The sequence below is a fragment of the Pimephales promelas genome, chromosome 9 (genome assembly GCF_988280905.1).
Source record: "Pimephales promelas chromosome 9, fPimPro1.hap1.1, whole genome shotgun sequence".
NCBI classification, from domain to species: domain Eukaryota; kingdom Metazoa; phylum Chordata; class Actinopteri; order Cypriniformes; family Leuciscidae; genus Pimephales; species Pimephales promelas.
In genome coordinates, this window is record NC_142777.1 from 17,161,812 (window position 1) to 17,441,302 (window position 279,491).

The window sequence follows — 279,491 nt, forward strand, 5'->3', positions numbered from 1 at the left end:
TTCGAAGCATAGCAGTTCTTTGCCAGATGAAAGTTGTGGTTATTCTCTGAAAGCTTGAACCTTCCCCTGGTCCATCTGGATTGTAAGTTCATCAATGACATAACCCAAGAAGTGGATGGTGGATCTGTACCCAAAACTCACTAAATTTTCCTGTGTAATGTGGCGGTAATGGTCGGCATGGTTCCAGGAGTATATCAGAGGAACTTCCGGAACAACTCATTCATGAATCCTTGTAATATGGAAGGGGAGTTTGCCAGCCTGTATGGCAGAGGTACTCGTAATAGCCTGATGATGTTACAAAGGCAGTTTCCCATTCATCAGCAGTGACTGTGGTTGAAGCATTTGGCAGAGATCCTGCATAAGATCAGCAAATGGATCAGCTGATGAACTACTTGAATCATCAATATCCAACTCTCCTTCCTTGAGGTCTGATCTTCTCTCACAAACAGAAGAAAATACTCAGGTATGCACAGCAAACAGCAGTTTATTGAACAGATACCACAGTAATCACACTGTCAAGTAACAAATGCAGACAAACGTTCAGTCACCACTTCACTTAACTCAAATGTCTTTCTTTCCTTTCTTTCTTTCTTTCTTTCTTCTTTTATTGGCGGTTGGCATACCAATTTGGTGCATTACCGCCACCAACTGTTTGGGGTGTGGAGCTTCAATGCGGATTTCTATTATTAAAAAAAAAAAAAAAAAAAAAAAAAAAATTATCTTAAATTCGATTAAATAAGTCTGTTTCTTTAAGGTATCTTATGATAGCTGGCCATGCTGATGGTTTTGATGTAGAAAAGGAAAATAAACCCTCTACTGATAAATGTGTATAACCTAAATCTTTAACTTGTTCTAACAATACGATTCGTTCTGTTCTGTATGCTTCACATTCTATGAGTATATGTTCTACTGTTTCTCTCCTGTCACAATTAATGCATAATCCTGTTTCATGTTTCCCTAAAAGATTGAGATTATGATTAAGACCTGTATGTCCAATTCTTAATTACAGATTCCTCCCTCCGCTTCCAAACACCCTGCCTCATTGTTTTCACTTGTTTCTGTATTTTATATAAAAAACGACCTTTTGTCTCCTTTTCCCATAGCTCTTGCCATAACCCATTGATTTTTGTTTTGATGATGTATTTAATTTCCATTTTACTTAATGGTACTATCCATTGTATGTCTGACATAAGAGTCTTTTTAGCCAGACGATCAGCTTCTTCATTACCTTCTATTTCAACGTGAGATGGTACCCACATAAAACACACTATAATATTAAGATTTTTTAATCTATATAGACTATGCATGATTTCATAAATCAAATCAGGCCTACAAACAGATTTACAATTTGCAATACTTGTTAATGATGCCATTGAGTCTGAACATATAACATATTGATTATGCCCAACCTCCTCTATCCATGTGAGTGCTAATACAATAGCTAAAAGCTCCACAGTGTACACTGCTAAATGATCTGAAGTTCTTTTTAAAATGGATTTCTGAAAATGTGGTACTGCTGCTCTCGTTTTTCCTGTACTTGGGTCTTTTGATCCGTCTGTAAATATTTGAATACTATTATTATAATTGATGCCTAAATATTGTTTAACCACATCATTAATCACACCATATTCCTTATATTGTTTTAATATCTTTGAGATTTCTAGATCCACAATTGGTAATGGAAATACCCAAGGAGGAATAGCAGATAACGCCACTGTACTGCTATGATTTAATTCAGCAATTCCCAGTTTCTCAGCTTGATTATTTCCCACCCATCCAAAACTATTAAGTTGCTTCCTTCCATGTTCCCAACATGCATTCAACACTGGTTTGGTTGGATGATCCTGCTTATGTCCCAGCAAATTTACCCAATATACCATGGCAAGCTGAAGACGTCTAAGAGATAAAGGCATCTCCCCTACTTCCACTTGAAGAGCTGGGATTGACGAATTCTTAAATGCACCACTACATAGAAGGAGAGCTTGTGTTTGGACCAAGTCAAGCTTTTGCAAATGAGATTTTGCAGCTGAGCTAAATGTAATGCAAGCATAATCAAATGTTGATCTGATTAAGGCAATGTAAATATGTTTAAGAGAGTTCATACTAGCACCCCATCCACTTCCTACCAAGCATCTCATAACATTAACTGCCTTTTTACACTTTGTAATATTCCTCTGTATATGATCTCCAAATGTCAGCTTATGATCCATCCATACACCCAAGAATCTTATATTTTGTACCTGCTTAACTGGCTGCCCATAAAGATTATGTCTTTCTTTCAGTTGAAGTGAGAGCTTATAAAGGTTTCCTTGATGAGCTGCAACAGGTGTTAACATTTGGGATTCTGGAGATAATGACCAAATGGGTGGAGCTGTGGTGTTTGGTGCTGTTGGTGTTTGGAATCTGCTACAGATACATGCTGATCACAGTGATTTTAGGTATAAATTCCAATTTGACTGAAAGCAAAATAAATGTGAGCTACTGTATGGTAGGGGGAGTTTGTAATAAAATATACTGCCAACAAAGTTGGTTATTTTCACTCAGTGTCAATTAACACTCCCCTCATTACATTTTAGAAAATGTAAAAATCTCCTTTTAATATTCTTGGCACTTTTAGCACTTTTGTGAGGGAGTAAAAGGGAGTAAAAAAAAATAAGGAGGAGATGGAGGGAGGACAGGATTGGATTTTAACCTAGATGACCTGCATGAGCACCACTACACATCATGCTGGAGCATGTGCACTGCCCAGCAGGTCACATTGCCAACATTTCAACCATTCCACACACATCTATTATTTAACTACATTTAAATCTTGATTAAACCCATGATATGCTGTTGTTTACTGTGAAAGTTTAGCACAGCCTCAAATTTGAGAGGAAATCCTAAATAGAGCAAATGTAATGGTGTAGGTTTAAATAATACCTCAGTATTATGAATCAGCTTGAGGGTGACTATATAATTGCTGATTTACTCTCTTAATCTATGCTAACCTCTCTGAGGTGGGTGTAATGAGAAGTATGGTTAGAATGTCTGCCCTACCCATGAACTGAGATTTGTTCCACATCATTAGCGTCTGGGGCCAGTCTCTTGCAGGAAAGAGTGACATTTATGGCAGCCCCACATCATGGCTGCAACATTGCCTCAACACATGCAGATTAGGGGCAGCACATTTAAATGGATCAAGGACAGGGTATATCAACCCATCCATCCAAACTTCGAAAAGACCATTGCCATTGTTTAAGCCTAGTCCTAGACTAAAATGCATGTTTGAGCTGTTTTAACTGAAAGAAACTAGCACTGACACATCTTAAACTATCTCACTGCCATTGTTTTGTCTCTAGATGCATACCAGTAATATTTTTTCTAAGCCATGATTATTAAAGCCAATTAAAGTCAGTGTGAAGGCAATTCAGAGATTTGTTTTGAAACACATTATACATGTTAGAAATGTGTATTTCAAAACACATTATAAAGATTGTGCTGTATATTGTGGAGTTAGAACGGTAAACATTTTTTTTCCCAATTTTTGTGTCCAGGATTTTTTGAGCGGGCCTGAAATAAATGTTTCGATGACAGAATGGATCCACTGAACATGGCCCCTACCCTAACACTATAATAACTAGAGCATACCATTTAGTGGTTCGCTCGCTCAAGAAAGAGTTACTGTTATTACCATTAGTTACTACAGCCTACTACAACGAGGACCACAATGGAAATAAGTTTTGTAACTTTCTTGTGTTATCCTCGACAAATGAATACTGTCATTGTAATGGCATCATGTTATGCATTTATTTTATTTTTTATTTTATTAAAAAAATTTTTTTACTGTCTAATGAATCAAATCTAATCAAATCAAAGCCTACAGTTTGCTTGCAAGCTATATTTTACTAAACAGCTCAGTCTCATTTAAATCTCCTAAAAACGATTTCATGAAGAGGTGATTTCATTTTTCAAAGAACCTCCTTGATGGAGAACTGAAGATCACCACCAAAACCCACCTCTGCATTGAACATTTACACCAAATAGTGTTACAAACTTTTATCAGAGCCAACTGGTGTTCACTGATAATCCACTGTTACTGGTGAATGGGGCCGAAATTACAATCTCCCATCCCAGCCTTAATCCTCCCGTCCCGCCGACATCTGGTGCCATCGGTGGCAGTATGTACCCACCAATGAGTGTTTCCCGCGAGTGGGCATGGTTTCAGTGCCGACAGGCAGACATGCCATCAGCATTTGAGAACATAGAATACTGCTTATTTTGTCAAGATTTTGTTCATTTTTTATTCATAATATAATCATTTATATTATTTACTTGGTAATTCAAATTTGCCTGGGTGATTAATACATTTTTATGTGGTGTGACAAATTCATAACACATATTTAATATTGCTTTACACAGACTTTAAATGTCCTAATTTACCTGATACCTAATCCTGGCTTTATCAGACCTTTAACCCTGCCTGTGAACCCAGGCAAATAACTGTTTTTTAACGTAACAACACAAAAAGGGAGTAGCGACAGCTCTATTGTGACAAACATCTTAGTGTAAAGGTTAAATCAAGAAAAAAGAATAGTAGACTTGGTTCAATGGATTGTTGATTGGATATTACGATGTGGGCGTGGCACTCAAAAGTAGAAGCAGACATAAGCTTGGGTTTAGGTGACTATGGGTGTTTTCACACTGGGATCGTTTACTGCGGTCCGAGCCTGAGCGCGATTGCTCTTGGACCATTAACTAAATCCATCATAATCAGCTAAAATGTATGCACAGGTCACTTTACTTCCTGAACAAGTGCGTACCCGAGTCTATGTTGCTTTCACATTCACGCGAACCGCGGCATGGTTTGAGTGCAACCGAGCTCAAACCACCTCCTCCAGGTAAGTCTCAGGGGGCTTTTACACTGGGCTCGTTTGCTGCGGTCCGAGCCCGAGCGTGTTTGTTCCCGGGACCTCCCGCAGCGTTGGTCTGGTTTCACCCTGGTGCTTTGCTTGCATATTACGTCCTCGCAAACTACACGGCGCATGATAGAAAACAGAAAGCGGGTCAATATTGTGTTTTTTCTTAAAGGTCTTGTAGGTAGGAATTTTATAAAAAACTTTTTTCCAAATTTGTTTAAACTTTCTATATATATGAATGCATAATTAAAATGTAAGTACTCTGATAAAAAGAGTATAAAAATCGAGTGACTCTAGACCGTTTAGTCTGCACTAAACACAGCTCATTATTTTTATACTTTCTTTTTCAGAGTACTTACATTTTAATTATGCATTGATATATATAGAAAGTTTTTAAAAAAATTGGAATTTTTTTTAAAGTAAAATTTCTACCTACAATACCTTTAATTCGCTGCTATTATGTACTGTTGAGTTAACAATACAGGTTTACTGTGCATGTGTCAAATAAGGTGGCCTTTGACTGCTTGCAAACTGACTCTTTTGAGGAGACAGTGGACACTTCCAAGTTTGGTGCCCTGATTCCACACGCAATACACAAAAATTATTTTTAATAATAATAAACAAATTTACCTGAATACATCAATAAGCTAAAACGCATGCGTAGATCACTTTATTTCCTGAACAAGTAGTCCACGAGTCCGTGCTGCTTTCACATTCACGCGAATCGTGGCACGGTTCGGGAGCAACCGAGCTCAGACCACCCCATTTGCACCCGGGTTCCATTACAGCGTTTACATTAGCGATTTTTCATGCGAAGCGTGCCCTGGATTCCCTTCTCACTTGAAAACATGCAGTGTCTGTTTCAAGTCAACGATGTAAAACAGTGGCAGTGAACCACATAGGGCGTGCCGTGATTAAAAGGTAAGTTTGAATGATGCAACGTGTTGCAAGAGATTCAATATCAACAGACGCAGTCCAACACAAACATGTCAGCAATTAAGTATTGTCATGTCTTATTTTATCTGGAATATCCTGTATCAAAGACCACACAGAAGCATACACAGCGAAATGTTTGCTTTAATGTTTTCGTCCTGTCTCGTCTCCTCTCTTACACGTTCTTCTCAGACCATACATGGCTGTCACTGCAGATTCCTCCGTGACTATGGTACACGTCCGGTTCTCCCTGAGGCTCTTGTGGAGAAATGCTTCCGTGATTTATGCAAATGAACTTAGCGGTAGTCTGTCACACCACCTGACTATATTCAGTGCTTTGCCATCAAATGCCTGGCGGGTTTGCTGCACATGGATTATACAAAAATAAAATGATTTGTAGTGTTTATGAAAATAAATAAATAAATAAAAAGTATAGAGAAAGTGTGTAGCACCTTAAAGCTCTAGTGGAATGTAGGGCAAATGAGGAGCCGCAGAAGGAGATCATAGAGTTATGCAACCTGACTCTGTGATGATAAAAGCATGGAAAAGATCCAAACCAGCTGTTACATTCTCCCAAAGCGATCATCAACTGCTGTGTCCTCGAGCACAGGACTACAATACATAACTGAAAGCTTCATCATGTTAAAAATGACCGGAGAATTGGAATCGGAATCAGTTCCTTTGTCAAGTAAATTAGTAAGGTCAAAATTCACTTTCAATATACAATAAAATTACAACATGTTCCATATGGAGCAGAGGAATGCTTTTTAAATAGTTCACATATAGGCCTACGCTATGTTGCCTGGTTTTACTTTTCACTCTAATTCAACAACATTTAAAGCTCCAGTCCATAACTTTTTGGATTAAAAATGATCCAAAATACATTTTTGAGCAAATACATAACCAGCCAATGTTCAAAACTCTCTGCTTGCCTTACCTACCACCATTCTCTCTGCCTGAGCCCCGAAGAGAACAGTACGCTGGTGAGCAACCTACCTCCATTCTCTCTTCCTGAACCCCGAAGAGAACAGTTACGCTGGTGAGCAACCTACCTCCATTCGCTCTCTGCCTGAGTCCTGAGGAATATAGCTATTTTGTCCGTCCTTCCAGTTAATACGAAGGAACTTGCCCACGGAGAGTCGTTCTGCAATCAATCGGCTCCTCACGGTGGGTGCAAGTCAGGAGTGCGACCAGTCATCTGGTGCCCACCCCGGCCTGCACCGTTGTTCTTCTGTGGGAACATGACCATCGCGGCACCACAGTCGAGACTCAAGAGTGAGAGAGGAGCTTGGCCAGAGCTTCCCGTCTGTCCCACTGGGTCGCATTAACTATCAGGATCGGCTTCGTGATTCAGTTCGTGCGGTCTCCTGCCCACTTCAAGGGAGTCCGCTTCACTATGGTCGGTGGCAATGCCCCTGTCATGAGAGCGGAGGTTGCTACCCTACTGGCGAAGGGTGCGATCAAGAATGCCCTCCATCCGAAATGAGGTCCGGGTTCTACAGCCCCTACTTCATTGTCACGGAGAAATCCGATGGGTTAAGGCCAATCCTTAAGGCCAATCCAATCCCTGGACCTGCACGTGCTGAACTGCTCCCTTCACAGGGAGCCATTCAAGATGCTCACTGCCAAACGCATTTTCAAATGTGTGCGGCCCCAGGATTGGTTTGTAGCAATCAACCTGAAGGATGCCTACTTCCATTCTGGGATTCGCATCCTGAAATATCTCGACAAAGGGCTGACACTAGCTTACTCTAGAGCAGTGTTTCCCAACCCTGTTCCTGGCGGCACACCAACACTGCGTATATTCTTTGCCTCCCTTATCAAACACACTTGATTCAACTCATCAGCTCATAATCAGATGGGTTAATGAGCTGATGAGTTGCATCAGGTGTGTTTGATTAGGGGGACCAAGAATACGCGCAGTGTTGGTGTGCCGCCAGGAACAGGGTTGGGAAACACTGCTCTAGAGACCAGGTTTGCGAACACAGGGACCTAGTGCTCCAGCACTTAGCCCATCTGGGCCTTCGAGTCAACTGGGAGAAGAGCAAACCTTGCCCAGTGCAGAGAATCTCATCTCTTTTCAAGGTATGGTCATCAACTTTGTCGCCATGTCCACGTAGCTTACGAGTGAGCATGCGCAGTCACTGCTGACTTGCCTGAGACTATTCGAGGGCAAGAGTGCGGTTCCACTGAAACTATTTCAGAGGCTCCTGGGTCATATAACATCTGCAGATCCTGTGCAATGTCAGGGAGGATGAGGAGCAGGTCATTCTGGTCGCACCGCACTGGCCCACCCTGACCTGGCTCTTTGAACTTATACTCCTCGTGACAGCAACTCCCTGGCCAATTCCTCTGAGGAAGGACCTCCTTTCTCAGGGACGGGGCACCCTATGGCACCCTCGTCCCGTTCTTTTGGAATTTTCACGTGTGGCTCCTGGACGGGACGAGGCAGGTTGGAGTGTCGTCCACGAAACATGCCTACTCATTGAAGTGGAACCTCTTCGTCAACTGGTGCTCTTCTCGCCGAGAAGACCACATGAAGATGTTCGATCGGTGTTGTGCTTTCCTTCCTTTAAGATGGGTTGGAGAGAAGACAGTCTCACTCCACCCATACATTGCCGCTATTCCTCATGATCTGAATAACTGTCAGGCCCACACCACATTAGTCTAACTTTCCTCTAATGAGTTAGAATGAAACCAAAATAACCTTTAAGTAGTATCAGAAATAGTATAAAATTTCATGATGTCAATTTTTCTCAAGGGAAAACAACAACTTTCAATTAATAGGCCTACTTAAACTACAGGGATAATGGTCAGTTGGTACATTACAATAATATTACAGGTTAAAATGAAATGCAAAGTTAGTGTTTTTCTTATAGTAATTTATTTTAATGACATTTATGTTTCTACTCAAAAAAACCCCCACAACATTCAAACAAATATTTAAACATATATTAACAGGTTATTTAGCAAAAAGCTCCTCTATCATTTTTATAATGGGTTTATGATTATTCATGGTTTACCTAGGGTAAATTTTGCATGACCAATTGTTTACAAGCTGTTTCAATTATGTTTTTCTGTGGTTGAAACATTGATTTTTTGATTACAAAAGCCTACATATATATATTTTTTAACGTACCTTCTGATGTTCATTCATTGTTCATTAATTGTTTGAATTTCATTTAAAAATACTGACAGAATTTCAAAGCTGAGACTTTTCTTCATATCAATAGTAACTAAGCAAAATATCATTGTGATTTATTGGTTGTCAATCTCTATGGCTTTCTTTCGTAAGGATGATAGAACTCCGCAAAGCCTAGAGCAAAGGACATGGAAAACTCATTAATACATTTACACCCTGATAAATACCCCCTAAATAAATGCCATCTGCTGGGAGAGAAAGAGGTCAGGGTGAAGAACCAAGGGAGAGTGGAAAAGATTGTTTTGTACAGAGTAGACAAGGATGATTCTTATGGAAATCCTACGGATATGACAATAAGACCACATGTGCAAGACAGATGGCATCTATCATAGACAGCACTCAGAATGTGACGGGACCTATGTGCTGATGTAAAACGATGAAAAAAAGTGAGAACTCAACGTAGGCCTATACATCAAAACTAACAAACAAGAGGCGACACACTGTGCTGCCCCCACCTCCCTGAAGCTGCCTCACACTATGCCTTCCTCCCTTCCAGCAGCATTCCTGTCTCCGCCATGGCCAACGTCCTAACAACCAGGCCGCTCCTGCTGTGTCTGTACAACCATTGGAAGTTCTTTAACATTAATTTGCTCTCATTTGGAGTTCTCGCTTGGCTAATTATCCCATAGTATGGAGTTTATTAGGTGCTTTGTGTTTGCCTGATAAATGCACTGGAGAGGGTTTCAGTGGCAGGGCCAGATGGCTATGCCTGGAAGGCAATCTGGGTTCACAGTCCCCTCCAAATCCAGACAATGATTCGCATGCAAAAAACGCACATAACTGTGTTCCTTTCAACACCTGTTGTGAAAGCAGAACTCACTTTCTCTCGAGCTCATCATTGTAAGGATTTTAATGAATGCTTGGAACCATCTGAAGATTTATTGGCAAATGAAACGTGTGAGGGTGTCAATATTGAGCATTTCTGGAAACGTTTCATATTTTAAAACGTGGCTGATCAACGGCATTCCCAACAAAAAAGGATCGGTGGATACTTTTGACTTTTACACACCCATTCATCTAAATTCAAAATATACACTATATTGCCAAAAGTATTATGACAGCCCTCCAAATCAATGAATTCAGGTGTTACAATCACTTCCATGGCCACAGTTGTACAATATATATCAAGCACCCTGCAGATTGCTTCTACAAACATTTGTGAAAGAATGGGTCGCTCTCAGGAGCTCAGTGAATGCAAGGTTGGTACTGTGATAGATCGCCGCCACCTGTGCAATTTCCTCACTACTGTTATTATAACAGTGGAAGCAATCGAGAACAACAGCAACTCAGCCATGAAGTGGTAGGCCACGTAAATAGGTCAGCGGATTCTGAGGTCCACAATCCGCAGAAATCACCAACTTTCTGCAGAGACAATAGCCACAGACCTCTAAACTTTGTGTGGCCTTCAGATTAGCTCAAGAACAGTGTGTAGAGAGCTTCATGGAATGGGTTTCATGAACGAGCAGCTGCATTCAAGCCTTACTGTACATCAAGTGCAATGCAAAGCGTCGGATGCGGTGGTGTGAAGTGGTTTCTACTCTAACTCCGTCACATAAAATAGAATTTTTGTAAAGAAATTCATGATGCCAATTTATAGTTTTCTACAATACTCATAAAATCATATAAACAACATCACGAGAAGCTTCTTGTGAAATTGCCAATGGGTGTAGGTGATCAATGACAGCGGTACAGTACAAAGTTATACTGAAACTTTACTGTGCCAAGTGCATGGGTATCAGTTTGGTTTGAAATGTGCCGGGGACAGAGACACATTCGGAAATGCATTTTCAAAAGTGCTGGGTACAATTACACGTTCATTTTTTTCTCTCTTTCGCACAGGTCATGTTTCGAAAGATGATGTCCTGTAGCTTAGGCCTACCAGAGAAAATTTATATGGGCCTACTAATGTAAATAAATAAAAATGTATACAAAGATGTGATGATGTCCGACCAAAAATGTGATGGGTACGTATGATTAAATAGTACGTTGGGTTTAATTGGTCGTACAATGAGATCTACTATGTTGTTAGTGTCATGAATTTTCATGTGATTAAATACATAGATCGGCCTGATGTATGCTATGTATATACGAAGAGTTCAGATGCAAAAGCCTCTAAATGCCATTTGAAATTTTCTTCTTTAATGATGATTTTTTATCAAACTTGTATATTTTATTTCATTAATTTCCCTTAAATAACAATTAATAGGTAATTATCATTGCCATTTAAGTGAAATTACTGAACTTAAATATACAAGTTTGATAAAAATCATCATTAAAGGAGAAAATTTCAAATGGCATTTAGAGGCTTTTGCATCTGAACTCTTCATACTGTGATGGTGCAGTGGCAGAATTTTTCAGAATATTTTTAATATTCATTTTCAGCAAAATGTAGAATTAGACCTATGGGTATAATTAAAATCCTTCAACCAACAATGACGCTCCCATTTTCAAAGTTACTCCTACAGTTCATGCCTACAAACATCAATCAAATTGTTAATGCTGAAAAATCACTCAGGTGTGAATAGAACTCGGAAACAACTTGCCAAGAATCATGTCAACATACAGAGAAATTAAAGGATATAGTTCACTCCAAAATTACAATTCTGTCATTATTTACTCATCACCATGCTATGCTGTGTTGACTGCGCATGTTGTCCCCATAATGTAGGGAATGCAAGGACCACACACTGTCATGATATTAACATTAACAGAGAATGCCTAATATTAAGAATGCTTGATATTAACATTCTGGTAACTGAAATAATAAGACACTCTGATTAGCGAATTAGTAAGTAATCTCAGTTAAACTTGGTAGCCCATTATTAGCTAATCAGTAACTACTTTTTTTCATACCTCCTGGAGGACTCCAAATAACTATATAGCAACAGGCTAATAATTCATCAGAGTAATGCAAAATAACATGGTAAACCATGACGTTACCAAATCCAAAGCAATTACTATCCGAAACCTTACAAAAACCTCAAAAGATTACAATGACTTCAGTCATACTGTTGTCATTACTGGTGGGTTGCCATGCTCTTTACTTTAAAATTAATTATACATTGTGCATAATTTTCATTAATCATGAACCTGTTCTTAGTCCTCTGGGAGGTATGTATAAATAAATAGTAATCATTGATTATCTAATAGTGAACTACCTACCATGTAATCTGGAAAGACAAGGACGAATAGACTTAGTGAATAGTGAAAAGACTTCCAACAGGCAGGGCAGACAATCTTCATATAGGTTACAAAATTCTGTTACAAAGAAACTGGGTGGAAGTTTCCACTGACACCTCTAAAAGCAATAATCTTGGGAAGCTGGTTATAAAGCAGGGACCCTGAGGGCAGAAAGACAAGTCTTGTTTTGTCAGTTATAAATGGTTGATCTAGAAGTTCACAGGTATTGTAAGGTCGATGTTCTTTCATCAAAACACGTTCTCTAATATTTTTCCATAACTCACATTTACAATGGTATTTTAGAAAGAATGCAACCGTCCTATGAGATCTGACAGCTTAGTCCTCAGATTGTGAGGTTAGTTGTAATTTAGGTGACATTATTCACTATGACCTATCATACTGTGATCCATTGGCCCATTTGGCCCTTGATCATTAAATGTAAATGCACAAAAAACTATATTCTCCTGCCCAAATCTGATCAAGCACAGAACACATTAGACCTGTTATTAGTCTATACTTCATAATACATGGGTTTTTTTTCGTTTTTGTTTTCCGTTTTTTTATCTCGATGGCACACTTGATAGGTGTTCAAATAGGTCTCCTCTCTCTGCCAAGTCCCTGAGAGAATAAATAGGAACAGGTCAATAAATCAAAGCGTGCAGAGCCCTGCGGAGGTCACGTGAACCTGACAGCCCAAATTGTGTTTCAGATGACTGTTTTAACTGTCAAGTTGTGGTTGTATCAGGTAACGCTTTGCATACTGAATGGCAATCCTAAAAAACTTCCTGGATCACAATCTGAAATGTTTATTTAAAATCTGAAAGACATTCAGAGAGATTCAAAACCATTCATAACTATAACTCTGTAGCAGAGTTTGAACCATTTCTTCTAGATTCATTCAATGCCAAATAACAACATTATAATTGAAATGGTCATTTTTATTATTTTATTTTTCTTTGAATAATTTAAAATAGGAACAGTGCGGATTTATTTTATGTTGCCTATTTAGATTTTTATTTGCCAGGGACCAGGGACCATGCAAAAAAAAAAAAAAACATTTATCATTTATTTAACATTTAAACATAGACAAGAAATTCTTTGCACCAGATTTAGCTACTTGGTAATTTCAGTCTGTAAATAAGGTAAATAAGATGGTATAAATGGTATTAATAATAATACAAATACACATGTACACACACACACACACATTAATGTATACGTGTGTGTGTGTGTGTGTGTGTGTGTGTGTGTGTGTATATATATATATATATATATATATATATATGCCTATATATATATAAATAGAATAATAGATACACATATATTACATATAAAACTTTTGATGCGATTAAATTTTGTAAACACACACACACTCACACACATTATTAAAATATTATAAAACATCTAATAAATGATGACAGCATTAGTTTCCTATTATTAAAGTCAATTAATAATGTATGTTTTTAAATGGATGCATATTCCTAATTTTAATATAAATATAAATATAATTTCTTGGTCACATAACATGCACAAATATGTTGTGTCCTTAAGAAAAAAAAAACATCTAAAGTAAAGTTTAGCTTCAAGTGAAAGTGATAAAGGAAGTATGTGAGAAATTCTGCTTCTCTCTCCACCGAGAAAAATGTCTTTATTTCCCTACAATAAGCCGTGACAAGCTCTTTCCTCACTCTTTGAGAGCAGCTGGATGGAAGGCAGGCGGCCAGATGAAGAGATTAGAGGATCAATCAGGAAGAAGACGGGGGTAACAGATCATCAGCGAAAGGGGCGTGCACCTGGTCATGCACAAGGAGAGGGCATTGTGTCGTACCTGTTGCCCAACTCTCACACAGCATAAGATCTCCTCCTCACGCGGACAGCCGGCACAGATCAGGCGAGATGAAAATGTCAGTAAAAGGTCACGAAGGGTTAAAGATCCTTCATTAGAGGAAATTACACCCTTTTTTCCACATAAATATTTCATAAATAAATAATTTTTTATGCAGAAAAACACTGCAAAAGACTTAAGACCGAGGCAAAATTCTTTAGATGAAGCATAGGGAGCCAGTCATCGGTGGAAAAAAAAAACGAATGCGTGATGAATGAGAAGAGATGGAGAAGAGGAAGATGACAGGGAGAGGTATATGGGAGGGACCCTGGGAGCAATATTAGAACTTCAATTAAAGTCAAAAGTCATAAAATCCTCTAGAATAGCCTGCTGACACCCATGAGTGGTGAACTGTGGAGAAATTGATGGGAATGAGCCAGATCTCCACTGTGCAGTTGTCATTAAGACATATATATATATAATCGAGAACCTGAACTCCTGTAATTGCGGTTGGACGATTTAAGCCATGAGCCATATGTCACATGACTCAAAGCGCTCCGTGACTTTAAAGTTAGGGTAGGCATTTTTTTTTATAAACACCTTTGGTTATACTGGAAGAAACTCTCTCTTCAAATCCTGATAGCCATCAATAATATAAATGGTCTAAATATTAAAACATTTACATTTATATTTTCTGTGATAGTCAGTCAATCATTTCATTCGGTCCATAAGTACGAGATAGTAACCTGTGACGCTTGTGTTCACACACACACCCTGACTTGGATACGTTAGATGTCAACGATGAATCTGCAGTTAGGGCTGTGACTGTGGCAGTTTTTACCACCGCAGGGTTTTTTATGAATATATACTTCCGTTAAACACATTTTGAAATAAAATACTAATAAAATTTCATAGCTAATGGAATAGTGTTAAATTCGCTGATAATCGGCTGACCAGATTGTGAAACAGAATCCTATGCCAACAAAGCTTACATTTATGGGCTCACGCACAACTCTCTCATTCGTCACAATTTGGCTGCAATAATTGCTAACTTATTATTTATTTTGTTTATTTAGGTAAATAAAGTTTTGTGCTGCACTTATTTTATAATATTCATGAAAAACAGCATTCACTTAGAATAAAAATATATTCTGACTGTCCACCGACGGTGCTACTAAGCCACTGTGGTGGCGCTTTACAACTGCGGTGGTGCGGTTGTCAAGTTTACCGGCACAGTCCTAGCAGTCAGGTGGTACAAGTAAGTGCGCAATTTGTTTACAGTCTTTAATATTGTAATATTATGTGTGTGAAATGAAGTAATGCGTCTCTCGTGATGCTTTTGAAGGAGGCGTGGCTTTGGAGACTCTCTGAAGGGAGGGTGGGATCTCATGCTTTCAAAGCCAGCTTGCTTTTACTAGCCTCTCTGAAATTGCCTTCCTTACCACGATTAATGGTGTTATTTGTGCGTGGCCTTTGAATTTTCACAATGAACCGTGTGATTTCTGCACATCTGTCACTCAGAACTAGACAATTAATAGAGCTAGTGAAAGACATGGAAGTTGTTTTTTTAGTCAGCTACCAATAACCTGGCATTAGGAGTCTTCATCAGCCTCTTGGGAAAATGTGTCTCCACAGGGCAGGAACGGACAGATTTTGTGGTGACGGATGAGCGCCTAATGTTGATAAATGGACCAGTTTGGCATTGTTTGAATGAGTTTCTATATTTGGAAATATATTTTTAAAGCCTCATGGTACATGCTGCCTTGAAATACTTCTGTTTTTTGTTATACTGTAGATGATCATACAAACAGATATGTAGGTCAAGCAATAAATGAGTTTCAAAAGAAAAAGTGAGGGTAGAGTAGAAACAGAGAGAGTTGCTAGCTCTATTTTGCTGATTTTGAAGGCCATTCCAGAGGTAAAGAACATTTTCTGATTTTGATTAAAGATTACGAAGACAAAAAATTTGTCTGATGCATGATCAAACTTGCATGATGAATTTTTCACAACAAGACTAGTAATGTGCACTAACAAAGTAAATAGAGTTTGATTTCATGCCGAAAAGTTATTTTTATGTTAATACCCTTTCTATAAATAATAATAATAATAATAATAATAATAATTAAAATTTAAAATTGTATTTTTTTAAATGTTCAAGTATATTTAGGCATAATAAAATATCCAATATTGATCAATAAAATAAATCTTATATTACAGTAAATCAGCTGATTTGTATATATTGGATATATATATATATATGGATATATTGTGAATAATAGGAAATTTGGAAATGTATTTCATTTGAATTCAATTGTGTAACTGTATCTTCTATGCCCTTACGCTAACCCTAAACCTACCCATCACAGAAAGCTTTCTGCATTTTTGCATTTTCAAGAAAATTGCGATGACCATGCACGTCATGCTAGCCAAGCCTGAGTCACTTCACGTCATGCTAGCTAAGCCTGAGTCACTTCAAATCATGCCTGCCAAGTCTGAAGGTGTGTTCGACATCAGCTGCGGCTGGATGTAACTGATTGGCAAGAGTTGTCGCGTGCAGGCAGGGAAGAGCTGCAAACAGAGACGTGAAGTCGGACACTTTCTGGTTCCTGTGACCGCTCACGTGTTGTTTGCACACAGCTGAAGTGAAATAAATGCAATATTTGCCAAATATACAGATATTTCACACAGATTTTCATTCAATACTTTACTGCTTCATACAGCATCTGTTTTCAAGAATACTGTTTTCAAGTATTTTTAAAAATAAGCCTATATCAATGAAGTGGAGTTAACGTTTTTAATTGATAAACATGACAGAATATAATATCATGATTACATGAACAGGCTGTTTAGTGTTATAAAAATAACGTATTTGTGAGCTTTAGGCCCCGTCGACACTAGCGCGTTTTCGTTTAAAAACGGAGAATTAAAACGAATCTTCGTCCACACCAGCGTTTTTTCTGCGTATTAAAAATGATCTCCGTCCACATTAAAACGACTGAACACATGGATCATGTGACCATTCACCAACACTGGGCATGCGTATGCTGGTGTAATCGGTGGCTGACGAATCAGGAAAAGACACGTCATGACTGATGACACCCAATCATAGAGCCGAGCGTGAGCCTCTGCGTCAGCGTTTCTAAAGTCTTCCGTTTTGTCCTGTCTTCACTAAAACACCCTCCGGAGATTCAAAACGCAAAACGGAGCTGCAGCGTTTCTAAACTTCTCTGTTTTTAGGTCTTCGTTTTTCCCGTTTTAGTCTGGACGGGAGGTGCAAACATAGCAAAAGGTCTCCGTTTTTAAATGAAAATGCAGTCGTGTGGACGGGGCCTAAGGCTATGTTCCCATGGAAAAGATCTGAAGAGAAAACGCAAAAGTGGCGTTGTGTTATCACTTTTTATTCTGCATTTAGACAAGCGTTATGGGTGGGAAATCTGCGTGCATATGGGGACGCAAAAGTGTGTGAAATTCGATGTTAGTTAGTTAGTTATTTTTTATTTAAGTGTCTTGCACTTACATGCCCAGCCCAAATGGGCTTAGAAGACACTAATTACATAAAACATACACCAAACACAAGATGACCATCATACAAAAAAAAGACACAAGAAGATCACCAACACAAAAGGTACATACAAGGCACATTACCATAATTTTCTCAATATAAACAAACAAAAAACAAAAACAAAACACGACAACGTCAAATTATATCAGGATATAAATTTCTTTGCCTAAGTTTCCACGCCTTATCCACATATCTAGCCAAACTATAGATTTCATTTTCAAAGAGCCAATTCAACATATCCCCATCCGTCATCCAAAACATATCAGGCTTTTTACATTGAATCCTCTCAAACAAACTCACTCTTAATTCGTGATATAAAGGACAAAAAAACAAAAAATGCCATTCATCCTCAACAACCATTAGATCACATAAACCACATAGTCTATCCTCTTCTAGGACACCTTTATAGCGTCCCACCTCGATCTGTAAGGGCAACACCCCAGCTCTGAGCTGGGCACACAAAGACCTCTGCGATCTAGTTAACCAGCATTTGACATAAGGCTCTGCAAAATATTCATTCTTAAAGTGAACGTAACTTCTCAATTTAGGCTTATTTAACACCTGCCGTAACCATTGTTCTTTATAAGAGTTAAATAAAAACTGCCTGACCTCAGATATATTACATTGTAAAGTATTTGTAAATATATACTGTATTTTTACTGATGAGAATATTTCAAGGACATCCATTGACCAGGGATAATTATGAGCTTTATCCCACTCAAAAACTTTCCGAGTAAGTCTATCTTCAGATAATCTTGTAAAACGATTCCACAACCTTATTATTTCCACCCTTTGTTTCACAATACAAGGCTCCCAACCCATATCTCCCTCAATTGCAACTCTAGTAGTGAACCTATGCACTCCAAGGAAACACCTCATGGCCCTGTTCTGCAATCTATTACATTCTGGAGCATCTTCAAAACCCCAGACCCCAGCTGCATAAAACAAAATAGGTCCCACCATACTGTCAAACAGTCGGGTAAATGTTGCATACCCTATTTGTGCATACCCGATGTAGTGTGCACTCCAGGCGGCTAGATGGCGATGTAAAGTACTGCCACACAACAACACCAAGTCCGTGCGCCTGCGCACAACCTTCCCTGTCTAGCAGACTTTTCCGTTTTTACCCTTTAGTCGGGAACGCGACGGTGGAGCGTTTTTAAGATTTCCACTCTGAAGGGTGGTTTCACTTTTTTGCGTTTTTAAGCCCCAAAAATGCCGTCGCTGTGTAAACGAAACGCACATCCGATTAAATATTTTTACGTTTTCACCCGCGAGCATTCTCATGTAAAAGGGGCCTTAGTGGGACTAAAGGTGTGAGAATAAACATGAAACTCATGTGATCGTTGTCATGCGGTGAATCTGGCCAATCGTGGAACAGCTGTGCTTGTGCAGCTGCTCTTGAGAAGCTGCGCTGGCTGAGTCCTCTGGCTACTCTCGAAACGCTCTCACGGTACTTTGATGGCATACGTCACAGTCATGTGGCGTCTGCACTGTATCAAGTTGTAGAAAATTTCTAACCGGCATGTACTGCCTTATGCAGCCAAGTCAACGGTCTGCACAGAGCTTCATGAAGTCGAACACACCTCGAGTCTCTTCACGTCATGCCTGCCATGTGATCCCCTGTTCTAGTCATGTGATCCAGCCATGTGTTCTGTGTTTTCATTGGCTCATTGTTTCATTGTTCACAGGTGTCCCTTGTCTTGTCATTAGTTATTGTGTATTTAAGCCCTGTTGTTTTTCTTGTTCTACATCAAGTATTGATTTCTGTAATCTCTGTTGGTAAGTGTTATGGCCATGTTTAGGTTTTATGCCCATGCCCATGGGTTCTCTACAATCGTGCCTTCAGTCAACCATCATTACACCTAGTCGGCACATTTTTTTCCTTTTGTGTAGCTCATGATATTGATTTCAAAACATCTTTTGTGTCAACTTATTTAATTATGTTTCAGAATGTTATGTTTTAATATGTAAAAACAATGCAAAAATGTCTGAGAGTTTTAGCTAGCATAAATCAGTCTGAATGACTTGGTCTTTGTTTTTTTGTTTCTGTAAAAAAAAAAAAAAAAAATGAATCACAATGATTTCAACAGAGTTGAACTACTGAGCTTTTGCAGTCCAACATGCAAACGTATAATTGATAAAGACCACAAGGGAAAATAAGATGTTATGTGTATTAAGCACTAAAACAGGTTAATGTACACTGTGACTAATTTCAATATCCTGATAATTACTAATATAATTAGTAGCTTAAGCCATCGAAACACGCATGGTAAACACATTTCCTGAGAACAACGCATCAATGTGTGTATTGTCAAGCTCGTAGGACAAATTCATTCTGCACAGTGTATCTGAAACAAACAAAAAAGAGCTAATGTTGAGACTGGTGTGCACAGAAGAAGGACTCAGACAGAAATTGCCCAAACCTGCTGGTGCTTTTTCCCCATAGTTCATTACAGGTTGTGAGAAGGACTGGCTGTTTGCAGTGCCATCAAAAGACCCCACAGACCACATGCTCAAATTGTCTATTATATCACTGTGGGATTTCCTCCTTTAACAAAGCATTCTCCCCATGACCTCTCTGTGCCTTTGAACACCAACTCAAGTGTTTCATCCCTGACAGGGAGCTGTGAATGAATGATGAATTGCACCAGAACAAAGTGCTGTCGTCCAACACAATAAGACTGTTGAAAAGTACTCTCTGCCGACATGTTTACTTTACAGTCAAGGACGTTGCCTCTTCCCAGACCCAAATCTGCAGATAAATGAAGCTTGCATGGCACCGAGATGCCCAGGCGCTGTGTGCTGGACTGTGAGATTGACGGGCAGCGGGTGGGTGGGTGACTGAAGAGCAGAAACGGGCAGATGGTGGTCTGTTGGGACGTGATTAGGTGTCTTCACATGCAAACTGTCTGCAGGCAGGTGAGTTTAACCCCGCTGGGATGGCTCACTCACTTTGGCAGTTTCAATTAGAAAAGTTTGAGGCCACTTTATGTCCACGTTCGTCAGGGCAACTCATAAAAGCAGTGGATAAAAGGAGTAGTTCAAATATGGTAAAAGAAAAAAAAAAAAACTAGTGACATTGCACACTTTCAGCTAAACAGCCTTATAATGAGAGTTATAGTAGTTGTTTTTGCCACTCACTTGTTGTGCAGATTGGGTGTTAAAGGCTAAACAGTTCAAATGGCTCTTACTTGTTTTGCTCTGTGATAGCCAGGTAAAAGTGTAGACTGCATGTTCTAGTTGTTGATGGAAGTCTGCTAGGGAAAGAAGGCAATTCGTGCCATTTTAGCTGGTTTACCATTCCATGCTGGAAGGAATTATCGGACTGGAAAGCACACAGCTGTCAATGATCTGAGGGGAGAGCAGCGGTTAGTCTCACCCTCATGCATGCCAGGACAGGCTGCCACCCCTCTACCGTCACACTCCTAGAAACACTCAAATACCAAACGTCTCTGGTGACCACTGAACAAAAGGAAAAATGAGTCTGATCCTGGAATTTTCTTTCCTAGTTTTGTTGCTCAGCATTTCTCCTTTTGGCTTTTTTTTTTCTCAACATCCTCAAAACATTCATTTTGTCTCTATATGATTTCCAAAACAACCAAGGAAAGTGCCCTTAGCAAAACAGACTTCATGTGTTCTGAGGCTTTGCGGCTCACTTTATAGTCTGCTCATCAACCCCAGTAAATGGAAAAAAAAATGTGCCCTCAGCGGTGGTGATAAATAAAACCAAAAACATCCTGAAAACATGCAAGTCATGCTGTCCAAAAACCTTGAGGTATGATTCTTCTTAGAAATAAATGCTAGGAAACAGTACATTTCTTGTTCTATTGGTTAAATTGAATTTGGAAAAAGAAAGAAAGAAAGAAAGAAAGAGAGAAAGAAAGAAAGAAAGAAAGAAAGAAAGAAAGAAAGAAAGAAAGAAAGAAACCAGATTCTGACTTTTTCTTAAGAAATAATATAAGCGCTAGCCCATTAAAAACTCGCCACCATTGATGCCAGGGTTCTCAAGTTTGAGCAAAAGCTAGGAGTGAGATCACACGCGGTTAGGGGAGGAGCCATAATGAAGCCCCGCCCCACCCATCCCCGCCCCCAATTTTACCCATTGTTCATAATTAACCAGAACAAATTAAAATTATAACAATTAGTAAATCTGATAAATGACAGAGCAATTCATCACATCAAATACTCTTTAATGCAGTATTACAAATATAGCTAACCAAAAATATAACAAATTGCTCCAAACAGTTTCAAACAAATCTTTAAAAATTGCATTTTGATTTTTGAATGCGTCTTCTATCTAGACGAATGATTTATTGTGTGGTGGGACATTGAGAACAAATGGACAGATTAGAGTGCACCACCTCTTCCACTGTCTCCTCCTCTAATCTGGCAACCTTTTTAGGGGGCTTACCCTTTGGTGCCCAAAATGACAAGATATCTTGCTTTTTTCCTGACATCTTTGAAAAATACAAATGCAACATTATGACAATGATTAAATATTACCCAGAGAGCAATCTGCTGTAATACATCCTTAATGTAACTAGAAAGACTATTAATATTACAGTATAATATAATTTAAAATAAAATCAGTAAATCTTCATTCCTTTCGATACCCACTAACATTTCTCTTAGTTTCAGATAACATAAGATAGCCAAACTGAGCCTGGTTGCAAAGTAGTTGTAGAGTTTTTGACAGCATCAATAATAATGTACGATGGGCTACATATTAAATGTTCTAGCCCAAAAATGTTAGACGAGCTTCTTCCAACTTACCTTCTTCTCCATCACGACACATGTGTTCGCGCGATGTTTTTGGTTACCTAGTAACGAACGTAAGGTGGCCGAGGATGTTCCGTCCATTTCAGTGTGTTCGCGCTACTGAATGACATGTCATGCATAGATCAGTGGTGCACGCAGCGCGCATATACACTCACCGGCCACTTTATTAGGTACCCCATGCTAGTAACGGGTTGGACCCCCTTTTGCCTTCAGAACTCAATTCTTCGTGGCATAGATTCAACAAGGTGCTGGAAGCATTCCTCAGGGAGTTTGGTCCATATTGACATGATGGCATGACACAGTTGCCGCAGATTTGTCGGCTGCACATCCATGATGCGAATCTCCTGTTCCACCACATCCCAAAGATGCTCTATTGGATTGAGATCTGGTGACTGTGGAGGCCATTTGAGTACAGCGAACTCATTGTCATGTTCAAGAAACCAGTCTGAGATGATTCCAGCTTTATGACATGGCGCATTATCCTGCTGAAAGTAGCCATCAGAAGTTGGGTACATTGTGGTCATAAAGGGATGGACATGGTCAGCAACAATACTCAGGTAGGCTGTGGCGTTGCAACGATGCTCAATTGGTACCAAGGGGCCCAAAGAGTGCCAAGAAAATATTCCCCACACCATGACACCACCACCACCAGCCTGAACCGTTGATACAAGGCAGGATGGATCCATGCTTTCATGTTGTAGACGCCAAATTCTGACCCTACCATCCGAATGTCGCAGCAGAAATCGAGACTCATCAGACCAGGCAACGTTTTTCCAATCTTCTATTGTCCAATTTCGATGAGCTTGTGCAAATTGTAGCCTCAGTTTCCTGTTCTTAGCTGAAAGGAGTGGCACCCGGTGTGGTCTTCTGCTGCTGTAGCCCATCTGCCTCAAAGTTTGACGTACTGTGCGTTCAGAGATGCTCTTCTGCCCACCTTGGTTGTAACGGGTGGTTATTTGAGTCACTGTTGCCCTTCTATCAGCTCGAACCAGTCTGGCCATTCTCCTCTGACCTCTGGCATCAACAAGGCATTTCCGCCCACAGAACTGCCGCTCACTGGATGTTTTTTTTCTTTTTCGGACCATTCTCTGTAAACCCTAGAGATGGTTGTGCGTGAAAATCCCAGTAGATTAGCAGTTTCTGAAATACTCAGACCAGCCCTTCTGGCACCAACAATCATGCCACGTTCAAAGTCACTCAAATCACCTTTCTTCCCCATACTGATGCTCGGTTTGAACTGCAGGAGATTGTCTTGACCATGTCTACATGCCTAAATGCACTGAGTTGCCGCCATGTGATTGGCTGCTTAGAAATTAAGTGTTAACGAGCAGTTGGACAGGTGTACCTAATAAAGTGGCCGGTGAGTGTATGTTGCCTAGTAACGAACGCAATCTGGCGGAGATACGCGCTGGCGGCAGGAAACTTCACTTTGTTTGCCTGCGCCTCGTATACACCGTTAGAAAGCTTTCAGCCAGAACAACTTGGTTGGCATTGTCTTTTCAGCGTGAGAAATACACAGTGTGGCGTGTGAGCGTGTGAACCGGTCGAAATGATTGTGTCTCACGGCCAATGCGTGAGACTTGAGAACCCTGATTGATGCTAAGATAGGACAGTTGACTGGATGTTAAGGTGTTCTGAGTGGTGACAGTTAGTTCACCCAAAAATGACAATTCTATCATCATTTCCTGACCCTCAACCCAACACAGTCTCACGAAAGTGCGTATCTACCACGATTGTCATTTCTCGTGGCGTTTATACACCAAAAATGCATTTTGTGTGCAAATGCTACACACTGAAAACCCCCAGGGTAGGTTTAGGGGGAAGGGGAGTGGGGAGTTCATACTTATTAAGTGCGTATCATATGCGCGTACCATATACACGAAAAAACTAGTTTTGGCGTATAAATGGCACGAGAAATGACATTCGTGCTATAGATACGGACTTTCATGAGATCGGGCTCCTCAACCTGTATGGATTTTTTTTTTTTTTTCGTTGAACACATAAGATAATATTTTGAAAACTGTAACCAGACAGTTGATGGACCCCATGGTGATCCCCTTTAAATTTGAAGTAAAGTGCAGTAGTGCAGATATTCCAGTGCAGCATGTACAAACTCAGCGTAATTTTGCCTTTCACTAGGCCTATGTGTTACTCCAGCGGAGCGGAGCGATCATATCGCGAGGTGACATTCATGTGCAGCTTTTATGTGCAGGAGAAAGTTTCTGACGAAGTAAGTTTTACTTCTATGTTCTGTTAATAACACAAATTGTTACATTTCTCCATACCTTTCACCAGTCGCTATTATTACTGCCTGTATGAAACTGTATTATTTATATATATATTGTAATCTTCATTGGACTATGAATTTGTTATTATAGCTGAATTGAATTGTCTCTGTTATATTTCATGTATCAGTGCAATGTATCAGTATCATGTGAAGTTGGTTAATATTGAGGTTATAATTTACAGTCTGTATTTATTTGTTTATCTTCTTTCAGAAACTATACTCAAGTATCCTACACTAACGTGTACTGTATACGGTCAAATCTTGTACAATAAATAGCCAAACTCAATCTGATGACTGCCTCCCTTACCAGAGTTCTGCATCGGTCAATAACATGTTCACATTCAGTGAGGCAAATCCCAAAACATATGAGGAAAAATGTTTTATATAATAATAAGCAATAGTAATAGGCGATCAATTAAAAATAAACGGCTGGACAAGAATGATATTGCTGACATCAAAAGTTCCTTCTTAAAATAAAGCAATGGCCACAAAAACAAATTGTGTCTCAGATATGTTCTGCTTGACATATTGCAAAACATTCTGTTGTGTGGCTGTCATGCCAGTTTGGCACCATCTGTTTGCTTTCTCAGCCTGATTATAACCAGCTGTGTGGTGGGAACTTTCTTTCACACAGTGTCATGCTCTCTGTCAATTCCATATTTCACCATCACATCCAATAATGTCAAGATATCCTTTCCTTCTAAATCATTGTTACCGAATGTCAGCTCGAAAAACGGATAGAGGCATTATGGACATTTGAAATTTAAGTCAACAATCCAACTTGTGAATGATGGAATATTAAAAACAAACTGGTATGATTGCACATTATATTTTAAGCTTAACCTCTTGCTATATGCTTAAAGGGGTCATGAACTGGCTTTTTAAATTTTATTATATTGTTGTCTGAGGTCAACTGATGACGTTCGCTTGGTTTTTGCATTCAAAAACATCAAAATGAATAAGTATTTTCTACCCTAGTTTTGAGCCTAGCTGAAAAACGCTCAGTTTTTATGGACATCTCGCACTGAAGACTTGGAAGTAAACGCCCACTGCTGTGAGTGGATAACCGTTTTGCACATTAAGAGTTTCAACTCACCCGTCGATGAACTTGGGGGAAATTGTTTTGAAAACGTCCAATGTTGTAAAACGGCAACTGAAATGATTCACCCCAGAGTCCGAGTGTTGCACAATTCCTGTCAGATCTATAGACGGCACAGCACCGTTCTTTACTCTTAATCAGTCTGCAAATCCAGTCTTGTGTGCAATCCTCAGTGAAATGAAGCGAACATATGGACAATGTTTTACCTCATCAGCGGGAACATCATTAAAAATAAAGTTTAACCATGAAGTCCTATTGGAATCCAGAGTAAGCATTTGCAGCCACTGTCTTCTTCCACAACCAGGCACTGCACAATATTCTGTATTGCTCGGTAGCTCAATCCAGTTTGTCATCACGAGGTAGGCCTATGTTATTTAGCTATGCGTGTAATGCGCGATTCGGTGGGCGGGGCTAAACCAGCCGTGTTGAAGTAGGCGTTGATCATCTTCTACGGGAGTGGTGATTTATCCTCTTTGATAACATAGTTCCCCACTTTTAAAAACGAGTCTTTGCTGAGCCTGGTGTCAAAAGCTTGTATTGGACTAAAAAGGACGTTTTCAGTTCTAAAACTTACAGGATATTCTTATGACTTCTTAGATGTCAAAAGCTCAAGGAAAATTTGATTTCTCAGTTCATCACCCCTTTAAAAAAAGAGGAGTTCAGAAGTACTATACTGATTTGAACCTAACCTCATATTATATGGAGCACTTTTTGGGGATTTTTTTTTTATTCCCTTTTAAGCCGAAAAGTTCCATTCATCTTTTTTCAAGACTCTTTTTTTTTTGTTACACAGACCGTTCCGGACTGTCATTTTTGGCTGAACTATTCCCTAGAAGTATTTCCATTCATTTCCTCCACCTGTGTTTGAAATCTGTGGCAATTTCCTCTCGTCTTTTTCCTCAAAAAGCATTTTGCACACGGCCACAATGTCTGACTAATTCTGAGGAATTGCAAGTATTATATAGTGCCTCAATAACTTGACATGCCCCAGTGGTTTTACCTCCCCATCTTCTCTGGCAGGAGGAAGAGCCACATGTAAGGTAATAGAGTTAAGAGGCAAGCTACTGAACATAATGACTGAGCACTTGAAAGGATTTGAATGGCATGAAAGAGGCGCAGATCTGTCCTTTTGTAAACACAGATTCTCACGGGGACTAGACTTACAGAAAGATTAGCCCCTTCAATAAACAAGTGGATGTATCACGCTGCAAACCCGGTGCAGCTGGGTATTACTGAGCCATTGTTCCGGATAATCTGGGATGCTTGCCATTTAATCTGAATGCAATTAAAATCTCTCTTTTCCTATGGATTACTAGGAGAGATAATAGAGCTAGTAGGTCATCCTGACCTTCACATTAACTGCGAATCCTCCAGAACTGAATGTCTTGCAGTTTTCACATCATGAAATCAATTTCGAAATTGGTGGCTTTTATCGTCTATAAAATTCTTTGAAAGCTTTGATGTCATTCATATACATGTGTGCAAAAGTTGACAAAAATTACATTAAGCAGATATAAATATTTCAATTTTATAGCATTTCTCTTAAACTGTCCCAAAATACTGATTACATATTTTAAACCTACCCCGTCACCTAACCGGCGACGTTAAAGGTAAAGCTTCAGGTGTATGACGGCCCAGGGTCGTCATGTAACCGACGTTTAAGGGTACCCTAAAAAGGCGGATGTTGACGTATGGTCAAAAGATGTCCAAAGACGTCAGTTATATGACTTCTTGGGATGAGACTGTGTTAAAATGTTAGTATCATAACTGGACTGTTTTGTTTCCTTGGTCTCTGTTCTCATGTATTTCTGCAAGGTTACACCTTATATATTTATAAACTGTATGACTTCTTTCAGCCAAACACAATCAGAGTCAGACGTCACTCTTCATATGGAACAAGACTCACATATGGCCGTTACAGCCATTGATTCTAGTTGTTAAAGTTATACATATGGATACTTCAGGGTTAGTTTAAATAATTTTGTTTAAATATATATCCAAAATATATATCCATTCGATTTTAAAAGAAAATGTTAAAGGCACACTATGCACTCTCTGTTTTTTTTGTAAAACAGTGACCTCTAGAGCCGCTGTGGTGTACTTGCACTGTCGTAAATAACCGTTATTCCCCTGTTACTGCATATCTACTGAACTACTGTCAAGTGCTAGACTGCTTTTTAATAATAAAGTTGCCTATCACGTTTGCTGGCTTATAGCGTTTTTACATGATTTCTGCAAAATCAGAAGTAAATAGCCTATAGTGTATAGGCTACTGTATAATTTCATTCATGTTTTTTGATTGTAATGTTAAAATTACAAAATGTCAGATGACATCAATCAAGTTAAATGTACGTCGCATTATTTCATAACATTGGACGTTATGATTTAGACATGATTACAATTTATCATAATAGCAAATTGTGTTCAATTATTTACAACCTCTAGGCTTATATATGTCCTAATAATTATGTGAGATATTGACTATGTCCTCATGGTAATCGCAAGAATCAACATCAACAGCGTCAAGATTTGATTGATTCATAATCAACACAATTTGAAGTTACAGTCGGGAAGTGTACTGTTAGTCAGATAAACTTGATATAACAGTAACTTACACACGTCATAAGAAATCCGAACCAGACACAGGACTAAAGATACGTGATAAATACACATCACAACACCTGAGTTCAGCTGGCAAACTAGCTCTTGTGGCAAGCTCGGCAATAAAACATAACGGAAAAAACAACAAGACTAAGAGAAACGACTGTTTTTAGGAAGTCTGCTTAAAGCTCTGGTAATCGAAAGCTATAGACATGTGAGATTTATTGAACTGGTCTTATTATCAACAACGGATGAATGAACAGCACCGTAAAAAATTACATACCACAAGCCAGTGCAGCAACATACAATATAGAAACAAGTATACAAATACAAACAAGTTTATAAATAAGAGATTTACTTACAAGTCCATCAACAAGATCGCCAGGTCAGCATCGCAGTTACAATCCAGTGCAGTTTTTAAGCTCGCGCCAACGAGTGAAAGCCCGACCGAGTGGACTCTTGTCCGGTTTCTAGCACGGTCCGATTCTCTTTCCCTGTTTCGAAAGTAGCTTCATACAGTATGATGTTGTTGATGCGTGTGACGTCGTTGCCGTAAACCATTTCGTGATTCTCACGCGCTGTGTCAGGGGCGCCACTCTCAAACTTGCATGGCTGGTTTTTCCGGCGGCGTCCCCCCCAAGCTTTCCTACCAGGAAATATATATATATATAATTTGACACAAGAGGACAGTATAGTCCTATTTATGGTTCTGAGTTTAAACTAAACCATGACATCTACACGTTTTCCAAATTGGACCAACGTGATTATTTCACAAATAAGTGACGTTATTAAGCACAAATGTGAAACGTATATAGCCTATGTTTATTTTATGTTTTTTTTTTACTTATATTTAAGCGTCACGCCGCTCCGCTTTGCTCTCATGTAGCCTATAGGCTACATGTGTGTGTGCATGTGCTGGAGGGGTGCCCATCCCTTTTTTGAATATATCGTTATCATTATTGATAATTTTTTTAATAATTAGTTTTTCATGCATATGTTGAAATTGGTACTATTTGTTTGAGGTTTGACACTTTATTAAAAATGACTTTACTAAAAATGATACAAAAAATGGATGGATTTATAGCGTTTTGAAAAAAAAAATAACTTTTAATTTATCATTAACAATATTGTTGTTTGATTTAATAATCATTGTTCAAAATGTTCAGACTGAACCAATAAAACATTTCAACGGGATAATTTAAATATTCACAAAATGTGTGGGTCTAGGTAAAAAAATTAGTTTTGTTTCCTTGGTCTCTGTTTTCATATATTTATACAAGGTTACGCCTTGTAAGCCTATGTAATTTTTTTATATTTTATATTCTAATAGGCTACAATCACAGATTGTATGAATAAACCTTGAATAAATTAGGTAAACCATACCAAAATCACTGTAAAGTCATTGTTCTGTTCTGCTATGTGAATGATGTGGAGAAATAAAACTGATTATGAGATGTGCACTGATAAATCATTAATAATAGTGCAATATTCCACAAAAATTAGAATGGTACATTTTGATTAAATGTTGATTTAAACACAATCCCATATGGATATGATAATGCAATGACCAAGTTACAGTGAGTAGCACTTTAAGCCACTGAAGGCACTTCACGAACCATAAAAGTAAAGCTAAACAAAACAAAACAAAACAAGTACACCAAATTGGCCTACTACGCTACAGACACAACATAATGTTAACTGGATGGTCTGGTAGATCCACTGGTCGAAAATTATGAATGGGAAAAAAGGTCCAAACAAGCAGTTGCTGGAGGAGCAATGAAACACACCTCCCATGAAACACACTTCCCAAATGCCATCAAGACAGCCACTACAACCACACCACGAAAGGCTTGTGGCAGTTCGTTCACAACCACCGCACAGCAACAACAAGTGTACCAACCGATGAAGTATGCTCAACTCAACGGCGAATACCCATAATGCTCTGGTTGCACCAAATAAATCCTGTATCTCGCAAGAAGATGGCTCCCGCGGATGAATTATCCAACCATCCATTTTCCAAACTGTAGGCCCTATGTGGCTGCTGGTAATATCAAACAGTATAAATTCCTTTTTAATGCATTAAATTGTTTAATGAAGGCTAATACATGCTAGCTTCCATGTCCACAGTGTTTAAAATAAATGTTTTCATTACTAGGCTACTGGAGGTGCCAGTTTGTTAAGTTTCAAATAATTGGCCTATTAAACAACAAGCACAAACTATGCGAATGCGGCAGCCCTTCTGGCACACTCACTGTCCGAATTCACTTACTTGTTTTCGTTTACTCCTTCAAGGAGACTATAAGTGGACTAATGTAGGGAATAGTGAATGAAGCTATAGGGTGATTTCGAACAGCTTACTGTTGCGTGCCTAAATGAATCAGTGTTTTGAACAACTAATTGGAATGACTCACTCTTAAAGACAGTTGCCACCTACTGGCGTAATGATGTAACCTGCAGAAAGAGTCACTGAAAAATCTCCACCACCAATACTGTACACTGACAGTCTGTCTGATTTGAACAAACACAGATAGGCTATAATACAAACAGTAGCATAAGCTGAATTTGGAGTAGCATAGCCAATTCTTACTATTTATTTGCCATTGCTTTAATTGAGGAATAGTAAGTATGGAGACTGCTCAGACCAGATTCGAGAAACTGAAGGTTGTTGTTGATCTGAAACTGAATGCATCCATATCAATGTGTCAATATAAAGCAGACCACTGGGGCAAAGAACAAGTGAACAAAAACGTACTGAGAGCACCATCAAAGAAGAAAAAAAAAAGATCAGGATACAGTTATTCAACAACAACAGGTCACCCTGCAGGTTTTGTCGTCTACATACTAGGACAAAAATATCAAAAATGAAGAAGAATTTTCAGAGTTCATAGACTTATTATTGGAAATTAAACAGCTAGAACAGTCTGCCTAAACTGTAATCAGAGTCTTCCTTTGTGTCCAGATTAATGATGGCCAAATCCTCCTAACCTCGACCAAAATCATCAACAGTATTCACGCACTAAACCCCTCAATGCCTGCGAGAGGCGTTCTTGCTCATATTGGTGTATACCTCCATCTAGTGGACAAAACTCCTAAATACACATCATCTTCACACATCGTATTCTCTACGGTCTAAAAAAGGGATGTCAACAGTTCCAGTCTGTTACATTTGAAAGTTTCTCTTGATTATCTTTAATGTTCTCTTGAACGTGTTTGTACATCTTCATCTGTTTATAATAGATAAATATGAATGTGGTTGCACTGGGGGAGCACGCATAATATTTTATGACCAATATAATGAATAATAGAAGCTTGATTTATTTATGGAAAAAATCCTTTAGGCTTCTGTCTATCAATATCCCTGAACACCAAACAAAGTAGACACTTGACACTTGTATGTTAGGCCATACTTTTTTATTTACTTTTCTTTTTTGAACATGATATGTGTTTTAAACTTCACACACTTCACTGAATGAGCGCTGGTGTGCGCATGCGTTTCAAACTGATGGAGCACAAAAGAATGACAGAGCAATAATTCTGACAAAAAATATACTTTGCCTTTATATATTTTATATATAAATATATTTTATTGCCTTTTATTGTCTGTTAGGAATAACATTTGTATTTTTATGAAAACAGTAAAAGAGACTGTTGTAATGGTAATATAAAAATAAGAGTAATATAATTACTATTTCCAGATAATTAAATGTGTGTGTTTAGTCTGTGCTTTTGTTTTTCTGGGTTACGGTGGGCAAGTTTAAGAATGTAATGTTTATATTTTTGCATTTAATGTTTAGCATTGCCTATATAGTCACGTTCACTATATTTGTTTAAATATTTTTTAATTTACATTGTTTTGAAGACAATATAACTTGTATAAAATATATTAATGTATAACTTGGATAAAATAACTTGCATATATATATATAGAGAGATTTTTATTTATTCTATTTCTGATACTTGTTCCTTTTCCCTGTTGTAATAAATAAAACTCATTATGCTTTATACAATGACTTTCATGCGTCGACCTCTATTTAAAAGTACAAAATGTTAGTTAATGTTCTGAGCATAACATTTTTTCGCCTATTTGTTTATCTCCACCTACTGGACTTTTGGGACAATTCAATACTTACTGGTAAAAATTCTACTACTCTAATTGAATTCTTACTGGTAAAAATGCAATTACGACGAGTAAGGCTGGGTACAATTTAAGCTAAAACGGCTTGCCATATCTCTAATTGAATTCTTACAGGAAAAATGTAATAATGACGAGTAAGGTTGGATACAATTTAAGCTAAAACGGCTTGCCATACTGTAATTGTAAGTCTTACTAGTAATAATTGAATTGTAGAGAATTGTAAATTGTTTACTAGTGACAATGTTAATTTCTGATATCATGAATGTGATTCTTAGTAAGAAAGCCATTTTAGATGTCTGAAATAATATTGATATCAGAAATGCATGTTCAGATATCAAAAATGATACTTTTTACTATCAAGAATAGACATTTCAACTAGTGACAATTTAATTATTGATATCAGGAATTCAAATTTTTACTAGTAACAATGTAATTATTGATATCAAAAATGATATTTATACTAGTAAAAATCCATTCTTGATATCAACAATTTATTTTGAATGGCAGCCTATGGTGACATTTTACTAGTGAAAATACAATTGTTGATATCAAGAATTAAATTGTTGATATCAACTATTAAATTGTTGATATCAAGAATTAAATTGTTGATATCAAGAATTAAATTGTTGATATCAACTATTAAATTGTTGATATCAACTATTAAATTGTTGATATCAACTATTAAATTGTTGATATCAAGAATTAAATTGTTGATATCAAGAATTAAATTGTTGATATCAAGAATTAAATTGTTGATATCAACTATTAAATTGTTGATATCAAGAATTAAATTGTTGATATCAAGAATTAAATTGTTGATATCAACTATTAAATTGTTGATATCAAGAATTCATATCCTGGAAATGAATAAAAGCTAAAACGGATTGCCACAGGCTTTGCTCCTTTCGAGCATCTGATCTCTGGCCCGGGCTCCGGTTTCAGCTGCCGCTGTGTGTTCAGCTCCTGCAGCATCCACACAGAACGGAGCAGAGGATGTAAACTGTAGTTGATGCTCCACTTCTCGTTCTGTAGGTGATCAGGAAGATTTCTGCAGTTCCTGTGTCTCTCCAGCTCACCCTGTACAAATGATCATAACTGTTAATCTACACTTATTCTAACCCAGTGGTGGAGGAAGTACTGAATCTCAGTACTTAAGTAAAAGTACAAATACCCAGATAAATATTTACTTTAGTAAAAGTAGAAGTAACACAATGACAACCATACTTAAGTAAAAAGTAAAAAGTACTTTATTTTACATGTACTTTAAGTATTAAAAGTAAAAGTACTTGCATAACAATTGATTCTCTTAATGACTATTTTCTAATGATTAATAAAACATTTAATTCTAACTCATTCAACCTAATACTCCTATAATGATGTTCAATAATGATGGAAAAAAATGTCACCATTTCTGAAACAAGCTTGCAATTAGGCAATATCGTGCTTATCCTTACTATATGTTTATAACTATGTTTGGCAGTAAACAAGATTAATTTATGGTGTAATTCTGAACCTCTTGGCTTGCCATAATCCTAACCGAACCAAACATTTATTACACACGGTGTGTTTCCTATGCACGTAAAAACAAATTTTCGCGTATGAGTTGCATGATAAACACACTGCGTGCGAGACGCATTTAGTGTGACCGGGTTGATATACTGTATCTATGGCAACCAAACGTCACTGGTGAGACAAACGTGCAACGAACGGATGGTCAGATTACGTTTTGGCAGGGGAAAAACTGATCAGACAATGTAACGAAAATGTAACAGAAGTTGTAGAAATGTAGTGGAGTAGAAAATATAATAATTGCTGCGAAATGTAACGAAGTAAAAGTAAAAAGTAGGCACTATTTATTGTACTTAAGTAAAGTAAAGATACGTGAAAAATGTACTTAAGTAAAGTAACGAAGTATTTGTACTTCGTTACATTCCACCACTGTTCTAACCATACAATCCAAGCCATGTCTGCTGTGATTCAGATAAGTGTAATGTCACCTGTTCAGCGCAACCAAGGATGGCGCTCGATGTCGTCTAAACTGGGACGATCTTCTGCCGCATCACTGAGACACCAGCTAATCAACTGACGGCACTCTGTTAAACACATCACAGTCTTTAGGAACACAAAAGAACAAACTTATCCTGGGTTTCTACTTCTGAATGTTTGCTATCTCTTGCCTGTAGACAGTCCGCTAGGGAAGAACTTGAAGACCCTCGGTGCGGCTCTGAGGGGAAAGCACAGGATGTTGTAGAGCGTCATCCCCACAGACCAAACAGTGGCCGGTCCTGCATGATAGCAGTGCTGATCAAACCACTCAGGAGGAGCGTACTCAAGAGTACCTGAGAAACCCAAGAAGACCAGAAACATACACTGAAAAGGTTAGAGTCCAAACATATTCTCTTTGTTTGATCATCAAAAGTTCAGTAAACATCCACAGAGCGTTTCCTGCTGTAACGCAAAGCTAACCTGCAAAGCTTGTGTAGGCCGAATCCTTTAGGAGGCCTCCACAACCAAAGTCCAGCAGCTTGATGTCATGGGACGCTGTGGAAATCAGCAGGTTCCCTGGCTTGACGTCCCGGTGCAGGACTCCCCGGCTCTCGCAGTGTCTCAGAGCGGTGATCAGCTGAACCAGCACTTTCTTGGCCAAGCTCTCATCCACACAGCCGTTCTCCTTGCAGAAACTCTGCAGATCTTGACAGGGAACTGGCCGTTCCAGGATCATGGAGTAGTGACTGCGACTCTCAAACCACTCCACAAGCTGCAGGACATTGGGGCAGGTGGGTGCTGAATTGACCCGGATCATCAATGCCACCTCCAGCGGCAGCAGACCCTGACCTTCCTGCAGGGACAAAGGCTCTGTTATGTATATCCAGGGCTGAACGAAACGGATGAAACAACAGATTCACACTGGAACTTACAACTTTCAGCCTCCTTTGGGTCCTGTTTTTAGGGACGTACTTGATGGCAACCTGCAGACGGATAAACCACAGTAAATCACACCAGCCTAATTGTGACAGAAGACATTTACTGATATCAACATTTCTAAAGGCTATCTGAACAAAGGAGGGATAGGGAAGAAAATGTCTTACTGGCAGTCTGTCAGACCTGCGGATCCCAGCATACACAGATCCGAATCCGCCTCGTCCCAGCAATGGGCCCTTCGCATATCCTCCTGTAACACACATGATCACAAGAAATGTCCTTAAGAGAACACATGTCTCTAATGAAAAATCATGGAAGCCATAACTTTCAAATGAAAAGCTTATTCTGACCTCTGCGAGAGCGTTTAGCAGTGGACAGATGTCCATCATCTTGGCTCCTCTGGTTGCTGCTCTGCCTCTTCCTCTTCCTGTCAGCCTTACCTGTGGAAACAGAAACAGCAAACACAGAGGACAGAGGTGCCAAATATCCAGGCAGCTTCTGGCTCAGCGTCTGCGTCGTCGGGCCTGGCAGCGGTTCCTGAACGCGATCATCAGAACCGAGTCTCTCCTGGCCAGCCGTCTGAGTGGACGCAGCTCCGCTGGATCTGGATCGGCCTGAAGCTGGAATATTTCAAACATCACACGGTAATGTTCAAATTATTACTTTGTTATTTGCAACTTTCTATTTTCAATGACGAATCATTGAACTATTAACAGAGACATCATTTTTAATTTTTTTTTTAATAAAAGCTTATTCTGACCTCTGCGAGAGCGTTTAGCAGTGGACGGACGTCCATCATCTTGGCTCCTCTGGCTGCCGCTCTGCCTCTTCCTCTTCCTGTCGGCCTTACCTGTGGAAACAGAAGCAGCAAACACAGAGGACAGAGGTGCCAAATATCCAGGAAGCTCCTGGCTCACCGCCTGCGTCGTCGGGTCTGGCAGCGGTTCCCGATCCACAGAACCCAATCTCTCCTGACCAGCCGTCTGAGTGGACGCAGCTCTTCTGGATCTGGATCGGCCTGAGGCTGGAATATTTCAAACATCACATGGTAATGTTTCAATAATAATCAATATTTAATGCCAGTGGTCACTTAATAATTGTTACTAGTTAACGTTACTCAAATAGAAAACTTTATTTCACATGCAAGGCATCGAACATGTGATCACTAGCTGGGAAAATTTAGGGATCAAATTAGTTATCTAGCATAAGTTTCTTCCAGGGTTTTCCACACCTCGGTTAACCTGAAATTCAAGGACCTTTTAAGGACTTTCCAAGTCAATACCCTCAAATTCAAAGACCTCTTCTTTTAGTGGTCACACTTGTCTCCATCGCAGTCAAAACAAGTGACCGAAGCCTTGAACTGTAGGCTTCTTTTTTCCAGGAAAACAATTATGTTTTTGTTCAATAATATTGTTTTGATTATATTATTCAATAATTTTGAAGGGATTTTGATTCTATGAAATATTCAGCAATTTTTTTCCATTTGAACAAATTTTTTTTTTCAATAAATGCAGTATTTCACATTAAAATAGAGTGGAGGCCTTTAAAATCCATTTTTTGAAGTCAGAAAAGTGCTATTTGGAGGCATATTTTTGGGCATTTTTTGTAATGTCGTGTAATCAACTGTATAGCTCCCTATATAAAGGCTAGGATGGCTTAAATTAAATAAATAAAGTAAATTAGGGGCTTACTTTCATTTTAAAGTGAACTACTCCTTTAACATAACGTGTAAATTCCCATAACTAACGTAAATCAAGCAAGCTAGTGTGCAGAGGACACGAACGAAGTGTTGGCGAAATAACACAGCAGACTGGAGGGAATAATATGGAATTTTTTTCCAGAAAACTTCTTGGAAAAAATAAATTCAAGCACTTTCAAGGACTTGTATCTATTAGCAGCTATGTTTGTTTTCAAAAAATTTCCAGGGCCTTGAATTTTTTTTCAGATTCACGAACCCCATTGTACAACATCATACCAAAACATATACCAAAATAAATAAATAAATAAATAAATAAATAAATAAATAAAGACTCACCTCCTCTTTCACCAATGTGATTGTGAGCCATCGATATCCTCCTCCAAGTCCAACCTGCAATAAAAACAATACAAAAAAGAGAACACAAATCTCTCCAGAAATACTACTCCTCCTCCAAAAAAAAGAAAGAAAAAGAAAAGAAAAGAAAGAAAAAGAAAGTATAAAATTAAAAAATAAATAAAAACCCGAACCCCCTTCTAAAATCAGAAAAGAACAAATCAAATAAAAGTTTTGAATATTTTAAAATAAGATATATGAACTCAAAAGTAAAACTCTGTGATGGAATTCTCAATGTCTCAAAGTCTGCTCTCAATCCTCCGAATAGCTTCAAAATGCTCTGTAAAAGTCTCTCAATTCGCCTCTCGTTTGCCAACCAACAGATTTCGATCAGTGAAATTGTTGATATGTGCATTCAGAATTCAAACAATACGTCGCTATAGCAACTAAAAATTGAATCGCTCATTGGCACAGCGCACGTGAAGTCGCGTGCGCGAGTACAACAGAGCACGCGCAATCTCAACAAATGCTTTATCTTTGACGTTTTCTTTAATACATATGAGATTTATTATTTCTTATCATTTCTTATTATCTTATTATTATTATTATCCGTGGAATTATTCGTGTAAAATCTTCGTCAAGCTAATTGCAAAAGCGTCCACTTCCTAATTTTTCACTCACAGTCAAATGGAATCCAGTCATTGCGTCTGTCCAAAATGCGAGCAAAAAAGCTAAAGGGAGGATAAATTGGACGAGTGGCCACCCACTTAAACACCTCATATAGATAATTGTTGTAAAGTCTCTCTCAACAGGGAAAAAGTGAATAGGCTACTTTACACGAAGTTGGTTTGACGTTGGACGTTCGATATTCGCGTATTTAGGGGCCGTCTCTAAAATAAACTACGCAGAGTGCAGAACTGAGAAAATGACTTTAGCTAGGGCTTTTTGCAAGTTACTGTAGGCAAACGACTACCATTTTTCTTGAAAACCACACACATTTGAGATAAGATGTTTTGTCACATAACAAAGGATGCCTTGCCATGAAAATGAAAGAAGAAAATTAAAAGTCAAATCAGTCTGAAAAGAAATAGCATCTCGATTCAGAACAGTCTGAAGGTCTGTCCCGAGTTTGGAGTTTTTTAAAAAGGATTTCAGTCAGTTGGCTTTTTCACAAGCCAACTTAATTAACTGCACCTGTAGGCTAATCAAGTCCTTCAACGTGTTACATATCAAGATCTAATGGGAACTTATGGTCGTTTTTTCTTCTTCAATGACAATCAGTCGGCCAATATAAGCTTTGTCGTGATAACGTAGACTACCAGTACAATCAGCATTCATCTAGCTGGACAACTTTTGTGTGTGTGTGTGTGTATATATATATATATATATATATATAGATAGGATATATATATATATATATATATATATATATATATATATATATATATATATATATATATATATATAAATTAGATATTACAGTTATTATATTATATATTACAGCCTATATTACAGTTGTTTAGAAGGCTATTGGTCATTGGAAATATATATGAAATGTATTTGGGTCATGTCAAGTCTCTTAAAAATTAGAGAAATAAATCTCTCATCATATCGTCTAACAAATCCTTCCCTCACGAGTCAAAAATGACTCGAAGCCTTAACAGAAAGCCTTTTCAGAAAGCTTATATCATTTTATTTTGAAAATATTGTTTCTATTTTTTAATGAGTTTTTTGGGGATTTTAAGATTTTTTTTTTTATCTGCCTTTAAATTACTATTGTATCAATAAATAACATAATTTAAGCACATTCTTCACATTCATACATTGAACTTAAATTCAAAATAACATAACCAGCTCAACATATCTCACATGGGGTCAATTTGGGTGTCTCTTATACGACCTCTTGAAGAAAAAAAACAAAACAAAACAAAAAAACATCAAATAAAATAACAACAACATGATATTTCATGGCTTTTACCACTAGATGGCCTTAGAGCTCTATTTGGAGCAAATGAGCTGTTCCACTGGGTCCCAAAGTCAATTCTTGAGTTTATCTTTTCAGCATGCATTGATTCAGATACACAAGTAGACATTATGATTTTTTGGGGGTAAAGTTTAGTTTAAATTTTAAGCATTTTTAGGGTTGTGGACCACTGTAATGAACACTCAAAAAAATAAATTTATTGAAAAAAAAAAGAAAAAGTTTTGGGTCAAAATGGCCCGAGGGAAGTATCAGGGCCACAGTGATTACTCTTTAGGGAACTGTGTTGTCTGACTATAATACTGGAAAAGGAACAATTACTTTAATAGAGAAATTTAAATTACACTCTTTATCATATTTGACCAACAAACAATGGATTCTTTTCCCTTTTTTTGAACTCGATACTGGTTTCAGGTTTTGAACCTGGAGTTCAAATGTAAAAAAAAAAAAAAGCTTACACAAAAAAAGAACCACAAAAAGTCCAACCCTGTATTTCATTACAAGTTTAATTCAACATTCACTGTAAGTTAATCACCACTCTCTAATTCATATTTAACAAAACATTAGAAAATGCACCGTATAACCACCAGTCTTCTGATTAGTGGTGCTAACATGACACTTCTTCCACAAGCTCAGTGACATTGTTCACTGGAGATCCCTAAATCTGCTTGTACCTTAATTCAACAGCATGTGGCGAACGGGGGGTGAAGAACGAGGCTGAAAATTCATTAACACTGCTTAGCTTTTCCTTTGGAAAATCTATAGACCTCGCTCTCTCTGACTAAGAAATTAACAAACAAAAATGGTACACATAAAACAATACAGTAGTAATGGGTGTAATATATTCGCATTTAATATTTTAGTAAAGGACGGTTATGACGGAATACTACGTCAGTATGAAGTGCTTTGCACCAGAGATGCGGTAACCTGTATCACCTGCCGATGCTGTGACAATGGGAATGCATGTGGAGTTTAACTGTACAAGTAAAACAGATTTAGAGCAGGTAACTATCATAGTTACTACAATAGCTTTACTGCATGACCGCAGCATGTCACAAGTTCACATTTAACTTTTCCATGCAGTCATGCAAACAATTCACTCAGATGAGTTGCATCTTGTAAACCAGAGCCACACCGATGAGCTTTCCACGTCTTTCTCTGATGGACCGAAGCAAAAAAAAAAAAAACATAAAACACCCAAAGTACAAAATATCAGCCCATCCCACTGGAAGCTCTGTCCTTGAAATCTGCAGGCGAGTTCTCTGAGGTCCGTTTGGAAGCAGTTCCTTTTTTTCTTTTTCCTGTGCCACCAGAGCACAGGAAGTTGGCTCACCACTTCCTGTGATAGAGAGTCTAGACAGTCCTCTCCCGATTGGCTCATTTCAGCCCACCTGCTTCTCCAGCAAAAAGTCTCTGCGCTCACACTTCACAATAGACATGCAATACACAGACCAAATTAATTCTTAAGGTTAGGTTGTACATTTATATAGATTTATACATATTTATATAATTCATATATTTTCAGGAATGTTAATCTGTGTGTGTTTTTTTTTTGTTTGACGATACAAAAATTACTTTTCATCTGACACATATAAGCAACATCATAAAAACAGTCTCTTTCTTTAAAAAAACAAAAAAACAAAAAAAAAAACATCCCTTAATAAAAATAAGTTCTATTTGTGTTTTGTTTATTTTACAATATATTTTCTTTTCCGCTCCATCTTCCGCTCTACTATTACAATAGGCACTTTGTGCAGCCGCACTCGACGGTGGTCTCGATCTCTTCGGAAAAGGACGATCCATCGGAGCACTTGAAGCTGACCTTCCGTCTCCGGCTCTTGGTGGGGGCGCAGCACAGGCCCGAGTGGCAGGCGTGAGGACACTCCACCCGGGGGATTTTACTGGTGGATGTGCAGCTTTTATGACCCATGTGACGCTTGAGGAGCTCGCGAACCATCTCTCCTTGGCACGTCACCTCTGTGTGGAGGAGGGGAAAGAGGACAGGTCATCAGATAAGCATTTATATTAATAAACATAAGGACTTATATTGACTTGTTGCTTCACTCTTCTGGATTCTGTATACGGCATGGTAATGAAACAGCATTTGCAATGCGTTTAACTGAGCCTGGAGTCTCTTATGCTCACCAAGGCTGCATTTATTTGATCTGACATACAGTATATATTTATATTGTGAAATATTATTACAATTTCAAATAACTGCTTTCTATTTTAATATATATTGAAATGTAGTTTATTTTTGTGATGACAAAGCTGAATTTTCAGCATTACTCCAGTCTTCAGCGTCACACGATCCTTCAGAAATCATAATAATATGCTGATTTGCGGCTCAAGAAACATATCAATGATAATGATAGTGCTGCTTAATATTTTTGTGAAACCGTAAGACATTTTTTTTGTGTGTGGATTCTTTGAATAGAAAGTTCAAAAGTCCAGCATTTATTTGGAATAGATTTTTTTAACAGTGTGAGTCTTCTTGTTGAATAAAAGTAGTAGGCTAACGTTTTACTTTTTGAGATCTCATGAAGATCTTATGGAGAAAAAGAACAACCACATACAAATGATGGTTATCATTGTTGTGCTCTGTTGTATGTGATGTTATTGTAATATTCTTCACCCAATAAAGTTTGGATGAAAACAGTCAGAAGTAGCCGACATTTTACAATTCTTAAAGGAGAACTCCGGCGCAAAATGAACCTTTGGTCTAATAAAACATCGGTACCTAGTCGACCGTTCTCTGAGATTTGTTTTCATGATAATCGAGTGTAAAGAGTTTTATCTCTAAAAACTGTTTAGCGTATACGCTAGTAATGGGGGCATTTACTAAGTAAAGAGAAATCGCTAGTTTATACCACTAACAAGGCTCAAAATAGCCCCACTCTAACACGATAACATAATGAGGGTCCATACATGCAAAACGAAGCATTGAGAACTTTGTAAGTGTACAGACCGTTTAATAAAAAGATACTTCATAAAGACAGTTCACTTCGCGTATACAGACCGGAGCCATCTTGGAAAACAGTCTCGACAAGTCGAACCACGAACGTGAACTTCAAGTTCTCAATGCTTCATTTTACATGCAGGGTCCCTCATTATGTTACTGTGTTAGTGTGGGGCTATTTTGAGCCTTGTTAGTGGTATTAACTAGCGATTTCTTTTTACTTATTATATGCCCCCATATAATAGCGTTATACGCTAAACAGTTTTAGAGATACAATTCTTTACATTCGACTATTATGAAAACAAATCTCAGAGAACGGTCAACGGTACCGATGTTTTATTAGACCAAAGATTCATTTTGCGCCGGAGTTCTCCTTTAAGATTATGAGATCAGCAACAGTAATAAATAAAGTATTTCAGTGTGGATCGTCATCTTACTAAATAACTATTGGTAAATGGATCTACAAACCGAAAGAATATAACAAAAGGAAGATTATGAAAAAAAAAAAAAATGATTTTCCTGTAAAATAACGTGGACTGATGAATTGTCCACAGTAGGACCAGAAACATTTATTAAAGATCTTGTTTTTAAGTGGCAAGTAGCAAGCTTTTAAATTCTGATCAAGAATAATGCATATGTTTTGCAGTGCTGTGTCTCACCTGTTTCACAGGTCGGCCCGCTGTACTCAGGCTGACAGTGGCAAACCGGCTCTCCGCTCTCCGTCGCTCTGCACTCTCCGTGCACACAGTGCTGCCCCTTACAGGCGGCGGACTCCTCTCGTCTGTCACAGAACTGGCCAGAGTATCCATCTGCACATGAGCAGCTGTATGAGGAGCCTTTAGGCACACACACACCATTCACACACCTGCACACGAAGAGAGAGGGTATTACTGCCTGATACAAGCACAACAGTGAGTGTTTGTGTTCATTTGTGTTTGTGTACCTGCTGCTCTGACAGGGGCTCTGGGAGGTCATCTGTTCGCACAGTGGGCCGTTGTGGCCGGCGGGACACTCGCAGGTCACCCCTGCCTCTCCTCTCTGTCTGCAGGCCCCCTGAACACAAACGCCGCAGGAGTGACAGCCCGGCAGGACGCCATCAACCCCTGCCCGTCCACCACCGAGGTCTTGGGGTTCCCCATTGAGCCGTACGTCATGAATACAGCCGTTGAAGGACTGGAATGGACGGTCTGGACCCGGTCGTAGGCCTGCCGTGTCAATCAGAGAGGGAACCCCTAAAATATAAACAACAGGCAAGTATTAACACACTCATACGCACACATACAATATAGAGAGGGCCTGAAAATGCTTTACAGTACAATCATTACGTATTCACCCATTTGGACAGCATTTTGTGTGTCTCAAAGAAAGCCACTATGAATCCTTTGAAATACACTGAGGTGTCTTTGACTCTTACCGCCTATATAGAGTTGTGTGTTGTGGTCCACAGCAGGGGGGCGGGGCAGTTTGCCCAGGCTTTTTGGTGCCCCTTTATCCACCACCAAACTTAGGGTCTGATTCTGGATCAGCACCTCCACCATGTGGAAAAGACCATCGTTCACAGACTCCACGCTGGCAGAAAGCAGAAGACAGACAAAAATATAAATCTGTTACATTTATATCATTTAATAATAATATTTATATAATTTAGTAGTAGTATATAAATGTATAATTATATTAATAGATTTATAATTTAATAGTTTATATATATATATATATATATATATATATATATATATATATACATATATATACACTATTAGTTATTATTATTTGAATTATTATCTCAGTTCATATATATATATATATATATATATATATATATATATATATATATATGAACTGAGATAATAATTCAAATAATTCATATATATATATATATATATATATATATATATGACTGATTATCTGAACTGAGTGTGAAATAAACCATTACAATATTATTTGAAATTTATATATTTTTTTACACAAATCTACTGTCTCTCAGTTGTAGAATTACAACCACAAAATGGTAGAAAACTTATAGTAGGAAACTTATTTTGCAACTAATTCGATTTTTTTTTTTAACCAAGCAGGCAGTGTCACTGAAGAGTAGACATGACATTAAATATGATACGTGTGTGGAAAATAAAATCTATTTTTTTAGGTCATTTCCCATCAATCTTATATTTTGTCACATTTTGCAAAAACATTATTGTGTGTATTTAGGATACACAAAATGCTAGCTATTAAATTAGCCTTAGCGGCAGTTTTAACTGACCGTATCATGTCACCACTGGGGTAAATTAACTTATTAAAGTATTGTTTTAAGCCCAAGTGAAAAGCCTGAATATGCAATACAGAATATCTCCCCACTGTCTGAAAATGCTATGGTTTCCACATTACACTCCGTCAGGTGTATTTCCAGTGAATTTGGCACGGACATGGGGAGAGCTTATGTTGTGGGAAAAGGAGAGCTTGTGTTGGCCATAAGTTCACTCTTTCTTTGAGTTAGCACGCTCAAATCACATCCTGCTGAGTTTGGCACTGTGTCTGTGCGAACGCCTGAGAGCGATTCTGTTTCACACGGTCATTTTTAAACCATTGAAGAGTGCCGTTTGTTCCCCAGTTCCATGAAACCTCCATGAAACATCTCATAGACCATGACAGCGTGCTCTGACCGGCACAGCTGGGTGATTTTTTCCCCCTGTTTCTGACATTGCAGTGACTGTAGCAAGCTGTTTGGCCCAGATTCTGCTGACTTCTAGGATGGTCTTTTTGTTTAAAGGTGAGATTTAAAGTTATGAACTTATCAATATCCTCTGAACTAACAACAGATTATGAGAATTCAGTCTGCTCGGCTGTAGAAACCCTTGTAGTAGTTATTGCTGGATGGAGCGCAAGCAGTTACAGACAGCTAGAGACAGTGGTTTGGCAAAGAAGCCCAGAGACCAACAGAGAGAGGAGAAGGGGGTGAAAGAAATGATATTGCGGTGAGTAGAGTATATCTTAATCTCCCCTCAGCCTTAAACAAGGTTTTCCTCTTTTTCTGTCTTTGGGGGAAAAAATAAATGAATGAAAGAAAACATTTATTTGTATCTATATTTAATATATTCACGAATATATGTAGTAAAACACCTAAAACAACAGAGCAAATATATTAGGCAAACAAAGGCTAGCATTAAAATGAACTAATTGTTGCTTTGTGGGTAGACAGCTAGTATTTGCGCTGGCTTGCAATGCCATAGGTGCGGATAGAGATCAGTGTCCCCAGATATAGGGGGTACGGTTCACGGAGGTCTTGGCTGAACAAAGACCCAACACAAGCACACGTGTGGTTTACATTACAGGCCCATAATTCAATTCCTGTTTCAAAATAGGCTTTTGCAACAAACACTATATTGTCTGCCGGCTGAGACCCCCCAAACATCTCAAGCCCGCCAATTTAATACATCAGTACCACCAGAGATGAACAACTTTTATATTATATAAGGACATTTTCATCCATTGTCTCTGGTTTTGACAGCCGCCTTTCATTACGTTTGTCTGGGGGCCTACATGCTGGCTGGGAAGGAAATCGGAAGAGTATTTTGTGGAAAAGGTGGTGAGAGTGGGAATGTAATGGAACGAAGTGGAAGGGTCTATTACAAGAATGAAAACAGACTTAATCAGAACATAAATCTCACTATGGGAAACAGAAGCCTTCATTTGGAACCGACAACATGTTCTTGAATCTATGCAGTGAAGGTCTAGCACCACCAGGGGGCAGTAGAAAACAACTCCTCAGGATGGAGCAAAGCGCTAGCAACTATTGGCCTTTTGTTCATATTCTGACACGCAGAAAATATCCTGAGGCCATAATATTTTTAGAATGGGGGGTTGAGAAGGTGGAGTGTCTTTGATGTGCGACTAGCCTGCATATTAGCTTCAAGCAGCCCATTATGGAACTCAATAAAAACAAACAGAAACCCGTGGAAGATTTCAGAAACCTCATGTCACCCCTCTCACACGAGGGGAAGTCAATTTCCTGTCAGCTGAAAATAAAATACTCTATTTTTCCTTGAGCAAAACCACATTATAAATGACACATACACAAAGTTAGGAACTATTACAGACTCCTTCATCTTGGAGAGTTATCTAGATCAGCAGACCTGTAGACATATTTACATTTTCCAGATTCAATTACACGGCACTATCATTTGCTTACACTAGCTACGAGTAACAGACTGCAGATGTAAAGTCAATTACGCCTTTTTGGAATGTGAATTGCTAAACAAGGTTATGCAGCATTTAAGATATCATGGGGTGGAACCAATAGCTTTGCTTTCCATATGGACTGAAGTAAAGCGCTAACATCAAAACATTTGTAAGTAGCAAAGCCTAAGTAGCCTTCCTTAAGCTCAAACAGTAAAGCATGGCACTAGCAATGCCACAGTCATTGGTTCGATTGTCAGGGAAAGCAAGAGCTGATAATATCTGTACCTTGAATGCAACACAAGTCTTTGTATAAAAGAATCAGCCACATGTGTAAATGTGAATTATCTAGGCCTATGCTAATGCTACACTAAATCTTTGTGTGTGGACAGTTAGCATTAGCATCCCACAGCTTTGATTATTCTTTTGCTATTATAGACCCCTTTACAGTTGGTAAACATGGTGACGTTTTTTTGTGGGCGGAGCTTAGGTGGAGGCAGAAAGCTCCCTCTGGCCGCTTCACTAATGCTAGTTAGCAAGGATTGTTAGCTTGTTTTTTAACAATGACTGGAGAAAATCCGATATTATCTTAATGTGTAGTAAGATCACTCAGTGCCAGGATCGCGATTGTTATTTCCAAAAGTTATTTTTAACGGACAGAACCAGATTGGCCGACCCGTAGCCGCCTACACACTCACTCAATGCATGGACGATCTGACAGGATTAACGTTACGTTACCTCGGTTGAGTGGCCTGACTTCTACACCTACCTTATAGAGAAACCGATCGTAAATAGAAACTGAGGGCATTTAAATCTTTAGATGCCTATATGGTCCTGTACAAGACTTGTGTGTACGATCCGCAGTTCTGCCGAGACCACGACAATGTAAAGAGTGACATTACAGTGCGATTTTAATGATGTGAATATTTTCTAGAAATAAAAGTTCCAGATACAGCATATTCATTTTTCATCAATTCTTGCACCAAACAACACAACAAGATGACATTTAATAATAGTAACAGTTATTTAAGCTCCTTATTATGTAGCCGAATCTGTGCTGTTTTGTATTGGCCGCCTCCAGTTTACACTTTGTTTTGCCTCCAGCTAGCGCCGTGACGTAACTGTGACGTTGGCGCAAAAGGGGTCTATAGTATTAGCGTAGTTGCACATAGCCAAGCCATTCTTACAACACCACAACCATTTGTTCTTCTCCAACCCAAGGACATCTTACTTACTCAGGCTGAATTACCACTACTTTCCTGACATTCTGCTCACACAGGAACTTAGTGCGGGTGAAACGAAAACAGGCCTTAAAAACATACTCTGACCCTTCCCCATTCATCCCAACACTGTTCAGCATTAAACCCAGTTGACATGCCAAACATTAGCTGCTTTTAGATCTGTGGTTAGGTGTGGTGCAGGATGGCGAGCCCACGCTGAGGAGCCGGGGGCAGGGAACGCTGCAATTCTAACATTCTCATTCAATTTCCTGCGATGTCTCCACAAACCGACGCTTCTGCTGAGGAACTGCCCACGCCGCTGCTTAAACTAATACTCAGATTAGCGTGACATTTAGTAAAGGGCAGCACATTAACACGCTGCATGGACCTAAGCATTCATCTCATGGTAATGAGGCATTACTGCTAGTTAAGAGCCTCCTTCACTCTTCTCCCCAGTGCACATATCAGTCTCTCCATCTCTCTTCTCCCCTCACCCACACCTTCAATCCCGGCAGGATCACATTGCAGAGATAAGTGTCCTTCACTCTTCATTGGCTCTCAGTCACTCTTCATCTCTCTGGGGTCTGATCTGTCTTCTTCTTTACCACTGCCAAGAACCTCCCTTTCCCTCTCACCTTTACCATTTTCTTCATAATATTTTCTTGTTTATCCTGTCAGGGATCTCTTCTCTCGCTGAAGTTCAGCAGGGGTAAGGTGTAAGAAGAGCTGAGTGGGACCTGTAGATGGTGTGGGAATCTTGCAATTTTTTCCCCTCTGATCTTCGCCCCACAGAGTCTTTATGACCCAGTTCCACATTTGAAGTCAAGCACCCGCAGAGAGCCACTGAACCAGACTAGGCTCAGGAATGCTCCAACCACAGCCTCAAAACGCCAGCTTCCATGGTGGGAAAACCAAAGCAAGGGATCTGCCCATACGCTGCATCCACGTCCAAGCATTGTGGCGTACGACGAGTTACGAATTGGGCAGCTGGCTCTTCAGGGACTCTGTTAGCTCTGGTTCCACATTGTTAGCACTAACTATGACATGGAGACCTCAGGAGCATGTTTGTCAGACCGGGGTGTGCCGTGTAGTCCCATGGCCAAGTCAGCTAAATTAAGATGGAAGTATAATTTCTCTCCTTGCATTTCCTTTATTTACTCCAAGACAATGGGCTGCAGCCATGCCAAAGCCACACATCATAATGTCACTTAGGGAAAAACAAGATAATTAGAAGGTGAGCATGGATCTCCCTGCTCCTGGAGGGCAACCTTCCTGCAGACTTCAGTTCCAACCCTGCTCCAACACACCTGTTATACCTTGAACACCTTGATTAGTTAGTTCAGGTGTGTTTGATTAGGGTTGGAGCTAAACTCAAGGAGCAGGCTTGGAGACCTATGATTAACTGAGGGTGCCATGATCTTGGATTTACTAGGGTCTAATAGTCTACAAAAAGCCTGGCATCAAAATTGACTTAATTCAGTCAGACCTCTGCATAATAATTTAACTGTTCGAGCACACAATGGAGTCCTGGTCTAGCAGTTACTACATGTGCTATGATACATTAAGCCATTTATGACCAATTCTGCTCCTGGAAGGCCAGAATCCTGCAGAATTTAGCAACCCTAATCAAACACACCTGAACCAGCTAATGCAGGACTTCAATCATACTAGAAAATTCAATGCACGTGTATTGAGGAAAGGTGGACCTAAACTTTGCAAGACTTTGGCCCTCAAGGAGCAGGTTTGGACACCCATGAATTAAGTGCTGGTGCTCATACGCCTTATTCACGGCAGCGCCATCTTTGATTTTTAATGAGAATGAAAGCGAGGCTGTGAGGGATAGACTTGCATCTCTTCAATGGGTTGTACTGTTATTTAATGTGCTTTCGGATTGTTCTGCTCATGAAACACTGGAAAAATATCTTTCCACGAAATGTCAGTTGACAAAAAACTCCCGACAATGTAAGCTGTGGAAAATTGTAAGTAATCTAGGAGCTTTATTCAGCTTTTTACAGCGGATGCCATTGGAAACACGGTAAGGGCCAGTTCACATATCACATCTTTTGCGCGCTCAAGTTCGTTATTTCAAATGTAGGCGCGCGGTTTGCGCGCTCATAATGAAAGCGATGCGGTCGCGGTGCGACGCGATCGTTTTTTCCATGTGCGTCCGCGCCGCGTCGAGATAAAAACATCTCAACTTTTTAGAATACCGCAAGCGCACCATACGCACACAATAGGTCATGTGACAAGAACCAACTGAAGCGCAACCGCCCTGGCGCTTTGGAAAATGGAGAATACGGCGCGCCCAGCGTTTTCTACGCATTTTAGGCGCTATATGTGAATCCGGCCTAAGTCTATCCCTCACAGCCTCACTTTCATACATGTCATGGCGCTGCTCTGAATAAGGTCTACAGTTAGTGCTCATCTCTCCTGTATTATTATTATTTATTTATTTATTAGCAGGGTTTAGCTAAGAAAGCAAAATTAATTATATATTATGTCTGTACTTGTATGCAAATTGCCTAAAAATTTAAGTAGCTGACCAGTACATTTCAAGATGCAGAAGTAACCAATTCTGGGAACAATAGTGGCAATGGCAAGGCCTTAAAATAAAGCCAAGTTTTTGGAGTCATAATTTAGTTTTTAGCACCCATGCTACAGCCATTTTGAGCTATGAATATGGGAAATGTACTGTATGTTCGGTCTGTTCCACTCTAAATAAAATGTCAAAAAAAGTACAATTGCTCTAAATACATGCAGTTAATTTGGGTGTTTCTAATTTTAATTGCATGCATCCTTGGTCTGCAATGACAAGCAATCTGGTTGAAATGTTATTTTCCATACTGAGACTCTCTCATAAAGCAATCGATTCAGCCCTTGCTGCAGGCAGAAGGGAAGAGTGGCCCTATGCAGCAGGAACGATCAATACCAAGTCATCAAGCAGGCAGGCACCCAGCTCACCGCTGTTCACTTCTACTGCCTGCTAAAACAGTTGCCGGTCACAAACGTTCACACTCTGCTCCTGCAGACGTAAATGCCGGAGATCCTGATAAATGCCACATACCCATTCTTAACAGACATAGACGAGAATGCCGATTTTTATCTAGAAATGCTTTGAAACTCTAGGCTTTCATTGTCTGCGTGTAGACTGGATTTAAAAGCTTGAATCTGGGCTCTTGAAACCCATTACAGAGCCTGTGCAAGCTTAATGACATCCGCAGTGACCCACCAGGCCGGAGTCAAGCACCATCTGCTCCAGACTCAACAAGCCAGTTGTCTGCTGAAAGGGCAGAAGGTGAGGGCTAAGAGCTCTGTGTTTATGGGGGCTCCAATGAGCATAGAAATCATGGCGGATGCAGCACAGAAGCGTTCGCATGGGAACAGACCAGAGAAGCAAGCTCTCGCCTGAGGCAGATTCAAGTCATGTAAACCCGGGGCTCCTCTATGGTTTTATGATGTGCCATGAGCTTACAAGGATTAAACTTCCCTGAGAACAGGGAGCAAACGTACCCACAAACACTCCTTTTTCACCTCAAACTATTCTGAAAGAGAGCAGGGTGCCTTTGAAACTCAATGATTTTTATGGAAGACGAATGAGTGTGCATTTTTGATGTATGGAAATAATTTACAGTGGTATAGCTGTATGGGTTTATTTATTGTGTAGAACAGAAGTGTGATTGTGTTGGTACAAAACCTAGTAAACTACACAGGCAGCTGACTTCTTAGGGAAAATCATACTTGTGAAAAATGTGCGATAAACCCTCGTACAGAACTTAAAGATCTCCCTTTTTTTCGTTTTCGTTCTTGCTGCAGATGAAATGGTTAAACTTCCGTTTTTGCACAGGATCAGTGAGGGGAAAAAGTTCGTAGAAAAGTTTAGGGCAAACAGTTCGTAACTCTGCTTCAACTGTGCGATATAGTCACGAGGAGCGACCAAAATTCATCCAACCATCTGATTAAGGGTTGGGCGAGGTTAATCGCCTCTCGTTTCACCCAGCGCAGTCTCATCCCAAGACGTCATATAACTGACGTCTTGGGACATCTTTTGACCATACGTCAATATCCGCCCCCTTAAACGTCGGTAGATGACGTTATCGGATCCTAACCCTACCCCAGACCTAAACCTACCCCTAAACCTAACTGACGTTAAAGGTAAAGCGTCAGTTGTATGACGGCCCGGGATCGTCATCTACCGACGTTTAAGGGTACCCTAAAAAGGCGGATATTGACGTATGGTCAAAAGACGTCCCAAGACGTCAGTTATATGACTTCTTGGGATGAGACTGTGTTATTTCACCCTGTTCACTGCACGACAAACAACGCACGACAAAGCTGAAAATCGGCCCGACCCAAAAAAGAGGCACACAAGTCAGAATTCGGCTCAAAAACTGACGAAAATCGCACAGTGTTTGCCCGCCTTAAGGGGTAACATAATTATACCTATTCGAGAGAGCCAACACTCGCGAAAAAATTTGCTAAAATTGTATCTTTTTTTCAACAAAAGTCAGCTGGAATGCGTACAGCAAAATGTGTCATAAAACTTTTGACAGCTGGCTTCAGGGCTTTTGTTAAAAATACAGATCATACTTCCCTGCAGTACTAAAGGGACAACTTTGTTGTTAAAAAGTGCTTATTAGTACCTGAGAGTTCTGCTTGCTAAGGTACTATATGATCCTTTTGAGGATAAATAATGTACAAAGTTGAGGGTACTTCCCCTAAAAGTATTGTGCCGCAAAATATCACACATTTTATGTTAGAGTGTAGGATGCCTTAAAATAGTGTGTGTGTGTGTGTGTGTGTGTATCTGCTCACCTGTACACTGTGGTTGGGGGGTACTTGGCAACATCATAGATCAAACGAATGTGTCCCTGGTACAGCTCTAGGGCGAGTGGGTCATGGTCCTCTTTATACAACAGAATGCCATTGTCCTTATCTGTGGCCACCTACAAAGTCAGAGAGGCAGAAAATGGGAAATAGACAGCAAAAGATTAGTGAGGGAGAACAGCAGGAATACTTCTGAAGAAGTAAAAGAGGGATGTAGAAAACAATCAAGAGCGTGCGATAAGCACACTATTTCAACACAACACGCACACCGAGAGAACCGCCGTAGGCCAGGCACTTAACTCCCTGTTTAGTGGAGGGCATCAAACGATACGCCTGCGAGCAAGCTGTGATGGAAAACAGCTCACGTTTATATATAAGCAGTAGGGCGGGAGGACAGTTGATGGCTTATGGAGTGTAGAAGCCTCTCTACACATCAGTTGAGATCGAGTGGACTGCTTACACTCATAGCCTGGAGACATATGAGCAGTTAATGTGTCCCTGTATTCGGTTTCTGTCAGTGAATATGTCACAGGAGGACTAAGTCATTAACACTGTTTAGCACAGTTTTACTAAGAACGCTGGAAATAAAAAAGCAACCTAATTTGATTGCTTTTCTATATTTGCTGCTCCCAAGCGCCCGGCCTCTGCGTGTTGCCTTTTAGGGCCCGTTCACGCCCAGTCTGATGTGAATGAAGGGAGCGAAAGTGTAACATATTCTGAAATATTTGGCATCAAGTCTACAGATAAAATGATGTCGTTCTCTTAGGTTTGACTTAATGGAAAAACCACACAACAATGTTTTACTGGAATAAAAGTTGTGTCTCTATTTTTTAAGTAATATGTAATCCTATATTTTTTTTTTTGACAATTAAAGGTAAACTAAGAAGATTTAGAGGAAATTGAAAATGCGTTTTGTTAAAATTGGATTCCATCACACAATTTGCATTATCAGTCTTTGTCAGGTGATGTCACACTCGTGATACACGAAGTGCATTATGCATTCCTACCGAAGGATACATACAGTAACTTGGTGAAATGTCTGTGGGCTTTAAGAGATGTTTTTAAATTGTTCACTGGTAACGTTATATGCGCTTATACCATAAACAAGATAGTTGACAATGCCCAAGTATGAGGATGAGAAAGCAATGCGGGATCAGCACTCCAGCTTACTGTAGTCAGCTAAGCTCAAATATGGATCTATGTTCTGAATGGATGACAATTTCTCCAAATAACGGTACCTGCCATATTTAGCGAGTTTATTGCGGTACGGCATTTTCTCACTTTTCTTGTGCTTCTGCAGTTTTGCGATTTATTTACTTGTTATGTCTACTCTCGTAATCTCTTCAATGCTCACAGTCAGTAGCGATACCTCAAAAATGGAGCCTCGGTGACGTCACACACAACAAACCCACGTGTCTGACAAAGACAGATTAATGACAATTAATTAATTAATTATTTTAATCATATAGGAAAATTTCTGAAAACTGGCATCACTTATCTGTATATCTGTGATTATCTGAACAATGAACAAATTGACCCAGCTTCTGCATAAACAAACAATGTAACATTACAGTTTGAACTTAGAGTGAAAGAGTTCATACAGATGCAGATGTTTCATTTCCAAACCTCGTTGTTCATGTTTTCCTTTTCAGAAAATTCAGACTTGGTTTAGAAAGCAACACTAAATATAATGCACTATTACTTTACTCACAAAGGCAGAGATGTATAAAGTACTAGAAACCCGGACTTGAGTAAAAGTACAAGTGCTCTATCAAAAAAGTGACTTGAGTAGAAGTTGAAGTGCTCTTTAAGCACCACACTTAAGTAGAAGTACTAAAGTATTCAACATTTTTTGTACTTAAGTATTGCAAGTAATTTTAAAATTCACTACTTAAAGGGTTAGTTCACCCAAAAATGTAAATTCTGTCAGTATTTACTCACCCTCATGTTGTTCCAAACCTCTATGTGTTTATTTGTTCTGCTGAACACAAAGGAAGATATTTGGAAGAATGTTTTAATGAAACCGATCTCAATCCCCATTGACTACCATAGTATGTATTTTTTCCTACTATGGTAGTCAATGGGGAATGAGATCAGTTTCATTAAAACATTCTTCCAAATATCTTCCTTTGTGTTCAGCAGAACAAATGAACACATAGAGGTTTGGAAAAACATGAGGGTGAGTAAATACTGACAGAATTTTCATTTTTGGGTGAACTAACCCTTTAAGTACTAAAAGTAAAAGTACAAGTATTTTGTCATGTAATTATTAAAGAAAGCAGTCAAAATTGGAACTAGCAATCAAATAAGGTGCTTTGGCAGGATACAAATTTGCTTTGGTGGCCGCCAAAAAAATGTCATCGCAGGACAACCCCTGCATTAGTCTTCAATGTGTGTGTCAATCAATACCATTACCCTATAAAACTGGCGTGTGATTTAGGCAGCATGAAAGCCAACTTGCAACGAATGATTCGTAACATTTTTATAGTTGTAATGAGTAACTAGCAGAACATTAAAGACATATCGAAGTAAAAGTATTACTGTAAATTCATCGAAAATATCTACTGAAGTAAAAAAACAATACTCTAGTAGAATACAGATACAGCATTTTAGTACAAAAGTACAGTACTCAAGTAGTTCTACTTTGTTACTATACATCTCTGCACAAAGGCCACTCGATTTGCAAACTAAGAGATGCCGACGTCCACAAGGAGATAAACATCTACTGAGCTCTTTTTAATTTCTCCTTCTTTAATTAACAATAGTGTGCCCTCTCGACAGTGAGAAGATATAGGCTCATTTGTTGCAGATCTAGCGGTCACACAGTACCCCTGATTACAACGGATAACAGCCCAGCTCAACCTCTATTACCATAATATATGTCCTCAGGAGAAGAATTATTCACACAGGTGGACAAGAGGTGACATTTGCATAATGTCAGAGAGGCCGTAGCTGGCTCAAACCATGCACTGCGGACAAAAATAAAAAGACCTAGAATAGACGACAGAGAGGCAGATGGCTTCTCATGTCCGCTGATGTGAGTTTGGTTGATATGAAGACTGTCCTGAGGCTAGTATATTACAGAAACTGATCTGGGACCTATTGTTAAGCATTACAGGAAGTGGTTGCATGTGTACCTGGAGGGATATGTGCATGGGTGGTCGGAACTTGGCGCCGGAGAGCTCTACGTAGGTGTCTTTGCTGAGGAAGTGGACTGTGACCATTTTATGGCACTTGATGCCGAAGAAGCCAGGGAGACAACGGCACACGGGCTCTCCCTCCACGACCAGACACTGGGCTCCGTTTTGACACTCAGATTGATCACATGGACTCGTCTTTTGGAGCAAAACCATTGGTGGATGATTCTCACAGAACAACCCACTAAGGAAATAGAGAGGGAGAGATATACAAGGCATTTACACTCCTGGTCAAAAGTACGAATAATTAGTAATCAGTCAATATGTATTTTATGCTCACCAAGGCTGCTCTTATTTGATCAAAATACAGTAAAATAATCATTTTCATATATGAAGAGCTCTTTTCCAAAACGCTATAAATCCATTTCAATAGTTTTCAGGAAAACTACATTTTTTACCTAGACCCACACATTTTGTGAATATTCAAATTATCCTGTTTAAATGTTTTATTGGTTCAGTCTGAACATTTTGAACAATAATTATTAAATCAAACAACAATATTGTTAATGATAATTTAAAAGTTAATTTTATCTTTTTCCAAAACGCTATAAATCGAAATAAACCTCAAACAAATAGTACCAATTTCAACATATGCATGAAAAAAACAAATTATTAATACCAATTTCAACATATGCATGAAAAAAACGAATTATTAAAAATGATCAATATATGATAACGATATTCAAAAAAGGGATGGGCACCCCTCCAGCACATGCACACACACACACAGGCTACATAACATGTGAGCAAAGCGGAGCAGCATGACGCTTAAATATAAGTTAAAAAAAAAAAAAATAAAAAAAATAAACATTTCACATTTGTTTTTAATAATATTACATGACTTATTTTTATTATTTCATTCTATGTTGAGTAGGCTATGAAAAGGGAACCGCATGAGATGAGTAAGATAGGATCAAAATTCAAAAGCTGCCCAATATCGGAAAATATTTGGAGTGCGTCAGACATGATTTTGACCACTTATTAAGTTTTGTTTTGTAGAAAGCTTGTAAATTTCGTTTCATATAAATTGTATCTTCATTTTAATAAATGTTTCATCGACAAATTGACTGGATTAATACATTAGAAGTAAATATCAGACAATATAATCAGGACACAGAGGCGCGCAGGTGAACCGGAGCGCGTCTCATAATATGAACCGAAACACCGCGATGCTTGCCTCACACAGGCCTGAGAACTAAGCTACAGAAAGCTTTAAATATCTACTTTTAAACAAAACAATTAAAAACTAAAATAAATTGGCAACTCTCTGCGTATGTAGGCTAATTCGAAGTATGCGTTTCTCTATCTCTATAGTATGCGTTTCTCTATCTCTATAAACAATTCAAATGTTTCATGCATAATCATTACTTTTGCCGGTTCTTTGTGGCAAGCTTTATGCATACGTTGAGATGCGGAATATGCAATTAAAAACGCTCATATGGTTTCTCTCCCATTTAATTAAATCAATATATGTGATTACTGATAATACAAATGGCTTAAATGATCTACTACTAGTCGACTAGAAAACTAGGACTCATTTTGAGGAATGAATGAACATAATAAACCTCTGTTCAGAGTGCCGCCGTGCTGGATTGTGTAGAGCGCTCATTGAATTTGAGGATTTATCGTGTTTAGGCTAAAAACAGGGCTGGCGCTTATCGTGGTTTGGAAAGAAACTGTATCTTGCAGTACATTTTAAACAAGGAAATATAGCGATTCGGCATGAAACGTTGATAGAGCAGTGAAAGGGTTCTGTCCACAGCAGAATGACACGACAAACTCATTTTTTTTAAAAATGTCGTTTAACGCGTTTTGGAAAAGAGCTCTTCATATTTAACAATGTAATTTATTCCTGTGAAGGCAAAGTGCTCAGCGTCACATGATCCTTCAGAAATAATTACTGAATAATGTATATTAAGTATAATATTGAACAAAATATATAAGCAAATTTGGTCACACTTTGTGTCAACAGTGTCTTTGTTGTACATGTTACATGTAGTTTCTAAAGTAATGGCTAAAAACTGTTAATCAATATTGCACGTACAATTACAATGTAATTACATGGACACCGCAAAATAAAGGGTGACCACAATTTTTCAAGCACTTTTAATTGAACTTTCCTTCTTTCTTAAATCTAACTCACACAGGAGAAGAAGATGGTGTTAGAATATTGATAGAGTGTCAGGATGGGTGGTAAGCCAGATTAATGCTGGGCTCAAGGCACCATCAGGCCCTTAATCAGTAACTGTGGTGGAGTGAGGGATGCTAGGGAGAGAGCTATTGTTCTGCCACACGTGCACACACACACACACACACACATATGCTAGTGTTTAATTAGACCTATGGAAATTCATCTTCTGCGTATCTCAGATTTAATGATACACTAGCATATAATAAAGCACCAACAGAAGCTGTGTGTGTGTGTGTGTGTGTGTTTTCACCATTTATAAAGACTTTCATAATCATAATTGTGGTGAGTAGGAAGAAGCTGAGGGCTGTGATAGAACAGCGCGAGGCCTGTGGCGTGATTAATGATGGGCGACACTCCGGTTTCATATCTCAAATGGCGGACCGGAAACAAAAGGTGGAGCTACGACAGTGAAGGATGAGAGAGGATCAAGCCTGGACTATTTTATTGGCTCTTTCCTTTTATATTTATTTATTATTTATTACAGTATTTAAATGTTCGCCTCCATCTTCCCATAACAACAAACTGTGTTACAATAATAGTTAAAACCTTAATATTATCATTATTATTATTATTCAAACTAGAAAAGTCAATGAAAAGACCAAAACGGTTCTCATCAGTTCTAAATATGTCAAATTTTTTTTTCAGAACTTATTAGTAGTTATAATTAGCTTAAACAACATATGTCTATGCTGTGTCCTTTACATAGGTATAAAGCAAACACACCTGAGTGTGAACAATGCTCGTGTCTCACCTGAACCCCTCCCTACACACACATGTGTATCCGTTGATGGCGTCGACACACTCTGCCCCATGCTGGCATTTGTTCTCCAGACAGTCATTGTAATCCTGCTCACACTGCTGGCCAACATAACCTGGCAAACATTCGCACCTGAAAAAGAAAACAATAAAAACTATTCAGATGCTAGCGATGACTTGCAAAAGAGGCAGCTCTGGCACTACACTTAAATAGCAGTGAAGGTTCTTCTTTGCGGTGGTCATGGTGCTATATAGCACCACTACCATTTAAAGAACCTGTTAAGCCCAGTTTGGTTCTTCAGTGGTTCTTTATGGTGGTTAACATGCTCTATGGCACCTCTTATGGTTCTACATAGCACCATAGACAAAGATAAGTTCCCCTACGGTTACAAGCCAATGAACCACCATTTTTTAGAGTGTAGGTGAGTTAAATACTACTTGGTAGTGACGATGACACTACTACAACTGGTTGACCATTCCAGGCATGTAATGTTGTCTTTCCTGTGAAGTTCTGACCTACGTATATTCTGTGTTCTCCCATGCCCCATTTCCCAGAGGAGCTCACACACTCACCTGTAGCCCTTACTGAGAGGAACACACTTGGAGTCATGTTGGCAGAGGTCAAACCCAGGCAGACAGGGGTCAACCACCTCCTCACACAGATCACCTAAGACACACATAAAGAAAAGGAACAAATCACTCTAACAGTTGTCCGGATTTTATCACATGCTGAAACACTCAGGGCCTCAACTGGGTGAAGCTCACAGTTGGCTAAAGGAGCTCTTTGACTGAACATTCAGCATGTGTGAGCCTCCTTGAGATGTTTTCGCCCCTCACACCATCTGCCAGCATTTAGACTGTGAGGCTTTTCTCCACCAGGCTCAACTGAAAACACATCTTTGTGTGATGGCAAAGTCTTTCTTGAGCACTCAGCCCAGCAGGGTCCAATCGAAGGCACTAAATCACTGCCAACCAGAACCTTCAATACATTGCCTGTTCCCGTCCACCTGCTGTAGGACGTCCGGCTTTGCAACAGGCTGTAGTCTGATCCAAACTCCGCATCCCTGCACTCATTCACCCAGATTCCGAGCATTTCCTGTCCAGCACACTTGTGTTGGTGTTGCTGGCTGCATGGCACAGCAGCAGCCGCTCAAAAACAGATGTACCCTCTTTGTGCTCTGGCCCTTGAGACAAGGTTTAGGTGGTCTGCTGCCAGGCCAATTTCCTCTAGACCCTTTCTGCAGCAACTGTGTGTGTTCTTAAGGGTCACACACGACTGCCTATGTTTCCTGTGTGCACCTCACAGGCTGGAATCTGGCAAACAGTCTGGCTGTAGAGTGTTAAATCAAATCTGAATGTTGTTGGTAAGACTAGTGCAGGATGAGGTTAATACAGAACAATCTTCAGTAAATTTGCAACAGCTGTTAAAATGCGTTCAGAAACAGAAATACAATGGCAATGGAGAAGGAATGAATGTTTAAGAGACTTGACCTTTGGCAATCTGTGAAGATTCAACATTAACCCTCTGATGGTCTTCCTTTATGAGTCACGTCCTGGGCCTTCCCGGTCAGAAGTGACCGGAGGCCTAAAAATTAAACTTATTCCATCCCAGTAAAACCAATGCAATTTATTTTTGTTCTATAATATTTATTCTTTTTAATTTAGTATTTTGAGATAATTTGATTGAATTTATTCATATTTATGCAATATTTATGGTCTATTTTTTCAATGGATATATATGTATATATATATTTCTATATACTGTATATATATATTTTTTTTTAATATTAATGCAGTATTTTTGTTTAATATAGAGTGTAGGCCTTCAGAAAAAATACATATATATTTTTTGAAGAAAATTAGCACCATCTGGTTACAGTACCAATAGATGGCATGTACAGCTCTCTATGGAGAGGCATGTGACTTCCCCAGCTGTTTATGAACACTTTTTTTAGGTGGATTTGAATATATAATTGAAACAATCTTAAAAACTGTCTTATTAAAAAATTGTAAACAAAAATAAATAAATAAATAATAGTGAATTTTTGTGTTTTTGTCAATTTCCCATTCATTTTCTATAGGGGTCATTTTTGACCCTTTACTGCGGTATACTTCTTTTAAGAATTGTGGCCGATTTGTGGATTGTACAAACAAAAATTCAAAGAATCTTTGTTTTTTTGTAAATTTCCCATTCATTTCCTATGGGTCGGTCATTTCTGACCGAAGACCACGAGTGTGACTATTTTTTTTACGACCACTTAGCATGCTCGGATCATGACCTCATTTTTTTTTTTTTTTTGTATTCACATACCAAGTGCCAAAAAAGTCACCAAGTATCATAACCTTCCGATGAAGCTGTGGTTTTTAATAATTCAAAACAGAAAATTATTCCGTCAGAAGTGACCGAGGACCATCAGAGGGTTAAACAAGGGCTAAGATGAAGTTGCCTTGCATAGTTTGGATAATGAGCATTTTTTTAATTCAAAAGTTCAAAAGTTTGGCTTCTGTATAATTTAAAACTAAATTTATTTGATCAAAAATACAGTAAAACAGCATTGTGAAATGAGTATTAGAGACCATGTGACACTGAAGGATTATGCGACACTCACAATATGAAAATACAGCTTCATCCCAGGAATAAATGACATTTTAAAATATATTCAAATAGACATATTCAAAATGTAATTACTTCCTTTGACAAATCTGGATTTTCATATTCATTACTTCAGTCTTCAGTGTCACATGATCCCTACTATACTAATTTCATGCTCAAGAAACATTTCTAATTGTTACCAATGTTGTGTTGCTTATGTGGAAACTGTGATAGTGTTTTTCAGAATGTTTGTTGAATGGAAAAAGCAGCATTTATTTGAAATAAAAAGGTTTTGTAACATTAACTTAGTTACTTTTTATCATTTCAATGCATCCTTGATGAATACAAGTACTAATATCCATGAAAAAAAAAAAAAACTTCTGAAAGGTAGTGCAAGTCCCATTATAACTGTAAATGGGGACATGTTAAAAAAAGGAGAGAAAACGTCACCAGTCTTTAAAAATCTCCAACTCTCCACTTTCATTTCAGCCACATAATTACATCCTTTTTATATGAAACTACTAAAAAATATATTTGCTGCACAAGCCAGACTGGTACAGATGCCAGTCAGACAAAGAGAGTAAGATGAGCAACATCAGTTAGATTGAGGGAGATCTAACTAACAGCTTCCTGCATGCAAGAAAAGGCTCAAATGATGTTTCTGAGAACAAATGAGGACTAAAGCATAAAAAGACCTCAGTAATCCCACACGTCTCCTCCAGAGTTTCTATATCTAACTCCTGGGACTTTCAGAGGAAACTTACATGAAACTAAACCGAGAACTCCATTAAGAGCCCATTCTCTTTCTTTAAAACTCAGTTTAAGGCTGTGCCCTTTAAGCAGACAGCTGTGTGTGCCCTACAAGCTTATGGATGTGGCCAGGCTTGGACCGCAGCAAGTACACACACTCTCTACACACCAAATGTACCCGCTCCAGGGGAGGTGGCAAAGAGGAATGCCGTTATAATGACAGGGCCCGCTAGGAGCAGTTGCACTTCCTATTTTGAGGAAGGAAAAGAGCGGAGGGCAGAAAAGAAGGGAGGACCAGCACTTGGCAGATCAGAAGTGGAAATGAACAGACAGCTGAACTCTAAATTCGCTGAGTCAGAACTTTTGTCAAAAACTGGTTTGTTTAGTAAAACTGTCCTATACCAGCCTTAACATGTATATTATTTTGGTTTCCTAATGTTTTCTTAACCACCTCAGTTGTGGCTGGAGGATATAGCTGCAATTGGAACAGTCTGGCCGGTGAAATGGCCTCATTGCGGTACGACTGAAACGGACAAATAGGGTAATACGCCGAAGAAAATTGCATCAGCGTCTGAGACACTCTGCATTTATAGGCTGGTTCAATGAGGTTGAACTGGTACCTTTGTAGTTAGGAGGGCAGACACAGGTGTAGTTGTTGATGCCGTCCACACAGGTGGAGTTATTCTCACAGTCGTTGTCTTCACAGTCATCGGGATTCAGCTCACACTGCTGGCCCTCATACCCAGGTGGACACACACAGCTACAGGAATGATAAGGCACAAGACAATGGTCAATACTTCACATGTTAGAACAAAAGAAAACTCATGGGTTTCAGTGATTTAGCTCTGTTTGGTGACACCCTAAGACCTGACACAATGTTTGTCTTTGGTCCTGCAGCCATAACGGTGTCATTTGTTGCTAGTCATGTGTCATTGTTTGGTCTCTAAAGCTATGTCTCGTTTCGAAGGCTGTGTCATCCGGAAGTGGTGTTTGTCAGTGGCAGTTATTATTATAAAATGAACAGTTATTCCAAGTAAAGTATAAATCGCTGGCCTTTCTTAATGACTTTGGAATGAGGTCAGTTTACTGAAATGAAGCAGCCTCAATGATGTATTGCTATTGTATGGCTTTAGAAGACTTATTCAGAAGGAATATAGCATATGAGTTATATAGATCACTTTTATGGAATGCTTTGTCCTTTTCTAAACTATTGAAGGGATAGTTCATTTTGAAATTAATTTTTGATATGTTTTAGCTTACCTCAAGGGCATCCAAGATGTAGGTGTCTTTGTTTCCACCGTATTTTCAATTTTGACCATTGTTGTCTATCAGTCATACACTGGAGGCTAAGGGGGTCCACCAAAAAGCATGCACAGAGAAGTCAGAATTAAACATGATTTAATGACTCGTAAATTGATGGCCTAAGACATGAAACGAGCGGTTTGTGTGAGAAAACGAACAGTATTTATATCGTTTTTACCTCGTGTAATCATAGCCATGACCAAATGATCTGACGGCACGGGCGCTTCGGTCTGCGCATGCGCTGGAAATGATCGCTTGCGCGCCTACGTCGCTCTTTGTTTATACAGAGATTTCGGAAGTTTTACCTTTCACTAAACATATTTATATATACGGGAAACCGCAATGGAAGATGATTTCGGTATATCTTATGTTTATTAAAAGGTAAAACTTCCGAAATCTCCGTGTAAATATTGAACTGACGTCAAACGCAAGCGATCACTTCCGGCGTAACACTGAACTGATTCAGTTCGGTTCAGTTGGACATTGCACAACTAATTCAGGTAAAACGATATAAATACTGTTCGTTTTCTCACAAAAAATGCTCGTTTCGTGTCTTAGGCCATCAATGTGTACTTACATTTACGAGTCATTAAATCATGTTTAATTTTGACTTCTCTGTGCATGCTGTTTGGTGGACCCCCTTAGCCTCCAGTGTATGACTGATAGACAACAACGGTTTGACTGAAAAATGTCAATATTGAAAATACTGTGGAAACAAAGACACCTACATCTTGGATGCCCTTGAGGTAAGCTAAAACATATCAAAAAATTAATTTTAAAGTGAACTATCCCTTTAAGTCACTGGTCACCACCCACTTTCTCTGAGGAAAAGAGCAGCCTTAACATTCTGCGAAAAGCCTCCTTTTGTGTTACACCAAAAACAAGCAATATGATGGCGAGCAGATGATGGAAGCACTGTTATTCTTTTAAAATGGAGATCATATATAAAGATTGAGACCAGAAAAGGGTAGAGTCTGCGGTAAGACAGAGTCCACATGCTCCAAGCCCATATTTAAAGGGTCTTGGTCCTCAAGTCCAAACCAAAAACCATATATTCATGGTCTTGTCTTGTTGAGAGCATGAGGACTCGGTCTTGACTCAAACTCAACCCTCTTCTGGTCTTGCTCTTGACTCAAACTCAAATGAGCTGGTCTTGACTACATCACCTCCTGAAATCCTAAGCAGCCCTTAATATATGTATTTTTTCTCTGTTGTTTTGTCTTTCTGTTGCTATCCGTAAGTCTTGTGGGTCTGATCCATCAGTGACTGAGGCTCAGTGTTTGATAAACCTCCATCTCCATGGTGAATTGTTGAGCAATAGCAGTAAAACTTATCTCAGCGTTTAGCAGATCCCACACCCGTTTGTACCCTTCCACCCAGTCCCTGCCCTCTGGCTGCCAACACTCAGGGGCTACGCCAGAAACTGATATATTCCACCCACAGACACATAAAAACACACAAATCTATGGGCTCATTTGCTGGCTGTTTTTTTTTTTTTGTAAAGTCATTGTGCAACTCTGTTTTCCTCTGGATGTGAAGCGGCTGCCCTACAAAAATGTTCTAATATAACATTACCAAAGTTGCCGGGTGATTTATAGGGCACAGTGGACATTTATTGTGCCATTACAACATCTGCCTGCCTCTTGCTTCTTTCAAATGTCCAGCGGTATTACAAGCTTTAATTTTTTAATGCACAGATTTTGTCCAGATGTGCATTTTTAACACAGGACATTCAAATGAACTTATTTCAGTTTTTAAATCTTCTTTATATCCCTTTGACACGTAGTGATAGTGGAAATACTATGCAGGGTACATTCAGACCTATGTTACCAGAATTAGCGGTGACACTTTATTTTGATAGTCCACTTTAGACATTCTACTAACTATAAGTAACTTTTCAACTACATGTCAACTAACTGTGATTATAGTATTAGTTGACTGTCAGCTTCATATCTGCAAACACTTTATTTTGTTGGTCCCCCAACAGATATTCAACTGACTATAAGTAACTTGGCGACTACAAGTAAACTTATTCTTCTAACCCAAAGCCTAACACCTAACCATAACCTAACAGTCTACTGACAGTCTACTATAATATACTAATACTCTAATGAGAGTTAGTTGACATCAAGTTGAAAAGTTACTTATAATTTTTAAAACGTCTAAAGTGACTATCGAAATATAGTGTAACCGAATTAGCAGCACAACTCAACATGTCAAAATATAATTTGTACAAGTCTGGATGTACCTGTACTGCCCATCCAATCCAGGTGTGAGGTGGCACGTGCCTCCATTGATACACGGCAGGCTGATGCAGGCGTTAATGGGAATCTCACAGTTACGACCCTGAGGAAAGTAAAGAACATTGAGCATGGATTAAGAAAGAGAGAGCTCGGGTTTTAACATGTCTGACGCTTAGATCCCAAGCCATCACAATCAGATGGCTGGAATAAAAAGCATCATCTACAATATAACATAATGAGTTCTGAGTAAAATGTCAACTGAAATGTTAAACGCAATTTGCCATTCAAACAGGGTTATGGAGTGGATACTAAAGGGCAATGATTAGCAGCGCTTGCTATGGTTATTACTAGCGTTGCTCATATTTATAATTAGGATTAGGACTGCAATGATTATAATTAGGATAATTTATAATTCTAATCCCTTAAAGCTACACTGTGTGATTTTTACCCCCATATAGTGGTGAAAAGGTACATAACCATCCAGTGAATATTAGTTTCTGTTCCTCTCAATTTCGATTTCGTTTTAACTCCTTCGGAGGCCAGTGTAGTCCAAGATTAACATGGCTTCCAGTTCGACCTCGTCCATGAGTGTTAACTAAAACGTAAACGTGAAAGGCGAAGCTTGAATTAACGGGTATGTCCCTCTTTGGCTAATGTACTTTCAAAATGGAGGGGCAACATGGCGAACCCCTTACCCGTATGTATTTTTAATGGCATATTATACACGCACGAGAATACTTTTATTACTTGAACGAAGTAAATATACATTAATGAGCACATATATTTTTGTGTTTTTAGCTGAGAATAAACTAAAAGAGTTACACAGTGTAGATTTAACCACCAGAACAAACTAGCAACCACATAGCAAAATAATATAAACATTTAGAACATTTTGGCCAAGGAAACACCTACTAGTAACATTGTAGTTTTGCACTGACACGCACCACTCACATTTTCTTCAGAAAATACATAAATCTTATTTGTTTACTACTTCTATATCCAGGCCCAGAGCCAGGTTTAGTTTAATACCATGGTTTATGGAAGATGTATGTTGTGCCCTGATCCTTTTACACTCAGGGGCTGTAACTCCATAACATTCTCCATTTCAGTTTCAGACAAAGGCTTTTTCCACTGATATGCCTGTTTCCTCTGCTCTCCTCAAAGGGCCCATATGCCTCTGTTTTCTCTCTCTGTGTCCCCTGTTTTTTGTCTTTCTTCCTCCCATGTTTGATTTAATTCAGTACTCTTGAACATTCTAATTAATCTTCACTTACTTCGAGGACAGACACACACCTGCAACTGACCTTGAGAGCTGTGTTTTTAATTAAAATACAGCCCATTGGGACTGTCTTGTAGAGGGCGAAGGGTTAAGCTCTTATCTGTTCTTCAACAGAACAACACTGACAGGAATCCCATAACCAAACAAAAGGTAATGATTTCACACCGCAGTCCGGACACACACAAACATTCTCAAAGTGGTTTTTGTGTGGAACAGAGTCTGTTTGATGTCAGACTTTGGTTCATTTGGTTTTTCGAAGCACGAAGCTGCTCAGCCAAATTTGCTTGAAAAAGTTTGTTTTAGCTCAGGTAAGGTAACTGCATCATGCCGTAAAATGAGCATTTTTTGTACACTCCCTGTCACACTTCTCATGGCTTCTTGTCTCTAAATAAATTGCCTTTGAAAGCAGCTCACATTTTTCATATCTCTTGCAATGTGTTTTCCAACAGCCCAAGGCTTCGCCCGCTAGGTCATACGGTTCCTGCTGAGTATGAGTCTGCTACACAAACATCGCCTCACAAACGCCCGCCTTGAGTACAATAGGAACTAATCAAGAAATTCAGATACAGGAAGTTGAGCTTAGGAAGATGGATGATGAGGCTCTCTTGCATGTAATGATGCACATTACTCAACAGAATATTCTGTATATTCTGTACACGTGTGCAGGAGGACAGGATAGACGCTTCCCGATGATGTATGCGGGCCATTGGCTGTTCACTCACCTTGTAGCCAAAAGGGCAGGTGCAGTGGTAGGAGCCTGTGGCATCACTCACACATGTGCCGTTGTTCTGACAGGGAGCCGCCAGACAGGGGGCGCACTTGGACATCAGATTCAAATCTGCTGGACCTGAAACGCACATGACACAATATGTGAAGAATAAATGTGTGGAAGGGAAGAAAGCAAGAGAATGAGAAATCAAAGGGAATGGAGGGGACATTAAGGTCAGGATTAAAAATAAGCCGACCCTTTACTTGTGAAACTATTTATCAGTTCATGTTATTTCTAGAAAAGAAAAAGATATTTTATCAAAATGTAAACTGGTCTGACTCTTTTGTATTAGATTTGATTTTTATACTAACATTTTTTCAATTTAATTTTAGTTTAAATTTTAACATTTGTAGTAATATTTTATAATAAATATTTATATGTTGGAAATCCATTCATTCTATTCAGTTTTAGCTTTAGTTACTTTAGTTTTTTTTCATTAGCTGCCAGGGCAACATAAGTTTTGCATTTAATATTTATATTTTATTTTACTTAAGTTTCATTTAACAAAATGAACAAATAACAAAAACAATTAATAATTGACAAAACTATTTAAAATAATTTTAGTTTGTGATAAAAGGGGTTACTCTTTATTGTAATGCATAATTACAAGAAACTAACGCTTAACCAAACCCTAACCGAAACTCTATAGTAAGTACATGTAGTTAATTAATATTATTTAGTACTTATATGAGTAAGTACAATGTTACTATAAGTTAGCTTAAAACAAAATGTAACAAAAAAAAATGCCCTGAAAAACTTTCATTTTTAGATCACATCTTACTTTTGAACCTTACTTTTTCCTTCACCCTACCTCCATCATAACACTTTTCATAATATAATCAATTCTGATCATATTACACTAAGTCCCATCCCAATTTTTTTTCTCACCAAATATCATTCTAAAATATGATTTATTACAGAGACATTGCCATTGTAAAATGCCACTTCGTGCTGACTCTGAGGCCCCGCCCACACTACTGCGTTTTTGTTTAAAAACGGAGAATTAAAACGAATACGATCTCCGTCCACACCAGCGTTTTTTTCCTGCGTATTAGAAATGATCTCCGTCCACATTAAAAACGACTGAAAACGTGGATCATGTGACCATTCACCAACCCTGGGCATGTGCGTGCCGGTGTAAACGGTGGCTGACGAATCAGGGAAGGACACGTCATGACTGATGACACCCAATCATAGAGCAAAGTGTGAGACTCTGCGTCATCGTTTCTAAATTCTTCCGTTTAGTCCCGTCTTCACTAAAACGCCCTCCGGAGATTCAAAACGCAAAATGGAGCTGCAGCGTTATAGGTCTTCGTTTTTTTCCGTTTTCGTCTGGACGGGAGGTGCAAACGTAACAAAAGTTCTCAGTTTTTAAACGAAAACACAGTAGTGTGGACGGGGCCTGAAATACTCGACCTTACCACTCTCACACTTTCTTTTTGGAATTGTACTTTTTGGAGATTTTTTACTCATAGAAACTCAGAGAAGGGGACAGAATATTATTTAGGAAGGAGGGGGAGGGGGATTTAGATCAGGAAATGATGCAGACCAAATTCAAATTTGAATGGGCAAAAGAGAAGAAAGACGAGACAGAAATGAGACTCACCCTTGCACTGGAAGCGATTGAGGGGGGTGGTAAGCAGCAGTCGGTCCGCCATGTCAGGTGGTCCAGTGCAGCGGGCGATGCCAGGCTCTTTAAACCCAGCCTTCACCCACTGAGACAACCAGTGCAGCTCGCAGTCACAGTATAGAGGGTTTGCTCCAAGAGCCCTGCATGAGAGGAGACAAGTGTTACACTTTGTTTGAAAAGAATAGAAGTATGATTTGTTGGTCTAGTGCAAGGGTCTCCAACCCTGCTACTGGAAAGTTATCTTCCTGTAGACTTCCTGTAGACTGTAATGTTCAAGTAACCCTGAACACCTTGATTAGCTGGTTCAGGTGCGTTTGACTAGGGTTGGAGCCAAACTTTGGGGACAGTAGCTCTCAAGGAGCAGGGTTATGCTTGGTTCAGATTACAAATTTTTTTTTGTCTGTTACGATAGTCACTGTGTCAGATTACGCGATTTTGACTCCTAAAATATTGTCGTGTTGTGGACAAGACACACGTCAGACAACACGTTGCTTCCTGACCAGTCATCACATGCCGTCTTTAACGGCGCGTGTGATGTCAGCGAGAAGGCGAAACTAGTAGCGAGTGACTTCCGGAAATGAACGTAAACAAACAATGGATGAAGCGTGAGTGTTGTATTGGCTGTCCTGTGTTCAGAAAAAAGTTAAAAAAAATAAAGAAAACCCCGAATGGACACGTTCTTGAATTGCTCGAAGAGGACAATATGGGCTGTCAATCCTCCAAAGAGAACTTGAGGTAAAATAGTGTTTTCTTATATATTTTTACTTTTAGTTTTAACGTTAGCACCATCGTCTCTCTTTCGTTTCGCCATTTTTGAAAGTTGTGTACGGAAAAGCTTCTGGGCTCCTAATACATGTGACGGAACCCGTCGTGGACGACCGTTAAAAAAATTAAACATGCTAGTCTTTTAGTCGTGATGTCGTGAAGCATCGCAGACGCGACGTAGGTTGTCGCCCACTATGACACACTATACGAGATGATACGATCGAATCTTGCGTCCCGACGCCCGTTGTCGTTAACGAATCCCCACGGCACCCTACATCAAACGGATTGTGCCAAAATCGGGCTAAAATCGTGTAATCTGAACCGGGCATTAGACAGCCCTGGTCTAGTGGTAACACTTTTAGTTTTTTTCCTTAGTGGTGCATTCAAGTCCTCCTGAGAAGTTCGTATTTATGATTTGGAACCATAGATGCATATGTTTTCCACAGGAAACTCTGAGCTCAAGGACAATTTTGAGTTCCTTATTTGTAATTATGACTTTGTTTGTGGTGGCGTTCATGTGCAGGATTGCTCTGGCATGACTTGAATGCACAATACTACACTACAGTACATAAAGCCCACATCTTCATTTACTACAGAAATCCCAATCACACTTCTTTCAGTTCAACAGGGCCTTTATTCCTCAATTGATTTTATTTTTTTTATCCTGACAGTTCTTTTCAATGAGGACACAAGGAGCTACAGTATCCTCATTCTAAACCGGCAACAGGAACTACAGCCGGAGAGGAAAAAAACAACACGGCCATAAGCTTTCATAATAGACGCCTTTTAGCGGTAATAAAATTTACAAAGATTTCCTGTGGGGATCGGTCTCCGAGCGCGGAGCACAAGGCTGCACTCTTTCTAGGTTGCATGCGGTAATGAGGTAAAACTTACATTGAGTCTAAAGACCTGAGTTGGTCTCTAAGGTTGAGACTGGGAGTCCATCAATAATAGAGGCAGGGAAAGAACGTTCTCACACTGGCACACACACACACACACACACACTTACAGATGAGACAGAGATGTCAAGTGGCTGAAGGCTCCCTCCGGAATAGTTGAAAGGTCATTTCCGTGGAGGGTTCTGAAAGAGAAGAATGAAAAGAAAATGAAAAAAAGCACTGAGCTCTGGGAGTTGGTTTCATTGTTTTCCGTACTATGAAAGAATGAAAGGGGGGAGATAGAGAAATAAAGAAAGAGTCAGTCATTCAAGCCATTTAGCGCAAATTATAGAAAACCTATGCCATTTTTTTTTTTTTTTTTTTGTGAGACACCAGTGGGAGCGGCAGCTTCGCATTGAGATTTCATTGTAGGCTGTGTCAGTTCTGTTTAATTATTTATCCTGTTCTATTACGGGGCGCTCGGCCCACACATATACACTCAGACTGCAACCTGAGAGCATGATTGGACAGCAACAGACCCATGAGGCCGTGGCCCTGCAGTGGCCCTGAGGCATTCTGGGAAATTAAAAAGTGACAATGATGACTGCCTGGCAGACTAAACATGATGAGGCCGGAATAAGGTGGGCTTCCTTTGGTCTGTTTAACATATCTGTGCACACAGGGTGTTGATAACCTATCCTGCCCAGAGACACAAAGCAGCCCATGCAGTTTAATGCTGAGAGACATTTAAAGGGACACTCCATCCAAAATTGAAAATGCTGTCATCATTACTCACCCTCAAGTTGTTGCAAACCTGTATGATTTTATTTCTTCTGCTGAACACAAAGGAAGATATTTTGAAGAACAATTGGACCTTTTGACTTCCATAGTATTTTTTTTCTACTATGGAAGTCAATGGCGCCAAACAACTGTTTGGTTTCAAACCTTCTTCAAAATATCTTGCTTTGTGTTCAGCAGAAGAAAGAAACTCATACAGGTTTGCAAGAACTTGAGGGTGAATAAATGATGACAGAATTTTAATTTCTGGGTGGAGTATCCCTTTAAGGTTGTTTCTTCAACTATGGCCACAAAATGGTTTGTTTACAACTACGGTTTGTTTATTTGTCTATTAATAAACTGATTACTAAATTAGTCTTACTAATTTTATATCTAACATTTTATGTATCATAAATACACATTGTTTCACAATATGTATCACAAAATATTTTCACTTAAGACAATCTTAACAATATTACAGCTCAATAAAAAATAATTTGTTCACAATTGACATTTACCTGGATTTTTTTTTTTTTTTAATAAAGGACAGGAATAATTTGAGGGACATACGTTACCTGTCATTAATTAATTACTTCTATTAGATTGATCACAAGTGACAGTAAAGACATTGCTAATGTTACAGCAGATTTCTATTTCAAATAAATGTCATTATTTTGAGCTTTTATTTATCAAAGAATGCTGTAAAAAGTAGCATGGTGTCCACAAAAGAAAAAAAAAATTATATATATATATATATATATATATATATATATATATATATATATATATATATATATATATATATATATCCCAAAGTTTTAAATGTACTATTATTTTCACATAATAAATATTGAAATTAATTATATTTATTTTACTCTTTTTATAATTTTAAATGATAGCAGTAATAAACATTTATAATTAATGGCATTTTCATAGTTTAAGATTAAAAGTTTGAGTATGGGATAAGGGTAATGTAGCAAAAAATAAATAAATGATGAGGGTATGGTAAACATCTCCCAAGGCCATTTTAAAGTGACTTTCATATATGTATATAAAAGTTACAATCCGTTAGTTTTAATTAAAAGAAATAGTAACCCTCGGGATTTAAAAGAGCTCTTAAAATATGCTTTCTTAAAAAATGCTTTGTTCCTTCAGAACTTGCTGATGCTGTGAACGTGTTCAAAAGCTGCTTTGTTCACTCACTAATCTCCTGACGTTAAGTTCATAAGGCAGGTTATTGGCATCTCAGAGAGGTGTTGTGGTGCATGAGGAGTGTGTGTGTGTGTGTGTGTGTGTGAGAGAGAGAGAGAGAGAGAGATTGAAGTGGCTGTGCAACAGATCGCTGGTTCATCAGGTAAAATACAAAAGGGATTCTTACAGCAAGCGGAGAGAACGCAAGCCATCGAATGAATGAACCGGGACACAGCGAATTTGATTATAGCTCAAGATCCTGCATAGAGATGGAGACAAAACTGCCATTTAATGTCAAAAATTCTGCCAAAATGTTTTAGTCAGTAGTAGCGATGTTCACATGAAGGCACTATGTCGACATAGAAACAGTTTGATTGTTGGATTATGGTGTTAACTTACAGGGTTGCGAGCTGTGTCATGTTGCTGAAGGTGAAAGGGGCAAGGAGACTAATGCTGTTATTACTGAGGTCTCTGTAGAGGAAACACACACAAACACACAGCAGATTCAATTTCACACCCTCAGAACAAAGTCTACAACATACCTTCACAACCCTGGCCAGTTTACTCTTAGAAAATACATTAGTCAGACATTTATCTTAGTTAAAATGGCTTAAAATAAGCATAAAAACGAAACTGTATCGCATCAATTTTTCGCTAAAGAACTGGTAGTTGCGGTTGCCAGATATTGATTTTGGGGAAAAAAATATAGTAAAAATGTTTTATGAAAAAAGGTATTATGGGATGGCGTGTTGGTGACTTTTTTGGTGAATTTGACATAAACCATGGCCAATGCTTATATATAGAGTCACATGCACACAAAGACAAAACACCATTCGGATAGCAAACGTGATTCTAAAATAAAGCAAAAAACGTGAACTAAAAACATAAAATATAACACAAAACACCTCAATGTGCATTACTGACAACAACAGCGAGCAGAAACCTATTCATTTAAATGAAATATAATAATACTGGTTTGTGATGTTTAATGCATTTCAATTTGGTATGTGATGCATCACTTCTGGGAATGTAATTTCACTGAAAACTATACAGCAAATCTTTGCTTTCACTTGCAAAATTAATAATTTTTTTTTGGTAAATTAACTTCCAGTTAATCAATGAAGACGTTTTTACTGTAGGCAATTATGTATTTATTTTTACAGTGTGAGATTTTTTACAGTGTTTTTTGTACAGAGGTGCCACATCCTGTATATCCTTCAGCTTCAGGCAATATAAATGGGAATGCTTAAAACATAAATGTGCATGCCAAATGAATTCATTCAATAAAAAAAGATCAGTAATACATACAGCAGTGTCAGTTGTTTCAGATTAGGAAGCTCTTTAGGCACGGATGTGAGAAGGTTTCCTTCCAAGTATCTGAAACGGTAAGAACAATCCTGTTAACAGACAAATTTACACTCCTCAGACAAGGTACAAAGCAAAAGCAGATGTCATTTTAAATTTCATTTCATGCTTATAAAAAGAAAAAAGGAAAACAAAAGAGAAGACATTTAGAACAACAAAGTGGCTTTAAATTCAGAGAAATTCAAGTGAGCTTCCTTGCTGTATACGGTAGGTTCCAGATCAGAGCTAAGGATCAGGCCTGAAGTGTACTAAATCTACTAAATTTGCTTCATCCTTATTTTAAATGCTAAAACGTGTTAAAAGGCGGTTCTCAGCTGAGCCCGGCAGAACGTCAGATAGATGGGGCTTTGATAGGGGCTTTAGGGTCTGCTATCAAAGTCACTGATTATGGGGTCTGTCAGTGATCAGCGATACGGTCTTCAAAACTACAACACAGGAGAAGAGGTCAGTCCTTCTGGAGATTTCCTGTACAATCCTAGAACAGACTGTCCTTCTGCTGAAAAACCAACAGCCAGATTTTCCGGTTCACTCAGTAATATATCCGCTTGTTATATCAGTCTAGCGTTGTGGTCAAGACCACCTAACCCAAGACCAAGACAAGACCAAGACCAGAGTGTATTGAGACCGAAACAAGACCAAGACTTTTAGGAGCCGAGACCAAGACAAGACCAAGACCGAGGGAGGGCGAGACCGGGTGAAGACCAAGACCAGCGCCTCACATTACATGACACAATAGAATGGGAAATATGATCTAAAGAGATTGATCTGAAATCTTCTCAGATTGATCTGAAAGATCCACATTCCCATAAAAACAGAGATATTTAACTCTCAAAGCTGAAATAAACAATCTTTATTCAATACTCCTGGGTGACTTCCATCATTTAGTACAGAATCTAAAACAAGTGTTCACTTTTCTCCGCCTTTTATTAACAATACATGAACACATGGGTGACAGGCAGCGGTAACAAAAATACACAATTAGCAATGACCAATAAGTCATGATATTGCTTGGATTTGAATCAGAACGTTTTACATACAATAAAAGCAAGGATGTTGACAAAAAATTAGTCAATATACTGGCAAATTAGTTATATTTTCACAGTTATGGTCTTGTCCATAGCTGTCAACATTGAACATTGAAAATCAGTGAGATTTCCCGGAATCCATCCTCAAAATAAGGGATTTATTTGTCTTTTACACGATTCTTACCCACAAACTTTAAAAATAAAGAACCAATCAAAGTCGAGAGAGTTTATAACTAGACTACATATGTGTGTGATATATATATATATATATATATATATATATATATATATATATCTCATAGAGAATGTTTAAATATTCTAATATCAGCTTATGAGGGAAACCGTACAGGCTTTGGGGAAATGGAGGGGGAGTTAGTGGTGCTTCGGAGGCCGAGTGCAGGAGATGATCGGGAGAGGTCTGTGCACCTTTACCGATCAGAGCGCGCGTTGCAAAAATGACACGTTGGGTGTACAAGACCGGCAAGACCTCATTTCGCATGGTCGTGTACAGCTTTTTTTGTGACAGCGTGCGGCGCCACGTCCAAGGATGAACAACTTCAAAACAAATTAGGGATGCACCGAATATTCGGCCACCGAAAATTTTCGGCCGAAAATGGCCCAAATGTGCATTTTCGGTTTTCGGCCGAAAGACTTTTATCACCGAAACAATACGGCCGAAATGTTGTGATGACGCAAACAGAAACCGCGACCTGCACGTGCTTGTCTGAAGCAACATGTTTGCGGTGCGGACGTATTTCAGTGAATCTGAACCCGCGAGGAGACGGAAGCCTTGTTTATCCACCTATATCTGCTCTAAACAATGCGCGCCGCCATGACAACGACTCCGGATGCGAGCGGGTCAAGTATAAACTGTGGAGACTCGCGCTGCGGAGGCAGGCGAAAGTATGCGCGAGTCTCCTCAGACAGCGCGCACACCGCTCCAAACGGTCGAGGCGTTTATACTGGACCCGCTCTCCGTTGTACTATTCCTTGAAACGACAGGGGACGACTCAAGTAACTGGCCTCTAACCATTAGGAATCGGTGAGAAGAAGAAAGATAAACACATGACAATGTTTATTTTTTAGTATACCACCACCAATACAAAAATAATCATGTAAAACCCAAACCCTGAGATTATTACTTGTGTGACATTACAAAAAAATATATATGGGAACATGTATGTATAGAACTAAATGCTCTCTTAAATATTTTCTACATTCACTAAACATGTTTTGTTAAGTTTCATGTACATTTGTATTAATCATGGACCTTTGTTCATTTAAAAAGGCTTTTAATGCTATTGTATGCTAAATTTTTAAAATGTAAGAAACTAATTTAGACGTGCAAAGGGTGCTGGTGTGATGAGAAGAAGTTTGCACTCGGCTTTGTTTTTGAGAGAACATTTAATTTTAAAACCTTTCTGCAGGCCATTAGATTATTATTTAATGTACACATGAGTGGGGTCAAAAACATTTTAGTTTGAATTTTATTTTATACTGTGCATTGTGCTAAATAAATATTTGCATAATTTGTAAGTAATTTATTTATTTATATTAATTTATGCAATTGCAATGCCTTGATTTTAGTAACGTTTGTACACAGTCATAGCCATAAATGCAATGATACTGATAATTGGCATAATTTCTTTCGGTGTTTCGGTTTTCGGTTTTCGGCCTTGGTTTCCTCTTTTTCGGTTTTCGGTTTCGGCCAAGAATTTTCATTTCGGTGCATCCCTAAAACAAATCTATCAGAGCTTGTACGTCTCACACAATCAGAGCGTAAAAATAAAGGATTTTTTACGGAAAATAATAAAACTTGAATACAGCGGGAAAAGAGCTAAGATACGTGAGAAACCCGGAAAAAAAATGGTAGGGATGACCGCTATGGTCTTGAAAAAATCCGACACCGAGACAAGACCGAGACCAAAAGCGGTCGAGTCCGAGAAGAGACCGAGACCATAAAAATGCGGGCTCGAGACCGTAGGCTACTACAACACTATATCAGTCTCTCTTTGTCGTTTGTTTGATATCTTGTGATTTCTTTGTCGTCTTTGTCGCCGTCGACTTGTTCTATTGCTTCCCCGTCTCCCCAGTGTCACTTCTCGTCGAGTGTGTCAGCAGTTCTATGAAGGCGCTGTACTCTCTCTTCATCTGTCTGGTCCATTAGATTATGACGGACACCTTTACACTGTGCATCACACTCACTGACCCTCATACAGTCTAAACTGGATCATGGCCAGCGAGAGACACATCATGGGCTTTTTTTACAGTATTCTTAAAAAATTTCAAAGATTTACATGTACACTCTTGAGTAATGAAGGTCAATACTGCCACTGCCAAAGTTGTCAATAAATCTAACGACAGCTTGAAACCCTGGGTTTGGGTGATGTAGTGTATAAAGCCATGAGATATTACCACTGTGTCCTTGACACAGCTCTTACAAGACAGATTACCCTTGTAATACATTTCCTCACAACTTAAAAGTTCACTTGTTTGCTATTTTTTGGATTCTGTAAAAGAAAGATAGCCCAGTCTGCAGGAACTGCCAATCAACAGTAAGTTCTTTTTGTGCACTTTTGTACAGTTAAACATACAAACTTTCTCTCCTCCTTCCTACATTCCTGCTTACACGACACGGTTTTTAACTAAAAATGGAAAACTTTCTATGCTTTTTTGGCTATTCGTTAATACGAAAACCGAGTTTTGGGGGCCTGAATACGCAAACTTTTGAAAAAAGGTTTCAAAGTGAAAGCTTTTTTTAAAAACGGTTCTGTTAAATATCTCTGAGTAAACTACAAAAACAAGTGAGTTTTACAAAAACGCCAATTTGTGAAAACAGTAACGTCATGCGTATGCTTACTACATGCTCAGCCCATAGGTGTGCAGTGTTTCTTTACAAAGTGACATCGCCAACTACTGGCCTGGCATGAATAATACAACGTTTTTAGTCGTTTTCGCAGATCCGCGTGAACTGGTGCTATTTTGCAACCCGATCTCACGGGAATTCGTACGAATTTTACGAGGTGGCTAATTCGTAACAATTCATACGACCTCACTCGTACAAATTAGTACGATTTTGCTAAATCGTACATATTTTACGAATTGGCTAATTCGTATGAATTCGTACGAATGACCTACCCCTGACCCCGCCCCTAAACCTAGCCATCACGTGGGTTTAGACAAATCGTATGAAATCGTACGAGTGAGGTCGTACGAATTAGCCACTTTTTAATCAATTGGTCGTGAGATAGGGTAGTATTTTGCGGTTCCAGAAAACAATTCTGCCAATGACCAGAAAAAAAACAAAAAAACCTAGTCTAAAGTCAGAGGCGCATTGCGCATAAATTCAGATGCTATTTTAAACGTGCATAATACAGAGTGTGAACAACGTGCATACAATGTAGATGATTCTCTCATCTACACAGATGCATTTTACTTTTTGCAAATGTTACATTATTGTAAGGAAAAATATTTAAACACAAGGGAAATCATTGTTGTGACCATGACGATGGGAAAAAATAGGACACATTTAACCAAATTGTTATATGCATGTTTCACCAAAGCTAATTGGGGTGTCTTTGTCCCATCCCCAGTGTACCTTCTCTTTCTTTCACGGCCCTGACGAGAACATGGATCTCCTCGGCTGTGAAACGATTGTGAAGCGCGCCTGGTAAATGCGCCGTTATAATAGAATTACGCCATTGAAAAAGCGCACCTCGTTCATTACGCTCTTATTGGTTTGTTTCCAGTTACGCCCAAACCACACCTATGAATAATGAAGCTACTTCAGACCAACCCCTTTTTAAACTTGCGTCGGGCGCAAGAGTCATTTATCCCGCCGGTAAAATAGCAACAGCTCCCAAGACCCGCCCACAAAGTTACTTGCGCTTCACGCTCGATACTTGCGTTTCAGATTAAGGACTGTTTTATGGTAGGGTGAAAATTGACTCCACACTTTTAACAGCCTAAGTTTTCTAGTTTTATTTTGTTTTCAGGTTTCCTGCTGTAAACACACTTTATTTATTCACTTTATTACTGTTGTGCATCTCCTCTTTTTAAACATTCCCAACCTCACACATTTTAATCTGACCCCAATTTGAACTCTTGTAACTCAACCTATTTTAATGAACTAAACTGACCTATTAGAAAAAGAAAACTGGATGTGATGTGAACTTTGTGGAAACAAAATCCACCAGTGATTTTCTGATTGTCCTAAAGTGATTAAGGTCAAAATAAAGGGAGTTAGAATAAGAGACTCACAGTTCAGTTGTATCTTTAGGGATGCCCTTAGGCAGGGAACGCAGCCCTCGGTTACTACAGCGCACTACTGTGTCCGAGCATGTGCAGGAATCCGGACAGCGAGGGGCCGACGGCAGACAGACATTCTCTTCCATACCTGAGAGAGAAAGACATGCATATTTTATGCTCCTTTACATCATGCAAGAGAAAAAATGTAATATGCGTTGCTAAAAGACCTAATATAGAAACTCATCAATTCTTTAAAAGGGAGTAATGGAGGACTGAGAAAGAGGCAGAATAGATGAAACGGCGCAGGTGCTGTGTGCACCGAACTGCATTGCACCCTCCCTTCCTCCAGTGTGTTCTCCAAACATGGGTATCATTATTACAGAGCACGCTCGCTCATAATAAGTGATACAGTGCACAGGAGTTTAAAATCAGCAGCTAAATATTGCTTTTGGCCTCCCTTGCTCCACATTTCCTGCGAGCAATACTGCTTTCATCCAAGCTCCGTAAGATGCTATCTGTAAAATGCTGAATTACCCTGCAGATTAAAAAGAAACAGTGAATTAAGCCATTAATGGGGGGTTATGGAGACTGAGATATGCTCCAAGAATAACTCACAGACCGAGTCTGGAAAAGGGGAACGCTGGACCTGGACGTGCCTGCAAACGAAGAAAGGCCAAGGGGGCTTGTTTTACAATGATTGAACTACTTCAAACAACCAAAAATATCTTCCCGTAAATCAATTTAGCTTGACTTTGTTACTCTAACTGTAATTGCAGAGCACAGAAATAGCTAGATGTTGTGCTGGTGAGTTTTTTGGAGCTGAAGTGACGGCGCCCCGCACAAGGAGGAAGAAATGAGCGGAATAACAACACATGAGCCCTGACAGACAGCCTCTTCTAACTAATGGACCTCGAGCCGGGGCGATTTCTCTCACTTTGAACCTCTTTATTTCAAAGTGCTTCGGCGTCTACAGCTGAGCAGGCTCTCTTAACACGATATTCCCAGAAGTCCTGGAGCAGCAAAAGAGCTGTTTCTACCCAGAACACCCTAGCTTTGACAGGGAGGCCTTCTGTAACACAGGACCCAATCCACACAGAAGCCAAACCGCAGTTTCTTTTTCTCCATTAAACTTTATGTCAGTCTCGAGAGGTTCTGTTTCCCCCCGTCTTTATGGACACGAGTTCTTCCCTATAAAAACCAGAGTGGGAGAAGATAATGTTTAGGCCTCCACGCTCAGCATTTAATTTGTCCTCGTGGTGCCCTCTCGGTGAGGCCTTGTGGGAAGTTGGCCGGGTGTGATTTACCCTGACGCTGGGAAGCGGGGAGAGGGGGATGAAGGTGTGGGAAATCTGAGGAGATGGAGCGTAGAGCAAGCCTCGGTCTGGAATGGTGTCTGGAAGGAGCTGATTCAGTGGCCTGATCTAAGCAGTGTGATTTCATGGGAACTGGAGATGGATGTGGTGTGGATGGCAAAGGCTACAGCGTAAATAGTAGCTGAGGTTTGCAAACCCTTATTCAACGTCCTGACAATGTGCTTCTGGTTCACGAGGAACTGCTTAAAGGGGGTATTTAACCTCTAAACAGCGAAGTGTAGAAACAGAGGCGTTGAAGAGTATAAAAGAGAATCAACACTGTATAGGTGGAGACATGGTAGTATAGATTGGTACATTTGTATTTATATAAAAAGAAAAATCTGATTGCATATACCATGTTCAATGTAGAAAAAAAGGTGACACACCTCTTTCAGAGGGAAATTTACTGTAGCCTATATACATATGGAGTTTATTACCCTGTAACTTTGGGTTTTATTGCACATAAGTCTATCTATGTCTTTAAGTCTGTATATGTCCAATAAAATCCAAAGTTACAAGGTGATACATATGTAAAGATACCAATAATAAACATTTATGATGACAATTATATCATGAACATAATATAATAACTCGCCATTTTTTTTTACCCTGTTTACAGTGATTACACAACAGTTAAAGGAGTTAGGCTATCCATGCTCCTTTACCATAGTAAAAAACCAGCGCAGTCTCATCCAAAGACGTCATACAACTGACGCTTTTGACCATACATCAACATCCGCCGTTTTAGGGTACCCTTAAAAGTCTAAAGTCTAACCCTAGCCCAGACCTAAACCTACCCCGTCATCTAACTGACGTTAAAGGTAAAGCGTCAGTTGGATGACGCCCCAGGATCATCATCTAACTGACGTTAAAGGGTACCCTAAAATGGCGGATGTTGACGTATGGTCAAAAGCGTCTGTTGTACGACGTCTTGGGATGAGACTGTGTTATAAAAACACTGTGATGCACAACTTGTTGTGGTTTATTACACTCGACAATTGTGTTATCATTCACCCAAACCTGAAGTAAGTTGTTCAATCCGTGTACGAGTTTCCTTCTTCTATTGAACGCAAAAGAAGATGTTTTAATTTAAAGAACGTTGGTAAGCAGTCAGTTGATGGAGTCAATGGGACCTTGAGTCTGTTTGGTTACTAATATTCTTCAAAATATCTTCTTTAGGGTTATATAGAAGAAAGAAACTCATACAACAACTTGAGGAACAACTTGTAAATGATGACAGAATTAAAATTTTTGGGTGAACTATCCCTTTAACTGAGTTACTGATCCACCAACAGAGCAAGCAGGACACATTGTAAAAGATGAAGATGCTCAAAAGAGAGTTGTACCGTCACAGGAGAAATCAGGCATGGCCACATCCTGTATAGGGATCTCCTTTAGGAAGGCAGGTTTATGGCAGCGTGGATTGCCACTAACCACCCTGGTCTTCTTAAGCCAGAGTCCCAGCCAGGCTAAGTGACAGTCACACACGTAGGGATTAGACAGCAGGTTACTGTACACAAACAGAAAGAGGAAGAAAAAAAACCCTCATTACTTTATAATTACAATGGAAAGCAATCAGCAGGGTTAAATTACCACATAAACAATCAAACTTCAGCCCATTTAACACAGCGGGAGAACCGCATGGGTGAATTTGCATTTAAATAGCAATGCAATTGCATATTATGACTTCGATGTGACCTGAAATGCTGGCAATGTTCAATAGCAACTTTTGCTTTAGGTCAAATTTTATTACGCTGCTATAACACTGTTATAACAGCCACTAAAAACAAAGTGTTTTAAAAAAAAAAAACTAAAATGAAGACTCACATATACGACGCTTTTGCCAAAGCGTAGACATCCAACGCACATGGCACCCTTTAGCGTCAAATGAGATGCAGATATATATATGGGGCAGAAGGCGCCTCCTAGTGGTCTAACCATACCCCATACCTAAACCTACCATAACCGAAGCGTCTCATTAGACGCTAAAGGGTGCCATGTGCGTTGGATGTCTACGCTTTGGCAAAAGAGTTGTAAATGACGCCTTGGAATGAGAATGCGTTGGAATAAGACACAGACACATTTTTGGGGACACAGATCTATCAACCAATGGGTATTAGGACCACTGGATCAGAGGCTTCAGAATCAACATATTGACTCATTTTTCATGAGTCCCTACGGAGTTCTGAAAGTTCAGGTGGTGGCAAGGCAGACCAAAATCATAAAACTGTAGCCTTGAGTTGAAAGCATCACCAGAAATGACTCAGGAAAGCGCACCAGGGAACTGGTTGACGGCACATACAGATGGCCGTCTAACTGATGCATTGCTGAAACACACAGGTCGGAGCAGCAGTGCTAGTACAGGCACAGAGGAACTCTTTAGCTCAGAGTATCTGCAACACTACAGCCGGCGGGATAAATGAATCGAGTGTGCTGACCTTCCGTTGCTTTGCCAATAGATGCTTTGCAGCTTAAATGTTAACACTACCCTATATCCCTCACCAGCAATGTGTTTGCCTTTAATTATTCCTATCACTTTCTGTACATGGAGGTAGGGTAAAGAAACGCAAGACAGGTTGAGAGAGAGAAAAGCGAGGCAGAGGTTTGCTTTGGGAATGATATCACAAACAAACTAGACACTCGAGACTACTTATCCTGCTAAATTTAATAAATTGGACATTGCTAACAAAACACATCTATTTATACTGTGATAATCACAAATGTGAGCACACAAAAGTAACCTCTGTCCTGACTGCTTGCTTTAGCCCTGCAAACTCTCCTACCGGAAACACTCGCCCGCTCTGCTCTAATTTTGGCAGAGGTGGAGGGATGAATGATGGAGTGAGAGAGAAAAGGAGGGAAGTGTGCCCAACACTGCTGCACTACTGTGGGAAGAGAATAGCTGGGGAGGCCTCTCTCTCTCTCTCTCTCTCTGGATATTTTTAGCTGCCCTGTGCTGAAATGGACATGGCCGTGTCAGCCGCTGACTAATTAGAGAGCTGGCAAAGCAAAGAGAGAACGAAAAATAAAGATTCTAAAAGAAATAGCACAACCGATTGTTTGGAAAAGTCGCCTAATGGCATAAGACGTGAGGAAGAGTTGAATGTGTGAACATGTAGATTTTTGGTAACACTAGTTAAAGCCTTTATGTATAATGTATTATATATGGTGGTGGTTTATATTCCAAAATATAAACACACACACACAAAAGCAAAACAGAAACAAACAAACAGTAGTGATAGTGGTAAGCTACAAAAAGCACTTGTATGGTTTAAGAATTTAAAGTTGTTTATGGCCTTGACAAAATAAAAGATGCACATTTAAACATATAGGATGACTTCATTGTGTAAATTCTTTCTGTTGTTTGCACAGGCTAAACTTGATTAGATGGTCAGAATGAAAGGAATGACTCTAATGCAAATCAGAACAGTCTGAGTGTCTCTGCTCAGAATCTGTTCACATATTTCAGTTAGTAGGCAGGGTTCACAGAATGAAAAAGACAACCATGTGTATTTTGTTGCACATTGTAACGTGTGCCAAGAATAAAGCCTGATATGATAATTCAAATGGTTACAGATGCTTGCTGTGTTGGCAGTCATCATTTCTTTTTTTTTCTTTCTTTTTTCTCAATTATGATTCCAGCAGAAGTTATTTTGAATGCGTAACAGCATCTGTTTATCTATGAACATCTGTGAGATATCTTTCAGTTTTTCCCGTTGATCGTTCTCTTTCTTGTCATCCCCTCAGGGCTGTGACACACTAGAGTTCACTTTTTGTTTATCAGTTCTTTGTTTACATCCCCTGCAAAAAGCTACACAGATATTAATCTGTATTAAAAAATGTACCGCACTTGATTTTCCCCAGCTGTTCTCTCTCTCTCTCTCTCTCTCTCTCTCTCTCTCTCTCTCTCTCTCTCTCTCTCTCTCTTTTTTTTACAGCATACAATCAAAAGCAAAAATGAGATGACAGAAGAATTAATTCCTTACATTTGCCTTTGTATGGACAACCTCATTGCACAAATTCTTAGTCCCTTTTTAGACAGCAAAGCAATTTTCCTTTTTAGACATTTTTGAATAATTCCCCCTGCCCCGGGGCAAGCCAAAATGTTCTCATCTGAGGTTCAAGAACAACCGTTTTCAACCCAGACAAGAAAACATAACCTCATAATTTTGAAAATACATCTGCAAACAATAAGAATTCTTAGCTTGAACCACATCCTCATCCGCTTTGCATATGAAGATATAATAGGCACTTGATTGGTGGTGGTGCGTGACCCGACCGACTCTGTTTGATTTCCAGAGTCTTTGTGAAATTTTCAACTAACTCATTTGTGGGTTTGGTACAGACACAGCAAATTCAGTGAATATTTTGATCAGGCAGTAGAGATAGTTTCGCTTCAGATATCAAATTCTTTGGTATTATTATTATTATTTTTATTTTTTTAAATGTAGCACTAAAGAATTCAGTTGATCATGCATAACTGATAGAATGAACCCATGACGCAGAGGGGAGTGTGTGTGTGTGTGTGTGTGTGAGAGAGAGAGAGAGAGAGAGAGGGTGGAGGACTCACATGGTGGAGAGGGAATGCAGGGTGTTGAAAGCTCCAGGGGCGATGGTGGAGATCCGGTTATCGTACAGGGAAAGCAGGCGCACGGAGCTCAGGCCAGTGAAGGTGGCGTTATCCACACAGCTGATCTGATTATTCCTCAGCGTCCTGATGGGAACACAGAGGCAGCTTGGATCACATTGACCCTGACAGACTAGACAGCAGCACACAGCTCACAGGGAGGGAGGGACATAGTGTTTATGAGACTCTGTGGCTGCTGTAATGCATTAAGTCAATGGTGGTTTTATGGTATCATTGCTGACATTTTTTGAGATGATGTGCCATGCATGCAGTGGTTAGGAACACATACACCCCAGTATAAAGGAGGAAAGTAGCTGAGACAGGAATCTAAAGTGAGTCTGCATGATGGATTGGCAGTGATTTTTTTATTGTGAGATTACGAGAAGGAAATCTGATGGGGTTTCAGCAGACTGCACTATACTGTGTATCAGAGCATTCAAGTGAAACATTGCTTAACTCACAATGAACTGCAAATTGCATTGTGTGTGTTTGTGTCAAGGTTTGTCTATATTGTGTTGGACATTTTGTGAGAAACAACAGTAATGAGCTATTCATTTGTAGCCTTTATTTAAAGTCTGTCACATACAGTATATTGTAAACATTTTAAAAGCTACATTATGATGATCATTATATATTATCGTAAAATATAGTTGTTGTTTTGTTTTTTGTTTTTACACCAGAGCACCCTAAATAGGCTATATCATTACATTACATTACATTACGTTATTACACGGCTCTGTGGAATACTTGATTCTGATTGGTCAATCGCGCCATCCAGCGGGATGTTATTCTCCGGTAACAACTGATAACACAGGCTTATCCGGGTTACTGAAGTCAGCACTATATTCTTGCTAGGAGTGGGTTTTCTTTGTGGAAATGTTTGCGTTAAGTGATAAAATTTTAAAACTCAAATCAATATTTCGTGTTCACTCATTTAATTATGTCTTCCAGCCCAGGTGAAAAAGACGTACAATTAAGTGTATTAAAAATGCATTACATTATATTTGTATTGTATTAAAAACATATTTAAGTACATTTTTAATACACTTAATTGTACGTCTTTTTCACCTGGGAGGTATCGCGGACTCACGCTCTCTTGTTTCATACAAACACAGCCGCTACAATTTGGGGCAGTTATTTTGTACACTGTGATGGATTATAAGATAATAAACAGATTTTAAAACAGTTTCAACTTAAATCAACATCTCTAATCCCCATAATTACTTATGTGGCGAATTGCTGTGTAGTAAATGGTATGACTGTACTGCATACCTTAAAAGGTTGATTGCGATTTCACGTTTTTCATTTTAAATAGTGTGTAATGTTGCTGTTGGTGCATGAATAGTATCTACAAAGTTGCAGCGCTGAAAGTTCAATGTAAGCAGAGATATCGTCTTTTAAAAATCAGGAAGTATAAATGCCTACAAAAACGACTCGATTGGGACTGCAACGGGTTTTAGACGTCACTAACCCACACATTTGCATCAACCCTTCCCCCGGAAAATGCAAAAAAGGGCATGCGTATATTTCTGCGGCTCGTCGAGTGTGTTGTTCACCCAGCTGTCAGGTCTTGTGTTCGAGCTTCCCACGGACGTTGTAGTTCGTCAACAATGGATACAATTTATGTTTGCATATGTTCCTGAAAATGGCGATTGTAATCTAGCTCTCTGTGCTGCGTGTTTTACGGAAGACAGCTTCCAGAATCTCCACAAATTCAATGCCGGATTCAACAAGAAACTGTTACTAAAACATGAAGCAGTTCCGACTTTAAAACCAGAGGCAGCAGTTGTTGGGCCACAACCTGTAAGTAGGCTAAGACTTAATCTTTTTAAATGTATTTACATGTATAATTTCAGACGTAATGTTTTAGTTTTATTAAATGCCAGCGCTAGCTTTATAGCCACTAGGCTACTAGTTGTGCTATTTTGTGTCTACGACAAACGTGTACAAACATTATGGACCTGAATTTTGTATATGTACAAATGTTGTAAATGTATTTCTTTTGTATTATATATACATATATATATATATATATATATATATATATATGGTGTTATTTTACGATTTGATCAAGAACGTAAACCAGTGCCGACGCTATTTGTGTGTACGTATATAGTAGCCAGTTATTTCGATGCTATTTTGTGTAAGACAAGCATTTAAGTAAAAAAATATATCTAGACAAATTACCATTCAGAAACGTTTAGTAAGAGCCGTGTGTGGTGAGGTTCTGCTTGCCTTTCTTGCCGCCGCTTTCTGGGTCTGATTCTGGCTCATACTGATACTGCAGTGTCGACACCATTATTTACATTTGACAGGAACAACACATGCAACTTTCGCCTGTAAAGGTAATGGGTGTGAATTTTCCGGACAATGTGCACTACAGTTTAGCCACACAACACACCAGCCCAAACTAACCAATCTGAGCCCACTGCCTGTTTCTGAGGGAGTGGTTTCATAGAATCAGGAAGTCAACCGGTCGTTCAAATGACAGAGGAGAGCACGGCTGACAATAAAGGTGACATTTATGAAAAATAAGACTTTTTAAAAAAGAAAAACCACAATTACATGTTATATTGCACCCCATAAACACAATCATGCAAAGAAAAAAAAAGCAGTCAACCCCCCCTTTAATGTCCGTCTAGTTTGAACTTGCCGCTAGCTAGCAACTGCTCTCTCAGCGGAAGCTTTGCGTTTAAAGAGTTCATAAAATATTTCAATTTTTCAATATTTAGTGTCTAACTATTTACTTATGTGGCAAGAAACCATGTAATAAGAAGGATAACATCCAGCCGGTTCTTATTATATTATATTATATTATATTATATTATATTATATTATATTATATTATATTATATTATATTATATTATATTATATTATATTATATTATATTATGTTATATTATATTAGCCTATATTATATTATATTATATTATATTATATTATATTATATTATATTATATTATATTATATTATATTATATTATGTTATATTATATTATATTATATTATATTATATTATATTATACTATATTATATTATTTTTTGTGTTTTCTTTTAGGAAGAACTCACTTATCACATTGATTTTTGTTTAGACTTGAACAAAAAAATATCATAATTTCATAATCCAGCTAGCCCAGGGTCTAATAAACCCATGTACTGGACCTGGTGTTTCTAATCTAACTATCATAGAATCTAAACATGTTTTTTTTCTTCTTATTTACAATTTGTATTGTTCTGAACATGCAAAGAAGAAAAAGGTTTGTTTTAGGTGTAGAGTTTGAGTTAGTGTGTGCTAATCATAATCAGCTTTATTTAGACAGCATAATTCTCTGGTTTTATTCTCAGGCTTTCTGAGACAAGAAAAAGCGTCTGTGTGTGACGCGATGATCTTGGAGTGCGGCCTGTGCTGTAACCATGTGCGTGTGCTCTCTGAGATTCTGTCTGTGCAGCAGACGTGGCCAGCTGAGGCAGCTCACTGCTTGACACGAGATAAGATGAGTTTGTGCGTGTGTGGTTTGGGAGGGGTGAGGAGCCCAAAACAATCAGGGTCTCCTAAAGGCCTTCAGCAGCACAAACAAGCTAAATGCAAACCAGAGTCTGCCGTGATGAAAACCTGAAAGCAGCAAATTCGGCATTAAACTCTGACAAACAGGCATCTGAGATGAGCAAACTCAATTTGGACACATACTCTTGGGATTTGAAAGCCACTAAATCCAATATTGCAGGACCATGATTCCATTCATTTGCTCCTGTGCACTCCTCTCTCTCCAATTAAGCTAATTAGAGCGACAGCAGACCTACGGTAGGCTTTTTCTAACCACCAGGCTTCAGAATGTGCATAGCATTAGCATCTTTGTTCCCGATAGCACACCAGCATAGATGACGTCTGTGCCCGTTAGTTTCTTAGAATAACTTCATACGGTTAACATCTTGATTCGACCTGACGATCACAGTTTGGATTTTGCTGAGAGTGGGCAATTTTTATAGATTTTTTTTTTCTTAATACACCTATAAGAGCAATTCCTTAGAGCAGATTTCCAATGCCGTAACTGATCTTTGCGCATTTATATTCAGAGTTGTTTGAATATATGAATGTGAACGTGGCTCGGAGATGTCTTAATTTTAATGGCTTTTGAAAAATGAGCTTCAAGGATCTTTTAAAAAATAAAATAAATAAATAAATATAAAAAAAACTTTTGCTGTTAATTTACTCACCCCCATGTCATCCAAGATATCCAATGTCAAGGTTTTTGATGAAAACATTCCAGGATTTTACTTATGGACTTCAATGGGAACCAAACGGTTCAAGGTCCAAAAGACACTTTCAGTACAAACTGCAAACTGTTCAAAGGGCTTTAAACAATTCCAGACGATGAATAAGGGTCTTATCAAGCGAAACGATCGCTCATCGCTCAAAAAAAAAATAAAAAAATTAAGTTTTATAAGCTCAAATGGTCGCCTTGCTCTGTTCTGTGACGCACGTTTGTGACTCTCCTGTTCGAACTCATTCATCAAAATGAACGAATCTTTTCCAGTCAACTCTACATTTCGTTCGTTGAATGAACCAAATGACACGAAAAAAGATTTGTTCATTTTAATGTTCATCTTGGATGACATGTGGGTGAGTAAATTATCAGCAAAAGTGAACAACTCCTTTAATCGTGAAACGGGGGTGTGGTACTCACAGTGTTTTGAGGCCGCTCAAACCCTTGAACATCCGTCCACTGACTGACTGCAGCTTGTTTCCGGTCAACAGCAACTCCGAAACACCTCCGGCCCCATCAAACGCCCCCTCACGGATGTCCCGGAGTTTATTATTACTCAAGTTTCTGCAAACACGAAATTCAAGAAAAACATCAACTCCCCATGTCGCACTTCTTTTAAAGGGGGTCGTTCACCCAAAAACGAATCTGTCATTATTTACTCACCCTCATGTTGTTCCTAACCTGTATGAGTTTATTTCTTGTTTATCACAAAAGAAGATATTTTGAAGAATATTGGTAACCAGACAGTTGACGGTAGCCATTGACTTGTATATATTTTTTCCTACAATGGAAGTCAATGGCTACCGTCAACACTGTCTGGTTACCAATATTCTTCAAAATATCTTCTTTTGTGCTAAACAGGTTTGGGACGAGCAAATTATGACAGAGTTTTCAGTTTTGGGTGAACTATCCCTTTAATGTGTGGCGAATGCACTATTTATTATTTTGACAAATGGCAGAAAGCACAAGTTGCAATGGTACATTGCAAATTTCTTTGTTTAATCGTATACACAGGTTGTGGTTGCATCCTAAACACACGTTGATGATGATTCACAGCTTAATTTTAAACCATGCTATAAGGTCAGTCTTTTAGATCTGCCCAATTTATAACTGTGCTAGATAGTAAGCAATTTCATGCATGATAAATCACCGATCCTCCTCCTGAGCGAATACCGCTTTTTCCAATTTTGGAGTGAGCTGCAAATATTGTCTGACAGTAAATCACTGCATGCTTTTGCACACTAGTAGGTTGGAAGAAGCTTTTCTTGTCCTATTGTCCATAGCATTCACTGCATACAGTACAAAGCTGAATTTCCCAAATACCCCGATCTCATTCAGCAGCCAAACCCTTTCAATGAAAAGAATAAATAAACCAGTCCGTACATCTTGCGCAGGTTTGGCAGCTTCTTGAAGGCTCCTGTCGCCTCTAAGATGGTGATTTCATTGTCGTTCAGCCGTCTGGAGTCGAGAGAGATTGAGAGACAGGGGTTAATAGTTCAACAGTCCTCACAAGGTATAATAATAAGACAAAGTCTCACAGCAAAAAGCACAAGTAAACCCCACTGGAGTATGTAGGAGTGAGATGGAGACAAAAGAGCTGAAAGTGATTATCATTCAGACGATGTCTCTGTTTCAGTCTTCAGGTCTCTTATGTGGGAGACGCTGTATAATCAGGACTGTGATGTCAACGTAATGAAAAATCAGTATCGCTTTCTCTGGTGTGAGTACTGGATATGTGACTCTCATACACAATCTTCTGCCCCTCATCACCGGTGATATCAATATGAAGGACGTACTCAGACACTTTTGCAAATAACAACAGTGCACGTGGAAGACGGGCTAATGTGCTATGCAGATACATGAAGACAGGAAAAGAGGATGACAGAAACAGATGCTGTATTTTGGAATGGCGTTCTACTTTTTATCAGGGGTTTTAAACTGTGGCTGCAAGGAAAAAATAAAATTAAATAATTCCAGTAATTTCAATTTTATTTAGGGCTGTTAAACGATTAATCGTGATTAATCGCATCCAAAATAAAATGATATATATTTATATATAATTTATATTGTATAATTATCAATAGTTTATATATAAATAATATTTTTTTCTTAAATATTCATGCAATATTTCATCAAATATTTCTGCTTGTTTCATCTCTATTAAAGGACTAGTTCACTTTTCAAAAAACTTTTGCTGATAATTTACTCACCCCCATGTCATCCAAGATGTCCATGTCTTTCTTTCTTCAGTAAAAAAGAAATTAAGGTTTTTGATGAAAACATTCCAGGATTTTCTCTATATAATGGACTTCATTGGGAACCAAACGGTTCAAGGTAAAAATGAGAGTTTCAGTGCAGCTTCAAAGGACTTTAAACGACACCAGACGATGAATAAGGGTCTTATCTAGGACCCATGACTCGAAAAAAGATTTGTTCATTTTGATGAACGAGTTCGAACAGGAGAGACACGAACGCTCATCACAGAACAGAGCAAGGTGAGCATTTGTGCTTATAAAACTTAAACTTTTTAATTTATTTTTGAAATGACCGATCGTTTCGCTTGATAAGACGCTTATTCATCGTCTGGTGTCATTTAAACAGTGTTGGGGAAGCTACTCTGAAACTGTAGTTTGACAATCTACAAGCTACTCGTACGTTGAAGTAGTTAAACTACAGTCAAGCTACCCTTTTGGAAAAGTAGTTAGCTACACTACAAGTTACTATCATGAATGTTTTAATTCAAATTTTTAGTGTTTAAAACAATGCAATACAATTATGATTTCATAGAGTATTGTTTTATTACACACAACACTCAAATATCTCCGACTGTTTGTCAAAAGTGCAAAATTGCAACAAATAGCCTACAACATTGCAAGAACGAAATATACATTCAACATAAATTGCATTTAGAACATTTTCTCAAAAATAACGATTGAACTTGGACAAATAAGACCATGGGTAATTAACGTTTGTTTCTCCATCCTCAAAATCTGCCATCACCTGGGTGTGTCACTGTCAACCCACTTCTTTACGTCAGTGAACCGTTAGCCGCAAGATGCGTGATTAAACAACAGGTGGCGGTAATGGCAAAAAATGAGTTTGTAATCTAACAAGATGAAGAATATCCTTGCATCGGGCTGATTCGCGCAGGCTCGACAATGTAGCAATGTAGCTTTTGCTCGAGCTACACCGCTACTTGCTGCAAAAAGTAGTTAGCTACTGGAAAAGCTACACTGTTTAAAAAGCAACTGAGCTACTGCCAAGCTACTGAAAAATGTAGTTAAGTTAGTAGCTTCGCTACTTGTAGTTAACTACTCCCCAACACTGCATTTAAAGCCCTTTGAAGCTGCACTGAAACTCTCTTTTGGACCTTGAACCGTTTGGTCCCATTGAAGTCCGTTATATGGAGAACAATCCTGGAATGTTTTCATCAAAAACCTTCATTTCTTTTCGACTGAAGAAAGAAAGACATGGACATCTTGGATGACATGGGGGTGAGTAAATTATCAGCAAGTTTAAAAAAAAAAAAAAAAAAGTTAACTCCTTTAATGGTAAATTTGTTTACAATAAAACTAAGTTGCATGTACAAAATACCACAGTATTGTACAATTACAATAGCATATATAACATACAATATACAGCAACTTCATAAATTAAATAACAAAGGCATTCTTAATTCATCAAATAGTAACTGTAGAGTTTAAAATGAATTGTATGTAGCAAAGATAAATCGAAATGATGCCGAGACGAAGCTTCATAAATACAACTTCCCAGCTTATAAATACAAACTTCTCAGGAGTGCACCAAATGTAGAGTATAACCAGAAAATGATATATACGGCACAGCATGCATTTAGCAGTATGCTAGATTTCCATTCCAAACCCAGGTGCAAAGAAGGTCTAGAACAGGTCGGGAGAGACTTTCCAAACATTATTAAGAGTAAAGTCTAGAAAATGCACCATTGCTGTCTTTTTGCTTCCCCCAGGGTTGGTTTCCCTAGCGGGGCCTGCCATGGGAAAGCACGTCAGACATAAAGTGCTGGTTCCTGGTTGCAAGCATTCCCGCAAGAGCTCTATAAATAAGCAGCTGTGCTAGCGGGTGCAAGCTGTAGTCACTGAGCCGCAGAAAGACGGAGAGAGTGTGACAGATGACTCAAGTTGATGGGACTGCAGAGGGAAAACCCTGATGTGTCCTCTACACATGAACACAAGGACAAACGCATTGTCACCCTGACTAGCTCTTCCCAGGGAAAACGCAGCTGAGTGGTTAATGGCCTGGGAAAGGCCTTGGACATTCATTCACCACAACTCAGCTGGGGACAAGACCCCGTAATCAGAGGACAAGAGAGAAGGATGAGACCTCTGGGACGGAGGGACACCGAAAGAATTAGCGAGGTGGGATTGTAAAAGACGAATGTTTTCGAGAATGATTGATGGGGTCGCTAGGTGTGTTTGTAAGCTGAAATGCGTGTCTCTTACAGGTCAGTGGTGTGCTCGGGCAGGTGAGGGGGTATTTTGGTGAGTTTGAGGTTCGAGCAGTCCACCACCGTTCCTTCACACCGACAACGCTCGGGACAAACCAGGTCCTGGAAACACTCGCCGCTGAGACGACTGCGGTAGTCCTCACCACCTAACAAACACAGAAAACACAAACAGAGAAAGAAGGACTTTCAAACCGCTAATTCAATTCATCACACACACAGGTAAATCTCAAATCACATGTCCAGATCACCTAAAAATAAAAAAAAAGAAGTGCATCAAATTTACATTATTTTTCATAAATGTACAAGTCATGGTGGTGGAAAAAAATATGATTTGATTAACATTTTGCATTCCCCCAAGAAAACGTAAAGATTGTCTGGGAAACGCAAATGCATTGATAATAATTTTACAAATATTTTCCCCCTCCATCTCAACATATTTTATTTTTTCCTTGACCATGTGGCTTTAGGGGCTCTGTACCCCCCACATTCACATGTTGTAATGTAAAAACAAAATAGTACAAAAATAAATGGTACAATATTTATACATTATGGTTTTTGTTGTACTGACTTTATACTGATTTTTATTGTAATACAGTTCAAATTTCAAATAATAGGAATCTCAAATAAAACATCTGAAATGTATTACAGTAATGTGAAATTAGAGAACATTATTATTAGTCTTAAAAATGACTGTAATCTTTAAAAATATGCAAGATATATGAACACATTTTTGCATAGTTTCAAATTTGTACATATCAGGCATATATTTATATAAAAAAGAATTGTAAAACAGTTTAAATAATTGGAATGAAGACAAGAATCTCAAAGTGAAATATCTGAAATATCTCTATACCTTTATAAAAATATGTAAAATATCTGACCACAATTTTACATATTTTTTCTACATACAAATTTCCAATTTGTACATACCGGTAGTATGCAAATATTTTCATGATTTGTAATCACAACATTTTTTCTTTTGTCAAATCAACTTAGATAATTTATGTAGTTCAGATAACATAATATTTTGAGTTTCTGGCGATTAAATTAATCTCCTTCATTGTATTAATTCATTTTTTCCATTTCAATGAACTTAAAATTTGAAGACAACCAGGTTACTTATTTTTGTTAAGTTAAACCAACAAAATGTTTTTACAGTCTATTCACGTATGCTTCAAATTTCAAATTATGAAAAAAGCACCAATAAAATGACTGAAATGTGTTCCAATAATGAGAAATTGTTGGAAATGAGCTTAATCGTCTAAATAAGTATGTTATCTTTATAAAAAATATGCAAAATATATGGACATATGTACATATCATGCAGATATTTATATAAAAAAAGAGCTGTAAATAAGGGGACTTGGACTGGGATCATACTCTGGACATGTTTTCATGAGATTGACCCACATAATAAATAGAAATACATATTTCAATTTTACACAAGTCTTTGTTTTTTACACCCATATAAACACGTCCACCAACAGTCACAGGCGCTTGTTTGCGAACACAACCTCCTCGTCTCAGGTCAGGTATTGGAGGTATTGGAGGTCTGGCGCTTAGAAGTGCTTTGACAGGAAAACACACAAGGTTCTGGCCGCTTGCGATTAGTCTGCTTTCCATCAGCCATCACTCGCCTGTCACTGTTTATCTTATTCCCACCATCTCTGTTCGGCTGCCCTGATGCTTCTAGCCAAAGCCCGAAGTCTACAAGAGCGGACTTAAAAAAAACGCCCTTTGAAATGCAGACGGAGAACATAGCTAGAGCTCTTTACAAGCGATCCGTTGTTCCCGGGTTAAAGAACGCCACCTTCGCTCCTCATGGTGGCTAAGAGAGGTGCCACCGCACATATCCCAGAATGCCATGCTGTGTGCGAGAGTGTCCAGCGGTCCCTGGTGCTTGACGGAACCATGTGAGGCTTGTGTAGGCGGCGGCACATGGTTAGATCAAGCACAAGAGACAGCTGCACCATAGGCCAGAGTGGAGGAGCGGAGCGGGACGGAGAGGAGGAGCAGGAGGAGGAGGAGGAGGGAGCAGCCAGGACACAGCAGCCAGGAAGCCACCCAGAACTCTGGGACACCATGCACACGGCCCCTTTCCCTCGTTACAGCACAGTCACTGGGACACTAGCCCACTGGGAATACAAGGCCCGAAAAGACAGACAGAGAGACAGACAGACAGACAGGGACTAGAAAGACACACACATAAAGACATCACAGAGGAGAAAGGAGTGCAGCAAAGCCCTCTGCCACCACACGTACACACACATAAAACACAGATTCTCATGTGCAAACACTTGTAACGCCTGTGGAAACACACACTAGGGGTCTGGTGTTGCACTTGTTATTGTGCTGATATACTGACAGATCTTTAATGAGAAAAACCTGCGGCTTAATATCAAAGAAAACAGCCGCTGCACTTCTCCCACCAAATACTTTCCCTCAAGGGGCCCCCACTTTTGGCTGCGTGTGGGGGCCAGTTCCGACTCGTAAAGCATCTTCTAACAAGGCATCTTCATTCTGGTTCAGAACAGCCAGCATTGTCCTATTAGTACTCTGAAACCTGGCAGTGTGTGAGAAGAACTGCTCCAGGCCAGAGTATGCCACACACACATATAAGAAAAGGAAAGGGATGTAGTTGAATGTAGGGAGTCTCAGTGTGAAGTATGTGAGCTGCAATTGGTGGGCCAGACTTGGCCACTGTGGGCGGCGGTAGCTGAACTCTGCTCTTTCACTTGATTGACTGTCACAATCACTCTTATAATGTCAGTCAATGTATCTTGGATCAAAAACAATCATTTAGTGGGTCATTTTATAACATATTCAAATAGAAAACAGTTATTTTAACATTGGACTGTATTTTTTATCAAATAAATGCAGCTTTGGTGAGCCATCTTTCAACATTTTTTTGAACAGTAGTGTATTTTGACAAATGAGCAGCCATCAAACAGCTGATTACTGAATTTAAAGGGTTAGTTCACCCAAAAATGAAAATTCTGTCAGTAATTGCTCACCCTCATGTTGTTTCAACACCGTAAGACCTTTGTTCATCTTCGGAACACGAATTAAGATATTTTGGTAACGATTTACAATACGGGTGCACTAACTAATGCACAGATAAACATGAGTTAATGTATAACTAATGAAGAACTAAACCATTAATTAATGATTACTGCATCAGCAACTAATAAAGAGTCTATATGTTTAATAGATTAATTAATACATGAATTGCTATTAATTCAATGTGTCATTGTGTATTAATTCCTTAATAACATATTTCATTAACTAATAGTGTAAATTAACGTGTTAATTACCACAATTAGTCAAAGCTATGCACTTCAACTTCCAGTTGTCTGCTTTAATTAATCATTAGCTGAAGATTTGCAAAGGTATCATTATGTTATGACTTTACTTGTTGGGACACATCATTATTAACTAGTCATGTAGTAATTGTAGTAATTTGCACATGAATTTGCATTAACAATGAAGTAATTAATCGTGTATTAATGCATATTAGTGTACCTGTCATATTATCTGGAAGTTGAAATACAAGGCTTTGGCTCATTCTGGTAATTATCATATTAATTAACACACTATTAGTTAAAAATGAGTTATTATGGAATGAATCCACAATTACATAATTAATAACAATTCGTGTATGAACTAATACATTAACTTTACAGACTCTTAATTAGTTCATAATGTGGTAATCATTAGGGTCAGGTTACTAGTTTAATAGCGTAAGCTTCTGTTATTGTACGTCACACGCATCACACACATGACCAGCGTCGGCCAATAGTGAGCCTACGTGTGACGTAGCTCTACGCTATCACACTACGCTAACTGACTAGAGGACCATAGAGAAGGAAGTGAATAGTTGAAATAAAGTCGTTATTTTTGTTTGTTTTTGCACACAAAAAGTGTTCTCGTCGCTTGATAATCTTAAGATTGAGGCACTGTAGTCATTTAGACTATTTTAACAATGTCTTTAATAACTTTTCGAGGCCAGCAAGTTTCAATTTCTCAAGAAGCCTATGGACTAGTATGGAGGAGTGATCCAGCTCTCAGATTTAATCAAAAATTTCTTAATTTGTGTTCCGAAGATGAACGAAGGTCTTACGGGGTTGGAAAAACATGAGGGTGAGTAAATACTGACAGAATTTTCATTTTTGGATGAACTAACCCTTTAAACTTGGGCAATCATGTTATGAGGTCAAAAACATTTCGATATCTGAGCGACAAATTTTTGCATTTCAGAATAAAAAGTCTTCTTCGAACATTTCACAGTGTGTAACTCTACCTGTGCAGCGGAACTTCTTGCCCTTGACCTGGCTGATGCGTTTGTTGGCGAGCCGGCGGGGGTGGCTGCATCGAGCCCCGGTGGTCTCAATTGGATTGTCAAACAGGTAGTCGGCCAGCCACTTCAGATGACAGTCACACATGAAGGGATTCTGAGCGAGGTGTCTGTGGAGGGCAAACATAACAATAACTCAAAACGCTTAATTAGAGTCGAGGGAGTCTGGAATCAAACAGTAATATCCTGTGATAGCAATACGATTACTATGCATTCATAAACATGAACTGCTATTTTCAGTGTAAGGTTTCCAATTGTTTAGTTCACATTTATCTTGCTGCTGTTAATGGTGTTGTTGTTTTGCCGTCTACTTGGAGCTAATTAATTGCGGGGTGAAGGCAGCTTCGCTCAACAGTTGCTTAGAGACTGGAGTCTCTTGGACCGAGTGTGGGTGTGAAGGATGGAGGGTTTTTGTGTGTGTGTGTGTTAACTCACAGTGTTTTGATGGCGCGCAGAGGGGCGAACAGGCCTTTGCTGATGGTCTGAAGCTTGTTGTCGTAAAGGGACAGCAGGTTGAGTTTCTGCAGGTCTTTGAAAGTATTCACACGAAGACAGTTGATCTTGTTGGCGTTCAGAAGTCTGGAAGAATAAAGAAGTTTCATCACAACGACAGGCTTTTCTCATCAGGATAAACACACTTTAGCTTTAATAAAGCAAATAACAAAAACAACAACAAAAAAATATGTTTATTAAAGGGATAGTTCACTTTGAAATTAAGTTTGATATGTTTTAGCTTACCTCAAGGGCATCCAAGATGTCTTTGTTTCCACAGTATTTGAAATTTTTCGGTCAAACCGTTGTTGTCTATCAGTCATATAATGCAGGTTTAGGGGGTCCTCCCTCGGTTGCGCGTCTACGTCACTCAGTGTTTACACAGAGATTTCAGAAGTTTTACCTTTCACTGTGAAGATCTAAACATATTTAGATATACAGGAAATCACAATGGAAGACTGTTTCTTGTATATCTAAATATGTTTAGATCTTCACAGATTCACTTAGATCTGTGTGAATCTGTGACATAGACGCGCAAGAGATCACTTCCAGTGCATGCGCAGGCCGAAGCGCCCGTGCCGTCAGATCACTTGTATGTGGCTGTGGTTACACGAGGTAAAAGTGATATAAATACTGTTCGTTTTCTCACACAAACCGTTCGTTTCGTGGCTTAGGCCATCAGTGTGTACTTACTGTACATTTACGAGACATTAAATCATGTTTAATTTTTACTTCTCTGTGCATGCTCTTTTTAGGTGAACCGAGGGAGGACCCCATATATCTCCATTATATAACAGATAGACAACAGTTTGACCAAAAAATATCAAAATTGAAAATACTGTGGAAACAAAGACATCTACATCTTTGACGCCCTTGGTAAGCTAAAACATATCAAAAATTATGGTCCCACTTTATATTAAGTGGCTTTAAGTACTATGTACTTACATTGAACAATAAGTACAATGTAATATTGTGTTCCTGTTGTATTTTAAAACACTTTTGCTGCTATTGAGGTGTGATATGGGTAAGGTTAGGGACAGGTGTGGTGGTATGGGTTGGTTTAAGGGTAGGTTAAGGTGCGAGGGGAGGGTCAACTGTGTAATTACAAATGTAATTACATAAATTAATTATAGCTGTAATTACATGTTGGAATTTTAAAATATAAGTACAATGTAAAAACAAGTATGTACACAATAAGTCCATTGTATCAAATTATTAATTTCAATGTAATTACATAGTACTTAAAGCCACTTAATATAAAGTGGGACCAAAATTATTCTCAAAGTGAACTATCCCTTTAAGCTTTGTCATAACATTTGTTTAAATTTGCACTCTTCACAGACACTTTCTTATCAAGTGATTTACAGTACAATGCACGTATCATTCAAATGACATACAACCCCCACAAATATTGTGAAATAAATACTGTCAAAATTGTGAATTCATAAAATAAAAATAAAGCACATGTAAATAAATTAAACTGAAAAAAAAAATCGAATTGAAAATCAACAAAAGAACAAAGAAGCTATAACAGAAGAAAAGAAAAGCAATAAAGCAAAGCAAAAGAAAACAAGAAACAACAACAAAATAAAATAACAAAAAATCTAAACAAAAGATCAAAAATGATAAAGAAAAGAAAAGCAACGCAAAAAAGCAAAAGAAAACAAGAAACAAAAAGCGAAACAATCAAAGTAAAAAAACAAAGCAAAAAGCAAAACAAAACAAGAACCAAAAAGCAAAACAAATGAACAAAAAAGCCAAATAAAAAAGCAAAAAGCAAAACAAAACAAGAACCAAAAAGCAAAACAAGACAAAAGAAAATGAAAGCAAAACAAAAAGAAAGGCAAACCCCCGTGAATATTTAAATATTTAAATTTCATTAACACAATGGTAAAATTACAGAAATTTAAATATTTATGTTTGTTTTTTTTTTGCAATACATAACCATCAGTCATCGAGAACAGCATAACACACGCATTACAGAAGGCTGTGATGTAAACTCTGTTGAGCATGTGTGGCTTCCATAGTCCTCAGTGACCATTTAAAACCCTCTTTCAGTGCAGTGTGTGGGAACCACAAAGTGCTCAAAGCTGTGTGACTTGATGTTAGTATCAGAAACATATTCAAATCTATAGCTGTAATTTACATGGTTCACAGATCACAAACAAAACAGCAGTGGATGTATTGTCGATGAATCGCTGGAGTATTCATCTGCTGAGTTTTACCCATCACTCTTGTCATGTCACGCACTCCTCCCTGACTTCCAGCCGCCTTCACATCTTTCCTGTTTAGGCCGCCTGACAATTGACTAACGCAGTGGTGTGCTTAATTACTGAAAGCCATTGTAATGAGGTTTTGTCTTGGAGCAAATGCATGCATCGTTAGTCTACTCACAAGGTGAACTAATTAGGTTTGAGTATCTCAAAAAAAAAAAAAAAAGAAAGAAAGAAGATAAAAAAAAGCTTGAATAAAACCATATACAACAGAAAGAAACACAGAAACACCAAAACAGCCTATGGGAAATGGCTGGAATGCCCTGAGGTGTTCCTTTGAATGGGTCTTACTAAGAAAATCCATTAAGGATGAAGAACTCTAATTGCTGAAAACAAAGATAATTTGTGTCATTATGGCAGTTGACGGTGAAAACATGGGCCGGCCGCGCCAGTGCATCTATGCTGTTTTAAAAGCGTAATAACAGGGGATGTGAGCTTCTGTTTGAGCCTGCGGCAGAAGTGTGTACGTTAAGAAAATCAGAAGCCATCAGAATTTCCCCAAATCATTAGAATAAGCAGAAACAGGCCCATTAGAGCAGACAGATTCACCTCAATTTGGACCATTAAATGCGGAAATTACGCCTGAGCAATGTTTCCATGTCTACACAAATATAAGTAGGTGTGAGGGACATGTTTTGCAATCAAGTCCAATTTACATACTAATGATGTCGAGAGTGTTCCCCCATGAGGAACTGAAAATAAAACTTGAGGCTCCCTTCAGCCAAAACAGTGCATCTTTTAGTGCTTTACCTTTTTTATGAGGGAAAAGGGGAGACATGTTCTACCTCCTATAAACCTGTGAGTCCAAACGCTTCACTAAACACATTGTAGAGCATGATTTAAGAAATGTTTAATAGTCTCTCTCGCTGATAAAACATTCTCAAATCATGATAATGTGGACTATAGGTCTTCCACAAAAAGAAAATACCTAATTCGTATGGTGCTAAAATGATATATTATTTCATATATAAAATGATATCATATTTAAATATGATAAATATTATTATAACTGTTTTCTATTTGACAATATTTCAAATTGTAATGTATTCCTGCGATGGTATTTTCAGCACCATTACTCCAGTCTCCAGTGTCACATCATACTAATATGCTGATTTGCTGCTCAAGAAACATTTCTTATTATCATCAATGTTGAAAAAAAGTTGCGCTGTTTAATATTTTTGTAGAAACTCTGATTGTTGATTCTTTGTTGAATAAAAACATCCAAAAGAAAAGGATCTTTTGTAAAAGTTTTTACTGTCAATTTTGAATAATTTAAAAGAGTAGTTCACTTTTAGAAAAACTTTTGCTGATTATTTACAGTACTCTCCCCCAAGTCGTCCAAGATGTCCATGTCATTCTTTCTTTGGTCGAAAAGAAATGAAGGTTTTTGATGAAAACATTCCAGCATTTTTCTCCATATAATGCACTTCAATGGGAACCAAATGGTTCAAGGTCAAAAAGACAGTTTCAGTGCAAACTGCAAACTGTTCAAAGGGCTTTATCAAGCGAAACGATCTCTCATTTAATAAAAAAATAAAAAATGAACGAATCTTTTTCCGAGTCAATTTGTTCGTTTCGTTTGTTGAATGAACCAAATGACTTGAAAAAAGATTCGTTCATTTTGATGAATGAGTTCGAACAGGAGAGTCACGAACGTGCCTCACAGAACAGAGCATGGCGAGCATTTGAGCTTATAAAACTTAAACTTTGTTATTTATTTATTAAACGAGCGATCGTTTCGCTTCATAAGACACGTTTAAAGCCCTTTGAACAGTTTGCAGTTTGTACTAAAAGTGTCTTTTGGACCTTGAACCGTTTGGTTCCCATTGAAGTCCATTATATGGAAAAAAATGCTGGAATGTTTTAATCAAAAACCTTAATTTCTTTTCGACTGAAGAAAGAAAGACATGGACATCTTGGATGACATGGGGGTGAGTAAATTATCAGCATTTTTTAATTTTTTTAAAGTGAACTACTCCTTTAAGCACTCTTGTATAATGATTTTCAGTTGCACTTTATTTGACAGTTCGTGTACTTGACATTGAAGGTTATTGAGTCACCAATGCAACACTCACAGCAGTTGGAGGGAGACCAGGCCATCAAACAGTCCCTTTGGGATCTCTGTGATTTGATTTCCATACAGGACCCTGAAGACAAACACAGATACAATGCAAATAGAAAACCATGAATCAACCCACAATGTCTCAATATGTGTAACCCATGTGCAACTCATCAAGCGTGTACATTCTTTCTTTCTTAGAGTGGCTTTCATGTTTAAAAAAGAGGTGGCAAAATCATGAAAAGATTCATCAAATGTGGTTCATAAAACTCAACCCAAGTCTTTAATAGTCTTCCAAGTCTCCAATATAGCTGTACAGTATGTCAGAAAGTCAGTTTTCCTGATAATGTTCACCTTTAAGTTAGATGTGATCGTGAACCAGATTAGTCTAATTGATGACGTTTTTTGAACCACTGAAATGTCTGATTAAGAACACATATTTAATTATCGGATAATTAAAAAAAATCACGTTAATACTTCGCAGATGTCAACGTTTTCAGCCAATAACGAATATAATTTCTGTCTGTTCCTGACACAAAGCATGAATCATGAATCGTGTTCATTTATGATGTTTTTGTGTCCTTTTGAAGTTTGAATGCGGCAGTCTCCATTCACAGCAATTGTTTTTTTTGTGTTTCATAGAACAGAGAATGAGTTCAAATAAGTTCACAATGTTCACATTTGGCTGAACTGTTTCTTCAAGACAATCTATTTCCAAGCAAATGTGTGGTTGTGTATTTATGGCATCTTGTGCATCCTCTTTGCTTTATTCCTATTCCCTGAGAGACTAGAGCTCATCGTCCTCCCCTCAGCATCTCTTTAATCACACGGCATGTGTAAATGAGCTCTGTCTCGTGTACAGCTGTGTGGGCCGGTCGCAGGGAAATAGATCTGACCAAATTAATATGCGCTCGCTGACTCTTCTGTCTCATTCTGACTGGTTGTGGTGATTTAAATGAAAGTCCTCCCTCGTGTTCACGCTGCTGCAGATGTCAGTAAACACACACACACACACACACACACACACACGCAGGCAGACAGTGGGCTGTCTCATCTCCATTCTGTCAGCCTCCTGTCAGCTGATTTATTCGACACCTGTCCTTTCACCTGACTGTCTACATTTACACACGCTTATTATCTTGGTAAATGTATTGCTATGCAGCTCAGGTATATGAATTTTAATATGTTTGTGTCAGTTTGTGTGAGAAACACTTACAGTGAATTGAGCGAGCGCAGGCCACTAAACGCATCTTCCGCAATCTCGGATATCTGATTCTTGCTCAGGTCTCTGTAATAGCATAAAACACACAAATAGAGATAATAAAGTTGACTGTTAGACCAACAAAGGGATGGTTTGCACATTTGTCTGACAGGATGTCGATAGTATGCTCTACTCGATACTGAGGGGAAAGAACATAAGAAACTGGAGGCCATCATTAGCATTTAATCTTTGAAAGGATATTTCAACTAAAATTGAAAACCATTTAGTTCTTCTCACAAGCTATATCATGACTTGAAATATCAATTTAGCTGTTATTCATTTTTACATGAGGGTGATTAACTGATCATTTGTCTCCTGTCATGTACTATATCAGTGTTTCTCAATTTTAGATTGTTGAGGTAGAAATGAAATCCACAGCAAAGTGGTTGTCAAAAACGGTACACTTTCTTTTTTTTCTCGGGTGTGTTTTTCTCAGGAGGCCCAGATTTGTTTGAATATATTCCACAAAATGATAAGCTCTTCATGTCAAGGAATCACTGCCAAAGCAGAGGTGAGAAGATCTCATTAAATATCTGAATTTGTAACCAAAATATAGATTTTCTTGTGCAGGGTGACATCCCTCTATAAACCTCTGTGTGTTGTGTTAAGAACCCTTTTACTATTTTTTCTAGTGTCTGACAGGAGACCACTTGCAGTAAGAACAGAGTTCATTCATAGGGCAAAAAGTGTAAAAAGCCAAAGTGTGTATATCCCTAGATGTGTCAAATAGAATTTTTTTTTTTTTTTTTTTTTTAAGTTTAGGGTCAGTAAGATTTTTTTTTTTTTTTTACAGCCGTGTTTAATAACATGTACTGTCTAATTATTGTACTAATTAAAATAACTGGGTAATAAGGTGCTAGTCCTGAATATATCCCTAAATCTAATCTTAATCGATGCAGTTACCTTAAATTATTCAGTACTTTCTGTCTATTTTGATAGACGTATCTAATGATAAATACAGCAAGTGTTTTCAGCATCATTAGTGTCACATGATCCATCTGAAATCATTCTAATGCTGATTATGTGCTCAAAGAACATTTTTTATTTTTTACCAGTGTTGAAAACAGCTGCATAATAATTTTGTAGAAAATGTGCTGCATTCGTTAACAGGATTGTTGATTAAAGGAGTAGTTCACTTTTAAAGAAACGTTTGCTGATAATTTACTCACCCCCATGCCATCCAAGATGTCCACGTCTTTCTTTAGTTGAAAAGAAATTAAGGTTTTTGATGAAAATACTCCAGGATTTTCTCCATATAATGGACTTCATTGGGAACCAAACGGTTCAAGGTCCAAATGAGAGTTTCAGTGCAGCTTCAAAGAGCTTTAAATGACACCAGACGATGAATCGGTCTTATCTAGGACCCTTTGAGTCATGACTCGAAAAAAGATTTGTTCGTTTTGATGAACGAGTTTGAACAGGAGCGTAAGGCGCGAACAGAGCAACGCGAGCATTTGTGCTTATAAAACTTAAACTTTTTTTTTTTTTTTTTAAATGAACGATCGTTTCGCTAGATAAGACCCTTATTCATCGTCTGGTGTCATTTAAAGCCCTTTGAAGCTGAAATGAAACTCTCATTTGGACCTTGAACCGTTTGGTTCCCATTGAAGTCCATTATAAGGAAAAAAATCCTGGAATGTTTTCATCAAAAACCTTCATTTTTTTTCGACTGAAGAGAGAAAGACATGGACATCTTGGATGACATGGGGGTGAGGAAATTATCAGCAAAGTTTTTTTAAAAGTCAACGACCCCTTTAACTTCAAATGAACAGCATTTATTTTAAACATATTTTGTAAGATTATATGTCTTTACGGGAGTTGCTACTGCCAGTAAATACACAGTGCACTGCCGTGAGCAAGTAAGAAATGCAGCTGCTGTACACTACATGGATAACCCGTAGCAGATCTATACAGGTGGAGCAAGTGCAGACCAGGTATTTAAAAGTTGAGCGGCGAGCTCATTGGCTACTGATACAGCAAGAACCAATCAGCTGCGCTCTATAGAGAATGATGTGATTGCATACAGGCTCATTTAAGGACGCATCAGACAGCACCATCTAGAGTTTCTTAACAGAACGTTTGTATTAGTTTGTGTTGTTGTGCGAGGAAGATCTTACATTCTCTTCAGTTTCTTGTACGGGGAGAGCGCTCCTTTTGGGATGCTCTTGATCATGTTCTGCTCCAGACGGCTGCATGGGAACAGATGGATATGTTTTGTTATACAACACTGACTTTTCCATTACACAAGTAATTGAATATAATAAAATCACAAAACAAATGTGGCACAGCACAGAAAAGAAAACAATGACATATCCCTGTTGGTGTATCACAATTGTACAAGTACATATAGAACATTTTCCCTCAAGACACCCTGAAAGCATGTGTAGTGTAGACCCACTTTTAAAAATGAAATGTTCCAATTAAAAAAAAATAAATAAAAACCATTCAGTAAAAATAGTTTTTGACAAGACAGGGGTGGTTTGTTGAACCTAAAGTGCTCACAAGAGTCTTTCATTGAAAACCCTTTCATTTTTGAGAGTCTGGGTGCTTAGTGCTCCTTCAGGAGGTCTACAGAGAAAGCCATCTATAAAATGCGTTATGGCAGCCCCTACATTAAGCGTTCAATTTGTGTTTTGGCTCACTGGGATAAGAGTGCACCGACAACAAGTCCCTGAGAAATAAGCACAGCTCTACTGCATGCTCCAGGTTATATATCATTTCATTAGCCCAATTTGTTTTTGGCCATGGGTTCGGTTTGGCTAAATGTGTCCTAGCCTGCATATCCATTTATTATGCAAAGGTCATACACTATTGACATAACAACAACGGCGAGGAACAGCACATATCAGGGCAATTACCTACCTGTCCTTTAGTGCAAACAAGGATCTCTGAATCAATATGGATACCAAATACCCTGACCAAGACGATATGGACGTTCTCCAAAGCACGAGAACATTCAATCAGGCCGAGGCAAGACAGCCAAAGCACATTGAACAACTTGAGTGCGTTCTTTGCAATAGCGTCCTGCTGCATTGCTATATGATCATTAAACACAGCGTCCCAGTCTATTCGCACAATGGAAATGTCGGCCTTGCAAATTTCCCGTGCACAACCAAACCGTCCTCGTTTTTTTTTTTTTTTTGGAGGATACCGTTAAACCTCTTTTGGATGCTCTTTTGTATTTGAAGGACACTGAATACAGACGTAGCTGGAACAACAACAAGGTCAGATGTTTTAAACGGCTGTACTGTATGCATTACATTAATTTGATTGCTTTTTACTCCGAAAGCTAAGATTAATAAGCTAACATTAACATTATACAAGCTACCTTGGACAGCACAATGTTGTAAAGGTCATTTAAAAAATGTAAATAGGCAGAAACATTTACAATAACATTAATCTAATAGCTGCTTTAGAAAAACAGTGGTTTTCTCATAAGAAGTAACCAAATAATACGAAAAGCCACAGTAATCAAATACATACAAAGAAAAACAAGGCTTTAGAGAATATCCCTGTAAGTGAGGTTAAAATCTTTTAGAGAGTTTTTGGTAGTAATGAGAGCAAACTCAATTCTAGGTATTGATTAAAATGCACATCTTGGTGAGATATTAATGTAAATGTAATGTAAAACAGCCTTAAGTCAATGTGTATTATATGCACACCCAAATAGACCTGCTGCAGACTAATATGTTGCTAATATTAATTAAACCAAGTTATTAACAATACAAAGAGAAAATAATTTTTCTGTTTACTTGAAAAGTAACTTGTAACAGCTAATATTTCGGTGCACTAATTAGCATATTGGCTTTTGCTGATGTGAAATGTTATAGATCCTACTAAAGTTTTGGTGTAAGAGTAGGCTACTTATATATACTTCATATTTTTTTCACACGTAAGTTTAAAAAAAAATTCTAACTGACCCCCCAGCGTGAGTTTTTCAAGGCGACCGCTATTTAGAACTTGCCTCTTTAATGTTTCCATGGTGACGCGTCATTGCTTGTCACGTGACACAGCACAACCAAAACACAGCGCTGAATGAAGGATGATCTGTTTTTATGTCATTTTTCCTTTTTTATTAAAAATATTCAAAAATGTATTAGCTATAGCATGAAACACTGATATTCCGATTGTCAAATATGTGCAAGTGGATAGGTTTTGTTGTTTAAAAATCTTTATAACGGTCGCGTTAGTTGAGCTGTATGCACAATGGGCGGCGCCATTTTAGTTTCTTTTTCAGTTCAGAGAATCGGATCTGTTGGATTTACAACGTCAATTCCTCCACTTCTCACGAAATACATGAAAGTAAGTGGCCGGTGAACTGGGAGAAGAATAGGGTCAAATGTTAAGCTATTTACACAATGTCTGATAGGCCTATGAATAAAACGTGTCGTCTTATTAAATTGAAAGGATTATTATTGCTGCTTCCATAGACATCAGAGTGTATTTTAAAAACTCAAAATCATTGTTTTGCTAGTACTTATGTGTATTTAAATGCCTGAAACCTAAAATAAACATTATGTGGTTGAAAACACTCAATAGTTGTGATATGGGCTCTATGCACGGTGGTATTTCCGGTTAAGGTATAAGGATGCTCGTTTACTTCCGCCGATCGTAGAGTCCAATGCAATACCGAGAATTTATATTGAATTTTATACTCCATGGTTTTACTAAAGAAATCTTAGTCACAAGAACAGACAAAACAGACATCCCTCATTGTGTTTATGCTTCTTTTTAAAATTATATTAAATAAACATAACTATACAATTACATCTAAACATATGAACGTTTCGTTTCAAAGATTATTTTTGCCAGTAAATTTTGAAGACAGCCATAATCCCGTTTTCCTCGGTTTTCCTCCGCTTTAATCTCCCCAACCGGAAACTGTCGAGCATCCTTGCGTCAAATGCGGAATTTATGCGTGCATATAGCCCATAGGACAACACTGAGCGCGTCCGTCTCTGGCTCAGCGCCAGCCAACGCGCGAGAGCAAGTTTGAATTTAGCAGTTGATGTGATGCACTGACCGTTCTAATCACACCGGTGTGATCGTACGCTCCAGGGACCAGCCAAGACTGATCACACCGGTGTGATCGTACGTGTGAAAGGGTTAAAAAGTGTGCAATTCAACATCATATCACAGACAGCTTTGGTTGAGTACTGCTTGAATCTGCTCATAAGACACTCCGCTTTCCTGGACATTAGATGCTCAGTATAAGTTGTCTCATTTTGATCCTTGACTGGTTATCTAATTGCCTACACCCAGCAGACAGGCTGGTAGACCTCCAGTAGCTCTGAGCAAGATCTATCTGCAACTGCGGCACGGCGTTAACACACTCGCTAATGAGGCTGCAATACTGCACTGCTAATGGCCTTTGTTATATGACAGGAGAAAGAAGGCAGATCACTGCACATACAATACCAGCGGTAAGTACTTATCACACTGGACTATTTTTACACAAACATAGAAGGGAAATGGTTTTAAGGAGTGGAATCCATACATTTCCACAATTCCTTCAGGCAGGTTGGCAGGAATCTCCGTCAGGCCTTTTCTACGGCAGTCTACGATGTTGTTGTTGCAGGTGCAGGCGGCAGGGCAGACGGGCGCCTGGGGAGCACATGACCGTGGCTCTGTCTGAGTAGGACCTGGGGTGGAGGACAAGATGGTAAAATAACATATCGGGAGGAAAATTGACTAAAGACAACATGGTTTACTGACACAAGAATGCAAATGGAGATCACAGGGAACATTAACACCATTTTAAGTGAAATATGAATAGAAACACATAGTTATAACTGTCATGTAGCTTCTATTCAGGACTATGAAATTTAGCTTTAATTCACAATTTAATTAAAATAGCTTTTAATACAGTACATAATCAGTAAGAACATGCTCCCTGTTGTTTTATTGTTTGTAGCTTAATTAAGAAACGCCTTTTCTTGCAGCCAGTTTTGTGTTTGTATTGGAGTATATTCATCAGTTGATTAATCAGAGGGGGAGGAAAATGGGGCTTAATTAACAAGGGCTGTACGTGAACTTTTTCACCAATGAAACCCAAAGGTCCATTAAGATACAGAATGTATGAAGTGGCTTGATAAAACAACACAATGAAAAGGCCCTCAGTGTTCACTTGTATTAAATAGCCATTATTTTCACATTAATCATTATTATATATTTTTTTATAAAGGTTTTTGTTTTTAATGAACCCTATTTAAAGACCATTAAGATTTATTTTACACTTCTCTGTCAGTACTATAATGTTAAAAAGACTGACTGAATTTATTTTACACATAATAAATAAATAAATATTGTGCCATGGTTTTCACAATCATATTGCAATACTGAATTAGACATACTTTTTGCAACAGGGTGAGAATTTAGGGAATTTGTGAAAATTTGTATTTAGTAAATGATATAACAATGCAAAAACAAAAACAAAAAACAAAAGAGTCTTGCATTACCTATAATTTATTATATATATATATATATATATATATATATATATATATATATATTATTATTATTTTTTTATTATTTTTTTTTTTGTAGTAATAAGATCCCTTTTTTTCCCAGACAGGAAAACTTACATTTGTTAGGAGTTAGGAGACAAAAGAATGATATTCTGAAAGAGAAAGTAAATTCTGTGTCATACCTGTGCACACGAATTCTCTCTTTTGAACATCAGGGACATTGAGACCTCTCATATGGGCGGGGGCCATGCACTGTGTGAAAGGGGCCAGCCCCCTTCTCTGCCGCAGCCAATCAGACAGCCAGGACAGGTGGCAGTCGCAGTGCAGGCTGTTGGAGTGCAGGCGCCTAGAGAGAGAGAGAAAGAGAGAAAGAGAAATGAGGGACAGATAGTAAGATAGTATCCATCCAATAAAGGTCAGAGGAGTTTTGTATGTCTAACAGGAATGCTGGATTGGATGATACTTGAGTTGTTGGGAAATAGCTTTTTGAAGACACAATGAAGAAAATAAATGTTTACCACACCATTCATGGCATCTGTGATAATAAGGAATTTAAAATGAAGGGACAAGTAAGTATTCATAGAGAGAATCTCTAAAGAGTTTAAGTAATGCAGACTCAAAATAACACATCAGAATTAAAGTGACAACACAAGGGACATTCTATTGTTCAGGTTATAGTAACATCTCCACCGAGACCACAGTAAGCCACTCGCAAATCCCCAGAGCATGCCCCTTCATTTCATAAAGGTCTTTAACAATATGGCACAATTCCCAATAACATCTTTCACATCTTAATATAAATCTCTCAAGGACCATTACCCGAAGGGGACGCGAGACACAGTTCAAAGAAAAAGTGGTGTCAGCAAATCAAAAGGCGCAGCTATATCAGTCACCACTGTCTGTAAATGAAATAACAGGACGAATCCAGTTAGGGGGACAAAAACCTTCTCATTGACAATTTCAGCATGGGGGCGAAGGTTTTAATAGAGCTTTTCCCATTACAAATCCAGTACCTGGCCCCCTGTCTTTGCGGATTAATTACAGATGAGTGGGATTACAAGATGGATGACCATGGGGAGAAGGAGCCTCGGCTGCCTCAGCTGCGCATGGGATGAGCCGAGGACGGGCACACTGGGGCAGCTCCACGTGCACACACACCCTATCGACCGTGATACACAGAAAATGACTACTTGCCTAGCGGTGGGAGTGCTTTTCATTTGTCTGAGTTATTGAATGGCAAGCATCATGCGGTGATATCATTTGATCTAATTGAATGCACAAAGATACTACATCTGTAGAAGGGGAGGCGAGGTGGAGGTGGTGGGGGATAGGTGAGGTGAACTCGACTATTTCATCAGAAATCGGGAGCTAAACCACCATCCAACTAAATGGATTACCAACATCTCTAAACATTTGATTTAATAAGTTATTTTTACGAGCAACAAATTCAATACAGATATATCAGGGATATTAGAGACAGAAAATTCAATCCAAAGGAACTGGGTAGCAACCAAAGCCTAGCTGAGGATAATTCAATACTGCCCAGGGAGCAATGCGGCTGGCCATCCGAGCATCAGCAAATTCAATCCCGCATGAGGGGGCTGGCCTGTCTGATGGGCTGACTGATGGGAGGGAAGCCAGACTGCTCGGTTGTGGAGCTCAAGCTATGGATGACTCCAGAGAGAACGCTCGGCGGCCATGACGGAAAGAGGAGACATAGATAGAGAGAAAAAAAATGACTGATTGAAGGAGGAAGCTCCGAACATGTGCACCAGGGTCACAGTAATACTAAAGCCTTGCATTTCAGACTGAGATTCAAGCTCCCAGAAGCCCCAAAATGAAACTAGTGCTTACTCTTGACATATTTCATTATTTATCTCTCTACTAGACCCAAAGTTCTGAGAAGAACGACCACACTCGAATGACAACAAAAGCATCTCAGAGTCACGTTAATATCGTAGGTCAGCCACAGCAGGGAATGATTCATGCGAGATTTGGGGACTGTGTAATTATTCATATCAATTGTGGTTTGGGTCCAACAGTGCAACACAGGCAAATGTGTAAGACAGCCATCTCAAAATGTTCAACCAAGACAATGTCTGCTGCACAAACAGACCACCGCTCTGATAACTGGTATGGCGTCACCACAGAGCCTGGAAAGGGGCTCCAGCTAAGCAGCAAATCCTCAAAAAGTAGAGTTAAGATTTAGGACTAAATGTAGAATGCCTGACTGGGTAGCATTAGTTGTAATGCCATGAAGTGGACAAGAAGCTTCTCAGTACTCACAGTGTCCGCAGCTTGGGCATGTGGTTGAAGCTTGACAGTGGGATGAGGGTGATGTTGTTGTTGTTGAGAGTGCTAGAAAGAAAAAAAGAGAGAGAACAAATGTTAGAAATTTGAACAAATGTTAGCATTTACCTAATTTCATTTAAGTAGGAAAACTAGCGAGTGACTTCAGATAACATTTGACAATCAAGACCAGAACAAAATACAAAATAAAAAGGGTATTAGATAAATAAAATAAGAAAGTCACACTGAAAGTAGTGAGTGTCCACATAAGCATGTAATGGTCCGCAAAAGGATGATATCATCGATGATGTGCGCACTTGTAATTACGTATGGATGGCAGACCTTTCTGTTTCCTGTCATACCAGCCACAGTTGTGATTAGCACTACTTAGCTGACCTAATCTTGTAATCAATCCATCCCACCCCATAACCCCCAAACCTATCACACACATACAGAACACACAGCCTCCTGTACTTCCACCTCTTGGAAAACGGTCTGGGATCTCTCAATTTAGGATTTTAAATGGTTCCTGCTTGGTGGAGAGAAACTGCTGAATCCCGCTGACTACGCCAATACAGTTTACAACTTGGGTTTGGAGTCTGAGTGTTCCTTCTAATGAAAGGTTTAATGACAGCCAGTTTTGGAGTGAATTCTCCAAAGGACACTCCATGATTTACATTTTACATTTACATTTATGCATTTGGCAGACTCTTTATCTAAAGTGACTTACACTGCATTCATGTTATACTTTTGTATTTTTTTCATGCATTCCCTGGAAATTGAACCCATGACCTAGCCTGGCTAAAACCAGGCCATTCTCAGTTATGGTCTGGCAAAGCGTCATAGACAAATCATTTCCAGAGGGGCGTCACCAACGGACATCGCGTGTAGACCTAAAAGTAATTAGAGCGATGAAGGAGATGACGTATGCAGAGCGCCGGCCGGTGGAGAAACATCTCCGAGTGTTGTTCTTGGGAAATGTTCAAATCGCATAAAACAGACGCGATAGCGAATTCGAACGAGTGATGATCGACGGCAGCATCCATCTTTGTAATGTAGCCTACAAAATCTGCTCCAAAATCCCAGCGCTGTCGTCATCGCGTAAAGCCCGCCCCAACGTTTCTGATTGGTGCCGTGATTTTGACGGATTGGAAATGGGCTTGAATGAGCTCTTTGCCAGACTAACTTTCAGAGCAAATCTAAATTTGCCGTAAGTTGTCTGGGTTTTCCCATGCTACCCATGACGCCATGCATACTGTTTGAGCTACTGGAAACCAAATACTCTCATCTGATCAGACCAGCTGCTGGTCTTACTTTTTATTCAAGGCCAGGTAGTTCAGTCTAAACACTGCGGTAAACAAACGAGCTATTTCTGTCAGGACCACTATCATCAAATACGATTGACAATTAGCATACAGTTTGGATTGGCGGTATGGTTCCATTCTGGGCGTGGATCTTCCAGCATGGATAAGAGCAGCAATCAGAACAGAACCAACATGAATGTATCTGATTCAAGGGGAATCAGAATGCCAAATCCTGACTGGGCAAGAGGAGGAGCTGGGGATGGAGGAGGGTAATTAGCTCCAACGCATTCTCACCCCAAGGCGTCACCTTTGACCATGCTTCAATATTTGACGCTTTAGGCGCCCTTTAGCGTCAGTTACATGACGCGATCCGATGGCGTCATCTAACTGACGCTAAAGGAAAGCGTCAATTAGATGACGCGGTTAGGTTTAGGTCTGGGGTGGGGGTAGGGTTACAAGCGATCCTAGGGCGTCATCTAACTGACGCTAAAGGGCGCCTAAAGCGTCAAATATTGAAGCATGGTCAAAATGCTTCCCAAGTCAGTTAGGTGACGCCTTGGGGGTGAGAATGGGCTGTTAGCTCCCGAGAAACGCGATAGCTGCTGACAATACTGAAGGAGCTTAAACAGTGATGGGCGTCATTTTCCTAAAGGTAGACGTGGATCATCTGAGAGTCAGCTGATGCAAGCTTGACTAAAGTGACCTGTCAGAACTGACGCGACGCTTGATTTAGATTATTTACCATTTGAGTGATCAATTTTACAATTCAGACCAATGGAAATTTCCCAGCCTGGGTCCATTTCTTGAATGTGGGTGCTATAAAACTGCACAAATCAGAGGGAAACTAATCCCTCTAAAATATAACATTCTTGTGGGACTTTAAATGATATCTGAATATTGATTTTGGCTCAGATCTGTGGTGGAACACTTTATTATGAGTGAGGGAAAGAAGAAAACTAACTAAATGGAATGGAAAATTATTGTTATTCTACACATAGACACAGAAAATTCCGCACAAATTACACACAGGGTGAAGGAATCACCCTCGTGAGGAGTTGACCAAATCCGCACCAGAAAGTGAACCTCTTGTCAAGGCCGCTGTGGCTCGGAGGTTTCATTGCTGTTCTCTGCTGCTCTGTAGAGATGTAAATAGAAGAAGCTCTGGGCAAGCCTGAGGGAGGAACGCCCTGGTAAAACCCTGTAATACCAAACTATTACCAAGGGAAAATGTAATTTGCTCAGGAAGGATTCACTCCTATCTGTGAAACCTTCACTCTCTTCTCCCAAAGTTAGGTGATGCAAGTGGAACTAACAGTGGAAAAAATAAAGACAAGACCGAGAACTAAAGAAGGATTGTTAAAGAAGGGAAGAGGATCGACAAAGAGTGCCGAACAGCTTGTGGTAGTGCTCGCTCGCTCATTCATATTTCAGCCATCCGGTGTCCAGGATTAGAATCCCTGAGTAAAAATAATCTCATATAGATTTCCTTCATGCAATTGTAATTCGAAAAAGCTGTAGCTGGACTGGGCGTCACAGTCACGTTAAGTCAGCTTAAACCTGACATGTTCCATGCCCCAGAGCGATGACCTTCGGTGTCTCAGCGGATAGACTGCACATGTTTATGTATATGGACATCTCAAGTCAAGCTTTTCTAAAAGAAACAATGAGCACTAGACCAATGGCCTTAAAGTAGAGCCCATTTTTCTATCTTAAACAAGACTGTCAGTCTTCCATACATCCAGCCCTCTGCAGTGCAGAGGGCCGCCCACTGCTGCAGCGTGGGATTTCTGCAAATAACAGCGCAGCGTGAGCAACTCTTGCTAAAGCCACTTGTGATAATTGAAGATCACCTTGAGTCTTTAAAATTCCTTTGTCTTCATCGCCAGCAATATAAAGTCATTCCGCCTGTGACGCCTAGTAGTTGACCATAAATCAAAACTGTTAAGCAAAGTCAACGTGCTGCAGGGGTAAGGACCACATCCTCAGTGACTCCTGAGAAAATGCACCCAAGCTGAAAAGAAATGAAATCAATGTGGGACCTGACAAATACCAAACTCTACAGCTTGACTGTGTAACTTTATGATTTTATTTAAAGCTCTATTGATGCAGGCGTCAATAGAACCAGGCAGCTGTTAATTGCTCACAACGCTTAGTCTGTGTCAGCTTAGTCTTAGTCAGAGGGGCACGTTTTCTTTTTACTTCTCTTTTCTATGTCAAGAAAGCTTTCCCACAGTTGCAAAAAGCATGACAGTGGGATCTTAAGTGCTCTCAGGCTTTCTTCGGGCCTTCATTAGAGGGACTTGGAGAGGGTCTCTGGATACTTCACTCCTAAAAGAGGGCAGCATTTTCAGAGCCAGAACATTTTGAAATAAGAAAATAAGAGAGGGGTTGTTTGGGTGGACGGCAAGGGACGGCAGGGAAGTAACTGAAGTGCTCCCGGCATCTGACTTTTCCTGAGAAATCAGGAGGCAAAGACATGTTATTTGACATGACAGGATTGAAGCAGTGAGTATGTACTTTTCAGAAATTAACTTTCCTGGTAACTGATACTTGTCCTAAATTTCATTCTTAAGAAAAAGTGCTTAAAAAAATAGTTGTGCTCAACTTTTTTTTTGTTACAGTATCTTCTCAATCCATAATTTCAGTGTTGTGAAACTGAGTGCAAGTGTATAGAGTAGGGAGTACACAAGCATGTCTATATATGACTTGGAAACTAGATGTGAGCCAAAGTGTCTGTGATGTTGTCATCGTTCCATGGGAAACTATCGCTACTACAGCACAATTGTGAGTTTGCAATGCAAGCGTCCATCCGAGCAACCATTTACAGGGCATCCCTGCGTCGGGCCCTCGAGTCAAAACAAATGAGTAAAGTGCCTCCAGATGGAGCGTAATTTCATTATGAGCTCTTGGGCTCCACTTGTTGCAGTGCGATGGAATTCGTGTGCAAAGGATGGAAGCTGTTGCCATTGTTTAGCTTAGCATCGTAAGTTCAGCTTCAGCACAAAGCCGCAATCAGATGTTATTCCGCTAATTCAAATAAACCCAATGAGAATAAACAGAGAAATAGCATGATCACATTCATGTGGTTTGTATCCAAGTGGAGTCTTATTAAAAAAAAAAAAAAGAAACTAGAGCTTAATTACGTATTATGAAAAAAGGGGGAAGCTTTATGCCTGCATAAACCAACCCTTTGCCTCGTCTGAAAGGAGAGAAAAAGCTCTCCATCCCTCGATGGAGCAGAGGATGGGAGGAGAACAGGTACAACACCGAAAACAGACACGATTCCCCTGCCATTGATGAGGCCATTATAGCACAAATGAGGACAGATTGAATCTGAGCTGTTCCGTCGGCCTCCCTCCTCTCTCTGGCCATCCAGGAGCGAATGATTAATTGTGCGCAAGGGTCCGACTGCTGAAAAGCACGATTTCCAGCCCGCCCCCTCCCCATCTCCCCGAGCTTTGGCGTAGACCACACAAAGATAACGCAATGGGGCCATGTCTGGTGGCAAGGCAATTTCCTGTGCTCGAAAGTGCTGTTTGTGAGCTAATGACAGCTCTCCCCCCTCCACTCCCTTAATCCATCCTCTCATTTAGCCATCAGCTTGCCCTTTCTCCCTCCGCCTGCCTGTTGTCTGTCACATAAAGACTCACCTATTGACTAAAGACAACCTTTCAATCAGGCCTTGCAGAAGTAAGACTGATTTGTCCAAAGGGAGCCCAACCAGTGTTAGAAATTAAAGATGCATGGAATATCTGATTCAAGGGAATCTGCAGTCCCGTGTTCCCAAAGTGGGACCAAGTGCACCAGCTAGAGGACATTTGTTAAATCTGAGAAGAGGTAATGTTTTTTACAGGAGCACAGGGGTTAGAAATGATTAGGATAAGGGGCGGCAGGGACCGAAAAAGAGCAAAGCTCAGTGTAATCGTTGCCAAGTGGAACATTCAAAAGGTCTTGCTTTGAGAAAATGACATTATAAAGGTAGAAAACTGCCAAACCATAAGCCCTAACCATAAGAAAATTATATTTCTCAAACCTTCCATATGAAATACACGATTTTTCATTCGTAATATATTTAGGTTTCGATCAAACGCCCACTTGCCTCCCCCAAAACAGTCCAGGGATGTCAACGATACCACAGAAATGCAAGAGCCTCTCCAAATCAGCATTTTTCCAATGCCGTTTTGTATTCAGGATTAATAATCCGCCTCCTCACGCTCCCATACACAATCAACATTTAATCTGACAACACATTGCAAATACTCACAAGGTTTACCCTGGTTGGTATTTCGTGGCATGTCTTAGTACTACAAGTTAGTCTCTTCAAATAAAAATGTGAAACGCACATTAAACGGCACTTATGATTAGAAATGGAGAAGATGCCTTTGTTGAGGATATAGTAACGTGTGGTGCGTATCGACCAGGCCTGGGGAGCTGCAAAGACGTCCCTTCGGGGCACGGTGCCCATGCTATCATGCTAAACTCACTTTAGTTCGACCACCAAGATCTGTGCCAAGCTGTCGAGAAAAATGTGCGATGCACACATTGACAAATGACAGCATTTGGCAGGAGGACAGGACAGTGGTAATGCGAAAATTTGGGCCTTCTTATCAATGCATGGTGGGAAGGAAAGTCACCTTCAAGAGATGGCACGGAAATGTCTCAGCACTTCCCTGCTCATAAAAAATGACACAGCGGGGCAAAAAAAAAATTCACATGATTTGACATTTGATTCAGAGCCAGAATTTTCTGTACAAAAGTGGTTATAAAATATGCAGAGGCTCCAGCGCTTGTAAGAGTGCTGTGTGTGTGTGTAGACAAAACAGAGTGGGGTATATAGGGAGTTCCCAACATGCTCTTTCTCACAATACTAAAAATTCCCTTCTCACATTTAAACCACATTTTGCAAAATAGCCCTGAAGGACGATAATAACATATTATGAAAGATTCCACAAAAGTTCATAGCGTTCTAAACACAATAAGAACAATATCAGATCAAAATATGATCACCGTAACCCTGCTGAAAATATATATCCGTTGAACAATCTTTATGCTTTCTTTGGCTTTATAAATATATATTTTTTTATGAATAACTGGTCATACTTAAGCTGAATATACATATTTTGATTAAAGTTTTTTTTTTGTTCTCTCTTTATTGTAAAGAAAGGTTTAACATTTATTTAACACTCAGACCATGACTTTATTCATTATTTTAAAACAGCGATTTTTCATTTCACCTGAATTACTTGGCTAAGTAATCTTGTTAACTATTTTTCAACTTACTCAAGCAACTAAAACTGTATATTTGACTATGGTGTATGACTATTGGAATCATATGAATAAAAATTGAGTTTGAGTTATATACCTGTGAAAAATATTCAGTTTTTATCACCCCACATGAAACCTCATTTAAATAGTATACTTAAAATTTGATTTGAAATTAGAAATGAGAAACACTACCAATTTCATGAATCTAATAAAACAAAGACAAGGTGGACACCTTATAATGCACAGTCTATCTCACATGGAAAGATAAACTGGCTTGATTAGGTGTATATTTTAGTGACCAGAATTTAAAATGAGAGCAAGCGCAAACCGTACCTAAGTTAAAAATGGAAAATAATCAAGGGGGTGCTTCTTATTAGGCAGGTTTAGGTGCTCTGCAGATGGAGAACACATCAATGTGCTGCCTACCGCACTTCCTTCAGCTCATTGGGATGCAAGTCACGTCCTATGTGAGAAAATGTCCGAGATAGCTTTGAAGTCATTAGTTCAGTCATTAGCACAGTTATGTTAAATATAAATTACAATTCATCAGCAGAAAGGGCCGATCATTAATTCTGTGTAGTTTGGCAGGCGTTAAATCACTGGCAGTGATTTGGTTGTGGAGGAGGGTTAGCCACGAACTGCTCTGTCTAATCTCCACTCTGATCACCATCTCCAAACCCGATGGAAGTATTTAAATAGCTCCCTGCTTTGCAATTTTTTAAGTCGCTGTTTATAAAAAATTCTACAGTGATCACGAAACCCAACAGCGAATGATGGAAAAGGGCGCACAAATCTCTCAATTATGTCGCAGTGCGCCATCTATTTTAATAGGCCTTTAACGATCATTGAGATTAAAAGATTCGTTGGCCTCTCACTCAAACAATGCGTTTAACATGACTCCTAAAATTACACCTCAAGTGTGTTCTGAATTGCAAAAACACACTTTAACATCACATTTTAAAAATGTGTATCTTCATTTCTTTCATTTAAATCTCCGGATGTCAAAATTTAAAAAATAAAATTAAAATTAAATAAAAACACATGCTTGCCCTGAATGCCCATATTCCAAACATCACTGTGCTTGAACGTGTCTACTGTATAACCCCTGAACACTTAAAACTCCAAGATGCTTTACCTGTAAAATCCCTTTTATGGATTCATTTTATGACCTCACGATAATCTCATTGACAGCCATCATACTTTTTGGTGATACATGAGATATATCCCATCTACCATTCAGAAAGATCAGCAATAAAACAAAGGTAAGTCTGGGTTGTAGTATAACTCATGATGGAAATTATTATCCTCACATTGAGACTCACTTGTGGTTAAAGGCTGATTTATACTCCTCGGACGTGCGCTGGAGCCTCTACGCTATAGTTGGTTAATTGCACATGCAGAGGGAGCATGTGAATCCCGGGAACTGTTCTAGCAGACCAATCACAGCGCTTGCGTCCACGTAGAATTTACGTGTTGTTGAATCGTTGCACCTTAACCACAATTTTGCCATGAATTACCCGTGCCCTATAGCACAGCTGTAATGGTCAGCAGAATTTTGAATCTGCTACTGGACAACATGGATGTAAGGTGTAAGATTGAGCTTGACAACAGCGCATGGGGATTTTTAGACATGATACAGTGTCATTTGCAGAACTGTGTGTTTCATCTTCTCCAGAGGGGTGGAGAGATGCCTCAATCAGCAGGAAAGTGATGTGTGTTCATGTACCACTGCTCCCCTTGGCTTGCAAAGGTCTTTGGCAGAATCTGGAAAGGTTCTGTATTATTAATGAAAATTGATTCCCGACTTACTCACACTTTCCTGCTCCCGAGCTCCTGTTTTATAAGGTCATTTTCTGCACTGGTCATGAGAAGAGGACACAGGGCATAAGATGAAAGGTGTTGCTATTTTTCCCTCTTTGATTCTCCCTTCACCACCTGTACCACCTTGCTAACTAACACTATCGAAAAACCTGCCTAACAATGATGTAACTGCCATGTCCTCTGGAGCCAGGAATTAATGGCGGGGGTGGCTTTACTCCAGGTCCCCAGTGAGCGGCGCTCATTTAGAAGATGAGGTTGGCACTTAGTGCCCTGCCAATTGGCTTGATGGAGATGCGGCGGTTAGACCCCCCCGTATGTCCCGCTTCCTGCCTCACATCCTCTCTGGGACAATCCGCGGTGTACCCAAGGAGTAAAAATAAACTCACTCACAAACACATCAAATCTCTCCAGTGCTATCAAAGAACTCTGACTGAGCCTGTTCGGAGATTAAGGATGTGATGAAGGTGAACGCAGAGAGCCAGGCAACAGAAGAGAGATCTAAGCGTCAAAGTGAGTCTAACACCCGGTTTAAAGTAGACAACGCAATTCTAGACAGAAAACACATGGCGCGGTAAGATGTAACGGTAAGGTGCACCCAGAAAAGTCAGAACACTTTTTTTTCTAGCGGCAACGATGCAGCACAATGACAAACGAGCAACTTTAGCTGTCGCACGGGTGGCTGCATGCTAAACGCCACGGTGTCCGACCGGACGGGGTGACACCAGACTATGCGCCACAGGTCCACAACGCAACACAGTTTGTCCTTCAAGAACAATCAAGAAACACACAGACAGAGTTAGAGGAAAGGGACAGCAGAGGTGAGGAGAGAGGAGAGAACCCCGCAGAGGAGGCGGGAGGGGGACTTACAGTATCTCCAGATCGCGCAGGGCTCGGAAGGCTCCATCTTCGATGCAGCTGATGTGGTTGCTGTCCAGTTGCCTGCAGATGAGAGACAGAAGTCAGCGGCAGGTCTGCAGACGAGCGGGTGGGGGCTGAGGGGAGGGAGGAGGAGAGGTGGGGGCTGTACTAACACACACAAACGAGCATCTCATATCTACTCTGCTCTCCTCACCGCAGTCGGGATAAAGGACCAGCTGGCTAAAAGTGGCCTGCATGTGTGGCTATAGCCTCCTCCTATCTCGTCCTCTCTCTTTTTTTTTTTTTTTTTTGCCACACTGCTGACAGTGTGGGGGCAAAGAGAGAGAGAGAATGGGAGGCTGGCTATAGTGTACACCCCACCCCGTCTGTCAGTTCTCTGTAAATATTAATTGCATTTTCTCTCTCCCCCCCACCCTTCTTTTCTTTTTTTAAAAGTCAGAATGGGAGTAATTTCATTACATTAGAGCAGCCAATCCATTACAAGCTTTTACCGGCTCTGTCAAAGAAACAATTTCATTAAAGGAAGGGGTTCGTAAATCAGCCGGGGTCATGGAGCTAGACGAGCAGAAGCGAGGGGCACTTCTTCCTTTTTGCTTCTTTTTCCTTTTCCTTTAATTCGCAGACTTTGATATCCACCCCCTCCGTCTGCCTATTTACCCATTCCTCTCTGTATTCTTAAAAGAGATGGATTTGAAAGAGACTTGAATAAAGAACAAGGAATCTAAGCGCTTTTCTTAAGTCATTTGTTCAGCAAACAGGGCTGCTGTGACATTTGACCCATGACAGACACCGTGCCTTAGCGTCTTTAGAGACGGGTAATAAAGAGGAACGAAGAATCTCTGGCGATTCATCTTTCGTTTCTAAAAGACATGCATCTGTCTCCATAATTGCTGATGGGACAGACTGTATGGCATCCACCCACAGCAGATGCATTAACTATCACTGTGAAAATTAAATACTCTTTAATGCAAAAGTTAAAGGGATAGTTCACCCAAAAATGAAAATTAGCTATCCTAGGTGTATATTACATTCTTCTTTTAGACATATAAAATAATATTTACATTTTTTTTAATTTTTTTTTTTACAAAAACACAAAACCTGAAGCAATGTATCTTTAATGAAAATTGTAATGACCATCATTACAAGAACGAAGAATCTCTGGCGATTCATCCTTCGTTTCTAACCTCTTGGGACAGACCCACAACAAATGCATTAACTATCACTGTGAAAATTACATACTCTTTAATGCAAAAGTTAAAGGGATAGTTCACCCAAAAATGAAAATTAGCCATCCTAGGTGTATACATTCTTCTTTCAGACGTATACAATCAGAGTTATATTAAAATCACTTCAGAAGGCATTTAACCCGCCAGAGCCATGTCGAGCACTTTTATAATGGATGGATGCGCTTTGATGAACTTCCAAAAAATGTACCTATTGACTCCCATTATAAAGCTTGGAAGAGCCAGGTTATTTTTTTAATATAACTCTGATTGTATTCGTCGGAAAGAAGAACGTCATTTATGCTTCAGGGTGAGTAAATCATGGGCTAATTTACATTTTTGGGTGAACTATCCCTTTAAATGTTTGTCTCTTTATGATTTCTATTTTTTTTCCAAATAAATGAAGACATTAATGTGTTACAATGATGCTTAATCAGTGAAATCACTGAAACACAGCCTCTTTGGCTTATTTATTTTTCTAAAAGGGCTACAACAGCTTGAACATGTTATATACTGTAAATTATATATGTTCACACGTAAATAATATATAAATTTTTTTTTTTTTTTTTTACAAAAACACAAAACCTGAAGCAAATATCTATCTTTAATGACAATTGCAATGACCATCAGTCTGTAATGATGCTGACACGAAACTTTCTTCATTTATGGACATCACTGAAAATAACTAGTTCATTAAGAGAGTCAGAGGTTGATTCATTAAACACTCTGATCTATTCAATACAGTGAAGGATTTGTCAACCTGATTCAAAGCACTTACTTGACTTTTTGAACCATTCATTAAAAGTATTGGCTCATCTGTGCAAGAATTAGTCTACACTAAAAAGAAGCAGTTCATTATAGTCATTTGTTCATAAATTTGTTCAGGGTGCACTGGTTTGATTGTTTTTGCATAAAGCCCGAGGACAACTCAGCAGAAAGACTTTTTAAAAGTCATCATTTCACGGCAAGCTGTCGTTTATATTAAAGGCACATATTTTGATCAAAATGCTTTAAAAGAATGGCTTTTTAGGATTTATATTACAAGAAGTGTCTCAGTGACTATAATTTGTCTGCACTGAGTGACTGGTTAAAACCTTCTGGATTTTCTACAATAGATTGGTGGAAAGCACTTCAAAAATTATTTAACCGTATTAACCGTATTTCTTCACGGTTAATTTCTTAACAATAATAATCACAATATAGAAAATTCCACTGGCAAGTAATACAGTGCACTGCAAAACAGCAGGTGATATTATGAATACTTGGCAAATAATTCAAAACATAGCCATGTCTGTATTATCTGAACATGTGCAGTTGATCTCAAGAGGAAGTCATTGTGGTTATGCGCCATAGATTTGTAACAATGATAATTCTGAATATAGTCATGCGAATAGCCGTCTTGAAAGCACATACAGTATGCGAGTTCGTGGTATGTGTGAATATCCGCGTGTTTGGTGATTGTTTGGAGAGGTGTGACATGGTAGTGTTGGGTAATGAAAGTCCCAGTTTTAATTTCCCTGTTCTAATTACATTGGCCTTTAATCATCTCAGTCATGAGCCATATTGGCACTTTAGAGCTCTCGTCCTGCCAGTGTCCCATCTGGAGTGAACGGGAGAAAGAAAACAGATATGGGTCTTCCTTCCCTTCCCTAGACTATTAATCAGTCAGAGTCGGTGATGCTAACCAGCAGCCGCATGGCCGTATTTCATCCGCACTCGATAGCTAACACAGCAAATGACTTAGAACTGACCGTCACAGCTTGATTTGAGCTTTAAAATATGAATCTCATATTCAGTCTACAGTCGTAACCGTAGGTGACCTTTCATGGTGTGGTTTGAAGAGTTGTGTCTGTATCACACTGCTGATGCCTTGCGTCTTCTTGTCTCGACTGGTTTTGTTTCACTGTCTCGTCTCATTCAGATTTGTTTCTCTCATCTCACTTTGTATCTTCACCTCTAATATTGTCACCATTTCTTCAATTTATTTTTTGTCTCTTCTAATCTCTGCTTATCCTATCAATTCATCTCAACTCCTCTCTTCAAGATCACATCACTTTCTCTCATCATATTTTGTCTTCTCCTTCAGTCTAATTTTCTTCCTCTTTTTCATCAGTCTAATTTAGTCTCTTTTTTTCTCTTCTACTGTCTTCCAATCTCTTCTCTTGTCACCTCACCCCATTTCATCTATTCTCCTTCTTCTCAATTCATCTCACCTAATCACATATTTGTTCTTCTCATTCTCACTTCTTTTTATATGTCCTGTTCACGTTTCAGTCTCATTTAATCTTCATTTTATTATTTTTTCTCTTTTCTTTTCATATTGTTTTATTAAAACATACATTTATTAAATATACTCTCATCTTGTCTTTTCTCTTCTTCTCCTTTCCAGTCTTGTCTTATCTTTTCTCTTCCAGTATCATCTTTTCTTATATTGTCTTGGTTTGTCTGGTCTCATTTCATCAGGTCTATTTTCATCCTGTCTTATTTTGTCGGGTCTTATTTCGTTTATTTGTCTCATATTGTCTCTTTTTGTTTCATTTCATTTGGTCTCATAATGTCTCATTTCATCAGGTCTCATTTTTTCTTATTACACCTGGTTTCATATTGTCTCATATTGTTTTATTCATCTGGTCTCATATCATATTTTATCATTTCAGATGGTCTAATATTGTCTCATTTTAGCTAGTCTCATATTGTCTCATTTTAATTATAACCTGGTTTTATATTGTCTAATTTTATTTGGCCTCATATTGTTTCATATTGCCTCATTTCATCTGGTCTCATATTGTCTCATATTCTCTCATTTCATCTGGTCTCATATTCTCTCATTTCATCTGGTCTCATATTCTCTCATTTCATCTGGTCTCATATTTTTTCATTTCATCGGGTCTCATATTCTCTCATTTCATCTGGTCTCATATTCTCTCATTTCATCTGGTCTCATATTTTTTTTTATTTCATCGGGTCTCATATTCTCTCATTTCATCTGGTCTCATATTGTCTCATATTCTCCCATTTCATCTGGTCTCATTTTCTCTCATTTCATCTCGTCTCATATTGTCTCATATTCTCTCATTTCATCTGGTTTCATATTGTCTCATATTCTCTCATTTCATCTGGTCTCATTTTCTCTCATTTCATCTGGTCTCATATTGTCTCATATTCTCTCATTTCATCTGGTCTCATATTCTCTCATTTCATCTGGTCTCATATTTTTTCATTTCATCTGGTCTCATATTCTCTCATTTCATCTGGTCTCATATTGTCTCATATTCTCTCATTTCACCTGGTCTCATATTCTCTCATTTCATCTGGTCTCATATTGTCTCATATTCTCTGATTTCATCTGGTCTCATTTTCTCTCATTTCATCTGGTCTCATATTGTCTTATATTCTCTCATTTCATCTGGTCTCATTTTCTTTCATTTCATCTGGTCTCATATTGTCTCATATTCTCTCATTTCATCTGGTCTCATATTGTCTCATATTCTCTAATTTCATCTGGTTTCATATTCTCTCATTTCATCTGATCTCATTTTGTCTAGTGTCCTGTCCTAATTGAACAGAAAGACAGCCTCAGTATGGAGGGGTGTCCTGAGAAAGCGATTCCCAGTGCTAGCAAACTTTTGATTGGCTATCGTGTGATCAGTGTCACTCACACCACATCGTGCACTGATCATGTGTAGTGTGTGTATCAGCACCAGCAGTGCACACGGAAAGCTGAGATCTGCTTCTGCAGAGTCCCGTATGCTAGGCGCAGAAGCTTGTAAAGTAGGCAGAGTGACATTCTGGGTACAGGATCGTGAAGTAGAAAGGCTTTTATTAGCACACAGATGAGAGTTTCCCACAAAGGGGCATAGTGTCCACCTATCTGATGGTTTACTGTACAGGACGCACTGCTCTCTTAATGATACCAAGGTTTCAGGTAATGACGTATTGTGTACCCTACCCTATCTGCTACGAGAAACAAATGTCAATGGAATGAATGTGTGTAAGCCATTTCCTATGAATCCACAGCTCATTCAGCACCTGTTCTAATGGGAACCGTACCCCACTGACACAAGCACGTCATGTTGATATAGAGCTCATCAGGTATGTTTTCACAGAAGGACTCGAGCATGCATATGATGAGGGAATCTACGACATCAACCTCATTCGACGCTTCACGAGGTTAACATGACAGGCGCAGCACGTCTGGTGAACAGTAGGAGAGCATGACTAAAGCCATAAAGACAGACGGAGATATTGTGTCTGGTTTAATAAGGTGCAACATAGACTCTCGTTAGATGGAGAAACCATCTAAACCATATTATCCAGATGGCTCCTCTATAAAAGGTGGAGGATGCTGGCTAAAGGCGGATGCTGACTCCAGCATGCTGTAGCCTGTAAAACTGTGGAAATGTGAAGGCGATATAAGAGATGGAGATTCAACCTGCCCTCAAAGCGTGCACAGACATTTTTAAATAGAGGACATTAAGGTAGAAAAGCATACAAGAAAATCAATTCATTCCTGGAACGCTGCCTGTCCATTTCTTTTTCCTCCTTCCTGTTAAAAAAAAAAAAAAAAACGAGGGCTGGATGATTTCAGCAATTAAATCAAGAGTCACCTTGCCACACGTTGCAGAGGCAGGTCGGTGGGAGAGAAACACGCTGCTGACGTACAAATCCATCGTTCTCGCTCAATCCTTGTTAGTCCCTTTTCTCTAAAAAGCCCTACCTGAAGAAATGAGTGTTGCCTACCCGTGCCTATCACTCATCCATCAGAGTGTGACGGTGCACATGACAGTGATGTTATGAGCACTCAAACACTGTCGAACACCATAGACATCACTGTAAGAACATAAGGGGAAACCATGCTCTACAAAAATGTTCACAAAAAAAGCTTGCATTTGTATGCGGAGTTGGGGAATATTACAATTTTAAGAAAGTCCATAAAAAAGAACAAATTACATTGCATAGCTAATTTCTATGTAAAGTAATGGTACATTTATTTTGTGCAATTTTTTTTTTACGCAACATAATTATATGTACAAAGTTCTCAAAATGTACCATGCACCCAACTGACACATCATTTACCATTGAAATTTCAATGCAGATATAAATTATAATTATTTACATGTTATGGCCAATAAAAATACATGTCAGTTTTAAAACTGTTTACCATTTTGTCTAAATTTATGAAAATTAATTAAATGCTACAAGCACATTTAGTTATATCATTGTATATATCCTTCAAATTTTGCTAAAAATTACATTCAAAAGTGTTAGTAAATTATTAAGCATGTTATTAAGCAAATTATTAAGCATTATCGCATGTTATATGGTAAATGGTAAATGGACTGCATTTATATAGCGCCTTCATAGACCTAATGGCCACCAAAGCGCTTTACATTTGCCTCACATTCACCCATTCACACACTCATTCACACACCGGGGTATATAGTATATAGTAAATTTGGTTATTATTTTGCCTTGTGGATTATATGTAAACATTTTCATATATATATATATATATATATATATATTGACTTGTTGATTATATGTAAACATTTTCATATATATATATATATATATATATATATCATACACTCTAAACAATGCTGGGTTGTTTGAACCCAAATTTGGGTAAAATATGGACAAACCGAAATGTTGGGTTAAAAATGTAATTTTAAATTTTAACCAAACTTCAACTTTCACTTTCAACTGTGATTTTTTAATTGCATTTTTAACCCAACATTTGGGTTTGTCCATATTTGAGCCAAATTTGGGTTGCATATTGCATTTTCTGTGTAAATTAATGAGCAGAACTGTATTTTCCAATGCTGTTTGTACATACTGTATCTGTTAATTGTGTCTGCAAAGAGTTATTGACCTGTGCAGATGATTGATGACACTCCTGCAGCCTGGGACTCATTTGACAGGGGTCAATGAGGTCAGAGTTAGTATTGGCAATCAGTTAACTCAATCTGACCGGGGCGGGTGGTAGTCAACATTCATGCACAAACGCGTGTCACTCAGGAATAAACTGATTCAAAAGACCACCCTGAATAAAAATGAAACACTGAAAATGATACTGATGAGGTGTGGCGCAATGGTTAAAAATATACAGTAAGTTTGTAACTTAACAGAGAGTTCAATCCCATGAGCTATCGCCTTTGCGCTGTTAAATCCCATTGCAAAAGTTCTGTTGCTTAAGTCTGTTAAATGACTAATCATTCACTTACTATGGCTATACTGTATATACTTGGCTTTCTTAAACTCTCCCACCACTTTTTTTCTTTCTCCTTTCTCTTCGACTAAAAAGCATGACTATGTCTTTAAACAAAAGCTAACTACATTTCCACACCTCTCTCCGAGATATTGAGCGTGACGTGACCCATGGTTCTCAGCCCACAGTGGGAAAGACTTCATCTGAAAAAGTCTTTGTTACAAAGCTGGTCTCAGATACTGCGAGAAAACCGCCCAGAACGTCACTGAGCGCGCGAGCCTGGGAATGCACACGAACGCTACGGTCACATACCATAGCTGATCTTTGACTTCAACCAAAGTTCCCCGTTAATGACGACCTCAAGACTGTGTCCTTCATTCATTACAGGGAATTATCGGGACGCTGTTCCTGGGACTGGCTTTGAAGAATAGCTGGAGAAGGCAATGTTTATTGTTGTAGGCTTGTAACATGCGCTTCCCCTTTCTTAAAGCTACACTGTGTAACTCTTTTAGTTCATTCTTAGCTAAAAACACTTAGTTTTTTTCAAAAATATGTGCTCATTAATATATATTTACTTCATTCAAGTAATAAAGTATTCTCGTGCGTGTATAATATGCCATTGAAAATACATACGGGTAAGGGGTTCGACATGTTGCCCCTCCATCTTGAAAGTACATTAGCCAAAGAGGCATACCCGTTAATTCAAGCTTCGCCTTTCGCGTTTACGTTTGAGTTAACACTCATGGACGAGGTCGAACTGGAAGCCATGTTAATCTTGGACTACATTGGCCACCGTAGGAGTTAAAACGAAATCGGAATTGAGAGGAACAGAAACTAATATTCACCGGATGGCCATATACCTTTTCACCACTAGATGGGGGTAAAAATCACACAGTGTAGCTTTAAAGGTTTGAAACCAGGAAATTGGGTGACGATTTCAGGTTATGCTTTTTACTTTAAAAAAGAGATCATGTTTATTCATTTAAATCACTAATAAATAAGCCCCTCTACGCTTAAAAATAAAAGGTTTTGGCTTCTATAGTTCAGTGAAGAACCTTTAACATCCAAGGAAATTTTCCACCGTACAAAAGGTTCTTTATAGCGGAAACTTGTTCTTTAGATTATTATGTTCTTCACACTAAGAAACTTTCGGACTGTGGCTGCATTCGAAATCGAATAATCTCTTGAGTAGGTACTTATTTTGAATAAATATTTACTTCACAACCACTGAAAAAGTACATTATAGTATGAGTGTGTGTGGTATGAATGCAATCTGGACGTACTACATTCGCCATGTTGTCATCATGTGAGCAACACTGTAAAAAAAAATATTTTCATGATTTGTAATCACAACATTATTTCTTTTGTCAAATCAACTTAAATAATTTATGTAGTTCAGATAACATAATATTTTAACTCAATTTTTCCATTTCAATGAACTTACATTTTTAAGGCAGCCAGGTTACTTTTTTAAGATAAACCAACAATATTTTTTACTTCACTGCAATAGACAAATCCACTCCCGTGGAATATTTCCGAAAGAAGTTGATCATCCAGGTCATTTTTGCTTACTCTTTTATGAATACTGTGAATTCATACATACTTATTTTTGTATGTACGTGAATTCGGATGCAGCCTTGGATGTTCTCGAAGCCTAAATCCGAATTCGAAAAGGCATGATAAATGAGTAAATCATTCTACGGAGCCCCTAAAGGGACATGGTTAGGCTTGCTGGTATAGCCGGTTACATTACTGTACATCAGATTTCACTTATCACATGAAGATACAAAGCAGAGATGACTGACAGGACGATGTCGGGGGATTTAGTACACAACAGATCCTGAGCGTCTTTGACAAAATGTTATCTTGTAAACATTTGTAAACATAAATGTTACCTTATGCAGCCCCACCCCTTTACAGCACTTCTGTCTTCAATAGAAGGTAAGGGTAAATACATGTTTGTATTTCCACAGCATGAAGGTAAGATCTTACGAATTTATGAATGAACTTGTCGGTTTAAAAAATCTGACATTTGTTATGATATCCGCATCAAACATTACATTGCTCATCATAACTTTTGTTGATTCTACAATAAGTAAATCCACTACACCAGCTAATTACTCTTCGACAGCGATGCTACAGAAATATAGAGAGCTAGTATTTTGAAAAAATGTATTTTTCAATTCCTTCCTGAACATAGCATTCGGCTTCAGGCTTTTTAGATTTTTTACAGTGTGGTCCACAGTAGCGAGTTCAGCTCCTGAAACTGTTACAGGAGATTTATCAGAAGCCATTACTGTAATTGCAAATGGCTGTGGAACATTACTCACTGGCAATATCCTAAAGATATCCATCTTATTGAACCATACTGATTAATTGAATTTTCATCAGCGCTAAGCTTATTAACTGTTATGACAAATGATTCGAGGAGCGTACATGTAGGCCACCAAGCACATTGCTTTTGAACATTTTCTTCCTCCAGCGAGAGAGATTATTATCTTTCATTTCACTTATCTGTCTTTGGAATAAAACATAAGACGCGTTAAACGCAGTGGACGACTGTCTCATTTGCAGTTTGATGTGCTAATGTGGAGTATCACACCTTGGCTCACTGCTTTGGGGGAAAGGAAGCCTTTATAAAGGTAAAATCATGCAAATAATGTCCCGGTTGTGCCAAAGGCTGCCAGGGGAGATGAGGGAGAAACACTTACAGGTTCTTGACGGAGGTGATCCCTCGGAAAGCCTTACGAGGAATAGCCTGAATCTGATTCTCGCTCAGGTCCCTGGAGAGAGAGAGAGATAAGAAAGAGAGAGAGAGAGAGATATTAGGATTTGTTTGAAGCCACTTCACATTTTGTGAGAAAGCGTCTTGAGAAAGATGGACGGTTTGCTGCCGCCCCTCTGGAACGATATGCCGCCGCTTTGAAGTCTGAAACCATATTGTTCTACTGACCATAAATGTCACATCCTCCTTTATTCGTCTGGCCTTTTATCACTATATGTGTGTGTGTTGGTCTAATGAAAAACATTTCTAAAGCAATACTTTGTAATGAAAGGCCTCATAGCGGTATGTCCCACAATTGTTGCTTCATTCTTGTAGAAAATTAAGCAATCATATGCACTGAGTCACCCGGGAAAGCAAACAGACAAAAAGTAGCTCTACACCAAAATGGATACCTGGCATTTTTAATGCTCGCTTATGAGCCAAATGATTTTTGACGTCACAATGCTTGTGCTTAACTTTATTAAGCTTGTTTGTTTGTAGACTCATGCTGGCAAACATAATTTGTGAACCAGAATGCAATTACTGGCCAAGAAGGAAACAAATGAGATATGGAATATCTGCCCAGCTAATCAAAGCATCTGCTATGGAGTCATGCCTGCAACACATAACACGAACAGACCACCACGTGGGTTAACCCACCTGACCTTGCTACAACCAATTTCACTGATAAACAATCAGGAGCGGATCCAAACACAGCGAGGAATTCTGCCAGAGCTCGTGCGTGGGACGTAATGATGTATCAAGTAGAGGACTGCCAGCAATTTCCTCTTAGGAGCATTAAAAAACTGTAGTTATTGGGCTCTTTCAGCCCCCCTGCCAGAACTGGATACGTGGTATTTTTTTTTTTTTTGCCTCGAACCAATCAAGTTTTATTACGGCAAAAATCTTAATAACTATGTTTTGCTTTGCAAAAAGGGGGCTATGGTATTTCATCAAACTGTTCTTGATGGTTTTTGACATGTTCCACAATTTCTTTACAGCACTCTTGGCTGGCTCGACGCGAGCATCATGTTCCTTTGTGTATCCTTCATGTCGAACTTTGCAGCGCGTGCACAGATGAGAACAAACATTTGTAGAGTAAAAACTCATAACATCCTGTGTTCGTATGCCACAGAGTGGGAAAATAGGACCGCTGTTTATACCATCATCACGCTGGGCATGAGCGAATCCCTGTTGTCTTTGATGGTCTAAATGTAAAACAGATAAAGTGCAGAGATGGAGAGGAGCACAGAGGAAACTTCTCTTTGGCTAGGCTTTTTAATTCTTCATGAACGGCGAAGCACTAAACTCGTACGTCCTCGGCGAGCCGAGAGCGCAGCGTAGTACTTTACAGCACTTCCACTGCTAATAAATGTTTTATTGCTTTGTTTACTCAGTGGAACCTTTTTCATTATTTCTACAAAAAGGCAAATCGTCCCAAATAAAGGCACTTATGAAACGCAATCAGTCTCAGCAGTGCCGTAGCTGAAGAGCGACAGAGAGAAACAAATCAGAAGGAGAAAAAAGCAGCCCCCACGGGATTCGGTATGAATTCGATGATTTCTAATGAAGAATTACATGAAACTATAAAGAGATAATAGAAGTTTATGAGATATGAGAATTATATTGGGTGGGAAAAATGTAGCAATGCACATTGCTTTGACACTATATTAATTACACATGGATAATAAAACAATATATGCGACTTCAGAATGAATACAAGCTCGCCAAAGATTCTTTAAAAACACACTTTAATTTGTTATTTAGATATGTAGCGATGCAGTTCACTCCATAGTATTTTGGAGTGAAAAATACACTACAAAGGATTTTGAAGGCTGATACCAATACAAATATTTTTTGGGTTTTAAAATCCGATATTCCGATATATCGGCCAATATTTTTTTTTTGTTGGATTTCACACACGTGTAAAAGATTTATTTTATACTTTTTCTCTACGTCTAAATGTTCACTCCCCGCAAGTATAACTTACATTTTACAATGCAGGGACTGTAACTAGAGATATGCTAGCTATGTATTGTCACCATCCCAGGACTCTCTGTGTGTTTTCATTTACCACGTGTGCCCCTCGTCTGAGTTCTCCGCCCTCATCTGTTACCATGGACACTAATCACCTCCCGCACAGCTGACTGTCATTTGTTAATCATCTTCACTGTGTATTTAAGTTCCTGCCTGTCTTCACTCCCTATTGTTTGTGTTTAACACGCTGTCATCCTGTCTGCCTGTTCCTGAGCTTCATTTATTAAAATCCGTGTTTAGCCTATCTTCCTCCTCGTCTTCCTTGGTCAACCCCGTGACATGTATACAGTAATCATTACTTTATTTAGGCAGAAAAAGTTCATTGTTGTTTCCAAGCTCATTAATGTTAACGTTAGCGGTCTTCCACTGACGATATTGGCATTAGCTTGCTTTGTGGTTGGCTAGTCTATGATGAGCCATAATTTAGCAATAGATAACGTCATACTGCAAATTGTAAAACATACATTTTCAATAAAACAGGCCAAGGAGAGATGATTGAAGCGTGTTTCGTCTGTTTTTATTTTATTTTTTAAATATTCATTCATCCGCCATTATAACTGCCGATACCGATATTTTGGAAAATGCCTAATATCGGCTGATAATATCGGCCGGTCGATATATTGGTCCGGCTACTTGTTTTATGCAATGATTTATAAAATTGCTTGCTTGCGAGTCTTGATTTCAGAGAATATAACCTTTTTAATAAATCAACTCATTAAGGCTTATTATAAATGGACTTTAAATAGATCTTGGTTTTTCCCCCGTAGGCAAACAAAACTGGAAATAGCATCATATACTTATAAAAACTGGTGTATTAATGCAATGTTGTAGTCGAGACCACCTCACTCGAGTCCGAGTCGACACAGAGACCAGAGAGAGTCGAGTCCGAGTCAAGACCGAGTCCATAGAGAGTCGAGTCAGAGTCGATTTCGAGACCAGAGACGGTCGAGTCCGAGTCGAGACCGAGACCAGTGAGGGTTGATTACCTTAATTTACTTTTATTTACTAAGAGAAATCCCTTTTTTTGTTTACTGAATTTACGTAGAGTTTAAAAAATATGATCAGTTTAGGGTAAAAAGGCCACATAGTAGGTGGTGTTAAAAGTAATTTTATTACAATTTGTCATGCGCAGTTGCGCACTAGAAAATCGCCAATCACTGGGCGTGTCAATCAATTTAAAGAAATATTTTATTAACATACATTAATAATCATGAAAAATATTTTGAATTGAACTCGAGTGGACTCGGGAATAATTCCGAGTCCTAAAAAAAAAAATGTTCGAGTACGAGTCAATTCCGAGTACAAATGGACACGAGTCCATGACAAGATCAAGACCATTAAAATATGGTCTCGAGACCGAGTCCGAGACGAGTCCGAGTCTCGAGTACTACAACACTGTATTTATGTGTAATAAATGTAACTCTCTAAGTCTGGTTTACACTGCTATCATTAGCGTCGAAATGGCCGTCTTAACAGAAGCTTGAATTAATGCTTTAAGTTAAAGTTAAAGATACAGATTCAAACCAGACATGATCCAAACGGTGTTTCTTAAAGGACAGAGCTGCATTGGTCGTCCTCCTCTAGCAATCTGCTTGCAAATTTCATTAATTTCATTTGGCTTTGGCCCTGCTCTCTCTGACTGTCAGGATGCCTGCCATAAATCTCCCTTTGATTCCATTACGGCTCCCATGTCCAGACAACCTGGCAACGCCAAAACATATTACAGATAAACGCTCAGCAACATGCAAGGATATGAGAGTCGAACAGCAAGAAGGATCTATCCTCACACACACACACACACACACACAAGCAAATGTTAGAGAGAATGAAGCACTATATGCTACTTGAAATGCCACTGTCAAGACATTCAGCACACTTGTTTTCAGTCGGATGCATATAGGAATCAACCATAAATAGTTATTTATTTGCAAGGAAGAGAAGACCAATAATAGTTAATTATGTCTGTTACATTTCGAAAGATCAATGTTCTGTCAATGTAAATCAGATTTTCAAAATTGAATCTTTAACTGTTGCTTAATGGGGCATTCACACCGGACGCGAATAGCGCGTCAGGCACGAGTGATTTCAATGTTAAGTCAATGGAAAGACACGTTAAAAAAAACACAATAATAAGACACACTTAAAAAATTCCTGAGGCGCGAATGAGGCGTAGAGCACGTCAGACGCAAATAAGCCTCATTCGCGCATCAAGTTTGCGCGAATGGCGCAAATAGGGCGTCTGCCACGTTAAGCACGAATGATTTAGTTAGTGCTATTTGTGCATTCACGCGAATTCGCGGCTGCCGCCCGAGTTGAAATATCTGAACTTTGACGTCAATTCGCGCCGCGTTAACCAATCAGGAGCCTAGCTGCTTGCTCATGTGGTGAAGTATCACGAATGCTTCAATAAATTGTAACATGACTAAATGCATGGTGTGGTCTTATAGCCGGCAAAACAAATATTTGATCACTTAAAACTTTATTTCAATATACGAGACATGTTCATTTTGTACTGAATGTTATGTATTCCATATCTAGATTATATGAAATATTATTATGACGTAAAGACAACCAACATACATGTGCATAAGTTCGTGTCTGGACGTGAGAGAGAAAAAAAATCACAGGACAGGTTAATAACTTTTGGAGGCTGGCTCTATTTATCATCAAAACAAAAATAAATTACAGATTGGATGGATTAGGGCAAGGGTGATCCTCGCTCCGATGCGGGACAACAGGTCATCAAACTGGGCGCGGGACAGGTGGAAGTACCGCTGACAGCGGCCGTCATCCATCAGCAAATGGTGAAACTCGCCAAATGGTTCACCTCCGAAGGGTCTGGTGGACAAATACGGCGACGATGATCCCCACGCCGCTGTTCTGCTCTCCAAAGCAAATACAGAGCGATGACTTTCTCGATGAATGCTCGATCAACATAAAAAAGATGGCCACCAACGGATTTTGATTCTGAATTTCGCTTCAAACTTTTGTTTTTACATGCGTCAATTTCGCTCTTGACGTGCGAATGGATTCAAAGTGTTCACGCGCATAACTAGACGCATTAGGCGCGAATTTGACGCACTATTCGCGTCTGGTGTGAACGCACAGTAAGAATTTCGATAGATGGTATAGGTCTACCTTAGATTTAAATTAACCACAAAGTAAAGTTTGACAGTTTGGTCAAAACCTTTATTGTTTACTACTTTAGAAAAAGTCCTAAGCAAAGTCCATCCATCCATTTTCCCAACAGCATGTTTTATGTCCTAAACAGAATGCTTGAGGAATATCAATAGGCTGCTGCCTTACAAAACTCAGAGAAAAGTATTGAGGGTATGTCGGTCAATTCTCTTTCTTATCACGCTTTACGAATGTCACTCTTATCTCTTCAATGAAAAATGGAATGGTGCGCTTTTACAAGGAGGTTATTTGCTTCACTTTTGTTGTTTTCTTGCTCTGTTTAAAGCACAAAGGAAAAGAGTGATTGCCTAAGAAAGTCAAGGAAACTTAAACATCACTTTACAGTAGGAACTCAAATAACGCAGGATGGCCGTGACAGGGTCTCTCTCAGTTATTACTCACGCACAAAAGCTTTGCGGGTCCATATATGCACAGTATCCTTCTTAAGGGAAAACTTATGATGGTTTTTGATTTCTGCAAGAAAGGATTTGCACAAATGTTTTATGTACACTCACTCTCTAACACAGTCACACACGAGACCCGCTCTCGGACAGGACTGAGTTTCCCTGAGGAGGTCAGGGAAATTTGTGTTTCACGGAACTTTGTGATGTTAATCTCTTCTAAAATCAAACATGCCTATGTTTTTTCGCTCTCTGTATAAACTAAAGAGCAAACTACTTACTATGTTTCGGCTAACTCAGCCCTTGGAGAAATCTAATCTTCGTCTGGGATAGGACTGCTTGTTGATACAGTATATCACACAAGTGTAATTTCAACAGTTCTCGTGATGCACGGATCCAGAGCACATGGGCTTTTCTTTCCTTCGTTTTTTTTCTTTCTTTCTCGTAAAGTCAAGACAGACATCTGCCTCCTTCCATCTTGCTTATCAAGCACAAACCGCAGCCCAGCTTGGTGACTGGACCGTTGATACATCTCCTACCATGGCCATGCCTCTCTCATTATTTATCAAGCGCAGTCTTGCTTTCACTCTTGACAGGGCCGTTACCTGCATGCCAAATTGAATCTAGAGTCCGAGATTCTCGCAGAGACCCTGAAGCCTGTCAGTGGGTTTCTGTTAAGTCCTGCCAGCAATGGCAGATCCCCCTCAAGCGTGCTCGTGCGATCACACACAGATGGGTCGAACACACACCTGATCACAAAGAGTAAGGTGAAAGGTTATTAAAACCCTCCAGCTCCTCACGCCAGATATATTACATTACATTATTCATTTAGCACTCATAACTGGGGCCAACCGCATTGCTGTCATATTACATCTGACCCGACTGCTTCAGGGATGACCAGTTAAAAGTCTGTCTGCATGTGTGTGTGCTATAGGGGTCACGTTCAAATTGCTGTTCAGACTGTTCTGAAGTGAAACCAGCCCTACAAGAAAAGGGAGAGTATTACAATACACACTTGGCCTTAGGATTGGAATTTCATCTTGGTGTCACGAGGAATCAGGACATCACTGTGACTCCCTGAACTGACAGGTTACGACAGCAAGCTGGCCGGGTCGGATGCCGTTTGCTCAGGTTTATTAGATGCACATTTCTGATTTCTTTCATTAAACACACAGCCAGAAACAAGGAGAAAGAAGATGACCCCCTCGGGCACTCCATAAGCATTTTGTTTTATGAAACCCTAAACGTCTTCCGTCCATATCCATATCGAGTGGCAGTTTGCCTGGAACGGCAATTCATGTAGCACTTATTCGATAAAGATATATAGAAATGTGAATAACAAATAGTGACCCTGTTGCAGCCTCGTATTTCACTCTTTTACGGCTCCAGTTATGGTCGTGATGGGCGGCCCTCTCTCTCTCGCTGCTGGCTGGAGTCTCCACTTTGCTTTATGGCCACTTTTAAAAATGGAGGCAAATTAAAACACTATGGATTTCTGGCCCTGAAAGATCATATAGTGTAATTGGCCTTAAGGATGACAGTAGTTCTTAATTACACTGAGTAGAGAAGCTTTTTCATTGGACCCAGGCCGAATCACCAGCCAGCAGATCTTCTTCCCTTCAGTTATTAGAAGTTATTATTCCAGTCTCTCCACTGAAATCTTTCTCTTAAAGCGAATAGATAGATGTAAATATTACGTTCTGGCAGGTGGCACACGCTCGCTGCAAATGTGAAAGTGCGCCGGATCGTTCAGTCACATTACTGATCTTTAGATGGAGGTTTCACCTGCTGCGCTGCATATAGGATGATGAAGGCAAACAGTTGGGAAGGTTAATACACATCTGCCAGTTATATCACATAAAGTGTTCTTGTCTGAAGCGGGCCTACACTATTAATTTGAAAAATAAGTAATTATGGTATATGTGATTATGGCACTACCGTTCAAATTTTTGGGGTCAGTAAATGTTTTTGAAAATAGTCTCTCTCGCCCATGCAGGCTACATTTATTTAATCAGAAATAGAGTAATACCAGTAATATTGTGAAATATTATTACAATTTAAAATATGATTAATTCCTGTGATAACAAAATTTCTTTTCTTTCCACTAATGGCAAAGCTGGATTATCAGTCTTCAATGTCACGTGATCCTTCAGAAATCATTCTAATATGCTGATTTGAAAAGACAAAAACAAACAAAAAAAAAAAAAACATTTATTAATATATCAATGTTGAAAACAGTTGTGCTGCTCAATATTTTTTGTGGAAGCTATGATATGCTTTAAGATTATTTGATGAATAAAAAGTTAAAAAGGACAATTTATTTAAAACTGATCTTTATAAATGTCTTTATTGCGTCAATTAAATCCATCCTTGCAGAATAACTTACTAGTATTATTATTATTATTTTAAAAGTCAGATCCCAAAATTTCTAGACATCATTGTACACATTGTACACTTTTAACTAAAAAGTTCCCATTATAATCCAAAATGTGCAGACACAGTGAAAATCTGATTGACTGCACAGTGCAACGTAGACGTTTCAGTGATTTTAATGGAATGGGTTCATCAAAACATAAAAATAAATTTACTTGAATGTAAATTCTATCAAACTTAATAAATAGTGCCTACAATGTCAAGGGAAATAATCATATATTAGGATTTATTTTCATAAACGTTCAGCCGTACTGTGATGTGAATAGGATGGTGAAACGCACTGATCTAAAACTCATTGCAGTCTCTTCAACTTTTGAGACAGCAGCAAGTTAGTGAACACCAGGATGTTAAACTCTCCAGAAGGAAGAGGGAATGGACATGAAATGAAAAAGAAGGACGTGAACGTAGAGCCCTTGTTCACTGATCAGTATCCAGCAGCGTCAGCTTTGTATTCCTCTACAGTTGTTTAACTGCCCTTGCTTAGTGTCGTACATGTAGCCCAAAGACTCCTTGATTTAATTAACTCAGTGCTTTATGAATAAAAATATTTCACTATTGATCATCCTAAGAGCTGACGCCGGCTAAACCGGGACAGCGCTCGCTTCATTACGCCGTCCTTTGGAGTCACTATGGAGGGAGGTGAAGGCTGCTTCTAAATCAAAGAAAATGAGCTCAATTGCTCTCTTGGGTGTCTAAAGCTTTCTGCTAAAGCTTCTACATTCCTCCGCTGCATCCAAGAAAGAGTCCGTGTATAGATATTATAAATAGAAAAGGTCCACCCTCCGCCTTAGTATCTATTATGTTTTGTCAATGCTTTAATTAAATTGGATCGCTTAATGTGATTTATCCTGATCCATACACTTTATGGCTCTAAAAGCCTTTTTGGCTCCCGGCCCAAAAGATGTCAAACAAATTTAGATGAGTTAGTGAAGAAAAAAGGGGGGAGAGGCCGGGCGCCGAGGGTGATTTGTTATTGGTTAATTCACTTTTATTCTCCGTGTGCCATTTGGTTTCATTTTCTCTCTTCTGCATCGTCTTGCCCTGGACCTAGCCTGAGCCGTACAACGAGCTTTTAGGATCATTTATAGTCACAATAAAACATCAGTTACAAGAGATGAGGAGAGTGCATGTCTGATGTCAATATGGGACAGCTTTTGGATAGAGAATTAGACCGCAATGTCCTTTTCCCAGTCCTCACAAAAGACTTGAGAGCGGAGCCGTCTAACACAAAGGGAGATGTTGAAGAAAGGATGAGGCTGCTAATCAGACAATAGGATTTAAGAGCTTTTAAAGTGAGTGGGTTGGAGGCAACAGCTGAGTCGCGCTCCGTCCACGGTGAGGGGCCACTCGGCACTCATAAATAAAACTAGGAGATTGGTGGGAGGGGTTCTGGAGGGTCCGGTGGCTTTACAGGCAGAAGTTTCCATCCATCTTGCAGTAGGTCACAGTTGCCACGGAGACTAGGAGCCATGCTGTCCAATTAAATTTAGAGCCAATGGTGCAGGTGGCTTAAAGGTGTTGCAGCTAGTGGTAAGGGGCACTGAGAGCAAGGGTTTTTGTGTTTGTGTCTACATGAATACAGGAGAACACATACACACACTTCACACTAAAGCAGCACCTTTAATGGTGAAATATAAATCACTTCAAGAGTGAACGGATGAAAAGAGGCAGTGTTATTCCCAAACAAGTCTGTCCTCTGAGATGATCTATCTATCTATCTATCTATCTATCTATCTATCTATCTATCTATCTATCTATCTATCTATCTATCTATCTATCTATCTATCTATCTATCTATCTATCTATCTATCTATCTATCCGATAGAAGAACAACTTTGACTGAAATAACCACTCATTACAACCGAGTTATGCAGCAAAGCATTTGTGAAGCCACGACACACACAACCTTGAGGCGGATGGGCTACAACAGCAGAAGACCCCAACGGGTACCACTCATCTCCACTACAAATAGGAAAAAGAGGCTACAATTTGAAAGAGCTCAACAAAATTGGAGAGTTGAAGACTTGAAAACTGTTGAGACATTTAGATGATAGAGTCAGAATTTGGCGTAATCAGATTAAAAACATTGATCCATCATGCCTTGTTACAGTACCACTGTGCAGGCTGGTTGTGGTGGTGTGGTGTGGAGGATGTTTTCTTGGCACACTTAAGACCCCTTAGTGCCAATTGGGCATCGTTTAAATGCCACAGCCTACCTGAGCATTGTTTCTGACCATGTCCATCCTTTTATGGCCACCGTGTACTCATCCTCTGATGGCTACATCCAGCAGGATAATGCACCATATCATAAAACTTGAATCATTTACAATTGGTTTCTTGAACATGACAATGAGTTCACTGTCCTAAAATGGCCCCCACAGTCACCAGATCTCAACCCAATAGAGCATCTTTGGGATGTGGTGGAACGGGAGCTTTGTGCCCTGGATGCACATCCATCCATCCATCCATCAATCCCACGACATCCATCCATCCATATGCCCTATGCATCCATCCATCCTTCCCTCCATTCATCCATCTTCCCTATCCATCCATCCATCAGCCTTATCCATCCATTCATCCATTCATCCATTCATCCATCCATCCATTGGGGTAAAAATGCTGAACAACAGTGTAAATCAGGCAAGACAGTATTCTTAAAAGACAAGAAGAACCGCACAGCTCAGCAAACAAACAAAAATCCAAACTCAAATCCACAAGCTCACACCCGTTTCATATCAACTCAAAACAACGGAATCAGATCAGATTTGTTTGTCAGGTTCTTAGAATACATTAGGTAGGAAGCTAAATAGAAAGCAGGGCTGGCTGCTTGCTTTCGGCCAGCTAATAACACTAAGCTCTTTAAAATGAGAGTAATCCAGTTAGTGTGGGTAAATGGCTAATGTCCAGCTAATCAAATTACAGGCAAAACTGGTTTAGTCGGCCATATCTGGCAAACCTCAACCTGCCATCCTCTGCATTGTCCACAAAAAACGATGATGAATGCAAGACCTCGTAGCAGTTTAATTCCTACATCTGATTGGTGGGTCTGGGGCTTTTGATCATGAGGCGTGACCGTGCACCTGTGACATACTGAGGGCTGAGTCAATATATATATAGAAGGATGACATTCAGCAGTATTCAATTACAGAAATGCACAGAATACGCATACGCAATAACACAACATCACAAATCATGTGCCAAGCCAATTGTAGCTGCAGGCTGGACTGAATGATTATGTGGTATAAATGGGGGCTGTTAAGTCAATTGGGCCCAGGAGGTTTTATTCTAAATCTAATAATGGGGAACGTGGAAGTGGAAAGGGGTGGAATATTTTGAGAGGTTATGGGGGCAAGCAGGAGACCGTGGGCGCCATGCAAAAACCTTCATGTTTCACAGAAATCTGCACAGCGCTATTGTCAAAATAGGTTTCCATGCTCTGTAATTACTCAACATATGAGTCTAAGAAGGTCAACATAGCACACTAATTAACATGTAACCAAACCTGAGAAAAGTGTAATTGCACCCATAGAGAGGAAGAGAGGTAGAGAAAACAAGTTGGAGTTAATACATGAGGACAGGCCCCGCGGGGCCCCAATCAGCATGAGTTTCTCTTAACATGTTTTAAAATATTGTTCTGCTTTCCAACAATGGCCACCCAGCAGAGAAGGACAAACAAACGTTTCCATTTATGAATAATTACCAAAGTTGATGAAAAGAGCCAGATCATGACTTAAGTGTTAAATAAGATGCTAAATGTTAAAAATTAGAGAAGAAATTTATTTCCAGTTTTCTTTTCTTCCTTGAAGGTTTAATTTCACACATGAATCATGTCATGATTTACATTTGTCTTGATCTCCCAGTATGTATTGAATGTATTCTCCATTATTACTCTCCGGCTTATTTAAGGTAACATGAGAACGTGTGTGAGAGAGACAGAACAATAAAAGACAGAGTAAAGGGAGGAAGGTTAAAGTGTGAGAGAGAACAAAAGATGTAGATGCTTCCCCCTGACCACAAGATGGAGCCCCCAGGCTTCTCTCCACCAGTGAACCAGCCGATCAATAAATTAACAAATCTCTGGAGGAGGTATGTAGGAGGCTCTATAGGTCTGGTGCCCAGGAAGCCATCACCTTTATCCACAAACTTCGATTAACACACATTACCACATTAACGCACTGAAGGTTCAGCCAGACAGTGGCAGTTGGTATCTGCAGGGAGAGGCACTGGGACCACAGAATCAGATTATGTGGTTTCTTAACCACAGTAGCTATGAAAAATCAGGATATGCACCACTAGCTGCAGACAGAAAAAAAGAAGGATGCACCAATTGAAATTCAGTCCAATACCTATAAGTCAGTAATTCTCTTGCTATGGTCAATAACCAATAAACAGACAAACCTTTATAGCATTTTAATAACAAAATTGAAAAGGAACCACTGAAATATTTGTATTATTTGCTAAAGATGACATTTAACTGTTATTATATTATCAGTATTTTTAATGAAGATGGCAAAGGTCATCTAAACATATAAATAGGGAAACTGAGCATGCACAATTAATACTAGAAAGACCGTTTGCCAGTACTGATACGTATATTATGCATCTCTACCGTAAGCAATAGTTATTGAGAAAAAAAAAAAAAGTAAAAAACACATTCGCAAATGGAAATGTACACATGGGAAATGACCACAATGACATGAAATCAACGAAAGAGATGGCCAAGTATTGAGATTATGCCGTTTAAAGGGAGCGGCAGTTTTATTCAGTATTTAGATTCTCTTACTCAACTGTCTGTGCTTCATTTGCCTTGCCAATGGAGGATGACCATAAAGCGTTCCCAATCATTTCCCGACCAATTTGCCCATAAACAAAGATCCAGATTCACTATCTGGCCGCTAAAAACAAGAAACCAGCAGGAGTGAGCAGATCATATGTTAGAATCTATGCGCATGTCATAAAAGCACCAACTCGAGATGGCCATGTGCCATTGCAAGCACTCTCAATTGATTCACAGCAAATGCACATTGGGGGAATGAGTGACAGAAATGGATTTTGTCAATACTGTTGCCATTATGGGGACAGCGAGCTGCCTCAATCGCCCGGTAAACTGTAAACTGCTTTCTGAGATTAGTGTCGAAACTTTAGGATTAGTGTTTATCCGACTTCCTAATCAAATCAGCCGCCACATTCTGGCCAAACAGTCTACTTGTAGCTGGCCTCTTTGTGACAACAAACATCTTGCCTTTTTCACCCACATGCAGAACCCCCGAAAAGAAATGATATCGAATCCATGGAATTCCCTGCCCATTCACTCCCTGCCACTGTCTGGACTTTATGAGTTGTGCCCATGTACACTGTTAGGTGATGTAGTCACATGTTACATGTATACTTACTGTAATAATTTCTGCATAATTACAAACAACTAAGGGTGCGTTTACATGACAACGATGTACTAAAAATGGAAACGTTTTTCCTTTGCATTTCATGCGTATAGACCACACCATTGTCTACACACGGATCCGTGGAAAACACTATATTATTAATGCCAGGCCAGCCCCCTTAAAGGGACAACTTTATACTTCTAAAAGCGGCATATTAGTACCTAATATGTACCAAAATGCACCCTTTAGAGCTAGACAATGCACTAAGGTGTATCTTTGAGGGTACTGTATCAGTGATAATTATACAGCACTACCCATATTCCCTGAGCTCTAACTGCTATCCTGAACACTCTTGCTGTTACTACCCCCTAATTTAGCTAAAACACCTTCTGCATAAACACAACATTTCCTGTGCGGCCATGCCGGCTTCCTCTTAAGGCTGTTAGCTCTTCTCTTTCCAGTCCAAGAGATACGCTATCGTACGTCGCTCAATGGTAATTGTTTGTTTTCTGAGCGTCACTCATGGGCCAACGCTATCGCTTTTCAATGCTACACATTCCAACAATAACCAGTCGGCTTTGGTTTCTGTCTCTCTGCGAGCCAAGAATGTGAAGTCTAAAGGATGGTTAGATCCTACCCAAGAGCCTTCCAGCTGCTAAACGTATAAACCATAAGAAATTACACATGAAACCTTGGGCCCTTTAGCGTTGATCAAATATAAGGCTGTGCAATGATTATTCCCCTTGTGAATCTTGAGCTTTAGCCAGAGCCTCAGACATGGAGGCCCAGTTCCTCTCGTCCTCCTTCCATTACAGCTCTGATGAGCACGAAATTGAGCTCTAATTATTCGTAGAAAAATAAATGGTCATTTAGAGTTGAAAAACAACTGATGAAAACTCTTTGTTTCATGCTTTGGGAAGTGGAAATCGTTGGACTATAAACTAATCATGTTAAGAATGCTTTGTTGTGCCCACTGGGAATACGTTGGCACAATGAGGTAATGTGTAGCCTTGCCACACATCGTGTGCCCTTCCATCCACAATGGCTGGTTCATATGATATTTGACTGCGACCATTCATTTTTCCCCATTATCCGGTTTGATCAGTGTGTGGCACTCCCCAGGGCTGTAAGTCAAGCCCCACTGTGCTTCAGCCGGTGGAATGTTCCATAGATGGTGAATTTCACCTCTACAGGGGATGATCTCACTGATTATGACATCATGAAGGCAGGTTGATTTATTAAGGCCCACTGATGAGGCCGTATTTAAATAAACATCAGCATCCTTTTCCAGAGTTAAAGATATGGTTCCCCCGAGGGTCTACACATGGGCTGGCTAGGGGGGCTTAGGGGTTAAGGAGGAAGCTGAGTCGATTCGTTTGAGCGTGGAATGAGTCGATGACTTTAACACTTTGCCCCCGTTCGAACTTACGCGCCCCCCGTGACAATCTCGACCAGGTGCGAGTGGAGGCGCAGGGAGACTCTTGAATCGCCTATGCAGATTACTGTAAGAACAACAGCCCGTGGTGGTGTTAAACCTCTGCTAAATAGCTTGTCTACCCTTGTTAACACCCAGGCCGGGGCTGAAATTAAGTTCAGCTGTGGCGTGGCATTACTGAGCATTTTATGTGCTGGATCATAAATCAGGGCCCCTCACGCCGGCTGCAGCCCCTCAGGCCACATTTCCACCTTCCTTAGACCCCATTAGCTCCTACATATTCTCCTTTCCGGGGTAGGGGGACTGAGCAACAGGGACAGACCCTAAGAACGCCACAACAAGTGTCCGTAACGCCGCCACGTTCATGAGAGCGAGTCTACCCACATCAGTATAGCGACTGCATTTTATAGCAGTTCCATTTTTCTGAAGGACATCTGGTCATGCTGTGGGTACTTCTCGCTGATGGGGGCTGTTTTGGCCGGTACGAGTGTGCGCTTTTATATAAGCTTTCTCACGGTGAGCCAATATGGGTATTAAGTTAATCATAGCTTTAGGACCAGACATTTACAGAGGTGGGAGCAAGGGCCAGTGATTACACCGCTCAGGGAATTGAGCTGTGAGCACTGAGGGAATGGACTTGTTCACCTGCAATCGAGCTGCAGAAGGCCGCCATTGTATTTGAATAATGATCCTGAGGGGAATATGGTGAGTTTGTGAGAGTGTGTATGTGGATAAATAATGACAGAGGTGGGATGAGTGTTTGTGTGTGTGCATAATGAAAGGGCAGAGGGAATATGTGAGCATGTGTGTGCATTAGGGTGAATGGCATATGCTTGTGTTTGTATTCATGGAAACACTAGCATGAGATCAAAGACCAGGTTTATTGAGAAGTGTTTGTGCAATTACTGTTAAATTCAGAAGGTTGTTGTAGTGAATGAAAAGACGAAGCGAAAACTAGGAGAGATGAATACTTTCGATAAAATAAAACGAAATGTTTTATCGACAGCAAAACAAACAAACAAACAAAAAAAACATCACAGATGAATCATGTGCTGAGGGATGAAGACTAAAACTAATACTGAAACCCCAAATTGTACTTTTCCAAATTTACAAACACAATTGACCATTTCAATGTAATCAAAATAAAATTCTAAATTATATTCGAAGCATGAAAAAAAAAAAAAAAAAACGAGAAAAAAAAACCTTCCAGAACCACAATAACCCTACAGACGAAGCTAAACCGTACAGGTTAAATTCGGAGCAGCTGGAAAAATTAGACTTGCTCTCAGCACTCTTGGTGGCTAAAGTCAAAAGTCAAGGTTATCCATGATCACGACACCAGCATCCACCCTCCTGCTGTTTTCATAGGTCATAGCCTTGCTCTTCGAGCTGAAGAGCTCCAGGGACCCACCTGGCCATCCATGAACTTCCCTGCTTTGCCAGACTAGTAGGTTAACAACACTTCACACAACTACTATAAGTACCGTTTCTTTCTGCATGTGTCTGAATTAAAATTTCCCAATTATTTGTCAGAGCAGGTGTTCCAAATAGCACACATGTTCCGAAATATTGAGATGTGGTGTTCATGTTTTTGATTGCATTCTTATCTCTTTCCATTAATAATTTCCTGGCTTTTCTCTATTGTACAGCCAATGAAAATAATGAAAGAGCCCCCCCCAAAAAGAGAGAAAAGTTTAACTGAGGACATTAAAACACAAGTTTTCTTTTGTGTACAAGTAGCCTACAGAGATTTTGGTGTGTCTAGACAACACTAAGGCAGTGGGACAAACCTCCTCAGTACTGCCTCCAGGGTCTGGTGGCCTTTGCCAGATGGCTTTGCAGAGTTTTGCTAACAAACTCATTAAACCGCCTCATTTAATTTAAATTTCATCCAAGGCAAATCTCCCAGAAGTCCAAACCTCACACACATACAACTGCCCACACACCCCCATACAACCTGAGAGTACGAACTGTTGAAGAGAGGACCCTTGCAGACTCCCTGCAATCAGTATTGCTGTCTTGGTCCTTTTTTTTTGGAAGCCAAACAGGGATCTGTTTGCACTTAGAGAAATGACAGACAGGCAGAAACCAGAGCGTACCCATGTTTGAAGACCAAAGTGAAAATAGAGGGGCTTTCTCCCTCTGTCCCCCCTTTCTGGTCCCTTAACCACATTCCTGCAAGCTAATTTCTAAATTTCAGCCAAGAGGATTTCTCATCAACTCAATAGTTACTATACTCCTGCACCGTAAGAAAAGGAGTACCCATTTCACATATGACGAAACATGAACTCTGATATGAATCAACAGTCTCATCCCTTGATCTGATACACTGATTAACATAATTAAACCATTCCACTGAAAGATCTTCCTGTTCTTAAATCACAAGCTTTCGCGGCCCTCAAAAACAACACTACAGCCAAATGCTTTCATCTAGACCACCAACAAAACAATAAATTGTTAACGTTGAGCAAAGTTTTTAATCATATTGCCACATCAATGAGGTTGTGAAATTTAAAGCAAGTGCTTGCATAAAACCCCATTGTCTGGTTTGCACTTACACAATTCTTTGGGTTTTGTCTATGAAAAGTTATAGTATTTAATTAAAATATGAAAGAAATCTAAATCTAACCACTTTTTGTTTAGCATTATTTTTTTAATATATAAGGTTAATTATTGTTTTGCATTACCTCCCATTACCCCATCATTTCCCAATAGAATTGTTCTTCTTGTCAAAATATAAGGGTGTATCAGTATATATGTGCTAAAAGTTTTGTTATGAAACCTGAATTCGTTCCTATCCCCATGTTGTAGTCGAGACCAGCTCACTCGAGTCCGAGTCGAGACCGAGACCAAAGAGAGTCAAGTCCGAGTCAAGACAGAGACCATAGAGGGTTGAGTCCGAGTCGAGACAGAGACCAAAGAGAGTCGAGTCCGAGTTGAGTCCAGAGACCAAAGAGAGTCGAGTCCGAGTTGAGACCGAGACCAAAGAGAGTCGAGTCCGAGTCGAGACAGAGACCTAAGACAGTCGAGTCCGAGTCGAGACCAGAGACCAAAGAGAGTCGAGTCCGAGTCGAGACAGAGACCTAAGACAGTCGAGTCCGTGACAAGACCGAGACCAAAGAGAGTCGAGTCCGAGTCGAGACAGAGACCTAAGACAGTGGAGTCCGAGTTGAGACCAGAGACCAAAGAGAGTCGAGTCCGAGTCGAGACAGAGACCAAAGACAGTCGAGTCCGAGTTGAGACAGAGACCATAGAGGGTTGAGTCAGAGTAAAGACAGAGACCAAAGAGAGTCGAGTCCGAGTCGAGACAGAGACCAAAGAGAGTCGAGTCCGAGTCGAGACAGAGACCAAAGACAGTCGAGTACGAGTCGAGACAGAGACCTAAGACAGTGGAGTCCGAGTCGAGACCAGAGACCAAAGAGAGTCGAGTCCGAGTCGAGACAGAGACCTAAGACAGTGGAGTCCGAGTTGAGACCAGAGACCAAAGAGAGTCGAGTCCGAGTCGAGACAGAGACCAAAGACAGTCGAGTCCGAGTTGAGACAGAGACCATAGAGGGTTGAGTCCGAGTCAAGACAGAGACCAAAGAGAGTCGAGTCCGAGTCGAGACAGAGACCAAAGACAGTCGAGTACGAGTCGAGACAGAGACCTAAGACAGTGGAGTCCGAGTCGAGACCAGAGACCAAAGAGAGTCGAGTCCGAGTCGAGACAGAGACCAAAGACAGTCGAGTCCGAGTCGAGACCAGAGAGGTTGGATAACCTAAGGTTGGGTCTCAAACCAGACTTAAAAATATCTTCAAGAATATGTAAAATATTTGGTGGTAACAATAAAATTGGTACCATACTCAAACAGTAAACCAAATTTACCATAGAATCATGTACAATGCAATGGTAAAAAGGCCACATAGTGGTGTAAAATTAATTTTATTAAAATTATTACTTACAATTATTACAATCAATAAGTGCTCTTTCACATAACATTACTGCACACGAATTTTGTGTGACTCTTATATGCAAACTGAATTATGGATGATAAGGCAGACATTTTCGATACATAGTTGAGCTAGATATATAGTTGCATTTGCTTGCCACGAACGTTATAGTCTCAAGTCATGCGCAGTTGGGCACAAGAAAGTCAGCAAACATTGGACGTTTGAATCAAACAACAATTTAAAGAAATATTAACATACAGTAATAATCATGACATATTTTGAATGGGACTAGAGTGTGTAAGTCTGAGTCCTAATATGTTCGAGTACAAGGCAATTCCGAGTCAAAATGGACACGAGTCCATGACAAGACCGAGACCATTAAAATATGGTCTTGAGACCAATTTGAGTCTCGAGTACACAACACTGCCTAACCCTCCCTTAGAATATCTGTATTCTGTAATGAAAGGTCTGTAAACATCAGCATTATGTAGCGAATAAATAAGTAATTTAAAAAGTGCAGCAGAGTGTAAACATAAAGCAGCAAGATACTAGCACACTATCGCACTAGTTCAAGAACAACAACCCTGGATGTGACACTCTCACAAACAGGAACACAATCAGGAAGCTTGCTTAGTGTTCTGGTGGGTCGTGTTTTTGTAGTGCACTCCCACCACAAAATTTGTTAAGAATATTTTCCAGCAAGTTAACTGTGGTAGATTTGAAACAGATAATGAGACAGTGAAATCCTCTTTTGTCTCCTAAAGGATCCCAATGCTCCACCGAAAAAAAAAAGAAAAAAAGTCTGTTTTGAATTTCTTATACACTCATGTGTTCACGCCAATCAGTTTAGGAAATGTGAAACAGCTGATGCTTATAAATAAAAGAACAAACCTTGGAGTTTTTGATATCATTTTTATAGAGCGTCTCGTTTTCCTTTGAGTCTTTTTCGGTTCACATTTTTAATTCACGTGCATAAATACATTTGTTTTTTTATGACCGCGCTAACCGTTAGATGGAGGCTCTGATTCACCAGCGGTAATTGAACTGATGATATATATAAACTCTCCAGGTCTGCTCTCTAGCCTCCCGGTTGGTGCCTTATTGCAGCTGAGCCAACCTGCGCATGAGTGCATGTGGGATTTTGTTTGGCAGCCAATAATTACAATATCATCTGCTTAACTCTGTGGTAATTGAGGTCGCCGGATCATTTAACTACGCTCCCACTTGGCGGCAGGATTGGGCCGGAGGCGTAATCTTTCAAACACCTTTGAAATGATAATGAAATGTACAAGATGTATGGAGGGATTATGCACTGCGGTGGTTCATTGATGTGGTCAATGAGAGAGATCGTTTTCTTGTTGCTGGAGACAAACAGTAATGCATAAGTCTGCCCAAACATCAATGCTATGAATTAGGACTTACAAGAATCATAATAGACCAAAATGACTCTTGTTTTTCCTCAGAAGACTGGACATATTTATAGGAAATTATAGGTTAGCGCGCTAATAAATCTGTGAGGTAAGCATAGGAAAAGACACATTCACTTGTTTGAGCTAAAGCTGCATGGCTGGTATAATGAAGTCGAGCCATGTAAGTTGTGCTTTGCCGCCCCTAGGCCATGTGTTCCTCATCACCAATGGATAAAACTCTTATGGGAACAATAGATGCTGTTTAAACAGCAATCTTTTGAGTTTTCTAACCCTCGCTTTTGCTAGCTCTTTTATCCCAGGCTGATGTACAAGGACATACAAGATAACAGAGGCCAGGGGTGCAAATAAAACTGCAGATCGCTGCAAGATGTGGGAGGCTCCATGGGAGCGGTAAAATCTCCCTGGCTCAAATGTTTTTGACACCCTTAATCGGTTAAAGATAGCTCCGTAAGGGAATCGCTCCCATAATGGCCCCCCAAACCAGAGCTCTGCCTGATGCACTTAGCCTCCAACTTTATCACAATAGCCCAGAATCCTTTAATCCCATCGCGCTGCGCTAACTGCGGTCATAGACGCTTTAAGAGCATTATTACAGTTTCCACCATCTTTCTTTCCAGCTGAGAGGTGTGCTGCCATGCTGAAGACCTGATCACAGTGCTTTTATCATGCTGGATCTCCTCGATGCACCCATTATGCTAGCCCAAAATTCTTTCAACTATAATATCACTACTTTGAAATGACCCTTTCAGCTCCCCATTGTTCCTCTCCTCATCCTCATCACATGGTTGCACTTTTCCAAGATATGGATTTCAACCATCTGCTTAGAGTTAAGGAACTCCTTCCCTTATGCGAACCCAGCAGGGTGCATCTCTTCCGGCCTTCTGATGAGCTACATATCTTAAAAATACCCATAAACCCTCAATTTATTTACAATGCTTTCTGAAGGCTATCTTGAATATCCGAGAGGATAAAACAGAGAGTTCTTCAGTGCTCTGAGGATAAACAGAAATCTCAGACATCCTCACAGGACTTAAGGATGTTTGACTGAACCGGAATGAGAAACTCTCTTGATGTGTCTGAATTGATGAGTTGCTGAACACCCGAAGCGTCTACATGTCTATTGTTTTGACAAGTGCCATGAGAGTTCAGCATGATAATCTTTCATCAGCTGCTCTAATACTGGTATTGTGATTATTTAATTGGTTTTGCATCAACGAGCACTGATTTCCTATGTGAGTATATGCAAGTAGGGTTAGGTTAGGTTTTTAGGTCTTTTAAAATTCATGTATATTATTTATTTTTTCACACAAATTGTTCTAGAGGTAATATGCAATGCAAAGTATAATTTTGTATTGAACATGCAAAATGCAAAAAAGACGCATTTTCACAAGTCGAGCCCACTGTATATGAGTGTGCAAAGGTCTGAGCGAGGTTTAACAGACACTGTCTGCATTGTAAATAATATCCATCTTTAAATCACAATGTGATGAAACTGGATGAAGGAGACCTTTTCACAGCTGAGCCATCTGACAGACAGATGTACAAAACAGCTTCTCAAAACTCCCTCCACTATCACTGCTCATTTTACCAAGTTCTGTGAAAACCGTGAGATTTCGTCAGATGATTTCGAGTTTAGAGTTTAGCATGGACATGCACATGGGTTTATGGGTTAGTATTTGTTTCAGCATTGTAAAGGCAATCAGCTCTGTGATTAACATGATCAATCACATCAACTAAATCATCTGCGGTGCAAGGTTAGTGTTTACCTGGTCTGTGAAAAAAAAAAATGGAACATAGATTACACTAACAAAAACCTATGTGGTATTACCAGGTTGAATGTGAATTCGTAAATCTTGGCCCATTCTGACTAAACGGCAGGGGATGATGTGTAATGACTCCTAGCGGTGCCACAGAGACTGTAGATTTAGCCATACTAAAGGATTAACACTGCTAATTCCTCAAAAGAGGGAATTTCCTCCAAAGAACCTTCTGTCTTGGCTGGATTTGACTGGAGCCATCCCAGCCATTTTCATCCATGCAGCACCTCAGGTCCTGTTTACAGCTGGTATTATTAAGATGCGCTTTCGTTGACCGGGTCACAAGTGGACGATGTTAAATACAGGTGTAAACAGGGTCTAAACATTTTGAGCTTGTCCACTTTCGACCACTTTCAGATGTAGTCGAAAACACATTAGACAGGATTGCTTTTCGTAGTGTAAACGCTCATGTGGTCAAATGCGTTCAAACAGCCACATTTCTGCCCAGTCTCCGCCTACTGACCTAATGCGTAAACATAATGGGCAGCGCATTAGCCAGGCAGGATTTAAACTGTTTTTGGCTGGAGACCCAAGTGTGATTTGAAAATGAATAATGTCCTAAATAAAATGTTTTCTCAAATTCCTGATTTCTAACAAGCACTCACAGCATTTGGCGTAGTCTTATGATGATGTTCTCCGTGCGTTTTTCCATCGTCTCAGTGCGCATTTCTATGAAAATTGCGATAGTTGATTTTGTCCATTAGATTGACAGTTCTGAAAAAAACCCATACCATTTTCCCAACAAAGAAATCAGAAACATAAGTGGTAAAAAGTGGACAAAAGAGACTAAAACACCAGGTTTTAACGGGTATACTTTGTCTACTTGTGATCCAATCGATCAAATGCATCTTAACACCAGGTGTAAACAGGGCAATTAGCACATGATGCTAAATGAGATACTTATTTAGACAGGGCATTTCAGAACATAATCAGCACACACACTGTACCGTTATGATGTCCACTGCATGTCACTCTCGTGGAGGTCTATTTGTGCTTTGTATAACATGACCTATAGCATGTGTTGGTATAAAGCAAAGCTTTCCTTTTGTGCCTAATGTGCAACAGTCCTGCAGAAACTCTGCAGCATGAGGTTGAGGTTTATTAAACAACCTCCAGACCATTAAATCAACTTGAGTCTTGTGCTCCATGCAAACCAGTTGCCAAAAACACAATGATGCATTTCCAAATGTTTAGAAGTCACCAGTTGACTAGGCGTAAAATGAAAATCCCAAAATATACAAACATTATTAGACGCCTCTCCACAAATCAGAGCTCTTTCCGTTAAGAAGCGACATCCTGATATTTGACAGCTTGTTTAGGCCGTTTATGATGAAAAGGCTTTCCTCGGCCCTTGTGTTTCTCTGTGGCCACAGATTGCGCTAATAAGGCCATGTCTTAATATGGCTGAAGTGGACAATGTGCTGCTTATAGCTGCCTTCTGCTTACGGCCGTATCAATTATGAAAGTGTGCCTATTTTTTTGTTGAAGACATTATATTCAAGGATAAATGAAGCATGACAGGATGTGATTAAAATACCAGCATGCTAACAGGCTCGATGTTGGGTTGTCCCTGGAAGTCAGTGCAGCTCTTTCACATTACTGTCCGTTCGCTCTTTCTCCTCTCCCTCCAAACAGACATAATGAGAGTCTGTGCCAAGGCAACACTCAACTCATTTTCGGAGGCTTTCCAGGCCATTGGAAAATTGAGCCATTCTGCCCTGTCTCATTAGAAGCGAGATTAGAGTCAGTGGGTCTCCAATGATTGGGATGATTTGTGCTCTAAGGCGCCTTCTGTTTGACATATTTGTGTGTGTGTGTGTGCGTTCAAAAGTATGTGTAGTGCCTAGCATTTTTTCTGGTGCAGCATGTGTGGAAAAATTGTCAACGTACTATGGTTTCTGCAACAATTTCCCTACCGATAACGCCAAAGACACACTTTTGTACCCAAACTGATTTAACATCCTGCTTCCATGGCTGGTTGTGAGGTCACCTCTGCCCTTGAGCTAGACATTAGCCAAATTACAGCCCCTGACAGTGGGCCGATTATTTTATGGAGCAGAACAAGCTAAGAAAAATACGGGTTGGCTGTGGGCGTGGGGGGTCAGCAGCCGCCTGTGGCGCTGCCATTATCCTGTTGTGCCGAATCTCTCAACACCTCCCGGCCACAGATGAAACCTCAAGCTTACCACTGCCTCCTTTGTCCAGTTCTCTCCACCCCATCAATCACACACCCCGTCAGTCTGTCCACACGTTTCTCCTAGAATAGACATCCACAGGTCGGTTCCTTCTCCAAATGATGAGTAATCAGGCCTGGACACAGACCTGAGACCTGGGAGTGCCAACCAAAACATCACAAAAAGGCTTTTACTGGAAATCGAAATAAATAAATCTGTGCCCTGTTAGTTGATATTCCACCTCTCCAGCTGTGTCTGGGGGCCACGTAAGTCCAGTCGGTTCTGCACAGCTGCTGCATGGCACTGGGCAACAGGTTTCCAGAAGTGGGTGGTGCAGTTTGGTGGAGTGCGCAGGTGCTGAGGGTTGTGTCCTTATAGGGGTTTCCCATTACTTAAATGGGTAAAGGTTTTATAACGTCTTCTAAAAGCAGCATATGAGACTCTGCCCATGGCCAGTGTTAATCTCAACAACATACAGTACTGACAAAATGGTCATTAGATGGAGAGTTAGTTTGATTTTGACACTGATAAGACAAAAAATGTGCGTCGTTATGTTAATTAAACAATTTTTAATCGTTGCGTAATCTTGATTAAAATGAGAGAATAATATATTTAATAAATATACTACAAATACTAAGACTATAAGCAATAACAATGTTATAAAAAACCTAGAAGGAAAATTATTATATACCATTACAGATGTAAACGTAACATTCAGAATGTCTAAGTCACATGGCAAATATGCTCTTTCTGTGAGAGCATTTTAACACATTTACTAATGGTTACACTTTATTTTAAGGTGTCATTGTTACAGTGTAGTTAAATATTTAAGTACTGAGTAATATTAATTATGAACATGTACTTACTATAGGGTTAGGGTAGGATTAAGGTTTGGTTGAGGTATAGTAATTATGTAATCATGCATAATTTACTGTTGTTACTATAGTATAAAAAGTTTATTAAAACGAAAGAACAAATTATAATAATGTAGTAATTATTTATAATTTTAACTAAACGCATTGTGGGAATGAATTCTTAATTCCGTAGGTGTGTTACATTATTATGTAAATTATTAAATTATTTACTTTAATTTTGCAGTTTTTGTCAACATTTTGAAAAAATTTAAAGGATGGTTTTATTAAACGACAGAAACTATGACTACAATAGAAAGCTGTGTAAAGATTAACACTACCCACAGGTCACTGCAGAGTCTGCTGGCTCATACCGCTGACCTCGGCCAGGTCAGCACTTTGGCGCATGACCGCTTGAATGCAAGATTTTTTTGTGGCTATGGCGCCACTGGGCAGAGGAAAGCACCCCTGCTAGGAGCTCCGGACAAACAATATAATGAGCTCAGACGTGTGTGTGTGGGTAAAACAGAGACCTGAAGTGAATGTGTTAAACGGTACTCTCACTCTAATAGTGGTCTGTGGCGACACTTCCACTTAACCTGTTCAGCAAAAGTCGGTCAGACCTCTGCAAAGTGCCTCTTAAGCCATTAGGGCCCCACATTCCAAGGGCTTCCCCGTGAGCCCTGAGACCTGAAGCCCCAGTCAGAGTTTCTGCTCCTGTCATTTAGCCTTTCCCAGGGACCCTGCAGTCCCAGAGTAATGTGGAGTGCAATAAGCCAAAAGCTGCCAAGCCGTTTGATGGATGACACCGGTAAGAATAGCACAGCATTCCACGAGGCAGCATCCCCAGTGGATATGACTTTGGTAAATGATGGCGATTGTACATAAAGGCCTGGTCATTAGTCTTTCTCTGGACACATTAAAGAGTCGAGGAAAGAGAAGTGGCAGAATGAGAGGGTGCACCCGCAACATTTTCAAGATACACAGTTGAGGCAAGGAAGACGGCATTTAAGCTGGAGCAGCTCCAAATGATGCTATCAGTGCCCGTGACTGAAACAAAACACCTCACACAACAAAATGTCAAATACAAAGGAACGCTCCAGCTTTGAGTTCAGCCCCCGTTTCCCCCAGCAAACACCAGTCAAGGTGTTTACATTCCAGACAGCTAGAAGGTTGTTTTGTGGTTGCGTCTGGTAGAGATGGTGGCGCCTTGGTCTCCTGCCTATAGGCACGAAGTCTGGACCCAACTCTTATCCAAACTACTTCTATCTCTCTTAATGGACAGTTAAAGCTGGTTCGACTTAACAGGGGTAGAAGGTGGGGTTAGTGTAGCATGAAGCTATCTGTGATCCTGACCCGCAGGGACTGCAGGCATCCGGGAATCAATAGCTGGGGTTAGTGAGCCATGCGAGGGTGTGAAATCAGTGAGTGAGGGTAACCTCTGGCCCCTGACAACCGGAGAGCGGATCGAGACCTGTAGTTATGTGCAAACTCAGGCCTTGGGTCTAGACGAGAGGGCATCAACATAATTAAACTGGTTAAGCACATCCAATGATTTGAGTCTCTCAGGACAATGCCAGACAGACAAGAGCACTCGGTGTAATTCCTCTGATTCACAGAACAAAAGCAGCTTACAATGTGCAATAAGCTTCCCCCGGGCAGTAAGACACCCACAAAGAAACACAGGAGAGCTCTGAACCCATGGTTACGCATGGAGTCAGATCTGGGCACACATCTCCATAGCTTAGACCCTGCAGGTAAGGATACCATGGCTCAATTCTAATGAAATCCAGAGATCTTGGTTAATCTTGGTGTAGAACAAAACTTTATTAAATGCAATCTCAATTTTTTTTCAATAAATTAACCATAACAGAAAGACTGAGAGGGACAGGAGACGCTCATAAAATGAATGGGAGAAATTGCAAGGCTCAAAATGGCAGCTGAATTGTCGTCTTTCAGTTAAAAAGAGTGTCACATTTTTCATATCGTTCCATCTTATGGTTGAAAGGAATTCAAATAAGTCATCGAAACCAAATCTTGAGATTTTGCACTACACAGTACCAGCTTGACTCGACTTGACTCGACTCGGCTCGCCTTTGTTTGGTTTTCCACTGTGTAAAAGTTGTACCTGTTCTTGCTTTCGGGTACTTTTTTTGTAGCACCTCCGGCGAGGTTCTGAGCGAGCTAAGGCGATACTAAAATGTCACATGAAAAAAACTGCTGATTGTCACGTGATCAGAGCGAATCGTCACCATTCACTGCGTCGGTTTGGCCAGAGATAGTTACTAAACTAACTAATATTATTATGGCAACTCGGAAGAATACGCTGTGGTCAAACGAGGAGGTGCAGACTTTCCTTTGTTTGATTGCCGAAGTGAGGATCCTGCGAGAGCTTGATAGGGCAACGAGGAACAAAAGGCGTCGCTATGACGACCGGGTACTATTTGTGGCGGTAATGTCTGCAATGGAAAACAGAGTCGAGGCGAGCCGAGTCGAGCTGGTACTGGTAATGGAAAAGCGCCATTAGATATTGTTCTAGTTTAGAACGCAAATAAATCTCTGACCCATCATCTTCTACCTCGTCTAATTTATTTTGCTCTACATACGTCATCTGGTATAATTGAAACAATTGGCGTTGAGCTACGTACAGGTGCATTTGATAGACATTCGTAGCACCCAATAAACGGCTCTAGGCATTCGTAAACCACGCCTCAAATATGAGAAGACTACCGACCTCCCCCCACTGATTTTCTCACACAAAAATCGCTGCAAAAGATGCTTTCCAACATGTTTTATCGTAGTTTTTGTCCATGTCAAGTCAATGGAGTTTGACAAAAACTACAATAAAACCTGTTAGAAAGCATCTTTTGCAGCGATTTTTGTGTGTGCATATCAGAGAACACCACCAGACTACCAATAAGTTTCACGTCACCATGCTTAGTTACAGTCTAAGTAGCAGACCATGTCATTCCAAAAGGAACCACTGTCTCCGTTATTTCAATAGGTGATATTTGTGTATAGCACAGCTGCTCGGCGTAACACACATAAACACATCCTGTGATCATTTTCCTACGTTCTTGTTTGAAGTATACAGGAAAGCTCCCCGCCACTGTGGTTAGGCTGACGCACAAGACAGTGGGTGTGAGAGACTCTGAACTCTGTTATCCTTCACTGACCTTCATGAGTGTATATATTCCTTATAAAGATATATGGATTTTATAAAAGAATGTGTGATCAATAACACAAATAAAGAATTAATCTAGAGTAACACTGGCAATCTATATGTATTAATTATTATTTTAGACTATTAAAGTATTTAGATTAAAGATTACATGCCCACTCTCCCACTCTTTCTAATGACTGTGTAACAGTCAGCAACAGCGCAGACTATCACAACACATGAAATTAGACATTATACAGTGTCTGTCAGTAAAGTTCAGTGTTCATGGGCATTATTCCTAATTTCTGCACACTACACCCCAACACATGATTGAAATCCAGACATCTGTCAGCCGTATGTCCGATGCATCTGCATTTCTACATGACACTGTGTGTGATGGTATCAGTCTCGCTGTGAAAGCTAACACTGCTGAATGTGGCTCAGGGCAGATGATAATGCTTGACAGGATGCCATAGTCTGAGCTCAGCGGGGCTCCAAAGGCCAAAAAAGGCTTAGACGCCTAAAATAGTGTTGCTCTTGTCAGACGTCATCCAAAACTGTGTGGCTGGCTGGAAAGAGCTTTTTTGAACGCTTCTGGCAACGCTGCATCTCAACTCACAGCATCTTTATTATGTGTGATTTTGAAAGCCTTCTGTGATGTGTTCTGTTGAACTCTGGGCCGATGGAAATGCCCACTTTATGACAAAGGATATTAAAAAGAGTTTGTTTCTGGCTAATGTCCCCAACATCTGAAGAGACGAGACTTTTTTTTAATTAGCAATTGTTAATTTCTGAACTACAAGGGCGATTTAGCATAGGAATGAAGAAATGGAGCGAAACGAAACAAAACAAAACAAAAGTTGCATCTGCATCAACTAAGACCCAATTGTTGGCGCTGTTTCACCTTACGAGACCAATTTCTGGAGTGACTTTTGTTTGCAAGGGCAAACAATATTTTACAGATGATGAAACCGAAAGAGGCATCTACTGCGGAGATGCTTTTAATATTCTCACAAAGGAAAAGAAAAGGGACATACATACTGGATTAGGGGAGGTTCTGCCCAGTTTAATATCAGCTCCACCATCTGTGACTGGACAATTTCATATTGATTCAATCATCATGCCTTGCTTTAAACATTTAATATAAAAAAGGGATCCACGGTGTGCTTCTAAGGGCATGACGGAAAGCTGAAGTGTCCCCGGCCCGCCGGTTCTGAGGATGTGCTTTTCTCAGAGGTCCTTAAACAGGAATGATTGAAGCCTTATAACAAAAAGAAATGAAAAAATACCGTCGGGTTTGCAAAGGCATCTGCTACAAAATATGAAATTCATAAGAGACAGTTTTCAATGTCAAGCCGGTGTTCTGTCGATCTGTCCTACCTTGTCAGATTTTCCTACCGTAGCGCAAAATTATAGCCATATCTATTGGTTCATCCTACCTCGTCGTAAAATCCTACTGAGCGTTTCTGCTTCGCGTCTGTGACTAGTACATTAAATATTTCAGTGTAACTTTGCCGAATTTTCTTATTAGGCTATGTTACGGTGATTTTACAGTGAAAAGTAAGTTACCTCTTCAGATTGTCCTATGAAATAAACGGTAGGATGATTTTACGTTGCAAAATACCTCATCAGATTGTGCTACCAGTATGAAATAAACGAGCAGTATGATTTTACAGTGCAAAATGCCTCATCAGATTGTCCTACCAGTATGAAATAAACGAGTAGTATAATCGTGTGTGTGTTTATATTTTACACCAAACAATCAAATCAATTCATGCCAATTCATCAATTTAATGTGAGAGTAAACAGTTCTCATTACTGCTATTATATCTTTGTATGGTAATAATTGACATAAATAGTGAAAAAAGATCTCGCGCAAGTAGTAAAATATTATGGGCGTGTTGTTCAGCGTGACAAAAATGACGTATTATTGATGTGCGCATGCGCAGTAAGCCTTGGTAGGACAATCTGACGGGTAGGATGGAATGTCAGAACACCGGGCGTAATTTGCCATGCATTTTGTATAAATATAGCTTAAAAGGAATGAAGAGGACAGCTTGAGGGCCACAAATATGTTGCAAAGATGTATCTAACAATTACCAAACCAAATAAGCCCTTTGTGAACATGCTTTGTGAGGCACATTGGGTCTGTATAACATTAAACATATAGCTTCAGCAGACCTTTGGCTGTATTGCACAAGCACATTTGCTTAATTAACTGCTGTGGTATTAGTCTACAGCATTATTTTCCATCTTTGCTGCTGCTCTAGAGGTCCATATTACCCAGATTTAGGAGGCACATTCATTTTTTTGGCACCACAAATAAAAAGCAAAAACAATGTGAGCTTCCATGCAGTTATTTGAGTATCGTTTCATGCCAACAGATCAGCAACAACTGCATGTGGCAAGACTCCCTACCCTCTATATGATTAACTTAGAATTAGATATTGAGCAGACATTAAAGTTTCATGCAGCTCAAGAGAAATGAGATCTGCTGACAATACGAATATCCTGAAAAGCACATTCGCTAAAGATCTAGCACAAGACATCTCGTCTCTAAATGCAGAAGTAAGACGCACTGAAAATGCCCCATCCTGCTCTAGTTTATTTCCCAGATGTGCACCCTGTGCCCTGTGTGAGTGCCCTGGTGGCCTTGACATGCAGGATGAAAATGTTTGTCTGAAGCCACCTGGTTTTCATCAGTACTGGTGTCCCAACGGAGCTTCTCATCCTGACCTGTCCAACACCTTCCCTCAGGACCTCGTCCCACACACAGAGATGTAGAAAGAGCAGTTTGAGGAAATGATGTCAACAGACAGGAAGTGATGCACTTTGAATGACATGATAGCTACTCCCTCCCTTTTCTTTTCCCGCTTCCTTTCATTTATCATTTTCAACAACAACAACAAAAAAAAAAAACACTTTGTATAAATGATCATGCAATACATCAAAAAAGCTTCACAGTCTTGGATTCCAGGATTGACATTGGCACTTCACCAATGCCTTTGCAGTAATTGTAAAATATTTTTTTCTTATTAACTCATGAAGTAGCCTAACGCAATATTTGTACTCTTAATAGCTTATCTTTCCCCACACATATGAACTGTGATCATGCACAACGAAAAAAAAGCTATTAATAAATGAAGAAAATATATCAGCCTCTGATGTACGTGGATTGATTGCACAGTTAAACCATCATAGTCGAATTATCTGTGGTGGTAAATTTGCCTCATTCACGCGTCTACTCGGCTAAACGCCTCAATCGGGCTGCAGGACATCTAGATGCACGTAAACACGTCTTTACGTTGACTTAACATTGAAATAACTTGCGCCAGATGCTCAAGAGTGAGCGAGTAATCAAAAAAAACTTTGCTTTAGCCTCAATTGAGTGTAACATCGTATGTGTAACTTCGGCCATTCAGTGGTGTGACTGGGACACTAACTTTGCTTACGATCATAGAAACAGATAATCAGATTGTGAGGTTTATTCCCGCTTCAGTAATATGCTGAATATGCTGCCGTCCTTTCGACACACAGCTCCACTGCCCAGCGGTACTGCAACCGTCTCGAAACTACTTGTGAGGTGACGATTGAGTTGAAAGGTGATTAAAGGGGTGATGAACTGAGAAATCAAATTTCCCTTGAGCTTTTGACCTCTAAAAGGTCATCATATTATAAGAATATCCTGTAAGTTTCAGAACTGAAAACATCCTTTGTTAGTCCAATAAAAGCTTTTATTGACACCAAGCTCAGCAAACGACTCGTTTTTCAAAGTGGGGAACTATGATGTCAAAGAGGATAAAACGTCTCAGGTTACGACTGTAACCAATGTTCCCTGAGAACAGGGAACGAGACACTGCGTCAAGCGCTATGGGGGGGAACGCCATAGCGCTTGAAGCAGTTCGAAGTTCCCTTCAAAAGGGAACACCACCCCCGCAGAAGAAGATCGTGATCGACGCCTACTTCAACACGGCCGGTTTAGCCCCGCTGACCGATTCACGCATTACACGCATAGCTAAATAACATAGGCCTACCTCGTGATGACAAACCGGATCGAGCTACCGAGCAATACAGAATATTGTGCAATGCCTGGTTGAGGAAGAAGACAGTCACAGCATAAGCTTCCTCTGGATTCCAATAGGAATGCAAAACCCACACATTCCCACCCACCTATTAATCCTTTAAAATAATAATTTAAAATTTTTTCTTCATCTTTTTTAATTGTCGTTACCAAAAACAAATATTACAATATTATATTACAAATCCATACTCAAGCTGTTTCACTCACATTTGTTTTGTTGGGAAAAGTTTAGCAAATGTCTTACAGTTCTCAAACATTGTGTTCTTTTGTTTAGCTATTGTTTGTAAAATCCCATTTTAACTCAATTAAGCGGCAGGGGGTTATGTGCAGCTTTCTGTTTGAAATAACATTTCATTTACAATTATCCTCACTAAGCTTTCCACTGCCAAATTAGAACCAAAGATTAGTCATTACAATATTGAGGATTTGCAATTGCGCACGCTATGCGTACCCTGTGTAACGGGATGCTTTGGGATCTGCCAATTAGACACCAGGGGTAGGAATGAGTTCTGCTCTTTATGAGTGGAAACAAGCCTAGCCACCCTAGATTTGCCAATCATCTCCATTTTTTAAGACCTCATTCACAGGCTCTTCTTAACCCTTGGGAGTCCTAAAGGACTTGCAAGTAATTCCACACTGATAAGCTAAAAAAAAAAAATACTAAAGTAACAATAAATTTCACCCAATTTTCCAGATCACATTGCTCCCTAATGTTAAGGGAAATGCCATCATATGCTCTTGAGCTTTGCCAGAGACACACTCATTGACGATTGTTGAACAAAAGACCAATCTGAGACCAAGACGACTGGAAAATCTGAAAAACTTTGTATGAGAATAGCATTAGGCTACTACAACTGCTTTGGCTTCTTCTGTGAATTAAAGAGACTGACTTGCTTTAAAAAGGTAAAGACATGCAGATATCTAGTTCTGCTAATACACTTTGACATTCTGAAGTATACGGCCCCATGATGTCCGGACGGAATCATTGTAATTGGCGGGGTTCTTCGAGGTTTAGCATAAGGACTTTAGCTGGAGCTCTCTAAAGCTCTAAACCATGACCAGTGGTCTTTGCTAACAGGCTCTCTGAGGAGCTTCTACTGTTTTTCATTTTATTGTATTTTTTTATTCTTGTATGATCTTAATAAATTGGCTGAGACAAGTGAGGCATCAGTCTTTCAGCTGGGAAGCACCTGACAGTAAGATTATTGAAAAACCAGGAGGATGATGGGAAAGCCATGCCCAATAGTAAAATTGTTTTATAACCATCTCCTTTTTTGGAGATGCTTGAACTGGACAGTGCATAAGGTGAAATAAATCATAGCACTATGGCTCATCCTTTGTAATTTGACACCACAGCATATTAAAAAGCATCCCACACCGAGCTTTATGTTCAGCTTGTCAAAATGTGAGTTATAGTTCCAAAACACAAAGACACACGGGAAAGCGTTTCTGCTTTTACTCAGACGAGAAGCCATGTTTCAGTCAAGTTTGTTTTCAGTAACATCAAAAACATGGCTGCCTTGTGGCACTGAAAACACCTCCTCAATTGCTTCTGTTGTCTCAGAATTGACTTTCGACTTGCCAGCACTTCAAAAGCACAAAAACAGGACCATGACTTTATGATTACGTCTTTTTTATAGCCTTGAAATGAGTCCCTGTTCCCCCTTGGAAAACTGCTGATTGTCAATAGGGGGCTTGTACTGACAATGTATATCTTTATATAGTTGAAGCTCCTCACCATATGTTTGCTCTGCTTTCAAAGAAGGGACCGTCTTTGGTGTCAACTGGGGCCCATGCAACATCTGTGAGCTATTACATTTGCCCAATCCAGCAGGCAGGTTAATTAAAATATGTCAGGTAATCAAGCTGCCGGAAGCCAATTAAAGTTGCGTGATCAGGGGTGCGTTTCCCAAAAGCATCGTTAGACAACAATGGCCGCTAGTTCTATTGAACTCTATTGGTAACGATGGAACTTGTGACCATGGTTGGCTTTGGGAAACTCACCCCTGGGCAGTTGTCTGGTCACATCTTTCAAAAAGATCAATTGTTTGTTCAAAGTCAGGTAATGAATTGCACCTCAATATTATGTGTGCACATAAATGGATTGGCTTCACACCAAGTGTAAATAGGGATATTATGGGATGGGATGTTGCAGGTGGGAAAGATGGCAGAACAGTTGCAGGGAGAAGACGCACACACATCTGCGAGTCTTCCCCCTGCGGCCACTTGGCTCACTCACAATCAAAATTCTGAATAGAAATTCAATGGCATCTGTGCCTATTGCCTCTAAAGATTTATGCTGACAGCACATTTGAATACGCATTGACCCAGAGACACGCATGCGATTAACAGGTGAGGAGAGGGGTGCAAGAGAGGTAGGGGAGGTAATATTGATGTCAAATGCAAGAATTCTCAAAATGATGTGGGGGAAGTATAAAACATAACATTAAATTACAGGAGCAGCTATTATTTGACCCATTTTTTCGTGCCAGCTATTTGGTGCCAGAACAGCCATTTGATGCCAGAACTAACAGATCTGAAATCAAAAGGAAAAAAAAAAACATAAAAAACTGTTTACGCCCATAATGAATTCGTAGATACAGCAGCAAAAATACTGACATTTCAGTAATAGTCAATAATGACTATTAAAAAGCCATGAATTTATATGAATTCTGTGAGTGATGTTCTAGTTCTGGATGCATTGCAATTCACATAAAAAAGCTAGAGGTACAGATGATGCTTTGTTAACTTTAAATAAGTGAGTAATAACTGAAGATAAGCAGAATACATTGGCATTTCAACTTGTAATATTTGGTTGAAATCCAAGTGCCAAGAAAGCTCAACAAAGCTTGTATTTGATCAGGTTAAATCACTTTGGTTTGAGTAAGAACATAACCGAAATGGTCATGACAAAAAAAAAAAAAAAAAAAAACAATTATAGAATTAATTAAAAAAAAAAAAACATGACCATGTTGTATTTATGTTTGTGCCCATGCTGTTAAAATTGTTGATTGTCTTTTATGTTGTACCATGTTGTATAGTGAAGCCAGAGACAATTGCAAAGTAAACTAAACAGAAAATAACTATTTAAAAATATATTCATACATATTGTATTATAGCTGAAAGAAGACTCCTATTACATTTTATATTAATTGCAATTACAAATTTACATTCATATTTCAATTTAATATGTTAAAAAAAGTTCAAAGGTGTGGTCAACAGCAAATTATTTTCTGCTTATGATATTGAATATTGGGAAATGTCACTGGTATTAGTACAGACTAATACAATTTAGGTGTTGTGACAACATTAGTTGGTGATGGAAACAAATTTAGGGGATGGTGGATTGTTGGACTTTAAGCACTTTGATCCAAAAGAATTGGATGAGGCTGGAGGGATTTGTGTAGACTTTAGGGCACTGGATTAAACGGAGCTATCTTCAGTAGCCCTTGACATGATAGTGGGTGGCCAATATAGCAACAGCCTGTGGTGTAGTATGTACCTTGGCACCCTGCCCTGGTCTCCACTAATGGCACATAGGTCCAGGATTAGATTTACTCAAGTAATCTTTATAAATTTGACAGAAGTGAAGAGATTATGCCAGCCTCCCCCAACCCTTGTTTTTCAGCAAGGCTCAGACGCCAAGTCTCAATCTCTTCTCTCGGAGGACTACCTGGCAGAGGTCTGGCACCGTTCCTCGGCTCGTGGCAGTCACCCCAGGGGGCAGAAAACTGAGTAGCAAAACAAGCTGTCCAATCCAAACGAAGTGCTCTATAAGCACCTGGGAGTATGGGAGCACGCTAGTCAAGGCTCATTAAAGGAATACATTAGTCCTTTCAGAACACAATGTTGCAAGGCAAAGCCTGTCAATCTAAAGGAGTCTGATGATAAAACAAGCTATGTTTGGTCCGATTTCAGTGTGAAAGAGTAACGGAAGTACTGTGTTTCTTAGCAAATTGGAGCCCGGAGAGACAGGCAGACACGGAGGTCTAGAACATGAATCAGTTCAGTTGACTACTTCTCCTTCCTGGATATTTTCCTATGCGGGTACGTTCATTGAAACCTCCAATGCCATGCTTTTGTAATGCCGGAAGGATGTAATGAACTGGCAGGAAAGGACTGTCTTTTTGGCATACAGCACTGTATATACCGAGTCCATAAACTCTACGAACAAGGCGGTTAAGTTCAGTAACCACATTGAGGATTTTGTATTTACAAGCCTGCATCCAGATTGGTTGATATGGAGCAAGATGTAAACTAACCAATATGTTGACTACAACTCTGCCAGGAAAACAAGTGTTTGAAACACGATAATTTAAAGTTTCCATTCCAAACAAGCCAAAGTGGCAAGACTTTATCAAGAATATCATCAAAGAGCCACATTTACTGCACAGTCTGATGCACATGGTACAGTATTAATGACCTCTAAATTATGCAAACTTGGTAGCAAACAAATGGAGAGCCTCATTAGCACAGCTAATTGTCCCATGTAATAATGGAAATTCCCATGCCTTCACTGCACAAAAGGTTTATTTGCCTTTGAGTAAGGAGTAGAAGAGTCCGATTGAATTTTTCGTCACAAACATTGCTTTGATGGCGCAACTGGGGATTTATCTGAAGATATCTGACAATTGATGTAAAGTTCCAGTTAAATCTGAGAAGTGAAGTGCAAATCAACTTCTCAGCTTACTTGAGTTTCCTGCTCCTCACGCTGAACTGAACTCCGGTTGAGACTTTCACTGAACTTCCTTCAGGAGCGTGTGGCTGCTTTCCCTACCTTCCATGCTGTTCAAATTAGAGCTGACGTCAGCACATCTCTGGGCTCGCTCCTGCTCATTAGAACAGTGCTAAAGGTAAATACATCCATTTATAAGAGGAATGTGCCTTCAGTTCATCATCCAAAGTCTAAATACACAAGGCCAACCCAAGTCTTGCCACCCAAACAAGCAAACAGTATTCAGCGATTACTCAAACAAGCATAATAAAGTGTTGCCTCGATAATAAAGAAGCATAAGCACACAGAATCATTATGTGATCCTTGACATTTTTTTTTTCCATACTTGTTTAGAGGTATCCCAACAGGGTTCAGCGCCTGCTTTGCATTTGAGAACTGACGATCAGGAATGTTCTACCACTGGGGAACTCATCAGACGTAACAAATCGCTGATCGGCTGCATGACTGTCTTACAGACCAGAACGAGAGGTTTTCATAAAGCTGGAAGTGACAGAGGAAGAATTGGAAATGTCCCTGTGACAGCTGCCGGAAACATTGCCAGTGGATGGAGACTGGTTTTGATGAGCGTCCCTCCGGGCTTCAAAACCACAGCCAGGAATTGGAAACAGGAGGTGACAGGCAAATTCAAGTGATCGACATGTGAATGACACAATCTAGTGCTTTAAGCATCAACTTCCTTTGAAGGAATGTCAGGGCTTCATTTAAATGATGGGATAACACAATGGAATTGACGAACAACCCCTTTTGTTGACATTTGCATGAAGTGAATGTCACTGCTTGTTGCACAACAAGAAGGAACTCTCACCTAAAATGCAAGTGTACCACACAATAGCTGCTGTAAACAGAATAGGAAATGTGAAATTTCATCAGGACAGTTCTGACAAGAGTTTTGCACCGGCAATCTAGAGTTTCAGTCAAGAGGATGCTGAAACACAATGAGACGGGATAGCTTGTAACAGCAGGGTTTGAATGAACATATAGTCTGTTATTAATTCAAAGCTGTTTACACAGAGCCAATCGACGTTTGCACAAGGCCTATCTAGCAATTAATAAATCAGATTCAGGCTTTCAGAAGGGAGGGGAGAGGTTGGCAGGGAATAGTTTGTCAGCTGATGAATAGTAACAAGCCCCAGCTTTTAAAGTCCACTGATAATAATAGAGTGGCGAAGTTGCGACGTCACTGTGTAGGCCAAAACACGGAAGTGAGTTAGCATTTTAGCACTACCGGTTCCCTCGTTCTAAAGTCTATGGGATTTTTGAAAGGGTTTTTGCTTAATTTGCCTGAAATAAGGTCTGTGGTGAACAAAGCCTCTAAATATTTTCACGTTTTGATCTGACATAGAACACACAGTTAAACTTTATGTCTGCTTGTGTTTTTTTAAAAACATTATATAGGCTTCAAAATGTATAAATTTTGGATTTTGTAAGATTATCTTGATAGACAAATTGTGTAAGGGTCACAACTCTTAGTTAAACACAAATCTTATTTTTTGCGATTTACCAAAAGTCTATGGGGAAAATGCATAGCTTTTCGATCAAGGGAACCCATGTGCCGCTAGCTTCAGAATTGTCCTACAAAGTGACGTCATCACTTCGGCACTCTATAACCCCTCAGATAAACTCTTGGTTGCTGCGTTTCAATGGCATGTCTAACTAAGCAGTCCATCGTTATCAATGTTCCGTTTTGTAGTCTTGAAAAGTTCAGCTAACCCACCCACATGCTAATCAAGACTATCTGAACTAGTAGTACATTAAATAGTAGGCCATGTCAAGCCTCTGATATACTACGAAATCGAAGAATACTACCTTTGGTCGATGATGATTATGTAATAAGTTTCCATTTCCTCCACATGGAAATCATCTCTGGTTCATTTATCCTGTTCAGTCTATTATGCAAACATAGGGGTCTGAAGCCCATAAATCACTTTAACAGGCTTCGATCATGTACTCAGAGCTACAGTGTTAGGCTCTCCGTTTTGTCAAGTTGCTCCCCGACACCTGCTCCTAATCACCATCAAAAGAATAACTTAGACGTGGCGACGTGTTAATATTTTAGTATTACAGGACTCCCCTACACTGCATAAATATTACTATGGTTGGGAAATAAGATATGCGATGGATAATGATGAATTCGTCACTTTACAGAGTGAAACCAGAGAACCGGTCTCTCTGAAGACCATTCTCAAACCTTCATCCTTTGATCCCTCTTACAGTGAGATGGACAGGCCTATCAGAAAGCACTGTAGCAGACGGTGAACAACCAGGACAGTGGCGTAATTCAAATCAAATAACAATAAGGGCAAGCATTTGAGATTGGTGAATGGTGTGGTTTGAATCAAAACCAGAAGGGACAAATTAAGGCATTTGAAGGAATATGAGAATCTATAAACCCAACACTTTGAACTATTGCAACCCTAAACTGAATGAAATGCATAAAATATTTGGTAACACTTTATTTCGATAGTCCACTTTAGACATTCTACTAACTATAAGTAACTTTTCAACTACATGTCAACTAACTGTCATTAGAGTATTAATAGACTGTCAGCTTAATATCTGCTTAACACTTTATTTTGTTGGTCCCCCAACAGCATGTAACTGACTATAAGTAACTTGGCGACTACATGTAAACTTATTCTCCTAACCCACAGCCTAACACCTAACCATAACCTAACAGTCTACTATAATATACTAATACTCTAATGAGAGTTAGTTGACAAGTAGTTGAAAAGTTACTTATAATTAGTAAAATATCTAAAGTGACTATCGAAATAAAGTGTAACCAAATATTTTTTTTCTCTCTTTCGAATATTTAGCGATGCACAAGTTCTAATCCCAAGTGGTCAGACAGACCGCCAAAGTAGGATTTACTTCTTTGTAGCACATTAAAAAAATTCATTAAAATGTGAGGGGGCACTGCAAAATAACAAATCCTTCAAAGGAAACAGATCAGGGGCTCCACCCTATCATATCAAAGTCTTGGTAGAGCTTTTCCACTGAGAGGTTCATTACGATGGGCGTCATTGTTTCTAAACTGCTCAATGTTTCCATAAGACCTCAGTGTGCCCGAAATCTGTTATCTTTTTTAATTCCATGCATCACATGCTATTGTTTAATCACGATTCTGTTCAAGAGGCAAAACAAAGATTAAACGAAAGGGTGGTGGTCTTGGCGGGAGGGAAGAAGGGCTGGTGGAGGATTAGTTTGGAGGGTGTTTGAATGTGCCTCAACCTAGTCCACAGATGTTCTGTATTGTAAAAGAAATGAGAACCACCTGCTCAATCAAAATGCATGAATGCTTTCCTTTTCAATACCCCCTTGAAATATTTGGATAATTTCTTTTATGTCTGAAATAAAGCAGAGAGAAAAACACATCACTTTCTGATGGTTCTTGAAGTACGTCTCTTTTAGTCAAGAAATGAATTGCTTATCAGCCTGCTCTGCATTAGTTCCAGTCCTTTTGAAACGATCCCAGAGCATTATCCACGCCAGACGACCTCTGATGAGCATCACAGTATCAGAAAGGGATGTTCCAGTGGCAGTCAATATGACCCTTCAATCCAATGCAACAAGACCTGTTTACCAACAAATAAATCAGAATGAAGTTGGACTAATCAGGGCTCGATTGTTTTTTAAGTGATACAAAGAAATATAGAATTCCATTGCCTTGTATCAAGGTAGGGAAGATTGAAGGCGTATGGAGAGATGCTGCACTCCATTAAATATAGGACTGATAGGACCTGTCATACACATTTAGCAAGGGAGCATCTGGACCCCAGGTGTTGAAGACCATATATGGGTCCTACCGAGTGTGCCTACACCAAAGAACACCCCCTGAGGTGGAGAAAGAGAGATGGGCATGGCTGCAGAGTCTGAGATTGGACAGCTTGAGTTATCAGAAGTGACAGGGCCAGCAAACCTCCAAGCTCTCTCAATTAAGCATGAGGCAAGATCAGAGCTCTCCGTTTCTCACTGTGGGCACTGGTTCAAGGAGATAAGACTGTACAGTAGCCAGTGTAGCAGAAGCAAAGACAGAAGACTCAATAGAACAACACACATTTATTGTATCACTTAATTTAGAAGTAGTTCGTTTTTGTCAAGTGAAGTGAACGATGACAGATGAATTGGAATGCAACATGTGAAAAGTCTCTGTTCCTGAGTGTTAGGATGATAAATGATAAAATTGGTGAAAAGCATTGTAACTGCTCTTGGAAATAAGAATCCTAGAGAGTGAAAAGTAAATACAGAACATTGTGAGGTAACAAAGCTGTGAACAGAGGTGTTAGTTTACCCCTTTCATCACAGTCCCTTTAACGTGACCCTTGGGGCACCACAGAGTTTGTGAATGTGTTGGTTTAGGCAGAGTTCCCAAACACGTGTTACTCGCTATATATTTGTGAGGTGCCTTAAATTTTTCTATTAAGGGGTAACAAAGGTCTTCACATGCACTAAAGCTATCTGCACACATGATGTATATATATAATCCATGGGTTTGTGTGAAACACAACAGTTCAGAACTCTAGGTGAGGACACAATAGGGTGTGATGAATGTGCAGGTATAATGCTTAAGGGAGTGAAAATCCTGCAGGACAAATGTCTCAACTGCAATTCACTTCAACTACACATCTAGTAGAATTTCACAACCACCAAAGAAGTATATTTCTTTCAGCATGTTCTTATAATCCAGCTGTTTCCAATAAAATCAACACCTTAGTATTTGGTTAAGCATTGAGACCTTTCCTTTGGATTAACCTTCTCAGAAACGGGAGTCATAAATTTTACTGAATGACTAACTAGAGCAGAAACTAACGAGAGCAGATAATCTGAGTCTTTATTGATAGACGAGCTGCATGGCTCTTTTATGGCATTTCCAAAATCGTAAAATCAAAGTAATACTCATTCTTTTGATGTCAGCCACACAGATGCAGACAGTAAACACCACCATATGCATCAACTGCGAATAGTGTCGTAAACATCACTCATATTTTTCATATTTTTGTGCCTTCTTTGATATGTGGTCACCCAGACGTGATGGCAACGTTGAAACAGGCGCTTATAAAAAGCAAATAAAATTCAAAAGAAGCTTCCTGGCATCCCACACCTCCTACTGTTGTGTGAATAAGAGAGGATCCCGGACGAGGCCGAGCTTTTAACACAACACTTTCAGATCAAAGGCCACAGCAGAGCAGCTGTGAGTTTCCTTAACCCTGAGCGCTCAGGCCTGACCCATCCACACTGACAAGTGACTCATCTATCCGATCTGGGAATGAGATGCCTCTTGGAAGAGCATCTAAAACCTTCACCCTTAAGGCCAAGGGTCAACGGCACTTTGAAGCAATCAACGGCAGTCTCCGTTTGCGGGAGTCTCGCTTTGGCACGTTCAATCAAGCCTGTCTGGATGGAATTAGGTGGCATGGGATTGCAGGAAACACGGTGGGGTTTGTGTCCGGATTGATTAAACGGGGGTCAGATGAGGTGTTTGACTAGACAAAGTGGCTTCGATCTGTATGTACTCTTCGATCTGACCAGCAAAACTACCTTCATACAGGTGGGGAGCTACCTCTGGGTGGTCTTCAACTTCATCTAAATTCCATCACTGTTGCCTCAGGTGCGATGGTGAGTTATTTTAGTAAGAAATGCCAGATATTAGCACCCAGCTCCCACTATTTTGTAAATTATTACCCCATAAAAGTAGGTACCCAGTGACAGCTGAAAGCGAACATTTGTTTTCGACTACGTTTTAGGGGCCATATGTTTCTCATTCGTTGATACACACTCAAGAGCATTTCAACATAAAAAATAAAAAAGTCCCAACACAAATATTTCATCATGGACCTGGCATGTTTTGCAACAGACCTGGAACAGTGACTGATGTCAGCATACCAGAGGAAACCTCACAAAACAAAGGAGTGAAACATTTGGCATACAAAGAAAGAACCATTGAGAATTTTCAATTCCATATTCATTTTACAAAAAGTAGTCCCGCTAGGCTTACCGAAGGGCCTTTCAGGCCAGTGCCATTTCTGGCCGGTCGTACAGTGAGAGCGGAGAATGGGGCTCTGTATCGCTCACGGAAATGGGCTGTCTCTGTCTTTACTCTCACACCTAACAAATCAACCTCTCTCGGAGGTTTATCCCAGATTTCTTCTGACCGCTGTTCAGATGTGGCGTTGTGGGCAGGATTTAGGGAGGTCAGACACTCAGCCACAGCACGGTGTGAACAAGCGGCAGCTGCTGCAATGTGAGTGATGCTGGGAGCTTCTGGACAAGGTGTTTAGGACTCGACGTCGCCTACTCGCACACACATCGGCTATGAATGAAACATTAAGCCACGTGCTGCCGTTCCCTTTCGCTGGAAGGGGATTTCAGGACTTTGAGTAAGGTGGACACAGTCTTTATTCGATACATTTGACTCACAGACTGACATACAAATGTGCTCAATCTGGTTTGTGGGGAACAAAAAAAAACAGCTGGCATGTTTACAGGAATGGAAATAAACACCACATAATTGAGTTTGTGTGTCAAAACAGGTCACAGATTTTGTTCATTTCTACAATATCACTTCCATGGTAAGTGCAGCAGAGAGAAAAGGGAAAAGGAATTTGGGCCGTTCTTGCTTTTTCAAAGATCAATATGTTTAATTACAGATATTAAAAAAAAAAAAAAAAAAAAAACAGAAGAAAGGAGCTGTTGGCTTTTTTTCTTGTACAAACACCTGGCAAATAAATTTGCTAGTATCTTTTATTAAATTACTCTCGGGATTCGGCTCAGTCTCATTAAAGCCTGGCTGGGGTAAAAAGCGGGTACTGATGTATTAAAAACCCTCTTACCATGCAGAATAAAAGTGGCAAGTGGCACCGCCAAGTAATTATCACAGCAATAATAATCTGCTTAATACTCCACACAGTGAAAGGAGATGAATCAATTTCCATGTCTTATCTTCTTATTAAGAGATAAAAGATGCAGGAAGCATTAGCCATGTAGAGGCTGGGCCGGAGTGATTAGGAGGGATTTGATGGGAGCCGGGAAGAATAAGGGAACCGTACACTTCCAAGAACAACTGATTAAGGTCATTAAAATTCTAATTAAGAGGGGGGATGTAGCCACACAGGACAATTCTGGTTTATTCTCTTTAGATCATGTTTTGTTGGGTTGGCCTTCACGGGGCAGACAGCCTTAAGAAAAAGCGCTTCCCATTTCCCTGCATCTGGAAATCGAATTATTTAAACCCAGCTGTCATTAAACTGGTGGTCACCAAACCACTGAGGTCCACGGACACATAGAGACAGACAGAACCTCTGCTGCTGTAATCGAGTTGGCTGTAATTTCGCTCAAACATCACCTTGAGAATTAAGCAGCAGAGGAGTTGTGTAGTAAATTGTTGTTCCAGAGGCACCGTATATAACTGAGGTCGCTGATGGGATGTGGCTGTTAACTGTCAGCCAGTCGGCAGCTGGTTTGTGGGGGAATCCACAAACTATCTAAGCTGTATGTGTCACTGTAATGTCAAACAATTTCAACACATCTCATAATCTGTCTGCCTGCACGAGTGTCAGAGGCAGATGACAGCGTGTGTTCAATTTATCAGCCCATAAAGCTAAAATAACCATATAAGCAATTCGCTACAGAGCTCTGGCATTTTTTTTTATCACATTGAACAAACTACAGCAGAAATAGACCTTTTTTAATGATGTATTATTTAGTTTAGCAGCCATGATGAAAACTATTTTCATATAATATATTTATTTCATAAAATATTTGATCAGAATAAACTATTCTAGAAAACCCTGCGATAACCTAGAACAGACCATTAGCAGTGTCCAACTAGGTTTGTTCTCATGGGTGCAAATACCAAAGGGGGTCGCTAGAGACAGGTCGCCCGGTGACGCTCAGCTATGCCTGCGTTTGGGCTGAGAGGTCAAAGGTCACTCGGCTCACTCACAGGCTCTCGTCAGGTAGCCATCAGCACAGCTTCAAAGCTCCTCCTGCCCTATTATGTCCCTGTGTCAGTCAAGTGTCAGTTTTAACAGTTCTCATTAAGCCAAGAAGCTGATTTACTCATGATATCAAAACAGAGAAACCAATTTATCTCTGCTTATAGCCTGAACTCATGCTGGGTGCCCTAACACTGATTCGAACCTGCTGGAAAAAAAAAAATGTAAACTCCAAAATCATGTCAGATCATAGTGAACTGATTTGAGTGTTATGAAAACGTTCATATTAAATTTTAATCTTTCGGAAGCTCGACCGTGCTGCGTAAGAGTAAAATTAATCTCATTGGTTCTTGCAGAAGCTTTTAGTTTTGGGCCATTTAAATCATTTAACGTCAACAAAACAAATATTATACAAAATACCAATTTGTATTATAATATTTAACCTTCAAATGGTCTTCGTTTCCTGTTTACACTTCTGGGTTTGGGGGTCTATACGACCCCAACAATTGATTGAGTAATTATACAAAAAACATACATTTTTAATCATACAAATAATATATATTTTTTTGTTTTGTTTACTTCTCATCTATTCATTAATGATGTGTTTTTAGAGATATTTTGTAGCCATATACCACAGAATTCCTCAACTACACCATTAGCTTGCATATGATTTTTTTATTTTTATTTTTATTTTTTTTATGATTGCATTTATGCTCTAGTACTAGGCCTTCATTTCTGTGTAAAAATTTTCCGATTTATGCCGGATTTTCTTTTTTCTTTTTCTTTTTTTTCTTTTTTTTGTGATGACACATGAAGAAAATATATTTCGCTTTTTTCACATTTCCCATTCATTTCAATGTGGGGTTATATTGACCCTGAAGACCAGAAGTGTAAAGATTTTTTTTTTTTTTTTACATACCTTCAGAACAACCGAATCAAGCCCAGTTTTTTTTTTTTTGTTTTTTGTTTTTTGTGTACAGATAGATAATGTATGAAAAGTCACAAAATCTTATTCCACTGAGATGAAGGGAACCTTGTTTTTTATTAAGTAAAAGTCGATTGGGGTCATACACCATGACCCGATTAAGGGCTACTTTATATATCAAATATATTCATATTTATCAGTTATATATTTAATAATAAATATACATTTAAAAATATAATTTTTAATTTAGGATAACATTTCCTGTTTCTCTTTTCATTCTGACCTCATCATGTTCTTGTATGGTTACGTGAAATTTATCCACTTAAAGATTAACTCAAAACTCTCACTCAATCTTCAAATCTGTGGTGTTAAAGGCACACTATGCAAGATTTATACCTTTATATAACAGCTTTGAAATCATTTCGATGTTAAACAAACGAAAAGGGCGAATAATCCCAAGAGCAAAGCAGCAATGCAGGTTTAAGAGGTGGCGACCCACCAAATCTTGCGAGAATCACGACTTGATTCACGGTAAAAAAAATCACATACATCAACAACATGTTAAGCAGCCTCTATGGAAGACACTAGCACGCATTTCAGACGTCGTGAAACATTACCTGGTCAGTACCATCTCCGGCACAGATAGACTTGCCTGTTCGATGTCCGACGCTTCCATCCAACTGAACAGGTAAGCTTGTGCATTGCATTTATCTTTTTTTTAATTTGCATTTGGAGGTATTCAACCTCATTATGTGGTCCTCTTTCCTGACCCTGATTTAAGGCCAACACATCCGGTCTTTCAGTGTAATCGGTGTGGAAAAGAAGTTATCAGTTAGGTGTTGATAGAAAAGGATCTAGTGTACGTATGCTGACACCTGAACAAAGAACAATCCCAGAAATCCTTCACACTCATGCATTTGTGCACACAAAGCCTCTTCGGAGATCACAGTGAAACCATTATACAAAATCATGCAGCATGAGCCAGGAGACATCATTCTATCAAAAAGCTTTACTAAATGTTTAAAGACATGCATTGTCTGGAAAACACAGCCTGCTGTCAAACTACGCAACCTCTGACATTCTCTTCTGACTGAATCAGCGGTCTCTTACCAGTAATAAAGTATGCTGGATACGAGAAAAGCCAATTTTTACACACAAGTCTTTTACAGCATGCCTACGAGTATTGTAGATCTTATCTCTGAAGATACCAGTCGATTCATACAGATCTGAGTAACATCTGCACTCTATTGGGAAGTTCAAAAGACTGACACTCACAAATATGCTTTATGTCCTTAATAAAGCCAAAAGATAATACAGCGAGCTAATGATTGACCGCTAACTCTAGTTAACAGCAGGAATTCACTAACAAGTGCTCATTGTACTGGCTCTCATTAAAGGTTATCCCAGGCAAATCAAACATTTATCACATGTATTTATGACTTATATATTCCAGATGGAGATATTATCAGATTTAGAGCTCTAATGTAGTTAAGTGATATATTTGTAGTGTGTTCCTCAGTGCCGTGGAAACATGCCGAACCTGTTAAAAAGACAATCTGTTGAGACAGATAATGTGAATACACACTTGTGTTCGTGAAAGAGACCGTAAAAAACCCTGAAACTCAGTTAAGTGTCCTGAGATAGGGAAGAACATTTGGAATAGACATGTATGCCAGGGTTTTGATGTGACTCACTCTAGCTCTCTCCAAATTGGGAGTAAATATGAACACTTGACCGAGGGCCAGCATAATTCTGTGAAGGAGTTACATCTGTGCATCTAGTCTCATTAAGAGTGTAAAAAACCTGCTAGCACAGACACTTGACTGTTATCTCACCACGGAAGGAAGAAAATGGGCTATCTGAGAAATAATAGTCAATTCTAGACAACGAGGATAAATAAAAATAAACGCTGATGTTATTCTGCCATTTATCTTGACACCTGATTTTTGCTGTGTTACAGGTATACATAGCAACAAAAAAAAAAATTCGGTCATTATTTACTCACTAATACAAACTCCATATTCAGTATAATGTGAATAGGGAGAGATATGTATCAGCAGAAGGGAAGATATCATTTAATAACGATTTAATTCTGGTCTGTTTGTGTTGTGTTTAGGCTTTTATTCACATAATGTTTATATGTGAATAAAAGCCTAAATTCAATCAAATTAAATAATTAAAAACCTTCCGCTAGAAAAAAAAATTCCCTGACAGTGAACAGAAACAACGTTCCAATGTGTAATATGAAAGCTCAAGGATTGGAACTAACCGTTTTATAATATAATATACACTTTTTATAATATAATTTTTTTAAGCAAGTTGGCATAGAGGTAAAACCAGGGAGAAATAAACAATGACATTTTGTTAATGTGATGTTCCTTTTTAATTACAGATTGTAACCAAAAGGTTGCACATTCAAACTACAACACATTCGACAACACATTTATGGCTTTCAGTTGCATTCAAAAAAGCTCACGCAGTGATCCATTCAAGAGTCTCATGCTCGTCCTCCCTCCCCAGAAGTAATGAAAAACTCTCGTTGCATTTTTGTTCCAATTCCTCCGACTGCCAGCGCTCTTTACTCAGGACCATTCACCATAGCAACACCACACAGTGTTTGTTTTCTCACAGGAAAATAAACCATCGGCGAAAATATTTGTGTCTTTGCAGAGCCGCCCATCTCTGCAGTCAACAGGGGGCCTATCTCCACAATCCTATTTGTTTTTGCCCAAAGCTAATATTTAAATGAATTCCTCAGAGAAATAAGCAGGGATGTACAGTACATCATGCGGTTATATCTCTTAGATACTCTGCACAAAAACATTCTCATTGTAAATGTTTGGATTTCCACCAAAACATGGCGATCTGGCAATGCATTGCTGCGGTTTCTCGTGACTGATCTGTCAGCCCCCCCTCGCTGGAGGCAAAAAACATTTTTACACAGTCCAACTGTCAGTTTTACGGCGCCACATCTGCTTTGAGAGACCGAGTGAGGTCTATTTATTATTTATGGTCATCCTCTTGATCGTGAATGTGTTTCACAAATATGTGATGGTTTATTCATTAACTTAATGAATGTGTAGCTGTTTTCGTTCCTTTCAACTTCATCACATTCCACAACAATGGGGAATTGAGGCCGAAAGGCTGTAAAGTGTGGCATAACCCACATCGCTCGCATTCCTTTAAGCTCTTTTGTTGTTCGAGGTGAGGTGTTTTGGTGACACAGCAGGTAATCCAACTGCTTGGGGCTAATTTTAACAAGGCTTCCTTCAATACAGCAGCGCTTAAGTACCAGACCAAGAGATGTGGGACAGTGCAGTTCAACTGGAAGTCAAACTATTCAAAAAACGAAACGGTCAAGCGCAAATATGCTGCTGATACAGACGTGACCTGCATTCTAATAGCAATCGAATCATTTCTGTTCTGTTATTAGCACATGGGTTTAAGCAAGTCAAACGTGTAGAAGTGGGGATTTACGATTGCAGATCTACATCAGATTCCATCACCCATGGACACGGACAACCCTGGGCTGAAGACTTCTGACCTTTGAGGGAACTGGCTTGAGGAAGTGAAAAATGGCTGTTGAAGATTAGGTCACAGGCTAATCCAAAGACAGAGATATTGTGGCAGTTAATCTAATAGGCTTCAAATGGTTCAGCAGAAGAGCGAATGTTCTTGAGGGAAAATGTTCTCTTTGGAATGATTGCAGCCTATAATTCACACGCGGCGCAAAAGGACACCTGGACAGACCAATACATAAATCAACTGGGTTCATGACCTACTGACCTTTATCAGAGGCCACATTCTTTACAATTATCTTTTTTTTATTTCGTAACTTAATTTTTTTTTCCCCTTAAAGGAGTAGTTCACTTTTAATAAAACTTTTTTTTCTGATAATTTACTCACCGCCATGTCATCCAAGATGTCCATGTCATTCTTTCTTCAGTCTAAAAGAAATTAAGGTTTTTGATGAAAACATTCCAGGATTTTTTCCATATAATGGACTTCATTGGGAACCAAACGGTTCAAAGTCCAAATGAGAGTTTCAGTGCAGCTTCAAAGGGCTTTAAGCAGCACCAGACGATGGAGAAGGGTCTTATCTAGCGAAACGATCGGTCATTTCAAAAATAAATAAAAAAGTTTAAGTTTTATTAGCACAAATGCTCGACTTGCTCTTTTTTGTGATGAGCATTCGTGACTCTCCTGTAGTGTTAATTTTACCAGCCATTTTTAAATTTAGTTTCAGTTTTAGTCCAGTTTCAGCATCGCTTGTTAGTTTTTATCACATTTAGTCGACATCATCCCATTTTTATTTAGTCTAGTTTTAGTCGACTATAAGTCGAGCATTTTAGTCTTTATTTTAGTCCAAGAAAACATAATTTTATTCGTTTAGTTTTAGTCAAAAAAAACTGTCAACATTTTAGTCTAGTTTTAGTCAGGACATCATTTTAACCTTTTACTTTTTTGTCAGCAGATAATATTAAACATTTCCTAAAATTATTTCACATTTCAACATTTTCTCTCATCTTTTTGATAAAAAACACAATTTTAAGGAACACATGCAGACATGGAAGATGTACTGACAATATGTTCATATTTATTTTGAACATTGTTAAGGTTCAAAGACACAAACACAAATGCTTGCATTAAAACAAATAAAATACACCTGACAAAGGAAACAAATAAATAAAATAAAGTGTATTATGAACTTAACACAAGTGCTGGCTGTTTAAAGCTAGTTCACATAGAATAATAAAATAAATAGATTTGAGGTCAATGTTGTGAAAAAAAAAAAAAAAACTCCAACTGATACAACAAAAGTGCTTTCCTGCCAGCTAGTTCACATGGTATATAAAGGTACAGTATTTAAGGTGAAACAAGGCATAGCTTGCTAGAACGTATGAAATCTTTTTAACTAATCTTTTTAAAGCGTCTGTCTGCTTTAATCAAATTTAACTGAAACTATAATTGCCCGGCCAGTATAACATATCTAAGTGAGCATAAATTTAACTTCACATACAATTCTATCAACAAGTGGCTACGGTCGCTACGTGCTAAGAAGCTAACGTAACATAGCCAGCCTGGATACTAAATGCTATGAAAGTTAGCCATCATTAGTTAGTTTATCATTGTAACAAAATGTGTCCATATATCACGTCTCTTCTTTCTCACGAGCCCCGTGCAAAGCATGTTTTACTTTTAACCTGTCGCCGCCGCCTCACCGTGAATCCAGCTCCTGTCTGCTCCATATGTTGTGTAGGCTACTCTGACTGTGCCCGCCCGCTCCAGGTTTGAACGTGGGTGTGTGTGGCGGAAGAGCTGACGAGGAGGAGGCGGAGGAGGAGACAGTATTTGACAAAACCATATCATAGCTATGTGTAATTTTCGTCTCGTCTTTGTTCGTGAACTAAAATGTCCATAGATTTTAGCCCAGTCTTTATTTACCGAACTGCATTTTCGTCTCGTCTTTATTAGTCTACGAAAATTATTTCTGATTTACTCCCAGTTATTGTTTATTAGTGGGGATTTTAGTCTCGTCTCGTCTAGTTTTCGTTCGGTGAAAAATGTGCGTTGACGAAAATATTTTCGTTTAGTTTTCGTTAACGAAATTAACACTACTCTCCTGTTTAAACTCGTTCATCAAAATGAACAAATCTTTTTTCGAGTCATGACTCGAAGGGTCCTACATAAGACACTTATTCATCGTCTGGTGTCGTTTAAAGCCCTTTGAAGCTGCACTGAAACTCCCATTTGGACCTTGAACCATTTGGTTCCCAATGAAGTCCATTATATGGAGAAAATCCTGGAATGTTTTCATCAAAAACCTAAATTAAAATTCACCCAAAAAGGAAAATTCTGTAATTAATTACTCACCCTCATGTCGTTCCAAACCCGTGAGACTTTCGTTCATCTTCAGAACACAAATTAATCTCTTTTTAATGAAAACTGAGAGGTTTCTGTCCCTCCATTGACAGCCACGCAATTACCACATCGTAAAACTAATCCTAATTGAGTTTTTTCGTCCAATTTTTCTGAAGAAACTCGATCATTTTATTTGTTGAACGGACTGAATTTAGGCTTTAATTCACAAAATAAAATCCTTTTGAGGTTAACTGTCCCTTTAAGAACTTCACTAGATTGTTTCTTTGGAAGACTTTCATTAATACAGCACCAGAAGCCTTGCTGAGAACAGAGGTTTCCACTCCGTCTAGATATAATCATTTTCTCTTGCACAGTAACTTCCTTCCCTGGCAAAATAGCAAATCTATTTGGACTTCTCATATAGATGATACACTGCACTCTGAAAACCTACACCTGTTTCCACTTGATTTGTTTTGGAAACAGCTTGAAACATATCTTCCAGCACGCAGCCCAATAATCTACAGTCAAGGTGAGTTGGGGGCTTCGGCGAAGTCCTGCCATCACAGAAGAGCCCCTTTGTCCCCTCCCCATCTCAGGAATGCTGGGCTGATGGGAATCTCTCAGCGTGAGGCCACATTCCAGTCAACTCGTCCCCAGCACACCTGCAGGGCACCTGGGGTCAGCATGCATCACTGGACACAGGAACTGGAATTGACAAGCTCTACCTCCAAATCCTCCCGCTCCACTCATCCCAAAGTCTACCAAACTCACAACAGCAACGTGAAAGCATTTCCGACTGAGTTTCTTGGATCTTCTTGGAAATGAAGAATCATTTTCACACATGAATTGGCACCTCTGGGTCCAGACCTTAAATTCAGTGAAAGTCTTTGGGATGTGCTGGACTTTTGCATTGTCTGTCAAAACAAGATCTTGACCAAAAATTGATGCACTTCTTGTTGGAAATAACATCCCTACAATTAGTTCCATCAAGAGGTGCATACATTTTTGAATCTGCAAATAATGACCATGATATGTCAAGAAATGAAAAGCTACACACACCCATCAATTTGGGTTAAAAGAACTGTTGCCAAACATTTAACATGCTAGAAACATAATAATCACTGCCATAATGATCCAATCATAGCATTTGCCTATTTATTTTGGCCAGGCAATGTAAATCAATCAATAATGTCAAACATGATTTGAAAATATGTATTTTAAATTCAACTACCTTTGACTTTGTCATGTAGAAATGCTAACCAGATTATAACTACATTTCATTAAATCATTAGGGCTTTAAGTGACCAATGTAGGCTGGGATGCTGCAGCTAGTTAACCGGTTTCATTACTCATGACCTGACTAATATTTTTTCCGCGACAGTCCAACTGCTCAATAGGATCCAATATGCTACAGGACAGAGAAACCGCAATGTCAGGTTTTCTCATCACATCCTAGTCTTTAAGATATACTATACTCACACAAAACGTTAAACCAGGGGTCGGCAACCTTTTTGATATGAAGTGACATTTTTAATTCATTTTGGAAATCTCTGTGTCATACTATATTAAAATAACATCTTATTCTTTCCAAAGTGCTATTCTGATAGCAAAAAAAAGCGGACTGAAGTGTGTCACCGCCGCAGCAATGCCGTGAATGTTATACTATGCTTCCCACCCGAACCACTAAAGTAAAAACAACTGGATCCATTGTGATTTTTATTCCTCATGTTTTTACTTAAGTGGCTTAATGTATAGAATATCCCACATTCAGTAAAGCCTCGATTATACTTCAGTTCGGTTGCGTACACAGACAACTGCGGACTACGACTATTCATATTACTGAAAGTGTGGGGTCCGCTCCGTGGACGTGTGCCACACAGATCTTTCTCCATATAATGGACTTCAATGGGAACCAAACGGTTCAAGGTCCAAAAGACGCTTTCAGTACAAACTGCAAACTGTTCAAAGGGCTTTAAACGATTCCAGACGATGAATAAGGGTCTTATCAAGCAAAACGATCGCTCATTTAAAAACTAAATAACAAAGTTTAAGTTTTATAAGATCAAATGGTCGCCTTGCTCTGTTCTGTGACGCACGTTTGTGACTCTCCTGTTCGAAATCTTTCATCAAAATGAACAAATCTTTTTTCATGTCATTTTGTTCATTCAACTCGTTCCAAACGAATTGACTCGGGAAAAGATTTGTTCATTTTGATGAAAGAGTTCGAAAAGGAGTCACGAACGTGCATCGCAGTACAGAGCAAGGCGACCATTTGAGCTTATAAAACTTAAACTTTTTGTTTTTTTGTTTTTTTATGAGCGATCGTTTCACTTGATAAGACCCTTATTCATCGTTTGGAATCGTTTAAAGCCTTTGAACAGTTTCCTGACTGCACTGAAACTGCCTTTTGGACCTTGAACCGTTTGGTTCCCATTGAAGTCCATTATATGGAGAAAAATTCAGGAATGTTTTCATCAAAAACCTTAATTTCTTTTCGACTGAAGAAAGAAAGACATGGACATCTTGGATGACATGGGGGTGAGTAAATTATCAGCAAAAGTTTTTATGTTTCAAAACTGAACTACTCCTTTAAGTGTGTTGTTATCTGGAGAAGAACCATAACCTTGTGGTAGCACCCTGGCATATAACACAACAGCACTTCTGGCGCCCTTAGTTCAAGTCCTGGCAAGTTCTAATTTTACACCCTGACTAACATATTTCTAAACTAAACAATGAAACTGAAACTGTAATCCCAATATTCCTTTCCTGATATTTTCACTTGTGCCGATGTCTACTCTTATCTAAGGCTGCCCACCTCAGTATTTAACAGTTAACAGCGAAGATACTTGGAAACCTTGTTAAAGACCTCCATGCGATGTGATTGCCTGAGTGAAAGTGAATGACTGCTGAAAGATGAAGATGGCTGCCCTTATTTTCCTTCCCACATAAGGACGTATAAAAGTGAGGGTGTAGTGCACAGTAATGCACTACATGCTGAACAGATCATGTGTCAGATGAGCTCTTCGTGCCATCGTCCCCCACACAAGCCACTCCGTTTTTGTGACCTAACCGCACCGAGAAACATGTTTTTTTGTGGGAAGCAAAACGATCCTAGTGCAGAACAACAGGCTCTTACCGCAACAGCTTACGGCACAATGAACACACCTGGGCTGTCCTGGTCCACAACAATCAGTATTTATGACAGCCACCGTTGAAACATGCCCACCCAAATGAGGCTTAACAGTTTGGTGGCCCAGCAAACAAGGGTGTGCTATCACTCTTTCCCACCCCTGGAAAATCATTTGCTGGAGGAAGTTTGCTCACATATTGAAAACCAGCAGCCATTTAGAGCTCCGTGCTTTCAGAGCAAATAGGAACAATGGACATTTTTGCAGGGGTTGACCAGCAAGGTGAACAAATCTCCTTCTTCTACACAGAAACAGCCTCCTTTCCTGCTCATTAGAGTTGGGAAAACTCAAACAGCCCTGCCAGGGCCTCTACAGCCCCAGAGCCCAAAAACAAACAAGCAGCGAGAAAAGAGAAAGAAAAAAGAAAAAAGCCACTCAGTCGTTTGACAAGCAGTTTGTTTTCCCTCTGTGGAGGAGACAGAAGTCCCAATCAGCTCTAAGTGCGGACACAGCTGCAAAGATGTGCGGGCTGTTCTGTTGTGTGTGGATTTGTTCTCTAGATGTGTAACTAGCACCCTACTGGCATGGGAGGGGTTCAAACAAAAGGGTTTTAAGGGCAAAGTTAAATTGAGCGCTTTTGTAAAGATCCAATAACGCTACCTCACAGCATGAAAGATGGTGTTATTGGCCACTCGCATGCTGATCTCTTATGCTCTTTAGCTTCGCATACGAACTACAGGAGCCAGGTAAAACCCAAATGGGTATTAGCATTCCTGCTATGGGTTTGGAAGCAAGAACAACTAGTTTTAATCAACTCCCAAAACAAAACCGTCTCACTTTCCATTCTCTGGAGCGATTAAAATCCCATGGCCATGCACCATCTAAGGGGCCATTTACACGACAACTTGAAACTGAAGATTTTGTATGCGTTTTGGCTGTTCATTTAAAGGAGAACTCTGGCGCAAAATGAACCTTTGGTCTTACACATTGGTACATACTAGGGGTGGAGCCGAATCCGAATACGGTATTCGGAAAGGTACAAATAATGTGTTTTTTACGAATACTTATTCCGAACAAATACTTAAAAAAATATTTGTATTCGGGAACAAGAAATACTTTATATCAAAAAGCTGCGTTCCTCACGAGACTGCAGTGCGCGAGTTGAGTGAGTGACGTTCAGGAAGAGGTGACTGACACAGGTTGCTCCACACAGCAACAGAGGCTCGGCTGAGCGAAAAAAACACTTAACTGCATCACTATTTTTGTTTAATAGATGTTTGTACCTTAACTATGTTCCGGTGGCAGTTTATAACTTTCGGGAAGCGGAGTTTGATCGGGAGTATATTCCATTATTGACGTCTGCAGACGGGTTCGCTCTGTTTACGTAGCTCTGTTAGCTCGGTAACGGTAATTATTTGTTTCATGGCTTGATTGAATTCCAATGTAGAATGCGGTCTGTTATTATAACAGGCCGCTGATTATAAGTATAACACACCGTTGCTATGAAAAACAGAGCGTTGCCATGTATTCTAAACGTAGAGACAGAACGGACTTTTTTTCTTTTTTTAGCGGGAGCGATACAATCGTTTTTTAAATCAATAAACTCCTTTTTATATCCATATTTTGAGTCAAATTATTGATTTATTTGGTAGGTAGCCATGTAATAAGCGGGGTAATGTAGAGCGAGGCGTAGTTATAGCGAAAACCCTTCAGGCTTCGCGTCGGGCTCATAATCAACCTCCTCATTATAAATTATCCATATAACTTATTCTGGCACAGCGTCCTCCACCGTGGTGTTGGGGTTCATAATGTTCACAATTGTATTTTATTAGTTGTTGGTTTAACCATGGTTCATGAGGTAATGGCTGACTGTTATTTTCTTTTCAATGACTTTTCTTGTTATATGTTCATTGCTGGATTTATAGAAAAAATCAACCAATATTGCATATCCATAATTATTATAATGGATATAATTAAAGAATCCATACACTATAAAGTATTTTTAAAGATGTTTATGCCTATTTTGAATTTTACTCAAATACAAATACAAATACAAATACTTTTCCTCCCTGAACAAATACAAATACAAATACAAATAGCGGCTGCTTTGCACACCCCTAGTACATAGTCAACCGTTCTCTGAGATTTGTTTTCATGATTATCGAATGTAAAGAGTTTTATCTCTAAAAACTGTTTAGCTTATAACGCTATATGGGGCACAGAGTAATGAAAATAAAAATAGCTAGTTAATACCACTAACAACGCTCAAAATAGCCCAACACTAACACGGTAGCATAATCATGGTCCCTACATGCAAACCGAAACATTGAGAACATTATAAGTGTACAGACCATTTCAAAGACAGTCCACTTCACGAATACAGGCAGGAGCCATCTTTGGAAAACAGTCTCGAGCAGTCGAACCATGAACGCCGAGCCAAGTGCGCGAGCCAGAGCTTGGCTCAGCGTTCGTGGTTCGACTGATCGAGACTGTTTTCCAAAGATGGCTCCTGCCTATATTCTATGCACCATATACTAGCGTTATAAGCTAAACAGTTTTAGAGATAATACTCTTTACATTCGATAATCATGAAAACAAATCTCAGAGAACGGTTGACTAGGTACCAATGTGTAATTAGACCAAAGGTTCATTCATTTTGTGCCAGAGTTGTCCTTTAAACGACAATGACATTTTGGTGGCTTGAAAATGGAAACTTTTGACAAGTTTTTGAAAATGACACATCACTGTGTAAATTACAAAAAGCGAATCTTTCACAGTAAGAGATAAGGTGGGATTACGTACATTATCACAATGTACATAAATCAACACAATATAACATTTTGTCATCATGAAAAATGAAAGGTTCCTTACAAAAGATATGTGTTCAAATGGTCTTTATATTTTCTTAAAGGAAGTACTTTATATCAGAGGAGAACCTTCTAAAATTGGGATTACGGTGAATGTATCTGGATTTGTGAAGATGAAATTTACCCAGAAGACAAAGTAATAATACAGTATTATTTAGATAAACATCCTTTTCCAGAATGAAAATCGGACAAATAAATTACAGATTGTCTCTATAGGCATGTGTGTTCGGATCGAGTGCACTACAGTAAAAGACTGCATATGTCTTTCTTTCCAAAATGACATCGCCAACTCCTTGTCTACATGAACAATACAGCGTTAGTTGGTTTCGTGGATCTGTGTAAACGGGGATCATTTTCATAATGCTGTTACCTGTACATAGAAAAAACTTTTCCGTTTTAGTATCGTTGTGTGTAAACGTACCCTAAGACATCGGGTGGCCACGTACTTGCTAATAGTTTTCACTGATTGGGACCAGGCGGTGATGATGCAGTCATACTGACCAATTTAAAGCCCAGCTGAGTGAATCACAAACAGACCTGTCCAAGTTACCATGGCAGCTTATGGTGCACACACGTGACAGTTCGGCACCGCACACATTAAAAGAGACCAAATTAGATTGCTGCTTCTTAAGTAAAATCAAGAGACCTCATTCTCCACACAAACACATTCTGACAGACTACACAACTCAGTTAATGTGCATTAGCAATGATTTCAGAGTAATGCACTGTAATGTACTCATTTATACCAATTTCTGCCCTCACAAAGTGCCTTTATATAAACTCTCTGTGGTGTTTTCTGGTAATCATTAATGTCTGGAAGGATTGGTTTCGAGTTAAAGTCCACTCAGCAATCACTCTGTGACTATATTTTTCCTCTTGTTTGGTTGTTGTCTGTTTTCTCTCTCTCTCTGTCTCACTAGAAGCTAGAAGCGTAAGAAGTGACTTCAAAATCAGCAAACAGGGGAAGTTAAGAATACACACATGAAAACATATTATGCATGTGCAATTCTACAAACACCACAATTCAAATGTTTATTTTAAATAAATAAATAAATTTCATTCAGCAAGAATGAATTAAATTGATCAAAAGTCAATATAATTTTACCCTAGTGAAAAATAAATGTACCAAAATGTATTTATTTTATGCTAAGTATACTAGAAATGCATGCAGTTACATATTATTAACTGTACTGTATTACTTAATATATATACCCAATTGCACTTTTGGTATAATAAATTGATATATTTATACTGTAAATATATGTATGGAACAACTAATTTAGATATCCAAAAATGATGAGGTCCAACTAAAGATATACTTAAGTCTATTTGATTGTGATAAGTGGAACTATTGCTTTACGTACACTTTAACTATCTTGCATTTAAAAAATAGTATTATACAGAGATCATACTATCTTTAGTGAAACACATTTGGAGCATTTTATTAAGAAATGTGTATTGTGCAATAAAGAAGTACTCCAAATAATGTTTAATTATAATATTTATACCAGTAAGCCTCAATCATTTTGTCAGTAAATAATATGTTGATAAATGTTAACATGTTAATAAATGAATTTTAAAAATATTTTGGTAATTTTTTTTTTCACTAGATTAGTGTTATAAAAGATTTACATGTTAAATAAATGCAGTTCTTTTCATCAAAGAATCCTAACGGGTTCCTCAAAAATATTAAGTAGCTCAACTGTTTTCAACATTTATATTAATATATGTTTCTTGAGCAGCAAATCATCATATTAGAATGATTTCTGACGGATCGTGAGACTGAAGACTGGAGTAATGATGGTGAAAATTCAGCTTTGCAATCACAGTTAAACTACATTTTAAAATCTATAAAGAAATGTAAAAAAAAAAATGAAAATGGTTATTTTAAATTGACTACTGTGTGTATTTTTGATCAAATAAATACAGCCATGTGATATGGAGCCTTGTCCAGTCTTACCAACTCTTTATGCTTTGGTATCCATATGTATGAATATTACATATATCCAAAATATATAATATTGTGTGTGTGTGTGTGTGTGTGTCTGTCTGGTTGATGATGTGTCTCTGCCAGGGCTTGTGTTTGTGTTTAGATTCATATGGAGCTTGCAGGACTAAGTGAGCATTACAAGGCCAGCTGAGGAGTCCAGCGAGGGACCACAGGCTTGCGTGCTCTCTCCCAACCCTTCCATTTAGCCCTGCGCAGAGCTGTGATTACTGCAAGAGAGGGGGAGTTGAAATGAGCAAAGGAGGATGTGCTGGCAAACACAGACAACTGTTTAAAGCCTGAGAGGAGAGCCCAGACTGCAGTGGGTTAACTAACACTCTCTATGTGGGCCAGTGGAGCAGCCAGCACACATACACACATAACCACTGGCACACATGTTCTTGAGATTAAATGAATAATAGCCATGCAGTTTATGTAACATGGTACCAAATCTTCTTGGGTTCTTACAGTTTGTTTCATATGCTATCAAGTTCACACAAGCAAGGACAGACGGTGGTGTCTTAGTGGTAAACACGAAGTGTTCTCGTCTGGAGCTTCCAGACGGGGGACTTTGTCTCTCTTCAAAGCCACAAGGCTCCATATTTCAGCGGCTAGAGCTTGCTGGGCTGTCAACCACCCTGAAGCCCACACGCTGATTGTGAAACGGGGAGGAGAGAGGCAGGCCTCCTACCAAGCCTTGTTTAGCGCCTCAGGTCTTTTGTCTTCCTCTGGACCGCTGCCACCTCATGCCCTCAAAGGCCAAAAACAAAACAAGACCCTGTTCTTCAGGCTCAATAACAAAACAAGGACACAATCGACATGAGATTCGGCTCTTTCAAGAAAGGCTGGCCTTTCTGGCGAACACACATTTGTGAAAACAAGCTGGCGCTTAAAGTGAGCAATGATGTCCTGTTTTTCAGCATTTTGAGACAACAAAATATATGATTTTTTGGCTTACAACATCTCCGAAACGCATCAGATTAATCGTCTTTGGAAGTTGGGCTGTAATCCAGGAGGAAATCAACCAGGAGAAATCAATCAGTTCATTGGATTGAATTGAATTATATTCAAGTAAAATCATGTGCTTGGCCCACAAGTTCATTGAAAATTGTAAAGATATATAGTTCTCTTTGAGTCATTTTATGTGACTTGACAAAAATGTCAAAGTGGTACCATGCAAAAGAACGATTATGTTCAAACAAACTCAAATAGACTTCAATTGGAAACTGTAGCCCAAATCTAACAAAGCACATCCGTCTACGCGACTCCTCTGAGATTGTGTTTCTGGTTTTAAAGGCGTAATTGGAGGACAATAATGTCACTTGTTAAAGAGAGGTACAAAGCAAAGGAGAGGACCAGAGGAATGCCCTTCAATGGCAATAACTCAGACGTAGACCTGAGTAAATTGGTTACCAGAGGCTGGTGTTGGGTATGGTTCAGCTTTAAGCCACTGCCTCAGAGTGAGGGGAGTACAGCTCAAAAGGTTAACTCTATTATTGCAGGTTTTTGAACTGGAAAAAAAGGGGAATTGGAGTTTTGATTGGAAACAAATGTCAAGGGAGATGGGCTTGGCAAGGAATAGGTTGGGTTCTCTTGCACCCAGAGACACTATCTGAAATAAATGTGTGTGTGCCTTTGTTAGACACACCTCTGTGAGGTGTTTAATTGGAAAATTAACGTTTTTTCACTTTATTTGGATACTCCCTTTAACACATTCAGTTGGATTTAGTAGAATTCAGTTGAGTGTTAGTAAAGTATTAGTAGACTGGCAGGGTTAGGTATAGAATAAGTTGACATGTAGTTGTAAGACCCCATTTACACCTGGTATTAAATTGCGATCTGTATCCAGATAAGTTATCCGGATAATAAAAAACGCATTTTAATGCAAGGTGTAAATGCGTTGTGATCGGATCTGCCTGACCACATCTGGGGGTAGTCTGGCTCGCATCGTGTTCGGATCTTTACTAGGTGTAAACGCAATCTGGTTGTTGAAACCACAAATGTATATTTTACTCCTCCCAAAAATGCTAAAAAATAAATGAGTGAGAGCTTGTTATATAAGCAATATGTCATGTTATAGTCAGATATGACAGCGCTACTGCGATGAGCAGCTGAGCGTCTATTCATCAAGCCAACGTGCAAACAACGCAAATAAAAGTGAAAGTAAGTCACAGACGCTTAACACACAATCATCTTCAAGTAAAGATACGAAATTATCTTACCAGTGCTGTTGCCACTCTCTCTTATTGATGTCTTTGATTTGGAAATTACCTGATGATCAATAAAATGCTAAAAAGTTCAAGAGATTTCCACGACGCATGCATGAGAATTGCGATCTCCTTCAACTACTTCAGTTCAGTTCTCGCGCATGCGTCGTGGAAATCTCTTGAACTCTCGTCTCAGGCCTACAAAAAAAAGAAAATGAATAGTCGAATAAAGTCGTTATTTTTGTTTTATTTCCTCACAAAAAGTATTCTCGTCGCTTGATAAACATATAGTTGAGCCACTGTTGTCACATGGAAAATTTGAACATTTTCTTCATTGACTTTCTGGGCCGTCAAGTTTCAATCCCTTAGGCAGCCAATGTAGCAGTGATCCACCTCTCAAATTTAATCCAAAATATCTTCATTTGTGTTTCGAAGATGAACGAAGGTCTTACGGGGTTGGTACAGCATGGGGGTGAGTAATTAATGACTTTTTTTCATTTTTGGGTGAACTAACCCTTTAAGCAGACAGTCTATGCGAGTTAGTTGAAATGTAGTTGCAAAGTTACTTATAGTCAACAGAATGTTCAAAAGGGACCATCAAAATAAAGTGTTACCAAATTAACTTATTAACCCAATAAGTGCACAGTATTAGTATCATCTTCTAAACTACACTCAGCCCTAGAATAAAGCAGTCGACAAAAAAATAAGTGTCTTCTTTCACAAACACCCACAGGTAGCCTCTTTTTCTACTTAACACACACAGACAAATGTCTCCACAGGTCACTTCAGGCAGAGAGCTTGATGGGGCTCCTATTTTATTTCCTGTCAAATCCCCCACCACCCGTGCTTGACCTCGCTCCTAAAACAGCACTCAAGCCTTTCCGCATGGCTGACCCGCAGGGCCCTCACTCTCCTAAAAAAAATCCACCTCCTCTAACCGTTTCAGAAACGCTTCTTGTTACTTTTGAGAGAGGGACCTCTGAGAGGTAAAGGAGACTCAGATTTTGTCACCTGGTTCTCTATTTCCCGGGACCTCATTGGCTTTCAATGCTGCCAGCTTGTCAGCCAGTTTGGCGGAACGGTCATGCTTCTAGTGAGAGGAGATGTTTTGTCATCCCTGTGTTGAGTAACATACCCAGAGCAGGGCTCTGTATGTCTCCGTCAGAGACACAGCTTAATGCTTGTCAGGTTAAATCCCTGACTACATACATTATAGTGTGTTGTGTGTTCCATAGGAATCCACGCGATTACCGTAAAACTTCAAATAATAGCCGAGTCCCAAATAGACGCCTGTCTTTTTTACACGCCTGGTGTGGCTGCGGGTTTGGGTAAATAAAGGCCGGTCTCAAATATAATTTTAGTTTGGGGTTGTATTAAATGTAATAAAAACATTGTTCCAGCGAACATTCGCAAACAGCATCACAAAGTTGTGTGGTTTGAACGACAGCTCTCGACCTGTGGTTAGAGGCATCGTTTGTATATTGTGTGACATTTGGACGTAATAAATCCTTATTTTGAGCAAAATAAGCAAGCTGACATTCAGTACAACCGGTGCCTTTTATCAAGAATACATACAAATGGAATTTACGTCTTTTAGTTTGCCAAACGATTTAAAGTACCATGTTTGAAGAGTGCGCATGTGCGAACGTGCTATGTAGGAACGAGTCAAATATTGAGTCTGGTAATGAAGCAAAATAACTAAGAACAATTAGAAATAGTCATCAGATTACATGTGTGTAATTTATATAAAAAAATCTAGCGTTAATTGGATCTCAAACAGTTTCATTAAAAGTAGTTATTATTCCACCACGTGCGAAACCAACGTGGTTGAACGATACTTTGCGACAATGGGTTTCGGGAAACAGTCTAGTTGATTTCTCCAACGATGCATCGTACTATGGTAGTGAAGCAGCGAACTATGTTGTTGTACGGGAAACGCTCCCCAGATCGTCCGCTTTTTTGGCAGTCGCCAAAGCAAATTTGTGTCCCGCCAAAGCCTAATTTGATCGGTGAATGATGTAGAATAGAATGTTGAACATGACATCTTTATCTGTTCTCTTCCTAAATGAATAAATGCATAATATTGCCCATATGCTTGTCCTGTGAGTTCACGATTAAAAATGAAAATGTGAACGAAAACTAAAGGTAATAAAAGTCTTATTGTCATTAAAATATGAAAATGAAAATGACAGGAAATAATAGATTATAACAGACAGACGGGGTCGTAAAGATTCTGTTATAATCTATCTGTCATAGTCTAACGTGACCTCTGGTGTGAGCTGCTTCATATATTTCTACACTATTGACAATAGTCAATTTATGAGTCAAATAAAATAAAAATTTGCCAGTGAAAATGGGCAAAAATGTCACTAATGTGACCACAATTTTATGAAATTTACACCGGAAACAGTTTAGATCAATATTCAAACGAATGTCACAAAGAGAGAGTTGTTTTAAGTGAATAGAAAATAAAGTGAAATTTGATACCCGAATACATTTTTATTGAATTCACCTCCAATTATACACAATATTGGACATCTCTAAAATATTTCTTTAAACATATTTGTAAGAATTCAATCAATTTCAGATTTTCAAACTGATATAATAACTGATCTCAATGTTTGGCAACAGATCGCTGAGGGATGTTAATACAAAACTGCAATTTTTCATAAAATATTTTTAATCTTAAAGTACTAAAAGAATTGTTAATGGATTTATTAAAGAACAGAATCAATAGAGGATTTGGAATCATAAATCGTTAAATAATTTACCATTCCCATGCCTTTAGCCATGCAGAAACCTACACAGCTCGTATCAGGATGTGCGCTGTAGTAATTCGATTTTTGAGGTGCGAGCCACTGAAAGTGTTGTGATCTCAGCTAGTAGTTATTAACACGTAGTGCTTCAGAGCAACTAAAGGGTGAGAGTTATCCTCAAACTGCTAAAGTCTGGAGCGAGTTTCCTTCCTGGCAGTCTCTTTGGAGTGTGTATTATTACTTACACATTTGTATGACATTAGGCACCGCTGGTCTACTGAGAATAAAAAGCAGTACCTGCCAAGCAGCATGAGGATATGCTTAGCGTACGTTGACCTTTTTGCTAAAACTCACACATTAGAGTGTCTCAGTGTAGAAAAAGCGTTCATGAATTGTGCATGGCACGAAGAGGGAGCCGTCAGTGAGTTTCAAAACAGATCAGGGTATTTTGCGTCTCTCATTAGATGAATAAATAATAAATAAACAAAATTAGCATTGCAGCATCTGGTCCCGTACGCCGCTTAACAACTGTAGCAACTGTCACGACAACAAACCGTGATTTGGATAATTAGGTTTCCAGGGTAATCGGCCTTCCTGATTATAGGATTTATTTATAACCAAATGCAATGACTGCCTTTACAACCTCACACTGCTACTGGGGAGTGAGACTCTTATGAAGTGCTTGTTCTCGAAAACTTACACAGTATCAACAAGATAAATAAGCAGAAAGACTGCCCTGTATGTACAGTTTGTATAATGAAAGCATAATATATAACCCTGACCTTCATCTGAAAGGGCTTGTTTTGCGATAACAATCAGTGAACTGTATATTTTCTTGCTTATTACACAGAAACATACAAAAGAAAATTAAAATAACTGGATGTGAAATGTTGAATTTAGGTGATATTTATTATGCAGGAAGATAAAAATAATAATATACTGGTCTGCTTGTCTTAGCTGGTCTACTAGTCTGGTCAGGCTGGTTTAAAAGGGGTATTGGACAGTTGACAACAGTTCAGACTGGGATGCCAGCTGACCACATAAGCCTAACCAGCTAAACACCAACTTGGCCAAACTGGGAGCCTGGCTTAAGAAGTTTTTTTAGAAGGGAAAATAGACTTTGGAGTGATAAGAGAGATCTGTAGCCAGCTTGGCTTAATTCTGGTTAATTATAGCTTAGCAGACATTGTGAACAATTTTTTGACTGCAGAATGCTGTGATTGACTAATCAGAATCAAGTACTCAAGACTGGCATGTACTGTAACACTAAAAGCTATGGTAGGCGATTTGTTTCATCAACACTTTTTGCTATTCTGGTTGAAAATCTCTACACATCCTAGCAATCAATAATATAACTGGTCTAAATGTTAAAACATGATCATATATCATCTGTGGAAGTCTCAGGACCAAAAAAAAAAAAAAAATCATTGCATTCGGTCTGATTTCCCACCTGTCTCTCAACATATGTTTTCCATATCCACGCACCCTGCTCACGCACACGTCATCAGCGAGATTCATGAGGCTATGCAGCAATATAGACAGTCACCAAGCACCAAAAACAAACAGCAGCTTCCTTTTAAAGTTCCCCCTGAACCAAAAAAACAGAGCTTATGCTGCACTCATGCCATGTTGAAACTTGTAATCGTAATTAAGAGATGGCAACCCGTGACCTTCTACGTATCACGTCCTCAGACTCGGATTTATGCGTTTCTACATCAACACTATCAATGCCGAAATAAATCTGCAGCAGTCAGGTGGTACAAGAGCTCTCCAGGTTTTTTATGTTTATTATTATTGTAATGTTATGTGGTTTGTGATTTGAGGTAGGCCTAACTGACCTATGGCTAAGCCACGCCCTCAAACGCAATGGGCCAATCACAGTGCGCAGCTAACCCAATATACTCGGACATTCTCAATACACAAGAGAATGTCCATTGGAATGCATTGCAGTTAGTCAGTTTCATTCGTTTTTTCTTGTCATTTTAAGTTTAAAACCGAGATAAGTGTATACTCTGGATAAAGTTATGCGGTAGCTAGACCACAACACCAACTAAACGCGGATAAATTAAACAAGAATGTCTACATCTGTTCTAAGTTAAGTCAACAACGTATTTGAACGTTATCTTTAAAATCTCTAACGTAACGTTAGGCTAAAGTTAGACCATAGAGCATTAACATTAGAAAACGTTAACGTTAGCTTCTAGCTGCGTTGTAGTAGATCATGTCACTTAGCTTCATTAACGTATCTGTCAATAACCGAGATGACAAATGTTAACAATGTTGTGCTGAATGATTCGTGTAAATACTGTAGCATCAAGCAGTGATGGCAACGATATGCGGTTTATCACGTTTACACTGTGACCTGTACATTTTTGCCTGGAGCTGAAGCTTTTCATCGACCTTATCAACAATAAAATTATTGATATAAAACTCCTATGCATAGTTAATGCCCTTAATGCCTAGTTCACACTACATGATTTTAAAATGTCGGGCTGAACTGTGCAGTTCACACTAAATGACTTGCTCTCAGTGAAATCATGAGTGTTCAAGTTGTTTAGCTGTTCACACCACACAACACAACGTGATTGATCCACAACAGGACGTAACTCACTACACGAGTTAACAACGCACTACACAGAGATACAACCACGATCAGATGATAAGAGCATATCATTTGTGACTCAATGAGAGCTGTTTCAATACTATAGTACGGTCTAAATCCTGAAAATAATCAAACAAATAACGAGTTGACAACAACACGATTCTATCTGGTCTAGAAACCATGTTTTGTAACGAAAAACCACGCAATAAAACGAACCAGAAATGACGCGAAACTGCAGAGAAGAACACAACACGCGAATATGGACGTCAGACAGAAACTAGTGCTGCACACTGTTTGCTCGACGATCTGCTCTGAGAAAAAAAAATGCAAAAAAGAAAAAGTAAGATTTACCTGGTGTCCTCAACCCATGCGTTGCTATGATTGGCTGTACTCATGACATCACTGAGATTGAGTCGTGCGACTGCTCGAGATATCTAGCATGCTAGATATTTTTCGGAGCTCGGTGACCTGTCTGCGAGGTGTCTGCGAGCTGTCTTTGATGCGTTGTTGGCTCTTTCACACTATCGGATTGGCGAGCGTTAATCGTCCGCTAATCGCCCGCGATTTGCACGCGATAACACCCTGACTTGTCGGCGACTCAACGATTTGCAAATCGGGCTTAAATCGGGCTTAAAATCACGTAGTGTGAACTAGGCTTTAGGTGACTTCGAGATGATCTTTCTGTCTCCAAAAATCACCAATTGCCTCCTGTGAAATGTCTCTTACTGCGAAAGCTGCCATAGCCTGTCCCCGAATGTTGACTGTTTGTCCGAGTGAGTGGAGGGGGCGTGGCTTAGCCATAGGTCAATTGAAAGCAGCCTCTCGTGATGCTTTGCAGAGTCTACTGTGAGTGTTCATGTGTTTTGAAGGAGGCGTGGCTGAAGGGAGGGATCTCATGCATCCAAAGCTAACTTGCTATTGCTAGCCTCTCCACAATTGCCTACCCTACCTGTAAGCAGAATCTTTTGTGATATAAGGTTCAAAATATAAATATTAGATCATCGCAAACCATTTGTCAGAGTGACAAAACAAGCAGATCTCTTTTCCCCCAGTTTATTTGGAAGACAGGAATTGGATTACTGTTTTGTGAATGTGTGTTCGCTGTGCCTCTGAGGATGGGAGGAAGTGTTGTCAGGGCTCCAGTTCCGTGACCTTGGGCCAGGAGCGAGTGTAACCAGGTGAGGGCCTGGCGGGGCCCAGCCAGGCAGCTCAGTTTTCACTCAGCAAATTTCATTAATACAGGCTCCCCAAAGAGCCTTTCATCTCCACAGTCAAAAGCTCTTCCGGACTGAGCAGGCTCATTTATTGAGAAGCACGGCTGTGCTACTTAAGGATGGTGCTCGGTTATTACTGGAACTCAGGGTATTTTTTCGGGTGATTAATGTGTGTGTGTGACTGTGGGAGCAAGCAACTGCATCAGAGAGTTTAATTATTAAAAATAAGTACTTATAGCTGTAGTCAGTCTCTGAAATTGAGAAATTGTTCCCGCTCTGATTGTTTAAGTGATATGATGTGTTTTGTGTGAGAGGACACTGCAGGTCAGGACATTCTCAAGGCTAATTGAAGGCAATCGAGGGTTGCCACTTTAAAAACAAACAATGCTACATTACAGATCTAACCATTTAGAAAGCAGACATGCCAATCAAACGGCCACGCAGCATGCTTTATCTCATTATCAGGAAACCCTCAAGGGACAAATATGTACAGTACTCCCCTTCAAAGCTGTGAAAACATCCAAAGTAACAATAACGTGGCACAGACTCCTTGACCTTTTACCCCCGAAGTATTAAATCATTCAAACAAATGATGGAATAATATTTCAGGCTAATATAAACAAATGCTGGCTCTAAATGTCAAAGCTACTCATAAATATGCATCATGCAAGGTTGTGGATTCGAGTCGCATGATCGGACTTGACTTGGACTCGAGTCCCAAATTTGATGACTTGCGACTTGACATGTTCAAAGATGACTTGCGACTCGACTTAGACTTTGACAACAATGACTCATGACTTGACTCGGACTTGAGCCTTGTGACTTGGAAAGACTTGACCTAGCTTCTAAAACCACAGATCAGAGTTGTAATAATCACTTTAATCTAATAAACACGTTAATTTAAACGACGATCGATCATGGGAATTTGTGAAAATTGACGTCCCTACTTCCTGATATAAATTAGTACATATTTCAGTTACTATAGTAATTAACACTGAGACAGTAATTTGTGCAAAAAGCACTAATGACTTGTTTAAGACTTGAAGCTTAAACTCGAGGACTTGCAACTTGACTTGGACTTGTCTGTCTTGACTCGGGACTTGACTTGGGACTTGAATGCAAAGACTTGGTCTCACCTCTAGCATCATGTATACTCTGCCATACCAAGACTTTGTTTCTTTGATGGAGGAGAAATGACCTGGACATTATTTTAATAACATAAAATGTAAATGAGGACCGGGGCTGTCAAGATACAAAGTGACAAAACAAATATCATAATATTAGTCCTGTATAGACACCTAAAGCTATGCAATAGCTTTGTGAGAAGAAGATGATCATGTCAAATCTTTTCAATGAATCGGTTCTTGCTGTACACAAAACTAGTCTGAATGCTTCATTAATGAATCGCACTGACTCTGTGCAGTAGAGCAGTTTTGGTCTGTTCCTCACACAAATATCAGAAGGCTTCAGCCTATTCATATGCTACTCTAAAGACCCTTTTATGGTGCATTCATGTGTCCTCTTCGAATGTGTCCCTCTTCATTGTGACTGAATGGAAAAGACTGAACAATATTTTACAAAATTTCTCTCTTTTTTGCATTCCATATAAAAATGAAATGGGGGGTCAACAAATCTTCTAAAGCAGAGCTTGTTCCCAGGTCATTTTATAAAACATTCCCTAAAAGACGGTAGCAAATGCCACATATTGAATCTTCCCGGAGCCGCCTGTCTGCCAGTGGAATGTTACAGCAAATCATCGAAGATGTGAATCATCAAAAAACAAGGCGACAGTTATGCCACCGGAGCCAATGTCAAGCATTCATCACTGTTTCCTTAGCAACTGTCTGTCTTTGAGTATCCTGGAGCCAAGGGAGGTTCTTAAGGAATTGATTTTGGTGTGATGGATTTACAACGATAAAAAAATTGAGATTTATGAAACTGTTTTTGTTTTTGTGCTAAACAATGGTTTAGTCTCAGAGCATTGGGGGTAATTACATGACGGTTGTTAAAAAGAATAATGTCTGTGCAAAATTAGGATGGTTAACCCAATTTTCAATTGAGTTGAAATGTTCAAAGTATCACTTGTTGCAACCCTTGTTGCTGATTACTGAATTTACTACATTTTTTCCTAATAAGATGCCAATTTTAATCCATACACTATGAATGGAGACTTAATAAATGTAATTTAATGACCAAAGACACTGACAGGGTAATGATTGTACAGAACCACACAAGTCTACCAAAACAGGGCTTCCCATTCCAGGCCAGCCCACATAATTAAAGCAGCTTTGGGGGGCTGTGTGAGGATTAAAGCTCTTGTTCCAGGAATCCCGGCGTTAATGAATGTCATAATTAGAATCAGAGAGCCTTTGCTTAGTGAAATTCACAGTCCCAGGCATTACACCATGTAATTTGACTTGTTTATCCCGAGGATGCCTGGCAGCTGCCCATAGTGGCTTCCACTGCATTGAGTCAATGGAGAAGGATGCCTCCTGCCTTTGAGGTTCTCCTCTCCCCTTCCTCCGTTATTCCTGCTATTCAAAGATCCTTCCAGGAGGTGACTGGCACTGGGAAGGAGATGGATCTCCGATTGTGGCTTTGGCAGCCCTAAACCAGACCTATCTCTTCCCGCAGGACTCTAGATAGAAACTAAGCAGGATTAAATAATCCATATTCCAGGATTAGAAATGTGCGTCTGATTTTCAAGGGAGACAGTGGAAGCCCCAAACCACAGGTCTGTCAACTGCTCCATTGACACGTCATAAAAAAAAACAGCGTCTGCCACTTCGTGCCGGCCTCCTTTTGGAAGCCATAACTCTCTCCCGTCATATTAAAATCTGGGCCAGTCTGGAAGCAAATCAGACGCACGTGCATTAGCGGTCTCTCAGGCGCCTTGATTAGGCTTCGTTAAAAGAGCGTTAAAGGTGGAACATGGCCTCAATTAGCGTGACGGGAATCTTTGGGGTTAATTGTCGGGGCCAGAGGAAATGGTGAACACTTTAGTGTTACTACGCAGCCGTGCGTTGAGATAAGAGCGATCGAGGCCCGGCCCAGTCTCGAAGCACAGAACATCCACAAATGGCTCACTGCTTGGGCTAATCACCCACAATTACAAAGCCTTACAGAAACAAACGCATGACGCCTAATGAGATGCTGAGATTTGTTTCTGTACAGATATAAGAGGTCAGCTGAACCACATGAAGAAAAACACTTTGCCGGTCAGGGTCAGTGGTGATTGCTGAGCCTGTGGCCTAGACATGTACCCTCTCTAAGGACCATTAACGCCACATGGACTGTGCTTTTCTGGCTCCTTATATTTCTGAGAAGTCTTCACACACGTGCACACACACACATCCACCAACATGACAGTGCCCAGACACCTTTAATAAAACAGTATGACCATATGAGGGAGTGACGCCTGGAGACTTTGCAGCACCTTGTGTGCAGTGGTTGTCAGGGCCACAAAAGGAACTTAATCAATCTCACATGGTTTTAAATGTGAAGAGCTGATGCATCGCTTGGAAAAAATGGGAGAAATGCAAAATATGCTCTCTGAGGTCATCACATGCTCCAGATGACTGCAAAGCACTCGAGTCATGTCCACCCCTAGATAACGCTCGTGGATATAGGTGTCGAGAACAAAAGTCATTGAGATTTATCTCCTCGTCTCGCACTGTAAATATATAGGTGGATCAGCCTATGGTGACACACATGATGTTAAGTCAAAGAACACCCTTTCAACTGAGCAGCACCACTAAAACTTCTCAAATGCCTCCTCAGTCAACAGCTAATCAACATTTGGACACACCTAATAAAATCTTGACATATGTACTCCTCGGGGTGGGGAGGGTATTAAGAGAGAGATAAGATTGACGTGGCTGTAATCTGTGGCGTATACTCCTATTTCTCTTCATTCGAAAGTTGTCACTCTTGTTTTGCTTGCCCCATTTTGTTTTTTTGTTTTTTTCATGTGCCCTTGGGGATTTTCTTGACTGTTCATGAAAATGAGCATGGCAGTGACGATTTCTTTATTAATATCAATATGTAATTATATTATGAAAATCAATCATAATTGACAATACTATTGAACTTTTGGAATGTTTAATGTTGAAAATAGTAGCACTGCTTAATGTTTTTGTGGAAATTATGCTAAAAAAAATCATAAATATAATATAATTTTATTTGTTATATAAAAATAAATATAAAATTGAAAACTTAAAAATATAAAACTTTTAAAACATCCTTGATAAAAAGCTGTTAATCTCATTAAAAAACAAAACAAAACAAAAAACACTTAATGACCCCCAAATTTTGAATAGTAGAGTTATGTGAAGATATTTTTAGATTTATTTTAGAATTTTTAAAAAAAAAATGCATCAAATTTAGTCTATTAGTTGTAGTATACAGAAAATAAAAAAAAATGTTTAAAATATAATGTATGATGTATAAAGTGAATACCTCAGTAAGCAACTATTTTTGCTCATTAAAATGCTCTACTTAAAAAGTTCTTCACTTCGCAGAAGATTGTCAGATTTTGGGAGATGGTCCTCACTGCAGAATATGAAATCCACAGGGGGGAGTCGGATCCAGATTCAACTCCTCCCACCTTACACCTAAACTCCGCCCCCTGATCCCTAAACCTACCCAACTCCACCCCTCAGATCTGGATTCAACTCCGCCCCCTGTATCTCGTGTACTGCAATGGGGTGCTACTGGATTTTGGGCCAAAGTTTGCGTGTTGCTGTAATGACAAATTTATCTAGACATGCTGCAAAGAAAATTGAAAAAATGCATCTTGATTTTACTTTTTAAAAATGATTTTGAACTTCTCTTTTCATGTTCCAAAAGAAAATAATCAAAACTCTTAACTTTGAAGCCTTATATGAAATACCAAACTCTGATGCTGTCCTATTTTCCAAGTCACTTCAATAATGGACAGTGACTCCAGTTGACTTTTCCCAAAAGTCACATGACAGCACATCCAATTACCTGGAGTCAAAAAAAAAAGAGCCAAATCTGCAGATATTTTTCTGTGGTTTGCAGCCGAACGAAAAAAAAAAGACCTAAACTTTTATTTGCTTTGGTTCATAACGTTGCAACACTGTCGTCAAGACTTTGGGAATTAGGGATCTCAGTTTTCACTTAGCATTACCCTTCTTTCTCCATGATTAATAGGTACAAGTAAATATATATATAATTTTTTTATTTTTATGAAATTGAGAAAACAGATCGAGGGAAAGTAATGTGGTGGTGTGTGCCCAAGTCAAACAAGACACATGTTGTTCTGAAATCATCTCCCAAAATCCCCTCGCCCCAGTACTCACTTTGGGTGCAAAAGAATTGCCCCAACCTCCTCTTTAACGTGCATTTGGGTTTTTCCCATTCCCACTTTAGGATGAAGCCATTTTTTTGCTCGTTGTAAATAAGACATATAGTTTATTGGACGTGGCGCTGGCGCTGATCGCAGTGTGTCGTGTTTCGCATTCATCTCTCCCTCCAGCTCCACGAGGAAACCACTGTCATTTTTGCTCAATGCTGTTCGCTTACACAAATGCCTTTGTAAGAAACATAATCGTAATCCTTCTTTTTTTCCTTTGAAGCGTCTGCAGTGGGAAAAGGCTACTTCAGTGCAGCCTGTATTTATTTTCATTTAGTATGTGTGTTTTTTTGTTCAGGCTGTTTGTATATTGCTCTAAGCCACTGTTGATAAAGATTCCCAAGGCAAATAGGGACCCAGGCTTTTCCGCTTCTGTTATTTTCATCTTCGAAAGCTAGCCTAAGTTAGCCATTTCTGCGACACATGGCATTATGATCTACTTCTGATTACAGATCCTCTTGGGGCATGTGGCTGTCACTTTATAATATAATTTTCATTGTTTGTGAGCCAAGTGTGTAGGAAGGCAGTGAATCACATACATCTCTCTCCAGAGTCCAGATCATAGGAAGAAAAACTCTTTTGTTTTTCTAGGCAACATCTGCAGAGTGTTGAAGGTCACTCAGGCTGGGTGGACAGCTCATTCTCTCATACGCCTTTGGTGTTAGTTTACAGCTATTATTTGATTAGTGAAATGAAATAGTGTTATCCACCAAAGCATTGTTTTTTTATTTTTATTTTTTTATTTTTTTATTTGTTTGTCTTTTGACAAAAGTATCTTTGAAAGTATCCTTTTAAATGTAATCGATAAATGTCATGCCATTGTTAAGTCAATTTTAGTTGAAAAAAACAGCATATTATTTGATATTACATCAAATATTCAAACATTTTATTAATACTTATATTATTATATTCATCGTAAAGGGCTAATGGGAAAAACATACAGACACAAGTTAAAGAATATTCCTTTGAGAGGGAGAAAATTTATGAAACAACTTCTTTTGAATCAGTTTCATTTGTGCATTTGCGCCAGTTTGTGGAGATACAGCTGTAATATTACAGTACGTTTATGTTGTTCATGCATCTGGTTAATCTCATATTTGCGAATCCCCATAATGTGTATTTTCCATTTCGTCTTCCTTCACATAAATTAAAAACAAAATTCAGAAAGTGGATATACGGTCTGCAAATTTTATAGCAAACAGATCCAGTCATTTAATATATATATATATATATATATATATATATATATACAGTATATATATGTTGGTGAAAGATATCACATTCAGTTGATCATACAAAATCGCCACGATGACCAACACAAAGTTTCTTAGTTTAAAAGTGACTTCTGTGTGAACTGTGCTTCATCCATTGCTACATCTATATATAGTACATACTTACACTTATGAATATCTATTATAGACAATGGATCATTTTTTGCCCATGAAATTTGACCACAGCTTAACACTAGGATTTGTGGGGCACATTTTTACTTCTCCAGCCTTCAAATCACCCCCTTCAATCATTCCCCTCAGGGGTTAAAGTTTATCAAAATCAAAAATCAAATCCCCCCTGGTACATCATAAATGATGGCACAATTCAACACAGCTGGGCCGTCTGTATCCTGGAGTTCCCCTCTTCACTGCTTTTTTTATTATTAGACAAGTACCTGTCCAGCTTTGAGTAAACATTACAACTCATCTCATACACACCCATTCAAAAGCGTCATTCAAACCTGTGCCAGAAACAACACAAAGCAAACCGCACACGCAAACACATACATATACGGCAATCTAAGATGAACTCCTTCTGGGGCCCAGTTTATGTTGGCGTGCCGAGTTAAACGGAGCCAACAGAGACAGAGCGGGGAGAAAAAACAACATAATGTAACAATTTATCTGCGCATATTTCCCAGATTTGATGTCCAAACACTCTGTTGCAGAGTTCCCAAATATGTTGTATCTACAGCAATGAGGCATGAATATTCAGCTAGCGGCCTGCCTAAGTGTGCGTTTTGGGTGTGTAATGACCAACCACTCTGCGTTCGAGTTCAGCCAAGTAACTCCTCACAAAGCGGTGGCCAGAATGACTAATGGAGGTTTGAATATCTGAACTCGCTTTGTGGAGTCGCACAGGAAGATAAAAGAGAAAAACAATAACGAGAAAGTTGAGGAGAAGCGTCTGTTTTCACTTAGGTCCCCTGCGCGCCACAAACCTTCCCATTGTTGCCTGGAGGAGGCTGGCTGCGAGCGTGGCCTCAAATCATAAAAAAGAAGCTGTAATTAGCTAAGTGACAATTGAGTCCGTAATAAAAGGAGGGCAGCCTGGAAGTGAACCCGAACTGTTAGCTTTCTTTCACTCTCATAAACTGACCAGAGCGTTTTGTTTAGCACGCCGTTCTCACTGTAAAACCGGCCCGGAGTGTGTGTGTGTGCGTGTATGTGTGGTGGGGTAAGCCGTGCATCCAGTTCCGGTGACTAACTTACCCTGAATCGCCTGTTCTCCCTACTCAGTTTCTACTAGCACATCTGCCGTGCTGACTGTGCCGTTTTCTGCCATCCCGAGTGCATGTCAAAAACGCTCTGACATTTGACCAGAGCGATTTCGTTGGGATTTCGAACATCTTGACATCCGCAAGACAAGTGCTTATGAGAGAGTCATGCACAGAAGCCAGGCTTGACTTGCTGTTGATTCAGATGTTCTTGTAAACACAGCAGTGCGGTGCAAAAAAAGTGCTGGCCTGTCAGAATTCTTTCCTTCCCTTTTGTGAAGGGCAATAGCAGTGGGAGGAATCTAGTCAGGATGAGCTCTGCTGCATTAATGGGGCTTTGTTTGTTTTTTTACTCACCCTGGCTTTTCTGAGATGCACACTTCTGTACGAAAAACATTCCTTGGACTCGTTGTGTGCTTTGTTCACACTTGCAAAAACAAACGGCATGGTTAATACTTCCAGTAACAAGGGTATCAAGACGGGTTCAACAGTTTAACAACCCTGAGGAAACTTTATCTTTATCAACTTTATCATCTGTCTATCAGCACAACTTTAGAAAAGTTAATGATAAGAAGTTTCTTGAGATGCAAATTAGTATATTAAAATGGCGCAACGATCACTCATTTAAAAAAAAGTTTAAGTTTTATAAGCTCACGTGGTCGCCTTGCTCTGTTCTGTGATGCGTGTTCGTGACTCTCCTGTTCCAAATCGTTTATCAAAATGAACGAATCTTTTTTCGTGTCATTTGGTTCATTCAACGAACAAAATGAACGAATTGACTCAGGAAAAGATTCGTTCATTTTGATGAACGAGTTCGAACAGGAGAGTCACGAACGTGCATCACAGAACAGAGCAAGATGAGCATTTGAGCTTATAAAAACTTAAACTTTGTGATTTATTTATTAAATGAGCGATCAATTCGCTTGATAAGACCCTTATTCATCGTCTGGAATCGTTTAAACCCCTTTGAACAGTTTGCAGTTTGCACTGAAAGCGTCTTTTGGACCTTTACATGTCCAAAGTCCATTACATGGAGAAAAATCCTGGAATGTTTTCATCAAAAACCTTAATTTCTTTTCGACTGAAGAAAGAAAGACATGGATATCTTGGATGACATGGGGGTGAGTAAATTATCAGCAAAAGTATTTTTTTTTTTAAAGTGAACTACTCCTTTAACAATATATTACAGTAAAATAGAAACCTGTTATTTTAAATTGTAATAAAATCTCACAATATTACTATTTATACAGCATTTTAATCAACTAAATGCAATCTTGGTAAGCATAAGAGACTTTCTAAAGTTTTTAATAGTATATATATAAACACATTTATAAAGTTCTTCGTACACAATCTTGATAACTTTTTTTTTTTTTTTTTTTTTACAAAAAGAAACAGGCACAGTGCAAGTGTTAGGTCTGTATGAATGGTTACCAGTACACACACACCCACACAATCATGTAGCTCTAACCCCAGGCTCTTAATAAGTGGTGAAGCCTTAGTGATCTTTACCAAACAGATTAAATCTACACTGTCAAAGTGTGCTGGTTTGCGTCTGGCTGATGTTAATGGGACTATAGTGATGATAGAGTGGCAGCCCTTTCATTTTTCAAACTCAGGGAGAGGCTAGGCTCAAACTCAGGAAGGTTCATTTGGAGGCTGCGCTGCTAAAGAAGGAAACTTGTAGTGCGTGGTCAATGCAGTGCATTCGTTCATGCTCTTTCAAACATGTGCAAGCAGTTCTGCCCATTTAAATCCAATTACGATCTCAACCGGTCGTCATGGGAACCACCTGTGATAAACACCCCGGCACATAATGGCCCCAAACTATTTCCCAAATTATAGGCGCCCTCAATCAACACAACGAATTAGGCCTTCTCTGCTTCTGTCGAGCAGGATACACTGAGCGCTCTTTCTCCTGAGACACATCTAGGCCGAGTCCAGAATGCAGATTACTCTGAAGACCTGAATGAAGTACCAATGCACGCATTTCACATTTTGCAATTTAGCAATTAAAACGCAGATTGAGTATTTGAACAGAATATCTTCTTTTTGTCTTTGCCGTTTCCGTAAGAGCCGTCACAATATATCTTAAATCCGCATGCAAAAGGTCCTGCAGCTATTATGTTTTAAGAAGTTAACACGAAATTAGATTAGCAACTCATTTTACATTCATTATTTGGAATCTTTTATAATAAGCCCTCTACTTATTAATTGGCATTTCAACTCTACCACAATGGAGTAGTAAGTCAAAAAATAAGATGGCTTGGTGAAGTCAGCAGGTTATGAGACTTTGATTAAATATTACAAAGAAGAAGAAAAAAGACAACAACATCTTTGTATTAACTTACCAATGCATACCAACAGAGTTGGGTTGTCTATAATTTAACTACTTTTCCCTTGAAAATGTAAAGTAAGGGATTACTCTTTATTTATCTGTAATTTAAATACAGTTACTTCTGATGTAATTGAGGTAAATACTGTGTATAGATCAATCCGATCTCACAGCGATTCGTATGCATTTGAGGTGTCTAAATCGTACGACCGCACTCGTACAAATTCGTATGAATTATTGTAAAATATGTATGAAAAAAGTGTGAAATGTCATGAGATCAGACATAAAACAATAGTGGGTTTAACATCAAAATGTATTGTCTGATGTTGAAAAGTATGTTTTTATAATGTAACCTTCTCCATCTTGGTCAGTTTAACGATAATTCATGCAATTTTATAGTATTTATTTGAAAGAATTAAAACAGATTCATGTCTATCCTTGTATTATTCAGCTGGTTGAGATTGATGGTATTTTGAAAGTAATTAGTAATTAAAAGTAATTAAATACTTTTTAGAGAGAGTAATTAGTACAGTGATCTAATTACACTGTTGAAGAGGTAATTAGTAACTAGTAATTAATTACTTTTTTAGAGTAACTTACCCAACACTGCATTAAAGACTTGGAACAACATACTAAAAACTATAGTAAATACTAGTTTCCTAGTAAAAAACAAACAAACTAAGAAACAATTTGTCAAAATTTGAATGCGATGAGCTTGAAATCACAACTTCAGAAGTGGGAAATTTCCATTAGCATGTGAAGGCAGCATTAATACAGTGATTTCATGTTGATTTGAATGTATCTCTAAGCATTTGACATGTTACTGAGCTTTTAAATCAATCGTCATTAAAACTTCCCAGCAGATTTTCTCTTACTTTCATCAAGAGCCTTGTAAGACATGATATCAACATCATTTGCACACACTGAACATGAAATCAATAACGAAATAATGATAGTAATTATCCTGCCTCTAGCTAAGCTTATTAATAGAGTTATGTGGATTCAGAGTCAAATAATCAATGAAACTGCAGTGAAGAGGGGAAAAAGTCAGAACACGAACACAGCAGTACAAACCTAATCTAAACCAATTTCTGTGCAGTGCAGATTTATCTTATCATACTCAATATTGAAAACATCTGGTACTTCTATTAGGAAACAGCACACATTTGTTAGGTTAATTTTTAACAATCAGGCTGTTCCAAATGAATCAATAGTTTACTCTATGACTAGTCAGTGACCTATGATTCTCTCTGGTGGGTCTATGGAGGCGTTCGTGAGTGACACTGGGCTGCTCTACACCAATAGCATAAGACGCTAGCAGGATCCTCACAGTCCAACAGTCACAGCAGTGCAGCTTTAGGAACACTGGGTGGCTCTGTGGGCCCCACACCATGACAGAGATTTACTCACGCTACAGACCTGCCTCATCTCCCCCATAAATACAGCAAACTGTGTTCCCACAGGCCACCATTTCTCTGAGTCAACCTGTCATCCAGACCACCAGATCTCAAGCGTCTGAATGAGGCACAAACAGTGTTCAGGGAGAGGATATGATTCCACAACATGCTGTGAAAGTGGGAAAAAATGTACAACGAGACTATAAGTCAAGAGCCTTCGGTGAAAACTCAATGACTTTACCTCTCGGATTCAACAATCTGATCCCTAAATTTCTACGGTTTCACGACTGCCACTGGATTTTGCATGGTCTTCACAGATTGTACTTTTTATAAACCACAGAGGAAACTAAACAAACATATTTCACATCACCTTGTGCCAACAATGTGAAAAGGAGGCCTTAAGTGTATCTAAATTTACTAACTAACCGTTCCCCCTGTCGTGCATATTTTCCTTTATTTGGATGCTAAATTGCTTACACATGTAATGGGATATTTCGGTGCACACAACATACATATAAACTCTCGTCCAATAAAATATACTGCCAGCAGATTTCTAGATTTTGCCTACAGCTGCAAACTACACATTGTGGTGTAGGAGAGAATCTGGCTGCTGACTGAACCTGAACATCTGCATACAGAAGATATTCATGCTCACATCTTTCAACTGTACAAAAAAAGTTGACTTACTGGTAGCAATTTATAGGCAGGTATGTATTTGATCCTGAAGATGTGTGCTTTCACATTTGAACAGTTACAACGTAAATGTCAGTGCCAAGACACATTTCTGACCTGACTTTAAATACAAGTCACATTCATGACGAAGACAAACACCTTAAAGGGATACTCCACTTTTTTTGGAAATAGGCTCATTTTACAACTTCCCAGAGTTAAAAAGTTGGGTTTTACCATTTTCGAATGTATTCAACCGATTTTTTTTTATATATATATATATATATATATATATATATATATATATATATATATATATATATATATTTAAAAGAATATCAGTAACCAGACAGTTTCTGGTCTCATTGACTTCCATAGTATATTTTTTCCTACTATGGAAGTCAATGAGACCAGAAACTATCTGGTTACTGATATTCTTCTAAATGGATTGGATTTGAATGTTTTTCCATTTGAACTAGAATGGATTTGAAAACGGTAAAACTCAACTGTTTAACTGTGGGGGAGTTTTAAAATGAGCCTATTTACAAAAAAAGTGGAGTATCCCTTTAAAGGGTACACATCATGCTTTTAAATCATTCAATTTTACATATAAATCATACATGTGTGGTCTATATAAAGTGAAACTGCAATGCTTTGGCCTGAATTCCTCATTATTATAGCTCCACGGGCCCCTTTTCTACCGCTTTTCTGATGTGCGTCTGTGGGCAACCCCTTTTGGAGCGGCCTCTTTAAATAAAAAGGAGATGTGTCACACCCCGTCCGCTCTCCAGCTTGCTGAGTTCACACTCGGTTCAACTCCACCCCGTTCGGCCATTTTTGTAGTTTGATTAGAGATACACGATTACATAGTCAAAGAACATTTTTATTCACAGTTTAACAAAATGTCAACAACGGAAGACTTGTCCTTCGAGCATTACATGCGCGATCCAGAGCGAGTGAGTTGAAAAAGCAGACGACGAACCTGCAGAACAACCTCTTCATATGGATGTATTGCAATGGTATGTAACTGTATTGTGTTGTAAGTGATAGTCGATTATTTCTCTTGTTAAAACAAGTAGACTGACAAGATAAATGACTACGGTCTAATCTTAACACTAAAAATCTATATTGATAATATGATACGTTTAGAAAAGCATCAGAAAACACAGCAGCTAAATGACCATTGATGAAACTCAAGAACAATAATACTCAAAAGTCTAACGTTTCTTCAAAACAGAAACAAAGAAAGACAAAGGTACTGCTTGTGTTTTAAGAAAGTAAAGTACTTTATTTTTACTAACGATATTTACAGCTTATCAAAATGCTCGCGTCATCTCCAAAGATAGAAGGAATTTACCCCTCATTCAGACGAAGTCGATCAGCAAACCCTTCTTTATACCAGCGGAGGTTGTTGAAGTGGGGATCCTTGAAGTGCTTCGGGTCACTACATCCAACAAACGAACATTTTGACTTGCCCTCTCATAATTTCTGCATCATTGAGCTTGGACTACAAAATCAGAGTGAGAAATAAAAATGGTGTTGGACTATAATGTCCTTATTTGTCAGTTCCGCTGCAAATACTGTGACAGAGAACAGAAAAATCTGAACAGGTTGAAAAATATGACCAAAACAGAATATAAAGATATAAACGAAGCACCTGAAGAGAATAATTTCAACTTTTCTGTACTTATAAACACTCCAAATATACAACAAAATGCATTTAAGGGCTAAAAAAGTGAATTTAGCATGATATGTCTCCTTTAAACCAGCCAAAGCAGGTTTGCTAGTCTCCCAGCCTGGTCGGACCAGTTTGCAGACTAATTTTAGAGGGGATTTGGGCACTCAAGTGATCAAGCTGGGAAACCTGCTTAAACCAGCTAAAACCAACTGCTTAACAAGCTTAAATTGGTTTCTGTCAGTTTAAACATTTAATTTCACTGTTAATTTCACACTTTCAATACTTGGCATTCTCTCAGTCTCTGTAGCAATTTTACAAAACATTCCATCACCAAAACAGTGTAAACAGGTTTATTTATTCATTCCTCCTGTCAGCAGAAAGAGAAAGTGCTGCGTGGGCAGTGCCTCAGGCAGATGTCCGCTTTGGTTTTAGTCTGACCCACTTGTACACGGTTTCCTCTAGCCTGACAAGGTTAAGAAGCTACCGGCAAATGCCACTGCCTCCATCTAAGAACAGCACAGCAGGTCATCAACATTTCTCTGGTAGGAACTTAGTGGAGAATATTAGCTTCCTCTGACTGATCTGCCTTTGGGGGGTTAGCTCACCCATATCCCACCACCAGGACTAAACTGTGAATTTCAAAGTTCCCTGGTGTACATCAATCAGATCTGGGACCCTGGGAAGCCAGTACAATTCAAAAAAAAAAAAAAAAAGTTAAGCTTTCTGTATATAGTTGGCTTTCTGTCAGGACTCCAAAGTCTTTGTAGCTTGTATTTATCTAAATATGTCTTTGGAGTAAATCACAAAGCTGTCTAGCTTTTTGAAACCGGCTGAGCGCAGCCCTATTTTGGAAGACGCTTGGCTGGATTCAGAGAGGGATCATTTCTCTGAAAACAATCAGTAGGCCACTTCTGAAAGCCCTGAGCCAGAGCTCTATGGTTTATGTACTTGGGGCATGTTGAATTATTAGCCAGCTATTGTGGGTAGACAAAACTTGCATAGCTTTACACAGCAATATAATGACATGGAGTTACAGTATTATCCCTTATTACTTGGTAATCATTTATACAGCAACATTTATACAGCAGCAGAACCCAACTGCTTGTTTTTATTACAGCTTTTCCGGACCCAAATATTTGAAGGAATAGTTCACCCAAAAATGAAAATTCTGTCATTATTTACACATCCTCCTGTCCGTTCTGGCCAGTCATTATAATGAAAGTAAATGAGAGCTGGGACTGTCAAGCTCCAAAATTACAAAAAAACACAGTAAAAGTAGTTCTGAATTATTTCCAGTCTTCTAAAAACACACAATAGTTATGAGGAAGAACATACTGAAACTACATCCTTGTTCTCGATTTATGAGCATTTAAGAGAGTTGATGAAAGAAATAGGAATTTTAAGGATTTTTTTTTTCAAGTCATTCAGTTAGTGAGTTCCTCAAACTTTGTCAAACTGTCAACAAAAATTGACTACGGCAGAGTTTGAATATAGCGCATATTGTCCTTTTATGCTGTTTCGCTGACTTTTTATGGTTTAAAAGCAGTTGTCATTCTTTATAAAGTGCAACCAGCGCATTCTACAAAAAATTCGGTAACGCTTCCTTTTACAGTCCAGTTACCCATGTACATACTCAGTACTTATTTTAGAAATTACAATTACTGTGTAATAACTAGGTACTAACCCTGAACCTACCCCTAACCCATGTACTTACCTTATATTAGCTAGTACTTTCTAGGTAAGTACACTGTAAGTACTGTACTGTAAAAGGAAGCGTTACCAAAAATTCTCCTTTTGTGATCAACAAAAGAAAGAAAATCATACAGGTTTAGAATGATGTTCCAAGGTAAAGCAGAGTCCAGTGTAAATAAGTCATTAACCAATCACTTAACTGTGTTGTAAAATGTCATTACAAGACTTTAAAAGCACAGTGCATTTTGTAAAACAACTGCAATTATTTTAAATCATGCTAATTATGCCGATTTCAGACTGCATAATTTAGTCGGGTCACTGTTCTTTTCACATTGCATGACTTTCTTGGCCAGCATTCAGTCGCTACTGTGTTCACACTGCACGATGGATCGGCGACAGAAGGTTTCACACTGCATGACTTTACAATAGGAAGAATCGCCGACAACTAGCACTCTGCGCGCAAACTGCGTACATTTCAAAACAAACACAAGCGAGATGTGACAAGGAAACAACGCGACATCACACGTTCTCACATGAGACTTTTTCTTTTACGTCCCAGTTGTGATACAGCTCAGATGAAACGTCAAACAGACACGGGTGCTCCTGCCAAATTTCTACTAATTTTTCTTCCATTTTTTGGGTCCAAATAGACAGAGAAGAAGCCTTTTTCTGAAACAATGACATGCTTGTTGATCCGTGATCTATAACTCCTCCCCGAACTCCCCGCTGCTCTGTATCTTGCTCTCTCATTGGCTGTCGGTAATCGCCGATGTACTTTTCAGTCAGAACACTTTTCACACAGCAGGATTTTGAATCGCCGACAGGTCCAGATATTTAGCATGCCAAATATCTCATGGGCGATTCTCTCAGATCGCGTCTTTGCTCATTCACACTGCATGATTTTCACTCGCGTGAACGAGCACCGATTTGCCTGTGATATCATCACCAGGCGCAGTGGATAAGACACATGCCTTTGGTGTGAGAAACTCAGGTTCGAATCCACCGCAAGACACCAATGTGTCCCTGAGCAAGACACTTAACTCCTAGTTGCTCGAGAGGCGTGCAACCTCTTCCATATAAAGCAATTGTAAGTCGCTTTGGATAAAAGCGTCAGCTAAATGTAAATGTAGATTTCAGGCATTTGTCGGCGATTTCTCAAAACCTGTCGGCGAGCCAAAATCGTGGCTAAAATCGTGCAGTCTGAACTCGACATAAGGGAACCGATGAGCTAAATGGCTTTAGAGGGGCTGCAGACTTCAGGAGTTATGTTTGGGATTCAGTCTGGAGCTGAAAGATGGTTTGTGTTTGCAAGGCTGAGGAGGCCAAACCACCCAAAAACACGCAGGGAGAAAACTTGATGTGTGGGAGAGCGATTTGTTTCTGATAAATAAATGAAAACAAACGCTCAAAAGGAACATAAACCTGTCAGGGAAAGGAGAAAAACAAAATACGTAATTCGTGAAGCAAAAACTAGGGAGGGTAAAATCCAACCTCGACACTCCAATCAGGCAAACTCGAGATTCAATCAATCTATGTAGTTATGAAAGGCCATAGCCTCTGGTTGGTGGTCATTTCATGCAGGCTAACTGCTCGTCTCTGCCGGGATAATTGTACCCGGAAGATTAAAGAGGGAAAGTTTAAAATTGGCTGAGGGGAAGGGGACATAAGACAAGATGATGCATTCGGCTTTCCTATTCCTCTTAATGCACCAATCACATGCAACCTGAGCTCTGGGTAATGGCAGGGAGTGACTGAGTCTCATGGGTATCACTGTCTGAAATATCCTACATTTCCAGTGCAGAGGCCTGTCTCAGAAAAGGAACTGAAGTTAATATAGGGGCCCATTTAGCTGCACCATTAATAAATACGAGCAGGCATATTCGTGACTGCCTTCTAATTCGTCATTCGCTTTTCATTATTCGGTTTCAACGGCTAGACAGAAAGATCTAGCCTTCTAAGAACAGGGCAAGGATGGAAGAACATCTAGAAACCTGACCACACCCCCAGATAAAGAGTGTACAAGTATGCTTGCACTGAGTAGGAGGTACATTTCTGAGTCTGCACAGTGAAATCTGCAACTGTAACCACAATCTTTCCAGGCTGCAGAGAGCGCTGACCACAAATGGCCTCCTGCAGTCATTACCGCACACGTCTCTGCAGGGCTCTTCCCCCACGACCCACAGACCGGTCTTTCTCTGTCTCAACCCTCTCTTTTCCCTTCCTTATTCATCCGCAATGCCTCCTGCTCCCATTTCATTCCACTCCATCCTCAGTCTTACTCAGCGTTAAAACTTTGCTCCTTACCTTTCCCTGACCCCTGTCAGTGTTCCCAGTCCTGCTGGCCACGGTCAGCCCCAGCCTCGCTCCGCCTAACCCTTCCCGCGTGCGACGCGGTCGGCTTGCTTTCCCCAGCTGGCCGGGCTTGAAGTTTTTTAATGGGAAGGTTACGGGTGAGACCGCTCATATCGCACTAACATCAACCAGTGTAATGAACCCTGACAAGGCAAGGTTACAAGCCCTGCCATAAACCTCTCCCGCCCTAAACAACTTTCATTAGGCGTACTCCGGTTTACATTTAGCAAATGTTAAAACAAGAGGGAACAAACATGCTGTACTTTAGATTTTAGATTTGCTGTTGGAAAGGAGAATGATATGTCCTAAGTTGACTGACAGTTCCTCAGTGGATAAAAATACAGACAAGTTTCTAATATCATCATTAATATCATTATCAATTGATTTTTATGAAGATTTATACAATCTATTTTTATTATTGTTATCAGCCAAGATCGATTATGAAATAATTATTAGTTTGTCTTTGTCGGTCTCAGTCAGAATAGTATATTCTTCCATGAAATGGCAGGAATTAGTGTGGAAATTAGACTGTAATTTCCAATGCTAGTCCTCATAATGCCTTTTAAAATCAAGCTATGAAATGCATGTTCTATGAGTTGGCTGTAAAACAGATTTGTAGTCTTGACTGCTGTGACCAACCATGTGCCATACAGTATATCAGCAAATGTACTGTGGTTGTGAATGACGAGGAAAAGCACTTGTGTGCTGTAATATTTCAAACCAGGGAAACTATTACATAAAAAGCTTCAAATGCCAGCACCAGGGCCAACCAATCTAATCTCCTCTGCCTCGTGGAAACATCTGAGAAACACGAAGCTGCTCGCAGAACTTAATGGTGCTGTAGAGTGACTACCGTGTCACAATCGGCTTCAAATAAACACTAGTAAAGCTTAACCTTTGCTCCGGCACGGGCCTGACCTGATCGCACTAGTTTCATGGATGACTGTAAATTCATAAATGAAGTATTCCCCGACAGCTCAGCCAAAACATGTCCCTGATTCAAAGCAGAGCAGGAAAATATTCAGACTAAGAATGCCGTTTATCCAAGAAAAATTTTCCCTCCAGCACACCTTCTCCTCTCCATAAAGAGCACGGGGAGAGGTTGTGTCACATTAAGCTTGGCTGGGTCGATCTGAAAGAATCACATCTGGACGGCCTGAAGGAACAACACAGAATATCCCTACACTGACAGTGTCCTTTAAACAGTGTTTGGGAAAGTCAAATATTTAAGCAAGATCCTTTCCAGTACAATGATCAAAATTCAAACAGTGGGAAGTTTGACCGCAAGCTTTTCCAGGCACGGATATCAAAGGGAAGCGATGACTTACAGGCGGCCCAACTTGGGTGTGGATTGGAACAGCAGCTCCGGCAGGACCTGCAGCCGGTTCCGGTTCAAGCGGCTGTGAGGAAGAGAGGACAGGGGAAGGGCAAGAGTTAGTGTGGTCAAAACGTCAGGAGGTAAGAAACAAAACTTAAGACGCTGTGAGAATGACCTTACGCAGAGCACAGATCAGTGGGTATGTGTTTGCGTAGTTAGATTATCCAAGGCCAAAAGAGAGAGCGAAAACCAAACAAAGACGGAAAGGTTGTTTGACTTGCACATCGACATGCAGGCATCTGAATACCTAGATGGATGAGACAACAAGGCAAACACAAACGACACACGGACAGACTAATCCATCTTTCTAATTGAAGAAACAAGTCGGGTCAGCATTGCTATCAGGATGAGCAACATCACGACAGGCCAATAGCTACATCCTGGGGTCAGGAGTCACATATGTGCAGGGGCTGATGGGAAATAAATGGACTTCCTCTGAAGATGGCATAGGTTATCTCCAGTGGTGCTCTTTAAAGGCTATTATCACTCGCATGAGCCTGGCCAGACGGACTGTGGGATTTGGTATGAGCCTTATCACAGGAGTATGGGTTTTGATGATAGGGTGCAGGGTCATGGAGCAAACCAAAGGTATGTGGAGGAGGAACATTACTTTTTTTGCTTTTTGAGAATCTACAACCTCTATGACTTGGTTCCTTGCTGTCTTCAAGTAGACTCATTCTACAAGCGAAGAGTTGCCTTTCTCTCAGGACGTGTGTGTCCACCAAAGCATCTGAAAATGGCAGTCACTCTTCTGCAAACTCCTAGCTGAGGGGGGCGTGCACCTGAGACGTGCATTTTTTTCTGTAGGCAAGGGCGTGGGCTGGTACCTGCTTACGTCACGCAGCAGTACCCCAACATCCAATAGGAAAATTAAACTGCAGTAGCCACAGTTCAACCTGAAGAGGGCAGCACCCAGATGTTTTACACAATATATTGTAAAATTTAAACACTTTATACACAGATATAAAAAAATTTAACTTGAATCAATGAACAGCATTAATAAAAGCCCCAGTCTTACAGATCATTAACTGAAATAAAAGTTGTGTTAGGGTTTAGTTAAGCCTAGTTCACACTACATGATTTTAAGCCCGATTTAAACCCAATTTGCAAATCGTTATCACGTGCAAATTGCAGGGGATTTGCGGCCGATGAACGCTCGCCAAACTGTTAGTATGAAAGAGCCAACACTATCTCACGACCAATTCGTACGAATTTTCGACGAATGATTAAAAAGTGTCTAATTTGTACGATTTGTCTAAACCCAAGTGATGGTTAGGTTTAGGGGCGGAGTAAGGGGTAGGTCATTCGTATGAATTCATACGAGTTGGCCAATTCATAAAATATGTACGATTTAGCAAAATCGTACTAATTCGTACGAGTGAGGTCGTATGAATTGTTACGATTTAGCCACTTTTTAATCATTCGTCGAATTCGTACGACTTGGTCGTGAGATCGGGTTAACGCATCAAAGATGCTTGATGCTAACACACCAAAATATATCTAGCATGCTAGATATCCAGAGCTTTCGCATGACTCAACCTCAGTGATGTCATGAGCTACAGCCAATCAGAACAAGGCATGGGTTGAGGTCACCGAGTAAATCTTATTTTTTTGCATTTTCTCAGAGCAAATCATCGCGCAAACAGTTTGCAGCACTAGTTTCTGTCTGACGTCCATAGTCACGTGTTGTGTTCTTCGTCTTCTTCGCTGGGTTTTGACACATGTGCTGTTTCGCGTAATTTCCGGTTTGTTTAATCGCGTGATTTTTTTCATGAGTTTGTAGACAAGATAGAATCATTGGGTGACAGAGTTGTTGTCAACTCGTGTGGTGTGTTACCTCCCGTTGCGGATCAATCACATTGTGTGGTGTGAACAGCTCAACAACTTCAACACTCCTGATTTCACAGAGATCAAGTCATGTAGTGTGAACCACACAGTTTAGCCAGACATTTTAAAATCATGTAGTGTGAACTAGAACTAAGCTTTTTTTTCAGTTGTGCTTTGCTTACACAACTGTGTATAAGCAAAAACGGTCGTCTGTTACCGTTGTACAAGCAGGATGTGGCGGTTGGTTGTGTGGTATTTGTCTTGCCCCTCCTCCACTGTGTTTTGATGGTTGGCAAAAAATGGACAGTGATGAGTATTGCGTTTTCGCCATAGTTGGACATTCTTCAAGTCTCTGTGACCGGTAGAAAACGCACAGCGCTCAGAGCTCAGTGTGAAATTCGTAGACGCTCAGCTCCTTGTCATCCTGCTGGAGTTTTCAAAACGTGGTGCTCCTATCCCAAACAGCAAACTGACATTGAATCAACGTGGAAACGATGTCTCTCGTGACATTGAAACAACGTTGATCTGGCATTGTTTTGCTCATCGAATTAACATTGAACCAACGTCAGACGCGACATTCTTCAAAGCTAAATGAAATTCGAAAATTGGTTTGCTTTTATAACGTTTAAACAACGTTGATTTCAAGTTGATTTTCCGTTAGTTTTGAAAGAATGACGCGTCTGACGTTGGTTCAACGTTAATTCGATGAGCAAAACAATGCCAGATCAACGTTGTTTCGATGTCATGTTTCCACGTTGATTCAATGTCAGTTTGCTATCTGGGATGGCTTTAATTGTAAAAATATGCTAGTATCGTGGATACTCTTATTCGTCATTGACCTTAGTTTGAGGGATCAGTGGGAGTGGTAAGTAACCTTAAAACTTGACCCTTGTTAAACCATGGATTATAAACTTTATCTATGTTTTAGCTCCAAAGTCACAACATACTGCATGAAAACCATTCTCTTCTTTTTGTTTCTGTATCAGTAATTCTAAGGCACTCTCATTGTAGGGTCAAGCTATGTATATGTCTGCTGGGTTACAACAACAACAACAAAAAGTCACACTCAAGTGTCAGATGGAGGGAATGCATGTGGACACACTGGCCGTCTCGCCGCCAAGAGTGGGTCATTTGAGTTAAATGCTGTGAAATTCCAAATACGAGTGATACATTGAGGAATGTAGTTCTTAAGACCCTGATAAACCAGACCCACAAAACCACCACAGAGACAGATTCTTCAAAGATGATAAACAAACTGGCAAACTTCAGTTCTCTTCATGATGGTTGCTGATTTTGACGTACGTTCATCTCTAACACGTGGCGGCAGCTCAGTTAAACACTGACAGACCCGTGCAAACATTTACAAGGAATGAAACGCACTGAGACATTCACACATAAACAAACTCAGGGATGCTAACACAGGCAAGCCACAGTCCAGACATTCTTTGACCTTGTCCAACTGCAGTAATAGCTAGCATGTTTGGTCTGACCCAATGGTCAATTTCACTGGCAAGTGTTAAGATTCTCAGCCGGAAAAGAGCAAATGGCTGCGCTCCAGATGTCAGGGGGCAAACAAGCACGTAAACCCACTGGACTTAAAAAAGGAAAGATATGGAGGTCACCTCCAAATTCTCAAAGTTCCTTGCGCGTTTGTGGAGATTTTTCAGATTAAAACCGACAAGGTCAATATGTTGCTCATAGCCAGCTACAAATTATTTTGTCCAAAACACACATACTGAAACATGTGGAATATGTCTCATGACAGGTCAATGATTTCCTCTATTTTTATACCTACATTCTCTCAAGCTGTCGGAGTTCCAGAAATGCTCCTCTTTCGATCACACTTATTTGATTGTTCTCCAGATGTCTGTGGGAAAAAAAAAGAAAGAACTTCATTATCCAATCAACTCCAGCGATTCAACTTCAACTGACATTGATTAGCCTCCCAGAGTGATTGAAATGACAGTTGAAAGAGGACTTCACAACAGTGACTTACTGAAAAGCAAACTGCCTTTTTCTCATGAAAACCAGAGCAGATTTTTCTCTGATTTTATGACGTGTGTGGTTGCCTCAGCGGACCCTCGTTCGTGTCCAGCTTGCCTGTGACAACGTTCCGGAGAGCTCTCCTCTACTCTCTAGGCTTTGTCATATTTCAGGGCCCTTAAAATTTTCCAGATGCATTACAAAGACAGCAGAACTCCATGGCTATTTCTTGTTTATATTTGAGTCTCTTTGAATTAGAACTAACACGCAGACACACGCATAGAGCGCACAGCCACTAAATTATATTCGGCACCGGATAATACAAGCAATCCCCCCAAAAGAGAGACAATCCCCCGAAGCAAAAGACATCCTAAAGTGTCTCTAAAGTGGACTTCCGCTTTCTGGGCTTATGAATGATGTTTTAAAGAAAACGTTTAGACACGCAACTGTTTTTACAGCCGTAATCCATGTTTTGTCATATCATTCTGTCAGGAAAAGCTGAGACTCTAAGGCGTTTTTATGAATACCTCAGCTTCAAGGCAAGATCCAGCATGGTGAGGCCAAAGACACAAGCGATTGATTTATTCGTAATAATTGCATTTTTTGTTGCTAACAAACATATCATAGTCTGTGTCTAACATAAATCGAAGTCTGAGTAACAATCTGCCTCATTTTTACAAATAGGGGATCAACCCCACCATGGTTTATGTATTGGCATTAAACGTAATCCCTTTCGATCCTGACCAGATGGGTTTTGGTGTGGGCTGAAGAATAATAAGTTTTCTTTTTTTTTTTTTTTTCTTCATTTTTCAGCATCTCTCCCTGTTTCTGTTCTTTGTCTTTCTCATCTTTACAGAAATGTTTTGAAGTTTTGCATGAAACCATATGGGACACAGGCAAACACCTACATATGCTTTCACAGGGGCTGACAAGGAGAATAGAAGACCTCTCAACTAAAAGGGTGAAGCAAGACACATGGTATTGCTGGAATAGTCTTTGTTATTTTTGCCTTAAGCATTAACCAAGTGCTGGTTTATAGGCAGGTCTCAGGTCAGTGCAGATGGCGCATCCCTGAGGACTTTAGAATGGAAACCTTCTATGAGCCAAGGTAAGGTCAATCTTAAATTTCCAAATTATTATGAACAATTTACTTCATAATCAAATCAAAAGTCAAATGGTGTAACCAACATGTAGACTCATGTGAGAAAAAAAACCAAGAGAAATGATATCAAAGGACAAATTGCAGTGCAGCTGGCACTTCTCTGGGAAATTTTGTGTGGGAAAGTCTAAGTGCCCATCTTGAGCTATTTTAAAGGTTCCTAATTTTATTTTGGATGTCTCCTACAATATGTTTATATGCATCAAAGGACAAAAAAGACTTTTATTTTCTCATAATATATATTGCACATCACCTCATTTGACACCAGTGATCCGAAACAAAAGATTCGCGAAAGTTTCGTAGCGCCATGAAGCCCTGTTTCCAAAATCACCCATCACTACTCGACCCTGTGCCCGTACTTGACTGTCGCCCATCACCTGTTTGCTTGCTTATAGTGTTATTATTAATAAAGGTACAAAGAGATCTAAACCCCAGTCCTTCATTCCGATATACATCACAATAGGGGAGAAAAAAGACTATCACAACCTCGTTTCATGATGACTTTAAAATAACAGATAATTTGGCGAAATTATGACAAGGCAAGTTTAGTTCAGGTTGTAAAAAGTCATGTGGAGACATGCACGTAATTTGCACGGGGGTCATGACAAAAATCAGATCCAGCTAATATATAAAAAAAATAATATTATTATTTTATTTTCTGTTCTTTTTGCATGGAGTTTGCAAAGATACAAAATGAATCAAAGCCCAACTAACATTAGTCCACACTTGTATTTTCTCAGTTTCTGAACTTTATGTTATCAGAGGCTAAATGCAAACGCAAAGTTTTTAATGCTGTTATTTGATGTTAAGTTTTTAAAATATGATGTTAAAAAAATACATTTTAATAGTTAAACTTAAAGCCTAGTTTATTAACATGAACTTAAAGTCATTATGGCAAAAATAGTCAGGTGAACAGCTGAATTTATGTTAAATAGCTTAAATCAGTAAAAGTATCACAATCTAGGCCTATTTCCAATACAGGAACGGCAAATTAGCATGTTACCTTGGCTTTTACACAAGAAAATTATTCAATAAATAAATATGCTGCGAGTTTAACCCCCTCAATGGTAGACCCCCCAATGACCCCCAAATTCTGATATTTACAGTATGTTTAAATTATCTTGAAAAATACATTTAAAACAATACATAATAGTGCAGCTAACACTTCTCTGAGGACTTTTATGTGGGAAAATAATAAGTCAAATGGTGAATGTCGTACATGAAGAGTTGGAGGCTTGCCCTCCGCTATCATACGGTGCAAGTCTTCCAGAGAGATAAGGGGGTGCCGAGGCTGGGAGGCTGCTTTTGGGACATGGCATGGCTGTTAATCACAAACCACCTTAAACTGCCTCTGTGCAGCCCGCCAGCCGCTGCCTCTGCTTACGACTGCTCTCTTGGGCGTTTGTTTTACTCCTCTTTTTTTCACTTGTTTATTTTTATCTCCATTCCTCTCTTTTTACAGGCTCTCATTCAGGAAGAAAACAGCACATGATTACAGTCATTAAAGTGGAAGAACACTTTCTCTAGAGGAACCCAACTCGCTAGATCACGACTGACCTGCGTCTCTACTAGCAGCCGTCCTGTCATTTTTTATTTTTTTTATTTTTAAAAGTTCACGTTTCTGCAAGGAAATATATTGTTACATATTCTTCAAACTCAAGTACAAGATTGACTGCATCTAAGGCAATGACTTCATGCGAGATTCAGTCAAAGGGTCATGTTAAACGTGTCAGATTTACTCAGCTTAAAAGTCAGTTTGTTTTATTATGACTTGTGCCGTAATCCTCCCGGCTTTCGGCCTCGAAAAACCTTTGATGGCTTTGACTGTAAAGACAACACGGAAGAGGAGGGGCACTTGGGAGTTAAAGCAAGGATTAACCATAAGAGCGAAAGATACAGAGTGACATCTTACAGCACTCGTAGGTTCTTGAGGCCAGAGAAGTCCACTTTGGTGATCCGGGTGATGTTATTCCTGTCTAGATCCCTGGAAAGAGAAAAAAGGGGGAGAAGGAGTTAAAAGCTTTTTATTTCACTTATGCTTTCAAACATGATTTTTCAAGTCTCAGCTCACAGCACAGTCAGTAAACAGAGAATTTAAATACAGAGGCTCCCTGGCAGAGCCTCAACGGCCAGATGCCCGTGGGGCAACGCTGTTCAAAGCTGTCGTCTGCCAGCGAGCATTAGTGCCATGCTGCGGGTTACTGAGTCTGAGAGGCCGACATCAGCTCCGCCACTCTGCCTCGCATTCACTGCGCTGGAGGCGACTCACTTTCAGCATGCTGCTATTGTACTGCCTCGACTCTAAACGTTCCCATACACACACGACGCACATGGCTCGGGATCACGCGTACACCTGCCCTTTTCTGTCCTGTCGTGTCTGTACAATAACTCTGTACAATGCAATTATTTTCTTTCAATGCGTTTATCTGCTTTTTCTTTTCAATGCAACAAAAAAGGACAACTAAAGGCTGAAAAAATAGCAGAATTATATTTTGTTCTGTGTGTAAGCAACGCGAATGAAATATGGGAATAAACTGCTTGAGAGAGACAGATCGCATGGGAACATTTTTGTTTGGAAAACGTCTCCTCTTGCAACTGAGTGAATTATATATTACCAAACTAAGTATTTTTCCACTCTAGTCAATATCTTATACTTTTCCCAGACTGTTATTTTATCAGTTGTTTCAAGCGTGTCTAAAATTGTATACATTTACTGAAATGAGTATACATGCCTATGGATACGAACTGACTTCCTCTGTGGGACGCTGTTTACTGGAACTCCGCCACACTGAAAAGATTACCGTCGAGAAATATACAGAGACATATGATGACACACGCATACACTTGCGCGCTAACATCAGGCCGTCTCAGTGTGCTTCTCATAATATACATAAACATTTATAAATCTGATTTAAAGGCATATTGGATTTCAAAAGATTCCCCCAGAACCACGAAACTCACATCAAGCAGACTAATATGAGCCATATAGGAAACATATTACAGGGGAAAGGCCATTTACAGAACATGATCCTCTTCTAGATGGCGGCAGCATTTTTGGGCATGTGTGTGGAGCAAAAGAATCGGTTTAGAAACAAGCTCTGATCTGCTTTGAAAACCAAAAATCAGAATCATTCACACTTACTTGTAACATAAAGATAAAGAAATGTATATTATCAGAATTGAAAAAAAAAAGTTAAAGAAAAATGTTGTCCAAAAAATTGTCCCAACTGTCCTAGAGTTGTCCTAGCCCCTTAACTGTCACCCCCCTTTTTTGAGAATGGGGGTTAAATGCTCTATTCACACTTAAATGGTTGTAATTCAAGAATGCCTTGGAATATATACCCAAGTTTGGTCTTGTTTTAAAGAAAACACTCAGCAGATTATTGCTGAAGTGAAAACACTTCAAAAAATGAAAGTATGAAAAAGTTATGGAAGTTTTAATTCACAGTAAATCAAATATACTGTACTATATATTTTTTTATTTTATATAAAATATATATTTTACAAAATATTTTTACTCTAAAATTACTATAAAATCAAAGCCATAAATCTAACCAAGTTATGTTCCAAATTTGAAGTTGATATCACAAAAATTGAAGTTCCCATGAGATTTTGTTTAGGCGTAGTACCAAAAATAGCCACCGGGTGCCATTGAATTCCATTGAATTTAGTTGTGTACATTCTGCCTTAATAAATTAATACATTTCTGTCCAAATATCAATTTTGTCACAAAATTTGGAACCTTGAGACTCAGACCTTTCTGACAATATGTGTTTTGTCAAGATTAGAAAAGGTTTTGATCATAAATTATGAAATATAAGGATGTCCAAAAGGGGAGGAGCCTCATAAAACAAGTACCGTTTCTATGGTAACGCAACGTTCAATTATGAAATGGTTTTCACAGGATGAATTCTGAGTTTATAAGCTTTCAAATGATACCTAATTTATGATAACTGCTAAAATATGTGATATAATAAAAAAAGGCGATAAAAAATATTATTATATTTTAGAGGATAATATATACATATATATTATAATTTTTAGAGGATAATGTTATACTATAATTTTTATTTTTTATTGAAAAATACTAGATTATATGTTTTATTATGAACTTTTAGCATAAAAACAGAAGTTTCAATGATTAAAAGTGGGTTCATCCACTTTTTGTGACAAAGGTCAAATCTCCTGTTATGATGCAGATTTTTTTAGGTGCACTCTTGTCATAAATTCATTAATTACTCTTCCTACATAATTTTTAACACAAAACAGGGGTCGAATATTTAATTAGAAGTCTTAGACCTTTCCAAAAATATATAATTTGTCATAATTAGATTAGGATTTAATAGAAATATAGTGAAGTAAAGTTAGGCGTCCCGGTACCGGGACGGTGACAGTCAAGGGGCTAAACAACTGCTAATTGTGCATGTTATGAGTTTTAGAGTTCCCAGCATGCACTGCAGCATAAATAAATGATATGGTTATTATTGCTTTACTGTTTGCTGACTTTATTTATCCTGTTGTTGTTGTTTTTATCGTGTTCTGTTGTGTGATAATGTAAAGAGCTTATTTCACTTATTAGGGTTGATGATTATCATCCTTCTCGAGGTAGATTACCATTCAAAAGTTCAAAATGATTGTTTTTCTTAAAGAAATATATTATTTATTCAGGACATATACTGAATGGAGCAAACATCATAGTAAAGATGTACATACTGTTATAAAATATGTATTTTTCAAATAGGCTAAGTGATGTTCTTTTGAACATTCATCAAAGATTACTGAAAAAAGTATCAGTTTACACAAAATAATATAAATCTAAAGGATCGTGTGACACTGAAGACTAGTGCCATAATTCAGCTCTGCCATCACAGGACTAAATTACATTTTAAACTATAATCAAATAATATTTTACAATATTACTGTTTTTTTTTTTTTTTTTTGGTCCCACTTTATATTAATTGGCTTTAAGTACCATGTACTTACATTGAAATGAATAATTTGATACAGTGGACTTATTGTGTACATATATGTTTTTACATTGTACTTATATTTAAGAAAAAACAGCATGTAATTACGGCTGTAATTAATTTATGTGATTGCATCTGTAATTAATTACACAGCTGACCCATCCCTTACACTTAAACCTACCCATACCACCACACCTGTCCCTAACCTTACCCGTATCACACCTCAATAGCAGCAAAAGTGATATATAATACAACATTACCACAATAAGTACATTTTACTTATTTTTAAATGTAAGTACATAGAACTTAAAGCCACTTAATATAAAGTGGGACCTTTTTTTAGTTTTAGTCAAATAAATGCAGCCTTGGTGAGCATAAGAGACTTCTTTCAAAAACCTTTTAGAAACTTGCCAACCCCTTTCTTCATTTGCATATGAAGATATTGTATATTAAAGACTGCATATTTATTTGCAAATACTTAATGAGGTCTCCCTTCTGACTCAATGGACTTGTTAGAGCTGTTCACAGCCTTTATAAAGCTTGAACATTTTAGTTCCCGTTCCTTTGAATAATGTATCTTTGTTTTAATGCATTTGAACTCCAAAATCTTAATGCATGATGTTTCCTTGATTTTCCAAACTTCTTATTAATTCTATACATACAGTGTTCCCGCAAATTCCCAGTCTCTCCATGTCACTCTCTTTCTGTTTTCACGTCCTAATCTCCAAATAGCTCTCCCTTCTTTTTCTCATCTCGTATCCTCTCACCTGCTTGCAATGTAATCCCTCTAATAACATTTCCTCCCCTCCCGATCCTTCACTTCAATCCTAACCGTGTCAGTTTTTTTTACAGTACGTGTTAAAAGCCTGGGGAGCAAACTAAGTCCTACTTCCTCTAGATACTCAATCAAACCTCCAGTCACACTGACAAGGTGGAGTTCACAGATATGGCAGCCCCCTACTGGCTATTGTTTGTTTTAATTTGTTGAGGGGATAAGGTGCCCATTCAAACGGCAGGTGTTCAGCTCTAACAATGCGCCCCCCTCGGGGTCCCACCCCACCCACGCATGCTGTTAGACCACTCAACCCAACTCGTCCAGGTCATAAGCCGGCAGACCACTCTGGTTAAGTCTGCTATTCAGAACGAAACCGGACAAAGAGAAGAATCTTTGCGATTTTGGCTGGAGGTTATTTTGACTCTGCATGAGAAACTGGGAATTTGTGGGAAAACTGTATGTAGAACTATTGAGAAGTTAAGAAAATCAAGGAATCATGCTTGAAGATTGAGTTCTGCTTAGATACTTTGAATAATGCATCTTTTTCTTTTAATGCAATTTTAAGGGAATGGGGACTAAAATGTTTAAACTTTATAAAGGCTGTGAGTGAACAGCTCTAACTAGTCCATTGAGTCAGAGGGAAACAGTCTTTAATATACAATATCTTCATATGCAAATATTGCAACAGGCGGTTCCCAGGCAACCAAGGTACACTAAGATCTCAAAGTCACGCAAGAAAAATGTGCATGAAAACAAACATTTTTTTTTCTTCTTTTCCAATACGATACCCTGCCTCTCAATGTGTTTCCTGTCGTAATCTTCTGCTATTTTCCTCAAAGCCATGCTAGTCTAGTCCTCAAAAGCTGATAGGTATGCTCCATTTCCTCTTGAATGCTGCTTCTCGTGGCTGTTTGGAATCATAAATGAGTTTTTCCTTTCAGATCTCTGGTTTGGACACCTTAGAGGGTCCCACTTATCTATACTAACACATTAATATTCTCCTCATAAGATGCACAAGTTATTATCAGAACAGATGATACATCAAAAGAACAAATTATGTTTCTCATGTCTATTGATTAATTACAACTAAACGCCTTGAGATAAGCACAAATAGACCACACAAGATTATGCTTATCCTGTGCATTTGAATTCACAAGTTCACTGTCATAACTGTCAATGGAACACTTTAATTTCTGCAACCTATTATCTCTTTATTAAATGACTGTTTTAATTAACATTTCTCCTTCACTGAAGTAATTCACCAAGGCATCCATGTGGCACTGAATATTAGAAAGCAGATGCTAAAGGATAGACACAGATAGGGATGTTTTAATAACTTTCATGTAACAGCGTGTAATTATTTTGTGCATTTCAAACCAGTAGATGCCTCATTACCTCCTCCTCACTCTCCCATAGCAGAGCACTTTCCTTTTCTCGGTTTCTCTGGACGTTTTTCGCCGAAACGCTTGTTCGTTTGCACTTGTGTGAGGTGAAATGGGGGGGATTATTACCGCTCTTTCATCTCCCATGAGCCATGCAGTCAGCCGCCATGTGGCAACCACACATCTCCACTGGACACAAGCAGCCCTGTCCCAGAATTCCTAAGTGCACCTCCTGACATAATTACTACCACCTCAAAAGATCTTAACGATTCCATATTCGTTGAACCCGTCACAGGGTTCCATATACAACTCTTTTATTTTTTACAGTCAAATCTCTGCATGTTAGAAAACCACAAAAACATAATACCTGATTACCTGCATGATTAGTGATGATAGTTTATTGACTTTGGACAATCTGCCTTAGGACATATTGGATTTGGGGTTTAGACTGTCTTTCCATGGGGATAAAGGCTAACTCATCATTGGAGTTTCAGGATGAAGGCTGTGAAAATGAAGAAGCCAATGCGTCTTTGAATTCATCTGCATTGTTTATGCACAATGTTGGCAGTTTCCATATCAGGAAGAGTTTCATTCAGTAAATATTTTCATTACAGTCATGTCTGGATACATTCTCCACTGAAGAGCTCCCACTTCATACTAAGCAGAGCGGACAAAAAATGAATTATTTCATATTCCTTTTTTGAACGTTTGCCCCCTGGATGGTTTATATCCAAACCCTGACATCTAATAGCGCAGACGGCCTGGTGTTCTTTCACAGTATATGAGTTCTTAAATTACTAGAGTAACGCTTGGCTGAGAGGTGACAAGGGCATCTTCTACACTTCTGTGTGAAAGTCAATATGACAGCCAGGCTACAAAAGGCTCATCAATAACACAAGTCTCATCTTGGACTCCAGGGGTAACCAAGGATACCCCCTCCCTTCTCCTAACATCATTACCAGGAACAACAGTCAAAAATGAGGATCCCGACCAAAGTCCCCATATCTAACAAAAGTCTCCGTGCCAGGCCACCATTGGATTTATTTATTTTGCTAAATTTGGCTCTACTTCCAATTGTGTTGCTTGTATATATTTATCCAAAAAAGGCTGTTGTTTTTCATTAATTACTTTGTTACTATGTTGTTACTTCCTAAGCGAAAGTAGCTAGATTTAAGTCAAGCTATATAGCTACACCACAAGCCACAAATGAAACAATGCAAACTACTGTGAATGTGAATCTATGAAAGACAATATATTTGGCTACACTATCTAAGCTGTCACTGGGGCTGTACCTTTTCAAAAGCTACACTTTTGTATCCAAAGGCTACATATTGGTACCTTAGTGGTACATATTAGCACCTAAAATGTACATATTAGCACCTGAAATGTACAGTTTAGCTAATGAAATGGACATATTAGCACCTAAAATGTACATATTATCACCTAAAATGTACATATTAACACCTAAAATTGACATATTATCACCTAAAATGTGCATATTAGCACCTAAAATGTACATATTATCACCTAAAATGGACAAAAGTGTACCTTTTGAAAAGGTACAGCCCCTGTGTACTTTTTTTTTCTGAGAGTGTAGTGGTTTACCAAAGTTACTAGCCACAATTTTGACATTGATACCATGAGCAAAAAACAGCCATATAGATATTTTTTTTTTATTATCTCAAAATTTAGCAGCAGGTATATTAGGCTGCTGTCACTTTAATATCTAAAGCACAGATCCATTATACTGTTACACAAAACCACACACTGTTATACTGTTTTAAAACATAACTGACTTTGTTTATGAGAATATCTGCCATCTTGACATCTTTTTAAGCCCAATAAGCAGCGAAAAATAACTCAATATAGTAATGAGGCGGCTTTGCTGCCATTGCTGAAATCCACATGAATGTGGCAAGTTGGCGGTGTTAATGTCAAGCCCAGCATATCAGATAATACATCTGGAAGCAATTAACAGCAATAAACATACATTTAAACTAAATAACCAATGAAGTTGGGAAAATCATATTTTACATAAACGAACAGCAGCATTTAACGAAATACTACATGGAGCAAATGGGGTGTAAAATGTCTAGGGACTCAAATAAATGTCACACTACATCACTATTTGTCTGAGCTCGTTACTAAAAAAGTTGTCACACTTCTGAAAATTCAGTTAATGGCATAACTACTTTTCCACCCCAACAGTTCATTAGAGTCACATCCGCTTTCTTTCTGCGTACCAAAAGCCTTGTAAAATCCTGATCAAACCATTCCGAAATTATGGTTTGATTCTTTTGTTTACTGGTTGCTAGCTGCAACCCAGTGTTTCAGTCTGTGAAACTTACATCACAGTAACAAAATCATAAAACCACACACGCTTTTATTCATATTTGTTAGCTTAGGATAAACACTGTCACTTCTAGCTACACTAAGCCATAACTAACAATATGTGCTGATGAAAATAACGAAGCCCTAGTGTTGCTTTGGTGACAAAGCCCACAAAACAAGAGCCCTCGTAAACCCAAAATGGCCCGGAGGCATGCACATTATCAACTCCAGCCTTCCATGACACAAGCTTGGAAGATTCACAGACGTCCGGGGAAAATTCAGAGTGACCTCTTGTTTGTGACAAGGGGTCTTCTGGCTCCCAGACTCACCAAAGACAGCATTATCTTTGATGCACTGCCTGAAATGATGCAGATTAAATATTTTCCGTACATGAAAACATAAAGGTTGGGTGGCGAATCGCTTCCTTGAGTCTTTGCCCACAATCCGTGCCAGCAGCTGTCTGGCAGCCTGCAGTGTGTGAACGCTCACTGAGCGAGAGACTTCACATATGCTCCTCATATGCCCACTGAGGTCAGCAGGGCACCGGAGACCACAAACCCACCTCCTGACTCGCTCCAACACCAACACAACAAACACACACACTATCCCGCTGACTGACTCACTGCAATAATAATAATAAAAAAAAAAAACTGACATGCAGCATAAGCAAATGCTGATAAACGGATGTGCGATCTAGGGTGGAGCTACCAGTTGGGAAAGCAGGAGTTGGCGGTTTCACACCGAAACTTCATTAAGAGACCCTGAGTGTGATGAGAGGAAGGGAATGCTGCCATTCTCTATCCTGATCCAGTAGACCAAACACCCTATACGCCATCCACAAAGTGCCACATTGTTCCTGAAGTGTCAACTGCGAGAGGGCCTAAGACTCCGGCGGAGAGAATTTGCTATTAAACGCTACTAAGTGTGTGCGTAACTGGTGCAAATTAGAGTGTGTGTGTGTGTGTGAGTGACTGAAAGGGGATATTACAGTTGCAACAGGAGCTACTAATGAGCGCAAAATCATATGAGCTGTCAAAGAGAGAAAAGCCTTTCAAACAAATGCACATTTATTAGAGCGAAATGTGCCTGAACTCTGGAATTGTGGGTAACTAGCCTTTGCTTAGGGCAGAGGTGCAGTCATTACAGCTAAATCAACACTCCAGGGTGCTCAGGGAAACCTGGTGGCGTGTTAATCGTACCCAGGAGACATGGAGACGTGTCCTCCTGTACTTTGAGTCCTTAAAACTGCTACATTTGGTGCACGTTTTGGGTGATTTGCTTGGTTTTTGATTCATAAAATCAATTCATAAAGTCATTAAACAAATACTTTGCACACCGTGAATGACTTTCATCTGTCTCCAATTTAAGCAAGACACAACCTGACATGGTATATTTTAAAACAAATCCAATATACCGCAGGTCATGACCCTTATTTATTTTTCTCTCCACATGAAAAATTCCACTGAAAAGACCTTTAGAGGTTAAAGGTTGGAAGGTTCAACCAGACCTCTGGCTAGTGAACAGACTGGATGCCTTTCCTATCAAATTAAAAAAAAAAAAAAAAAAAAAAAACCTAAATATTATGTTATAACAGATGGTTATGATATTTAAAGAACTGTCATGGCTTATCATGACAGAAGTGCCGCAGGTGGAAACAGGGAAATTAAAGATATTTTCTCAGTGAAAATCACCAGTGGTTAGAAGTAAACTAATCACATAAGAGAGTCGGTCTTCAGCTGCAGTGCGCCCCTCAACGGACTTGTGGTTCCGCAACTTCCCAACTAATACAGCCAAGATACATACACACACTCACACCATATGGCCATTAATCATGTTAATGTTTGTGTAAACTCATTATCCTGGATGAAAGAATCAGATGCAATGCTGTTCAACATTCAGGACACATATGAAGAGCTGAGCAGTTAATTTCTCATCACTCATTTAAAACAATCGGAATCGAATTATTGAAATGTGATTTTACTTGACTCCAAACTCTTCAAACACTCACATTAATGCACTGAACAGTTATATACTGACAGTTATATACTGAATTACTGCTAAATTGAACCAAACAGTGCTTTAAAATAAAGTAAATTCCTTACTGAGATATATATATATATATATATATATATATATATATATATATATATATATATATATATATATATATATATATAAAGACCATGCTTTTTCTTTAAATTCTGTCAGTGTTTAAAGAAGATAACAGCTGCCTGATCAATTGAGCAAAAATAACATAAAGAATCGTGCTATTTGGTTTTATCAACTTCAGACATCTTAATAAGAAAAACTATAGTAGCCTAATAGTGCCCTTTTACACAAAATACAGTATGTTCCACCATTTAATCCAACAGATACAGATGTGTTAGAGATGTTAAGGAAAAATCTTGATTTCATGTGAACACTTTTTTCATGCCTGGTTAAAAAGTCACATGACCAGAGCTGTTTCATTCTCTCACACAATCAGAGCCTTGATGTATTATTAAACGGATGTAGCCTAGCCTACTGATTGATTATTTTATTGTATTTCAAAGTATACTTGCAAGGAAAAGAAATGTGCATTTATTCTTGAATTAGCATCGCTTTTTCTTCGGTTGCTTGTAAAAATCCTGAGAAAATTTGATAGGCTATGGAATTATGGAAACATTTTTTATTGTTTAACAGAATTATTTAAATTAAATTAATTACACAGAAACGGCAAGTAACATAAATTCGGAAGTGAAGGACTGAAATAGTACTATTAATCTTTGTTTTATTTGCAACTTAAAATATTTTTAGAGCAATGGTCAAAATTGTAAGATGGGGGGAGGGGGTTACAAACCAACTTTCACTTAACATTCTTGCACTTAATTTATTTATTTATTTATTTTTTACATTATGTAGTGATTAATAGCCTACCATTCAATATTTGTAAAATAGACGCTACAAGTCATCAATTCAAGCCAAAAAAAAAAAGAAAAAAAAAAGATGCATCTTTCACATATAATCATTAGGCTACATTACATATAATCGCGACGTTGTCACGAGAGAAACGCGCCATGTCATCATGTTATCGGTGTTCAAATAACGCGATAAGAGGCGTACTTACAGCCTCTCGGCATTCCTCGGGATTCCCCTGGGCACCGTCCTGAAGCCTTGACCCTGGCAATCCACATGAGAGCCCGAACAACTGCACTTATGCGGGCATCCATTGACAGCAGAGCACAGCAGCCCGCACAGCACAGCCAGTGTCCCCCAATACTGCACCCACCGCATCATATATATCCTCTGAGGCTGATAGCAGTCTAATAACAGTAGAACAAAATTCAAAAATAATAAAACTACGCAAACAACCTGATGCGTATGCTATATGAAAAAAAAATGTATCCGCGTCTTATCAACAGAAAATTAAGTCCCACGGGAAAAAAAAAAAACAAGTGGGAAACTTAACGGTGAACTATAGCTCCAACTTTAAAAACTTCTCGAAATACACAGGAGAAAAGTGTTCCTCATTCAAACGCAAGTTTCATCTGTCTCCCCACACCACTGAAACATACAGATGCGCATCAAAAGTTAGAAAAGCACATCGCTGCCAAGGAAAAGCCCATAAAAAGTCCGCAAAATCATTCAGAAATTCCAAAGTAATTCCTTCTCATCCTTCACCAATTCCGCTTTTTTTAGGTCCAGCATGCAAATCTTCATTGATAGTGATAGAGGGACTTCAGCGGAGCTCGTACCTATTTGATTTCCAGCCCCCAAACTCTGCGCTCCACACTCCTACTGGCTCATCTACGTGATGTCATTCAGGGATTGGTTTGGGGTCTCGACTCGAGAAGTTGTTGGGACTGCTTCAAATAACTCAGCACACACCAAATGCCCGTTAACTTTGAGTGGAAGAACACAAACTTATGAATTAGTTACCGCAGTTCAAAAAGGACAAGACATTATTTTCAGCTGCATTTTGAAATGACAAAGCGAGAAATCCCCAGAAAACAAGACATGAAAACAAGACACGATTTTATATTGCGAAAAGCCTATAGTATACTATTCACCAGGAAAGGTTAAAGTGAGTTACTGTACAGAAATTAGGCTACTTAGTGAAGTGATTATAAAAATAAATAAATCAATCAATAAATAAATAAAATAGTGAATTTCTACATACCCAATAAACAATTGTTTTAACTGAGAAATGGTTATTATGCTATTTATATTGGCACTGTATCCAACTAGGCTATACCATGCAATAATTCAGATACTTTTTGTACAGATAATCTGAGTTCTGACACTCTTGAGATATTTTACATGACTTTTTTTCATGGTTTTTGGTGCCCATTTTGCAGTCGTAGTGCCCCCATCTGGTGAGAAACTTCATAAACTTACTACATTTAAATTCCTTCCTCACTTTGAGAACCAACTTTTACCATATTGAGAAGTTTGGTAAGGTTGTGAAGTTTATTTTGGCTCAAGTTTGCTTTAATGTTCTTTATTGTTTGTATCAAAAAATAAAATAAAGATTGCATCCAGGTAAAATATATTTGTCTGACAGGGCAAGTTACTTATTATTATAATATATTAAAGAGGAGAGCTAGGTTTTCCTCTAGTCAAAAAAAGAAAACAAATGTTTAGATGTCTGTTAAAAAAAGTTACTGCCTTAAGTTTTTGAGTACAATCAACTTGGATGTGTAAGTCATTTCAACGATAATTAAACTGATTTAATGAGTTGAATCTTGTATAACTTGAAAAGTTGAAAAACTGATAATTTACTCACCCCGATGTCATCAAAGATATCCATGTCATTCTTTACACGTTTTGACAAGTTTTTCTCAAAATGAACGAATCTTTTTTCATGTCATTTGGTTCATTCAACAAACGAAGTGAACAAATTGACTCAGAAAAAGATTCGTTCATTTTGATGAACGAGTTCGAACAGGAGAGTCACAAACGAGCATCACAGAACAGAGCAAGGAGACAATTTGAGCTTATAAAACTTAAACTTTTTTATTTTTTATTTAAATGAGAGATCGTTTCGCTTGATAAGACCCTTATTCATCGTCTGGAATCGTTTAAAGCCCTTTGAACAGTCTGCAGTTTGTACTGAAAGTGTCTTTTTGACCTTGAACCGTTTGGTTAAAGTGCATATGGAGAAAAATGCTGGAATGTTTTCATCAAAAACCTTAATTTCTTTTCGACTGAAGAAAGAAATACATGGACATGGGGGTGAGTAAATTATCAACAAAAGTTTTTTAAAATGTGAACTTTGACTCCTTTAAGTATTATTTTCAGTTGAGGAATGTAAAAAAAAGTGTTGTCATAATTTATTAATCACAATTTTTACAGAGTAATGCACCTCACTTTGCTTTAATCTGGTGTTGTATGAGTATTCTTTACACATGTTAAACAAGTATTCTTAAAAAATACTCTTAAAGGATCTGGGCACAGCGTTTAACCGTTTCAACTACAGAGTGAAGCTTTAAGCATGTGAAGTTAAGCTGCAAAACATGTGCTTTACACTTCCTTTAATGCACACACACATGAGTCCATAAATCTATGATTTGTGTCAATAAGGGTGATGTGCCAGATTTACAGACTGCTTTATTCTATTCGCTTGTTCACGTCAGGAGTGAGGAATGTCCAGAGAGCTTCCACCTGTGGAATACTGTGGAGAATGAGCGTGATAAGGAGAGCAATACTCTACATGTGTTGAGCTGTCTGTCAGCTCTTCTAGGGTCAGACCTTCAAGTAAAAAACTCTTACCCACATAGTGACCCCCAAACAGCCGTGTTGCACCCTTGAGCACGATCAGACTATACAGCAGCAGAAGCATCTCTGTCTTACATACTCAAATGTATGTCTTCATTAAGGAGAAGGGTATTGTGTCATTTTCTTTTTAATTCTCTGCGGTCATGAGAGAGGAACTGGACTACAGGCAGGATGCTTGTGCGCTTGGAGAGCTTGAGAAAAATAACAGCTGCCCTTAGGCTGAACATACAAAGTCATAATGCGTTTAAAAACTGAGCGCATGACATTACAAATAAGACGAAGTGAGTAAGAAAATAGATTGTGACTTATATTTTAATCATAACTTGGCTGCGCTGAAAAAAAAAGATTGAAATAAGTTAAAAGGTTAGTCATCAAATTGAATTGACCTGCGTTTTCATTGAACTACACATAGCAATAAAAAATGCACTATAAATGTCAAAACAAAGGATCTTATTTGTAAAACGATACAAGTTTTGCGAGTTAAGGCCGGACAGTTGACATTAAACTGACCTTTCCATTTTATGTATTGCACCCAATGGAAAGTGAGTGGCCAGATTATGGAAAATCTTGGCATGGATGGTGTAGACCAGCACTTCTGGCAGGGAAGGGAAAGGGCTAGCCAAAGACCTGTCTGAAGAAAAAAGCCATTAGCATACCATGAGACATGAGACTGCTTTTAAATGGAACACTTGAACATAAAAAGAAATCCAAACTTTTCAGCAATTACGTAAATCTCTCAGCCTCTCCGTTTGCCTTGGGTGAGGGGAAATCTCATATAGATTTTCTCTCACTCCATATATTCCCTTTCGTTGTCAGTTTGTATCCATTTTACATTGCCATCCTGTTCTGTAGCTTTGTAACCGAGAAGAGTAGTGAAGGATTTCTCATCTTCTTGGGTGGAATTTTTTTTTCTTTCCTTTAGCTCACACAGAACTGAGAAACAGTCAAACATTTAATTCCACAGCAAAATTTACTTTATGGCTCATAGAATTCCACTTTTGTCCCATTTGTATCCCAGCCAACAACTGTTAACCCACATATTATGGATCTTAATTCCTTCCCACAAGTGACTGGCAAACGGAACATGAATGGGAAGTTGCTTATTTCTCTCAGGCATCTGTTTGCATTGCTGTCTGGCACCTCTGTGAACTGCTGCTGGGTGATAATTGGAAAGACAGCCTCCCTCTAGCATCCTGCTGTCTGAACAGTGACCATTTCAACCCATCGAGTCCCAAGCTTCTAGTGTGTGAGTCTCCAGAGCCAACTCTGCGTGTGCCCATGAGGCAGCAAGACACCAGCTTCTGCCACATAGAACTGCTAATTACATGCACATTGTCCTAGCTTGTATGAACAGGGGCAGCCGGGCCGCGGGAGGCGGAGAGGGGAGAGTATCGGGAGGTGGAGAGTTGTGACAGGGGCCTGCCAGGAACAACAGCCTGGGGTCCCCTGGACACACACGCTGTCAGGATCTGGACCCCCGTGAGTTTTAGACAGCCGTAAATGTTCGGCTTTGTTGTGCGCTAATCCATAGAACGGTAGAAGAGCTTTAGCAATGTATAAACTCTTTAAAATTTTTGTCGTTCAGTTTTAGCAAACAAACATGTGGAAAAAAACTATGGCCAGATGTTGCCACAGTCCTTGTAGAATGATTTGTTTAATTTTCTAAAAGCTCACATTCCAAGGGAACTGCTAAAGCCCCGCAGACGTCATTGGTTATGCCAAACCTGAGGTGTTTTTTTTTAAACCAAGTTGATCTTTGACCTGGCTCTGATGTTAGAATTTGCAACATTTGATGTCGAGCTCTGAGGCAAACATTCCTACAGAATTTCTCACTCGCTCCTTTTCAATTACTCACACACTCTACGTAATGCCACTCAATGTGAACCAGGAATAATGGTAATGAACGCGACAGGAGAAACTCCAACAACAACACCCAAGTTTTTCTTTCACAGGGTAGGAAGTGCACAATTAGATTGGCTTAGCTCTAAAATCAGTAAGGTTTTATAATGTGAAAGTGGTTAATATGGTTTACCTTTCTCAGAGAATGGGATGAGGACTGGATAGGTGGGATCTATCTGGTGCCCTTCCGCTCCTCGTGCCTCTATCAGGATTAGCCTATAAACAGTTCCACATGTGGTGCTAACCCTGACGCTACAATGTAAGACTTTTTCCATCGGTATGACTGGAAGATTGATGATCCAATTTACTAGGGAGTTATCATGGACCAGAATACTCAAAAGAGCTAAGAGGAGCGGCCAGCTGTTGGCTCTTCTGCCTCGATTTTTCCTTCGGCCGGAATTTCATCTGCATACAGGGAGATGGAGAAGTAATGTTCATGTGGTCAGATGCAAGTCTCTCAGTGCAGTTGATAAACTTTACACTCATCCTGTGACTGTTCCCAGAGACTCTCTTAGGGGCTAGACCAATATCCATCCAAGGGAATAAGGTTTTTGTGATTGGATGATTATAGGCTACTTGCGTAGAGGTCTTAGCAAGAGACTAATGTTCTCACTCATCTCAGCATCCTTTAATCTAATCAAACAAGAAACCAGAAACACCCATCAAAAACAAAAGAATCGAATTTACACCTTGACATCTCCAACTGTGACCTCATAGACAGTCCCAAACATACTGCAAAGCCGTCACTCATTATTAAGATTCTCCACGGTTAGACGCTCTTGCCCAGACTGCTTTGTGGTTCAGTAATAATCTGTAATTAACACCAACCTCTGAGATCAGTGTCCTGATTGAGTCCAGCATATGCAGGCCACATGCACTGACCTCCACCTCCTCAAGCTTGCTACTCAAGAGCTGTTTACATAGTGACATCCCACCAGCATTCATCAGATTCTCTGTAGGGAGGCTTTAGGAAATGTTGGACCGAACTTGTACTCTTTCGCTAGGAGCAACCGTTAGTGATTGGCCATTTGAGAGCTATTTGTAGACATCACAGCTAGGACTGTAGACACTGCAGCCTTCGGTCTTTATGTGACTGCGGTCGACAGAGCTGACCTTCTGCTGGCCAACATCCATCTCTCACAGCACTATGATTGCCTGACGGTCTGTTTTTTATTCTCTCTTGAAATTCTGTCTAGACTAGAAATTATTATTAATTATCAAATCTTTGCTAAGACTATCACTTTCCTGCTTAAGGTCACATGGTTTTCCCGCTTTGGCTTTTATTGTTTTGTTTTTCAGGGGACCGAGGTGATGCCAAATGCAACACAAAGGGGTTTTGAGGGTTTCACAGATTTAAATCACAGAAACAAAGTTTTAGGGGGGACAGAATAGGGGTGTCTCGGACAAGTAATTGAAAAAAGCAAGATTTGAAATCCCCAGCAAGGCATTTTAATTAACCCGACTTGAAAAAGTGATTTTTTTGTTTGCGAGAGAATGGTAACAGGACTGAGAGTTGAGGGGTCTCTGTTGGTAGCAGCGATAAAGGTTGGTTAAGAAAGCCTCACAGTTCAGAGAGGGTGAAGTCACACAAAGACTCAACAAGGCTGAACAATGACCTCCTTTTCTCACTCAGACTTTTGTCAACATGAGAAAATTAGAAATGCCGTGCATTATTAGGAGAACCCTGGAAGGAGGAGGTCGAATGCCAACCACCTTTTCATTGACAGGAGAGTTTAGCAGCTGTGTTGCTGTTTACTTTGAATAGGCTGGAAATGCCTTGAGTGGACTGGGCCCAAAGAAAACAATGTTCAGAGCTGAACTGGCAGTGGGAACTCAATCCCTCAGCAAGCAAGCGGGTCGCAGTCTGACATGGGCACCAAGGCTCTGGCTATATCAGCCTGATATTATGTTTACAGCGGCTCCACTGTACAAAGGAAGAGAAAACAGATGAGAGAAAAGGGCTGAGCTGAGCAAACGCAACACTGTGTGGTGACTAAAATGACTAGGGAAGGACTCCAGTCCATAAAACCGCAATTGTGCGCCACTGAAGCAAGAGTCTTGAGGCTGATTGAACCAGATCGGTTGGCCTACTTCAGGACACTGTGTGGGGATAGCATTGCTTTTGCAACTTTTTTTTTTTTTTTGGAAACTTTTACAGCGATTACCACCAAATGCAGTGCTTTAACAATAGCACTAGTGTTGCAAGGCATATGTGGAAACAGGAATTTGACAGGATTCCATAGGATGTTGAATGTGCCAATTCGCTGTTGGGGCTTTAAGTGTGGCTTATAAAAGGAGCCCCATTGGTCTGAATGAGCTAGATGCTTTTGATTATTGTTGGTGTGATCTACAGGACTGATTTCATTAATTTATGCCACCTGCCTAAATATGTGAAGTAAGCTGTGTGCTGCTACTGCTTTGGTCCACTGCATTCCCTCTTTCTCTCTCTCCCTGCCGTTTTCTTTCTCAAGTGAGGGCTTGTGTGGATTCTGGATGTGGCAGTGAGGTGAAGGAAGTGATTATCAACGGCAGTCTTAGCTTGTCAGGATGTGTTATAGCTGGATTTGAACTATATCACCACTTTGTATCATCACTTTGAGAGGGGGCCTTGCCATGCCCGTCCCAAGCTTCGACTAATCCGAAGAGACTATAAATAACCATTTGTAACTGATGGGATGATTTATAACAAAAATAAATCATCTTAAAATTCTTGGACTGGTTTTGTTTAACTTGGATTGGCAAGTGACGCTAGGAACAAGCTCAGGTTTGAAGGGCCAGATCTTAAATATGACAACCATGCACTGCATGTCCTATCATCTGTCATCATGATATCATCTGATTTCTGCCACATTTATTTAGCATAAAGTGATGACAGGGAATTATAGGGAAAAGGAAGATGGAAAAATGGGATAAGAAAAGGTTGCAGGCCAGATCTGAACATGCAACACCTGAATAAGCACTACACTTCAGTGTGTCGGAGCATGGCCACTTACTTCCAAATCCTGTCTTTGATCCCTTTTTCAAAGTAGAGAGGGAAATAGTCACAGTAAAAACGGAGGCCTTACAAACACATTTCCACATGTCACTTTGTCCAAGTTGAAAGGGAGGCCAGCACAAAATTGTTCTTTCCTGGTTTAAACTGCCAGTTCCACTCAGGTTCTCTGTAGACTGATGGGAGAACCACATAGCGATATGGAGCTTCCAGAGACCAGAGCCCCTAGTGTAAAGCCCAGCTGTCATTTAGGTCTTGAAATAACAGTGTCCAACCTTCTCTGCAGAGTGGCTCTAAAAACTGTTCTATTCCCAAAAGCATTGCTTTGAGTGATCAATGTGACTGGATGTTGGATGTTCACTGGGTGCAAACTCCAAAGAGAGGAAAAAGTATTAGTCTAGATTACGGCCAAGTACAAATGTTTATATATATTTCCAGGCATTTCTCAGAACTTATGTAAAATCCCCAGCAACAACAAAAAAATGAGTGAAAACTATGACAGAACCAGGTGATCTGCTTCAGTGTCCCGGTCAAAGTGTTGACTAGACGAGTAGTGTATCAAGTCCATGGTCATTTAATACTAAAGAGTCACAGCTGCATATTGACCTCAAATGAAGGAAGGAAAACGATGGTAGAAATTTCTGTTTCAAGGCTCTACGTTACCAAGCACTTTGCTCTAAACCTGCTAAATTGTGAAGCTAGCCCACCCTCTCTCAACTGCAGACAAACCACAGCAATTAGCCTACCACACTTATCAGGAAGGCCACAGAAACACATGCCAAAACGGTGGCACCACAAACAAAATAGTGACGAGGTTTTTTTTAGCAGTGGTGATGAATGATAACTCGGGCTTATTGTCTAGGACAAACCATGGAAATTAATGCTGGTCTAAGTCATTTTAGCAGGTAAACCCTAAGATACTGACATTAGAATTTGATTATACAATGTCTAATATCAAGTTAAAAGATATCAAATGTCTAGTGGTTAATTTTCTATCAATATAATGAAGTTACACAGCTGTTCAAGACATCTATCAGCTCAATACAAACACATAAAAACTGTTTTATGTCCTCATTCTCTTAACTGCCTTACCTTGCATGGCTACAAGATTTTTTTTTCCACCATCCTCAGCTCCACCTATTGTCTGACAACTCTTGGCCTCTAGTTTTGTTCCCTGTGGTTAACTTGCACTCACAGGGATTGCAGTCTGGACATCTGTTCAATTTATCTTCTATGTTATTATTGCACCTTTTTGTATTTAACATTACAACATTACATTTATTATTGTATTTATATTGTTGTAAGTTTCTTAAAGTATAATGGACCTTTATTTAAAGAAAGTGGTCCAACTGTATTAATGTAACAGCCCTCGTTTCATGAATCACAGAATGGCAGATTGGTGCCTATACATTTTACAACAGTTGTTGTCAATGGTCAGTTTCTTGCATGGTCATTAAGCCACTGCCCAAATTTTTATTTCTCAAAAAATGGTTATCCAAAAGTACTTTCCCACTTTACTTAACATATACACACTTTTTAAAAATATCACTAAAACTGGTGAATATAAATAATAATACAAGCCAAGGCTATTAAATAACATAGTTACCATGGTAAATACACAATACTAACCTGAACTGTTAATAAAACAAATGGACACTGATCAACAGAACGAACATCATTAACACATACAAACCCTTCCCAGCTAACACACAACTTATCAGTAATGTAATTTACAGAGCTCAGCATAAGTGGCCTGTCCATAAAACATGGTCAGTACTTGCCGTATAAGTAGACGGTGAACAAGGTCATACACAAAGACAATACACCAGAGTAACAAACATGACACTTAAATAATACAATAAAGACAATTTTCGAAGAGGCTAGCAATACCAAGCTAGCTTTGAGAGCATAAGATCCCACCCTCCCTCAAAACACGTCCTCCTTCAAAACACGAGATACAGGAAACAAAAAGCTTCGAAAGTGACGACATTAAACGAAATCATGTCTTAAAGCACATAACATTACAATAATAATGAACAAAAACAACTTAAAGAGCACTGACCTGTACACCTGACTGCTGCAGATTAATTTCGACATTGATATTGTTGCCATTGAAAGGTATAAATTCAAGTCACAAACCGCTTTGAGTATAACATCACAGGTTTCCATCTCTTCCAAATTACAGTATGGTGAGAGTGCAGCATAAGCTCATTGTTTTGGTTCAGGATGAACTGTAAAAGGCGGCTGCTGTAACTAACGTCTGCAGTAGTACTACTTTATTAATCCCAATTGGGAAATTAAAGTGCATTTGCAGCAATGCATGAAGACAGTAAAGTACTCACAGTACGCAAAACATCCTACACACATATAATAAATAAAGTTATTTTCAAGAATTATCAGAAAAATAATGATAATTACAAGAGCTCTGGTTAACTCTGCATAACATGAAACAAGCAGGGTGTGCGGAGGTATGAAAATACATACTTTGGCAGGTAGGACATCGTATCATTGCATTTGCACCGAATACAATAATTGGACAAACATTGTGTTCCTACACCTCCCACAGACGATGAACTATATATATAAATACATTTAGACCACTTAATTTAGTGATTGCTATGAGGATGTGAAGAGACTTTCAACCAGCAAATTCTGGAACAAATTATCTACCCTGCCTTTAACAAATTTTTACTGTATTCAAACATAATTGTTTTACAGTGTAGACAGTGCGTTATTTGACTCTTTAACTGCTCAGGAGCTCTTGGCCATCACAGCTCAATCTTCTATTACATACCGGATCCCCCACATGATGACATCAGTGATTTAGTGTTGCAGCCTGGTCAAGGTTACAGTCATGTTAATTGCACTTGGCCCAACCACTGTGAGTGTGGTCTGTAAATGGGATACTGCCCATAAAATCATAAAATAGAGCCAGAGGCAGTGACTGTTTCTGAGGTCCACCATCACTCCAAATCCTGTAAATGATAAATCAGTGACAAATCCAGAGACAGCTGGACACGTACTTACAAATTTTTAATAAAAATTATGAAGAAGTATTGCTGTAGAATGACATGATGACCAATGATCTTCAAATGTTTGAGGTTAATTGTGAACCAGCTATTTAGTTTCTCAATTATGCAAAGTCTATGCTCCTCTGTTTAGGTGAAAATTTAGTAGATATAGTTTTGTGAGGTGCTGTAAACAGAGAAGATGTGGCAAAGTGTCAGATGGCCAGTTTGACTGGATGCACGTGGCTTATATGACTTTGGCAAGATTCAGGACTAGTTTTGGGAAATATATATTGTGTATATTTTCTCCCCCTTGTCGGTTATTGTTTGTGTCTTCATGTTATGTTTACACGCTTTTACATTCTGTTCATATGCTTGTTACATCAAATCTTATTATCATTTGAAATCGACATTCATCTGTCTGCCTTATCTGCCTCGGCGTGACAGAATAACCGACCCTCAATTATGAGCAAATTTAATGTGATGGACTCACTCCCGCTGCTGCAACTACTCCTCCACCCAGAGAGCAGGCCGTATCTGGGGTACCTGGCCTGGATGCTCCGGAACGGCAGCCTCTCTTCTCCAGCCAACGAGCCCGAGGCACCCACCGAGGTTATGCCAGAGCTAGAGCCATAGATCTTCAGAGCCCTGGGATCCAATTTCACGGATCCAAGTCCACACCCTCACATCATCATCTTCTTCTTCGCCGGTCCTGTCTGGAAATCTTCTCCCTGCCTGTCCTCACCCCATCTCCATCACTGGTCACGGCCAGTCCCCTGGATCCGTCGGCAACACTGGTGCTGTCTAGCTACTCAGCTCTGCCACCGCCGCTCACTCCATGCGGTTCATTCTTCACGCCTCAGGCTTCCCTTCCACCAGCTCGGTTAGAGGCCAAATACCCTGCTGCACCTTGGTTCTCCTGGCCCACACCTCCATCTCAACCTCCAGTCAGTCTGCCCAGAACCTCCGCTGGGCTCGATCACAACTCCAGGTCGGCCTTCTGCCATCACCTCGACCCACCAATCCATCACCTCCGGTCCGTCTGCCCGGAAGCTCCGCTGGGCTCAATTGCCACTCCAGGTCGGCCTTCTGCAGTCGACGTCCAGCTAGAACCACAGACTTCTGGGATTCAAGCTGCACCCTCACCCTGCACGCCTTTGGCCCTGGACTCCTCCCTTCCTCTAACCTCCCAGTAGTAGGCCTCCCTCACATCCATCCCCACATCACAGCCACAGTCCTGCAGTTCAGCAGCTCATCTCCCGTCTTCCGGGTCTACAGTGTCGCCATGGTCTGTCAGCCGCTCGGTTCCACCTGTTCCTCCACCTCTCACCATGGTTCCGCCTCTGCTGATCTGCCCCAGGTTTCCGTCCACCACCTTTGTCTGGACTCCACCCTGGCTACTCCCCCGTCCACTATAGTGCCCGTATGCCACCAGGGTCCAGTCCGTCCCTAACTCCATTCCCCCTGCCGAAACCTCTTTTTTCTTTTTCTGTTTAAGTTTTTACTTTTTGTCATCACAGCGCGAGGACACGCCATTCCGAGGGAGGGCGTAATGTCACATTCTGTTGTGTCTTGTCTGCACCTGTTCTTGTTTGTCCCTTATTAGTTAACCTTTATCCATTTGTGTCTTGGTAGTTCCCTCATTTACCCTGTGTATATATTCTCCCCGGTCAGTCCCTTGACGGTTATTGTTTGTGTCTTCGTGTCTGTTTACACGCTATTACATTCTGTTCATATGCTTGTTACATTGAATCTTATTATCATTTGAAATCATCATTCATCTGTCTGCTTCATCTGCCTCGGCGTGACAGTAACAAATGAAGAGTTCAGATGCAAAAGCCTCTAAATGCCATTTGAAATTTTCTTCTAGAATGGTCATTTTTATCAAGCTTGTATATTTAAGTTCAGTAATTTCACTTAAATGGCAATTAATAGGTAATCTTCATTGCCATTTAAGTGACATTACTGAACTTAAATATACAAGTTTGATAAAAATGATCATTTTAGAAGAAAATTTCAAATGGCACTTAGAGGCTTTTGCATCTGAACTCTTCAAATGTAACATTTAATATGACTACTGTATTAAATTATGACTGGAAAGATGCCTAAATTAGGGTCATTAAAAGGCAAATAACACCACATTTATTTCCTGGGTTACTTAAAGAACCCTAATCCCAGGAACAACAACTATGAATTATGAAAATATTAAAGAATATTAAAATATAATTATCAGCAATATCAAAATGATAGGGAAAATAAATCAAACAACAGTTTGCCCCAACACAGGACGTGGACTAAACCTTTCTCTTTTGTTTTCACACTTTTGTACTCATTCTTTCCCTCTAGATGTCAAATAAAAAAATGAAAGTTCACAAGTAAATCCTCATTTCCCAACAGCTTAGGTGCATATTGACATTTTGAATTGAGGTTATGAATGTCTGTGACATTTATCCTATTGAATGCATGAGCTATTATTATATGATTATTATAATAAATATCCTAAAACCCCCCTTATATTATTTAGGGCCCAGTTCATCATTCATGTCTGAAGAAAAGAAAACGCTGGGATTAAGAGGCCAGGTTTCTTTTGATTAGTGTGGCAGATCTAAAGGCAGGAGCAGAGACTAGGCAAGAGTGAATGGATAGAGGTCAGTGGCTAATAGCAAACACCCCTCACTGGGGGCTGAGCAGGGGGCCAACGAGAGGGGCCCAGTTAGTGTATGAACTAAGCTAATCTAATGTGAAGGGGGGCTTTCTGCAAGGTCTCCGACAAAACTCCACTGAGTCAACGAGTCTTCTCAGTCTTCCTGCTTTCCCTGTGCATCTCACAAGCTTCTTGATCACTGCAGAGCTCATTTAAAGCTCCTGCTTCTCTGTATTTCCTATCCTTTATCTCAATCTACACTTCTTACAAAAGACTTCCTCGGCCGGCTAGCACAGGTGAATTTCATTATGTGGCTTTGAAGTGGGAGTGGCGCGGGAGAGTAGATGGTGGGTCAAAGCGTCTGTTCTTCTACCATGGATCTATTCCCAATGATCCCCATTACCGCCATGGCCCAGCGTGGGGTGGAGGTGAAGGGGGGACGCAAGCCCAGCATGGCTCTGCTGCTTGCCATTAAGACCTCTCCATGCTGATGGATATAAAGTCTGCACAGAATGGAAATGCATCTGTTGAACAATGACAAATCGGTATCTTATCAATTATGAATAAAGCAGCAGGCATGGTGACCATGTGGAAGATCTCAAAAAAAGTTCACGAGGTTGAGCGTTCAGTACTGGTGCTCTAGGATGCCAAAATTCCTGCTCTGGATTCTCGGGCAACGTGGTTCTTTAAAGGCCATTTACATTGACGGTTCCTCCAATAATTTAGTCATAGGTACTGTCTTCTCATTTACATCTGGTGTTTGGAAACAGCACATGGTCGATCTAGGGAGCAGAGACAATAACACAAAAAACACAGTCAGTGACGCTGAAACGGTCCCAGTCGAGGGTATTACAGGCATTTAACGCTGCCAGGGAAAGTATTTGTTTGAAGCCTCTACGTTTTGGTTTGCTGCTCTTTATATCCGGCACGATTTATCGCTGTTTTGATTGCCCTTTCTGTTATCGGACCGGCAGTGTTTTCACTGGCCGTGAGGAATGTGAGCAGGAATGTGTTGATGTTACTGTAAAGCCCAACACGCATCTCATACTCAGCACCTCCATCTCAGAACGATAACAGCCTCTATCAGATTGGAAAGAATGTAACTAGCACAACCCCCCAGATGTCTTGCTGTAGCCCATGAGAGTTAGGGGCCCCCCTAATACCAAGCGGCAACATTCTAATCTGAAAAATGAAGCCTACCCGGAAGTGCGAAAAACTGCAATACATTGAACATCCGCTAGAGGGAGGTCCCAAAAGGGAGCAAATATCCATAGATCCCATGTTAAAATGTCAGTTTTCACAGCATAAATTTATCTTTTTTCGATAGGTTCCGAGTGCCTGACACCTTTGGGGGGTGGGGGTGGGGGGGGGTCGATGTGCTTGTTCAGTCTTGTATATTGATTAGGCTAAGTTTGCTATTCTATAAGGCCTACAAAGTTGTATTATAATATTCTATAATGTATGATGGAATACAATATTCACCAAAAGTCATAATTTCTGGGGTTATTTAAAAAAATATATATATTCCATGGGGACCTATGGTGGGGACATGTCACCACATATTTTTTTACAGTCTATATAGTCACCACCCGCCCCGCCCCCGCCGTTCCTTATTATTTCCATTTCAGAAAGTTGGCAACCCTAGTTATAACTGACGTTTGAAACACTGCAAATGCGTCTGCCAAATGATTAAATGTAACATAAGATTTTAAGTTGTAACTGATATGTTCAAAAGCCATGCTGACCAGTGGAAACTTCTGATTTCAAAGACTTTTCATCAGATCAGTGCCATTCAGACACTCAGTAATGTTATTTTAAAAAATAACTGGGACTGGGTAAACTGGTTTGATACAAGTTTTATTTAGTTGGTCATGTTGGTCACAGCTGATCAAAAACTTCCATAAATATTTGTAAGTGTTTTAATTTTCAAGTTCAGTGCCATCAACAGTAAGTTGGGGTAACAAACATTGGTTTGGCATAAGTAAAGGGAAGGGTGTAACAGTCCATCAGTCCTAGACAAAAAAGTGACATGTACAGCTTCAATGGGTTCAATATTATCATCATTTGTTAGAAAAGTTCCACAAACATTTTACACACGCCACACCACCTCAGTTCACTTTGCAACATTATGACAATGATTAAATATTACCCAGAGCAATCTGCTGTAATACATCATTAATGTAACTAGAAAGACTATTAATATTACAGTATAATATAATTTAAAATAAAATGAGTAAATCTTCATTCCTTTCCATAGCCACTAACATTTCTCTTAGTTTCAGATAACATAAGATAGCCAAACTGAGCCTGGTTGCAAAGTAGTTGTAGAGTTTTTGACTGCATCAATAATAATGTACGATGGGCTATATATTAAATGTTCTAGCCTAAAAATGTTAGACGAGCTTCTTCCAACTTACCTTCTTCTCCATCACGACACATGTGTTCGCGCGATGTTGTTGGTTACCTAGTAACGAACGTACGGGGGCCGAGGATGTTCCGTCCATTTCCGTGTGTTCGCGCTACTGAATGACATGTCATTGTATAGATCAGTGGTGCACGCAGCGCGCATATATGTTGACCAGTAACGAACGCAATCTGGCGGAGATACGTGCTGGCGGCAGGAAACTTCACTTTGTTTGCCTGTGCCTCGTATACAACATTAGAAAGCTTTCAGCCAGGACAACTTGGTTGGCATTGCCTTTTCAGCGTGAGAAATACACAGTGTGGCGTGTGAGCGTGTGAACCCGTCGAAATGCGTGTGTCTCACGGCCAATGCGTGAGACTTGAGAACCCTGAGTCTATGGTCTTTAGTGACAAAGTATACCAACATCTTTTTTTGAGACCAAAGATCGCCAATTAGATATACACAAGCCGAATTATATCTCATGTTCAACCACTAGACTAGAGACATCAGAGCCAGCGGCACACGTCAGATGCACTAGCCGAGGCAAGGCTCAGGCAAATGTCAGATCAAATTTTTCAATAGGCGCTATCTTTATAAATAAATCACAGATTTGAGCTTTAAACAACTACATTGTGGACTGCAAACTATTAAAACTACATTTCGTGACACAATGACAGTAGTATTTTTAAATTTCGCAGCTTTTCAGTTAGCTGCTAACGTTAGTTTATTTTACCTAGCAGTTGCAAACACAACTCCATCCATACATTGTAGTACTAACTTGTCACATGAGTTTACCCGGATAGTACCTTGCAGGATACATAACTATAAAGTGTCTGAACATGCCTTTAAGAGATGCATTCTCATCCCAAGACATCATCTAACTCACGCTTTTGACCATACCATTTTGACCATTGACCGTCAACATCCGACGCTTTAGGGCACCCTTTAACGGTCAGTTAGATGACGCTATCCTAGGCCGTCACCTAACTGATGCTTTACATTTAGCGTCAGTTAGATGTTGCGGGTAAGTTTAGGTCTGGGGTAGGGTTAGATAGCATCATCTAACTGACTTTAAAGGGTGCCCTAAAGAGTCGGATGTTGACGTATGGTCAAAAGTTAGATGACGTCTTGGGATGAGAACTGGCTGAAGAGACATGAGCATCACGTTACAACTTACCAGTAAATTCAGATCTTGCTGAGGCTACTTGCCTAAATAGGCGGGTCCACTGGCCAGCTCAGTCTCACACAAAGACCGCCCTTTTACCCATATATGGATTTGCCAGATGATGGGCGGGGCTAGGTTTTCCAAGATGGCGCCGCCCACACCCCACATAAACAGCTTCAAAACCGTTCTTCAGAGTCTATGGGTTACGTCACAGACGCTGTGTCCATATGTTTTACAGTCTATGCCTAATACACATGCTCAAGGAGCTGATGCAAACTTTGGAGACAAACCTTTTGAGTGATACAGAAACTCAAGTAAATCAAACCATCACATGGGAACTTGAACCAAATTCAAGGCAGTAGGGAATGATGAAAAATGCTTGTGGACTGTTCAGCTGACTCTAATGCACTGTGCCAAGTGAGCTTTAAGATAAACATTTAACTGACTTGACGGGACTGAGTACGGTGCACCTGCAATAGTCTTGGCCTCAATAGCGAGGATTATCTATAAAGAGTTGCTGGGTCACTATCATGCCTTAGTTCTGTCTTTAACACCCTTGCCTTGCACATCCACACATGCATGGACACAGGTTCCTTGTTGATGAAGCACAAAGTACAAGTTGAACAGGTGAACTTTGCAGCAACAGTGTCCACAAGACCTCATCTCTGCAGTCCAACACCCGAGAGCATATCGCCGTGTTTTGAACGCATCCAGACTCCAGAAGAGAAACGACATTCCAATTTCTCTGCAGGTTATTTGTCACGCTGCCACCTCGGGCCGCTTGCATCATAAATCAAGGCCTGCCATTGGAGGATGTCAATTCAGGTCCATTTAATCTCCAGCCCCTTTTTATCAAATGAAACCGTCCCTTTTCGTGACAGTGAAGAGTCCCATCACTGGGCTACTGCATCTCACCACATGCTTCAAGTTACAGCAGACGTCTAGAGAACTTCTAACTTGCCGGCAGGGGAAAACGAGGCTAGTGTCGGGTGTCTCAGCTCCAGGTGTGATGTTCTTTTATTGGGGCCTCCTCCTTTCTTCTCTCCAATGTTCCCTCTCTCTCTAAAGATGGGGTGCCTCTGGAGTGGTGTTTGTCTTGAGGTCACAGTACAAGCTGTTGTCTCCAAATGAGGCCGTAAAACACATGATGTAAAACATTCATCCTGTGTATCGCTCTGTCTCTACTCCTGCCAAGGCTGGGTGAGCTGTACCATAAAACATCAATGCTGTTGTCTGACTCATCGCATAAGGACATGGAGGAAACACACACACACACACACGTGATCACAGCCATATGTGTCTGTCTTTGTGTTACCGAAAACACACCCGACAATTATGCACACGCCATCTAAAAAGGTTGATAAATGATGCTGCATCAGAACAGGAAACTGACCAAGTTTATAAGAGGTTACATTAAGCAGATAGCTGTTAGGATAAAAAAAACATTTGTTCAAATGTATCTGTGTGACACAGAGGGAGAAAATGCATTTATCTAGATTTTTACAAAGGCAACTTAGTAATTTTGAATATAAATCTATGTAATTATCCAGTCACTTGGGTAGAAAGTAAACTAAATTGCTGGTTGTAATAGAAAGATTGCCATGAGCTGATAATTCTGTGGTGGCTCTTAATACTAGTTGTATGCTTAACTTAATTTTGCACAGTAATTTCAGGCCAGGTTATAAAGTGGTATGCCTTCAGTTTTAAGGACAAGGATGTTAAATACACATTTGTACTTTCAGAATGTTTCAGTTTTCATTACCTGTCATACATTTCCTTTCCCAGGATAATAATAAGGAAATGACACAAGCTTGTAAAAAAAAAAAGATATGTGGTGGGATAACCAGGATTAGTCCCGTAATTAATCCTGCTTTGACTAATTCCACCGGGAATTCCATCAAAAGGCCAGCAATAGTTTAATTGCCATCCCTGTTTTTCCCAATGCTTTACCTCCCTCCTTTCTGCCGGTGAGGGGGTCCTGCTGGAATCCAGCAGCCCCCACACACAGACCTAGAATTGCTTTCAGATGTGTATATCAGGTTTGGGAGAGGGGGATGCCAGTGTATCTAGTGTGGTTTAGGACTGGGCGAGTGCTTCAGAGCACCAGGGTTCAAGAGCCATGCCAAGGGCTAGAGAATGGGAACGTATTTGTCCTGGGGAGAAGACCTTTGCATTCGTCCCCATGTCCCACTGCTGCTTCGGTATGATCAAAGAGGCAATGAGAACTGCAGATAAGACGTACGGATTTGATTTCAGCTTTTCTTCAAACGGCAGGCTTTATCACAAGTCCCAAAGCCATCAGACTAAACCCCTCACAGTGGTTCACCTCATTCATCTGGTCTACGTTACAGATAATGTCGATTTTAGGGCCATTCTATCCACTTCTTTACTGATGGATCCATTGGGGGTGGGGAGCGGGATACCATCTTGTTTGTAGATATTTGTAAACAATCTTTCAGTGGCAATCCAACTGATGTGGGAGTCTGAAACCCACTGACATCAAACTACAGAAAACTGAAAGAATGGTATCTCATCATGCCCTGCTCCACCCCCCACATAGAGGCATGATGAGATATCCATCTTGCTCTACCCTTTTCCAGATATCAAAGTGAGAAAAACTACATTGTGGATGAAAGGCTGCCACCATGTTACCATAGATTGGATGTTACTGTAAAACTTGTCCAGAGATTAACAAGAGAAAATAATCAACAGCTGTTGCAGTGATGGAGTTTAATCTCGGTCTGACAGTTAAATATGACTGATCTTCCTCCTTTTTTTTGATAAGCATGATTGGGTAAGATTACAAACTGGCAATAAAAAAAAAGATAATATTACAGATAAATTTCAAACAACAAAGAGGCAAATCATTTGTGACTAAAACCATGTTAAAGCGTCACTACTTGCGGAGAACAATTGCAAAAAGTTTGTGTAGCTGAAACAGCGTTAGTGGTGTATGGTATGATTCTTGTTATCCAAAACTGGGGTGTCAGATAATAATCAGCAAGACACCTGCTGAGCTTTCCCTAAAGCCCCTCAGCATGAGGCCAGCATTAAATCCATATAATAGTCAGTTTTCAAGTGAGACTGGAAGCAATTTCAGCATCTGATACATCCAAGCATTCCTATTGGACGCATTTTTTAACGATTATTTAACAAGCATACATTAAGTAACAGGCTTTTAATCTGCCGGGTTCTTTGAAGAAATCGTTCACAGTTAAAAAGAGCTCAGAATAGAAGCTGCTTCGGGTGCAGGTTTATTTGTTTACTGTTGTTTAACTGGAATTCAAGCAGTCGATATTCTCTAACTCCCGCCTAGCTGTTTGCGCTCACAACAGCCCAAAAGTGATACCTTTACACGTTTTACTGCCAAATAGTTGCAGGAAAATAGTTTGCCAAATCACATTTGGCAGTGCCAAACACACACTCTAAAATGACAATAAAAATTTTTAAGATGCTCCTGAGGACCATTTTAGACTTCCTTTCCTCTACCATCCACAAGTGCCAGTTTTTTGGGTCCAAAGGCCAAAAAAAGAAAGAAAAAAAAACCTCACAAAAAGGCGTTTTGCCTACAGATATGGACTGGTTTGAGTTTGAGAAGTAGCAGTGAAAAAAACAAACACATGCTGCTTCCTGATGCATTTAAACAGTATACTGTATGTATGCCACAATGCTTATGGTCGATATAGCTCAGAGCAATAGTTCTCTTCTCCAGTGGCCTTCTGCTATTTTTGATATTAAAAGAATGCACCATTTATGAGTTCATTGTATAGTCAGCAAACAGCTGCACGTTTTAAGCCAAATTTCACATCAAATTGTTCTTTGAATTTTCTACTTTAAGGTTTATTAATAGTATGTGATGATATAAGATCATTCATAACAATCATCAGACAGGCAGAGTGTGAACCAAAAAAATATGTTCCATGATACACCGATACACTCTCAGAAAAAAAGGTACAAAAGCTGTCACTGGGGCTGTACCTTTTCAAAAGGTACACTTTTGTCCATTTTAGGTGCTAATATGTACATATGTACATTTTAGGTGCTAATATGTTCATTTCATGAGCTAAAATGTCCATTTTAGGTGGTAATATGTACATTTTAGGTGCTTATATGTACATTTTAGGTGCTAATATGTCCATTTCATGAGCTAAACTGTACATTTTAGGTGCTAATATGTACATTTTAGGTGCTAATATTTACCACTAAGGTACCAATATGTAGCCTTTGGATAAAAAAGTGTACCTTTTTTAAAAGGTACAGCCCCAGTGACAGCTTTTGTACCTTTTTTTTTCTGAGAGGGTAATGTCAGATTAATGTAAGAAATGTTAATTTATGCCAACATTTTCATTTGCAATGTATTTTTATATTTGCTTTATTTAGATTTGCCATTAGGTTTACAAACACTGTTTTCTATTTTTCCTTAGTAAATTTTTCCTTAGAGACCAAGCCATTGGGCCATCCTCTGAAATGTACACCCAACACTTCTATCGGGGAGGTATTCCCGAAAGCAGGATATGCATCATAGTCATATTCAGGTATGTTTATGGATGACTCTCAGCCTTTGGCAGAACCATTGACTGAATGTCTGAATGCTTTGTTCAAAATCATCATCTGATTGGTTGAATTCTACAGGATTTTCTGTCCGCCTGGAAACAAAACCGTCATTTACATTTAGTCATTTAGCAGACGCTTTTATCCAAAACGACTGACTAAACCAAGAGAGTCATCGTGAAGAGGCAAAAAAAATGCAAGAAGTGCTCAAAATACAAAGTTCAGACATTGATTTAAAGGAAAAAGAAAGATTTTTGTGTGTATATATATATATATATATATATATATATATATATATATATATATTATGTTAAGTGCTCACGGAAGAGGTGAGTTTTCAGTTGTCCTTTGAATGCTGTCAGGGATTCTCCATTCCGGATGATGATGGTCAAATCATTCCACCAGCATGGTACCGTGAATGAGTGATTTTGAGGCTCTCTGTGATGGTACCACAAGCTGTCACTCATTGACTGATTGTAGGCTTCTGGTAGGGATGTAGACTTGTAGTAATGAGTGGAAGAAAGAGGGAGCTGATCCTGTGGTCAATCTGTAAGCAAGCGTCAACGCCTTGAACTTGATGTGAGCAGCGAGTGGTAGTCCCGAGTGGAGCAGCAAGTGGTAGCGAGTGGTAGGGGGTCTGCCGTCATGCCGTCAAGAAATCCATCGTTTACAACTGTGACAATTTATATATTTAGCATCAAACCAACATTATAATTCTTGTTCACACAAAATGATTGCACAACCAACAAGTAGATGGTGATGTACTTGAATGTAAATCGCCATTAAACAAAAGACGAAGGAAGAAAAAGTATGGCACCAGAGACTATGGCTGGGAGGATGCATTCCAAGCTAGGATGCCATCAAGGCACATACGAGTCCGATGTTAGCTTCGCTTCCGGGCACACTATTTATGAAGTAGACATCATATTTAGAAGTAGTGTGTACATGACAGTATTTGATTTGAATACCTTTTGAACTCTTGGAAGGTTTTTTACCGATCTTTCATGCTTTTTATGTGGATTGCAAGTTCAAAATAAAGGTCTGAACTCGCTTTATGGCTCTGATGTATACTCTTAAACTCTCTTGTCACACATTAATAAGTTAAAGTTGAAGAGTCAGAACAATTAGAAATAGTCCTCAGATGACATGTCTGTAATTTATATTAACAAATCTAGCGTTAATTGGATCTCAAACAGTTTCATTAAAAGTAGTTATTACTCGACCATGTGCGAAACCAACGTGGTTAAACGATACTTTGCGACAATGGGTTTCGGGAAACAGTCGTGACTAGCTAGTCGCTTTTTCCAACGATGCATCGTACTATGGTAGTGAATCAGCGAACTGCGTCGTTGTACGGGAAACGCACCCCAGAGCAACGCAGTAAGTGACGTATGTTGAGTGACTAATAGTTGCCAACAGAACTGAACTGCACGCACTACTTTTCTGGAAAAAGTATTTAAAAGAAAAACGAGTCTTGGCGACCTTTGCCGGTGTTGCAAAAAGAATTTAAGTATTCGCGGAGTACTTGCAAACTCGAAAAACATTTTTGACCGACATAGAAAATGTGAATATATACGAACAAGTTCTCAGTTTAGGATTAGATCTCGCCAATAAAGCCAACAAATATGCTCGCATTTCTCGACCTGTCTCAACTTTATAACAATGACAACTGGGTTTTTGCGTCCCATCTTCTTAGCAAAAATCGGAGCCGGCTGATAAATTACACTTTAGCCGAATCCTGTAGGAAGGACGGCAAACACACCTTGACGATCGACAAATGCCTTTATAATAAGTTCTCTGTTCGTCTTTTAAAATTAATGCGCTGTCGATTTCTTCTAAAACAGACGATAGAGGAATCATCTCTGGTTACGCATGTAACCTTAGTTCCCTGAAGGGAACGAGACGCTGCGTGTAACCTCTATGGGGAGCGATTCATCGGATCTGTGCCGTGCCGAGGTACAACTCACGTTAAGTTGATGATTCCGCGAATGACTGCAATTGCAGATTTAGAACAGAATGCGACAAAGAGGAAAAACTGCGGACTTCAGCGTTAATAGTTAACTCATGTTCTAAAATGTATTTTTACTTGTGAATGGAGAATGTGGTTGAAATTAAAGAAGACATCACTGAGGTTAATGTTTGATTTGGCATTTCCTCTTAGGATTGGTTGAAAGGTTTGAGAATTATCCCATTCATACCACTAAGACAGCTGTTGTCTCTTTAAAATAACAGGCCAGATAACAAAACTGAGTGATGGATCACAATGCAAAAACACAACTGACTGTGGAGGCAAATACAGGTCAACCTGCATTAAAGCAGTGGTTTATGCGAGCGTGCACTGATCACCACAGTCATATGAATATAGGCTATATGTTATAATATATAACACACAGCACTCCCGCATGGCTAGTTTTCTTTAGCAATAAATGATCAGTGGAGACACACTGACCTGCTCAACAGATATTAGAAGTTTTATTAGGCAGAGAGAGTGAATCTCACTCCAGCACCTCCAAAGGGAACATCTGGACCTTGTCAAAGATGAGAGATTAGTGTTGGACAAAAAAAAAAAATAGGCAGAGAGGAACCAAAATGGTTTCAATTTATATGAAAAACATGTCATTCAGGTTTATCCCAAGGCTGTTGTTTTGTACAGCTGTGCCAAGATCCTCATCCCAAAATCAGGAGGTGCTGAACCGGCCATTGCGGAGATGAATGGACAAAGCAATGTGGCTTATGTTAAGGGCCCTCGGTAGGACACAATTTTATTGTACAGACTTTGCCCCCCTGAACCGTGGCCTCTTCTGCAGCTCATCTCATCTCAGGGAAGCAGCAGGTCTAGATCTGCAGATTCTGAGAAAATTAGGCTTTTGTTTAAACAGAATGGGATTGGCTCAGTTGCTTGGAGGCATAAATGTAACCACTAACCACATAATGATATAGCATGACTTGCAATGAAAGCCATCGCTATAAATTCACTTAAAGAGTAGCTGACATGATTTTGTCATTTTTGGATCCTCTAAATATCTCTGGATCAAATCGCTGTTTTGTAAACAGCTTTTATTTATCTTAGTGTGTGATCCTCTGGCCGTGATTTGTTTGCCGTTGTTCGTGTTTCAGGGCTTGGATTTCAGAAGAACGCTTGGTCTGTAGAAATCCAATCTAACTCTGTGATTGCATTAACTTTACTACTTTTACTCATCTCAGTCTTAAAACATGGACATAATGGGTAGATGGATCTTTGTTATAAACAAGAGAATCATGTTGTCAAGGGCTATCCTGCAGGTGAAAAAGACAGTATTAAATGTATTTAAAATATTCAAGTAGTACTGTATAATACATTATTCCCAACATGCTTATTTGAAGTGCATAAAAAATATATTGAATTGCATTTTAATATATTTCTAAAAAGTATAGTCCAAGTATATTGTTAATAAATATATTCTCACTTTAAAGAAATATGTTAAACACAAACAGATATTTACAGAAAACATACTTGTGTTACTTTATATTTTATGTACTTTGTGTAACAACACAGCATAGTGATTACGCTTTAAGTGGGTTTAAATATGTACTTTATATAACGCTTAGGCCTATATTGCAACATGTTTAAAATATTTATGTATTTATCATTTTAATATTTTGAAAAACATTGTTTACATTTATAATGTTCCAACTTACAATGTATTATAAACATTTGTCAGCTATTATTAACCATTGCAATAAGCATACTTCAAATTGTATTGTTCACTTTTACTTGTTTGTACTTGTAAAAGGCGTGACACTTTAGATTACAGCTTGGAAAGTACTGTAATTAAAGTGATTTTACAGTGTAACTTTTGGTAATTATAGTGTATCTATAATATTTACATGTAAGTATAAGTGAACAATATGGGGAATATAGAGTTAACAGCCAAGATAATAAAATATTTATATTTATACTGTAAGCATTATATGATACAACAATCTTGCATTCGATAATAATTTAGCAAGCACACACATTTTTGTAATAATGGTGAACCAGTACATACTGTTTTGGCTTTTTAAAAATAACTTGGTACATATCTATGCATTATACACAGTAATCTTTTTAACAAAAGTGCACTGAAACCTAAACCTATTGCAACTTTTGCTTAAATATTGTTGAAAGATACTCTTGTTTCATGTAGAGGTCCTTGTTACCCTCTTGTTCCATGTACGTAGTCACAGGGTAAGTACAAAAAGAAAACATCCTGGTACACACAATCTTATATCAATGACTCTGAAACCTTTCTTTGAAAAACAGATTCACAACACTGCTTTTGTTTAAAACAGTTTTTTTTTCTTTTTTTTTTTTTTCAAATGCTTAGTCTTGACAGAATGGAAGTTTTGTCCACCATTTTTTCCTTCTTCAGATTAACACAAATTAAGGTTTTTTAGAAAAATATAAAATACATATCTGGGGATACATATAATGCAAGTTTCAAATGGTTTCTAAAAGTTAGAGCATCATACAGCATACAGTGGGTACGGAAAGTATTCAGACACCCTTAAATTGTTCAATCTTTGTTATATAGCAGCCATTTGCTAAAATCATTTAAGATCATTTTTTACCGTCATTATTGTACACACAGTACCCCATATTGACAGAAAAACACAGAACTGTTGACATTTTTGCACATTTATTAAAAAAATAAAAATAAAATATCACGTCATGTGTAGGCCCACTTGACTAATTACGACGCTATGGACCTGACATTTGCAGTCAAAACTTGAAATATAAATTCTCAGAAAATGCGTTTAATACCAATATATTGAAACGTCTGTTTACATATCCATAGGCCTACTCTCTTAATAACGGAGTGCAGATATTAGCAAAATATCTGTCTTCACATGCATTTTATATTTAATATGATGGAAATAAACATGCACAAAACAATCTATAACTCCAAAATATTTTTAGTAATGTAAATTACACTGTGCAAACCAAAACTAGCCACCGGATGAAGAAGGGTTCGGTTACTCAGTGTCAGGATCTCTTTGGTGCACTTTAGTGATCAGTTGAGTGATTATCTCTCTAACTTCCTAGATGATCATGCAGGCTTTATACATTACCCCATTTGAGCCAAGCATTGACAAAAAAAATCGTGTTCGCCCCATGTGAACATCACTGGTGCGTATTTTTGAGAACGCTGCCCCCTTGTGGACTATAATAATGATCTTCATCTATCTATGGCATCTGATTTGGCAACCAAACAGATATTTTTTTGAGGCATGCAGGCAGACGCAGACATCAACATTGTTTGCTCAGGGATAAATCATGACCTCGTGGGGCGCCACAGTCAAGAACACTTTCACTGTCATGCCCAGACACTTGCCATTTACCACAGTTGTTTTGTTAAGGCAGCTCAGTTCTGCTGAAAGTGCTTCCCTTAAATCACAATGGGCAGAAGTGAAATGAAGATAAAGACTCTGGACACACTAATCTCGACTGCAGGAGGGATGCAAGGGGACCAGGATGTCCCCTCTCCCAGCCCCCTGCTCCTCCTCACACAGCTCACTTTGGAAAAAAGTGACGCGTCAGCACTTTTATAGGCTACGGACTCACATGGTCTACCATTGGGCCGCAAATCTGTTTCCTCTGCAGCGCCTCCAATAATTCTGAGCATTCTGAAGCACCCATCTCCACACCCCCCATCCAAAGCTTGGTCATCAATCTCTCACACCACTCTGGAATGGAGCCTTGGTTTGTTAAGGAGCTCGACAAAACGATTTTGGTTTTGCGTAATTCCACCACTCCTGTATACATTCTGATTTGATTTATTGCATGTGTTATCGCTTGTCACACTTAGATATAAATCAATCAGAATTAATCAAGCAATAAAACGCATCAGGAATTCCCATAAGAGCATGCTTTGAGTGTGTCTCAGATATTTTTGTTGGCTCTTTATAAAGAGAATTACATTCTATGATATCATTGCATCTATCAGATTAAATGAGGACCTTGACTGGATTTAATTAACGACTTGAAACGTATTAACGTCGTATTAACTCAAGGAATGCAAGCCATTTTTTTTTCTGGCTGCAATATTCTCGGCTATTAAGGAATTGCTTATTACCAGAACATTACTCAGCTAGAAAAACCGGAAAGCTGTTATGGCTATAATCGTTTCTCAATGGTTTTTTGAGAACTTTATGGAATGCAGCCCCTCTAAACATTTAGTCTTTTCCTGAGATTGATCAAGTTAAAATATAACATGTTTCTGAAGTTTATATGACGTGAAACATTTCTTCCTGTGTGGCTATACATTTCTCAGAGATTCCTTTTCCATGGTTAGAATAACTACCGAGATTCCTGAGTGGGAAAAATAATTGCTGTATCATTTCTGTGGATGCCAGAGCGAAATGTACAATTGGCACGCACTCAAACATAAAACTCAAACCAATTTTTATAGCTGCAAAAGCCAATTACTGAATATTTTAGGAATTAAAGGTGGAACATTACGTGCTTGTCATAATATTTGCAAACTGTGTCAAAAAAAAAAAATGATTCCGGTTACTAGTTTTCAGTTGACTGCAGGGGAAACCAGATTGAGAAATTACACTTCAAATGCACTGTTGATTAAAGAGGCCGACACTAGTTTAGAATAAGATTATACACTACCAGTGTGTGCTTACACATGCGGGCAAACTAGATGGATTCAAAATCATTCTGATAATCATTTTTAAGAGCCAGATCAGATTAAAAAAACAAAAAAAAACATTACTTAGAGTAACAGCTTCACACATAGGCCTAGTGACTTATTATGCTTGTGATATTAAACTGAAGGTACCTTAAACAAAAGTAATTCATGGCAGAGATGTTGTAACATCAACAGCAGATCAGGTTCTGCATTACATTCAGCAAAACACTACTTTTTATTTAACCACGCACATGTTAGATTTCTGTGAATGGTTTGTTGTGGTTGTTTATTTACCAGAAACGGTATCCGGCGAAACTACCGGAAGTAAGCGGGGCGCCATTACTGAGCTGTTGGTGGGTAGCGTTGCGCCATTGCCTCCTATTGTTTTAGTTGCAACTTGCGTCCACTGGAATAAACACCCCGCGATTTACGACTGTCACTAACGTTACAACTTTTATAATGTCGAGGGGGAAAACATGTTCCGTTATAAATTGTTTCAATGGCGGCAGTAAAATTTCAATTTGGAAGAGAAGACATTGTGATAAAATACCCCGGGTCGACTGCCCCTGTCTGGTGCCATATCTGGTTCTGCTGGTATTATTAAAGGTTTAAAATATCATTTTAAATTAAATATAATGCAGTTTTTTGTTATAATAATGACATAAGTAAAAAAATATACTAAATATGTAATATGTTGCTCTGCAGAATCTCCGCTCTAGCTATTTTTTCTATTCAATTAATATGCTATGGTCATAAAATGGCTTTCCTGAGCTTACGTGAATTGTTCTCCTGCTGTTATATTGACCTCTTTCCATGGTTTAAAAACACTAATTGGTCGATATTATGTATACTTTCTACTTTCTTTTGCAATGTGAAAATGAGAAAAATAATGTTCACAAATGAAAATTGAATTCGTTTATTTGATGTCATTCATTTACTTATTGTTGCCAAATGGACAGATCTTTTTATAGTTTCCTTGTTAGTTAACGTTAGCCTAGTTAGCTTGCCAAGCTATTTTCATAAATAATCTGTAAAATCATTTGTACCTTCATCTGTGACTGGAGGCCACTGTCTAACATCATCAACCCAACAAGTCATTCTGTCTGGCTGTAGCTGTCATCGTTATGATGTTTACATACCATTAACAGTTCAGTAATGGCGTCGCCACAAGATGGCAGCCTACACAGAACGCTCGTCGGAAATTTAGAGAGGCTAACAATAGCAAGTTAGCTTTAATAGCATGAGAAAGTCTCCAAAGTCTCCTTCAAAACACATGAACACAGCAGCAGAGTCTGCAAAGCGTCACAAGAGATGACGTTAAATTACCTCATGTCTCAAAGTACATCAAATTACAATAATAATGAATGTAAACAACTTGCAGAGCTATGAGCTCTACTTGTACCAACTTACTGCTGTAGATTATTTTCGGCGTTGATTTGTTGACATAGAACCGCATAAATCTGAGTCTGAGGCCATAAACAAATCCGGGTAGAACGTCACGGGTTGCCATCTCGTAATTACGGTTATGACATGGCGTGAACACAGCTGCTTGTTGTTTTGTTTCAAGAGAAACTGTCAAAGGCACTGCTGTTTGTTTGCGGCTGTCTGTGACTGTCTACAACTCTACATAGATGGAAATGCGCTGTCGCTGATGATGACATGATGTCTGCCCAAGCAGGGTGTGCGGAGGTATGGAAATACACTGATAGGCAGGTAGGACATTGTATTATTGCCTTCAGACCGAATCCAATCATTGATCCAATATCTCTTGGTCCTCATATCCACAAAATAATGATATACATTTTTTTTTTTTTTTTTTACATTTTGACCACTTCTATTATTGTTTGCTATCAAGATGTGAAGTGCTGCAACCAATAACAAAAAGTGTTTATGAAAAACAAATGCCTACCATACCCCTAAATTATCTCTTTGTTTAACTTTAAATCATTTTGAACAGCTTCATTGCACTGTCTCAAGCTGGACCAAACAAATCAAGGTCTTGGGTGAGGTGGAAGCATTTAGTGCTTGAGTATTACAAGGTTGTCTGGAAAACATCTAAATTAAGGGAGAGAAGGAGTTGTGTTTTTCTTGAGAGAACTGATGGTGGTTCAGACTGATAAGAAATCAGACGAAACAGAGGACTGGACCACATATAATGGAGAAATGAGCACATCTGCTGAACATTATGATCCCCAGAAGCACATCTGAAAGAACAGATTAATGAAGATACTTTGCTATTTTTATTAAAGCTGAGTGTAATTTTTGGGATGTTAAAATACTTTTCCCTCACAGCTTAATATGCAGAGACAACTACAAATAAGTCATTTAGGAGTTGATTTCACCAAAAAGTATAAAGAATGTCACAATGCTATTAAAACATTGCTGTATCCCAATATGCATTCTTCCCTATAGTTTGTTTAAAAAAAAAAAATATGTGAAAAGAGTAGTATCTCTGAATTCACAGTACTCATTAACAGGTGAGACTTTTGACTCATTAGGTAAATTATTAGAAGAATAACAAAGTGCACTAAGCGGTAAAATTTATATTTGTGATTACGAAGGTAAGTTTGCAATAGTTTGCGCTATCAAGCAGTATAATGGACTGCAAGTAAGTTATAATTGGCTGTACCCGCTCTATGTTCTTGCACCTACTCATAAATGAACTCTTTCCTCACCAGCATTTGTTTTATTATATTTTATTGATTTATTGATTTAAGTTGCCAGTCAGTGACAGCATTTAAAAAAAAAAATCACAAAAAATGTACGGCCCCCAGAATATGTTGTTGTTTGAATATCTCAACATGCAATAAATCAAAAGAAAAGAACAGCCTCTGCTTTTAAACAACAACAACAAAAATAACATGGGCTACGCATGCAATCTGTTTTTTATCAAGTTTCACAGCAAAGCAACATTTTGAACAATGATTAAAAACTTGGAGTAGCTTGATTCCATCAACACCCCCAAAACTTGCACAGTCCTACCTCATCCTGGTCAATATTTCATTCGCTAACATTAAAGGAGAACTCCGGCGCAAAATGAACCTTTGGTCTAATAAAACATCGGTACCTAGTCGACTGTTCTCTGAGATTTGTTTTCATGATAATTTAATGTAAAGAGTTTTACCTCTAAAAACTGTTTAGCGTATAATAGTATATGGGGGCAAACAATAAGTAAAAAGAAATCGCTAGTTAACTAACAAGGCTCAAAATAGCCCCACACTAACACAGCAACATAATGAGGGTCCCTACATGCAAAACGAAGCATTGAGAACTTTGTAAGTGTACAGACTGTTTAATAAGATATTTTATAAAGACAGTTCACTTCATCTATACAGGCAGCGCCATCTTTGGAAAACAGTCTCTACAAGTCGAACTACGAATGACATGCTAAGTGATCTGAACTGTATGAAGTTCAGCGCGGGTGGTATGAACGTCGTTAGTGGTTCGACTTATCGAGACTGTTTTCCAAAGATGGCTCCTGCCTGTATACACGAAGTGAACTGTCTTTATAAAATATCTTATTAAACAGTCTGTACACTTACAAAGTTCTCAATGCTTCGTTTTGCATGTAGGGACCCTCGTTATGTTACTGTGTTAGTGTGGGGCTATTTTGAGCCTTGTTAGTGGTATTAAGAAGCGATTTCTTTTTACTTATTAAATGCCCCCATATACTAGCGTTATACGCTAAACAGTTTTTAGAGATAAAAGTCTTTACATTCGATTATCATGAAAACAAATCTCAGAGAACGGTCGACTAGATACCAATGTGTAATTAGACCAAAGGTTCATTTTGCACCAGAGTTCTCCTTTAAGAATGATATGCTGTTGAATTTGTGTTGATTGTGCTATTTTACATGTGCATTGTGCATAGACAATGCTTCTATTGCTTGTTTCTGCTTTTTCTTTTCATGTGTTTTGATCTGTAGATTCTGTACTCGTCTAGAATATGAGTAATAGCAAAAAATGTTTAATGCTGTCATTGTTTACTCACCCTGTGTGTTGTTTCAAACCTGTATAACTTGCTTTCCTCAGTGAAATGGAAAAATGGACACATTTTGAAGAATGTTTTAACGCTGCACAGTAACTTGTTATGTATCAATTTGCAATTTCAATGATCTCAGTGAAAGTTTCTCAGCTGATGAATTGCTATAAACTAATATAACCACCCTAACCAGCCAAACCTTGTTCCATTGCCATTTGACTTAGCGTTGTGCTATTATGCTCGTAACATAAAACACATCACACGTTTCATAAAAGGGCCTGAATTGTGTATATATAATGTAAAATGCTGCAGTGATGCATGCCAGGGCTAGTAATCTTTGAAAAAAATCTCTCAAAGCATTTTATTTTTCTCATTACAGAGCTCTTAAAATGCAGTGCCACAACAACAACACTGGCAGCAATGGCAACAGGGTAAACAACATTGACTGTGTGACAACATAGATGAATGGCCTTCGAGCAGAGAGATGGCGGATCAAAGAGGCCAGCGCATGAAAACATACAGCGTAGTGTTATCAGCTGGTCGAGGGGCTCTCCCAGAACTTATCTCCCCTTCTTCTGTGAATCTCCTTCATAAGCAGGTAGATTACACTCATCACCTGCAAGCACTTCAAAGGCGTATTTTCCCTGCATGTGCTTTAGCAACAGTCGTCAACGAGAAAAGCGGTCATTGTCAGAGGTGTTGCGCAAACAAATGCCCTTTTGTTGACTCGACTCCTGTCAGTGCGATCTGACCGCAAACAAGCACTTTATCCAGCGGCGGGATCGAGATCGGGCCCCGTCACGCCGAGTCCTGTGGAGTTCATCCAGGGGGAACTGGGCTGATATCCTGAAAAGGGAAAGGAAGAGGAAAGAGCTGGAACACTGGCGATGATAGTCACCTTCCCTCCCAGATTATCTTTCGTGATAGAGGAAACGTGCCTCGCTGCAGTTTGCACAGCCATACGCTGTCAACGGAGGAACAACAAGTCTTTAGTGCTCCATTGCAAAAAGCTCTTTTGTCTCATATCTGTTGTCAGGAAAAACCAGGGTGTTGGAGATATGGTAAAACAAACACACACTCCATCCTGGCCTGTGCTAAGTTTATGTGCAATGAGCTAACAGCCTGTAAGGTATAGTCATTTTTAATTCCAGGTGAGAGAGTGTACATTATAATGTACTGCAGGCTCTTTGCAGAAATGAGCCCATAAAAGATTAAAACATGAGGAAAGTAATCTCACGTATAGGGGCGCAAAAAACGAGAGGGCTTTAAATCAGCACACTAGTCATATGGGAAAATAAAGCACATTAAATTGGTATGCTTAATAATTTATAGAAACGACATCAGTGTGGAATGCTTAAACCTAATACATTTTTCATGCTGGAAACACTGTTGATAAGTATGGATCATGACAGATGATTTACAGGTAAGCAAGCCTAACGCAACATGGGATGCATATGGAGAAAAGAATCTGTGTTTTTTTCTCTCTCTCTCTTACTTTAAATTCTGTTTCTCTCCTCTGAGACAAACCATCAGGCTGGAAATGAAATGACAAATGGTAGTTATAAAGCTTTTGATAATGCTACACAGAGTTTGGCACCTTGTGGCGGGAATAGTGTTTGTGTTAAGCTTTCTTTTCTCCCATAAATGCATTGTACCAGCTTGATGGGTGTGATTGGGGAACAACACAGCTATAAATCTTCTCTGAAATTACCTTTAAGACCTCCGCTTACAAAACACTGCAAACTCTGTGCAGTTTGACTCAGAATATTTCAATGGTTCGTTATTTTTGTCTTTTCCATTTTTGCACATTTACTTCTGTGAACGCTTAAGGGGCGGGCATGTGTGTTTGTATAATTAATGAACTGTACGCTTACTTGTGTGGAGTGTTGCGGTAAACATGATCTTTACGAGTGTGGTGGCAGAAATGTTCTGACTTATCCTGGCCAGCCCAGGACTAGACTGGAAAACTTTAGAGTATGAAGTCATAATTCTGACGTTAGAGTATCTTTCAACGCTCATTAAACAGGCTGGTCAGTTTGAGTGACCTCACTGCTTGGAGTAGGCTGGTATAATGGTTTCGTTTCGATCAAAGTAATGATGCATCTCATTGCCTGTCATCCAGGTTTGTGAGTATTGCTGTCATGGGAAGCATGGTCAAAATAACAACAAAGTATGTCTTTACTTAAAAATCAGTAGTCTCCCATCACCAGAGTTTTGGATTGCATAAAATTGACTCCACTTTCCCACTTATTGAATCCAGAAAATGTCTAATTAGATGGTCAGAAAATGACTGAAATGACATAAAGGTACTATTTTTGTTTTTACTGTGTGGGAGTGTGTTATCTAAAATAGCTGATATTGTAGAAATAGTCTCACAACGAAAAAAAACATTAAAATAATTGCACAGCAGTGTCAGTCAGCAGTTGGCTATGGGCAGAATACACCAATTAAAATATTATAAATAGTATATAGTATTAATAGGCTTTTTCAATAAGTAATAAGTACATTTAAAAAAAAAAACTCTTTTTATACTGCCTCAAACACATCTTTAAATGTGTTTCAAAGCATTGATGCCTCTCATCTCAGCACATTTTGGTAAATACAGTGAGTTTTGTTTCTCAGAAATGCTATTTTTACATGCTATTTTCTTATGATTTCTGTACATTTTTTCTCCTTTTTATCTTTTTCTTAAGGAGGACATACAGTATTGTGTCCTTTCACAAGGGCTTGGTTTTGGGATCTACTAGAAGGGTTTCGTGCCATCAGCCGTGTGTTTCCCATACAATGATGTAACTCCTTGCTTCACTTCCATAGTACAATGCATCATTGAATAAATCAACTAGCTAGTCACGACTGTTTCCCGAAACCATTGTCGCAAATTGGTCAATCACGTTGGTTAATGATGTCATGCACGTGGTGAATTAATATCAACTCTAAATGAATCTGTTTTAGATCGAATACTATGAATACTATAGATCTAGAAAATGCTTCTAACCACTGGTCGAGATCTGTCGTTCAGACCACACAACTTTGCGATGCTGTTTGCGAATGTTCGTTAGAACGATGTTTTCGGGAAACATCAACTCAAACTATGCTGATAACGACGGAACTTGAGACCATATAGTTGGCTAATGATGCTTTTGGGAAACGCACCCCTGATAAGTTCCTGTCTCTATAAAGCCCCTCCTTTAGAAAACCACAATGTGCTCTGATTGATCAGCTGGACCATTGTGTTGTGATTGGTCAACAACTTCAGAGCATGTTTCGCCTCTTACCGTAACTGCGAGTTTCAACACACTAACAAACCCAACTCAACCAGACTTTGCCCCCCTTTTTTACATATGTATTTGGCGGGAATTGTTTAAATAAGGAATATTGTGACATTTTCAGTCCCTGAAGAAAATTCAAGACCAATTGAGGCATTTTAAGGACTTCAGAAACAGTTTGCACTGATATAGAGTGTCCGATCTTGCTGTAGGCCTACAACAAACCATGACCCTAAAAAAGTACGCCCCATGTTCGATTTGAAGTGACACTAAGCAGACTGATTGGTAATTGCTGACTGATTGCTAATTGCTGTTGTTTCATACTTCATACGTTAGTCTTACATTTCATACATACAATATAATATACAATCAATGGACCTAAAAAGATTGTTTCACGCTTGTTTCTTTGCGGGAGGCGAAAAGTGGCTATAACTTGTGGGTGTGGTTTGTAGTAATGTGGGATGCAGACAGACCTTTCTCCAGAAAGCCTACTTTGAACATTGGGGGGGGCACATAGATTTTTTCCTGTTCTTGTGCCGTTTGTTCTACCATGTTTTCCCCTTCCAATGGGAAAATAATAAATATCAAGTATGTCAAGTATGTAATTGGGAAAAAAATTAGCAGAACATTTTAACTTTTTTTTTTTTTTACACAGCAGAAAAACGAATGTAGGAAATAGGCTCAAAAATCGCAGTTTCCAATGAATGGACTGTAATAAAGTAAATCTGCAACATTCATCATGGGGGGCCTTTGAGAAGATGTCATAGTCATAATCATATTAAAAGATTTCCAAGGTTTTAATCACACCTACAAATAGAGACACACTCAAATGCACAAGCAAGCAACACTTTCATGAGTTAAACAAGTACACGTGAACATCTGGAGTGTCCAACAGTTGCCCATTGTGTACGATTGAAAGAGGGTCAATGCGAGAGATACATGTGGCACGGTGTTTGAGCGGTGACTAGAAACCCACACGGTTGTGATTACGGTGTGTATGACTGCTCATTGAGTTTGTTAACTCGCCGTGGCTGTATATAGTCATTTCTGGGTCGGCCAAGGTACCCTCCGGCTATGTTGAATGTAGTACAGAATGTAATGCTTTTACAACTTGGCCCATTACAGTTTAATACAGGTTTATTTCCCCAGCTCATGGTAAATCTCTCCCCTTTCCTCAACAAGCCCCCTTTACCTAGCAGGACTAGTTTTCTATGAGGTTTTAAACTCAGATCCAGATGTGCTGGAGAGCAATATGGCTGACCGATGCGTCGTCTTTATCTTTCTCATTCTGCATTCTCTTGTGAACGGCTGAGGTCAAATGTGCTCACTGAGAGCTCCTTGAAAGGGACCTGAAAATTGTGCTGGCAGCCGCTTTAGATTACTTGTGCCCTAAAAGTCCAGAAAAAGGCTCAAACCACAGAAGAAATTACTGAATTCTTTCATAAATGCCTACTTGACTGCACCATTACACAATAGTGGCTTGGCTAGTGTATGCCTTGTTTCTTACGCTGCAGGACATCCATTTTCACCTTTAAATGAATATATTGCATAGCAACTGACCAACATGTCTTTAAACTAAATTAGAATTGCTCAGATTTACATTCAGTTTCAAAACTGAAGGACGTTAGTGGGATTGGTTTAAACATTTTGATTCAACATGCTTCTGAAAAATCATTTTATTATAAAATGGCATTCAAAAGTCTGAGGCCATATTCAAAATCAGAATCTAAATATAATCTAAAAGAAACTTTAAAACTTTATAATACTTTATTCTAATTGCTCAGTCCAAACATTCAGCTGTGAATATCTCCTATTCATCCCTCATGCTCATCTTGTCACTAGGCCTGTTGTTTTGTATATTGTACGTAATCAAATATTATTTCTTAGCCGGAGCTTTAAAATAATATATGATACTGTTAAAAGATTTGGCCTTGATAAGATTTTTTTTAAAATGTTTTAGAAAGATGAGAGTCACTCACCAAGGCTGCATTTATTTGTTCAAAAATACAGGAAAAATGGTGTCAAATATGATTGAAATGAAAAGAACTGTTTTCTATAATAATATTTGAAATGTAATTTATTCCTTTGCAAAGCAGAATTTTCAGCATGATTCACTCTAGTCTTCAGTGGCACATGATCCTTCAGAAATCATAATAATATGCTGACTTGATGCTCGAGAAACACTTATTAGCATTTAATTGAAATAAAATCTTTTCTCACATTATAAATGTCTTAACTGTCACTTTTGATCAATTCAATGTATTATTGCTGAATAAAAGTATGGATTTATTTGAAAACAAAACAATTTACTGACATTTTTGCATCGAGGTCCTGATCGCCCAGTTGGGGTTTATTTAATGATATATAATGAACTGCTGACTGCACATTATCCCTTACAGTAAGGACCAAACATATTCACTCTCAGAAAAAAGGTACAAAAGCTGTCACTGGGGCTGTACCTTTTCAAAAGGTACACTTTTGTACCCAAAGGCTGCATATTGGTACCTTAGTGGTACACATTAGCACCTAAAATGTACATATTACCACCTAAAATGGACATATTAGCTCATGAAATGGACATATTAGCACCTAAAATGGACATATTAACACTTAAAATGTACATATTAGGACCTAAAATTGACATTTTAGCTCCTGAAATGGACATATTAGCACCTAAAATGTACATATTAACACTTAAAATGTATATATTAGCACATAAAATGTACATATTAACACCAAAAATGTACTTATTAGCACCTAAAATATACATATTAACACCTAAAATGTATACATATGAGCGCCTAAAATGGACAAAAGTTTACTTTTTGAAAAGGTACAGCCCCAGTGACAGCTTTTGTACCGTTTTTTCTGAGAGTGTTTAATAGAAGGATTTTCACCAGTACTCAGACTTTTGAACCACTCTATTTATTTGTTCATTCGTTTCTCCCCCCTATCTTGTGTTCCCTGATTTTATTAGAGAGAACATGTTTGTCAAAGCTGCCAAACCAATGTACGGCATGACATGCATGGCCACGTTTCCCTACAACCTAAATTTGGACTAAGAGACAGAGTGTTGTGCTGAATCTCGATTACACAATTAGACAAGGCAATAAACATGTACTTATATAAGCAAAAACCATGGCCAGCAGGCCAGCAATATTTGATTTGACATGGATACCCCTTAGCTGTAAATAAACCACAATTGCCTCGCATCAACCAAGACTGCTCGTTCACATCATTCAGCCATGATTGCTGGCAAACTACCAATTAGCAGCTTATGGGACGCGGCTATGCAAATGTGGGCTGACTGGGCTTAGACGCCAATCAATGCCGGCCTGAACCAAAATCAATGACACAGTTGACATGTTTTAATAGGCTCTGGGTGAAGCCAGGTTTCTCTGCCAGCCAAGAGATTATTTTTGCTTGTGGTAAAATAAAAATGAAGGCTTACTCTCAAACCCAACAACCCCTAACTCTTCCTGCTCCAGTTCTCTCTTTCACTTATGACCTACTTCCAATCTGACCAAGCCTTCCTCACAAATAAATCACTCAGGTACGGAAATCGTGAGCCAGGGATATTCTACCAATCTTCAAGCGCATCTACACAGGAATCGAGACAGCCCGGAGGAGGTTGTGGACCGTGCCTCTGTCTTGCAGGTGAATAAAAGTCGGCTGTTGATATTCCAACACTGCAGTGCCAATCAATTTGAACACCCTGAGGAATGAGCACTCTGTTTACTTTAGCGTCAGTCGCTTCTCATTCACTAATATTTATGTGTGTGGGTGTAGCAGACATAGGCCAATAAGAGCTGTGCGTTTAAACCTCACTCCCCTGGCCTTAAGATGTGTGCTAGTGACTGACACAAGCGTTTGGAGTCTATAGCGTCCTTGTTAGCGTGCGCCAGACACCCCACTCGAGTTTGAATCCCACTCGGAGTGGGTCGAGCAGTGTGACTGAGATTTAGGGGGGTGAATGTAATAGACATATAGGCCAGTAAGAGCTGCGTTTAAACCTCGCTCCCATGGTCTCACGAGGCTGCATTTTTTAGCGTCCTTGTTAGCGCGACCGCCTCCCACGCCAGGGACCTCAGATCGAATCCCACTCAGAGCGGGTTGAGTAGGACCATGGGCACACATATTATGACAAAATCAAATAGAACGTGGAAATATCTATAACGACAGCCTGCTCAATATGAGGCTCTTACTCTATGGATGGTGTTTATCTTGGGTGTTTCGAGGGACTTTATGTACCGCAAATTCATATGTATGAGTCTCTGTGTGTGTGTTTACATTGCATGTGGTATAGTGAAATACAGGGCAAGAACATGTGGGAGAGCTGGAACAAGCCCTGGAGTGCATTAGTCCAGGTTCTGTATTTTATTTTTTATTTTTTTAAGTTTAACTTCAAAGGTTGCCAATTCTTTCTTGACTCATTGGACCTGGCGTACCCTCACAAAGGAATAAAAAGAATAGGTTTCAGTCAATTGCCTGTTGCAGAGTATGAAAATCAGTGGAGCGTGTGAAAAGAAATGGATGATCATATTCCATAAACTTTTTTTTTTTTAATAAACATAAACGCCTGATAAAATGAATCACGCCTCTTTTTGGTTCAGTTATTTAAAGAAAGGCTCGCTGCTGCTTCCAAATGTTTTTACTTGCTCATACTGCCCCCTCCTGGTGAATACAGGAACATGGGGTGTTTATTGTCATTCATTAGCTGTCAGAGTGAGACTTCTTACATAAATTGGCCCCCCGGTGAGAAACTAATTTCCCAGTACTCAAAGGATATGGTCAGCACTTAATATAAATGACAAAGGTGTCTCATGCTGTTGGCTATCACAATACAAATGATGGGGATCATCAGGAGACAGGGGACTAAATTAGCCTTTTGTGTGGTGAGTGATTCAGCCATACTCATTTTGAATGAATGATTCTAAATTAGAGAAAATATCCCCTCTTAAGGGATTTCTGTTTAACTTTGTCCAAAGACAGATGTTCCCACATAATAAATATAGTATGTAGAGAGTGGTGATATCATTTCCAAAAGAAACCGGTCATTTCATATCTTGTTGTTTAGGCCTGGAACGTATTATGATTATATACAGTATTTTTCTAACGTTCATTTTAATACTCTTCTCTTGTTTAGTGTTGACTGCATTGGTGGTTAGAGGGCATAGGCTAATGATATGTTGCTGACATAATCTGTGTGCTGTATGGTTGTTTGATTGGGTTGGGCTGTTATCTGTTGTCATAGCAGTGTAAAACTGACCTATGTGTGCCTTCATTCTCATGTGTTAAATTGTTTTTGTATGAATTGTATAATTTACCTCACCAATATCAATAGCCAAACCACAACATTTCCAATCTGAGTTGGAATCAAACATGCATACATTCATGGAAGTGTTATGAGTGGAATTAACTAAATGTCAGACAATTAAATGTGCGTAGTCACGATTTTACCTCATTTTTTTTTTTTTTTTTTTAATCTGTTGCTTGTGCAAAATTTATGTTAAATGTCATGGCTAGCCTCAGCCTGTCAACTGGATGCAAAATTAGACCTTTCAAGAACATTTTAAGATCCTGTTAGTAGTAGCCCTGTAATTGTTAGGCATGTACAGGGAACATTTTATGGCATTGTCTTTTTTTTTTTTTTAGTGCTTTTATTAAAATCTACTGTTTGTAAGCATTTGGTAAATGACAAGCAAGGCAGATGGAAAATGTGCGTATGAAATAAATGGATATAGGCTACATAGAGGTAAACATACAGTGTTGGGGAGACCAGGGACAGTCAGTAATAAACACCATTAGTTTTAATGAAGAAGAAGAGGTTGTAAGACTCTGTAAAACTACAACTACAACAACAACAGTGGCAGTAAGTGGATGGACAACAAATTCGC

At 39.2% G+C, this 279,491-nt stretch overlaps 2 protein-coding genes across 3 annotated transcripts; both read right to left on the minus strand.

The window, feature by feature from the left end:
- Positions 1-34,601: 34,601 nt before the first annotated feature.
- On the minus strand, positions 34,602-37,885 carry LOC148977541 (5'-AMP-activated serine/threonine-protein kinase catalytic subunit alpha-like). Of its 2 annotated transcripts, none has more exons than XM_089135204.1 (6): positions 37,462-37,885; positions 36,187-36,450; positions 35,777-36,046; positions 35,423-35,676; positions 34,971-35,343; positions 34,602-34,843 (listed from the first exon to the last, which is right to left on the minus strand). In XM_089135204.1, the coding sequence occupies exons 1-6, from the start codon at positions 37,490-37,492 to the stop codon at positions 34,671-34,673; spliced, it is 1,365 nt and encodes a 454-aa protein (XP_088991330.1). In that variant the 5' UTR covers positions 37,493-37,885; the 3' UTR covers positions 34,602-34,670. The 2 variants fall into 2 exon arrangements, with proteins under 2 accessions (XP_088991330.1, XP_088991331.1); XM_089135205.1 differs by lacking the exon at positions 34,602-34,843 and having other exon boundaries at positions 34,966-35,343; positions 35,423-35,473; positions 35,594-35,676.
- Positions 37,886-39,927: 2,042 nt separating this feature from the next.
- On the minus strand, positions 39,928-239,027 carry slit3 (slit homolog 3 (Drosophila)). The gene is made up of 36 exons (XM_039648704.2): positions 238,374-239,027; positions 227,725-227,796; positions 224,466-224,537; positions 220,794-220,865; positions 132,904-132,975; positions 122,750-122,821; positions 113,490-113,561; positions 111,386-111,549; positions 110,234-110,378; positions 106,854-106,925; positions 104,692-104,763; positions 103,492-103,563; positions 99,087-99,230; positions 98,598-98,761; positions 94,293-94,443; positions 91,198-91,272; positions 90,235-90,378; positions 85,494-85,637; positions 82,270-82,433; positions 79,584-79,719; positions 74,242-74,310; positions 73,333-73,404; positions 73,121-73,192; positions 71,097-71,168; positions 69,299-69,462; positions 67,646-67,770; positions 65,650-65,747; positions 62,720-62,859; positions 59,330-59,423; positions 58,752-58,889; positions 55,750-55,993; positions 52,601-52,731; positions 43,813-43,967; positions 43,342-43,630; positions 43,058-43,263; positions 39,928-41,416 (listed from the first exon to the last, which is right to left on the minus strand). Exons 1-36 carry the CDS (start codon positions 238,541-238,543, stop codon positions 41,175-41,177), a joined length of 4,560 nt encoding a protein of 1,519 aa, XP_039504638.2. The 5' UTR covers positions 238,544-239,027; the 3' UTR covers positions 39,928-41,174.
- Between the last annotated feature and the right edge of the window lie 40,464 nt (positions 239,028-279,491).

Bases quoted from the DNA above. Each gene is read 5' to 3' on its own strand.
- LOC148977541 (XM_089135204.1), bottom strand. From the start codon at position 37,492: ATGGCTCACAATCACATTGGTGAAAGAGGAG. The intron at 36,451-37,461 runs GTGAGTCTTTAT...GAAATATTCCAG, and splicing joins TCACATTGGTGAAAGAGGAG to CCTCAGGCCGATCCAGATCC. The intron at 35,344-35,422 runs GTAAGTTCCAGT...TTGTCCCTGCAG, and splicing joins CCCAAAGGAGGCTGAAAGTT to GAAGGTCAGGGTCTGCTGCC.
- slit3 (XM_039648704.2), bottom strand. From the start codon at position 238,543: ATGATGCGGTGGGTGCAGTATTGGGGGACACTGGCTGTGCTGTGCGGG. The intron at 110,379-111,385 runs GTATGACACAGA...CCTCCACCCCAG, and splicing joins GAGAGAATTCGTGTGCACAG to GTCCTACTCAGACAGAGCCA. The intron at 104,764-106,853 runs GTAAGATCTTCC...ATGCTATTACAG, and splicing joins TACAAGAAACTGAAGAGAAT to AGACCTGAGCAAGAATCAGA.